The following is a 254816-nucleotide window of genomic DNA, read 5'->3' on the forward strand; positions in this document are numbered from 1 at the left end:
TCTTCGTTATTTAGACATTATTCTCAACGTCTGTCTTCCATCTAAATCGAAGGTACTGAATATGGAGCATTCCGTGCCTAAGTGGACAGGACGCCCTTGAGGAAAATGAAACCGCGTAAGAGGGTGTTAAAATTGTAGTTAATTAGTCAATAGACCTGATTGTGTAAATCTGTCATATTGGACCATTTGGGAAGAAACTCAATAGCAATGCTGATGGCAGATGAGGAAACACGAACTGGGGAAAAGGTGTGCAGGAGTTTCAAGAGAAAATGCAGCGTCTTTGCTATGACAGATATGATTGTTTCTCTCCCTTTGGATCCCACCTTTTCACTGTGTGCATGGGAGGGGGTTGAACGTCGACCCCTGAAGGTTACATCCTTGACAGAAAAAGTATGACCGAGAGTAAAGTCACCTTTATGCTTGGGTGGGTAAAGATTGACATATTGGACACAGTACTTTTGAAGCTACAGATTGAGAGTCCATATTTAGGATGATTCTCTTGAAATTGTACACCAACACATTGAATTACAACCCTTTCCATGTCTTATCATTGCACTTAAATAATGTATATTATTCATTATTGAAACCATATCTGAATTGTAAATATATTCCACTATTATTTCATTTCTGTATTTAATTAGTTAATACTCTCATCACGTAAGTTTATATGGCATGTGGCAGCCTCTGGAGAAGATGACCTTATCATCGTAGTGTTTATGGATCACTGGGCCGGTGGCCTTTATATCTGCTATTGAATTATGGGAAATTCATTATTTTTATTGAAGGAGCGGCTTCCAAATCCAATAAGAGCGTCAGCACTCCTCTGCCACACGGTGATGTATGTTATAGGCCTACATTTTCCAAACGGACACAGTTTGCATAGCAGCAGCGTAGCTGCCTTCTCCATTCACTCACAAGACAAAAACTGATTCATGCAAGTTTAAGTTCGGTCCGGGTCTTCTTTACCAGAGAGAGAAAGAGATATCGAGAAAGAGCACTGGCTGTAATTTAATTAAAATGTGATAGTGAGCACTTCAATCCACGAGGAGGATAAAGCCTCTTGGGTTAAAGGTGCGGTGTGTATGTTCCTCTGGATGCCTCTGGCCTGAGGAGCTGGATTGATCTTTGGTGGTGGGTTGCAGAAGAAGGCCTGCCTCCCCTGGGCTTAAGGGCCACACACCTGTGTGCGCGTTGGGGCCGGATAAGCCCAGATTAAGCTAAAGTTACCCGCTCTCTCTCCGCAATGTCATTCAAAACCTCAACGGCAACCACGCCGGGGACAAAGCACCTTTTGGGCCATCCTACTAAACGCCATTAGCTTTGAGACATCAAACATGAAGGATTATGGGATTTTCAGGAAGGGAAAAAAGATGGATGGTCCATGGGACTCCCTCACTCAAGCGTCCTTTTCTCTCGAGAGATTACAATACAATTTGTTTTCCTTTTTCCGCCATTTTGTACATCCCTCCTCTTTTGCGGATTCCAAAAAAAAGCCGTACAGTAATCCCCTGCAGATGAAACTAAGGACCCACCGAAAAGGAAGATTACACAGGGCTTTGTAAAGCGCTCCTATACCGATGTGCGTGGGTATTGGGGTGATTTTTAAGCACTTAACACAAGAACTGTGTAAGTAAGCACACACACACACATACACTGATACACACAGAACAGACATCTGGCTTCCTTCTGTGTCCACTTCTTAACACTACTTCTGTTGACTGAAAACAACACGTTTAGAAATATGAAGACCGCAGAAATAAAACCCACGGACACTGAAGTCAAGAAGTGGATTCAGAAGGGGGATTAAGCTGAAAACTTATGTTGAATGACAAGAAGTGCCACGTCAATCTGACATGCCCTGCTTCTCCCCATTTGCACAAGGAGAGACAAAACCCACTGTGTTGAAGGGCTCTTTCATTCCCTAAGCCTGGGAATTTCTCTTTGTAGAGTAGCGGGTGGTTTAGCTGGTATATTTCGAGGAAAAAGGAGGATTTATCTATATATTTATCATTCTTCCTTCCCACTCCTTCCTCCAAGTGGTTTGTGGAACATCATTTTCTTATCAGTCCAAGTCCAGAGAGGTGGTTTAGAGGTGAAAAGATGTCAATATCCGTCAAACTAAAAAACCCACAATTCTGTAGCCTATAGCAGTGGAAACCACAACACAAAGAACTAAGAAACCACAACCACATTTCTGTAGTAGCAGTGGAACAATTCCTTTCCCATGATTAATGCTACCTCTGTGGACCAGGGGCATCCCTCAAAAATCTCCCAAGATCACTTACCACAAAGACAAAAGGGGAAGAGGGGAACTGTTCAACAGTCAAGCTTCAACCCCTGAGGATTACTCTCCTAATGTTGCCCAGATTAGCAGCAGCACCAACCTTTGACTCCTGCGCTTCTGACTCGGTTTAAGGCAACGAGGACTCTGTGAAATGAATACAACGGAACAGGCTCCCACTTCATCTACTGCCATTAGTGGACCCCAAAAGGTTTCTGTTGCCATTGAGATCCAAACTGATCCAAAAGCAATTTTGACAAAGCTCGAAGGTACACCGCATCCCACACAGTACAAAGCGACGTGTGCCCAACAACACAGACCAACGCAACGAGAGCAGGTGTCGATTTGAGGACAATGGAGGGGGAAGAATCAACATATATAAGGGGAACAGTTATCAGTTGTTTGTGTGATATCAAAGATCAATATCCGCCAAATACATGAATGCTAATGAAGAAATAAGATTCAGTTCAGACCGATCAAAGGCTGGGGGGGGGGGGGGTCAATGCACATCTCTCATCCTGGCTCTATGGCGACTGTGAAGAAAGGTAGGCTGAGCACAACCGTTATAATCCAGAGTGTGTGATGGGCAGATATTTTACTTAACGAAATACACCCCATGTTCGTACATCTTGTAACCTGTGGATTAGATAGGAGCGGCAAATAAATCAGATAAGGATATTAGGTTGCCTTGCTATCACCTCAAACGGAACGGATGAATGACTGGGGCAATAATTCAATGTATATCTTCAATAAGGGATTAGCAGCCATTTTGAAAATCAACATTTTTTTTTTTTTGCATCTCAAGATGACACAGGTTCAATGACTGTTTTCTTTTCCCCTATCGTTCCATTGAGAGCCGGATCTGTCTATTTTGCACAACATTTAAACACACGCACACACACACACACACACACACACACACACACACACACACACACACACAGCCCTCGTAAGCGTGGCCTTCAGGCGGCGTAGGCATCAACACTCTAGCCACGTTCAGAGGAGGTTGCATCTGCCGCTCCCCTCGCCCGACGTTGGGCAGGCTTCTTCTGCCTTAATCCTCTTTGACTTTATTCATGGTAAGGTCATCTCTGATTCTCCAAAATGGAGGAGGCAATGGCTGCAGCCGCTCTCTAGACATGCCAGAGAAACCATGGTAGCGCCTGGGAGAGAGAGAGAGAGGGATGACAGGGGGACACTGCTGGTTGTGTTTTTTTTGGATGGGGTTGTGGTTTTAGGTTGTGCCATGAAGTGGCCAGGAATTCAAATGGTCTAATTTTGGAACGAAACAGTGTGGTATCATTAGCGATTCAGAAAGGACCATCTTGCTGGAATGGAGAATGTCAAAATGGCTGACTATACCGTATGGAATAGGGGCAAAGCCACGCATGACCAAGGAGAGAGAGAGACAGAGACAGTAAAAGTGCAAAAGAGGAGGGTGGAAAAAGGAAAGGTCATTTCTAACCAGAGACAAAGTACTAATTAACAGGAACCAGTCCAGTGCGTTCACATGGAGACCATTAAAAAGACATCATCTGTCATAAGAGACCTTGTGTCAGGACTTCAGAAGCGAAGTCAGTTGTTCCACTTGAAGAGTTTCGACCAATCCCTCTACTGTAGGACGTGGAGAGAGAGAGAGATTAGCTTCAAGGCCAATAAGACCCAAGTGCCAAAAGAGTGCTGACTGTTTGAGATGATGCAAGAAGATTTGGTTTGCTGAAATGTTACAGGTCAGGCTTTTAAAGCAATGCAGAGCAAAAAACAGGTCCAGGATTGTTGGTGTATTGTCTTCTGGTGCGGCTAGAGCATGATAACACTCACAGACAGAGGCGTCCATTTCCTACAATGATATCCAATGACATCTCTTTGTCAAAGAAACGGTTCCCATTTCCAACAAAACTCATTCTTCCTTCTCTTTTTTCTTCAAAGCACGCCGCTCTGTTAATCGGCAGTTGGTGTAATTTGTCCTCGCCAAGATCTTTTCATAAACACGTGGCGTTCCCTGTTTGCTCGTTTTATTTGCTCGCATTGTTGTGTTTTTGTTCTCTCCAACTCCTTGTCCCTGCCTGCCTGATTGTTTGCGGTTTAATCGCAGCTTATTCCTGGGCCTGGTTTCCTTTCCTTGTGTTTTCATTTCATCCTTCCAGTCTCTGAGGGCTTGTTTTCTGTTCGTGCCATGGCTCTTTTCATGTGTCCCTCGCCGGCAGAAATCAACGCTTAAGATACACAGCAGGGAAGAACAAAACAAATAGACAAACACAGCCACAGAACAGATGCAAAGTGACTCTGTCTCTGATATGACATTGGAACGAACCAGAGGAGGGAGAAGGAACGATGGAACGGTTGCGTCTCATGAATGTGGTACAGGGTACACAAAAGAGTGCGGTTTTGAATGACAGTCTACGTTGCATATACATTCACACTGTACATAAATAGGTATAGGTACATAGACAGATGGTAGGCTCACTCGTAGGGTTGCAGTAGTACGTCTTCATAGTAGTATACCTCCATTACTCTATTCTATCAGTTACCAGGTTACCACCTGAATTAAACAATGTTATCGTGGCCGTTCCAGGCCCTGATGTGCAGTAGGGACTCCTGAGGGGCTGCGCCGCCTGACCCGGACAGAGACAGACCCGTAGTGGAGCGCACGCCAGACTGTGCCATGCACCTCGCCACGCTGAACGCTGCGCCAGAGAAACTCCATTGGAATTAGGAAAGCCGCCCTGGTTGTATTCAGAGGAGGCGTGAGAGAGGGGGAGAGGAGGCCAGGTGTGTCAGAGTGAGCTGGTGTTATCACATATTACAGAGTCCGGGCCTAACAAGGTATTTGCCCCCCCGGTGGTGGTGGTGGCGATAAAAAAAAGGTATTCTGGTATTCGGCCGTTGCGAAAGCACTTGACATTTCCGTTGACATTTGAGCCCCTTTGAGTCTGCTTGAAATTGCGGTGTTTCATCCCGGCGTAATGCTACACTTTAGAAAAACCATCTTATCTCTGAGATTATACAGTGGTATTATGCAGAGGTATTATGCAGCGCTAATAGTGCATGTAGATACTTCACAAATGACACACACACACAAAAAAATGCATCACATCACACGTAAGGAGGATTTGGCCCGTCACTAAAGGAATACTTCCGAATATGCAAATACCCCTCGGAAGAATAAGGGCTTAACAGATTTGACTCACTCAAACAATGACATGCGCCTCTTTCCCAGGATGCAACTGTCCGTCAGAGAGCGAGATTAGGGCTCTGGGTTGTGACAATGTGTTAAATGAAAGAGGACAACGAGACACCTCCTTCATTACCGGGATATAACTATAAATGTTTCTCCTATTGTTGTATCCAAAGAATGATTAAAGCCCTGCACTGGGAAGAGAGAGAAGAGGGTGTCATAGGAAAAGGCTGTGCACTGCCCCCTATAGACTATTCCAACTTGCTGCAGCTTCACGCATACTGGTCGGTCTTCAAGCAGGGCTGCCCAACCCACTTCCTGGAGATCTACCGTCCTGTGGGTTTTCAGTCCAACCCTAATTTAACACACCTGATTCTACTAATTAGTAGAATTAATTAGCAGCTAATTAGCTGCTCAACAAGACCTAAACTAGCTGAATCAGATATGATAAATTAGGGTTGGACTGAAAACCTACAGGACACCAGATCTCCAGGAAGAGGGTTGGGCAGCCCTGGTCTACAGTGTCATTGGTTCATTCCGGCAATGAGTCTGAAAGCTGGTCCTCAAGTACCCCTGAGAACTGATATGTTGTTGTTTTTGTGTCTAATTTATCTCTTCATCCATTTCAAGGGAAACCGACATCAAACAAACTCCCGTATCAAGAGATATCAAGTCATAGCTTGAAAATGGTTCTGGAAAATTTTGGAAATGAAGATCAAGCCAATTCAATGACAGGGGCTGGGAACCAGATTCAATGTTCACTTGTCACTATAAACCACACAGAGTGACAGTAGTTACTGAGAACAATATGCCTGTACTGTTACAGTTACAGGGCGTGTTCAGTAGCAGGTGAGCCATGGGGCACAAATGCAGAGACACCAACAGATGTCCCTGTATTGATCCACAGCTGGTCCAAGTGCCAGGGAGGAAGGGGGTCATCACCGTTAAAGGGGATAGAGTTAGTGGTGGGGAGGATGCACTGGTTAGAGTCGTCCCCCCCCGTCCCCCCGTCCCCCCCGTCCCCCCGTCCCCCCCGTCCCCCCCTCAGCGTGCTCCAAAACCCTTCTGTCACGTCCTTCTCGTCAATGGCCTGGAGCCATTTTGTGAAATGTTACCAGTAAATATCCAGCCTGGATTAGTGAAGACACAACACACCACGGCCATCTGCCCTACTTACAGCAATTCAAATGCTTTTGATGGCATCAGTTGATCAACTGTGTGTACACAGCACATCATAGCTTAGCAAAAATGAAGACTGTTTTGTTTATGCATCTCCAGCTCAGCCAAGGTGAGGTACTGCACGTTTATAGAGAGCTGGAACAGGAAGTCGCCCCTTGTTGTGTATGGTGGAGCTTGTCTCTGGGGGGGGGGGTCAGTCCAGTTCCTCATATCTAGATTCAATCACAGTTGTAAAAGCGGGCCATCTGTAGCCAGAGTCACTGTGCTGTGTAGAGTATTGGACTGACTCTAGCCTTATCAGCTCGGCCAGTCCACTCTCCACCGGCCTGACCAGTTACCACTGGCTCACAGCCCAATCACACTTCAGAGGACTTGGCTAATAGAAAAATAAATTGCAGAGGCCAATTCCAATACAATGTGGCATGAGAAGAAAGAGGGGAAAAACCCTCCCTCCTGCCTCTGATATAATATCAACACAACACTCATATCAGGTTAATAAAAACCTATGGGATTATCACTGGACTCATCCTGTTTAGGAGATGCAAGGTCAGCGGTTTTCTCCAACGGCGGCTCTCCCTCAGGACAGGCAATATGGCCGTTTCCCCAAGAACATGCAGACGTACTCTGGAACACACACACAGCCCTCCTGTCATATTAGTCCCCGTCCAGCTCTGCCCGCAACAGAGTAAGACCCTCTATTCAGCAGTATATTCACTGAGGTCAGAGAGAGACGGAACGAGAGATGTATTATAGCATCTATGTCGTAAGTTAGACAGGCTATGGATCAGTAGCAATTGTGGGATCGATACCTGTGCTCAAAATTAATACAACTGCAAAATCCCCAAATAACTGTTGCTGGGGGGCAGGTTCTGCTTTGACAAGATGGCTGAACATTGCCCTATTATGGTATATTTATGTTAAATGATAATCCATGATGAAACAGCAATGTGGGCATTAGAGGGCAGACATGTTGACCACCCAAGCCGAGGCTTGTAGCTGCAGGTGTGAGCAGAGGTTCATTAACTAGTCTCTTGACACACCGGACGGGTAAAGTCACTTCATCTTTGTGGCTCCCTTGTGCACCTAACGGAGCAGACCACTGGCTTCACCACAAACAGAGAGCTGCAGAAGTCCACTGTCACTGTGGCCCAGAGAACAAAGACGGGCGTCAGACCCCGACAGAGACGGTGAGAGGCACGTGGTGTTCCATCTAAGAGTCACCCAGACTGAAAAAGACAACATCACAGAGGAGTACTTTATCTGGCTCAACAGTAAAACAAAGCCTTCACAGCGGAGTACTGTATCTGGCTCAACAGTAAAACAAATACCTTCACAGAGGAGTACTGTATCTGGCTCAACAGTAAAACAAATCCTTCACAGAGGAGTACTGTATCTGGCTCAACAGTAAAACAAATCCTTCACAGAGGAGTACTGTATCTGGCTCAACAGTAAAACAAATCCTTCACAGAGGAGTACTGTATCTGGCTCAACAGTAAAACAAAGCCTTCACAGCGGAGTACTGTATCTGGCTCAACATTAAAACAAATACCTTCACAGAGGAGTACTGTATCTGGCTCAACAGTAAAACAAATCCTTCACAGAGGAGTACCGTATCTGGCTCAACAGTAAAACAAATCCTTCACAGAGGGGTACCGTATCTGACTCAACAGTAAAACAAATCCTTCACAGAGGTATACTGTATCTAACTCAACAGCAAAACAAATCCTTCACAGAGGGGTACCGTATCTGGCTCAACAGTAAAACAAATCCTTCAGAGAGGAGTACCGTATCTGGCTCAACAGTAAAACAAATCCTTCACAGAGGAGTACTGTATGACTCAACAGTAAAACAAATCCTTCACAGAGGAGTACTGTATGACTCAACAGTAAAACAAATCCTTCACAGAGGAGTACTGTATGACTCAAAAGTATGACTGTATGACCCCCCCCCCCCTCCCCCCAAAGGGTCCAAAAACACATCAGTCTCTGTCTGGATCCTGTTACTTAATAAGTAACATGGGAAATGCAGTGATGTGATATGGTGAGACACCACATTTTGGTGATGGGTAAAAACGGTCCCTGTCCACTTGGGCAAAGCAATGGAATCAGTGGAATCAAGGAAATGGGGTCGGGAGGGGGGGCCGGGGGGTTCCTGGCCACTGTAACCAGGTTAATGAGACCCCATTGTCGACAAAAAGGCCACCAAAAAAGTAAATTAATCCATACAGTTGGATAACAATTAATAATAGATCAATAAATGTATTTCCATAAATAATATACATACATTTCATAACAATTATAATATAATCCAAGTTTTTCTCATAATAGTAGAAATATGTGTCATTAATAATAATAATAATAATGGACTATTCCACCGCGACAGAGTTCCCATTCACTGTTTCACGCGATACGATTTGCAAACGTGATTTTCATTGCTATTATTAAGCTGCAGCAATGAGGTGCTGGTCAGAGCGGGGCAGAGAAAGGGAAAAGAAGGAAATAAGATTTCATTTCAACAGAAATGTTTTAAAGTTAACACATTTCTTTAGTAAAAACACAGGTGCTGCTGATAATACTGCCATTGTCACGAGAGGACGTGTATGTGTATCCCATGTATCCGACGCTGGCTTGCCAAAAAGAGTGGCATGTCAAACTCTTTTTGGCCAGACAGTATCAGATATATGCATCAGATACAGTAAATGGACTACATATAGTATGACAGTGGCGCTGTTTCACTCGCCACTTTGATACCACTCAGATGCTTTGTCCAGCGAGATAGTTTCAGCCACTTGCGAATTGAAGGAAAGTTGGCAGGTGCACTGTTCGGATGCTGGAACTATTTTGAATGAATGTGCGAAGGTAACCTCCTTTTGAAGTGATTTGTTTGACAATCAGATGAAAACATCATGACTGGTTGTGTTCATGGCACATTCAGACTGGCCCCTGTCTGGAGCCTCCAAATCACTAAGACCACACCTCGAATGGAATATCACTAGCTAGGAGGTATAATACCAAGTCTTCAACTTAAAATGGAAAGTTTGGTCTAATTATAAAGATACAGAAATCCCACTTCACACATAAATGTGCTTTAAAATATGAAATATGAAATAATTGCTATGACAACTGTATGCTCTGTCTGGCAGTTAATGATTCATATTCTGGATTCGACTTGCACCAGAGTGGCATTAGCCTTACAGATCCCTGCATTACATTGCTGCATCTGTTGGCCAGAATCTTATTCCCATTGAATCTGTACAGTAGTAGGCCTATATGATAATAAAACATCCGAATGTGTAATGCCAATGACAAACCACTGCACTACCATACACCAAAAATACTATTACGTTTTTTCTTGATTGCTAAAACGCTTTGAATGAAACTGGGGTCCACTTGATCTCCGTCAAAACCTAATGAGCACAACAGTATAATTTTTTTTTGATGGGGTTAAGGTCAGGGCTCTGTGCAGGCCGGTCAAGTTCTTTCACACCGATCGTGACAAACCATTTCTTTATGGACCTCGCTTTGTGCACAGGGGCATTGTCATGCTGAAACAGGAAAGGGCCTTCCCCAAACTGTTGCCACAAAGTTGGAAGCACAGAGTTGTCTATACTGTCATTGTATGCTGTAGCGTTAAGTGCCTAGCCTGAACCATGAAAAACAGCCCCAGACCATTATACCTCCTCCACCAAACTTTACTTTACTTTCTCAATGTCAACAGTGAAGAGGCGACTCCGGGACGCTGGCCTTCCAGGCAGAGTTGCAAGGAAAAATCCATATCTCAGACTGGCCAATAAAAATAAAAGACTAAGATGGGCAAAAGAACACAGACCCTGGACAGAGGAACTCTGCCTAGAAGGCAAGCATCCCGGAGTCGCCTCTTCACTGTTGACGTTGAGACTATTTTTTTGCGGGTACTATTTAATGAAGCTGCCAGTTGAGGACTTGTGAGGTGTCCGTTGTGAGGCGTCTAAACTAGACACTCTAAAGTACTTGTCCTCTTGCGCAGTTGTGCACCGGGGCCTCCCACTCCTCTTTCTATATTCTGGTTAGAGACAGTTTGTGCTGTTCTGTGAAGGGAGTAGTACACAGCGTTGTATGAGATCTTCAGTTTCTTGGCAATTTCTCACATGGAATAGCCTTCATTTCGCAGAACAAGAATAGACTGACGAGTTTCAGGAAAAAGTTATTTGTTTCTGACCATTTTGAGATTGTAATCGAACCCACAAATGCTGATGCTCCAGATACTCAACTAGTCTAAAGAAGACCACTTTTAGTGCTTTTTTAATCAGAACAACAGTTTTCAGCTGTGCTAACAATGGTTTTCTATTGATCAATTAGCCTTTTAAAATTATAAACTTGGAATAGCTAACACAACGTGCCATTGGAACACAGGAGTGATGGTTGCTGATAATGGGCCTCTGTACGCCTATGTAGATATTCCATTAAAAATCAGCCGTTTCCAGCTACAATAGTCATTTACAACGTTAACAATGTCAACACTGTATTTCTTAACAATTTGATGTTTTTTTCATTGACAAAAAATGTGCTTTTCTTTCAAAAACAAGGACATTTCTAAGTGACTCCAAACTTTAGAATGGTAGTGTAGGTAATCACATGGCTCCCAGTTGGGGTCTCCCATGGCTACCGTTAAGAGTAATGGCCCTGACATTCAGCCATACAGATACCAGTGAGCATCGGACAGAAACATAGCACCGCAACGTTGGCCCAAAACGTAACCAGTACTACAATACACAGGTGTTTCCATTAAGCGTACACCCAAATCAAATCAAATCAAATGTATTTATATAGCCCTTCTTACATTAGCTGATATCTCAAAGTGCTGCACAGAAACCCAGCCTAAAACCCCAAACAGCAAACAATGCAGGTGTAGAAGCACCCCTACTATATACCGTAGTCTAGGTCCGTAAAACATAACACTGCAGATATCATCACAGTCATATCATACAAACCCTTCGGTTGGTGCCCCCTGAGGGTCAAGCTCATGGGTGAATGCATGTAATATCTGAGACCTCTTAATACCATTTCGTGGAACACCTCAGAGCAGCCAGAACCACTTAAAGCCAAGCAACAGAAAATACATACCTGAGTATAACCACCGCATAGAGACGAGATGGCCACTCCCCCATTCTTAACAGAACAGTCTCACACCCACTGTTACAATGCATCTGAGCAGAGGAAGGTGGGGGGATGGAGAGGATGGGGGGGGGATTATGGCCAGATGACGCTGCCTGGCAGACAGGTGAGCTCAGCGTGACTCGGTGGACGGCAGGGGGGGACCAGGCCAGGCCAACCACAGGGAGGGGTGACCTCCTCGACCCAAGGCTCCGCCAGAGGGCCCACTGTGAGCGGCCGGAGGCGTCACCTCTTCCTACTGCCCTGTGGATCGCTGCCCAGAGCCCGCTGTCCTTGCCAATTCTACCTAGCGGACATGAGATGCATTCAGAGCAGCAACAAAGAAGGCCCAGGTTCAGGGGCCCTGGCATCTGATTCACAGGGGGAGGACCAGCGTGGGGCGAGGGAGGGAGGCAGCAGTGGAAGAGCAGATGCTGAGAGCACATCTGGAGGAGTGATCTGTCTGTCCCCCACCTACCAGACCACCACAGACAACACTAAAATACACACAGGAAGTACACACATACACACACACACACACACACACACACACACACACACACACACACACACACACACACACACACACACACACACACACACACACACACACACACACACACACACACACACACACACACACACACAATATGTTGGATCAAAGGCTCAGATGAGGCCCCTATATCCATTATCAAGCTTGAAACCCATTCCAACCAAACTGTTATCATGTATAGCCTACTAGTTTACATTTAGGCTAGCTGTTAGGCTGTGCATAACTGTCGATGTGTCATAGCCCCTAAAGAAAGAGACAGAGATTCTGATGGAACGGCTCGAGGCAGTTTGTTCAAATTGTACTGCCTCAGGGCTGGAGGACTACTGCGGCGGTAAGTCTAGTCTACACATCACAGTGACAGTCTCATTTCATGTCCAGCCCTTGAGCACGGACATGAAGGAGAAGGACCGGGAATTTTATAAAGGGACATTTACTCCTGAAAAGAGCACAGGGTTTGAGCACAAAAGGGGCTGAAGAGCAAGTGCCCTGCAATAAAATGAAGTCAGGTCAGCAGACTACCCATGTGACAGCACACTGCCTTGGATTAGGTGGTGTAAGCCTATTAATGTGGTTTGGACTAGGTGGACCACCCGGTCTCCCCACCCCGCCTGGCCGGCCAAAGATTAGCCTGTTAAACGCACTTCCCGCCTGCATGAGATGCAAACTCTGCTCCTCATCCAATAGCAACAATTCAGATAGGGACCTGTCTGCCCACCCGTAACTTGAGTTAGCTTCTCTACCATTCAAATGCATATGGGATTGGTTTCCTTCAAAAGAGCACTTTTCTCTTATCAGCCATATTGTAGTAATTGGTTTGTCTTTATTAGGGCAGTAATATCATGAGTAAAGGAGGATGTCAAACTTCTCAGCATGTGGCATTGCTTTTACACTCCAATTAGAATCAAAGCAGTTTTGAGTGAAAGGTAAACCTCTTTTATTTTTTTACTTTGGACATTGGTGAATCATGTAAGGAATTTTAGTAGGGCCTAGCCACACAATTTGAAATATCCCTACAGGCAGTATGCTATGTCATTTCTGAAATATGAATAATTTGGCTGGTTTACCTGGTTAGGCCTCTGAACAGAGCAGGTAAATCTATAGCCTAATGAAATTCTGTCAGCGACCTTTATCATTATGCAATTTCTTTGCATAGCATTTTGGCAGTGTAACAAATGAAAGGGTACAGTTCGACACCGTGCCATTTCAAAACGACAAAAATACAATCTACCACTACATTTATTTCCCCCCTACAGAGACTGGGGATTAACATTTCTGAGATTAGGTGGGCGGGCGTGTAGAATTTCAGCATCTTTCAGAGGCACAATGGCTCCTTCTTACGGTTTCCTCGTCTATTCTCCGACGGTGGGGGCTTGCTTGCCTTTGCTCCTGTATTCGTTTTACGTTTTCAGAATACCCTTGTTTTTGAAAACATGTTTAAGAACCACAGAGGGAAAACAAACTTTGTATTTAACCCAGTCGCAAATTTAGTTTTTTTCCCACCCCCAGACACTTCCTATTACGCCGCTGCCACCTTCTGGGAAAAGCACGACATGGCGTAATAGTGCACAGGTGCGCTGCGACATGGGTTATTTATTTATTCTGGTCTGCTGTCTGTAGCCTGGTCCCCTCACCAGTAAAGAAATGCAGTTTATTTTGAGCCTTAATGCTAAACATCAGTATGCCTGTAGTCCAACTGCTGCATATGAAATAAAGTAGCCTACTTTGTCACAGAAATTGTACTTTCGCATTTCAATATAGCAAAAAAGAGATTAAAAGGAATGTAGAGCCAAGTTAACATTTATTTAATCGATGTTTTGGGAGGAAAGATGCAATGAATCCCTTTGTTTGGAGAGCATAGACAATCTTCCCAATCATGGAAAATGACAATTACTGAAATATACTAGAAACAATGATCCAAAGAATACATCATATCCAAACTACACACAAAGATAATGTCATACTACAGTAATAAGTTATTTCATCATGAGAGGAAAGGCAAAGAATGAACTCATGAAACAGTGAAGTCAACCTGCCCAGAATAGAGTCTCAATGTTTTCATTGCACATTCAGGACAACCACAAAGTAATCTTCTCTTCAAAGCTTGACACCCTCCCCTGGCTCCATGTACCCATCAAGAGGCAGCAGGGGGCTGAAGCGCAGCAAGGGCAGGTCCACCCAGGGGCAGCAGTCCTTACGGCGAGCCCAGCCCTCCTTAGGGCGCCGTATGGGTGGGGGCAGCTCCGAGTTGGTGCGGATGGAACTGTTTTTGCAGTCAGGAGGGGGGGGGGGGATGCTCCCGAGGCTGCTGCGCCGACAGTGGACCAGGAAGGCCCCCCAGTGGTGGCGGTGGTACAGCACACCCACGGTACAGAGGAACGGCAGGATGAGGAAGCTGAACAGGAAGCACACCACGTAGATGCCTTTGATCATCCCGCTGGACCGTTCCGAAGTACAGCCTAAGGTCAAAGGTTAGGCAAGGATTAAATGTACACAATTTGACTTGTCACCTTCATAACCATGCAACTTTATGTTTAACATTCTGGTAGGGTTACCAAAAAAAAATCAGGAGTGTTAGGGTGGTGGTCTAACTTGTCAACTTCAGTGCCACTGATTTTGAACTAACCAATGTCATACTAATGTTTTCCTTAAACTTCAGAGAACAATAATTCTACGAGATACCAGTGTTACAGTGCTGCTGCTCAGGACTATGCTGATCTACCGTAATCGTCGACTTATTGTGGAGGTCCATACCAGCGGCCTTGGTGTCCACGCAAATGGTTCCTCCTGAGCCCAGCCTAGACATGTCCTCGAACCCGGAGTGGCATCGGCATGCATAGGAACCAAAGCGGGGTCACACACTCATTCACATCTGAGACAGACACACACAGGGCGCAAAAGTAAGGTTGATTAATGGAGTGATTCAATATGAAACTAAATCCCCTCAAATCAATTATTTAATGTCAAACAAATATAATGAAATTCAGGACACTTAATCGCAGGCTATACTATATCTATGCAACACAATGTCTTTTAAACCTCGGCAGTAACCTTCAGTGCCATTAGTAAAGACCAGAGTACAGTGCAAAAGAACAAGCTACAGATGTATATTTTTGGGGGGGAGGAAACTTTGAGACCTACCAGCAGTGGATCCAGAGACGATGACACCCTGTGTTGAGCTGCCCCGGAGGCTAACCACCCTCTAACAGCTCCTGCAGGGCCGGGTGCAGGGTCCTGTGAACCTTCACCCCTTCTGGCCCACCCCCAATATACAGCCAGAGGATGTAAAGTACTCCTGCACTCAACCTGTTGATACAACAACAACAAAAAGGCATTTAATCCATCAACTATTTTCTACAGTACCAACAACCCCTTTTTATGCAGTAAAAAGACAACAAGCACTTGTTTGCAGTCAAGACAGACATTTGGAGCTCTTGGTTACAAAATGTAGCAAACCTACCTTTTCATTATTTTGGAGGATAGGGTTTTGGGTATGTGGATAATTTCCAACTGCTCAATAATCTGAAAAACTAAATAATTGCAGTTCCAAATCACAAATGCACCAGTCCAATCATGGTAGATAATGATCAAAAGCCATATACAGTCTTTTTAGACATTGATTTGTTGTTTTTTGCAAAAGGCACGTACTGTAGATGGGGGCAGCAGGGGGCTGAAGCGCAGCAAGGGCAGGTCCACCCAGGGGCAGCAGTCCTTACGGTGAGCCCAGCCCTCCTTAGGGCGCCAAACATTCTGCACCAACTAATTTTTATTCTGACATTTGGAACATCACAAATAATCACAATATTTAAAACTATATTAAAATATATACAAAATAAGACTCAAATATCAAAAGTAGACAAAGACAAAAACAAATATATAAATACAAATAAAGAAAATAGAATAATTACACTATTACCCTATTGTTAACACAAAACTAAAGTTGCACAAATCCTATCACACAGATAGAATAACACTTATAAAGAAGAGAACATGATGGTCACACTATTGCACTAAGTTAGTGCACCTCTATTTGATAGATTCCCCCGCTCCCTCGGGCTTCCAGTGGGAAGATCTGAGGTCAACCTACCCCCACCCATCTCGTACATCTGAGTGGGAGACCTTCCCAGGAAGTAACCTGCCTAGCTCACAAACTAGAATCAGGGCGCCCACTCCGACCAGGTTAATTGACACAGTCCCACACGGTGACATATCATTGACGTGACGTGCAAATGAGATAGAAAACAGATTGCGCAAATGTCACCATTCCGATTGTTTTTTTTGTTGATTTTTATTTGGTGCCACCACTGGCAGCTTTCCGTGTCACCAAAACCTAAATCTGCCACTGCGCTTTGCGCATGGTGAAGTTATTAATTACACTTTGGATGGTGTATCAATACACCCAGTCACTAAAAAGAAACAGGCGTCCTTCCTAACTCAGTTACCGGAGAGGAAGGAAACCCCTCAGGGATTTCACCATGAGGCCAATGGTGACTTTAAAACAGTTAGAGTTTAATGGCTATGAAAGGAGGATACTGAGGAGGAATCACTGTACATCGACCAAAAATATAAAACGCAACAAGTTCAAAGGATTTTACTGTGTTACAGTTCATATGGAAATCAGTCAATTTAAATACATTTATTAGGCCCTACTATATGGATTTAACATGACCCGGGAACACAGATATGCATCTGTTGGTCACAGATATCTTAAAAAGAAAAGGTATGGGAGTGGATCAGAAAACCCGTCAGTATCTGGTGTGACCACCATTTGCCTCATGCAGCGCACCATCTCCTTCACATAGAGTTGATCAGGTTGTTGATTGTAGCCTGTGGAATGTGTCCCACTCCTCTTCAAATGGCTGTGCGAAGTCGCTAGGGGAACTGGAACACGCCATCATACGTCGATCCAGAGCATCCCAAACATGCTCAAAGGGTGACATGTCTGGTGAGTATGCAGGTCATGGAAGACCTGGGGCATTTTCAGCTTCCAGGAATTGTGTACAGATACTTGTAACATGGGGCAGTGCATTATCATGCTGAAACATGAGGCGATGGCGGTGGATGAATGGCACAACAATGGGCATCAAAATCTCGTCACGGTATCACGGTACATTCAAATTGCCATTGATAAAAAGCAATTGTGTTTGTTGTCCGTAGCTTAAGCCTGACAATACCATAACCCCACAATGGGGCACTCTGTTCACACGGACATCAGCAAACCGCTCACCCACACAACGCCATATGCGCTGTCGGACATCTGCCCAGAACAGTTGAAACGAAGATTAATCCGTGAAGAGCACACTTCTTCAGCGTGTCAGTGGCCATTGAAGGTTAGCATTTACCTACTGAATCCGGTTATGACACCAAATGTCAGTCAGGTCAAGACCCTGGTGAGGAAACGAGCACGCAACTGAGCTTCCCTGAGATAAATAACTGCACAAACGGTCAGAAACTTTGGTTGTTCAAACCCACAGTTTCATCCGCTGTCCAGATGGCTGGTCTCAGACAATCCCGCAGGTGAAGAAGCTGGATGTGGAGGTGCTGAGCTGGCGTGGTTAGACATGGTCTGCAGTTGTGAGGCCTGTTGGGCGTACTGCCAAATTCTCTAAAACAACTTGGAGGAAGCTTATGGTAGAGAAATTAACATTAAATTCCCTGGCAATAGCTCTGGTGGACATTCCTGCAGTCAGCATACCAATTGCACTCTGCCTCAAAACATGAGACCTGTGACATTGTGCTGTATAACAACTGCACATATTAGTGGCCTTTTAGTGTCCCCCAGCACAAGGTGCACCTATGTAACGAGCATGCTTTTTAATCGGCTTCTTGAGATGCCACAGATGTCAGTTGGCTGGATTATCTTGGCAAAGGAGAAATGCTCACTAACAGGGATGTAAACAAATTTGTGCACAACATTTGAGATTAAAGATTTTTGTAATGGAATATTTCTGGGATCTTTTATTTCAGCTTGTGAAACATGGGACCAACACCTTACATGTTGCATTTATATTTTTGTTCAGTATCGTTACTCTGCAATACTAACTGACAGAGTGAAAAGGAAGCCTGTACAGAATAAAAAAGATTCCAAAACATACATCCTATTTGCAACAAGGCACTAAAGTAATACTGCAATTTTGAAGAAGCACTTTTTCGTCCTGTATACACTGTTGTGTTTGGGGGGGGCAAATTCAACAACACAGTACCAAGTACCACTCTCCATATTTTCAAGCATAGTGGTGGCTGCATAATGTTAAAAGAACACTTGTAATCGTTAAGGGGAATTTTTCCAGGATAAAAAAAAGCTAAATCCAAGAGGAGAACCTAGTTCAGTCTTTTCCAGACACTGGGAGAGGAATTCATCTTTCAGCAGGACAATAACCTAAAACACAAGGCCACATCTACACTGGAATTGTTTACTAAAAAGACAGGGAATGTTCCTGAGTGGCCGAGTTACAGTGGACTTAAAATCTACTTGAAAATCTATGGCAAAACCAGAAAATGGTAGTCTAGTATAGATCAACAACCAATTTGACAGCATGAAGAATTTTGAAAATATTTTTTTTTAAATTGGCAAATGTTGCACAGTCCAGGTGTGGAAAGCTCTTAGACTTACCCAGAAAGACTCATAGCTGTAATTGCTGCCGAAGGTGCTTCTACAAAGTATTGACTCGGGCGTGGGAATACTTATGTCAATGAGATTTTTGTATTTCATTTTCAATAAATTAGCAAACATTTCTAAAAACATGTCTTCGCTTTGTCATTATGGGGTATTGGGTATAGATGGGTGAGGAAAAATGTCAATTTAAATCCATTTTCAATTTAGGCTGTAACAACAAAATGTGGAATAAGCCAAGGGGTATGAAAATTTTAATGGCACTGTAAGACGACATCCATTTATGAAGAAAGTTATTAGAATACCAGTCTAAATCCCATAAAGCCTAGTTGTCAAACAGTGGGAAGGTTTCCATTCGTTATCCCACCATTCATTCTCCCCATAGTGGACATCAGGCTTACCCTGGCGTGACGTTTTGATAACTGTGTAAATCTCTAGGACAAGGTGGCTTTTATCAAACATACCTTCAGAAAATATCCAGATCCCCTGACTTTTCCCACATTTTGTTATAGTACAGCCAAACTCTAAAATGTAATAAATACAAATCCTCAGCAGTCTACACACAATACCCCAGAATGACAAAATGAAAACAGGTTTAGACATTTTTTCTAGTTTTTTAATTCAACAGAAATGCCTTATTTATATAATATTCAGACCCTTTTGCTATGAGACTCGAAATTAAGCTCAGATGCATCATGTTTCCAATGATCATCCTTGATGTGTTCCTACAACTTGATTGGAGTCCACCTGTGGTACATTCAATTGATTGGACATGATTTGGAAAGTCATTATGCGGAATCGTCTGTAGATTGACGAGATAAAAACATTACATTTTAGAATAAGGCTGTAAGTTATCAAAATGTGGAAAAAGTCAAGGGGTCTGAATACTTTCCGAAGGCACTGTATACACATGTATTATCCCCCCAAAAAACAACACGTCACTCCAGGGTAAGAACACGAAACGCAGCCCTTATTTTAAGTGTTTCTAAAATCCCCTATGGGAAAAACGGTGGAAAAACAAATTGGAACCATTTCCTTGTTAGACTGCTAGGTTTTATGGGTATTATGACACCTCCACTGTGGGGCTCTATTGTTCATGCGATATCTCACCAGAGACTTCACTGAGATCAACAGTATTCTCACAAGATGGTCCCAATTCTCCTCTGGCGCCACGAGGAAGTTGACTTCAACAGCCACCTCAAATAGGTGGTCTGAGAAATACAGAAAGTAGGCATCTCCTTTAATACTCATTCACAGCTCTATAACTATTGTACTAAGGCGAGTGACTTACAACTTTTGTTATAACCTTTGAACTATATTAAAAATATATTTTTTTTTATAAAAAAATAACTCACCTTCTGGTAAGTGTGGTACTTCGGTGTGATTTCTGACTTTCTCTGCAAAGTCAACATGCAAGACAGTTTTCATAAAACAGACAAAGGATGCAAATGAAATTGCAGACTACCTACTATATTGCCTGCTGTCGAAGAACAGTTCAACCATGTCTGGGAGATGGTCAAAGGGATCCTGGGTCTCAGTGGGTGTATGAGTGGCACTGGATGCTGTAGACTCACCCATAGTCATTTTCAGCAATTCCTTATTGCCAGACTCCTCACCTTGGTCATCCACATCTGTTGTGTGTGACACAATGTTAGACTCGGTAGGACGGATGGCATTTGTAGTTTGGGCGTCCACGTTCCTTCGCCTAGCAGATGAAGTGCGTGACGAGGGTTTGGGATTCAAGACAGGGGGCTGGTGTGAGGGGCCACTTCCAGGGTGTGCTGTGTGGGTCTGTGTGGCACCCCTCCCTGACCATGATGTACCCTGACGAGTGAACACCATGGGGGGAGTGGGAGTCAAAGGCAGATGGGATTCATTGTCCACCACATCTCCACTCAAGTTATCCACTTCCCAGTCTTCCTCTAATTCAGTCCCCTCGGAGATTCCTCTGTTCCAATCTTCTTCCTCTCTCTGAAAAGGATAAAACTTGAAGGGCCCCTCTCTGACCATTGGCTCCTCTGCTTCCCATGATGGAAGCTCATTGGACGCAGAGGAGGAAGTGAGTTGGTCGAAATAGTCAAACACCATCGCCGGGTTGGTCTGAGCTGGCGGGGTGGGGGCGCTCCAGAAAAAATGGCCTCTGTAGGGTCACCCCCCTTCATGGGGAGAAACTTGGTGAAAGGGTTCCAGTTCTGACGCTTTTGGTTCAGTCATCAACTTCCTGTCTCCTTCGGTGGTGTCACCATAAGCATTGTACTTGACTGGCGGTACGAACGCCTCGCAACACCCATAGAAGCCCCTGTGGGGCGGACTGGGTTGCCTCGTATCAGCTGAACCACATGGAGGATGTTGGAGAGGGACCTGTACTTGGCCTCACGCCAACACTTCTCCAGGATCCTGTGACCCCCAGGGGCTCGTCCAGGTGGATCTGGACCAGCTTCCCGCTGCATGCATCTGACTGGGTGAGGTCCTCTAGATGGAGGAGCACACGTTTAACAGGCTCTACCTGGATGGTCCAGTTACACCAGAGCGGTGGGTTGGAGCACAGGAAGTCTGGGGAGAAGAACTTGCTGCGCATCACCTGGTGGCAGCTCAGCAGCAAGGCATTGCCCTCATTACCATGGTGGTCATCTGAGAAGAGGTGGACAGAGAGTGTGGAGGACAATCCAATGTTGTCAGAGTTATAGGCCTAAACAAGACACACGCATGCAGATCCTCACACACATACAATTTTGAAAGAATTCCACAAAGAGCATAGTACAGGGCCGAAAGGCTACATAATAAATATGTCTTACCCGGAGGGTTGTAAACGTCATTCCTATTTACCTAAGGACGCAATAAAAACGTTGAGGTAGCATTAAACCAATAATGTTATAGTCAACATGATAAAATGTACCTACAATCTCGAGCTAAATGTAGGGGAAATGCTTATAGAAGGAAGACAGTCATCAATTTACCCAGGACAGTTCGCAGTAAATAAATCATAGGCTAGTAGTGCACGTACAAATAGTAACTTTGAATGATTTCGTGGCATTTTAGTGTGACGCTGGGTTTACTTTTTCCAGTATTTGGCAAGCAAGTCCACTTCCCACACTGTCCCAGCTATTGTCAATTTTTTCATGCGGTGTTTCTTTCCGTTTCTGCCAAAAGTGGACGTAAACAGGTGAAATATATTGCTAATTAGCACGCCTTGATATTCGTGTGTTTCTGGTCTATATGGGTTGTATCCACTAGGTGTCACTGCTACACTGTTGGTAAGTTTACTTGTCTTCTGCAGCTCAACTTCAACACAGATATGTTATACCTTTATCTTACCAAGTACTTTATAAATACAAATATATTTGACAAGAAAGACACTTCCATCAATGTATTAATTATCCAATGGTAAAGATGTTTATTCTAAACATTTTATGTTATGTATACAGTAGTGAACAGATATAGATACCTTTAGTACCTTCATGATTCAGACCAACTTTGAAGAACGAGAGTGATTCCAAGGTTTGATGTTTGAATATTTTTTTATTCACTGTCATAAAAAATTGGAAAACTCCAGGTATCCATCACATTTCTGGAAACATAAAAAGAAAACAGACATAGGGCATAAAATGGAGTTGGAAGTACAGACCCAGTTGATTCCATTATAGGCTAGTGAGTCACAGGAGGTTGGTGGCACCTTAATTGGGGAGGACGGGCTCCTGGTAATGGCCGGAGTGGAACCAGTGGAATGGTATCAAATACAAACACATGGTTTGATTCCATCCCATTTACTCCATTCCAGTCATTATTGTTGAGCTGTCCTCCCCTCAGCAGCCTCCACTGTTGTGAGTATACAGGAAGAGCTCTGCACATCTCACTACAGCCTAAAAAAACACTGGGTCACAGGACTACTATGCCTTAAAATTCTGGATTATTCAACAAATATTTATTCACCAAATGTGCAATTTTGTTTTATTAATACAAAAAAATACTTTAAAGCTGAGCTCCGCATAAGGTGAAATAGAGCCACTGGTCGCCCCAGGCACATTTGTTATTGTTTTTGTTTTGTTTATGAAACGGAGAAGAGGAGCTCGATAAGTGTGGTAAAACATATATATATATATATATATATATATTTTTTTTTTTTTTTTTTTTTACACACACTGAGTGTACAAAACATTAAGGATACCTGCTCTTTCCATGACACAGAATGACCAGGAGAAAGCTATGATGCCTTATTGATTGTCATTTGTTAAATCCACATCAATCAGTGTAGATTTTGGATTTGTTTGTGTCCCATCCAGGGTGTGAAAGGGCAAGACAAAATATTGAAGTGCCTTTGAACAGGGTATGGTAGTAAGTGCCAGGCACACCCGTTTGTGTCAAGAACTGTCTTGTTACTATTAAAAGAGATATGGATCCCCCCTCCCAATCGTAGGTGATTTTCACATATGACTGTTATTATGACAAATTACATTTCTTGCAAATGAAGGACCTCTCGTGCAATAGTGCTTGAAAAGTACATACAGTACTAGTAGATTTATATTAATGATACTACATTTGCCGAACACAGTCTTGAAGAGTGTGCATGAATGGTTGCTCATGTAAAAAAAAATACTTTGGAATGCTAGGGATATATCAGCTGATTCTATTGAAGCTGGAACACATTGACTTGTGACGTGCTAGTCGGAACTAGGAAACTCAAAAATGTTCAACTTGCTAACTGGTTGAACACGGCACGTGTATAACTACAACTAATTAGCAAGTCAGAAAATTCATAGTTCCAACTAGCACGTGAACCCAGCATTGCTACCGAACCTCGAGGATTTTGCGAATTCCACAAAAACCCAAGAAAGCACATAGAACACATCAAAAAAAATTCTCAAAGACACATTAGTTGCATCCCAAATGGCACCCTATTCCCTATATAGTACACTACACTACTTTTGACCAGGGCCCATAGGTCTCTGGTCAAAAATAGTGCACTATGTAGGGAATAGGGTGTAATATGGGATGCATGTAGATGTCTCACTGACAGTCCAATTCTGGATCGCTGAGCCAGGCCCAGATTTTGATCATCTCCTGCGGCGTCCTGCTGTGCACGAGCATTAAGCTCTTATACGTGCACGGGTTGCCCCTGTATTTCTCATCAATGTCAAACGTCCTGAAGCCCTTGTGCTTCTCCGGGACCAAGCCCAGCTTCTGGAGACACATCCCTGTGTAGACATCATCAATAGGATACAGCGCCACCTGCTGGGAGATGTTGTGCAACTGCAGTGCCAGTTCCCCAGAGTACAGGAACCCTCCTCCGCCGGCATAGGGCGGGTATGGCCCCACGAACACACTCTCTGGGATGAAGTACTTGAGCTTCCGGTCCCGGTGCGGGCCGGCGTTGGTGATTACATCCCCTATGAACAGATCCCTGGCCCTGATCTCTGGGAGATTGTGGAGGAAGTCTAAGATCCTCCAGGTGTTGACGAAGACGTCATCATCCCCCTTGAAGACAAAGCGGGCGTCGGGGCAACGCTGGCTGAACCAGTCCAGGAAGAGCACCTCTTTGAGGGTGAGGTTGAAGAAGGAGTCTCGGTAGTCCCACTGGAGGAGGTCCCCGTAAAGTCTGGCCTCGTGGCTGAGCATCAGAGACAAGTTGGGGAAGTGGTCGACTGCCACGGCATTTCCAAGGAGGAAGACCGTGGCTACAGTCCGATTGGCCAGAACGCCCACCCGCCCCCACGACTCCCGGATGGCCTGCCGCCGGTCGAAGTGGGGCGCCAGGGACTTGACGGCCAATAGGAGGTAGGGTTTGCTCTCGCATACGCGTGGCTGGTCCATGATCATCGGATACGAGCGGCAGCGCATGTGCTGCAGGAAGTCCTGGAAGCGGGGTGGCAGGGAGTTGTAGTCCTTCACCTGGGTGGTGACGCTGTAGTCCGGTTGGCAGGGGTCCAGGGACTTGGTGTCGTTGAGCCAATCAGGTAGCTCCAGGAGAGAGTCATTGGTCAAACCCAACATGAGGATGGGGTTGTAGATATAGTCCAGCCTCTGCTGCTCCTTATTCCAGAAGATCTCGCTGGTCATCTGCTTCTTCCAGAACCTCTTGGAGGGAATGCGTGGCTTCTGCTGGTCCCCCTTATTCTGGCCCAAGTTCCGAGACACACCCACAAGGATGAAGACGAAGACATTGAGTATCATCATCACACACAGCACCCTGGTTTTCTTCCGACCGCCGTGCATCTTGGCTCTCTGCAGTCTCTGGACCTGGACAGGAAGTGGTAGAGACAAACAGGAAATAAGAGACCAAACCCAGAAGTTACAGACTTACAACGTACAGCATATGAAGCGACCATAACGAGATCGGCAGACTTACAACAAACCCAGGAGGCATGGGCCCATTCAGAAACATAATGAAAGGTAGTCGTGGGTCACAGCTAACGGCCTAAAGTTTTGAGGCAGCAGACTCAAGGAGAAATGTTTGAAGGTAAAGCAGGTTAGCGGGCCTTCTTGGTCAGTGCGATGTTCGTGTCCAAGCCGGACCCAGCAGCAGCCACATACCAGCCCGCTTTTCATCCCCTAATCCCAGAGGAATGAGCTTGTGCACATTTTTCTTTAACCCTTCTTTATTTCCTTCGCTTCCTCCCTCTCTTTCTACAATGCCCAGACGAGCATCATCATGCGGTCCCAATTCGAGGAGCTCTCCCCATGACACCAATTACAGGTGGCAGTGTGTCAGTGTCATCTCAGGCTAAACTGGCCTCGCCACACAAAAAGAGCCACACATTTCCACGTGCATTATTCATGTCACTGAGAGCTTTCGTGAGCCTCAGGGCACTGGCATGTAAAGGGATCTCTATGATTGTGTCAATGATAACAGAGTGTAAAATTAGACAAAGAGAGCCTTGGATAGAAGCAGAACATGTCGTGATTTAATCATACAAATGATGACAATGGTAATGGCTTTAATTCAACACATGTACGTACGGTATCCTCATATATTTCCAATTTGGAAGTGAGGGTGAACATACAGGCCGTCATTGTAAATAAGAATTTGCTCTTAACTGACTTGCAGAGTTAAAAGGTTAAATAAATACAATTTAAAAAAAAATACAGCTCTGTGTTTCAATTACCATGATCCAACCCGCTGAGCCATTGTAATCATTTTTAGTTCCTCCCGCTGTTATCAAATGATATCTAGCATATTACCTGTGACTAGCAGGAAATGACTGGTCATGCTGTTCCTGTGGTCCCGGCCCAGACCTTCTTAGCCCATGTGGGTCTCCTGCATGGGAGAAGGTTCTAGAAAGGGGAACTGAAACAGGACTGGTGTTCCTGCAGCAGCCACCTGGAAACAAACAACAAAAAAAACACACAAAAAGCACACAGCATGTCAACAACACTGCGGTTTTTCTCCCAGAAGGGCAGGCTTTTTCTCAAGGGGTTATAAAAGGGCGTGCGCAAACCAAAAGGGCAATTAGACATGCTTATACGCTCCCTACTGTAGCTAAGCCCTACCCTATCCCTCCCAAAAAATAACACACAGACAAAGAACTACAAATCCCTCCAAAGAACCCGGTTACAACAGAGGTGTTGTTGTAGTTACTAGAGGTATTGTTGTAGTAAACGACTATCTAGATGTCACTATTTCTGTTTGCTGTAGATTGTCTACTATATACTGAAAGCAATGGAATCCTGTACCTTTGACCTCAGAGTTTCTTACTTGTGAAAGTAGACGGAAGAATCTTAGCCTTTTAGGAAATGACGGTTGCTGATTGGCATTGCACCTCTTATTAACAAAACTAGACAGAGAGCTAGGCTACAGTAATTCAAAATATTGCTCTGCTGTGTGTGTGTGTGTGTTCAGCAGCAGCATGATACTCACAAGCTGTCAAATCTAACCAGACAAGTTGAGCTTTGAATGCCGAGTCACGAAAATGACCCCCCCACTCACTTGCAGTGGCAGAATAGTGTGCGTCCCAAATGGTACCCTATTCCAAGCTGCTTACCTATTGCAGATTCAGTCTTCCCAGCCTGGTGCAGGTCTACAATTTTGTTTCTGGTGTCCTTTGTCAGCTCTTTGGTCTTGGCCATAGTGGAGTTTGGAGTGTGACTGTTTGAGATTGTGGACAGGTGTCTTTTATACTGATAACAAGTTCAAACAGGTGCCATTAATACAGGTAATGAGTGGAGGACAAGAGGAGACTCTTAAAGAAGAAGTTACAGGTCTGTGAGAGCCAGAAATCTTGCTTGTTTGTAGGTGACCAAATATATATTTTCCACCATAATTTGCAAATAAATTCATTAAAAATCCTACAATGTGATTTTCTGGATTTTTTTTCTCATTTTGTCTGTCATAGTTGAAGTGTACCTATGATGAAAATTACAGGCCTCTCATCTTTTTAAGTTGGAGAACTTGCACAATTGGTGGCTGACTAAATACTTTTTTTGCCCCACTGTATATATATCTGTCATTAAGTAGTAATATTGGAATCAATGAAGTAAACTGATGAAGTAAATACTGTGTAGCATAAAATAAACAACCACATCATAGTCCACTAAATAGTTACATAGTCTATCATTAGTTTACTTCATATGGTCAGTCATTAAACTTGAAGTAATGGTTGAGGGAGGCACTTGGGCACATGCTGGAGAGCCCACACAGACAGAGACGTAAACATCTTTATTTGTAGTTATTTTTTTAAATGTAACCTTTATTTAACTATTTGAGAGGGGGCCCCCATAATTAAACATCAGAAAAATGTGTTTACTGAAGCACAGGTGACTCAACAGTGTGATATCAACAGGACTTAACAGGCCAGCCACTGATAAGAAAGTGAGAAGTGTTAACTTGAAGGACATTAGGCTTGAAATACATACACTCATCTCATTTATTTGGACAGTGAAGTTACATTTTTTTTATGTGGCTCTATACTCTAGCACTTTGGATTTGAGATTGAATGTTTTATGAGGCAACAGTACAGAATGTCACCTTTTATTTGTGGGGATATTTTCATACATATCTCTTATATTGTTTAGAAATAAATGCACTTTATGTATCTAGTCCGCACATTTTAAGGTGTCAAGTATTTCGACAAATTCACTTATAATGTATTACATTTAGTCAAAAGGTTAGTATTTTGGACCAATATAAGAGTTGAGGAGTTGAGGAAAGACTGACGGCGTCACTTCTTGTTTTTATAAGAAAATGAACGTGTTAGAAATTCCAAATTGTTTCCATAGTCAACTTACACACAGCACTGACAAACACACTTACCCCACCACACATGCCACCAGGGGTCTTTTCACAGTCCTCAGGTCCAGAACAAATCCAAGGAAACGTATAGTATTATACAGAACCATGAGTGCATGGAACTTCCTTCCATCTTATATAGCGCAAGTGAACAGCAAACCTGGTTTCAAAAAAACAAATAAAGCAACACCTCACAGCACAACGTCTCTCCCCAATGTGACCTACTTGTTGTGTGCATGTACTGCCATGTACAGTATGTGGAACTGATAGATGCACACACACACGACATGTTAATGTTTTTGAATGTATGCAAATTGTAAAGTCTTTTGTCTGTAATGTCTTCTTCGTTATATGTCGGACCCCAGTAAGACTAGCTGTCGCCATTGGCGTCGGCTAGTTGGGATCCTAATAAATCAAATCAAAATCCTAGCACACAATGACTACATCAAGCTTGTGACTCTACAAACTTGTTGGATGTATTTTCCATTTTTTTGGTTGTTGTGTTTCAGATGATGTTGTGACTGGTAGAAATGAATGGTAAATAATGTATGGTCATTTTGGAGTTCATTGAAAAAAAATCGTAAATAAGAAAATAATATGTTGCTGAACACTTCTGCATTAATGTGGATGCTACCATGATTACGGATCATTGTGAATCCTGAATAATGAGAAAGTTACAGATGCACAAAGGTCATGTCCCCAAAACATGCTAACTCTTACCATTAGCAAGTTTGTAGAGTCACAAGCTTCATGTAGTCATTACATGTTATGAATAGGGGACCAAATACTAAACTTTTGACTAAATGAAATACACTAGAAGTGAATTTGTCCAAATACTTATGATACATTCAGATGGGGGGGACGAGATACATAAAGTGCTTTCATTTCTAAAACGGTAAAACCGATATGAAAATAACCTCAAATAAAAAGGTGATGTTCTGTACTCTCGCCTCATGTAGAACATTTGATTTCAAATCCAAAAATGCTGGAATATAGAGCCACATTTTAAGTTTAGCTTCACTGTCCAAATAAGTATGTAGGGGACATGTGAATTATATAGATTTCAAAGGTTACTATGGACCTCTAGTGATGTAAGCCACTGATGTAAAAGTGACAATTGAATGAGCCTGCTAACTGTTAACTCAAAGGACATTTGGTATGACGTGAGAAATATACACATGTGAATGATGTAGATTTTCATGGTTACTACGGCGCTCTAGTCTGGTTGAAGACGCCTACAAGGAGCCTCTTTGGTTGGCTCTGGAGTGTCATAAATGGAGATAATGGAGAATAGAGTGCCTCTCAAGGCTCCCTCATCAAATACAAAGGAAAACATTGCATTACTAATAGGCTAATAGGTCATAGGCCTACATATGGAGCAACACATTTGAGAGGGATGTAGTGTACAGTTGGAGTGTACAGTGTGTGTTTGTGGCCTCCCCAGCACATGTCCAAGCGTCTCCCTCTGAACCATTACTTACCCTGTCAGTGAAGACTATGCAACAGACAAAAGGATTTTGACAGTATCACTTCGTAACCATTTGGTTTCTATGGTGAATTTCCCTTTGGAATCCCATTAGGTCCCAAATAACTGTTTCAATCAATGGTTCTACCTAGTGTTCCATATATCCAGAAATGACTGCCTCTCTCTCCCCCTCCTCCTAATGCATGCTATGCTATTAGATGAGCAACTGCTAGCAATCAGGTACTCAATGAAAACACGGACTGAGACCCTTGTAGACTATACTGGTCACACACTGAGTGTATAAAACATTAGGAACACCTTCCTAATAATGAGTTGCATCCCCTTTTGCCCTCAAAAAAGGTCTACAAGGTGTTGCAAGCATTCCACAGGGACGCTTGCCCATATTGACTCCAATGCTTCCCACAGTTGATTCAAGTTGGCTAGATGTTCTTATCAAGGTGGACCATTCTTGATACACACAGGAAACTGTTGAACGTGAAAAATCCAGCAAGGTTGCAGATCTTGACACACACCTGTGCGCCTGGCACTTACTAGCAAACACCATTCAAAGGTACTTAAATATTTTGTCTGGCCCATTCACCCTCTGAATGGCACACATACACAATCCACATCTCAATTGTCTCAAGGCTTAAAAATCCTTCTTTAAACTGTCTCTTCCCCTTCATCTACAGTGCATTTGGAAAGTAATTCAGACCCCTTGACTTTTTCAAAATTTTGTTACGTTACAGCCTTATTCTAAAACTGATTAAATCGTTTTTTTCTCTCATCAATCTACAATACCCCATAATTATATATTTTTTGCAAATTAATAAAAATTGTAAAACTGAAAATACACATTTACATAAGTATTCAGACCCTTTACTCAGTACTTTGTTGAAGCACATTTTTGCAGTGATTACAGCCTCAAGTCTTCTTAGGTATGATGCTACAAGCTTGGCACACTTGTATTTGGGGAGTTTCTCCCATTCTTCTCTGCACATCCTCTCAAGCTCTGTCAAGTTGAATGGGGAGCGTTGCTGCATAGAGATTTTCAGGTCTCTCCAGAGATGTTCGATCAGGTTCAAGTCTGGGCTCTGGCTGTGCCACTCAAGGACATTCAGAAACTTATCCCAAAGCCACTCCTGCGTTGTCTTGGCTGTGTGCTTAGGGTCGTTGTCCTGTTGGAAGGTGAACCTTCGCCCCCAGTCTGAGGTCCTGAGCATTCTGGAGTAGGTTTTCATCAAGGAGCTCTCTGTACTTTGCTCCATTCATCTTTCCCTTAATCCTGACTAGTCTCCCAGTTCTTGCCGCTGAAAACCATCCCCACAGCATGATTCTGCCACCGCCATGCTTTTAGGTGCCTTTTGGCAAACTCCAAGTGGGCTGTCATGTGCCTTTTACTGAGGAGTGGCTCCCATCTCCCAAAAAATCCAAGATGGCATAGCAGCCAGGCATCTTTGTCTTCGTCTTGTCGTGTCCCGTGTATATATATTTTTTCTTCGCATATATTCTTTTACATTTTTCTTAACCTCAACTTCAACATACTCTCCTGCAACCCGCCTCACCCAATGTGGTATGGATCTGCTATTTTCTTTACTTTAGAACCCGAACCCCCAACAGAAAGTACTAGCTAGTAGTCAGATAGCCATTGCTAGCGGTCATCAGCTAACCTTTAGCCCGGACAACTCCTGCCAGTCTGCATAGCGCGATTCAACCCAGAGCATATTGGACTTCTTCTTCTCCGTATCTCCGGATTCCTACCGCAAGCTCTGAACATTTTCACCTGGATCATCGCAGCGAGCTAGCTGCTATCCGAGTGACTACTCCTGGCTAACCTCTCTGTCCCGTAGCAAGCACCAATTAGCCTGGAGCTAGCCTATGTTAGGCCCGGCTAGCTGAAGAGGTCCATCAGCCACTCCTTGGGCTACAATACCTATTTTGCCAATTGGCTTGGACCCCTTTTACTGCCAATAAGGAGCCCCGCTGATTCATCATGACTGGACTACCGACGTAATCCGCCCGAGGGCGTTTTTCAACAGGCTCCTCCGTCGTGACGTCCCCTGAATACCCATCTGCTAGCCGCGGCCCGCTAGCTGTCTAGAGCATATCGGACTGTTAGCTGAAGGGGTCCATCAGCCAATTTCTTGGGCTACTATACCTATTTAGCCAATTGGCCTGGACCCTTTTACTACACGGAGCACTGCTGATGATCCATCACGACTGGTCTACCAACGTAACCACACGAGGGGGCTACAACAGACTTCTTCTGTCGCAACGTCCCTCTAAGGCCCTTCTGCTAGCCTGCTAGCCCCGGCCCACTAGCTGTCTGAATCGCCGTGTCTACAGCCCGGCTAGCGACTAACTGGACCATATGATTACTCGGCTACGCATGCCTCTCCCTAATGTCAATATGCCTTGTAAATTGCTGTTTTGGTTAGTGATTGTCTTATTTCACTATAGAGCCTCCAGCCCTGCTCAATATGCCTTAGCTAACCCTTTTGTTCCACCTCCCACACATGCAGTGACCTCACCTGGTTTAAATGGAGTCCCTATAGACAACACCTCTCTCATCGTCACTCAATGCCTAGGTTTACCTCCACTGTATTCACATCCTACCATACCTTTGTCTGTACATTATGCCTTGAATCTATTCTACCGCGCCCAGAAACCTGCTCCTTTTACTCTCTGTTCCGAACGTACTAGACGACCAGTTCTTATAGCCTCTAGCCGTACCCTTATCCTACTCCTCCTCTGTTCCTCTGGTGATGTAGAGGTTAATCCAGGCCTTGCAGTGCCTCACTCCACTCCCATTCCCTAGGCGCTCTCATTTGTTGACTTTTGTAACCGTAAAAGCATTGATTTCATGCATGTTAACATTAGACTCCTCCTCCCTCAGTTTGTTTTATTCACTGCTTTAGCATACTCTGCCAACCCGGATGTCCTAGCTGTGTCTGAATCCTGGCTTAGGAAGGCCACCAAAAACCCTGAAAATTTTTATCCCTAACTATAACATTTAACATAATATAACATCCTTCATATAACATCCGACAAGATAGAACTGCCAAAGGGGGCGGAGTTGCAATCTACTGCAGAGATAGCCTGCAGACATCCGTCTTACTATCCAGGTCTGTGCCCAAACAATTTGAGATTCTACTTTTAAAAATCTTCCTTTCCAGATACAAGTCTCTCACTGTTGCCACTCGCTATAGATCACCTTCTGCCCCCAGCTGAGCCCTGGACACCATATGTGAATTGATTGCCCCCCATTTATCTTCAGACCTCGTGCTGTTAGGTGACCTAAACTGGGACATGCTTAACACCCTGGCCATCCTACAATCTAAACATGATGCCCTCAATCTCACACAAATTATCAATGAGCCTACCAGGTACAACCCCAAATCCGTAAACACAGGCACCCTCATAGATATCATCCTAACCAACCTACCCTCCAAATACACCTCTGCTGTCTTCAACCAGGATCTCAGCGATCATTGCCTCATTGCCTGCGTCCGTAATGGGTCTGCGGTCAAACGACCACCCCTCATCACTGTCAAACTCTCCCTAAAACACTTTAGCGAGCAGGCCTTTCTAATCGACCTGGCTGGGGGTATCCTGGAAGGATATTGACCTTATCCCGTCAGTAGAGGATGCCTGGTTATTCTTTAGAAGTGCTTTCATCACCATCTTAAATAAGCATGCCCCATTCAAAAGAATTTAGAACCAGGAACAGATATAGCCCTTGGTTCACATGGAGCGTACTGCCTTAGCATCGAATAGCCCCCGCGATATGCAACTTTTCAGGGAAGTTAGGAACCAACATACACAGGCAGTTAGGAAAGCAAAGGCTAGCTTTTTCAAACAGAAATGTGCATCCTGTAGCACAAACTCCCAAGTGTTCTGGGACACTGTAAAGTCCATGGAGAATAAGAGCACCTCCTCCCAGGTGCCCACTGCACTGAGGCTAGGAAACACTGTCACCACGGATAAATCCATGATAATTGAGAATTTCAACCCCTATCCCGGTCAACAGCCCTGCTCTGAACCCCTACAAATCAGCCGGGCTAGACAATCTAGACCCTCTCTTTATAAAATGATCCGCCGAAATTGTTGCAACCCCTATTGCTAGTCTGTTCAACCTCTCTTTCGTATCATCTGAGATCCCCAAAGATTGGAAAGCTGCCACAGTCATCCCACTCTTCAAAGGGGGAGACACTCTAGACCCAAACTGATACAGGCCTATATCTATCCTACCCTGCTTTTCTAAGGTCTTCAAAAGCCAAGTTAACAAACAGATCACCGAACATTTCGAATCCCACCGTACCTTCTCCACTATGCAATCTGGTTTCCGAGCTGGTCATGGGTGCACCTCAGCCACGCTCAAGGTCCTAAACGATATCATAACCGCTATCGATAAGAGACAATACCATGCAGCTGTATTCATTGACCTGGCCAAGGCTTTCGACTCTGTCAATCACCACAATCGGCAGACTCAATAACCTTGGTTTCTCAAATGACTGCCTGGCCTGGTTCACCAACAACTTCTCAGACAGAGTTCAGTGTGTCAAATCGGAGGGCCTGTTGTCCGAAACTCTGGCAGTCTCTAGGGGGGTGCTACAGGGTTAAATTCTCAGGCCGACTCTTTCCTCTGTTATACATCAAATTGCTGCTGGTGATTCTCTGATCCACCTCTATGCAGGCGAGCACCATTCTGTATACTTCTGGCCCTTCTTTTGACACTGTGTTAACTAACCTCCAGACGAGCTTCAATGCCATTCAACTTTCCTTCCGTAGCCTCCAACTGCTCTTAAATGCAAGTAAAACTAAATGCATGCTCTTCAACTGTTCGCTGCCCACACCTGCCCGCCCATCCAGCATTACTACTCTGGACGGTTCTGACTTAGAAAATGTGGACAACTACAAATACCTAGTTGTCTGGTTAGACTGTAAACTCTTCTTCCAGACTCACATTAAGCATCTCCAATCCAAAATTAAATCTAGAATCAGCTTCCTATTTCGCAACAAAGCATCCATCACTCATGCTGCCAAACATACCCTCGTAAAACTGACTATCCTGCCGATCCTTGACTTCAGCGATGTCATTTAAAAAATAGCCTCCAACACTCTACTCAGCAAATTGGATGCAGTCTATCACAGTGCCATCCATTTTGTTACCAAAGCCCCATATACTGCCCACCACTGTGACCTGTATGCTCTCGTTACCTGGCCCTCGCTTCATATTTGTCATCAAACCCACTGGCTCCAGGTCATCTATAAGTCTTGGCTAGGTAAAGCCCCACCTTATCTCAGCTCACTGGTCACCATAGCAGTACCCACACGTAGCACGCACTCCAGCAGGTATATTTCACTGGTCACCCCCAAAGCCAATTCCTACTTTGGCCATCTTTCCTTCCAGTTCTCTGCTGCCAATGACTGGAACTAATTGCAGACATCACTGAAGCTGGAGACTCATATCTCCCTCACTAACTTTAAGCACCAGCTGTCAGAGCAGCTCACAGATCAGTGCACATAGCCCATCTGTAAATATCCCATCCAACTACCTCATCCCCATACTGTTATTTATTTTTTATTTTTGCTCCAGTACCTCTACTTGCACATTAATCTTCTGCACATATCACTCCACTGTTTAATTGCTAAATTGTAATTATTTCGCCACTATGGCCTATTTATTGCCTTACCTCCCTTATCTTACCTCATTTGCACACACTGTATATAGACTTTTTTTCTATTGTGTTATTGACTGTGTGTTTGTTTATTCGATGTGTAACTCTGTGTTGTTGTTTGTTTCGCACTGCTTTACTTTATCTTGGCCAGGTTGCAGTTGTAAATAAGAACTTGTTCTCAACTAGCCTACCTGGTTAAATAAAGGTGAAATAAATCAAATAAAAATCTACCCACTCTACTATAAAGGCCTGATTGGTGGAGTGCTGCAGAGGTGGTTGTCTTTCTGGAAGGTTCTTCCATCTCTACAGAGGAACTTTGGAGCTTTGTCGGAGTGACCATCACCTCCCTGACCAAGGACCTTGTCCCCCAATTGCTCAGTTTGTCCGGGCAGCCAGCTCTAAGAAGAGTCGTGGTGGTTCCAAACTTCTTCCATTTAAGAATGATGGAGGCCACTGTGTTCTTTGGGACCTTCAATGCTGCCGGCATTTTTCGGTACACTTCCCCAGATCTGTGCCTCGACACAATTCTGACTCAGAGCTCTATGGACAATTCCTTCAACCTCATGACTTGGTTTTTCCTCTGACATGCAATATTGGACGTTATCTACACAGGTGTCTGCCTTTCTGAATCATGTCCAATCAATTGAATTTACGACAGATGGACATAGCAAAGGGTCTGAATACTTGTGTTGTTGGCCACTGTTTCAAATACTAAATTATTTTCGTATGTAAGTCACTATATTTATAGAACATTATATGAAAAGGGCCCATTTGGTCGCAATTAATTAGCTTGGTTTCTCAGAGATCAAACTATATTTCAACAAAATAATGTTGCAAGAATGCTAATCCTAGAAACAATTTCTGAACAATATGAGATGGCGGATGTCATGGCTTGATGAAATGACATTGAACGACCCATTATGAAGTAATTATCAACAGTTCCTATGTTCATTACAGGTGATTAACTAAGTCATCTTTCCCCTATAAACAATGATGATTCCTTATATAATCTAACATTGATCAAATACTCGTATTTATAGGAGCAAAACTGATGGAAGCAAAATTAATAACGTTCATATGTTTTTCTATCTGGCATACGTAGCTATGGTGGCGTTGCAATATTAGAATCTAATATAATGTTTGCTATAGCAGCAGGACTCAAACGCAATTAATGGTCTTCTAAGTTATAATATGCTAACCAATACGGTTAAACAGCATGTATTCTCTAAACCTGGTTGCTGTACTTTACCTGAATAGCAAAGTTTCCAATCCAAGGAGCCACATTTTGGCCAACAGCTTACAAAACGAGTCTATATGAATATACTCCTTTTCCGCAAAAAGTTACAAGAAACATAACTTTACAGTGAGGCGCCTATGCGCACTATAAGCAATCCATGTTAGTTTAATATTTCATAGATCACAGAAGTCCTGTGTGAAGTGAAAGTCCAGGACTTGCCAAAATGAGAGAGAAAGAACACGCCTTAGTAACGTTCGGGGTCTGTTCCTCTCTGATCTCGACTTCTACTCACCCTCCGCATTTTCAGGAAGAGGAAAATTCCAGCCTGCGTTCAGATCAGTGGGAGAAATAATAATATTCGTATTTTATTCTTTGCGTAACGTTTGGGGGGCACGACTCCTCCTTGAATTATGTGACGTACCCTTTGATATTAACTAGGGGCAGCGTGTTTCCTTTTTTTGTGTACTTTACTGAATATGTTGGGAGAGCATGTCATTTAGATTTCTCATATTGTAAAACCAAAGTAGAGCACTTTCATTTCCCTCGCTATACAAGTAGACAGAGACAGAATGAAATGCGTGAATTCAGTTGAATGCATAGTATACATGGCTTCAAATATTGTTTCAGTTAATGTTGTTTGTTAATGAGAATCACCGACAATGTCTAACCCACATCCTCATGTCACCCTCCCCCAAGTCAACTCAGTTATTAGTGTTTCTGTCGCAGGTTGTATATTATTGTCATGAATCTTGCCCTGGAGGCAGCTCTACAGAGTGATCGCTATAGCTCGCACAGCCACAAAGTAATATAATTGGATTTTAAAACTTACTCTAACCTTAACCACACCTATAACACTAAAAATTATACTTGGCGACCCCACGAGGGCCATGTGTTACTTTGCAGCTGGCGCAGTTAGCGTAAATCGCTCAGTTCTGCCTCCAGGGCAAGATTCATGACAATAAATGTCAACCTGCGTTTCTGTCTTGCCTTTACAGAACCAAAAGCTCCACTGTGATTACCATCTATTTTATGAGCTTGCGGTTCCAAGTTCATATGTGGACTCCATAATTAAACGTGTTGTTTGTATCTTTATGGGTAGATGGAGTATATACACTGTATACAAAACATTAAGAACACCTTCCTAATCTGGAGTTGCACCATCCTTTGCCCTCAGAACAGCATCAATTTGCTGGGGCATGGAATCTACAAAGGTATTGAAAGTGTTCCACAGGGATGCTGGCCCATAATGACTCCAATGCTTCCCACTGTTGTGTCATGTTGGCTGGAAGCCCTTTGGGGTATGGACCATACAGACAGGAAACTGTTGAGCATGTAAAAACCCAGCAGCATTGCAATTCTTGACACAAACTGGTGCACCTGGAACCTACTACCATAACCCGTTCAAAGGCACTTCAATCTTTTGTCTTGCCCAGTCACCTTCTGAATGACACACATGCAAAATATACAGTGCCTTGCGAAAGTATTCGGCCCCCTTGAACTCTGCGACCTTTTGCCACATTTCAGGCTTCAAACATAAAGATATAAAACTATTTTTTTGTGAAGAATCAACAACAAGTGGGACACAATCATGAAGTGGAACGACATTTATTGGATATTTCAATTTTTTTTAACAAATCAAAAACGGAAAAATTGGGCGTGCAAAATTATTCAGCCCCCTCAAGTTAATACTTTGTAGCGCCACCTTTTGCTGCGATTACAGCTGTAAGTCGCTTGGGGTATGTCTCTATCAGTTTTGCACATCGAGAGACTGAAATTTTTTCCCATTCCTCCTTGCAAAACAGCTTGAGCTCAGTGAGGTTGGATGGAGAGCATTTGTGAACAGCAGTTTTCAGTTCTTTCCACAGATTCTCGATTGGATTCAGGTCTGGACTTTGACTTGGCCATTCTAACACCTGGATATGTTTATTTTTGAACCATTCCATTGTAGATTTTGCTTTATGTTTTGGATCATTGTCTTGTTGGAAGACAAATCTCCATCCCAGTCTCAGGTCTTTTGCAGACTCCATCAGGTTTTCTTCCAGAATGGTCCTGTATTTGGCTCCATCCATCTTCCCATCAATTTTAACCATCTTCCCTGTCCCTGCTGAAGAAAAGCAGGCCCAAACCATGATGCTGCCTCCACCATGTTTGACAGTGGGTATGGTGTGTTCAGGGTGATGAGCTGTGTTGCTTTTACGCCAAACATAACGTTTTGCATTGTTGCCAAAAAGTTAAATTTAGGTTTCATCTGACCAGAGCACCTTCTTCCACATGTTTGGTGTGTCTCCCAGGTGGCTTGTGGCAAACTTTAAACAACACTTTTTATGGATATCTTTAAGAAATGGCTTTCTTCTTGCCACTCTTCCATAAAGGCCAGATTTGTGCAATATACGACTGATTGTTGTCCTATGGACAGAGTCTCCCACCTCAGCTGTAGATCTCTGCAGTTCATCCAGAGTGATCATGGGCCTCTTGGCTGCATCTCTGATCAGTCTTCTCCTTGTATGAGCTGAAAGTTTAGAGGGACGGCCAGGTCTTGGTAGATTTGCAGTGATCTGATACTCCTTCCATTTCAATATTATCGCTTGCACAGTCCTCCTTGGGATGTTTAAAGCTTGGGAAATCTTTTTGTATCCAAATCCGGCTTTAAACTTCTTCACAACAGTATCTCGGACCTGCCTGGTGTGTTCCTTGTTCTTCACGATGCTCTCTGCGCTTTTAACGGACCTCTGAGACTATCACAGTGCAGGTGCATTTATACGGAGACTTGATTACACACAGGTGGATTGTATTTATCATCATTAGTCATTTAGGTCAACATTGGATCATTCAGAGATCCTCACTGAACTTCTGGAGAGAGTTTGCTGCACTGAAAGTAAAGGGGCTGAATAATTTTGCACGCCCAATTTTTCCGTTTTTGATTTGTTAAAAAAGTTTGAAATATCCAATAAATGTCGTTCCACTTCATGATTGTGTCTTACTTGTTGTTGATTCTTCACAAAAAAATACAGTTTTATATCTTTATGTTTGAAGCCTGAAATGTGGCAAAAGGTCGCAAAGTTCAAGGGGGCCGAATACTTTCGCAAGGCACTGTATGTCTCAAGGCTTACACATCCTTCTTTAATCTGTTTCCTTCCCTTCATCTACACTGATTGAAGTGGATTTAACAAGTGACATCAATAAGGGATCATAGCTTTCACCTGTATTCAACTGGTCAGACTACCATGTACAGAGCAGGTGTTCCTAATGTTTTGTATACTGTACGTGATAGGCTTTCATATACAACATTCAAGGCTCTATACAGCAAGACAGTTTTCAAATGAATGACTAAACAAAATTGGCTGAAGATTTCAGTGAAATATAGTAGGATGTAATGTTGGATGAAATGTTGTAGAAAGTAAATCCTGTTATGCAGAGGTTTCAGCCAGTGATTCAAGACTACAGGTGTTTCTGGTACACCATTTCTGCCTCACATGCTTCAACTTCCTCTTTACAGTAATCTTGTAGTACGTCCTCTTTGACATAACTTTCTCAGCAGTGTCACCCTGGCCGTTTCCTCCTTCGGGGAAGTAGTGTTGTGAGCTTTTCCTTGACTTGAGAATGGCAAAAGCCCCTTGTTCTCCAGTCAACCCAACACCATTAAGACTCTAAAAAGGAAGTGACCAATGCAATTAAATCCATTTCAAGCCTCTCAAAGTTCCTAATTTCCCAGTTCAATAGTCAACTCTGGTTGCGACACACACACTTGCTTATTTACATATTAACTAGATTCAACTTTGAGTGTCACCACCCCACCTGTATTTGGCAGGACTCTGTAGCACAGTTGTCATGCTCGTTCACAACTGGTAGTGTGTGGTATTTAGCACTCAAATGACCGTATTTAGCAATAGTACGGGGCCTTAAGTATTCATGCCAAATTATCTCTATCAGGAGATCATGTCAAATTGAAAATGCATCATCTTGTCCACTCCTGGGCCTGTCCAAGGAAATCATTAATGCTTAGTTTCCTGCTGGATTGAGAAGTGTGTGTTATCCATGTTGTTCAGGTGCCAAAAAGACCCAAACGCATAAGATTTCACTCTGTAACATTTAGTTTACTAATAGGAGTTGGACAGAGTGAAAGCCATATGAGATTGGTGAGCTCTGAGTAACCACAACAGAACCACTGTTACCATGGTCTCCTCCACTTTATCTGCTAATGCAGTGGACCCCATCTAACATGCACTAACACGATGAAAGACGAGGAACGTGCATGGGAGGCAGAACCCTTGCTGCTTTTCTCTAAATACAAGGCAGACTCAAACACAAAAGAATGACTACAGGCTGGTATAATTGAGTTAAGTGGAAAGTCAATTTCTTTATCGCCTGTCGTAAACATGGACCGATGCCATAATTACAACTAGAACTCAGTCTGATTTATTTATAACTGCTAATTGAATGTCTCTGGCTCTGAGTCCCAATTAGCACCCTATTCTCTACACAGTGCACAACTTTTGACCAGAGCCCTATGGGCCCAAATGTAGTGCACTATATAGGAAATATGGTTATTACTGCATTGTCGGAACTGGAAGCACAAGCATTTCGCTACACTCCCATTAACATCTGCTAACCATGTGTATGTGACAAATAACATTTGATTTGATTATGATGTAATTTGGGAGGCAACCAGGGATGTAAACAGGGAGTCTTACAGCTGCTTTTGTCAGCGAGCACTTTCAAGCCTAAACCATCACACTCCCCTGTGCTAGTCCTTAACCAAAGCCCACTCCTTATTAAATTGTTACTAAAAATTCCATCTTGAACTCTGGTAAACTTTGGACATGTGTCCATGTGACTCAACGGTACACATGCTGGTGTTACATTACAATAATGCCTTTGAGATCTGTACACTAGAAGTCTAGTGGGTTACAGGGCCTACACGTCAGCTCAGCTCACGGCAGATGAGTAAGCGACCAAATCTTCCCGACCTGTTGGTCTCATCACTGCCCCGTGTGACCACAATCATGTCACACAACCCCATTAACGATACCTAGATAAGGCCTGAAATCTTCCTCCTATCACTTTACAAGGAGGGTGTGATGCGGACACACAAGAATGTGTCCTTGTATACGAGGGTGTATCAGTCCTCTCAGACCCAGTCAGCTCCCTGTCAATGGTGGTGGTACGCAAAGGGTGTGTATGAATCAACTTCCCCCACCTTATCAAAGCCCCGAGTGTCATTCTCTTCCCCCCTGTCGTCAGGAAGCCAGCCACCCCTCCTCCACTCCTCATTTCAGAGGCAACAGTGCCAGTCGGTGCAAGTCGGCTTGGTTGTCAAACAGTAACACTATCGCTTCCATCCAGACTTTGAGCAGGAAGATTCGAGGACCTATGGCTCTTGGAATTCAGACGACGCAGAAAGAGGTCCTTTAAACTCTGTTTTATTCAATTACAAAGACAAAATGAAAAGCAGGCGTTGATACATTTTGTTAGTTACATTTTTTTTTCAATTATACCTGGTCCAAAGTGTTTAGCTTGGTAGCCTGTTACGGTGGGTTGATATCCCATTCTGCAGATGGGGGTAACAAGGTGACATGAACCTTCATTAGAGCTGGGCGATATGGACAAAAATCCATAAATTGACTGAATTATCACAATAACGACCAACTGAAAGATAAATAGATAACATGAATGTGCACCAGTTACGTCTTTTGTATTACCCTTAAAACTACTTTGAATGTTGCAACTATCAATTATCCAGTTAGAAATAACGCATATTAGCAGACTTAATGAATTTTTTCAAACTACACATTCCTCTAGTAAAGGTTACTTATCGTCAATATCAGTCAAATGTACTAGATAAAAATGGTTGGTTCGGTATTGATTGTTTTTTTATAGTCCCAGCTCTAACCTTCACTGTACAAACTCATCTTTATGACATTACTATGGATGAATAAATGTTAGTTTTTTTCTTTTCTTTCATGATCACTGACCATTCAAAGGACCAGATACATTTCCATCATTTTACTTTTCAAAAAAATCAAGTCTTTCAAATCAACCCAAAATAAATGAGACAAGAAAATAAGGACATGTAAGCCATTGGGCCAATTGGGACAGCACGTAGATCTGTCCAGGATGGTGCAACCATGCAAAATAACTCCCTGAATATGTTATACGTAGAACAGATAGTCTTGTCTGTCATGTAGAATAGCAAATCTTGTCAGTTCTATTTGCAATGTTGTGAATGTCTCACCTCACCCAATATCCTACACCCCTGGCCTGTGCCCAGTGTTGAAAGTCCAGACCAGGTCAGGCAGTCAGAATGTTTCAAGGAGCTGTGAAGCACATTTCCCCCAGAAGGAAATTCATGATGGTGACAGTAATAGTGTGGAAAGAAGCAGCTCATTTGGGAACAACGATATTGTACAAGTTGTCTGCCCAACATTAAGCAAGGGGATGTTAAGTTTACTAGGCTTAAACTGAAAATATCAATGTGTCACTGTCTGGAATGGCAAAGGATACGTACAAAATGGACATTGCACTAATCGTAAAATCAAGCATAACAGTAGTGGAGGTTCTGTATGTGAAAAGAAGTCTTCCTTCCCAGACACAAAAAAAACAGCATGTTTTCTCCTCTAGCAGTGATAGAACAATATCCCCTTTGGAGTAAATAAGGCCAATGTTAGATTAAACACCAATTTGTAAGTCGCTCTGGATAAGAGCGTCTGCCAAATGACTTAAATGTAATGTAAACAGATAGGACTTACTAAGAAATTAACTAGCCAGTGTGTACAGTAAATAAAAGTGTAAAGATACGGCATATTTGTCCTGTCTGATGTGGCAGGCTAATGTTTTCTGTCCAAGTCATGGAATGAAGGGAAATGACAAGAAAAGACAAAAAAAATAAAATGGGGACGTTCCTCTCTTTCTATCACTCACACACATTTAGACCCTAGCTGCGATGTACGATGGTGTTGATGCTCTCCTGGATCTCAGCCATCTTCTTCAACACCTGGTTCACCTTCGCCTCGTCAAACTCCAGACACACAAAGTCTGAGTCCTGGAAGGAAAAGAAGAACGGAGAAGAGTGAAAGGGATGGGGGAAGGGAAAGGCAAAATAGGGACAGTATACTAAGAACAAGACAGCAGGCAATAGAGCATACTTCATGGATGATTGGTTGAGGGATGTAGCTCAAATGACGTGACATCAGAAACATTGTGATAATAGGAAACTTTCAACTTTACTGCAGAGGGAGAAGTTCACATTAAGTCCTATTTTAAGGTCCGGGCTCTCAGACAAAGTGGGAGCAAAGGTCAGATTAGGAAACTCCTATAAACATCCACTGAATGACAACAAAGAGCTGTAAGAACTAGACTTATGCAGTGGTGCTAAAGATGGGACCTGAGATCTAAGTCAGTTTGTGACCTCCATTGAACCTTTCGAAAGCTTATTCAACACTTTGTGCTACAGGAAGAGGTGTGTGTGTGTGTGTGTGTGTGTGTGTGTGTGTGTGTGTGTGTGTGTGTGTGAAAACGGGGTGAGAAAGTTGAGGAGCCTAGTACCAGGATGTGGTCCAGACACATTCAGTTAGGACCAAACACTTGTTCTTTCTCTTTCCAAATGGACAACAAACTAAAAAGGACTAATCAAAATAAACATTCATGAATAAACCATTATAAATGCTTCTACATTTAAAATATTTTTTTTTTATAAAAAGGTTTATAAATTATGCTTATTCAAGAAATTTATTTTTAGTGCGTTTCCAAGAAACTAATACAGTGGATGAAGATTTCATAACTGTTAAGCGGTGCATGCGATGACCTAGATGTGCAGGAAGCGTCACTTTGACAAATAAAAAGGCAACAGTTGGCCTAAATATAGCGACACTGTGCCTGTACCACAGCTATGTGTTTCCCCCACTTATAACAGGGTCCCTTAACTTTCACTTTCATTCCCTCTTACCCTTTGAGGCATTTTTTTAAAATAGCCTCCAATATCACTAGTGAGAATGTGACCTTTAGCCAGTGTGCCATCAAAGAGAGATGACGACAGGCACAAGGGATGAAGGACAAATGAGGGAAAAAGAGACATCTTAAAAAATAAACAGTTGACTATCCAAGGACATCCATACCCCTTGAAGAGCTACCTTTGAGTCTTAAACATGATGCCACATAACATCATGTTAACTCATAATGGTCACAGTTAGGACTAGATAATGGAAGCTGGTCCCAGAACAGTGAAGTTAAGCCAGGAGAGCAACTATAGCACCTGCCCTTAAAGGAAAACTCCACCCTAAAAACTAGATTTTGGTATTTTTCATTAATCCACTATTGATATAGTCCCAAAATGGTTTATATGTCAGCAATCAAGTTTTCAAAATATATAACTTGCGTCACATCAGCTGTATTTCTGTATTTTGAAAGTTATACATCTATAAAAGTTGGTTGCTGACATGCAAAACATTTTGGGATATTTGAGTCAGAGTATATTTTCAAATGAGTAGCAGTGCAGTGTACACAGACCGTGTACAGATCGTGTGATTGGCCCATCTACTCACCCATTTGTATGATGTGTAGCATCTTTATTACATGCCACTGAAAAATTAATGTACGTCCCTGGGTGGCCACAATAGGACACAAGACCCTCCATCTGGCCATGTCTTTGTTAGTCTGATTGTTCCCGAGAGTGGACATCACTACACAAGGGCCCCATCACTGCTCTTAAAGAACAGTTGCCAGGTTACTGGCTACCGCTGCCCTATTTCTTTCCACCGTCATTTGTTTGATTGAAGCACAGGGTTTGAAGCGTGTCTGTTGCCCGGGACAATTCAGTGTTCATTTCGGTTGGCGAGAGAGAGGACCCTCTTGAAGCTGTCCATCCACCTCGGCTTAATGGAATGCCATGCGCATTGTTCAATTGTCACTCAAGACTATAAAACACAAACATTGTAGCTTAGTGAATCCAGGCTGTATCACAACCGGTCGTGATTGGGAGTCCCATAGGGCGGCGCACAATTGGCCCAGCGTCATCCGGTTGTAAATAAGAATTTGTTCTTAACTGACTTGCCTAGTTAAAAGGTTAAATAAATCAAATAAAAGTGAGTAGGACTTGATAGATGAAGTTACTGTGTAATCTCCTTGCATAGGCTTGCCCTGAACACCTATAATTTACTTTTATTAGGCTGCAAAACAGTTACTGTATAAGTGCTCCTCATTAGCCTCAATACCATTACATTTAGTGTTTAGCCTACTAAATAGTCAACTAAATACCATGAGGCACACCTCAATCCTAATCTTCCTCTACTCTCAGGTGGAAAAGTAGATTCACCATAGCGACAGCAACTGAATTTATGTATAACTCCTCTAATACAACAGCATAGTAGACTTCAACTAAGTGGCATCTTGTCTTCAAGGGCGTGCTGCTCTGCTGGCCTCATTCTCAGTACCAGGGGAGCGGCAGACTGTCACAGATCTGAGGGACATGGCACTGGAGCGACTGCTGACACCAGTTGCACCGGCAACTGATCACCTGTACACGTTCTCAATGGGCTTGACCCCACAGTGACCCACATCCACACAGTGCCACATGCCCGGTCGGCTGGACATGGCAAAACACAGGTAACCAGGGGTGTATATTCATTAGTGTACAACGTAGCAAATGTTTTCAAATCAAATTGTATTTGTCACATGCGCCAAATACAACAGGTGTAGATCTTAGTGAAATGCTTACTTACAAGCCCTTAACCAACAATGCAAATTTAAGAAAATACATTTAAAAACACTAAGAGATAAGAATAACAAATAATTAAAGAGCAGCAGTAAATAACAGAGGGGCTATATACAGGGAGTACCGGTACAGAGTCAATGTCTGTGTGCGGGGGCACGTGTCGAGGTAATATGTACAGTTGAAGTCGGAAGTTTACATACACCTTAGCCAAATACATTTAAACTCAGTTTCACAATTCCAGACATTTAAAAATTCCCTGTCTTAGGTCAGTTAGGATCACCACTTTATTTTAAGAATGTGAAATGTCAGAATAATAGTAGAGATAATGATTTATTTCAGCGTTTATTTCTTTCATCACATTCCCAGTGGGTCAGAAGTTTACATACACTCAATTAGTATTTGGTAACATTGCCTTAAAATAGTTTAACTTGGGTCAAACGGTTTGGGTAGCCTTCCACAAGCTTCCACAATAAGTTGGGTGAATTTTGGCCCATTCCTCCTGACATAGCTGGTGTAACTGAGTCAGGTTTCTAGGCCTCCTTGCTCACACACGCTTTTTCAGTTCTGCCCACAAATGAGGTCAGGGCTTTGTGATGGCCACTCCAATACATTGACTTTGTTGTCCTTAAGCCATATTGCCACAACTTTGGTAGCATGCTTGGAGTCATTGTCCATTTGGAAGACCCATTTGGGACCAAGCTTTAACTTCCTGACTGATGTCTTGAGAAGTTGCTTCAATACATCCACATCATTTTCCTACCCCAAGATGCCATTATTTTGTGAAGTGCACCAGTCCCTTCTGCAGCAAAGCACCCCCACAACATGATGCTTCATCAGACCACTTTTTTTTATCGACAGTCACTGGTGCTTCCTGCTTTAATTTGCGCTTGTAAGCAGGAATCAGGAGGATATAATTATGTTCAGATTTGCCAAATGGAGGGCGAGAGAGAGCTTTGTACGCTACTGTGTGTGGAGTAAAGGTGGTCTAGAATTTTTTCCCCCTCTGGTTGTACTTTTAACATGCTAGTAGAAATGAGACAAAACAGATTTAAGTTAACTTGCATTAAAAGTCCCCGGCCACTAGGAGCGCCGCCTCTGGATGAGCGTTTTCCTGTTTGCTAATGACGGTATACAGCTCAATGAACACGGTTTTAGTGTCAGCATTGCTCTGTGGTGGTATGTAGACAGATACAACAAAAAAATACAGAAACTCTAGGTAGATAGTGTGGTCTACAGCTTATCATGACATACTCTACCTCAGGCGAGCAAAACCGAGACTTCCTTAGATAGTGCACCAGCTGTTGTTCACATATATGCATAGGTCCCCGCCCCATGTCTTACCAGAGAATGCGGTTCTGTCCTGCCGATGGGAGTGTATAACCCGCCAGGTGTATGTTCTTAATATCGTCGTTCAGCCACAACACCGTGAAACTTAAGATATTACAGTTAATGTCCCGTTGGTAGAATATATGTGCTTTCAGCTTGTCCCATTTATTTTCCAGTGATTGAACATTAGCTAGCGGGACGGAAGGCAAGGGCAGATTAGCCTCATCGCCTGATCCTCACAAGGCAACCGGGTCTTTTTCCACTAAATCTCTGTTTCCTTCTCCAGCAAATCACAGGGATCTGGGTCTGGTTGGGTGTCTGTAGTAGTATATCCATCCATCCGACTTGTTGAAGAACTCTTTGTTCAGTTTTTTGGTGAACAATCGCAGTTCTTATGTCCAGAAGCTCTTTCGGTCACAAGAGACGGTAGTAGCAACATTATGTATAAAACAAGTTTAAAAAAAAAACAAAAAAACTAGCCAATAAGACGGCAGGCCTCCCCTCCAGCGCCATCGTGTTCAGAACAAGCATTTCTAATTGGAATAGTTCAGGTAGGTCCTGTTTGGTTACTAGTGAAGACATTCCTGATACTGTATGTTGAATGATACAAGTGTTTATCCTGTTTGGTTAAGTATGTGCTCTTATGCTAGCCATGTGTGGAGGGAAAAAGCATTGAGAATGAACTACGTTGCAAACCATCGATGCACTCTAAAAAAGTGTTTAAGTTCTGAGAGAGCATTAATAGTATGCATGCGTTTATGTTGCGCCTACACACTTAACAGCACAATAAACAGAATGATATGCTATATAGGCCTACACAGCATACCTGGCACAATTAACCGAGACAATGGATTGCTAAACACTGACAGGCGACTAACATTTGTAATACAAAAGGACTCAGAAGACACTGAATACAAACTGCATTTTAGACACACTACAGGTCAACCAAAAGACAACAGTGCACTATGTAGGGAATACAGGGCCATTTGGGATGCTCACAGCGTTAGAATGCTGCCTTACTGTTGCTACACCCATTCGTTTCTTCCGTATTGGAGGCACCTATGAGTCTACCGGATCTGTCATCATATATTAGAGAACTAATTTAATGCACTCAAAGGGTCACGCGGCACGCTAATGTATTTGTTTACTGGAAAAACAAATCAGACATGAGATAACGAGAGCGCTGGCCAAAACGGAGCCGAGGCTTATCGTGAGATGATACCCAAACCTGGTCTCAGAGCATTTCTTATTATTCTGTATGTAAATCCGATACACTCCCAATTGGTATGATATGTTACGTTTTGTATGGTACGTATTCATTTGTGGGTGTCCAACACCCATTTCGTATGATATGTTACGAATTACAATGTTAAAATGCTAAAAGTACAATGTTACAAATTTGTAAACGTACAATATGTTACGAATTCTAGCAAGGTGGCTAACATTTGCTCACGTTAACTAGGCTAGCGGTTAGGGTTAACCCTTTAACCTAACTGTTAAACTTAAGGGTAGGGTTAGGGGAAGGGTTAGCTAACATGCTAAGTAGTTGCAAAGTAGCAAGTAGTTAAAGTTGCTAATTAGCTAAAATTGGTCCGTGATGAGATTCTTATGGAACCATCGGTCTTATGTAACCATACCAAACGTAAGATATCATACTAATTTGAGTGGGCTGGATTTACATTTACTATGCTACGGCTAGTCTATGAGACCAAGTGTGCTCCCATTACTGTTATCGAGATCCATCATTCTTCTGTTTGTTTTGAGAAGACAAGCAGAAAAAATGTCATTTAAGATTTCACTGTGCAGTCCTCTGAGAAATCACCTGTGTGGAGAGAAGAATTGGTCATGCCTTCTATGTTTGCCAATGATCGACATGTAGGTAAACACATCAACATGTAAGAACAGTTAAGCCAACATCCTGTGAAAATAGGACAGGGAGAGGAGATGATTGCTTATTACACATTATCCTCTTCTTTCCATGTCTTTTGACTCTCCACCCTCCAATTAAAGATGCCTAATGTTACATGCCAGCTCTCATCTATAGGCAGGAATTGGAATGCCTCATACCTATCATATTTCTTCACTTTCCTAACTCTTGAAATTGTCACACACACAGAGAACAAACCTTCCCTTTTGACACTTTGGTCAAAAACAATTTGGTCATAGGGATTCAATCAACATTCTTTCTGCCTGATATTGTTAGTGCATTATGTCTTTGACTTCACAAGGTAATGGAGATTGGGTTGGGTCGCTGTGGGTAAAGGCAAAGCCTAACGACAGAGACAAACGACCCAAGCTTGTCTTGTAAATCAAACGTCAACTGGGAGCTCCTCAACTCCACAGATCACTGGTGCAAAACACTGTCTGCCAAATGTAATGCACTAAGGCTTCGGCTGTCATCCAGATGAAAAAAGACCAACGCCTGGATGGGCTTAGTTAATGGTGTTCAGTAGGACAAAATGTTTTTACAACGGGAAAAACAAATGTGTTCTTATTGGACAAAATCCTGTAGCACCTCCATTTTGAAATATTTCATAACGTTTCGTGCCTACAGAACAGGAACATGTGCTATATGAAATGTACAGATGTGGAAACTACAACCTCATACATTACCCACATACAGCCGGTTTAGTTCTGGAGCTCTGAGAATTCAATAGAATGTACAGCATGTACTTGTGGTCATGCTCAAAAGGGGAGAGCACAGCCACCAGTGGTGCTAGTGGTGCAATTTACGTAGCTTCTCTCAGCTAAGTAAATAGATCTATTGAACAACGACATCAGGGGACTTCCCTAAAACCAACAGAATTGGTTTACTATTCCACAGCACCTGATAAACAGTCAGTTACTTAGAATAGGATGTGTGGGTAAGATAGAGGATGTTTTAACCACAATCACTGGGCATATTATATAAAGGGGGATACCTAGTCAGTTGTACAACTGAATGTGTCTTCCGCATTAACCCAACCCCTCTGAATCAGAGAGGTGCGGAGGGGTGCCTTAAAAATCGAAGTCCACGTCCTTGGTACCCGGGGAACAGTGGGTTAAACTGCTTTGCTCCGGGGCAGAACGACAGTCAGCTCGAGGATTCGATCCAGCAATCTTTCGATTACTGACTCAATTACAAACTGTTACAGAACCAAATTGGCCTCATCAGAAAACCTGTTCTGCATAATTCAGACTTGTGCAACTTTTTGATTTATAGACGACGGGCGACTAACCTGTAGAAACATTGCATGTGACCTTGCCAATCCTACTCCACACAGACTACCAATTGTCTGTTGGTCTCTAGTTTGCATGCTGTAAATGTTACAACGACGCTACTAGATTACAAAGTGAGGTTATTGATTTATCACGTTATTGTAATAAGTACACACATGGGAATTCTTAGTTAAAGTTCTCGCAAGAGGAAAATAGTCTCTCGCACTGCCAAATCAAAATGTCAACAGACCACTTCTATTCACCTTAGTACAAATGATGTCTTCATAAATCAGCTGTGAATCTGCTTTAGTACCCAATGAAAAGGAACAATGGCTGTGGATACAGCAAGAAAGTGATTGGGTCAGATTAGATCTTTTTTGACCCCAGATAAGAGCTGAAGCAGACACCACCCAGCCCATTATTAGGCTATACCAAGTTTATTGAAATAAGTGGGAGTGGAAGCTGTGCTCCATTTTAGCTCAAGTCTACAGGGAGCTACCGATTCAGTGTTGAATGAAAGTGGGCCACTCCGGTCTATTAGAAGATGAGACATGAAAAAGGAACAGGAAGCCATTTGAAATGTTGTCAGGATTGTATTCTGTATGGTTCATATACATTTTCCTGTTAAATTAGGTCATTTCTGGGCAATATTTCTGCTGGACCCCTTTTGGTTCTAGAGCACCTACCGAAGCAAAAGTTCTATATAGCCTTTTTAAGCAGTTGACTCTAGACCAGGGCTGCCCAACCCTCTTCCTGGAGTCCAACCCTAATTTAACACACCTGATTATACTAATTAGCTGCTCAACAAGACCTTAACAAGCTCAATCAGATATGCTTAATTGGGGTTGGACTGAAAACCTACAGATCTCCAGGAAGAGGGTTGGGCAGCCCTGCTCTAGAAAGTCAAGGCTATAGAAGCATTAGCGGGACAAACTAACCAACCATAGGATGGATGTAGCTCAGTCATGCAGATAAGACGTCTTCCAATAGCTGGAATAGAGTCAGGTTGGTGTTTTGGCCGTTGGTGATTAAGATGAGGACAGGAGTGGGGCAAGCTGATCCCAGACCTGTAACCTCCGTGGTGGTGGCTTCAGCTGGGGTCTGTCAGTTGACTTGTAGTGCATCCCAAATGGCACCCTATTCCCCCCTACATACACTTAGGTTGTAGCCATTAAAACTTGTTTTTCAACCAATCCTGAAATATCTTGTTAACAAACTATAGTTTTGGCAAGTCGGTTAGGACATCTACCTTATGCATGACATAATTAACTTTTCCAACAATTGTTTGCAGACAGATTATTTCACTGTATTAAAATTCCAGTGGGTCAGAAGTTTACATACACTAAGTTGACTGTGCCTTAAACAGCTTGGAAAAAAATTGGCTTTAGAAGCTTGATAGGCTAATTGACATAATTTGAGTCAATTGGAGGTGTACCTGTGGATGTATTTCAAGGCCTACCTTCAAACTCAGTGCCTCTGCTTGAACTCATGAGAAAATCAAAATAATTTAGTCAAGACCTCAGAATTTTTGTTGTTGATCTCCACAAGTCTGGTTCATCCTTGGGAGCAATTTCCAAATGCCTGAAGGTACCACGTTCATCTGTACAAACAATAGTACACGAGTATAAACACCATGGGAACACGCAGCCGTCATACCGTTCAGGAAGGAGACGCGTTCTGTCTGTGGAAATCAATCCCAGAACAACAGCAAAGACCTTGTGAAGATGCTGGAGGAAGCAGGTACAAAAGTATCTATATCCACAGTAAAACAAGTCCTATATCGACATAACCTGAAAGGCCGGTGAGCAAGGAAGAAGCCACTGCTCCAAAACTCCATAAAAAAGCCAAGCCAGACTACGGTTTGCAACTGCACATGGTGACAAAGATCATACATTTTGGAGAAATGTCCTCTGTTCTAATGAAACAAAAATAGAAATGTTTGGCCATAATGACCATCGTTATGTTTGGAGGAAAAAGGGGGAGGCTTGCAAGCTGAAGAACATCATCCCAAATGTGAAGCACGGGGGTGGCAGCATCATGTTGTGGGGGTGCTTTGCTGCAGGAGGGACTGGTGTACTTCACAAAATAGATGGCATCATGAGGTAGGAAAATGTGGATATATTGAAGCAACATCAAGACATCATTCAGGATGTTAAAGCTTGGTCACAAATGGATCTTCCAAATGGACCATGACCCCAAGCATACTTCCAAAGTTGTGGCAAAATGGCTTAACCTCTCTGGCCCACCCGGGACGCAACCGCACCCCCTGCCAACAATAAATGCAAATGCGCTACACCAAATGCTAATAGCACTCGTTAAAACTCAAACGTTCATTAAAATTCACATACAGGGTACTCAATTCAAGCTACACTCGTTGTGAATCTAGCCAACGAGTCAGATTTGTAAAATGCTTTTCGGCGAAAGCATGAGTAGCTATTATCTGATAGCAGGCAACACGCCGAAATACCATAAGGGGACGTAAAACAAAGGAATTAGCGTAGCCGGCGCTACACAAAACACAGAAATAAAAGATAAAACATTCATTACCTTTGACGAGATTCTTTGTTGGCACTCCTATATGTCCCATAAACATCACAATTGGGTCTTTTTTTTTCGATTAAATCGGTCCTTGTGTACCCAAAATGTAAATTTATGAACACCGTCAGATCCAGTAAAAACACATTTTTTAAACGCAACGTGATTTTTTTAAATTAAAAAAGTTGCCTATAAACTTTGACAACATTTCAAACTACTTCTGTAATCCAACTTTAGGTATTACTAAACGTTAATAAACAATCAAATTGATCACGGAGCGATCTGTATTCAATAAGCACGAGTTTGGGTAACGTAACTAACTTTTACGGTTCCATTGTTTACATCTGTGGACTTGACAACCGGATGTGGCTATTACTCAGATGACCAAGGATTTAGTTGAATCGAAATCACAACACTGGCGACATCGTGTGGAAGCTGTAGGAACTGTAATCTCACTCTAATTATTTTTCCTTCCAATACACAATACATGGACTGGCGGATTGATTTTTTCTTCGTCGATTTAGTGACCAGGTTTTCTGGCGATTTTGACCACGGAACTCGTTCTGTTATAGTCACAGACACCATTGAACCAGTTCTAGAAGCTTCAGAGTGTTTTCTATGCACACATACTAATCATATGCATATACTATATTCCTGGCATGAGTAGCAGGACGTTGAAATATTGCACGATTTTTAACAGAATGTTGAAAAAAGTAGCCCGATCTCTAAGAGGTTGGACAACAAAGTCAATGTATTGGAGTTGCCATCACAAAGCCCTGACCTCAATCCCATAGGAAATTCGTGGACAGAACTGAAAAAGCATGTGCGAGCAAAGAGGCCTAGAAACCTGACTCAGTTACACCAGCTCTGTCAGGAGGAATGGGCCAAAAGTCACCCAAGGCAATGCTACCAAATACTAATTGAGTGTATGTAAACTTCTGACCCACTGGGAATGTGATGAAAGACATAAAAGTTGAAATAAATCATTATGTCTACTATTATTCTGACATTTCATATTCTTAAAATAAAGTGGTGATCCTAATTGACCTAAGACAGGGAATGTTTACTAGGATTAAATGTCAGGAAATGTGAAAACTGAGTTTAAATGTGCTGAACTTCCAACTTCAACTGTATGTATTAGGTCTGAGGACTAACAGGTTAAAGGCAGACTAGTGTATGTAGTGCTGGTACATCAGACACAAAAATGTGGAACTGTGACAATGCAATAAATATACTGCTAAAGCAGGAAAGAGGAAGGTGAGAACAAAGCCACTGATGTGTTCTGAATGACATGTGCTCTTCAGCTTCCTCATAGCTTGCATTGTCCTGCATTATATTCACATTAGATTTCTTAGAGGTTTAACCCGGTGGCCCGGGTGGGTGGAGATTTAACTTTAGGACTAATTAGGTGGTTTAAAATAAAAATGTGCAAATTCCACCCACCTGGGGCACATTATAGAACAGAGTCCAGAGCAGAAAGTAAATTATGCAAATCAACAGGCTATGTCTGAAAGCACAATTTGGGAATCAAAACATAATATTGGTCTAATTGCAGGCAGCCATGTAATGTGCTTGGACAGTCAGTGTGACTGGTATTTTAGAGTGTGGGCCTTTTCCTCTCCCCCCACCCCAACTCCCCTTTCCTCTCTCACCTCTCCAACCCTGCCCAGTTCCAGCTCCACCAGGGCCACGGGAATGTTGGCGGCACCCCCTCTGCTGGCTGAGGTCTGAAGGTCCACCCTCCAGGTGAGGCCCTTCAGGCCGGGCTCCCAGCGGCTCTGGCCCAGCAGGCTCTCCCTCACCCGGGCCCGATGGCTCTTCCAGAACCGGGAGAGGGCAGCCGCCTGCTCGGCGCTCACACTCCCCGTGCCCTGCTTCCTGGTCTGGGCAGTCAGGAAGGCTTCCAGCTGGGCCTGGTCCATGTTTGCAGCGGCAATGGACTGAGAAGGGGAGAAGAAAACAAGCAGAGATGTGTTAGTCTAACAAAGAGGATGATGTTTTTCTTGTTGTATTATCTTGGCCTGGTCAAGACAGAAATGTAGACACAATGTCATCTCCACATCAAGTTGCTACCATGCGGTGTTGCTGCCTTGCCGTGATGTTGTCGTCTTAGGTCTCTTTTTATGTAGTGTTGTCTCTTGCCATTTTGTCCTATGTTTAATTTATTATCCCAGCCCCCGTCCCGGCAGGAGGCCTTCTGCATTTTTTGGTAGGCCGTCATTGTAAATAAGAATGTTCTTAACTGACTTGCCTAGTTACATAAAGGTTATAAAAAAAAATGAAAAACAACGACAAGGGAAGTTTGACATGTGTTTACACAGGTGTTCTAGTGCTGCCATCTAGTGACATGTAAATCTCAGCCTGTAGGGAAGACAAACTGATCTATCATTGAAAACCACCGTTCTCAACATGAATGAAGTTGTCAACATGAATGAATCCACACACCCTATGCTAGCCATTTATTTACAATGCCACGTGTACAAATGATATTAACTGATTTAGCTGAAAGCTGTTTTGGTAAGATTTTACAGACACAATTAAAGAAAGACAATAGAGAAACAGGGTTCAAGCATATGGGCTGCAGGACGAGGTTGAGCATTTCAAACATGTAACTATTTGTTACCTATTGCCTAACCCAATAATAATGTAGCTGGTTACGTTTCTCAATCAACACAAGATGAATCAGTTGAGAATGATGTCCAAATGCAAAATTGACAGTACCTTTAAAAGACCTTTCATCTTTTCATGCATCGCGCAAAACTCCTCCTGCGTTAAGTCTGGATAAAGTTCATTTTTCAAAAGTTCCTCTGTTATTTCAGCATTATTATAATACACTATTTGTGCTATTCCATTCAGCAAACCGTTCAAAGATTTGGTTGTTTCGACATCTGCCATGTTTCAGCCCCACGGGTCACGTGACTCCTGTCATGTGTATGCCCGCTCATTGGTTGTTTTTCTCACCATAATCACGCACATAAATCGCTGATTGGCCTACATATCCTCGAAAACCCATACACACACACCAATCATCGTTGAAAGCGACGTGAGGTTGATAAAAAAAGTTGTCTTATATAATTAATACCCAAAATATAGCATAGTTGAAAACAGTATTTCTTTTTGGACTTTGTGAACCTTTTCCAAACTAAATAGAACATGACAAGTATGTTAATGGTTGAACAGTCTCAAAATCAGTATTTAATGTCTATTTATTAACATCAATAATACAGTGGTGAGTCTTGAAATGAGATAATGAAAAACATAGTAGCTTCAAGTTACAAATAGCGTCACTGCACGTGTTTGCTACATTTTGTGTAGCTAAGTACAGTCTTGCATTGTGTACTTACGGTATAAATTCGGTGTAAGACAATTGCATTAGGTTAGTCCTAATTACTGTACTTAATTATAGAATAATACCCATAAAACACTCACTAGAAGGACACAGAATAGGTACAGCAAGAACCCTATCTACTTCATAAAAAAGGTACCGGGAAGTATGTATGAGTGTGTGTGTGAGAGAGAGAGAACGAGAGAGAGAGCGAGAGAGCGCACGTGCGTGCGCGTGTGTGTTCATGGCAACATAGTAACAGTTACCGCAGGCTGTTTTTACAATTTGACATGGCATCTGTAACGTCAAACACCTATTTTATAGTTTGTGAATTACTGTATCAGCTAGTAATAATCTAAAAAATTGAAAAAATATTTTTGAGTGTTCGAATATAAACAAAGGTTCACAAGCTACTGACCTCAATTTCTTCAACTCCTATCATAAACTACTATGATGTTTGAGAGCAGCATTACATGCAGAATGAGGTTAGAATAGGTTGAGTTTGTGGCTCAGAAAATTAGGATGGTAGAGTGGTTAGTTTGTATAAGGCTGTTATAGGTTGTGACAGGATCAGGAAACAGGTATTTGGCTTCAGTCCACTCAATCAGGTAGTGGACAACGTTGTGGAACTCTCACATAGAAATACATACAAAAGTATAGGACACCCCTTCAAATGAGTTGATTCGGCTATTTCAGCCAAACCCGTTGCTGACAGGTTTATAAAATTGAGCACACAGCATGCATTCTCCATAGACAAACATTGCCAGTAGAATGGCCATATTGAAGAGCTCAGTGACTATCAACGATGTCACTTTTCTAACAAGTCAGTACGTTAATTTTCTGCCCTGCTGGAGCTGCCCCTGTCAGCTGTAAGTTCTGTTATTGTGAAGTGGAAACGCCTTGGACCAACAATGGCTCAGCCGAGAAGTGAAGCTCACAGAATGGGGCCGCCGAGTGCTGAAGAATGTAAAAATTGCCTGTCCTCGGTTGCAACACTCACTACGAGTTCCAAACTGCCTCTGGAAGTAACATCAGCACAAGAACTGTTCGTTAGGAGCTTCATGAAATGGGTTTCCATGGCCAAGCAGCTGCACACAAACCTAGAGTGTGGAGGCTTTTATAGCAGCAAAGGGGAACCTACTCCATATTTAATACCCATGATTTTGCTATGAGATGTTCAACGAGTAGGTATCCGCATACCTTTTGGTCATGTAGTGTAGCTATATTGCGTTATACAGGCATATCATGTAGTAGTAGGGTTAACATTTTGTTTTCCTCTCTCTCCTCTTTCCTCTCTCTCCTCCTTCCTCTCTCGCATCCTTCCTCTCTCTCATCCTTCCAATATTTTCAGGTGTATGGATGGCTAACGTTAAAACATTAAATATAATGGGAGACCTCAACTCGTCTGGTTCTGGTCGGCCTTGGCCCAGGCATGGGCTTTACCTGCTCCACTGGTTCTCCCATAACTCCGTCATATTTGACAACAATGGTGACCTGCTGGCGCCGTACAACCCCAAAAGGAAGGAGTTCGGCTTCCATCGCTCCGATAACCGACTCGAGTGTGACGGCTACTGTTGGCAACTGCTTCCCAACCAGAACTTTCCGTACTATGAGATGGGCAACCTGAATACCCCCAGGGGCAGATGACTTGCCATCATACATTAGGCAGAACTACGAAGGACACCATGATGACAGCAGTATGGTATCATCATCAGCCTTCACCCCGACCCAACATGAGGACCTTTGATCGCCAGAAGACCTATCGGATCATTAGGGATTTGGTCAGGCTCATCCGTAATCTGGAGCTGGGGGAGCTGCTAAGGAAAGCCGGGTACCTGGTGCCCAGACCGATTATGTTTGTCCAAGCAGTCAGGCGGCAAGAAACTCCAGCTCGAAGCCACACCACCGTTTATCAACCAGCTGTCAGCCAACCTGACCGGGTCAACATCAAGGGGCCATCAACATCAAGAGTCCCAGGCCAACACCATCAAGGGAGTCTGTGATTGACATGCCACATGACTCAATTCCTCGTAAGAGCAAAGGAAACATGTGGACACAGAGTCATGTTTCTGTCAATATCACGAGAACAGAGACACCCATAAGCCTCGGCCGGAGAGGCGATGCTGTGTCATTCTGTAGACTGGGCCAAAGAGAGTCAAAAGAGTTGTGCTACTTCCTCTTACAGGATGAATTGGGGAAATAACCGTGGACATCATTTATTGTGGTGCTCCTGTAAGTAAGGTTACTGTGCAATACTATTGTAATTACTCATTATTGTTACACTGTAGCTACAGCAGTGACCCTTAACCCTAAGTAACTTTTTAAACAATTATTTAGAATAACGCAATTGTTTTATTAAAAATGATTTATTTCAACATACAATCACTTTTTAATATGTGTAGATTTCTTATAGATTATAATCAACCTCTATACTGCTAGTCTAAAGACAACTACAACACAGCCCAGTTACCTGGTTTGGAACAGAATACAGAACCTGTTCCTGGTTTGGAACAGAATACATAACTTGTTCCTGGTTTGGAACAGGTTTGGAACAGAATACAGAACCTGTTCCTGGTTTGGAACAGAATACAGAACTTGTTCCTGGTTTGGAACAGAGTTGGAACAGAATACAGAACCTGTTCCTGGTTTGGAACAAAATAAGCTACATTGGATGTAAATGGAGCTATGCTCGCAAAGACTGACAGCCGAAAGACTGACAACCAGGACTCCAACCTGGGTCTGTAGACTGTTGGTCCAACACCCAAAACAGTTGGGCTAAGCCAATAGACCCAAACCGCTTCTCAAAATAACTGTGATATGTTGAAGGTATACATGGTTTGTTTACAAAGACTCAAATTACATCAAAAGTAGTATGGAGTAATACAACCTTACATTTTAGATGAAGCTTTTCGATAGGTGTATCCAAGTCAAATGATATACTCTTGTAAATTATATGTTAACAGTTCAGTGAAATGTCTGCAAACTTTTTTGTCACTTTTGGTTATCATTGCAATACATATTTTTTCGAAGGACTTTTATTTACCTAAATCCTAAGGGGGATTCCCCTAGCTAGACCTTTAGGATGCCCAAGGATTAGAAAAATTTGTACAATAAATTAATTTGTTCCATATGCTGTACGGGGCTTAATGTGATGTCTCAAGGTATTTTTTGTAACTATTTTTACATGAAATATAATATTTGTTATCTATTGTCTATGAATTTCTACTGTCTATGAATTTCAGGGTGGTTACATTTCTTCAGTCCTATCCCTCAGGTTTTTACCAAACAGTAGTGGGGTACCCAGTTTGTTATTATTTGAACTGTAGATTGCCCTTTAATAATCGTAATTCTCTTTCACTAATGCAACTGTACATAGTTGATTTTCTGTAAAACCAAGGCCAATAGTTTATCAAATTCCCACAGTATTGTAACAGCTCTGTTATAATTGGTTAAACAGCTTCTTGTTTAGATTCAAATGGCTAAAGGGTTCTATTCAATTCATATCGGCTAAATTCAGCGTTACAGCATGATCGAAATTTGAGGGCAAATTTCAGCGGAGACCGCGCGTCCACGGTAAACTCGGCATATGTCGTCTCAATGGGAAATCTCGCAATCTTTAACTCTTCAGCGACACAGATTGAATAGAGCCCTACAGTAAATTGCTCCGATAAAAAGCCGATTAAAAAAGTGAGACAATTTTTCCCCCACCTTTATTTAACCATGTAGGCCAGTTGAGACCAAGTTCTCATTTATAACTGCGACCTGGCCAAGATAAAGCAAAGCAAACCACAAACCGACGCCACACCTTATAGTTAATTAAAACGTTTGTTGAATGCAGAAAGAGATGAGTAAAATGGTTTTACAAGCTGGTACAAAAGTTTTACAAACTGGTACAAAGTGTCAACGTAGACTCATTATGAAACATTCATTCAGAATGTGAATTTGTTAGAAATCACAAGCCAACTGTTGATAAAAGGGAATAAGTCACCATTTGTGCATTAGCGATCAAAGAAAGCATAAATTAAATCAACCCATCTATTTCCCACTCTTTATTCTCTTCGCTTAAAGATAGCACTGAGAACTATTGACCAGTCAGAACATTCTGTAGTTCCTTGATTGTGCCTGTGTTTTATAGTTCCCAGGTGTGGGATGCTATAGGCAGATATGTAATGAAGAGAAAGAGAGAATTAGCTTCTTTAACTTGGTTTCTATTCCAATGCATTTATTAAAGTTTCTCATATTCAAAATGTGTGTTTAATTCAAAATCATCTCATTAGACTGTATATTGTAGAAAATGACACGTTTACATTCATTTTGTCACGCCCTGACCTTAGAGATCCTTATTATTCTCTATGTTTGGTTAGGTCAGGGTGTGACTCTGGTGGAAAAGTCTATGTTTTCTATTTCTTTGTTTTTGGCCAAGTGTGGTTCCCAATCAGAGGCAGCTGTCTATCATTGTCTCTGATTGGGGATCATATATAAGTTGTCATTTTCTTTGTGGGATCTTGTTTTCTGCTTAGTGTCTGTGCCTGACAGAACTGTGTGATTTTCATTTTCACATTTGTTATTTTGTTTGGGTGTTTTTTGAATATTAAAATCATGAATACTTTCCACGCTGCGTCTTGGTCCACTCTTCATTCAACAAACGAGAGCCGTTATACATTTAAAGAAATTCACATATTTATTCTCATATCAATTGAAATCCCTTTTTCACAAGCAGTAGTTTATAACTGTAAGGATGTACGCTGAGAGTCGGGAAGTAAGTTCAGGGAGTGAACACATTTTGTTACGTTTGCAATTGCAACAAATAATCTGCTCAGACCCCAACCAAGGAACATCAAAAGTCGTGCTATAAATTCACAGACAACACAAAGATTCCTTGATGTCCTTCCAGATTCCCTCTGTCTACCCAAGGACGCCAGAGGACAAAAATCAGTTAACCACCTAACTGAGGAACTCAATTTAACCTTGTGCAGTTGCACCCCTAAAAACTAAAAAATATTCTCATAAGAAACTAGCTCCCTGGTACACAGAAAATACTCGAGCTCTGAAGCAAGCTTCCAGAAAATTGGAACGGAAATGGCGGCACACCAAACTGGAAGTCTTCCGACTAGCTTAGAAAGACAGTACCGTGCAGTACCGAAGAGCCCTTACTGCTGCTCGATCATCCTATTTTTCTAACTTGAGGAAAATAAGAACAATCCGAAATTCCTCTTTGATACTGTCGCAAAGCTAACTAAAAAGCAGCATTCCCCAAGAGAGGATTTTCACTTTAGCAATGATAAATTCATGAACTTCTTTGAGGAAAAGATTATGATTATTAGAAAGCAAATTACAGACTCCTCTTTAAATCTGCATATTCCTTCAAAGCTCAGTTGTCCTGAGTCTGCACAACTCTGCCAGGACCTAGGATCAAGAGAGATGCTCAAGAGTTTTAGTACTATATCTCTTGACACAATGATGAAAATAATCATGGCCTCTAAACCGTCAAGCTGCTTACTGGACCCTATTCCAACTAAACTACTGAAAGAGCTGCTTCCTGTGCTTGGCCCTCCTATGTTGAACATAATAAACAGCTCTCTATCCACCGGATGTGTACCAAACTCACTAAAAGTGGCAGTAATAAGGCCTCACTTGAAAAAGCCAAACCTTGACCCAGAAAATATAAAAAACTATCGGCCTATATCGAATCTTCCATTCCTCTCAAAATTTTTAGAAAAGGCTGTTGCGCAGCAACTCACCGCCTTCCTGAAGACAAACAATGTATATGAAATGCTTCAGTCTGGTTTTAGACCCCATCACAGCACTGAGACTGCACTTGTGAAGGTAGTAAATTACATTTTAATGGCATTGGACCGAGGCTCTGCATCTGTCCTCGTGCTCCTAGACCTTAGTGCTGCTTTTGATACCATCAATCACCACATTCTTTTGGAGAGATTGGAAACCAAATTGGTCTACACGGACAAGTTCTGGCCTGGTTTAGATCTTATCTGTCGGAAAGATATCGGTTTGTCTCTGTGAATGGTTTGTCCTCTGACAAATCAACTGTGAATTTCGGTGTTCCTCAAGGTTCCGTTTTAGGACCACTATTGTTTTCACTATATATTTTACCTCTTGGGGATGTCATTCGAAAACATAATGTTAACTTTCACTGCTATGCGGATGACACACAGCTCTACATTTCAATGAAACATGGTGAAGCCCCAAAATTGCCCTTGCTAGAAGCATGTGTTTCAGACATAAGGAAGTGGATGGCTGTAAACTTTCTACTTTTAAATTCGGACAAAACAGAGATGCTTGTTCTAGGTCCCAAGAAACAAAGAGATCTTTTGTTGAATCTGACAATTAATCTTAATGGTTGTACAGTCGTCTCAAATAAAACTGTGAAGGACCTCGGCGTTACTCTGGACCCTGATGTCTCGTTTGAAGAACATATCAAGACCATTTCAAGGACAGCTTTTTTCCATCTACGTAACATTGCAAAAACCAGAAACTTTCTGTCCAAAAATGATGCAGAAAAATTAATCCATGCTTTTGTCACTTCTAGGTTAGACTACTGCAATGCTCTACTTTCCGGCTACCCGGATAAAGCACTAAATAAACTTCAGTTAGTGCTAAATACGGCTGCTAGAATCCTGACTAGAACCAAAAAATGTCATATTACTCCAGTGCTAGCCTCCCTACACTGGCTTCCTGTCAAAGCAAGGGCTGATTTCAAGGTTTTACTGCTAACCTACAAAGCATTAAATGGGCTTGCGCCTACCTATCTCTCTGATTTGGTCCTGCCGTACATACCTACACGTACGCTACGGTCACAAGACGCAGGCCTCCTAATTGTCCCTAGAATTTCTAAGCAAACAGCTGGAGGCAGGGCTTTCTCCTATAGAGCTCCATTTTTATGGAATGGTCTGCCTACCCATGTCAGAGACGCAAACTCGGTCTCAACCTTTAAGTCTGTACTGAAGACTCATCTCTTCAGTGGGTCATATGATTGAGTGTAGTCTGGCCCAGGAGTGGGAAGGTGAACGGAAAGGCTCTGGAGCAACGAACCGCCCTTGGTGTCTCTGCCTGGCCGGTTCCCCTCTTTCCACTGGGATTCTCTGCCTCTAACCATATTACAGGGGCTGAGTCACTGGCTTACTGGGGCTCTCTCATGCCGTCCCTGGAGGGGGTGCGTCACCTGAGGGGGTTGATTCACTGATGTGGTCATCCTGTCTGGGTTGGCGCCCCCCCTTGGGTTGTGCCATGGCGGAGATCTTTGCGGGCTATACTCAGCCTTGTCTCAGGATGGTAAGTTGGTGGTTGAAGATATCCCTCTAGTGGTGTGGGGGCTGTGCTTTGGCAAAGAGGGTGTGGTTATATCCTTCCTGTTTGGCCCTGTCCGGGGGTGTCCTCGGATGGGGCCACAGTGTCTCCTGACCCCTCCTGTCTCAGCCTCCAGTATTTATGCTGCAGTAGTTTATGTGCACTGACATGAAACAGGAACAATGATGACTGGGGAAGAAACCAAAGGGAGAGAAATAGAAAGGGCAGGTAATCAAGGAGATGATGGAGTCCAGGTGAGTGTCATTATGCATGTAACAATGGTGACAGGTGTGCGCCATAATGAGCAGCCTGGTGACCTAGAGACCGGAGAGGGAGCACACATGACAATAACTACTGTGTATATCACACCTGCTGTGATTTATACAAGGTCAAAGTTCAATGATTACGTCAACGATGGTCTATTTATAGACGGTTTACAATATACACTCTGTTACAGTGTCAGAAGGTGGTCCGTCTCGATTTCTCAAATCACATTGTTTCATAATAACCTCATCTCCATTCAGTTTTTATTGAATATGTAGTTTAATGTCACCAATAAACGGGACTAGAAACTTGTACAGTAACAAGAACTGTCATAGTGAAGAGTTCAGCTGACCTGGACAGGGAGACTGTTGGGAACTTCATCTTTCAGGTCAGACACTCTGAAACACAAGCAGTATTTAGACCTCCAACTTTTATCCATTTAGCAGCAGACATAATCACAATAACTTATAAATCAGAAAGGAACCTGTAAATATGTCTAAAAAGTTGCAAACCAAGTTGCAAACCAGGTCTAATGGCACTTGGCAGTGCCCTGTACCGTCTAATAAAACGTATCTTATCAATTAGTCTGTCACAATGGGCAGTTGGTATGGGTCAGTTGGTATGCTGTTGAACACCTTCCCATATCTTCCATACATCAAATATGAAGATTGAAGCACGGGAAAACGACCCACCTCACCACGTTGCGTTGGCTGATGTGAACGTCACCGTCCTGGATGAGAATGACAACAGTCCTCAATTTAAGAGCTCCAGGTACGAGGGGAAGGTCTTCAAGAACCAAACGGTGGGGATGTTGGTTACCCAGGTGAGATGGTTTCTAACCTTGCACCTCAATTCGTCACTGTGTTTGGTAAAGTGGTTTTTGTCCGAGGCATGTGCAACGTGGGAAACACATGATAGCCTTTTTCATCTGCTGATGTCACCACAGGAACACGACTGTAAACAGGAAACAACGGTACTGCTTTGTCACCACATGCATTTTATGCCATGTGATTGGTAGGTTTTATGCCATGTGATTGGTAGGTTGAAGCAGCAGATCTGGATGCTGGTGCTAATGGACAGGTCAAGTACTCAATAGAGTTTGGGAACCTGGACGGATTTTTCTCCATCGATGAAAACACAGGCGAGATAAAACTGGAAAAGAACATTCCTCTGGAGGAGAACAAGGTCCTTCAGTCCCCTCTCTATGTGACAGCAAGAGATGGTGATTCAAGGTACAGTCTCTGTCTACAGAACTTGAAGGCACTGTCATGCAAACAATTTTGTTGAGCGCATTGTAGTGTGGAACTAATCTGAACGTAAAGTTGAGAAAATATGTAAATGAACCCAAGCAACTCAAGAAAACATACTATCGCCTAGTAGTCATAGCATATATACACTGTAGACTAGAAGAATATGAGAGGAATAGTGTTTGTCTACAGGAGGCTCGTCAGTCAACAGCTGGAGATTTGGTTATTGGGTCCCACATTTTTTGGGGCCCAAAGTGACTGTGGATGTTCTCCTCCTGTCCTGTAGGGGGCGGAATTTCTCGTTCCTCCGCGGTGCTGGTGGAGATCCTGGCACCTGGAGATTCCAAACCGATGTTCATCTTGAGCACCTACCGTGGGAGCATAGAGGAAGAGACGGATCCAGGGGCTGTGATTGTCAAGATGAACTTCCCCAGATCCATTCAATTCTACTTCATCTGAACTTCATCTACTTCTACTCCAACCAGATCGATCCTATAACATTTTTGTCACCCCAAATACAGGTGACCTTCCTAGCAGTAACTACAGTAGTTCCCGTGACGCTTCAGGTCCTGACAGACGCCGACAAGTTTGCCATCGACTCCAAAGGCGTTTTTACCTCTAATGTCAAACTGGACTATGAGACTCAAAGGAACTACTCAGTCCAGATCTCAATCTCGGATGGCACAAGCAGCGATGAGGCAACCATCGTGGTGCTAGTGGTTGACATCAATGACAACAGCCCACGTGTTTGGCACCAGCTCTGTGACACACCCTAGCCCGGAGGATACAGAGGTAGGGGCCAACCTCACTGCCATGACCACCACGGATGCGGACGACGGCTTCAACAGGAAGCTCCGCTATGCCCTCTGGGGAGGCGAGGGGAAGTTCACTATCGACCCCAAATGGGGATGGTGTCCCTGGCTGGGGCGCTGGACAGAGAGACCAAAGCCGAGTTCAGCCTGGAGGTGGTGGCTCAGGACCAAGGTCGTCCAGCTCTCTCCCTCTACCGCCACCCTGCTCATTCAAGTATCTGACGTCAACGACAACGTTCCAAGTTTCTCCAAGACAGAATATGAGGTTGAGGTCTTAGAAACAGAGTCCGTGGGAACGACACTGGTCACCCTAGAAGCGGTGGACCTTGACGAAGGCACAAACGGTGTAGTGACCTATAGTATATTTCAGCAAGACCCTCCCTCGACTGTGGCGCTCTTCCAGCTGGACTCTTCCACTGGGGTACTGAGGCTGGCTCGGGCCTTGGACTATGGAGCAGTGAAGGTGTACAACCTAATGGTACAGGCTGCAGATGGGGGGACCCCGTCCCTCATTGGGAATGGTTCAGTGGTGGTGAGGGTGACAGATGTGAACAACAACCTGCCTCAGTTCAGCGCAGAGCGCTACGATGTCGCCGTCTCTGAGAACCTGGCCAGCGGAGAGGCTGATGAGGTCAGAGAAATGAGACTGTCATTATCATCAGGAGATCGATTATATTTTGTTATGATGGTAACAATATCTTGGACATTACTATCTATATTGAGATGAGGGATATATCTGCACGACATGAAGACTATTGGCTATATATAATATTGGGATATCGATTAGGGTATATCAATGACTATATATATATATCAATGACAATATATATAATCGCTGAAAATATATAATGGTGATACATAATGGTGTTTATCATGACGATATCAACAATCTGAAAATATTTCAATACATCCATCCCACTAATACATTTCTGACAAACCTAGGAATGATAAGCACCATTAACATATCTCTGGGTTATCCTTTTAGGGTGGATTCTCGAGTGGTCACTTTGTATTTACAAGTGATACCTTCAAGCAAACAAGGTGTTGTGTCCCTGAAGAGTGATGTCACCTTGGACAGAGAGACAAAGGATAACTACGTTTTACAGGTATACCACGTCATGTCAAACAGCATGTGCTTTAGCTGCGTCTCTCATAAGATCTACACCCAAATATAGGCCCCAATAACAGTCGGGTCTACTTCCATAAATGTAATCCATGTGGAGGAGGGAACATTTTTCATATCTTAACGATGGGCAAGGATGCAGCTGGAGGAGAATCTCTCTCTTCCTATCAGCCTGACCTTAACTCTACCCCACCTAGACGCCAAAGTAAACATTGTCTTTGCTCATGTTGTTAAGTCATATAGGTGATAAAAATGTACAATGTGGATAGGCAAATGCAGGCTGGTAATTTGACTTAAGATGCTCAGTGAGACCATGAAGGTCAGCAACGTTATGCGTTGGAGTCAACAATGTTACGTTTTGTCACCTACGTTACCTGTTAAGATCTTACCCCTCTCACTGTGTTCAGGTGGTGGCGGTGGACAAAGATGGGCTGAACGCCACAGCCCAGCTCAACATCACCGTTCTGGACTACAATGACAACACACCCCAGTTCCCTACTCTTCCAGACCCCATCCCACCATGACTGGGAATACATATATGCATCTGTTAGTCATAGATACAGTACTTCAAAATTTTTTTAGGGGCATGGGTCAGAAAACCAGTCAGTATCTGGTGTGACCACCATTTGCCTCATTGCGCGACATCTTCGCATAAAGTTCATCAGGCTGTTGATTTTGGTCTGTGGAATGTTGTCTCACTCCTCTTCAATGGCTGTGCGAAGATGCTGGACATTGGCGGGAACTCGAACATGCTGTCGTACACGTCGATCCAGAGCATCCCAAACATGCTCAGTGGTGACGTGTCTGGTGATTATGCTGGCCATGGAAGAACTGGGACATTTTCAGATTCCAGGAATTGAGTACAGACCCTTGTGACATGGGGCTGTGCATTATCATGCTGAAACATACAGTGATGCTTGAAACATGCACCCATTGAAGCTGTTCTGGCAGCTCATAGTGGATGTATATAAATAAATTAGCCAACATCTCAAAGCATAGCCAAGGTGATTTGTCCACACTGATGCTGACATGGAGGCGCATGAAAATATAGCCAAACGTTTAATTACATAAATAGGCCTAAAGGCAGTGATGTTTGACAAATATAATTTAAGATAATTAACATTAACTTAAAGGCTCGTTCTGTTGACATACTCAAGGCACGGTTCGTTCAGATCAAATGGTCACAAGAGCTGCTAGAAAGGCCAGTGCCTGTTGCGCACCACACACGTCAACCACCTTTAAATCTGAACAGAGGTAATCAGCATTTTATAACTAAAACTTCATGGTTTAAAACCTGGAGGTTTTGAGGCCTGTCTTACCTTGCTCCAAAGTAGCCTAGCGAAAATCAGACCATGAAATGTTGAGGGATTTTTATAAATAGTTCCTTATACCATGCAGCAGCATTTCCAGCATGTTCTACTGGGTTTCTATCAACTTCATTTCAGTTTCCAGCAGCCCAAGACAATCCTAGTTATACTAGCAACCAATGCTAATTGCATCTTTAGATCTTCTCTCTTCCTAAATGTTAATATCGGTCACATAGAACCACTGACGTACTGTGCATTTTGAAACATTCGAGTGTAGCCTATACTGCATTGTGCGCAGTGCTGCGCTTACCATGGGCCGGTCCAAAAGCATATTTTGCAGTGGAGGATACGATGATAAATGAGGAACTGATTCTGTGGTGCAAAGCCAGGAAGACAGTAGCTGCTTGGCGCTTTACAGTGGGAAATCAAACTAATCATGGCATATTAACGGGGGGTTCAAATTGACTTGTTTCTAATAACCCCCCGCCGCAAGTTAGCGTGTTAGCATCGGCCTGCTAACTGTCAATCACCGTGGACCCATATGTTCACTTGGCTACGCATGCCTCTCTCTAATATCAATATGCCTCGTCCATTACTGTCCTGGTTAGTGACTACTGTCTCAATATGCCTTAACCAACCATGTTGTTCCACCTCCTACATATGCGATGACATCACCTGGTTTAAACATCTCTAGAGACTATAGCTCTCTTATCATTACTCAATGCCTAGATTTACCTCCAATGTATTCACATCCTACCTTACCTTTGTCTGTACACTATGCCTTGAATCTATGCTATCATTCCCAGAAACCTGCTCCTTTTACTCTCTGGTCCGAACATGCTCGACGGCCAGTTCGTATAGCCTTTAGCCGTACCCTTATCCTACTTCTCCTCTGTTCCTCTGGTGATGTAGAGGTTAATCCAGGTCCTGCAGTGCCTCGCTCCACTCCCCAGGTGCTCTCATTTGTTGATTTCTGTAACTGTAAAAGCCTTGGTTACATGCATGTTAACATAGAAGCCTACTCCCTAAGTTGGTTTTACTCACTGCTTTAGCACACTCTGCCAACCTGAATGTCTTAGTCGTGTCTGAATCCTGGCTTAGGAAAACCACTAAAAACCTTGAAATCTCCATCGCTAACTATAACATTTTCCGTCCAGATAGAACTGCCAAAGGGGGCGATGTTGCAATCTACTGCAAAGATAGCCTGCAGAGTTCTGTATTACTGTCAAAGTCTGTGCCCTAACAATTCGAGCATCTACTTCTAAAAATTAATCTTTCCAGAAACAAGTCACTCACTGTTGCCGCTTGCTATAGACCTCCCTCTGCCCCCAGCTGTGCCCTCGATACCATATGTGAATTGATTGCCCCCCATCTATCTTCTGAGCTCGTGCTACTAGGTGACCGAAACTGGGACATGCTTAACACCCCAGCCATCCCACAATCCAAGCTTGATGTCCTCAATCTCACACAAATGATCAATTAACCTACCAGGTACAACTCCAAATCCGTAAACACGGGCACCCTCATAGATATTATCCTAACCAACCTATCCTCCAAATACACCTCTGCTGTCTTCAACCAGGATCTCAGCAATCTGCCTCATTGCCTGCATCCGTAATGGGTCTGCGACCAAACGACTCTCCTTCCAGACTCAAATTAAGCATCTCCAATCCAAAAGAAATATAGAATTGGCTTCCTGTATCACAACAAAGCATCCTTCACTCGTGCTGCCAAACATACCCATGTAAAATTGACCATCCTACCAATCCTCGACTTCGGTGATGTCATCTATAAAATAGCCTCCAACACTCTACTCAACAAACTGGATGCAGTCGATCACAGTGCCATCCGTTTTTGTCACCAAAGCCCCATACACTACCCACCATTACGACCTGTACGCTGTCGTTGGTTGGCCCTCGCTTCATATCTCACTGGTCACCCCGAAAAGACAATTCCTCCTTTGGTCGTCTTTCCTTCCAGTTCTCAGCTGCCAATGACTGGAACGAACTGCAAAAATCTCAGATCTCACTCACTAGCTTTAAGCACCAGCTGTCAGAGCAGCTCATAGATCACTGCACATAGCCCATCTGTAAACAGCCCCCAGTATCTCTACTTGCACATTCATCTTCTGCACATCTCCCATTCCGGTGTTTAATTGCTATATTGTAATCACTTCGCCACTATGGCCTATTTATTGCCTTAACTCCCTTATTTTACCTCATTTGCACTCACTGTATATAGACTTTTTGTTCTACTGTATTATTGACTGTTTTGTTTATTCCATGTGTAACTCTGTGTTGTATGTGTCGAATTGCTGTGCTTTATCTCGGCCAGGGCGCAGTTGTAAATAAGAACTTGTTCTCAACTAGCCTACCTGGTTAAATAAAGGTGAAATTAAGTTCCACAGCTGCCTGAAGGGTCCCTGTGTAAAAGTTGTCTTCAGTAACCCTGGAACAAGTCAATACATTTTTACAGAGAGGATGATTATGATAAAATAACAAATCAAACACACCACACTGGTCTCTCAAGACCAGGATTGGGTAACGTTGAGTACACTGCATGTCCTCCTCAAAGACAGTTTCAAAACACTGACCTAGCATTGGGTTGTGCAGGACTTACACCATATGTTAAGATTGTTACGGTATAAAGCAAAACCAGACGGAGCAAAAAACCAAAAAAAAACAAGAGCAGAGCTGATAATAGCGGCCATTAGTGTCGCAGTCCACACAAAGACTTCGCTCAAAACTGCTGCAGTCTACGGACCAGGTTTCCCTTGAAAACATACATCCATCTAAATGGGACACGATTGATTTGATAAAGACACAGTTCAATTAAAATTATTGTGGTTCTTCACAGCAGTGTAACGTGTGGCGGAATAAGTCTGGAAACATTCTAGTAAACCTGACGAGCACAGTGAAGGCTTTACGGGGGCTCCTTTAAAACAAATCAATCACAACGCTAAATCAATCAGATTGTAATCCAGGATGTGCGAGGACGCTATAGAACAAAATGATCATAGCTCATTTGTGGTTCAGTTCATAATTATTCAGATTACAATTTTTATTCATTGATCCTATAATCAAAATAAATTAAAAAAAGAAACAAAACAACCAGAAGAAGCAAGAATGACAATAGATTATGGAATGTATTTTCAGTAAATAAAATAAAGCTCCAACTGTTACACCAAGACTGCTTTATTTCACCCACAGATATCGTGTCAAATAAAGCACCATTTTATTTATATAGATATATATATAGATATATATAGATATATATATCTATATATATATATATAGATATATAGTTTTCATATACACCGCCAGGCAACAACTAGAGAAGATTCTTTACAGAATCAAGTTTCTTGTGGTTCTTTTTTTAATGTACAGGTAAACTTAGTTTGGATATTAACCACAGAAAAAAGCAAGGCAACTTTTGCCTCTCATCAAGTACAAAACTGGCACAGAGGACACCATTTTATACAGAGTAAAAATGCAATCAAATTAAATTGCATACAGAAGAGACTAAAATTCCTGTAAACCTTTCCCCGTTACAGCAACCTCAAAACAAATAAATCACTTCAAAAAGAACTCGGAAATCGGTAAAAAAAAAAGTAATTATTTTTCGTCCAATGGATCGGCGGCTGTGCATGTTTATAGTCATTTGGGAGCATGCTGTCTAGAGCCTTCTTCTGCCATTGAAGCTGGGGAGGAGTGATTGCGTGACAAACCGGAGCACAAGAACTGATAGAAGCACATCAGCAGAGGCCAATGCAACACACACAGAAAATGGAAAACAAAAACGAAAGGATGAAAACAGGGAAAGAAAAGGGTTAAACAAAAGAGCATAATACACTTAGAGAAAAAAAAAATAACAGACAAAAAAGATTTTTAAAAAGGGCTCATAGTGCTGAGAGCAATAATGGGGATGTCACGAGGAGGCGGAGCACGGCCCTTTCGCAGATAGTTTTGTAACCACGGCGATAGTGGCCTCCACTGTCCTGTAGAGCATTTCCAGGGTGTCCGGAGGCGGGGCAGAGTTCGTCAGAGCCTGCGAGGGGGCGTGGCTACTGCACCCTGGGACCTCTGGCCCCTCTCCTGCCAGGCCCAGGGCAGATGGGAAGGCCAGGTCCTCCGAGCCTCCGCAAGTCTTAGAGCCCATCTCCCTCTCCTCCTCTGTCTCATCCATTGCCGCCGTTGCATCCCTCCTCTCTTCCTCCTCCGCTCCTGCCATGGCTGTCTGCTGAGTCTGAGACGACTGCGGCTCCTCCCCTCCCTGTCCGCTGCCGCCGTACGACAACTCTCCCGTCTCCGGGAGGGAGGAAGAGGATGATGATGAGGAAGATGAGGAAGAGGAAGCCTCCATCTTCTCCTCCTTGGGGGAGGCGTCCCCAGGGGGTTGGCTGCAACTGGTGGCAGCGGTAGGATCCGGTGAGGGCGGGTCGTGCTCGGTTCCCGGGTCGATGAGGGACGAGGAGTCCCGAGTCTCTGTGTCCGAGGTGCTGGTGGGAGTCAGTGCCTCCTGGTGCTCCGGCTTCAGCTCGACACATGGGGGGAGGGAGGAGGTGGTGGCGGCTGCGCAGGTGGGTCCGGATACGGTCACACCCCCGGTGCTGGTGCCGGCACTGGTTCCTTCCCCAGGGCCGTCGTCGCTACTCATCCGCCGGCGCTTCACTGGGGTGGCGCCCTCCTCCTCCGCTAAAAGACAGAAGAAACTCGGGTGATTAACCTTCACATCTGTGTACAGGTAAGTACCACCATTAGCATTTTCAACTTCAATTCATCATTTCCCAACGAGTTTAAATGACACAGTGTAAGCAGATATCAGGGTTGGACTAAGTGACAATAGGCTGAAAGGGACACCACACATTGACTACCATCAATGCGTTTCAATTTTTCAAGTTTGTGACAGTATACTGTATGTGTCGTACCTTTGGCCTTGCGGTCCTTGGCCTCCTGTTCGAGCGCGCTGCGTTGCTGCACACAGGCGCTACACTTGGACAGCAACTCCTGCAGGGCCGGACCCAAAGCCGGGTCCAACACCTGGGGGGTGTGTATGGACAACATCAACGCCAACGCTCGCAGGTCCTGCAGAGAGGGAGGGAGAGGGACAAAAGAACAGTGATTATCTAGTAGAGAACAGCATTTGAACAGGGAATGACAATCTAGTAAGACATGACTATGGAATTAACGAGTAAGCATGAATAAGGCCCGAGTAGAGCGTGAAAAAGGGATGAATAGCATGTAAATAGGGCATGAATTGCATTAGAATAAGGCATGAATAGTGCACAAACAGAATGTGAATAAGGCGTGAATAAGGGCACGAATAAGGGGTACTGACAGCGTTGAGGAGGCCGCTGGTCTTGCTCAGCTCCAGGCGGTGCGAGGCCAGCTCGGGCTGTAGGCTGCGGTACTCGTTCAGCAGGTTGGTCACCAGCAGACTGATCAGGTTGGCGCAGCTGGGGCCTGACAGCACCTGGCTCTGGACCTGAGAGATGACACACACACACACACGGTCATGCACTCGAAAGGCCCATCAACATGGCATCTACAAGTTGCAAGGTTAGCCTGAGTCCCAGATCAGATTATGCAGTCTTGCCAACATCATTGCAGTCATTTGAAGTTGACAAGACGGCAAAACAGATCTGGGACTCAGACCAGCATGACACCTTGGTAGAGCGTCAACATTGGATGCATACATGAAATGACACGCTATAAAAACAGGCTAAAGCAGAGGCTGTCGGTGTTGAAATAAACAGATGGTAGCGGTGGCTCCAAGATGGCTACCTTGTGCAGGAAGCAGGTGAGGAAGGAGTAGGCCATGTTGTTGTTGAGGAAGGTCCTCTCGTCCATCAGGATGCACTTGATGTACTCGCCGAACGCCGGGTCCTCGCACAGAAGCTTCACACAGGTCTTAGCCAGGGCCGACTACAGAACAGCACAGCAAGATGTTGGTGACAACGACCAATTATATGTTGTGTGTTACGTGTGTTTGTAGATTTGGATGTGTTTTGCAAGTGAGAGAAATAGTACACATTTGTGTCTGAGTATTGTGTGTGTGTGTGTGACTGTGTTAAAGTGTGTGTGAAAGCTTGTGATATTTACCTGAGACTGGCAAAGCTCCGTCCACAGCTTGGGGAAGAGGGCCAAGTGCAGAGGCAAGCCCTCGTACGCTATCAGGACACCTGGAACCAGAGAGACATGGTCACATTGGCGACACACCACAGCCTTTTTAGTCATTGGATACAGTAACATTAGAAACGCATCCACACACACTCACTTAGTTTGACAAGGGTCTCTGTAAACTTCTCGCAGTTGATGGCGACTCGACACAGCAGGTGGATGAACTGGTGGTAGGAGAGAAAGTAGTCTAGGAGCATCCGGTCATACACCTCATCTTTACCCTGAGAGAGAGAGCGAGCGAGAGAGAGACATGGAAGTTGATAATCCTTCACAATGAAAGCAGGAAGACCACACTAGCGCGAATACACACATGAAATGAACAGACCTTGAAATTGCAAAGAAACATGCATACATAAACCACTTAATTTAGTTCAGCTTCCACTGATCCAACCATGATTATAACCAGGTAGGACAGATGGTCTTATCTTAAATGAACCTGTACTTAGCCAGATAAGCTATCAAGAACAATCTCCCTTACAACAACCTGCGGTGAGATTTCCCCCAAAACATAAACATCCTCTTTAGCACTAAGACCACTGTTCAATCCAACTTGCCATGATCTTGGTGCCAAAGATGGCCTTTATGTTAAGAAAATGACAAACAGGCCAAGAGACATGAAGCAGTGGTAGTATTCAGAGACACACACCTTGCTGGTCTCCACCATGGAAGGCAGGAGGCACATGTTGAGTTCAGGTCTGGGAGGTCGGATGTTGTTCTTGCCTCCCATCAGCTTGATGTTCTCTCTGCAGGGCAGGTAAGGCCCAAAGGACACTGTGTACAAAAGAGGGTCACATTCAGACAAATCCTACCTGGTCTTACGCAAATCTACAGCAACATTTATGCCAATGGGAGATTGTGGACAAAAATACGTTGTTTCTTGTTGTTGTCCCTTTCTAGATATGTGTAGGACAGTTGAGTGACTGCCTCAGGCACAGAGAGGCCAGGACAGTCAAAGACTCCCCCGGTACTCTGGCATGCACTTGGAGAACCCGAGGCTACAGACAGAGCCAGGGTCCTTAGGATAGCATGCTGTGGAGTATTATTCGTAGCCATTGTTTCCCTGATCGCTTGCGTTTGTCCTTTCATCAGTACATAAGACGAGCTCCAAGTGTAGCAGCTGGAGGGGGGCACTCACTGGGGATGTTGCTGTGGTGGTAGGTGCAGTGGTTGTGCTGCAGGAAGGGCACCAGAGTGTGCAGGAAGTCATGGGGACTCAACAGGACCAGCTCCTTCAGAACATCTGGGAGGGAGGGGGGGAATAACCAGGAACTACTGGTGACATCACATCTCATATTACATACAACAACAGGTACTCCCTCGAGTGATTGGAATTGTTCCAAAGGTATATTGTATATACTATGTGGAATAGTTTAGAGGGGAAAATGTGGTCAAATATTATCCAAACTGTTTGCGTGTTCTTACCCAGGCAGGCGTTGCGGAGCTCCGGAGGGCTGTAGGAGTTGAGGAGGGTGAGCAGCTTGTGGGCAAAGTCGATCCTCTCCTGCCACTGGATAAGAGCCTGCTTCACGTCTATAGGAGAACAACGCAGGTTATACAGAGACTTTACAGGGTCCCTAAATAAAGAAAGGCAAGTCACTGAGCTAAACAAAAGGCTCCGACAGAAGAACACAGGGCTTATTCACACGGCATTGATGTCAAATGTTCCGTCTCCCATTGACTCGGAAATGAGGTTTTGCTACAAGGTAGGTGGTCGGCGTAGAATAACTATCTTCAAAGTAATTGACTAGAGACTTCGGTGGCGAGATGAAAGCTTCTTTTTTAGTAATAATACATTTTACCACTTTAGATTCTATAGAACAATAAAAAGAAAGTTGCCAGCAAAAGCCATGATAATGACTTGCACATAACTGGCACATAAAAAAAAATAGTTTCTAAACTTCCTGTTGGAAGGCATTCTGGTACTTGCAGTCAATAGCGTAATCCAATACAACATAAATACATACATAGCTCTCTCAAATCGCCACATGAATTCTAATACAATTACTCTTACATATGTAAATAACTCAAATAAAATATTTTTAGGATACAGCGGAAACAAATTAACTGTAAAGATGAACTCTGTAACCCATTACGGTTACAACATAAAGAGGAGAAGGGGGAGGGAGGGTCGTTTTTGCTGACCTTTGCGCTGCAGATAGGGTCGCGTGGCCTTGAGTACCGACAGGAAGATGGACAGCAGCTCCACCAGGTCCCCAGTCACATGACACGCTGTGGCCTCGTGGTACATCATGTGCAGGGTGTTGAATGACTGCAGGAAGCGGAGGGAGAGCGCGAGAGGGGCACATCAAATGACAAACCGTTGCCTACGCTAGAACCCTCGGCCTAAGAAATTAACGTTCCTACACTTTATAGTAAAATATTATTTTTCTGGATACAGTTCACAATGAAGAAACTTCATCAAACTACCAACATCATGTGTAGGGTGTTAGACAGCAGGATGGAGGGGGGGGGCACGTCAAATGCCCGGTAACGATTTATAAAGAGCTGACACTCTTTACATTGAGAAACGTAAAAAAAATATATAGAATATTTTATATCGGATACTGAATAATACTACATTAAACGCTAATGTTATTTACACTTTGAACACGTTAAACAAACCTTGATTTCCGAGACTTGGAAATGTGGCAACACGAGACTAACCCCAACCCCCCACAACGAACTCAAAATGATAATATAGAAGCCAGTGAAATGAAGCCATGTATGAACAGTTAGTTATAAGCCTAATAACCATAATTAGTGCAGAATGTCTTGACGTACCTCTGTCATGAGGATGAGTCCTCTGTTGAAGACCACCAGTAGTCTGTCCTCGTCGTTCTCCAACAACACGCGGAAGGCACTGCGATGGACACGAAACACAGTTACACTATATCATGGACATATACCGTAGTTCACAGTGCTCTCATCTCAAAAGTAAGAAAGACAGTGCCCATATGATTCTCTAAAAGGCATCAGACATCTCTCTGGTTAAGTTGCCGTGAGTTCATTTTTTATTTTTTTTTACTCTGCAGATGCTTCGTATCTGGGCCGTGTTTTAGGGCATGCAACGGAATTTAAAAAACTAGGTTTTGCAACAAATGATTGTGTCCTATTGGACCATTCCAAGTAGTCCCTGTTTCAGTCCATTTTCTTCAACGTGGTGCCTGATGAACATGATCCTGGTGACAAGTGTGTGTGTGCAATCCCCTCTCTGTGTGTGAGTGCGCCCGCCCGCGCAATCCCCTCTGTGCGCCCGCCCGCGCAATCCCCTCTGTGCGCCCGCCCGCGCAATCCCCTCTGTGCGCCCGCCCGCGCAATCCCCTCTGTGCGCCCGCCCGCGCAATCCCCTCTGTGCGCGTGTGTGTGTGTGCACGATTCCTCTGTGGCTTTTGTGGAGCGATGGGTAACGATGCTTCGTGAGTGACTGTTGTTGATGTGTGCAGAGGGTCCCTTGTTCCCGCCCGGGGACGGTCTAAAGTTATACTGTTACATCCACCCTCCGCGGGCGCGATCCCCTCCGCGGGCGCGATCCCCTCCGCGGGCGCGATCCCCTCTGTTTTACCTGATGAGTGTGGTCCAGCAAGAGCGTCCGTCCAGGCAGCGGAGGTAGCAGCTGATGGTGGTCTTCTTAAACTGCTTGACATCCTCCAGCTCTTCCTCCCTCATGTCCGACCGCTGGGCCACAAACAGCTGCATCAGGTTGAACAGCTCCTCCACCGCCTGCAGGGTGACAAACACAGACACACCAGACAGTGGTCAGAGAGGCAACAGAGACAAACGCAAATCAACCTCATACCGGAGTCAGAGAGACTACGTAGAAACATCTCAGAGGCCTAGCCCCTACTCCCTACTACTATCCATCTGATCTCCTCATGAAGTGCTGAGAGGATGATAGTGGACAAGGCACGAGGGATTAATGAATCGCCTGAGGGGGTCATGGACACAGGCAGTATAACAGAGGCATAAGATATGTCGACCTGACGCAGTAAGAGAGAAAAAAAAGACAGACGGACAGTCACACGAACAGACAACACACACCAGCACCCAATCAATCAGGTCATCTTCCCATTACACACAAAGGGACAGAGTCAGTCAGTCAGCCGGACCACCCACCCCTGGGTACTGGCTGGCGTGCGGCGTCAGGTTCTTGAAGGCCCACTGGATGTTCTGGTGCGAGGCCAGCTGGCGGGTGAAGGCGGGCGACTGCTCGCAGCACATCCTCAGGATGCCGTAGTACGCCGGCAGCATTCCCCGGTTGAACAGCACCACCTGTTGGTTAAATCATTTCATGCAGGCTTTCAGACTCACCTCTAGCAACTGGCCCACCTTCATTCTTTGGCGGTTGTGTTTTTGCTTGTAACATTTTGTACATTTACAATGTGTTCCTGGATAAATTGCTCAGAAAAAGTTGAGTTCTCTCTGCTCTCTTTGCCAGTGGAAGGCGCTTCTTTCACTGAAGGTTATAACTATTGAACTGTTGGATGTTATTTAATAATTAGGGGGGGGTTTGCAGCTAAAATGTATTATTTCTACCTCCTGGTCGTCGTGGTCGGCCAGAATGTAGTTGAAGGCGATGTTCTTAGTGACCACGGGGTTCTGGACGACCAGACGGACGTTCTCGGGACACTCCATACACACGTTGTACCAGAAGGAGAGGAGGGCCTGCTTGTTGTGGTTAGTGGCGATGGCTGGTTCAGACAGCTTGGGCTGAGAGGGGAGGGACATGGATAAAGATCAGAGAAGTTCGCTTACTGCAACTCAATTGTTTCATTACTATCACTAGTTATGATTCAATAAGGTGTGTACAGGTGAACACACCACAGAGGAAGAGAAAAGGGAACCAAACAAATCTAAATTAAACTAATAGACTTCATTTTCATGCCTTGAGATTAACCAAAACTCCTGTATTTAGTTATTCTAGCGTGGTGCAGTGAATGCACAAAGAGACTAACTTCCCCCCCCCCTACACTCACCTGGAAGAGGTTCCACAGGTCCATGAAGTAACCGGAGAACATGAGCTTCTCCGTCTTGGAGATGAGGCAGTAGGTCATGAAGCTGAAGTACTGCACCAGCTTGGTGGTCCCATGCACCGCCGCGTCCACGTAGAGCTTGGCCCGACCCAGCAGGCCCAGAAGCAGGTTGTACACCTGGTACAGGAGCAAAAGGGAAAGACTACAGATATTCTTCTGTATTTTTCTTTTTCACACAAAATAAACAACTTCAAAACAGTTCCTGTGAAACACGTACACTTCCATCTCATCATTGTACATACTGTATCTTGTCAATAAATTGTATTATGTAAGTCTCCTTCACAGGTTGTAAATTACATCCACTTCTCCCAGTTTCAATAAAATATCTGTACTTGAAGTCTTTGAACTAGAAGATATCTGAGCAGGTGATCAAAAAATACCAGCAAATATATATTATTGCCAAGACCTGATTGGTCGAAACGTCACTAATGATGGAAACCGTTTGACTTGAGCCCATTATAATTGTATAATACGCTCATTAGCAGTAGTCTTGTTATGGATTTGGTTGTTGGAGCTTGTTATTGTAGCGGCAAAGGGGAAGTACAGAAGGTGTAGGTTGTAGGTCAGACACTGTTAGTGCTGTATATTAAGATGCTAAGGAAGTAGGTAAAAGAGCGACAATAGGTTTGCTGTTGAGCTAAGTTAGTTTCTGAGGGACAAGGTCAAGGAGAGGACAATAGTTGGGTTGCTGTTGAGCTAAGTTAGTTTCTGAGGGACGAGGTCAAGGAGAGAACAATAGTTGGGTTGCTGTTGAGCTAAATTAGTTTCTGAGGGACAAGGTCAAGGAGAGAACAATAGTTGGGTTGCTGTTGAGCTAAGTTAGTTTCTGAGGGACAAGGTCAAGGAGAGAACAATAGTTGGGTTGCTGTTGAGCTAAGTTAGTTTCTGAGGGACAAGGTCAAGGAGAGAACAATAGTTGGGTTGCTGTTGAGCTAAGTTAGTTTCTGAGGGACGAGGTCAAGGAGAGAACAATAGTTGGGTTGCTGTTGAGCTAAATTAGTTTCTGAGGGACAAGGTCAAGGAGAGAACAATAGTTGGGTTGCTGTTGAGCTAAGTTAGTTTCTGAGGGACAAGGTCAAGGAGAGAACAATAGTTGGGTTGCTGTTGAGCTAAGTTAGTTTCTGAGGGACAAGGTCAAGGAGAGAACAATAGTTGGGTTGCTGTTGAGCTAAATTAGTTTCTGAGGGACAAGGGCAAGGAGAGGACAATAGTTGGGTTGCTGTTGAGCTAAGTTAGTTTCTGAGGAACGAGGACAAGGAGAGGACAATAGTTGGGTTGCTGTTGAGCTAAGTTAGTTTCTGAGGAACGAGGACAAGGAGAGGACAATTGTTGAAGAGGTATGAAACATCTGCGATGGGGGGGCCAGAGGTGCGCCAATGACACGAACTGCAGCTTTCTCTCCCTCACAGACACACCGGCCCACAAAGGTTCTGGACACTAACAAAGAGGCACAGACCTAGTTTCCGCCCAGCAACAGAGACTAATTGTTTATCATAGACTTACAAGAAGTGGAAATCCGCCTAGTCGGGGTATAAATACATGCTTGTGTAACTTGCAGGGCCGGGTCCTTGCCTCTCTGCCGCCCTAGGCTAGACACACACCAAAAAAGGACCTTGGCTGGTGCTTACTGGGGTGCAGCCTACCATGTCGACCAGCCATGGAATTTTATGAATGCCCATACACCCGGGTAGGCCCACCATTTGTAAAACAGGCCATTGCATTGGCTTTATTGGTCCTGTGACTAATCATTTTGGCTATTTAAGCTCCGAATGTCAGCTACCCAACTTCATCAGGCGTTATCCTGAGCCTATTTGCAATGTGCAAGGAGAGACGCACACTCCAGGAGCTCAGATGCAATAATTAAATGTCCAACGTGTCGACAGACAAGCCGTCTTCATCAGGGTAGAATCAACACGTAATGCAGAAATATTTGATTTTTTTCGCTATGGTCAACTTGTTAAAAATACACATAAACTTGAATCCACTGATCATGACAAAAGGGGGGGGGGGGGGAAACTCCTGGACAACAGTTGTGATTGTAGATTCTATTTTGTCCATGTTACTTTGACCTGTCCTGTTTTTAGGATATGTTGTTTGTTAACGTGACAGCGCATTTGTCGTCGTCGATTGGGCACCATTTATTTTGATCAGAGAAACCTGCACGATGTAAAAAAAGTGTCCGTCTTAATACATTGTCGTACGTTCTGATCTCCAGCCTGTTGGCTACAGAAAAGGTCACATACTCTTTCCACGATATCTGACACGTGATTTATGTTTGATTTTCTTTTTGACGGAACGTTGGTGGCGCGCCGCATCTCAGCAACAGCACCTTGGAGAAGTGCACTGAGGAATGGACAAGTGAAATATTTCACGCCCCCGTCTTTCACAAAGTGGGCACTGCTCATCACAGGGCGGCATCAGAGCACACCTAAAAAGCCCATATGCCACTGGTTGAAAGAAATTGTAATTGTTTTTGGCCAGAATTCCGTGAGGTTTTATGTGTTTTTTGTTGGTGCGCCTTGGTCAGTTTAGATCAGAAAATGGCGCCCTCAATCAGTCTGCCGCCATAGGCGGACGCCTAATCCTGCGAGCAACGAGCAGGCCGGCCATGCTTGCATGTTACGCTATTTAGCTGAAGCATCCAGCTGGGTGAATAAATCTGGTTTGAGCGTTTCTCAGTATCCGACTGTCGCTGGAGTAGAAACTAAAACACGAATAAAACCACAGGGAGGAAAGACTGCAGCGTGTAACCGTACCTGGTGGAGCACCACGGTGGTGTCGGGGGACAGGGGCAGGTCCCGCGTGGGGATGTGGAGGGAACGCGTGGAGCGGAACATCTGGCGGAACGAGTTGCTGGGAATCAGGGAGACCAGGAGGTAGGCTGCCGCTGGAGGGTCAGAAAGACAATTTCAGAGTTGGAGCAGCGTTTAGCCTAAATGTCTGTCTTTTAAAAAAATGTTTCTAGGCTAACTACACACAATCGTTCTTTTGCTAGAGTGAGAAGAGAAGGATGGGGATGAGTGCAGTAGACAGCAGTGGTACCTAGCTCTCTGTTGGTTCTCTGTGAGAGGTGGGGATGGAAGCGAGAGAGGGAGTAACATATAAAACAAGTTGAAAAGGGCACTTAAGGAACCTGTTTTAGGGGATTGTTTTATGGGGAAAGTTTTATAACCTACAATATATATATTTTTTTATTTTACCATTATTTAACCAGGTAGGCAAGTTGAGAACAAGTTCTCATTTACAATTGCGACCTGGCCAAGATAAAGCAAAGCAGTTCGACACATACAACAGAGTTACACATGGAGTAAAACAAAAATACAGTCAATAATACAGTAGAAAAACAAGTCTATATATAATGTGAACAAATGAGGTGAGATAAGGCAGGTCAAGGCAAAATAAAGGCCATGGTGGCAAAGTAAATAGACGCGTAACGCCAAGCAATGGCTGAAGAGGTGTAAAACTCGTCGCCATTGGACTCTGGAACAGCGGAAACTTGTTCTCTGGACTGATGAATCACGCAGTCCGACGGACTAATCTTGCTTTGGCGGATGCCAGGAGAACACGACCTGCCCCAATGCATAGTGCCAACTGTAAAGTTTGGTGGAGGAGGAATAATGGTCTGGGGCTGTTTTTCATGGTTTGGGCTAGGCCCCTTAGATCCAGTGAAGGAAAATCTTAACGCTATAGCATACAATGACATTCTAGACAATTCTGTACTTCCGACCTTGTGGCAACAGTTTGGGGAAGGCCCTTTCCTGTTTCAGCATGACAATGCCCCTGTTCTGCCCCTGAACAAGGCAGTTAACCAACTGTTCCTAGGTGGTCATTGAAAAAAATAATTTGTTCTTAACTGCCTTGCCAGTTCCTAGTTAAATAAAGTTAAAATAAAATTTAAACAAAGCGAGGTCCATACAGAAATGGTTTGTCGAGATTGGTGTGGAAGAACTTGACTGGCCTGCACAGAGCCCTGACCTCAACCCCATTGAACACTTTGGGATGAAGTGGAAGGCCTATTTGCCCAAAATAAATGCCTAACCTCACTAATGTTCGTGGCTGAAAGGAAGCAAGATCCCACAGCAATGTTCCAACATCTAGTGGAAAGCCTTCCCAAAAGAGTGGAGGCTGTTATAGCAGCAAAGGGGGACCAACTCCATATTAATGGCCATGATTTTGGAATGAGATGTTTGACGAGCAGGTGTCCATATACTTTTGGCCATGTAGTGTAGTTCGTAAGAACTTCCAGACAGAGATATCACAAGTGTTCTTACAGGTGCGGACACGGGGGTAGTTGTGGGCCAGTAGGAAGCGCTCCACCCAGTTCTCCATGTTCTGCAGCACCCAGCTGTGAGCCAGCTTGTTCCTGGGGGTCTGCACCGCCAACCAGTCCAGACACTGGCTAGGGTTGTACTCTATCACCTGGGAGAGAACACACACACACACACACACACCAAAAAGGATAAGATTCTGAATATTTTAGGCAACGACGTCAAGATCAACTGAAATAACTTGACTAAGTGAATTAAGGACAAATACATAGATACATTTATGTTTAACTGAAGTAACTTGATAAAGAACAATGAATCAGATGAACCTATGCGACTATGTTCACTCCAGGCTCATCACTAAGTTCAGTACTCTGGGACTGAACACCTCCCTCTGCAACTGGATCCTGGACTTCCTGTCGGGACGCCCCCAGGTGGTGAGGGTAAGCAACAACACATCCGCCACTCTGACCATCAACACTGGGGCCCCTCAGGGGTGTGTGCTTAGTCCCTTCCTGTACTCCCTATTCACCCAGGACTGCGTGGCAGTGACTGCGTGACTGCGTGGCGGGTCGAGAGCTTCAAGTTCCTCACTAAGGAATTAACACGGTCCACACACACCAACACAACAATGCCTCTTGCCCCTCAGGAGGCTGAAACGATTTGGCATGGGCTCTCAGATACTCAAAAACGTCTACAGCTGCACCATTGAGAGCATCTTGACTGGCTGCGTCACCGCTTGGTACGGCAACTGCTTGGTATACCGACCGCAAGGCGCTACAGAGGCCAGTGTGTACGGCCCAGTACATCACTGAGGCAGAGCTCCCTGCCATCCAGGCCCTCGATACCAGGCGGTGTCAGAGGAAAGCTCTAAAAATTGCCAAAGACTCCAAGTCAGACAGTTCTCTCAGCTACTGTATGGCGAGCGGTCTGGAACCAACGGGACCCTGAACAGCTTCTACCCCCAAGCCATTAGACAGCTACATAGCTACCTGGACTATCTGCATTGATCCTTTTTGCACCAACTCTTTTTGACTCATCACATACGCTGTTGCTACTGTTTATTATCTATCCTGTTGCCTAGTCACTCTACCCCCTACCTATATGTACATATATCTACCTCAATTACCTTGTACATCGACTTGGTTATAAACACAGTCACACACACACACACACACGTGGTACCAGTACCAAGCTAGTTATTTATTTCCATTATTTATATTTTTCTATCTGCACTGTTGGGAAGGGCCCGTATGGGTCACTGTTTACGAAGCATGTGACAAATAACATGAGATTTGATGATTGTGTGTGTGTGTGTGTGTGTGTGTGGTGTGACCGTACCTCCCAGATCCTCTGTAGGATGTAAGAGGCGAAGGAAGGCATGCCCGGAGGACCACCTGACAGCTCCATCAGCATGGTGAGCAGCTTGAAGAAAGGGTTTGCCGCCTAGACGAGGAGAAGCGGGAGACGGAGAGCAGGGTGGAGATAAGGAGAGGAACGGAGAGAAAGAAGTAGAGAACATGAGGGACAAATTGAGATTTGTACAAACTAATAATTGAGTTGGATAATAGACAGAGCATTATGTATTAAAAGTATAGGTTCTCACATCAGTGCTTACCTCAGGCGTCAGTTTAGCGATAGAGGTGAAGAGCATGGATACAATCTGGAATAAAAACACAGGAGAAATTATGCCCCTCTATGTAATAATAATTTGGTGGGTGCCTATATTTGTCCTATTTCAAACATGTAAAAGTCTGAATTAATACCAATTGTGCTTTTTGCAAATCCCAATCCCAATTCTCTCTGAGACACCCTCGGAGAGTGAGGTCACGGCCAGGGTCTCCCATTAACAAAGGCGACGTGTTCGCTTGTGGGTGGGTGCGTGTGTGTGTGCGCGCGAATTGGTGCGCGAGCGTTAAACGTACGTGCTCTGCCAGGCGGTTGTTGTAGCGACACAGGCTGAAGATGAGGTTGCAGGTCTGCCTGATGTTGATGCCGTCTCGGATGTGCTGGAAGAGGAAGGGGAAGCCTTTCCCCCCGGTCAGGGCTGCCATGTCACTCTGGGACAGAGTCAGGTGTCTGGAGAGAGAGGGAGGGAGGGGGGAAAGGAGATTAGAAAGAGGAAAAATTAAGCATATGAAGAAGGGGGAGGATTTGATACCGACAACAGTGAATAAATTGGGTGCTATGTGTGGTAGTATTTCTAGCTAACTTTTGGGAAGTATTACCAACACTATGTTGTGCTGTGCCAAAACTATGAACATTTCCTGTGACCCAGCAAACGTAAATACCAAATTGTCTAGTCACAACAATTTGTCTAGTTCTGGGTGATACTCAAATTGCCCAGTGACATTGACAAATCTCACTTTGCTAGTAGCAGGTCAAATCCCTGTGCCAGAGACTGCTTTTCCTGTGTCCCAAGTAGTGCCATGCCATGCAGCTCCCTACCTCTCAGAGCGGGACTGTTCCACCAGCAGGGCGATGAGAGCTATCATCTTCTCCAAGGCGGCGGGACGGTACTTCTCTTCCGCCAGGGATAAGATGTCCTCCTCCTCATCCTCCTCTTCTCCCTCCTCCTCAGACAGCACCTCCACCTGGGGCTGGGGGGGCAGGTTATTACACACCCAATCACAGAAACACACACACACAACTAGTGTTTACTTACATTCTCAGGCCCCTTGGTGCCCATGTAGAAGTGCACCATGATGGAAATGGCTTGTAGGGACAGAAGGAACTGACTCTGGAGGTATGAGAAAAGAGAAATCAAAACAGACTGTTAACAAAAACCTTGTTCTCTAAAAACCCGTTCAGCCATGTATTTTGGTGAGGTAATGCCAAGGTCATGGGGTTCAAGCCCAGCAGGAATCACAGAAAACATGTGCACTCAGAGAGCAGGCTCTGGTCAAAAGTAGTACACTCTCTTGGTTATAGGGTGCCATTTGGGACTCATATTTACACACTTAAGTCTTTGGGATGAAAGTGTCAAGAGTATTTTCCTATAAAATGACAATTGTTATCAACGACCCACCTCCTCCTCTCCCATCTTGGCGAACTCGTAGAGGAAGGCGAAGTACTCAGTCAGGTGTTTGCTGTGGGGCTTGACGCCGTGTTCCATGATGGACAGCAGCGTCTTGACGAAGCGCGTCACGCACGAGCGGCTGCCAATGTCCTCCACCGGCCCGTCCATGTCGTCAGACCTGGAGGCAGCACACAGGAAGTGACACCAGACAACTTGTGAGGTCATGTTCATTACCAAACAAATGAAGATGGACTGAAACAAAAGGGACTACCTAGACTTGTTCAATGAGAGACTCATTTTCATTTCCTTTTGCAAAGCATTTTGAAACGTTCTCTGTTGAGTACCCTAATGAACATGATTCAGGTGATAGTAGAATTAACCATGGAGTCCTCCCCGAGTTTTTCCCAAAAATTATAAAATCAATACTACTTCTTTGGTTTGTGACCATTTTCCTCAATGTTTTGCCACAAAACTCTCCAGGTGCCCATAGTGCTAGGGCAACAAGGTGACACATGGCCAGCTAATGACACCGACAACACGGTGATGTCATGCTGCAACGCCTCTAGTTTCAGCAAAACATGATCAGCTCAATGGGATATCAGAAGCCAGTTTAATCTGGGAAAAATTCAACAACAAAAAATTATATAATTATGTGTAAGCCATCAATTGTTAACATTATAAAGCATACAAATTAACATGTTTCTCAGGTTGTGAGTGATTGAGTGGGTGGATGATTGATTGGTACATATGCAACCAGTCCTACCCGTCCTCCATGCCAGGTTGTAGGTAGAGGTGGGCGTGGACTGGCCGTAGCCTCTGGATGACGTGGATACACAGCCTCTGAAACATCTGATGGGGGACAACAGGGTAGAGTGTGAGTGAGTGAGTGAGTGAGTGAGTGAGTCCGCCGAACAATCTGATTGGGGCTCTCACCTGTCGAACAATCTGATTGGGGCACTTGATGAGGATCTGCATGGGCCACCAGTTGTCATCAGCCATGCGGTCCAAAAACCACTGAAAGGCCATGAGAACAGGAAGTTAGCAATTACCCCGCTAATGATTGAAAACCATTTCAGCACAATGTGTTCCCGGATTTGTCCTTCAACAAACAGTCAATTCACCTCGCAGGCCGCCTGGCTGTTGTTGAATTGTTTGGTCAGTAGCTCGATCCACTGCAGCATGGTAGGCTGAAAACACACAGACAAATTTTAGACAAACCCTTGCTATAAGTTACAGACCATCTTCCACGCGGTAAAAAAGAGGGCAATAAAATAAAATAAATAAAAATTGCTGAAAAATTAACCAGACTGCAATTGAGGCTGGCAACTAGACGGAGCCATCCACCGACAGTAAGTAAGGACAACTCACCTTTTCCTTGGAGTGAATGAACGTCTCCAGGACAAATGATGTGCTAAGCTGTAACCAAGGAGGAGAAGTGTGAGAGTGGAAAGTATATTCAAAAAGTGGAAACGTAAAATCATAAAAAGGTGAAAAAAGTCAAGGATTTTAAAATGAAGTTCTACGGTTGAGAATAAGGCTTTAGTGGAGTGTGGTCGTACCTTGGCAGTCATGAGGGAGATGGCTTTGGGGTCTGGTAAAGTGCTCGGGATGCTGCTGCAAAGTTGCCACATGAACCTGTAGGTAAGAGTGGAGAGAGAGTCACAACACTGATCTCAGACCAGTTGATCCACCAAGGCAACACTACATCCTACATAACTTGCACTGTTAATAGATCAAGACCACATTTGATTGCATATGAGCTTTAATTGAGACAGTATTTCATAAGTAAAATTGATTTGGTTATACATTTCAAGGTAAAGTCAAGGGCACACAAGCAAAGTACTGTTAACATAAACTCTCAATTATATCACATCTGCATTCTAGCTTCAGAAAAGGTACGGTCTTGACGGCTAGTACAAAAATGTGTCACTGACCCAAAGTACGTGTGCTCGAAAATGTTCTTGTCCTGGAGAAACTGCATGTTGTCTTGCCAAATCCACTGAGTAGAGAAAATAAAGTAAAAACACAGAATAAGTATTTCAACGTTACGAGAGAATAAAGAATGTGAGAAAGGAGAGTGCTATGAGATTGTGGCCAGCCGGGTACCTCAAGTAGATCTGGAGAAACGTCAAAGTTGAAGTCCTTGCCATTTTCCTCCTCTAGCTCCACTCTCTTGTAGAAAAGCATGTAGGCGCTGTGGGTCTGGAGTGCGAGACACGGGACAAACTGTCAACTTTAAAACCCATCGTTTTTTTAAACTAAATTTAAACATTAGAAAATTATTTACAAGGAAACTGACCTTCTCAAAGGAAAAGTCCATGAACTTGTCGGTGACAGAGTCATACGTTTTTGTCTAAAAGACAAATATGTAGGTGAGACAAAACATTTACATATTTAAAGGTATTAATTAACAGTAAAACATTGGAGCTTTGTCTTTAAAAAAAATGATTTACCGTCATCTCTCCACCGAAGCACTCGGAGGCTAACTGGGCGGAGTCAAAGGGCTTCACCTCGGCATCGTTGAATAGGTACCTGAGAAAAGCAAACAAATTACGTTAATGAGAGTCGGTTGTATTCCCTAAAATTCAAAAGCATCCAGATATCAAAAGGCGTGTCATGAATGAATCTCCATGTAAAGGGACAATAAAGTGTATCGTAAGGCAATAACATGAGACCTCTTAAAAAAATTCCTCACTGATCTGATTTCAAAACTAGAGCCAGAGATAATCCTCACCATTTGTTATTCTTGTAGGCGTGCGGGTTGACGATGTCTCGGATGAAACTGTAGTAATGGCCGCCGTCGGCCGTGCCCGTGTGAACAGTGACGCCGATGAGGTCGTACTCGTAGCTCTCTGCCACCTTGGCCTCACCCTCCTCCCGGAAACCTGCAGTAGGACATAGTGGACCACATCAATGAGCAAACCATTCCTCCAATTATTGGTCCAGCTAGCCTCTGATAGGCTCGATAGATGAAGATACCAAGAGGATAAAAACTTAAAATCGCCGATAAATCACTGGGGAGCATTTGAGGTGCAGACATTACTGTTTTCAGATATTAGTTTTTCTATCCAGCACATGTCGTCTTTCTACAGACTACGAAAAAGGAATTATCCGCAAATTGCTACTCAACCCGATTTCAAAACACACCGACTAGTACAGTGACACAAGTGAATTTCGTACAGGGCCTATGAGAAGCAAATCATGAAGTTGGGGGGGGGGGTCTGTCGGAACAGGAAGTGACGCGTACCCTCTTTCCTGTCGCCCTTGGCCATGAGGAAGTCCTCAGTGTAGGGGGTCATGTCGAGGCGCAGGGGGAAGGAGAAGTGCGTGTTGACCTTCTCCTTCATCATGGTGACCATGTTGAAGGTGTAGCGCATGGTGTTGAAGCTCAGGATGCGAGGCAGTTTCTTGAAGCACGCCCTGGAAAGGAGGAGGATCGAGAAAGGGAAGGGAGATTAATATAAGCACAGGTCTTGTACAAAAACCAAACACAAAAAAAAATAGAGACGTCAATAAGTTATTTTTTCCAATGGTAAAACCAACATCAACTCGTGGAAAACCAGCCAACCATTCCAAAAATGTCAAGTATACAACTACGACTGCCAGTGTAGGATAGTTGGCTTATTTTCAGTAGAAACCAGCAGGGTCCTCTTCATGAGGTTCGTGTCGACTCACCTCTTCTCTGCGCGTACTTTCTTGCCACACTGGGAGCAGGTGTACATGTTGTCCCCCTCCAGAGTGTCCTTGATGGTCACCTCGTCCAGAGATTCCTGAGGAAACACGAAGACAAGTCTCTAGCAACATGCCAAGCAGTACTATATGCCCACTAGAATTAGGAGCATAGAAAATACATCTGACTAACAGAGTACGACACAGGATGACTTGAGGAGAAGTTGCCATTTGCAAGAGTAAGAATTCCAAGCTGAATAGAAGGGCGCCAGTGTGATACTACAGTGCTATGAGATTTGCGACGTGTGATTGGAAGGTAAACCCCAGTCTATAACACTTGGTTGCACTTCTAAACGACGTCAACGATGTTGATGGCGATGTTGTCCTTACGTAGATGTTCTTCATGTCGGCCACCTGGCACCTGACCGTGTAGAACTCCTCGGCTGTCTGACTCACGTGGTCACAGTCCTGTTGGATGGGGAAAATCAGTTGAATGAGAATGTGTAAAGCCACACACACAAGTGCAATAAACGCATGTAGGGCAACATTTTGTAGTGAATTTTTGTAGTGCCAAGGAATAGTGCAAAGTGCACAAAAAAACAGTAAACCTCGTAATCCAGCAGTGTGGTTTAATGCGGTTTATGATGAGTTCTGCATTTTACACAACTCTTTTGCACTAGGGAAAGGTAGCAGGTAAACACCTAAAGGAGTATAGTGATTCTTACCAGCGAGACCACATTGTTGGTGATGACCCCTCCAAAGAGCGTCTTCACTGTGTTTTTCAGGTCCTGGGACATCTCCTCTATCTTGGTGATGAGGTCGGTGAAGAACTCGGTCATGTCCTTCTGCTCGCCCGTGTTCAAGGGCTGCTTGTCCATGGTGTAGGTCTTACAGAACGGGCGGGGGTTGTACGCCTTCCTCTCGCTCTCCTGGAACGAGGGATGGAGAGCGAGGGGGTAAAAATGGAAGAAAGGAGGAGCGGAGCAAAATCGAAGTAGCAGGGTCTCCACGGGGACAACGTCAGTTTGTTCCTGTCATGTGGACGGAGGAGCTAGATGAGAAGGGTGTGAGACAGAGGGCTGAGAGAGAGAGAGACCGGCTGCGTACCATGAGATAGGTGAACATCTTCTGGAGTTCCAGCAAGGTGGTCTTGTGCTTAATCTCCTCTGCGTACTGGTAAGAAAAAAAACACAAAAAAACCACAACTCTCATTAGCAAACAACATTCGCAAATATCAACATCGAAAGCATTCTTCCGGGTGGCAGAGGGAGTGAAATAGCATTCCTGCGCAAAATGGCTGCCGTGGATCTTCCAAGCGTGGATGTGGTGAAATTGCCCCCATACAAACTACAGCATTGTGAAAAGGGAACCACAGTAATATCATCCATTACAAATCGCTAATATAGAGCGAGGAGAGAGAGCGAGAGAACAAGACAGGGGGAAAAAACAGAGGCGTAAGAAAAGCAAGAAGGAGAACAAGAGAGGAACGATAGAACAAAGAGAGGGCATAAGAGGAGCAAAGTATTTAGCGGACTGACCTTGGCAGTGAAGACGGCCTGGCGTGCCTCAGGGATCATGTAGAGCTGTTGGATCGTGGAGGCCAGGTAGCAGGTGGCCCCCAGGTTAGTGAGGCCCACGAAGCGACACTCGGCACGCACGTCGTCGTGGGGCCAGTAGTCCCACTTGTATGGGGCGTGAGAGGCTGTCAATTTAATTAACATTAACACAAATATTAATATCGTTCAGGGGCCTAATAAAATATACCGGATCTAAGATTATGTTTGATGATGCTCAAATACCTTAAATCATAGCGACTTTGAACCTTAATAAACCAACTTGGTTCACTCATTTGATCCGGTAATGGAAATCCATGGAGCAGACATTACCAACAGGAAGGCCAGACTTCAATGGGATGCTATTTGGCTGTTTGTTTAAAACCAGCGTATATAGTATTTCTACTCCCCGCACCCCACCAAAGAAAACAGCTAGGCGCAGTTTAGGGGCGGAAACTATTTTCAGATTCTGTCAGCCAGCACAATGTCTAATTCAATGGCCATTGTATTCCCTTGGGCCCTCCTACCAATGCATTACTCTCATTGACAAATATTCCTAGTAGCATTTTCAACCGTTCTTAAAGGTCCTTCTCACTCTGCATGTGCTGGGACATGACCCAGTTGTGAAGCAGCCTGTAGTTCTCCACCGAGCCCTTCACCGTCTCCACCAGGAGGTCGTAGGCGGCGGCGCGGGCCGCATGCGACTTGCACTTGGGCTGGGCGCGGTCGGCCAGGCTGGGAAGGAGGAAGAGGAGGTTGTGGACGTCGCGCAGGAACTCCTGGCCCTCTCGGGAGAACTTGAAGGGGGGCTTGTGTTTGAGGACGCTAGTGGCGAGGCGCAGGAGGCCCGTGAGGCCGTCGTCCTCGATGGCGCCGTCCTGCTGGTCCAGGATCTCGCGGCTGGGGAGTGGGAGACGGGTCAATGTTTGAGCAAGCAAACTTTAATTGTAGAAGTGGTTTTAAAAAAACAATATTGTCCCTTGTATTTGAACTGAGCTGGCCTTAATTCTCCAGAAGGAACGTGGACAACGCAAGCCATCACACATTAAAACCCAGGCACATGGTCCAAAGGCAGTGCACTAAATAGGCAATAGGACACAGTTTCAGACGCAGACCAGGTCTTGGATTCATCTTGGACTCACCTCCGTATGCAGTCGGCCAGGTGTCTGGCTAAAGCATCCAGGTCCAATAGAGTGGTTTGGCTGGCGTCTTTGACGTGGATGTTGTCGATGAGCTTGCACAGCAGCCAGAAGTACTCTTTGCAGCCCGTCCTCAGCACGGGCTCCTCTTCATAGTCCTCCACCTGAACACATGACCACACAGCACATCAGCTACAGAGCCCCCTTCATTTATATTAGACATGTGTAACTTGACGTGAACTAGGAATTGAATAACCCACAACGAACACATTTGTTTTAGTCAGTATACAGTACAAAACAAATTGTGCTTGTGTGTGTGTGTATATATATGCATCTGTCTATACGCGCAAGTGTGTATGTGTGCTGTACCCACCCGCAGTGGTTTGAGGGCCTGTGCATCGGGGAGGAACTTGAGCAGCGTGGAGGCAGCCAGCAGCAGAAAGGACCTGTTGATGGACTCTCCTCCCTCCAGACCCGACAGGGACAGCTTGTACAGGCCGTTACACGCCTCGTGACGCACCGCCGTCTGAGAAGGCACACTCACGTTAAACACCTTCCTCTATTTGATGTTGTTACCAAGGTCACACGGATCGATTGGGTCACAGAATAGTTAGTATTCCGGTGGCATCAAAATAGAGACAATATTTTTGGATGGAAATACCCACAAATGTTACACCGAAACAAACTGAAGGGGGTGGGGGGGGTCAGTGTCTCATTATTCCCCCAGATCTCACCTCTGGGACCAGCAGGGTGAGCTTCCTGAGCCAGTCGTGGAGGTGGTCGCTGTCGGCCAGACCGGACTTGACCGTAGAGCAGCAGTGGGCCCAGCTCACCAGCAGCCACATGGAGTAGTGGGTCACTGGAACATAGGAATAACGTTGTCATTTCACATGTCTAACGTGTCATTCCTAAGAACAATGTGCTTAAGCACATACAGAAGAATGGATAGGAGGCTATGAAAGCTCTACTTTCAGTGCAAAATGTTTGTGTGAAAAAAAAAAAAAAGTGGCTTATAATTTCTCATGTTGATTAACATTTAAGCATATGTAAAACGTAGCTCACCTTCATGGCGGGACCGGTGATCCGATTGGGCCTTCAAAACTCTGCAGGTGAAACAGGAAGTAAACAAAGTCAAGATAGGCTGACGGAAACCTCAACTTCAAAAATTTCACACCGATGCCCCGTGTCCATACGACAACACAACTTACAATGAATGCCTTCCTTCAAATTCAAAAGCCTTTCTCGGCATGGAGAGTGTGACCACATACATTGAGCCACACCAAACATACTTAGTAGTTAAGTACTACATAGCACGCTAGTGGGTAGTGTCACAACGGAAACACAGGCCTCGTCTTCGGTGTTCTCTCACCTGTGTGCTAGGTTATCGTATGTGTAGGCCACGTTGATCAAGCGCTGGATCAGGTTGGTGCCTTGGACAAGGCCCAGGAAAACCTGACATGAAAAAAAAATTAAAAATCAAGTACATCAAGTATTTAAGATACAAATAATTTTACCCACGGGCATAGTTTTGAAGTTCATGTAGAGGCCAAGACACCACAGGGAAGGAAGTACAGAGACACAAAATAGCTGTGGGCAATAGAAGACTGCTTCAGAGGGAGAGAAGAGGCAATAGAAGACTGCTTCAGAGGGAGAGAAGAGGCAATAGAAGACTGCTTCAGAGGGAGAGAAGAGGCAATAGAAGACTGCTTCAGAGGGAGAGAAGAGGCAATAGAAGACTGCTTCAGAGGGAGAGAAGAGGCAATAGAAGACTGCTTCAGAGGGAGAGAAGAGGCAATAGAAGACTGCTTCAGAGGGACAGAAGAGGCAATAGTAGACTGCTTCAGAGGGACAGAAGAGGCAATAGTAGACTGCTTCAGAGGGACAGAAGAGGCAATAGTAGACTGCTTCAGAGGGACAGAAGAGGCAATAGTAGACTGCTTCAGAGGGACAGAAGAGGCAATAGAAGACTGCTTCAGAGGGAGAGAAGAGGCAATAGTAGACTGCTTCAGAGGGACAGAAGAGGCAATAGTAGACTGCTTCAGAGGGACAGAAGAGGCAATAGAAGACTGCTTCAGAGGGAGAGAAGAGGCAATAGTAGACTGCTTCAGAGGGACAGAAGAGGCAATAGTAGACTGCTTCAGAGGGACAGAAGGGGCAATAGTAGACTGCTTCAGAGGGACAGAAGAGGCAATAGAAGACTGCTTCAGAGGGAGAGAAGAGGAAATAGATGGGGAGACAAAAAGATGCTGCAGGACATTCTCTACTACTTTCTACAGAAATGTTGCCTTCACTACAGAAATTAAGTTGAAAAAAATATAAATTAAAATGTCTTATTGATTTATTTTTTACGGTTTATGGTTACTGGTTGCTCAATCCTGGGTTATTACACGTTTCTGTATTTCCTGGTTACGTCAAACAAAATAATACAAGGGTGAGGCTGAGGGACCAGTGTACCTCTGTGAGGCGGGGGATGTGCAGGCCCTTGCCGTGGTCGCCTGCGGACTTGCGGGACTTGCCAGGCCAGGCCCTTTTGCGCTGGCTGTCGGTGAGGCCCGACCAGGAGAAGACGTCGTGGTAGGCTAGGTCCAGGTCGGCCGGGTCCACCGCAAATTGGCAGATGAGCTTAAGCAGGCAAGCCAGGCAGTCCAACAACCACTGAAGGAGAGCGAGAGAGACGTGACCCGTGTTAACACTCAACACTAACTACAGAACATTGTTTTTAAAAACAATGATGGACATGGTTTTATTTCTGTCTTGTTCATTCCCTCCCATGTTTTTCATATGGATTTGAGGATTGTCCACTTTGAAATGGGAAATCGTCGGCACCTCATAAAGCGTTATTTTTTTAACAGAATCATTACCACTCGTCATATGACTGTAGAGTACCGAGACTTCAACTTTATTTAGTTTAATCTATACAACCCATTCTATTCCATTTCTCCCACGTATTATAATGTGTTTCTGATCCACCCACCACTGTCCAAGACTCCTGGTCCTTGGGCTCCAGAATGGCAGAGTTGAAAATCTCTAACAGCAACTGAAGCCCTCCAGACGACACAAACTGTAAGAAGAGAGCAACAAAAAAAAAAAACAGGAAATGGAGTTAACGTGATAGATAAGTGGTTTGTGTAAGTGTGTACAGTGTGAGAGTTGTCAGTTTAAAAGAGGCGTACCTTGCAGCTCCAAGAGTTCTTACTGTTCTCTATCTGGTCCTCGCTGGAGTCGTCAGAGTCTGGGTACAGGTCACTGTAGCTCCCCTGGACACACACAGACAACACAGGGGTCATTCATATGCGTGAATGAATCAGTGAGCAGAGCAAGGGTGTGCATATGTGTGTGAATGTGGGTGTTCATGAATGAGAAAAAAAAGGTGTGAGTGACAAAGTGTATATATATATATATATATAAATAATTAGTCCCAGTAGTACCGTGGACTCCCGGTGGATGCGTCGGTTGGGCTTGCCCAGGGCCTCGATTATCTCCAGGGCGTACAGCAGCTTGTGGGGGCTCTTGATCCTCAGCAGGTCCTTCCAGCACAGACCCTCGCCTCCCTACGGACAGACGGAGAACACACACGAGACAGGACGCATATCTTTATGTTGTCATTCATTGGCGAGCAAAGTGGGTCAGAACATTGAACAACTCAACTAAATTGGCAGGCCCTTGATATGTTGAATGGGGTGTGTGCGTGACGGGCTGAAACGAAAATGTATACCCCTGGGGCCCTGGGAATGTTTACGAAATACGAGCAGAAACGAATGAGCAGGATGCAAAGGGATAAGCAGCAGGCCAGCATGAGCAGGGGCATAACAGTATTGGGGAGAGTGACGGCGTGTAAGGGGAGTGTGACGGCGCGTAAGGGGAGAGTGACGGCGCGTAAGGGGAGCGGGACGGCGCGTAAGGGGAGCGTGACGGCGCGTAAGGGGAGCGTGACGGCGCGTAAGGGGAGCGGGACGGCGCGTAAGGGGAGCGGGACGGCGCGTAAGGGGAGCGGGACGGTGCGTAAGGGGAGCGGGACGGCGCGTAAGGGGAGCGTGACGGCGCGTAAGGGGAGCGTGACGGCGTGTAAGGGGAGCGTGACGGCGTGTAAGGGGAGCGTGACGGCGTGTAAGGGGAGAGTGACGGCGCGTAAGGGGAGCGTGACGTACCGTGTCATCGGCGATGTTCTGGAAGGCCAGCAGCATGTTGGGGCAGGTGGGCAGCAGCATGAGCAGCTCCCAGACGCGCCTCGACAGGTTTTCAGCATGGAGATGCAGCTCCTCACATCGTAGGTTCTGGATAGTAAAAAAAATAAATCTTTATTTAGATATTTGTAACGCGTTATTTTCTGCTGTCACAGTGACAGAACCCATACACACCACACACACACACACCACAGAGCAGCAGCCTTGGAGCAGTACTATAAACACAGCCGAAGGCAGGCACACACTATAGTCAATACCTCATTTTGATTCAAGTAATTGTGTTAATGTTCTGGTCAGGTGAGTGAGTGAGTGATAGAGTGAGTGAGTGAGTGATAGAGTGGGTGAGTGAGTGATAGAGTGAGTGAGTGATAGAGTGAGTGAGTGAGTGATAGAGTGAGTGAGTGAGTGATAGAGTGAGTGAGTGAGTGATAGAGTGAGTGAGTGATAGAGTGAGTGAGTGAGTGATAGAGTGAGTGAGTGAGTGATAGAGTGAGTGAGTGATAGAGTGAGTGAGTGAGTGATAGAGTGAGTGAGTGAGTGATAGAGTGAGATAAATGCATGCAAAAGAGAGAACGAGTGACGTACAAACAGCACACTGGATAACCCCTCTCTGAGTCCCTGTGAAGGGAGAGACTATAAAAAGCACAGAGCGCCGGGTGACTTTGCGTTTCAAAACGAGACGGCTCCCGCCGCTGTGACTAAAATACACACTTTGACAGATGAGCGCCTTACATCCTATGTATTACACACCCGAAGCTGAGTCCTAAATGGTAACTTATTCCCTACACAGTGCACTACTTTCGACCGGAACATAAGAGCCCTGGTCAAAATAGAGTGCACTATCAAGGGAATAGGGATGGCATTTGGGACACACCCCATGCAGTATGTTTTGCTGGACTATCAAACGACTGCCAGAAGACCATTGAACAGTCGTGATGCATTATGCATGATGCACCTGGAAGGAAGAGCCTACTTTATATTCTGGAAGGGCTTTTTGCTCAAAGACTATTTCACATTTAATCGGATGGAGAGTATTTCAAGTCTGGTTTCTATGTAGCTGTTTCCAAGCTGCTTTTTCAAACGCTCCGTTACATTCTTATTTCCTTAGCTATATTATCAAGGGTATCTAATAGACGAAAAAAATGTCAAGATATACAATGAAACCCATCCCCAAACATATCTACTCCGTCACACACACATTTTTGATGGAGATGCCAAAGGGGACTCTTCCCTCCCCAACATACAACCCCTCACATACCACGTCATGCCAAACCCACTTTGTCTCTGCCCAACCTACACACACAAACCATTGGACTGTAAAGGGCCTCCTCTCACAGAGCACTGGGGGGCATAAAGCAGGCTAGCATCTCCCATACCCTCAACATCCCCTCACACAGCCCTAAACCCATGCCCCCACAACACGCACACTCCATGACCCACCTCGGGGCTGTCTCCCAGGGCACTGGGGGGGCTTAAAGCAGGCTGGCATCTCACATACCCTCACACACAACCCTAAACCCATGCCCCCACAACACGCACACTCCATGACCCACCTCGGGGCTGTCTCCCAGGGCACTGGGGGGCTTAAAACAGGCCAGCATCTCCAGCAGGTCGAACAGGGTGGTGAGGTGGGGCTCCTGGAGCAGCAGTAGCATGGGGATGTGCTCCTTCTGGGGCGGGGGGAGACACGAGGCCGGAAGCTGCACCCCCTCGCCCTTACGCTCCCGCCGTGGGGCGCCCAGCGAGACAAACACCATCTGTAAATGAGGAGAGGGAGAGGCATGAGTGCCATAGCTGAAGGGGCCAATCGTGTGTTATAGGCATTGCGGCTTTGAAAGCCAACGTTCCCCCGTTCGCAGAGATATCGTTCACGTAAAACGCTGCACATGGTCGGCTCAATCGGAAATGGCCTTCAAAAAGCCACAATGCCTAATAACCTGCGATCAGTTTGAAATCCCCGGGCGAATATGTACGCCTAAGTGCAGACTGCCAAGTGTGTGTAGGTAGTTACCTGCATGTCTTTGAAGCCCAGCTCATGAAGGGTCTTCTCATCGTAGTCCGTGGTGAGCTCATGTCCAGAGGAGATCATTCTGACCGGGCCCATCAAACCACCTGACGGAAACACACACACACACACACACGTTAGAAACACACACTGGCGAAACACCCAATACTAAAAGCGGCTTCTGATCCATTCCTTTAGTGAAAAACCATGACTCAGATCTGAAAGGACGGCATAGAAACGGTGTAATCCTTCCTTCTGAGGTGATTACCTCAATAGATCTCTGAAGGAAGTGTGCATTTCTAATGAGGGGGTAAGGAAACCAGTCGCTACATAAGAATTGCCCTTCGGAACAAAAAACAAATTGATTCAATTAAATTCAATTAAATTCAAGACTACTGACACCACAGGCCCTGTTTGAATACCCCTAAAATACACGGTGAGATCAGTGATTGCTTCAAAAAGGGAAGGATGCAACAGCCTTGGGGAGAATCTCAATTGCATTTCCTTGATCCCATCCAATCACATACTCATTATCCAATTGTTTTTTTGTTTTTTTAAAGGCCGAGGAGAGGATGTGAGGAATCAAGGAAAAGCAATCGAGATTCTCCATTGGTATTGCCGCCACACTGGATCAGGGGTCAAAGGTGAGAGGTGACAGACCTGGGAAGTCCCCCTGGCGGCTGCTCTGCCCAAACTCCTGCAGCTGGGCCTGCTGGTTCATCTGCTCCTTCTGCAGGTTCTCGTACCAGTGGGTCACCTCGGCCCGCAGGTCTGCCACCTGGTCACTGGGGTACATCTCGATGGTCATCTGGTACCACATACACAGGTAGGAACGTAGACACACACACAGACAGACGCAACACACACACAGACAGAAAGGGACAGGCGCACGCACACACACACAAAGGCAAGTGACCAAACAGACACACACACACAGACGCAACACACACACAGACAGAAAGGGACAGACGCACGCACACACACACACACAAAGGCAAGTGACCAAACAGACACACAAACGCGCACACACAGAAAAAGTGTGTTAGAACATCCTTTACAAACATCAAGAATGAGAACACAGCATTCTTCACAGTAGTATCACAACAAACACTTCTACTCCATAAAAGTATGAAATTAGCTTGCACCAATCGTTTCCATTCATTTTGACATTGTGGCCTGTAGATTTTCCCTAACACCACAGAACACAACAGCAACAAGAGCATTTGAGTGTTTCCAAGCGACCAAGGGTTAATAATTAAGTACCAAGATGCTGGGTACTTTCTTGGGTACCTTGTCGGGCAGGCCGGCGGGCTGGCACACGATCCTCAGTGGCAGAGACTGCTTGTCGCTCAGCGCCTTCAGGTGGCTGCTGATGCCCGTGCCCTCGATCTGCCACTGACGCAGGTGGTACGCAAACCTGGAGAGGGGGCGGGAGACAAAGAGTGTTGGGGGTGCAGAGAGAAAGTGAGAGAGCGCCAAAGAGAGACACGGTTCTTCGTGCTGGTTGAAATTAGCGTGGGAGTTGAGTCGGGGGGAAAAGTTTGGGTGAAGGGTGGATGGGTCAGGAGAACTGGACCAAGAGCTTGTCCTGTAGCTCTCCAGGTCCAGGGATGATCTCTACTAGGCGAGGCGGAAATATAGTTGATGATAAGCAGTGTGCTGGTTAAGTTTAGAGGTTCAGGGCTTAAAGTAGACAGGTTGAGAGGATGGAGATGAGGAGCGTGTGTGTTTCTCTGTCAGAGAGTTTCGGTGCGTCTGCTTGCGTACATGCATTTGTGTGTGTGAGTTCCCAACCTGCGTCGGAAGGCCTCCAGGTGGGTCTTGAGCATGAGCAGGCCCCTCTCGATGACGGTGAGGCTGGAGTGGGCGTCCTTCTCCAGGTTGGCCGAGGTCATCATCAGGCTCTCCATGCACTTACTGATGAACTCCTGCTCCTTCTCCAGGCCCGTCTTACCAGCTGGGGGACGGAGACGGACACGCAACCGCAGAATCAATATCGGCCAAGATCGGAAATCAGTAGGTCATCGCGGTGACTCCTGATAGGCACGTTGCAATAAGCCGAGCTTCTAGGCAAACGTCTAAAACCGCTCGTTCAAAATAATAACTATAAAGTAGGATGTTTTGGATCTGGACGTGCTGCTGCGGACAGGTTTTTCACTTCCTTTTTTGCAGCAATATAAAACAAGGGTGTTATGGTGGAGAAATTCTACTAGGAGTCTTCAACCGTGTACCGACTGAAGGTCCACTGACCGTTGATGTAGTAGGAGTTGATGTACTGGATGGCAGCGCGGCTGATGTCAGCGGACTGGGCCCTGAGGGCGATGCCCCACAGCTGGTCCATGCCACACAGCTACAGAGGAGGTGGTCAAAGGTTAGAGGTCATGGACAAGCGTTGACAAGGTGACAGCAGGGTTCAGTGAGAGGTATGGATGGGCCTGAAAGTTACCAAACACCGATGACACAAACCGTGTGTGTATAAGAGTGTATGTGTGTATGACCAACTGTACTCGGGTGGGTGTGTTTGTCCCTGTGTGTGTGTGTGTGTGTGTGTGTGTTTGAATCCTTCTCTGTAATGTGATTTGTGGATTCAAATAAAGTGTGTGTGTGTGTGTACCTCGCAGTTGGAGCCACTGTCGTAGGCGCTGGTGGCCAGACGGGCCAGGTTACAGAGATGCTGGAAGAGGTTGAGGCCCGTCATGCTGATGGTCTCCGGCTTCAGCTGGGGCATCTGAGGAAACAGGAAGGGCAAACGGTATTACAATGACAGAATCTGAGACTTTAAGACCAATGCTTTTAATGCCAAGGCTTTTCAACGATTTGGGCAACTTCTCCGATTTGTTTCCCCGTCTCGTGAATCACTTTTCAATGACCTTTCACAATGAATTGACAACTTTGGGACTTTTTAAATGTCAACCTCCTCCCACCCCCCACCCCTTTTTTTGTTTGTTACAGATTTTAGCTATCAATGTGTTTAATTGGTTTTTAGCTCAGGTTCGCCATCACAGACCACGTTGGAATGACCCTTGTCCAACACCCCTCCCCACTAAGACCAGATGGTCCAATCCGGTCGTACCTTTTCCAGGAAGAGGTGTTTGTAGGTCTCCATGCCCATGGCGTGCTGGTCTTTGCTGCGGACCTGGTTGAGGAACCAGTGCAGCGCGTCGTCGTAACACTCTCCGTCCTCCACCAGGCAGTGCCACAGGATGTCCACCTGCTCTAGACTCAGTCCTGAGGGAGAGGAGAGGCTGTTAGCGTGTTCATATACAAATACCCCGCTGTTATATATGCACACATTCCCTGCTGGGGAGAGGAGTTAAACTGGTGTCAGCGTTGGTACACAACCACACACTTCCTACTATAAAGGGGAAGATGAGCGTATCACTCCCACACTGGATCCACAATAGGCACACAACCACACAGGCAGATAGTCATGTACACCACCTCCACATTTTCACATACACACAATATAAATGGTTCCCAGAGAAAATTGGCTGCAGTATTAATCCTTCTGTGTCCTGATCGGGCGCCACCATAAGACTGCAGGGAGTCTCCCAGTCGACCTCTAAATCAAAAATATTAGCTCCCCTTCACGCATACACAAAAGCGTGCAAACACGCACACAAAAGTCACACAAACATACACACACACACAGGCACGACAAACAGGCATACACATAAGTAACACACACAGCTATGAACAGAGTGAATTAGCTAGGTAGATCCAGTCACCCCTCTGGAGACGCCAGAGGACAATGTGGTCTCTGTTGTAGGAGAGAGAAGCTCAGCAGGTTGCACATCTCCTCCAGGGCCAATTCCATTCCCAGGGTGTAGCCAGCCAGCCATAGAGGGAGAGAATGATAGGGAATGTTTCTGTTGGACTGTATGTGAAGACTGGGTCATGTAACGGAACGCTGGAATAAGTCTTCCTTATTGGACACGTCATGGCTGAAACACTCGCCGTTTCAGTCTGTTTCGCGCCATTTGGTGCCTAATGAACACGACCCTGTTGACTTACTGAAGTGGTCTGGGGAGCCCAGTGTGGAGAAGACACAGGTCAGGAACTGCAAGCGAACTTGGACTTCCGCACTGTGGCCATACCTGTGATCGCATAGTAATCAAAAGAACATATTTCAATAATGAACTATTCCGTTTCCTTTTGAACTGCAACATCACTCGAACGTACATTCCAATGCGTTTCAAATAAGGAAATCAAAAAAAGACTAGCCACGCTCTCTGTGGTTCTGTCAGGACAAAACATGCACGTGTCGTTTTGTCCCGGCGGTCCCTTAAAGCAACCAGCACCTCCCGAGCTGGCCACATACACAACCACAGAGTCACGGTCCGCAGCCATTGCACACCAGAAACGCACTGCAGCGAGACTGGTCGGCTTAATAAGCTGCAGTTACATTGGTGTACCTACAATACATGCTGTGTTACCAAATATGTTGCCATACTCCACAGTAATAAGACTGTTACCGTTGTATAGTTACAAGGCAAAGTCAATAATGTCAATGGGGGAGTGGGTAGGGTAGTGGAGAGAACGGGTGAGTTACTCACAGGGCAAACTTGTGCCTCTGCTCTCGAACTTCCTGGATGTAGTGCAGCAGGTTCTCAAAGAACAGCTTCATCATGTGCAGCTCCTTCTCCGCCCACCTGAAAGACCCGGAAGTTCGGAAATTCATTATCTGCTCCGATTTCGGAGCACTCTCGCCCGAGTGTAAGCAGAGCGCAGAACAACTGATAACGGCCGTTGAATATGGCCGGTGTAAGTAAACGTCTGCAAAACAAACGGAAGTAAACTGTAGCCAGCAGCACAGTTACAGTCACCAACAGCTCTGCTCGGGAGAGTAAAACGGTCAGAGTGAGGTGTTCTAGCATTTGTGTCTGGAAGTAGCTTGCAAGCTAACCAACGTTAGACAGTTAGATTGGGTGCTTAACTGCCGTGTGAGAACACTTCTGAGAACGCTCAGATCAACCCTATTCCTCGGCCAGAGCGTCCAGTGTGCGCTCTGAACGCTCCGAGTGCAAAACACTCTGAATTTACGAACGCCCTGACCGGCAGTCCAACGTGAATTTACGAACATTCCAAATGTCACAAAAACAGTAGTTATTGTCACAAAGTTATGGTCACAACATGTCCAATATGTGCAAATCTGTTGCATTGCCAATGTTATTCTGTGATGCCATGTAATGGACAACGTTTGTCTGTTCTAATCACGCTGAGGGTGCGATGCTTACATGGTGATCCAGTGGGTGTCGTAGCTAGAGCCGAACTGCTGAAAAGTGCCGAACAGTTTGGGAAGGAGGCGCAGGGAGACGACCACAGATCTGTGGGAGAGAGAAGCATGGAGTCAAAAAACAACTTTCACATAATAGCTAGCCCACGAAGGGATAATACATTTGACACCAATTCATTTCAGAGCCATGTTGTTCACACAGACATACACACTCATATATATATACGCACACACCTGTGGTGGGCTAGGTTCTCCAGGCAACCCTCGATGAAGCGCATGCGGATCTGACGGTCGGTGAACCAGCACACCAGAGAGCACAGGAGCTTCTCCGCCTCGTTGATCAGGCCCTCCGACAGGTGGATCTGACGGAACAGGGAAGAGCGGAGAAAGGTCACTCGCACCTCTTTCTAGACTTCAGAATATCACAACAGATCCTAAATTAATAGCGATAACTAACCTCAATAATAAATGAGCTGCTCCTCGAAACCTGAAGGAGGAAGTGACGCTTTCTCCTAATATGTTGAGTATATTTAGGAGCTGACAAAACGTGTTTTCCACACAGTAACCAGGTTTCCATCCAACCATTTTTATCCGAGTAAAGTACCCGTTGAAAACGCATAACAGGCCTGGGACGGCAGGGTAGCTTAGTGGTTAGAGTGTTGGACTAGTAACGGAAAGGTTGAATCCCCGAGCTGACAAGGTACAAATCTGTCGTTCTGCCCCTGAACAGGCAGTTAACCCACTGTTCCAAGGCCGTCATTGAAAATAAGAATTTGTTCTTAACTGACTTGCCTAGTAAAATAAAAGGTTAATTTTTTTAATTTTTTTTTTTAAATTTAACTGTCAAATTGTCGAGACAAGAGTGGATACTTTTTTTGGTCGTTGATTAGAATATGCAACAAATTACATTGCAAATTGCACAATTACTGATAGACTAACCATGACTGAGATATTTACAGTCATGCGACGCTGTGCGTGGTCTTGTCACTACAACTTGAAAAAGCATGTTTAAGCAGTTTATTAAGCTCCAGATGAATCATTTATAATGAACTTCACAGGGTGGTGAAAGTTGACAGTAATGAGCTTGATGCTCCTATCCAATAATTATCAAGGGTCTTCATTTGTATGCTGGTGACATGATGATCGGTGATTGGCTGCCTATAACCAAATATAAATTCTCGCATTGTATTTGCGAGCTGTTGACTATAGAGTGGGCACATTTGCTAGTTATCATGGACCTTATGTGTCAAAACTATCGACAGAGTTAATTAAAGATAGGACACTACTCCTACTCCCCCCTGCCCAGTTAGATTAACAAGAACTTAAGCTTTCTGCCCATATAAGACATGTCTATGTCCTGGAAAGTTGGCCATTACATCATTGTAGTCACATTAGCGCACGTTAGCATCAACTGTCCTGGTATAGGGACACCGATCACGTAGAGGTTAAAAATGGGTTGGAAAAGCAGACTTTTTTTAAATGTATTTTTATTCGGTGAACATTTAGACAACAAAAAGGTGTCACTTGTTTCTGGGAACTCAAACTCTGCTTCTATGCCGCGAGGCTTCAAGGCTGTCTGACTACAAACATGCTACATGCTTTTGCACAGCAAGAAAGTCGCTACCAGAATGCTTTCTTAGTGCACGGTGTAATCCAGTGTCACGGTTCTTACCGCGTCCTCATCCTGCACCAGGTCCCAGAGCAGCGTGTTGCCCTTCTTGCACACGTTGTCCAGGTTGATGTCAGTCACGGCGTTGCCAGAGTACTGGTGCTTGTGGACCTGCGGGCCTGCAGAGGAATAAAACACAGCCGCTGGTGAAAAAGAGAGCCATAAAAAAAGGTTCAGTAAAGATTTACTGAAGTGCTAAAATGTCAAGCTAAAATATCATGCTAAAATGTGGCAAGGATAACAACAAATCGAGTGACACTAAGAATGGCAATAAGAAAGCAGCCATATGGAACGCCCAGACGGTCACACTTACAGGTAGAAGATGATTTTTTATTATTTAGCAGACGCTCTTATCCAGAGCAGTAGTGAGTGCATACATACACCGTGGGAATCGAACCCATAACCCTGGCGTTGCAAGCCATTGGCGGCAGGTTGCCTAGCGGTTAGAGCGTTGGGGCCTGTAACCCAAAGGTTGTTGCATCAAATGCCAAAGCTGTCGTTCTGCCCCTGAACAAGGCAGTTAACCCACTGTTCCCTGGTAGGCCGTCATTGTAAATAAGAATGTATTCTTAACTGACTTGCCTAGTTAAATAAAGGTTCAAATTTAAAAAAAAAAATAAAAGTGCCATGCTCTACCACTTGAGCTACACGGGATTAACTGATGGTGAAAGCGTTTGACTGGATTGGTCCATCCAGACGATTAGTAGAACCATAACTACATGATTCGTGCCGCTGTAAACTGAGGCCCGTTATTGGTGTGCAATAAGTGGGTGAACCGTTCCGCGAGTGCGGTATTCTGTGAATTTTCCAGCCACGATTTCTGGGAAACCTGGGAATTTTGGGGTAAATTGAAGTCAATTCACAACCCTAGGTGCACCGTGCAGTGCAGCCTACCTTGCACCATGTGCTCGTGGTAGATAGAGGCCAGGTTGGGCAGGTGCTGCTGCAAGTGGGAGCTGAGCTCGGCGTGCGAGTTGATCTGCACCAGCTCCTCCTCACAGCCAGACTCCTCACCGTCAAAGTCGGCCATGTTCTTCTCCGACTTGGCGCTGATCTGGGAGCTGCTGCAGGACACGTCGTCTGCGCTCAGCATGTCGTCCGCCATGTGCCTGGTGGATGATTCAATGTTAGAAGGGCAATGCATGTTGTTGTCACTTGAATAAGCCTAAGATTCACGTTGCAAGGAAAACAAATACATTTACACTGAATGTACAAAACATGGCTCTTTCCATGACAGACTGACCAGGTGAATCGAGGTGAAAACTATGATCAATTACTGATGTCACTTGTTAAATCCACTTCAAATCAGTGTCGATGAAAGGGAGGAGACAGGTTAAAGGATTTTGAAGCCTATAGAGACAATATTTTTTATTTCACCTTTATTTAACCAGGTAGGCAAGCTGAGAACAAGTTCTCATTTACAGCTGCGACCTGGCCAAAATAAAGCAAAGCAGTGCGACACAAACAACAACACAGAGTTACACATGGAATAAACAAGCGTACAGCCAATAACACAATAGAAAAAAATTAAGTCTATATGCAGTGTGTGCAAATGACGTGAGGTGGTAAGGCAATCAATAGGCCATAGTAGCGAAGGAGTTACAGTTTTTTTTTACAATTGAGACATGGATTGTGTATGTGTGCCATTCAGAGGGTGAATGGGCAAGACAAAACATTTAAGTGCCTTTGAATGGGGTATGGTAGGTGCCAGGCGCACCGCGTTGAGTGTGTCAAGCACTGCAACGCCGCTGGGTTTCACACGCTCAACAGTTGCCCGTGTGTATCAAGATTGGTCCACCACTCAAAAGACATCCAGGCAACTTGACACAACTGTGCGAAGCATTGGAGTCAACATGGGCCAGCATCCCTGTGGAACGCTTTCGACCCCTTGTAGAGTCCATGCCCCAACGAATTGAGGCTGTTCTGAGGGCAAAACGAGGTGTAACTCAATATTATGAAGGTGTTCCTAATGTTTTGTACACTCAGTGTACATCTAGTTCCTCATGACAAATGTAGAAATGATTGACTGGACACTTCTACACATCTATGCAACTACAGGCAACTCAACTGTCTATAGATGGTGTCTAGACTCATTTGGACGCCGACATAATTGCTAGTAGTTGGTCCTGATTCAACATGTAGAATCGGCCACGGACAGTTCGTCTTGGTTGGGGTCTGTAGTCGAAAGAAGCCTTAAAAAGAACCTCATCTCCCGAGTCAAATTTGACGAACATAGAACATTGTGAAAGAGGAGATATAAAGAAGATAACAGGTTAGCGTAAAGAAAGCAAAAAGAGATGGTGATAGTCTTACCCTTCGTGGTGGTGGTGATGGTGGTGGTTGTGGGGCCCGATGAAATGTCGGCAGTTGAACAGCTCGTTGCCCATGGCGTCCCCCAGGAAGTCCCCGGGGCAGGGCAGGCAGGTCTGCTCCTGGGGGCCAGGGGCCATTTGGGATGAGGGGCCTCCCATCTCTGAATGTTGTTGTTCGGGCCCATCAGGCCGGGCCGAGCAGGCGTCCAGCATCCTCATGCGGCCCTCCATCGATACCGCAGCCGTTACCATGCCGACGGCTGCCTCGGGGTTAAAGGGCAAACATTTGGGTTTTGGTCCGTCTCCTGCCCCTCTCTCGGCCCTGTCGCCATGCTCCTCCACCAGCGCCTCGCCCGCTTTCCGCTTCCTGACCTCCGGCTGGTCCCGGGGCTGCTTCTGCGGGCTGCCCTCGGCCGCTACTCCCCGGTTGTTCCCCTCTTCATCCTCTTCGTCGTCCTCTTCGTCGTCCTCATCTTCGTCATCTTCCTCCTCCTCCTCCTCCTTGAGGACCTCGCTGTCAGCCATGTCATCAGAGTGCAGCTCACTGCCTGGGCTTCCCGCTGACTGGCTGGCACGGCTGGAGCCCGCCTCGTTGCTGGAGCCCTCGCTGTGGCCACTGCTGCTGCCGGGCCCACTGCTGCCCTCCTCCATGCTGTTGGCCGTCTCGTCCGAGCTGCCCTGCATCGACTCCTGGACGGGGCGGAGAGAGGAGACTAAATCAGTTCCAGTTAAACCGGCCATACATCAGAACCACGAGACGGGGATATTGACTTAGATTAGCTTTTGGATAAAAAGTCTAAAAAGTTAGCTATTGGGGACAGTGGCTAGGCAAACAAAATAAACATGGCGTGGATTTCTGAACAGCGCTGGAAAGTAACAACAATTCCCATTAAATGTATTGAGAACGTGCATCACTTGTTTCTCTAGCTAGATGGTGTGAAAAGGGTACTGGAGTGCTACTAACCTCCGTGTCAGAGAGTCTCTGCTGGCCCCGTTTGCTGCCGCCCATCATCTGCTCGTCCATCTCCATGTCGCTACCGCCGCTGTGGTGAGTGTCACTGTTGTCACTGCTGTCCGGGCTGGCCGCTGGGGAGCCTGGGTCGAGACGAGAAGCAGAGGCTTGATGCATCAGATTCCGCATCTCACAAAACATAAGGTAGTCTATATACAGCAGATATGTTTAAGAGCATATTTATCTAAGCAAGTGGTAAACCATGGTTACTGGTATCTAAAAAGGTGTTCAAGACTTTTGTTCCATCCCAGCACTAAAACATTCGATTCAACACCTTAATTAGCGCTGGACCAAAAACATGCACCGGAGTTGTTGACTACCACTGATCAAACAAAAGGTATATCCCTTGAAATACACAGACACAAACACAACCATCGTACCTTTCTTGTTGCCCATGGGGACGCTGGTGTTGAGCAGCGAGGCGAAGGAGCTCTGCTTGGAGAGCTGGGCCTTTGCGGACAGGGCGTTGTTCCACAGAGCCTTGATCAGCATGGAGGCCAGGTATAGGGTCTGGGGGAGCAGCATAGAATTACATACAGAATCACAATTATAGGATCTTTATGGTGGGCAGGTGACCAAGACAAAGAGCAGCTCTGTTAGTTAGACTAGGTGTATGTGACTATAAAGCTCCTTATCAAAGTCTTTTTATTTTTGTATTTCACCAGGTAGGCCAGTTGAGAACAAGTTCTCATTTACAACTACGACCTGGCCAAGATAAAGCAAAGCGACAGAGTTACACGTGGGATAAACAAAAGTACAGTCAATAACACAATAGAAACATCGATATACAGTGTGTGCAAATGGAGTAAAGAGGTAGGGCAATAAATAGGCCATAGTAGCGAAGTAATTACAATTTAGCAAATTAACACTGGAGTGATAGATCTGCAAGTAGAAATACCGGTGTGCAAAAAGGCAAAACAAAGTAAATAAAAACAGTATGGGGATGAGGTAGGTAGATTGGATGGGCTATTTACAGATGGGCTGTGTACAGCTGCAGCGATCGCTAAGCTGCTCAGATAGCTGATGCTTAAAGTTAGTGAGGGAGATATGTCTCCAACTTCAGCGATTTTTGCAATTCATTGGCAGCAGAGAACTGGAAGGAAAGGCAGACAAAGTAGGTGTTGGCTTTGGGGATGACCCTTGAGATATACCTGCTGGAGAGCGTGCTACGGGTCGTTGTTGCTATGGTGACCAGTGAGCTGAGATAAGGCGGAGCTTAACCTAGCAAAGACTTATTGATGACCTGGAGCCATTGGGTTTGGCGACGAATATGAAGCGAGGGCCTGGCCGACGAGAGCATACAGGTCGCAGTGGTGGGTGGTATATGGGGCTTTGGTGACAAAACGGATGGCACTGTGATAGACTGCATCCAATTTGGTGAGTAGAGTGTTAAAGGCTATTTTGTAAATGACATCAGCGAAGTCGAGGATCGGTAGGATAGTCAGTTTTACGAGGGTATGTTTGGCAGCGTGAGTGAAGGAGGCTTTGTTGTGAAATAGGAAGCCGATTCGAGATTTAATTTTGGATTGGAGATGCTTAATATGAGTCTGGAAGGAGAGTTTACAGTCTAGCCAGACACCTAGGTATTTGTAGTTGTCCACATATTCTAAGTCAGAACCGTCCAGAGTAGTGATGCTGGACGGGTGGGCAGGTGCGGGCAGCGATCGGTTCAAGAGAATGCGTTTCGTTTTACAAGCATTTAAGAGCAGTTGGGGGACACGGAAGGAGTGTTGTATGGCATTGAAGCTTGTTTGGAGGTTTGTTAATACAGTGTCCAAAGAAAAGTCAGATGTATACAGAATGATGTCGTCCGCGTAGAGGTGGATCAAGGAATCAAGAGGGACATCGTTGATATATACAGAGAAAAGAGTCGGCCCGAGAATTGAACCCTGTGGCACCCCCATAGAGACTGCCAGAGGTCTGGACAACAGGCCCTCCGATTTGACACACTGTACTCTGAAAAGTAGTTGGTGAACCAGGCGAGGCAGTCATTTGAAAAACCAAGGCTGTTGAGTCTGCCGATAAGAATACAGTGATTGACAGAGCCGAAAGCCTTGGCCAGGTTGATGAAGACTGCTGCACAGTACTGTCTTTTATCGATGGAAGTTACGATATCGTTTAGTACCTTGAGCATGGCTGAGGTGTTGCACACCGGGGAAAGTACGGTGGGATTCGAAATGGTCAGTGATCTGTTTGTTAACTTGGCTTTCGAAGACTAGAAAAGGGAGGGCAGGATGGATACAAGTCTAACAGTCTGAGTCTAGAGTGTGTCCCCCTTTGAAGAAGGGGATGACCGCGGCAGCTTTCCAATCTTTAGGAATCTCGGGACGATATGAAAGAGGTTAAACAGACTAGTAATAGGGGGTTGCAACAATGACGCATAATTTTAGAAAGAGGGTTCAAATTGTCTAGCCCAGCTGATTTGTACAGGTCGAGGTTTTGCAGCTCTTTCAGAACATCTGCTATCTGGATTTGGGTGAAGGAGAAGCTGGGGAGGCTTGGACAAGTAGCTGCGGGGGGAGCTGGTGATATTTAGATCAAATCACACTCGACATTTGATTATCCACTCCTTGCCGTGGCCTAAATTTGCTTAGTGTTGTGTTTCCTTGCCACAATACTAACTAGTATCGCGATACTGGCATCTTCCCGGATCTAGGTAATTAGTAGAATAGCATCAACTACCATTGGGCACTTATGGTGTGTGGTGTGTACCTGTTCAGTGTGCGCGCTGGGGTGCAGGCCGGACACCAGGTTGAGGACGTGGCGCAGCGGCACCGGGTCCAGGTTCTTGATGAGCGAGGGGAACAGGTCGTGGATGTAACGGCTACAGTGCTTCAGCTACATGGGGAGAACAGATAGAGAGGCAGGGTCAAGGAGAACTTCAATGGAAAAGAACAAAAAATAAATAAATGGATTATGATAGCCAAACTAATTGGTAGAATACAGTAAAGAAAAATAAGTTAAAAATATGCATACAAATTCAGAGTAGGAGTGCCGCTCTAAGATTAGGTCCCTCAATTTGATTAGAGGCTAAATGTATCCTACAAATCCGCATTTCTACGCTGAAAATCTATATACATGCGGCCCCTGGTGTTTAGGACATAGTTACCTGAGCTGCGGCCCAGATGCAGTCCACATGCTGGGTGCTGAGCCTGCCCTCTGCGGCAAGGAAGTTCAGGATCACTTGGCACTGCTTAATTATCTGGAACGACAACAAAGAGGCACAAACACAAACTCTGCATTATAACAGGGGAGTTAAAACACAGATTGCCCATAAAAATGTATCGAATTGGTGTAAGAACTACTTGGAATGGGAAAACTCACCTCTATGTGCAAATTTGGTCCAAATATGTGCTCCACCACATTGTTGTTGATTAGCCAGTCAGCTAGTTCCTTTGCTATTGACCTGGAGGGACAGTTTGAGGTACGCTGCTTTTACGGTCCGTGACGCAGTGCTAAATCAACTCAATGGACTTACGTTTCATTGTAAAAATCGACACAACTGACTTGAGTTTCATTGTAAAAAATCTAATCAATTGACTTACGTTTCCGTGTCGGACACCAGAGACTCATTATTACAGACATCGTTGAAGGTGTGGAGCTGATTCTGTGGGGAGAAAACGAGTTGTAAAAATGTAATGAATGTATGCATGTACACACCAGTGTACTTCATTTATTGAGTTATTGACCCGTGTGTAAAAGTCTTAAGATACATTAAACTGAAAGTCCTAGTGAAGCTTTAACAATGTACACCTGTGTCAAAAACAAAACAGCTGCCACAACGTGCTTCACAGTAACCCGGCCTAGACTCCTCCCAAAGAGCAAGCAACACGGCAGTGTGCGAGTCTCACCGTGATTTGGCTGAGGCCGGCCAGCCTCATGGTGAGCGTGGGGGACATGAAGTACTTGAAGGCCAGGTCCAGGCTCTCCTTGTCGAAGCACAGTGCGCTGTCCAGCGGCTCCTTCACCGTGCTCCACATCAGGTCGGCCATGTTGCGTGCAGCGCTCTGACGCAGCTCCTGGTCCGACAGCTTGCACAGGTACCTGGGGAGGGACACATTTGGAAAGAAGTTACTTGTGAATTGAGTTAACTTTGTTTAAAACAGGAAGTTTCTTCATTAGGAAATACTTTTAATTTTGTTCTGTTTAGTTTTAAAAAGTAGAAGACATGGTAGACAGGTTGGACATAATGACTGGACAAATGGGACTAAACAGTCAGGACTAAGTGTGGGGCATCTATCGAGGCTGGCTGCAACACTCAGATGAGGAGAACTGTGACAATAATTGGCTCCAATGAGAATCAAGTCTTTGTGATCAATAAGATACAGTATGTATCTTTTTAATAACTTCTGAGAAAAACAAACATTTTGCTCAATTCAGGAGGAAGGAGTGATACGCTATAAGGTGTCAATGCACTGGAGTCATAAATTCACATTTCATCATTCTTCGTCGACTAAGGATCAAAATGAATAAGGAATGTTCCATTTGGACATCAGGACCAGTTAAACCAGCCCACCCAGGTCACATGACAGAGGTATGACGAGGCCTGCGAGATGTCTGGCTGCTCCAAGGTCATATGAGGAGAAGCTGACTGGAGTACTGGCCACTGTTACCATGGCGAGGGAAGCTCTTCCTAGCAACACCAGTTGGTGGCACAGCAAGAGAGGGCTCTCAGCTGCAATTGCTTTCCATCCAGAAAATATATATACAGTCAAGTATCTGACCGAATTTTGAAATTCAACTCAAATACAAAAATATGCTTGCTTTGTAAGAGCATCCACTTAATTCATCCTAGATTTATGCTAATCGACTGCCAATATGCTGGATTACACCATTTGCATAATGTCCCCCTAATACTACATCCAATATTCAGGGGAGCATCTCTATCAAGTGAGTTTGATTGTGTGTTGGAAAGTGGCGGGCGAGTTGAACAACACCGCACTGTGTATACAAATTCAATATGCATCTCAAACAGCCCCTTGGGCCATTTCTGACGAGAGGGGCTCCGACTGCAACAGCAACTCTCCTCTCTCCGCCCCATTTTCTTATTCTCTTACAATGACTGCAGGGAAAAAAAGCACTACGCAGAAGTATGGGATGCCGTATTGTATAGAGCTGTATTTGATATGGGGAAAACGGCATGACTAACATTAACCGATATATTCAATAAAAGATTTGTGATTCAATCTGTATTGACACATGCCTAAATAGGGATTTCAAGGCACTAGTGAAAACTCACTGGTGGTGAGAAACTAAGTGAAGACTTAATTATCCTCTTTACTCTGAAGTAAATAGAGATGTCACCAAAAGAGTTTCATTGATATGGAGTGCGTGAACTTACCGTATTACATACGTGCGGAACGGTATGATGTGCTGCATGACGGCGGGAATGTGCAACCATATTCGGATCTGTGTGTGTGTGTGTGGAGAGAACAAACAGAATTGGAATCAGACTGACATCCCTTGAGATGTGTGAGTAGCAGTGGAAAACCTAAAAATGGATGCCACTTTAACAGAGCTGGCTGACAACTGATTAATTGCAGTGAAAACTGACGGAGAGAGCATTCACAAATGAAACAGCGGTGCTATAACATAGAAACTGCATCAAGAACATCTGCATATGGAGCTGAAACAGCATCTGGAGGTAGTGGTAAATATGTCCAGGATTGGGTGGCTAAATATTAGGCGGTTGGGTTGGGCTGCAATGTTGGGTGGCTGGATTAATTTGTTGGGCGGCTGGATTAATTTGTTGGGTGGCTGCCAAGTGGCCTGTGGTGCCATTTTGGGATCAACTCTTACTCACATTGGAGACGATGGTGATGAAGGCGTGGGCGATGGGGAAGGGCAGGCTCTCCGGCGTGCCTGACTCAAAGCAGTCCTTCATGAGCGACAGGCCGTGCTTGCCACAGAACAGGCAAACATAGCGCAGCAAATGCAAGGGGACCTCCACATCCTGGTCACGGGGAAAAACAAGGTCAATGCAACTTTATTGTCCACACGGAAGTGGAAAACTAACTTTGGCTTCGTATCGCAAATCATAGTGGAAGAGACTAGCGTGATTGGTGCAACTCAATGGTTTCAAGTGGTTTCATACCCTCATCTCCTTTTGGTTATCAGAACTATAGATTGAAAGCAATATGGTGGATGGATGTATACTGGGAATTTGCTTTCACTTGTCTAGTTCTTTCACACCATCTCATGAAGAAGAAGAGATTATGGCTTTTTTGCTTTTTTTACAGCCTATTCAGGACAGAGTACGCAGACCAGAGCTGGGTACATAGTATATGAAATCTTTGAGCATTTGCTTAAGCCTGCCTGGTGTGCCAGATAAGTAGGGAGCTTCATCAATAAGTGTATCGATGACGTCTTTACCGCAGTGGCCGTACGTACATACTCCAACCAGAAGCCATGGATTACAGGCAATATCCGCAATGAGCTAAAGACGCTTATAAGAAATCCCGCTATGCCCTCCGACGGATGTGGCAGGGCTGGCAAACTATTACAGACGACAAACGGAAGCAGAGCCGCAAGCTGCCCAGTGACAGGAGCCTATCAGATGAGATTAATTACTTATATGCTCGCTTCGAGGCAAGCAGCACTGAAGCATGCTTGAGAGCACCAGCTGTTCTGGACGAATGTGTGATCACGCTCTCCATAGCCGATGTGAGTAAGACCTTTAAACGGGTCAACATTAATCTGGCCTCAAGGACATGTACTAAGAACGTGTACTAATTAAGAACATGAGCGGACCCACGGGCAAGTGTCTTCAATGACATTTTCAACCTCTCCTTTTCTGAGTCTGTAATACCAACATGTTTCAAGGAGACCACCATAGTCCCTGTGCCCAAGAAAACTAAGGTAACCTGCCTAAATGCCTACCGACCTGTAGCACTCACGTCTGTAGCCATGAAGTGCTTTAAAAGGTGGGTCATGGCTCACAGCCAACACCATTATCCTAGAAATCCTAGACCCACTCCAATTTGCATAACGCCCCAATACATCCTTTCACACCTGGAAAAAAAAGGAAAACCTACATGAGAATGCTATTTATTGACTACAGCTCAGCGTTCAACACCATAGTACCCACAAAGCTCATCAATAAGCTAAGGATTCTGGGACGAAACCCCTCCCTCTGCAACTGGATCCTGGACTTCCTGACGGGCCGCCCCCAGGTGGTAAGGGTGGGTAACAACATATCTGCCACGCTGATCCTCAATACGGGGGCCCCTTAGGGGTGCGTCCTCAGTCCCCTTCTGTACTCCTTGTTCACCCCTGACTGCATGGTCAAGCACTACTCCAAAACCATCAAGTTCGCTGACGACACAACAGTGGTAGGCCTGATCAACACCGATGAGAATCTATAAGGAGGAAGTCAGACCTGTTCATGTCTTCCCTATTTTCCAACAATGTAGAAAATAGATAGTAAAAATTCAGAAAAACCCTGGAATGAGTAGGTGTGTCCAAACTGGTACTGTACATATTACCTCAACTAACCTGTGCCCCCGCACACTGACTCTGTACCGGTACCCCCTGTATATAGCCTATTCTTTTATTATGTTAATTTTTCTATACATTTTTTTTTTTACTCATGAGTAAATACTTTAAAACCGCATTGTTGGTTAAGGGCATGTACATGCCGCCCCGGCAGCAGGGTAGCCTAGTGGTTAGAGCGTTGAACTAGTAACCGAAAGGTTGCAAGTTCAAATCCCCGAGCTGACAAGGTACAAATCTGTCATTCTGCCCAGTCAAGCAGTTATTAAATTAGCCTGAGACAAATTATTGTACTCCGGGGAAAGATCGACAGTACTTGGAAGTGGAAATGAGCCTCAATTTAATAAAAACTGCAGTAAATAAAATATACTGCAGACACATTTCACACCTCATGTGTACGTTGGCCTGAAAACCACAAGAGGGACCTGAGATCAGTGTTTAGAGAGCCTTCTCCCTCTGTCTCCCCTAGTCCTAAAGGAAACATTTGTAATTGGACCCCCGAGGGAGAACTATTCTAGGACCCATTGTTAACCAAATCTACACCAAACCTCATCGAGTGAAAACCCATTACAACAACCTGGGAACAGTGTTCAGAGTCCTGCCTCCCTACACTCCCAGTCCTGACATAGCTGTTGGGTTCTGGGCATGCCACTTTTCATGCAGCTTCCCAATAAAATATAAATAGAGCCAAGATGTCATAAATCACTAAGATGAGTAACATGACCACAGGAGAGAGGAGAGAGGACGAGATTGGCGATTAGTCAAACAGGCAGCCCAGACATTAAGGCATGGGATGCATCCCAAGTGGCGCCCTATTCCCTATATAGTGCAGTACTTTTGACCAGAGCCATACGGGCCCGGGTCAAAAGAAGTGCACTCTAAAAAGGGAATAGGGTGCCATTTGAGAGACGTAGATGTTGCTGTAAAGAGTTAGAACCGACACAAAGCGACAATCAGGCAGATTGAGTATTGCGTTTTCCTTACGTTCATGTCGCAGAAGGAGCCGAGGATATTGCTTTCATGAGCAGAGATGTCCTGGAAAAAGGAAACAAAAAGAAAGTATGACGACTATATTGTATACTGAGAAATGTTAGAGAACATGGAACAACAGGATGACACCAATGTCATTGTCAAGTATTAAGTACCCCATGGAGACAAATACTGATTCCATAATAGAGTTGTATGTATGGGCGCATGTTACGCTTTTACCTCTATGGTGCAGTGTGTGTTGTGGGTACGTATTAAACCATTAATGCTTTGGTGGGGTGGGTGCTGTGTAGGGGGGAACCATGTTATGTGTTTACCTCTACAGTGGGGTTTGGGTATGTATTGTGTTGTATCAGGGTGTGTCATTCCATTACCTCTATTGTGGGGTGTGTGTTGTGTTTGTAAGCCGTGTACAGTGGGAACTGGATCTGGAAAATCTTGGCGGCGCAGAGCAGCAGCTTCTCCCGGTCCTCTGTGCTCCATGAGTCAAACATGTCCTCCTGAGCCTGGCTGTCCGTACTGCTGCTAGCTCCAGCCTCAGACGCCCCAATACCACTACTATTTTCCTCTGGCTTGAGGGCCTCCTGCTCGGCCTTGCTTGTCCCCTGGACTGGGTTCTGGTTGTTGTTATTCTGGTTCTGCTCCGGTGCGTCCCCGGCGGCGTCCTCCTCCGCCGAGTCCCTCTCCACATTCAGCGGCTCATCCTCAACAGGCGAGGAGGGTGGTTGCTGGGGGTGTGGCCCTACTCCAGTTATTCCGCCCTCTCCCTCGCCTCCCCATTCTGTCCCGGCCCCCTCCGTGCCACCTGCGGCCCCGTCCCCGGTGTCGGTGATGCCCCGTTGGCTGTTGGTGCTGCAGAGGCGGTCCCTCATGCTGGTGACCTGAGCAATGACCAGGTTGATAAGGGCGTAGACCAGCTGGTTGAACACCTCCAGGTGCTTGTACTCCTTGAAGCAGCATAGACATTGCCTGTGGAGGGAAAGGAGTGGTGGCCAGAGGGATTGTGTGAAATACGAATCACGAAGACCCACCAGTGAGTCGCATTCAACTCCTACTGGGGTCACAGTTCGAGGCTGACTCATTCCATTTGGATGGTCAACGAATCATAACGTTTGGGAACCATAAAAAGGCAATGCACGGTCCACACTGCAGTGAACTGTAGCTTCTGCTTGTGTTGGCCTCAACAACCAGCCATCTTGAGAGAGACTCATCTACGGGCTCAATTCAATCAAACTTGCATTGAAGTGAATAAGGCATAGAAAAATACTTTTCTCCCATATTCAAATAAAATAGCAAGAGGAGCCTAGTTTTAGGTACTTGCAACAGAAAATATTCAGTTCACTCACTTTCTGAACAAGACATGAAAGTAGGCTTTAGTTGTATTAACAACAATGCAGAATATGCATTGTTGGAGGATTTGATTGAATGAAGCCCTTGATCTACTGAGCTCTGTTCATGAATTCTGTTTCTTTTGACAGTTACGTAATGTTAAAACGCATGTCTGACTATATTACTGACCATCCTATTTTAGAACCCCCCCCCCCCCATGTATTTTCATAAGACAGCAACCAATTAACACACATAAAGGATCCCACACAAATGACAGATCCCACTAATCAGAAACACAAAGAGAAGATTGCAAAAGTAGAAGACTGGCTTCAGTCACGTTTCCCTGATTAGTCAAGCACTTTTCCCCCTGATCTCAGAGAGTGGGAGAACTACTAGGAAAGGTCAATAACTCCTCAAGGCTCTTCTCCGCACAGGCAGGCAGGCACGCACACATCTATCTAAACAACAATAAAACCACCACTAAGCAAGATGAAAAACCTATTATAACCTACTTGTCCTCTGGTGACCTTAGCGAGCCTACATGCTAAGCTACACTTAAAACACATTGGTTAGCCTTTGGCGCTAGTAATAAATTATGAATTCATGGCTGATAATGACTTCAGAGTTATCCAGGAGCGGATATCCTCCCCTTTTCAATATGAATGGTCTACGTTCCAAATGAAACCCTTTTCCCTACATAGGGGTCAAAAGAAGGGCACCTGGTCAAAGTAGTGCACTAAATAGGGAACAGGGTTCCATTTGGGACGAATCCGTGGAAGAATAACGAATGCGGGGAACAGAGGAGAGCGGGAGACTGACCTCTGGGTCCATGAGCTGATGTAGCTGAAGACTCGTAAAGCATGCTCCTTCTTCAGCTGTAGGCCCTCAGTGCTGTCTGCATCCGATACTGGAGGGGAGAGAGAGCAGACAAGGTGGTGAGCACAGTTCAAATGTACATGGAAAAGGCAAGTGTAGGACATGACACTTGACTCACGCTGATTGTTCAAAGGCTACTAGCCTATATAGTGGCCACGCGCTAGAAAATAGCACACATAGGAAGCTGAAATTGCAATGCAAATATTTTAGACATTATCCAAGACCGTTGAAGAGGGAATAGTGGTTGTCAGACACTTTGCTTCAACAACAACAACAAAATATATTTCCCGAGGCGCAATGCGAACGGTCCTTTGGTCAACAGGAGAACAGAGATGATCGTCTCTCTAGTCTGGATGGGAGACTGACCCATGGAAGTCTCAAGCCTCTGGTGAGAAACGTGCCTCAGCACCACGGCGCCAGACGAGGCTCCCCATCGCCGACCACTAACAGGTACACCAAAATGCCTTCCCAAGCAGCATTGGCTTGTCAGCTACTGTATTATGTGTTGGTGACGAGGAATGGGGGTAGAAATACATTTCACTATTTGAATAGTATCAGACATTGTCGTCGGTATCCGGATATTAGAAATATACTAACGTTTTTAACCTGAGCACTGCTGTGCGAAAATGAGGCTGGCGCTCTATCTCTGCTCCTGCTTGGAAATGCCGGTGAGATGGGAGCGAGCAGACAGGCAGAGGTCGTGTCTACACTTGACACTTACATGCGACTTCTGCTATCAGAACACGAAGATCACATTGAAAAGCCACTTTGCGGTCTGACTGTGTTCAGATCTGGCTGACCACTTCAGGAGATGGTCAGGGACGCATTGTGTGCCAATTTCTCCTAAGTCTGGATGTAAACAGGCTACCGAAATCGCATACAGTGTGCGATGTTATCAGCAAGCACTCCACCCACAAGTCTCCAGAAAGCGTGTGTTTTGGGACCGAGAGGCACCTTTTCAGTATATTGCTGGAGGAAATACACTACCGGTCAAAAGTTTGAGAACACCTACTCATTCAAGGTTTTTTCTTTATTTTTACTATTTTCTACATTGTAGAATAATAGTGAAGACATCAAAACAATGAAATAAATAAACTTACAAAAACATTTTTTGGGGCTGAAGTTATGCTAACCCGTTTGCGTTGCTTGCTCTTGACTAGCTACAGAGGTTAGCTGGCTCATGTGCAACACTAGTTCGCTACTGCCATCAGTTGTTGCTGTATCATATTTTGCCTAGTCCACAGCTTTTCGAATGCATACTGGCATTTGAATCTAGCGCTGGAAAAGGGCATCCGGACACACTGTGGACACCATAGACACATTTAAATGTGGGTGCAGGCGCATGACATGTTTGGAATTCCATAAATCAGAACTCTATATCAGAATACTAAATCTGCATGAACTGTCAAGTCTAGACACGGCCAGAGAGAGAGACGCTGCCTGGCTACAGCCTAGACTAGCTAACTTGTAGCAGGCAATGTTATTTATCATCCCATGCAATAGTGCCCGTCTTGACTGGAGTAGCCTACAAAAAATAATTTTGCTTCTGTAATTTAATTCCGTCTCAATGTGAAGTGAACGCTCACTACACATTGAGCCTCGTTGATTGGCCAACATAAAACAACAAGTGACACGTGAAGGCTACCAGACAGCTTCCGGCATTGTTTAATGGGGCAAGTCATAAAAACTTAAAACAGTTGATTTTATTAAATTAATCATTTGAAATGTCACAGACCTTGTATGTAACAATGTCACATGGATATTTAAATTTAGAAAATGCCTGTGTTTAAATAGGCCTATATATTTTCTTGATGCAAAAATGTATTCCCACAAGTATTCAAATACTAACATCCTTTAAGATATTCGTAAAACCATGCACATCCCTATTGGTGACACACGAACACACAGTCTCAAAACAAAATGTAAGCGACGTGTGGGGAAAGGCATGTCCAATGGAAGGTTATTGCCGTGTCAAAAGTTCAGCTCTAACATTTCCGTGGAAAGTGCAGCATTGCCTATATTATTCTGCAAACCCAAAGCACTTGTGTCTTCACAAAGTCATTGGTGTAAATGAAAAACATTTGTGACACTGGGGAGGCTGCATTTGTGACGCATCATTTTCAGCCGCACCCACAGATCTGTTGTTGTTGTTGTACCAACAGCCTATTTTCTGCTCTCAGAAAAAGAGAACATCGGACCATATTGTCGCCTCCCATTGGCGTACATGCCGAGGCTACTAACAAGAAAAGCAAAAGGACACCCCGATGAAAGCGTTAGCTGACACGCAAAATGACTTAGCCCACATATTAAAGGCTTTTTAACTTGTAAACCCACACGAGTGCTTCATGTTAGAATTTTTTTTATGCCACTTCAGACCCAATTTTTGTTGGGCTTTTCGAGTAATATTTTCACAACAAGAGCACCTGTGGTTGTTTTGGAATAATTGAAGAGTTACTGCTACTTATTTTTCTTCACTACTAACTGAAAGTTAGAAGTTTAAGATAAATTGCTAATGAAATCAACTATACATTGAATATTGCACATTATGTTTGAGGGAGAAGTGTCATTTAAAAAAGGCGCAGCCTACATGCAAACTTTGTGACAAAGTTTCCATACACGACTGACCTAGGCCTCAATGTCACATTCTTATCATGCATAGTGCATAATAACAACCACTGTGAAAAATGGAGTTGTGCCAAAACGCTACCAAGAGAAACAGAAAACAAAGTGGAACTAGTGTCTAGGTAAGTGGGTCTGTTCTTGAGATGAAGAAACAACAAACAGGGTTCTAAAGTTCACCAGGGCAGCTTGTCTTAACTCTGACCTAACTGTGTCTGCCTTCATTCCCTTTTCAACCACTTTTCTTTTCTTTTTTTATCTTGAACTGGGCTCGGCCAAAATTCCCAGCTCCCTTCATAAAACAATCCATGACATTGTGTTCAGAGGCCTGCACCAAAAACATTCAGATCATCCCCAGATAAGACGATCTGGATATCCCAGCCATTGTTCTGACAGCAAAGCTTTGAGCTTGTAACAAAAACATTAGATAAGTAAAATAGACACCTACAACTCAGTAGTTCTCAGCAGGGCTCTGCTGTGCTCAACTGCCTGTGTTGGTGGAAGTAACGTCAGTTGGCTTAGGTGCTGATCTAGGGTCAGTTTGTCTTTTTATATCAATGGATTAGTATTAGGTTAGGGGTGGGCATGTAAGCTGGTCCCAGAGATCTATGCTCAAGAGCAACCTCTGCCTTGCTGGCCACAGTGCCAGACAGCATCTTAAAGCAGGGTGTGTGGAGATTGACAATGGCAGTCACATGTTACATTTTAGTCATTTCGCAGACGCTCTTATCCAGAACGACTTAAAGGAGCAATTCGCAGCGTCTTCAAGGGGCCATCGACAGATTTTTCACCGAGCTGGCACGGGATTCGAACCAGCGACCTTTTGGTTACTGGCCCAACACTCTTAACAGCGAGACTACCTGCCACCCTGCAGGATTACTTCCACAGCATATTCAATAGCAGGTTGAAACCCTTAATTCCCTCAGTAAATCCCTCACTTCCCTTGCATGCATGCAGCCACACACAAAAAATTCACAGCTTCATGCATGCCGCAACAGCAGATTTGGGGTCAGGGGTCACCTAGTGAACGCACACATGGGGCTGCCAGTCTCACACACAAGGGGCTGCCAGTCTCACACACACGGGGCTGCCAGTCTCACACACACGGGGCTGCCAGTCTCACACACACGGGGCTGCCAGTCTCACACACAAGGGGCTGCCAGTCTCACACACAAGGGGCTGCCAGTCTCACACACAAGGGGCTGCCAGTCTCACACCCTGGCGCTCGAGACAAGACTCTCACACCTCTACTGGCAGCAGCCTGGTGCCAACAAACACTCACACAGGGGTGTACTCTGTTTTGCTCAACAGAGGGAAGACCCCCGTCACATGTAAAACAGCAGCTCTACTGTGAAAACATACTAATGTGTGGCCTACTAGCCATTTCAGAATCATTGTTTATAGACGTACATGTGGGCCAGAGAGAGGGTGTTTTGCTCAAAGACAAAAGGGGGCCCTTTTAGAACACTAGTGACATAGGCCTACTCCTCCACACACTTTAATAATACATCAGTGTGCCCACTGATTATAGGTCAAAGGAAATGTATAGAACCTTTAAGGCTACATTTCTCTTTCTGTAATTTGCCTACAAACCACCAAATGAATGAGCGCCTAAAGTGTCATACTCATTGCTCATTTGAATAACATATTTGCAGAAGGGATAGGTTATGTTATATTCCATTCATCTAGTTTATTTTAAATGTGTATTGGCAGGATGAAAGAACCTTTGAGCAGCAGCATCATGATGCCCCTTTCAAAGGGGTCCTGCAATAATCAACACACAACTGCTTTACCATGTGGGTTTGGATATCCTCCCAAAACATGGAGACAATTTAAAAAACGATTACTCCCCTCTGGTCCAAGTCACCAAATCAAACGCTTAGTCACTAATATCAGACTGAAAATAGGTGTAAAACATAAAACTCACAAGACATCCTAACTAGTAAACAAACATTAAAATGCAAAATCCCATATTATTGATGGCAAACAACTCATATGGCAAGAAGCACAGTACACCAGGCCATAAGGCAGACTGTCAGCAGTGTCTTCTAGCTACCATCGCCAATGCAATCCCATGTTCAGTTCGCTAACAAGGCTAAACAAGTACACTCTACATATACAAACCATTGCAATTTCATAGACTTATAACTAGATATAGATGCAATGGAGGAAACAAGAGACGTAGCCTTAAAAAAAATACCCCAAAAAATGGGCCTTTGTTTATTCGCTCCCATATCCCGTTATGAAAGCAATATGGCCTAGTTAGCTAACGTTAAATCGTAGCTAGCAAATAATCTGTTCTGATGTTACTGTCCATTTGAATCTTAACTAGGAAATACATCCAATGGCATTCGAAGGCACATTTGATTTTGATTAAGAACAAGTTTATAATAGTTAACTGGCAAACAAAAACTCAAATGAATCATAGTTGGCATATGTTACATGCCTAGCTTGCTAGCTAACTTGCTTGCTTAATGTATTTACGTAAAGAAACTAGTGACCCCATATTACTCAGCTAACGTTAGCCGACAATGCTAAACATTTGCTTGTAATCTGGCAAAATTATATTTCAGCGCCTGTGTCAACTCAAACATGAAAACTAATCAGTCCGTTTTGATGCTAGCTGGCTAGTCAGTGAGTTAACGTTGGACAACGTGAAACTGACAAACATATCAACCAGACAGGCTAGCTAGAAAGAGCGAACACGCCTGCACAACATAACCACTTCCACAGCCACCCCTCTCGTCTCGGACATAAAAAAAGGCACATGCAATGTGTAGCAAACATTTGTTATGGGCAAATACTTGTCAAACCACATGTATACAGGCAGTTAACCAAACTGTTAGCTAGCTAAACAAGTTACCATACAATGGAATCAACCCAATCTAATTAGTTAGCTAACTAAGTTAAATTATGTTCAGAATCTCGTCTAGCTAACAAGCCAGTCAAATCTGCTCAGGCATCCCCTTCATCCTGCAGCGATTTGACAGAGACAGGCCTCAAAGTTGCAGACAAGGTGCCATTTACATTCAGATCATTAATTCAAGACAAGGCCTTACATTGGCAGCTGTCTGGCTAGTGGAGAACCGGGTACGATAGCTAGCTAGCTGTCCAGCTTCCATCAGGTAACCTGTCTTAGCTAACGTTAGCTAGCGTTGGGGGACCACTACGGCCAAAACATTTAATTTTTTTTCCCACTTACTTTCATTTAAAACCTCCACCAGCTCGGCGCAGTTTTCACACATCGTTCATTAAGAAAATAACAAAGGAAAAGTGTAGTCAAACCATTGGAAATTGTTGATGGATACGAATTGTTGGCACCTGGTTGTTTTGGGGGAAAAGGCCCGACGTAGTGGTTGATGAAGGTTTGCTAATGCATTAAATAAAATAAGGGAGAGTAATAGATTCAGATTGCATTTGATACTAAATATCGTTGATAAAGTCAAAAAGTAAGAGGCATTAAGATTCAGTCGAGTCAATATCCAATCGGAGCGTTACTGGAGAGTGTAGATACCGCAGCCATATTGAAAAGGGGTGGGGGCACAGCGTGTTCATAATTCGTAACTTTCCGTTGTCTCCTTCGCCTTGTTCGTCTTTTTCCGCTAGTCTCGCGGTTACACCATCAGCAAAAACTGTTTACAAATGGCGTTTCATTCACAAGCAGCAGACAGTCAAGAGAGCACCAGCCAGTAGCCACTGAGGGGATTCGATTATCTGACACGGGTTACCCCGATGAGGGAAGGATACACAGGGCATGTGCCAGGTGGCCCCTTCAGTAATGACTAGGATTTTTTTTCCACATGCATAACTGATTGCGTTTTATCTACTTTCCCATTGAGAACTCTTTTGAAATGTCAAAAATACATTTGATGGAAAATATATGTTTGTTTCAGGACGAGTCACAATGCTGCCTTGTTATAGAGCGACGCAGATTACGGTTCGATTTGAGAGGGTGCTCCTCCCTCATTACGTTTGCCATTTCACGTCACGGACCATAGACCGGTGAACTGCGGCTCAGGTGTATATATGGCCCTCATTGGCACCAACAGACAGCGCACCTTTGCAGACATTTTATTCATTTGGGGAAATTGTCAGAGAAGTACTATGCCATGGCATCGTTTTTATTTTATTTGTTACTCCAAAGTATTGAAGTAATTTAACCTTAACGTTCAACCTTCCACTCAAAATGCAGACTTATCAGTGAGTGTTTAATAGTTTCAAATCCTAATTCAGTTATTGGATTTAATAACCTTCAATGATGGAAGGAAACACACACAGAATAGGACATACATAGTTTTGTAAAAATAACCAACTTTATGTTCCCATAGTACTAAGACAGCTTTACAAACAGGATGATATGCACATAACCTTCCTTTGATTTAACATTCTTGTCCAAATGTCAAAGCAGTCCGTTTTTGGTGCAAACAAAACCTGACTCGCCACATAAAAACTGCTGCCAAAACAGAAACAAAGGAAGCAGCGTCATTTACCGTCACATTCATCTGCAGGCTCCTCCAAAAAACACACGTTCTTTCTATTGGAGCACTTCCTGACACTACAGCGCTTTTTAAAGTAACCTTTTAACGTGTGCTTTTAACATATCTTACATATAAACAAATAGAAGGGGTGTTGGTGGGGGGGGGGTGAAAGAAAGAGGGTTAAAAATAATTATTTCTTTCAACTTCATGCACGGCGAAACAGAGGATGACCAAAAATATAACGCTTGAATTAGGAGGGAAAAGAAGCAATACCATATTATTACACAAATGACTGTATAAAAATGCGTCTGTATGCAAAAAAATGTGAGTGCCCGAATCATAGGCGCAATTCTCATTTACATATTGGCATTGATTTGGTCGACAAAGCACCTCTCAATCTCACACACACACACACACTTGACAAGAGGAGCTCCCAGCTTCTCTTGGCTTTCGTTTTTTCAAAAACTGTACATGTTTACTGTGGTGTTCGTTCCTATGTGGCGGCACTCAGTCACACATCTCCTCGGGGAGCTCATGGGGGTTGAGGATGCCGGGGACGGACATCTGCAGCTTGTGTTTCTCTTCCTGGGCCTGCCGCAGCGACGTCTCCCGCTCCTCCAGGAACAGGTCTGTGGTGTCCTCACCAGCAAACTCCTGGACAGGGAGTAAAAAGAGGAAGTTGAGTGTGAGGGACAAATATCATGTACATCTACCATGCTTCAGTGGTTTGACACCTCAGCCTGATAGACACGCGAGGGCCAGAGAGTTACTAAGCGTTTGCACCCATGTGTGTGTGTGTGGCTACAAAACCAGAGTGACCCACCTTGATCTGCACCAGGAAGTCCCTCAAGTGCTCTTTGAAAGCGGGGATATCCTGGTTCAAGCTGAATAGACCTGTTACAAACACCTTCACCTGGGCACTGGAATGGAGAGGAGAGTCAGGATTACAACACAATCACCTACCTACATACCAACTACCTACAGTTAGTAGATTATTGTCTGTAGTACAAATGTATCCCCAACACCAATGTAAAATAGATGAGGCCCATGAACCACAGGTTCGCTGCGGCAGCCATTTGGGCCAGTGCGGTCCATTGTAGAGGAAGCAGCGAATTTGACAAGGCTGACAACTAACACATACCCATTTCAGTGCTCAGAGTGGAGCACAACAAAATGTTTAATTTAAAATTGACTTGTCAGGGCAGCTAAGAATAATGCAAATAGGCAGGCTGACAGACACACTTACTCTTGTAGATGGGGGAAGGCTGTCTTGAGCAGGTTGGCCACATACTCCTGAACGTAGCCCTGGTTGTTCTGGCTGGCTGGGTTAAGGGAGGTGCTGATTTTACCCTCCTCCACCAGGTTGAACATGTAGGCCAGGATGGACGCGTGCATGGTTAGCCCTGCAGAAAGTCAAGCATAACATCAATTATACCTACGCTTGTCTGGCACTCACCAATGGCACATAAGCACATTGTCGTGTCCATCTGCCATGTCTGTGTTTGACTCTGCTGCAATGTGACATCAAAGTTAAATATCCCCATCAGGAATCAAACCATCTAGAGTCGGCTTTCTATTCTCACGCCGCCAAACTTACCCTAGTAAAACGGACTATCCTACCGATCCTCGACTTCGGCGATGTCATCTACAAAATAGCTTCCAACACTCTACTCAGCAAACTGGATGCAGTTTATCACAGTGCCATCCATTTTGTTACTAAAGCACCTTATACCACCCACCACTGCGACCTGTATGCTCTAGTCGGCTGGCCCTCGCTACATATTCGTCGCCAGACCCACTGGCTCCAGGTCATCTACAAGTCCATGCTAGGTAAAGCTCCGCCTTATCTCAGTTCACTGGTCACGATGGCAACACCCACCCGTGGCACGCGCTCCAGCAGGTGCATCTCACTGATCATCCCTAAAGCCAACACCTAATTTGGCCGCCTTTCCTTTCAGTTCTCTGCTGCCTGTGACTGGAACGAATTGCAAAAATCGCTGAAGTTGGAGACTTATCTCCCTCACCAACTTCAAACATCTGCTATCTGAGCAGCTTAGCAATCGCTGCAACTGTATATAGTCCATCTGTAAATAGCCCACCCAATCTTCCTTCCTCATCCCCATACTGTTTATATTTATTTACTTTTCTGCTCTTTTGCACACCAATATCTCTACCTGTACATGACCATCTGATCATTTATCACTCCAGTGTTAATCTGCAAAATTGTAATTATTCGCCTACCTCCTCATGCCTTTTGCACACAATGTATATAGACTCCCCTTTTTTTCTACTGTGTTATTGACTTGTTAATGGTTTACTCCATGTGTAACTCTGTGTTGTCTGTTCACACTGCTATGCTTTATCTTGGCCAGTTCGCAGTTGTAAATGAGAACTTGTTCTCAACTAGCCTACCTGGTTAAATAAAGGTGAAATAAAATAAATAAATAAAATAAATCTACCCATCTAGTGTAAAACAAGGACTCAGATTCCTCGCCTGTACCCAACACTTTTTACAGTACCATAGATGTTTCCGGTGATATTTAACTGTCAGCCACCGACCCCACCACCCCCTCACCTGCTGTATGCGAGGTATCTGTGACAACAGAGAAGATGTGCTGGAGGATGTCACAGAAATAGGTCTGGTAGAAGCTCTGTGCGGCAGCCTCCTCCTGGGCCACGTTCTGCAGCAGGGTGTAAAGAATCTGCAGACCTGGGGGACGAGACAGACGGAGAAAGAGAGGATGCGGGATGAGTGGCTTGATGACAATAATAAGCAGGGCATATTCCACAATGTACCGAAAGGACTATTTTCTCAGACTCAGATTAAGCCTAGTCCTGGACTAAAAAGCTGTTCTCCATTGAAAGAATAGCCTTAGTCCAGCATTAGAGTTCACCTGTGTCTGAAACACCCATAATATTTGAAATATAATTAAGTGAACTGCATTTCACCTCAGAGGAGTTTGACAACCTCATTCATCAACACAGTTCCAATCTCGTGAAAGTACTAGTATGTATGAACAGGTAGGTAAGGCAAAAGCATATGGAGGGTCCTACCAGTGTCTGCAACATTCCTCATGGTGTGTTTGAAAGCCCAGATAATGGAGTCCAGAACCAGTTTGAACTGGGCCGGGGGAATGGAAAGGAAGGCCGGGAAGCACTGCGAGTTCACAGCTTGGAGGAGGTAGAAGAAATGGGTCCTATGCTCTGGGTACTCCTCAAAGTCCTGGAGAGGAAGAAAAAGGGGACAATTCAAGTTGGACAATGTCAGTGGAATTACTTTCTATGAGGAATAAAGACTGCTTGGATTATCTCAGTCACAGTCTTTGTTCACATAAACAATTACAAAAAGTATCCTGTGTTCAACAATCCTGCATAACCATGCATTGTAAAGACTTGACCAATTGTCTGTAGTACAAATTTATCCCCAACACCCACGCAAAAGGGATGTGGGGCCCATGAACTACAGGTTCACTGTGGCAGCCATTTTGGCCAGTGCGGTCCATTGTGGAGGAAGCACCGAATTTGACAAGGCTGCACACCAACACTAACTTTGTTAATGTTCCTTTGACATCATGTACAGTCTATAAGGGCCACTCAGGCCAGCTAAGAATATAAACTAATTAATAGATTACCACATTTTTAGTATAGTGCTGTAATAGTATAGTAGAGGAAACATCTATGAAACATACTTTATTGATCATGTTCAAAGTGCACTCGAAGACTGCGTCGAAGATCTTCGGGATCTCCCCGGTAATGTGTCCGCCCAGTTTATTGACGATGGTCGCCATGGTGCTGAGCACCTCAGGCTCCCTGGCGGCGGGGACGTTGCGCTGGTAGTCGATGAGTACGGCCTCCAGCAGGGGCGGGACAAAGTTCTCCCCCACCTGAAGAACCACGGAACGTGGTAGAACGTGACCAGTTAATAAAAGGACATGCAATCTAACAAAGCAAACTGTCAGACAACTGAGGGCTTGGGGCTCCACTGGGGGATAGTGGTTCAATTTATTGGCGCCATAGTTATTTTAGAGGAACTGACAGGCAAATGCTATATCTTTGTCTGTGATGTGAGCTATACTCTGCTTTTTCAACCTGTAAGTGGACGAAATTGTTTCAATGGGCATGATGCCTCTGGATAAGGTTGGGGCTGTGTGGAGTGCAAGCTCGCCCAGACAGCGAGTTCCATCTTTCTGGTTGTCTTTCTGTCTCCCGTTTCTCTATGGTGTGGTTTAGACAGGCCATCTATGGTCTGAGAGACGCCCGCTCTGATCCCACCATTAGATTTACTATTTATTTAACAAGGGAAGTCAGTTAAAAACAAATTCGTATCTACAATTACGGCCTTATGACAGGATCTATAGAATAACCACTGTCTATACCATTCCCTACAGGCTGTGACTCTAGATTTGATTAAGACAGGACAGACTCGCCATTTGTGGGTCGTTGGAGCGGCTGACCCAACCGGAGATCAGCTTGAGCGTTTCTCTCTTCACCGTCCTCATGCTCCGGATCAGGGGCTGCTTGGTCACCATCTCTCCTTGCAGGACAAGAGCGCATTAGTTAGCTAGCATAGGGATTAGTGTGGTAGCATGGAGTTAGCATTGGAGAGCTCAGTGACGCTTAAGAAACGTTATTATGCCACGTTCAAAACAACTGAGAACTTCAGTGCGTTCAAGACAAACGAGCTCTGACAGAAAAATCGGTGTGAATGGTCACCCAGCCCCGACTTTCCGACCTGACGGCATGATTTGACATCGTAATTTTCCAGTGTTCCCAGCTGTCTTGAACGCAACGTTTGACTGGACTTATAGTTCTGTGACTGATGCCGCAGACAGACAGTTAAGCACACACACACACTTTGACAAGCAAGTGCCTCAGGCATACTAGAGTGACAGACCCACACACCAAGACAAACAAGCACCTTGGGCACACAGATCAGATAGACCAGAGACAGACGACTAGGCACACACGTCTCACCGTTGGTCTGGATGGCAGAGGAGATGTTCTCACTCAGACACTTGTATACATTGAGCATGTCCAGGTAGATGCGTCCCAGCTGCACCACGAAGGGATGTCCCACGGCCTTGCAGGCCCGCACATTGGTCTTCAGGATGCTGCCCAGCTGACGCACCGTCTCTGCATCCTTCAGGATGTCCACATTCTGGGGGAGAGAGAGTCAACAAGTCAGTTAAAATGCTTTCACCGCATCTTCAGACAACATATGGTAAGTCGCTCTGGATAGCTTTTTGCTCAAGTGTAAAAAGATGAGGCTTTGCGAGTTGCTATTTACAACAACAAATGGGAGAAAAAGCAGTACAAGGGCATCTAAGACGGTGGGTGTTCCTCTTCATTTCTTCATGGCACAGTGGTACAAGGTGGATGACACCCTCGTGTTGTTTGGGTTGTGGGGGAGATCTTCGTGGGCTACACTCAGCCTTGTCTCAGGATGGTAGGTTAGTGGTTGAAGATATCCATCTAGCTGTGTGGGAACTGTGCCTTGGCAAAGTGGGTGGGGTTATATCCTGCCTATTTGGCCCTGTCCAGGGGTATCGTCGGACGGGGAGCCAGTGTCTCCCGACCCCTCCTGCCTCAGCCTCCAGTATTTATGCTGCAATAGTTTGTGTCGGAGTTTGAGTCAGTCGGGAGTATTTCTCTTGTCTTATCCGGTGTCCTGTGTGAATTTAAGTTTGCCCTCTCTAATTACCTTTCTTTCAGAGGACCTGAGCCCTTGGACCATGCCTCAGGACTACCTGGCCGTGCTGCTGCTCCAGTTTCAACTGTTCTGCCTGCGGCTATGGAACCCTGACCTGTTCACCGGACGTGCTACCTGTCCCAGACATGCTGTTTTCAACTCTCTAGAGACAGCAGGAGCGGTAGAGATACTTTCAATAATCGGCTATGAAAAGCCAACTGACATTTACTCCTGAGGTGCTGACTTGTTGCACCCTCGACAACTACTGTGATGATTATTATTTGACTCTGCTAGTCATCTATGAACATTTGAACATCTTGGCATTGTTCCGTTATAATCTCCACCAGGCCCAGCCAGAAGAGGACTGGCCACCCCTCATAACCTGGTTCCTCTCTAGGTTTCTTCCTAGGGAGTTTTTCCTAGCCACTGTGCTTCTACACCTGCATTGCTTGCTGTTTGAGGTTTTAGGCTGAGTTTCTGTACAGCACTTTGAGATATCAGCTGATGTAAGAAGGGCTATATAAATACATTTGATTGATTGTGTTAAATCCATATCATTTAAAATGCTTTGAAACAGAGGTAACCAAAACCCAATCCCATAGTGGAGTGTGACTTACCTTGGTGGCCTGTTGGATGATGCTGTCCCACACCTGGTTGGGTAGCAGCATGTACTTCTCGATGAGGTGCTCTTGCACGGCCTGATCCGTCTGGGCCCCGATCATGTAGCCCACCGCCTCGTAGAACGTGTGCACCTGGGGGGGAAGCGATACGAGGTTGATTATGGTCATATGAACAACTTCAGCCATTTCACATGGCTGTGACAACTGGAAACACGGTGCTCCCTGAACTTGGCCAATAGAAAACTCAAAACCAGTGTTGCTACTTGAAAATGTTCTTAAACTACTACTGTATTTTACTCTTAGTTTTGGTTGTTTTCAGAGGCCTGTAGCTCAACTGTGTCACTTCTAATCTTGGTGTATCTGTGTACCTGTTGGGGCTGGAGGTCACAGATGATGGTGTTGATGTTGTTGAGGATCTCGTCGATGAAGGGCATCACCTCGCCCACCTGCACCTGGACAAAGTGGCGCCGGCACTTCTGGGCGATCTTAATGAAGGTGTCGCACGCCATGTCCTGCACGCCATCGTGAGTCTCTGCCGGGAACAATTACATTCAAATAAAACGTTCAATAAAAGACACGGTTGGGACGTGTTCATTTGGACATACCGAAGCTTTTTTTAAAGCTTTGAATCGTAAACCGCAAATGACTGTTTCTTATTGGACTAGTCCAGGTAGTCCCTCCCTGTTTCAGTTGGCTTTCTTCTGTCTTGTGCCAAATGAACAGAGCCCTGGTATTTTGCATGGATGCAAAAATCCATTTTCAAACGACACTGAAAACAGTATCCTGTATCTTTTTGAGATATGCAAGTGATGGCCTGAACAAAGTTGCTTACCGTGCATAAACTCAAAGAGCTTGTTAACAACAGTCTTGAGGAACTTCCAGTGGGCTCGGAGGAAGCGTGGGTACTGGCCCACAATGTACATGATGTTTGAGGCGATGATGGCCTTGTTGTCCTTCCCCCTCTTCTGCTCACAGAGACCCAGCAGGTCCTGGAGACATGATGAGAAAACGACAGTCGGTCAACAACACAGAAACGCAGCTCAGTACATCCTGACAGTCACTCTACAGCAGCAGAGTTGGGGCCAATTACATTTTAAGTCTTTTCAGGTGATGTGTAATTTCTCCATAAGTGTCATTAAATAATTTTTTGGGGTCAGATGTCGGTTCTATCAACCACTCCAAGCACCCACTGTTCTGAGTCCTCGGCGTAGACATAGCCCTGTTACTCTCCACCCCTCATGACACAGGCTCAACATGCAGTCGGACAGCAACACCTCAAGGGGCAGGCCATTCAATTTCTGAACAGTAAGGGGAACATTTCTGGTCTAACAGAGCACGGAATTGATGACTAAGACCAGCAACTACTGTATGTGTGTATTTTCCCCTTTAAAGACCGTAGCTACCTGTGAAGGTGCGACGCGGGTATGTGCGTGGTTGCGAGTGCACGAGTGTGCGCTGTGTCCGTTAAGACTACTACAGACCTTGATGACGGTGACCAGGAAGCGCTTCTCGTCCTCCTCGTGCATGGCCCCGCTGATGGAGCCGATAGCCCAGCATAACGTGTTCAGGTTCCTCCACGACCACTCTGTCCCGTTGACCTGGTTGTGCAGCTTCTCCGTCATGATGCGCTCCGTGTCCGCATAGTCCAAATGGGTCAGGTAAACTAGGGGGGGGGGGGTGTGGTAATCACAGAGAGAAGGAGTATGTGAATAGTTCCCTACGTTATAGACAGTGAACAAAAGTGTGCGGGAAAGATGTGCACCACTGACAGAGCGATCAATTGTGGAAAATACCTTTGAGAAAGGAAAATATTGCAGATGAACTGACATTACAGACTAGAGAGAGAGGACGTGTATATGTGTGTGGAATGTTCAGACTGTCCTGGGCCAGGCACTTACCCAGTGTCTCTCTCATGTTCTTATAGAGGTTGATTGAGTCTGTGTCCTTCATGAACTCTCGTACCACCTCGCCCTGGTCGTTCTCCACCACCAGCACTTCCTCTGGTTTGGCCATTCGGCTCACCATCAGCGTACGCACCTGTGTTACCGGGCAGACAACATGCCAGTGACTATTAATGGACAATCTAAATAGTGTAATCCTATCAGAGACACCATGTGGCAGGGACACAGTAGAACAGCAAGGTTGTGCCCAGTAGGGGGGAAACAGTTTGAAGTGGTGGAAACCTTGTTCGATTGTCACACATCTTTTTATTTTGTCGATTGCGTTGCTACGCTCTGCTTTATGACACGACCCTGAAGAGCATTAGTTTGGGGGAAGGTCAAGAGAGAGTGTGTGTACCCATCCGTCGGTCTGTGTGTTACTCCTCACCTTGGAGAGCACGGGCAGGTAGAGGTGCCGGCGTGGCGGCACGTCAAAGTGCTGGCTCCCAGAAAGCAGTGGGGAGGTGGAGGTGGAGAAGGGGCTCTCCCTGTAGAGCTCGGCCGCCAGGTGATTCCAGTACTCCAGACAGATCTTAAAGATCTCTGTCTCCTCCACCTCAGACACCAGCAGCATGTAGTGCAGAGCCTGGGGGTTAGGAAAAAATCATGGTGGGATTAGAACAACAGAAGGTAAGGAGATTATTGAGGATTGGGGGGGGGTTAGCACCATTTCAATGGTGCGTGACTTGAGGACGACAACAAAAACTGAACAAAAAATAATAAAATGCAGATAATAAACCCAGCAAAAAATAAAAGGTCCCTTTATCATCAGGACCCTGTCTTTCAAAGATAATTCGTAAAAATCCAAATAACTTTACATATCTTCATTGTAAAGCATGTTTCCCATGCTTGTTCAACTAACCATAAACAATTAATGAACATGCACCTGTGGAACAGTGGATAAGACACTAACGGATTACAGACAATAGACAATTAAGGCCACAGCTATGAAAACTTAAGGACACTAAAGAGGCCTTTCTACCGACTCTGAAAAACACCAAAAGAAAAGATGCCCAGGGTCCCTGCTCATCTGCGTGAACGTGTCTTAGACAAACTGCAAGGAGGCATGAGGACTGCAGATGTGGCCAGGGCAATAACAGCGCTACAGGGAGACAGGAAGGACAACTGATCGTCCTCGCAGTGGCAAACCACGTGTAACAACACCTGCACAGGATCGGTACATCCAAACATCACACCTACAGGATGGCAACACCTGCCCGAGTTACACCAGGAATGCACTATCCCTCCATCAGTGCTCAGACTGTCCGCAATAGGCGGAGAGAGGCTGGACTGAGGTCATGTAGTTCTGTTGTAAGGCAGGTCCCTCAGACATCACAGGCAACAACATCACCTATGGGCACAAACCACCTGTCGCTGGACCAGACAGGACTGGCAAAAAGTGCTCTTCACTGACGAGTGGCGGTTTTGTCTCACCGGGGATGATGGTCGGATTCGCGTTTATCGTTGAAGAAAGGAGAGTTACACCGAGGCCTGTACTCTGGAGCAGGATAGAGTTGGAGGGTCCGTCATGGTCTGGTGCGGTGTATCAAAGCATCCTCGGACTGAGCTTGTTGTCATTGCAGGCAATTTCAACGCTGTGCGTTACAGGGAAGACATCCTCCTCCATCATGTGGTACCCTCCCTTGCAGGCTCATCCTGACATGACCCTCCAGCATGACAATGCCACCAGCCATACTGCTCGTCCTGTGTGTGATTTCCTGCAAGACAGGAATGTCAATGTTCTGCCATGGCCAGCGAAGAGCCTGGATCTCAATCCCATTGAGCACGTCTGGAACCTGTTGGATCGGAGGGTGAGGGCTAGGGCCATTCCACCCAGAAATGTCCGGGTACTTGCAGGTGCCTTGGTGGAAGAGAGGGGTAACATCTCATGGCAAGAACTGGCAAATCTGGTGCAGTCCACGAGGAGGACTGCAGTACTTAATGCAGCTGGTGTCCACACCAGATACTGACTGTTACTTTTGATTTTGACCCCCCCCCCCTTTGATCAGGGACACATTATTCCATTTCCAGTCACGTCTGTGGAACTTGTGCAGTTTATGTCTCAGTTGTTGAATCTTATGTTCATATAAATATTTACACGTTAAGTTTGCTAAAAAAAAAAATAGTTGACCGCGAGAGGACATTTCTTTTTTTTTGCCGAGTTTAGTATTTGAGGTCAAAGGTAAAATTGTTTTGGCTGCAGTAAAGGTTGGGGAGGAACAAGAGGATATGTGAACTGTTAATACGTGACTTATGGATGAAAGCGATTGATTCGTGCATTTCTCCCCAAAAAAACATTGTAGGAACAGTATCTCTGCTGTTATTGTCCAGTATTCACGGCGTTAACGCTACCTCCACGAGTGTCTCCCTAAGGTTGGGCCTCTTCTCGATGAGCTGTCCATGCTCTTTCAGGAAGGTGCAGAGGAACAGGCTGAGGTTCTGGATGAAGTTCTGCTCGTCGTCCTTGCCATTGGAATATGCCAGGCGGATGTTGGTGTTCAGGGGGAGCATCTAACACGCAAAGAGAGATGGGGGAAAATGCAGATTATGTGATGCGTCAATTAGTGTTAAATCACCTTTTTTATGTAAAAATGTATGCTAACTTCTTAATAGTTCTTATGATGCCTGCAATATGATAGTTGTTGAAACATAGGGTCTGCAGTATCCTGTTGAAAATAATATATGAAACCCATCGGTTTGCCCTGCTCCATCATTTCGGTACCACTGCTACAATAGAGTTTTGACAGTAGGCTTAACTGGCCAGCAGATGGAGCTAGGCATACCAGTTTGAGCTGACATGGTGTGTACCTGTTTGAGCTGATCCATGGTGAGCGTGAAGAGGTTGACAAACTGCTCCTCATACTGGTTGACACTCACGCCGGCGATCTCCGTCAGACACTTCAGCGTCACGTTGCGGAACATGGGCACGTTCAAGAACTGGGAACGGACGAGAGGAAGAAGAGGTTAGTCAACAGGGTCGTATTCACTTGGCACCAATCAGGAGAATACTGACTGAAACAAGGAGGGACTACTTGAGCTTGTCCAATAAGAAAAAGTTCTGGACCGAAGTTGAGTACACAACAGTTCACCTGACAAGACTGAATCCAAACATTACACTTGATTTTATGTGCATTTTACATTCTGTACTTTGACGCATTTGCTGATAACGAAATCTGAGAATACTCTGGATACATTCAGTAACATGTGGGGTAGGTGCAACATAAGACAAAAACAATGACAAGGATTTGAGTGAGAGGACTAACTGGTGTCTCCAAGTGGCCACACACCTCTCAAAGAAGAGTCTTCAACTATAAGCTTCTTTTTTTTGCTCTCCTATCTGTGCTGTTGAGGAACTAGAGCAAGCACACTTGTAGTTTAGTCCTGAACACATCCCCGCCATCGCACAATTACTATTGTGTTTTATGCAATCCAATAACACCCAATTATAAATCGCAATCTGGGTCAAGTGGGAATAATTTGAAAGCTTATTCTATTGCCAACATGACCAGTCTTTATAAAATATGATATTACAGTGTTCAAAAGGCAATTCAGAGAAACAGATCGGAATTTTGGTGCACGTAGAAAGGAGTCATGACTGCATTCAGGTGCTGCTGCAAATTTTCTTCACAATTGACAAACATAGGCTCATTTTTTTCAGAACAACCCAGGGTATGCCGCCATGTCATATTGTAACTGTACAACAAACAGTAATCATAAACTTTGACACGGTATATGACATGAGTTTTGGACACGTGAAAGTCACATTTGGACGAGTGTTTGGCTTGCTTGTATGACATCAAAGCGGTATTATAATCCTTATGTCTCATCTCTCAAAATACAGTCCTGCTCAGCCACTACAGAGCTCTGACATCATGTACAGCATGTTACTGTACAGCGACTACGTTTCAATTTAGACATTTATTAGTGGCCAAACCTGCCATTTTCAACCCGTATACGGGTACAAGTGTACGGATGTTTGCAGCAGACCAAGTCGCCGACGCAACAAGGTGCAAATGTCTCAAACATTCACAATATTGTTCCTCCGGTTCTTACGCACTTGCAAGCAAACCAATGCAAGAGCGCCTTTGTGAGAGGATGCCTATAGCTCAACTGCCGTTTCAAGTTTACACAAGCCGGTATTGCTGTATCACATCAAAAACACCACTAAATTGCCTAGGGAGATGTTTCAATGGAACCGAGAAGTAGTAATACCCTGATACTTAGTCATCTAATTTTCAGTATGGGGACAGGTGCAAGTGAGTCATCAGGAGTTGAGTTACCTTGTACACCAGAGTGCTGATCAATTTGGTCTCGAATATGTACCCCAGGGGGATCCAGTTCAGGAAACGCAGGAGAGTCTCGAGTGTGGCTTGGACCAGAGGGGCATTCTGGGAGTTTTCCTGCAGAAAATGTTTGTATTTAACTTGTGTTGGGTATTCAACATGTCAATTTCATATCATATTTAGAATCCCTGAGCCATTGCTTACCATGACAAACTGGCAGAGCTGGAATATTTGCGAGAATTCATTGCACATACTGAAAGAAAAAGAAAATCATTACTAAATAGCATGTCAGTGTACAATTCCATCTTATCTACCCATGCCTTCAAATAATGTGATGATAAAAATTTTACAATTCAGTTGCCATGAAGAGACTGGTAATGATACCAACCACTAATACTCAGGCAAACAGACTCTATGCGATATACAATACATCTCCAAGCAGCCAAAGCATTTATTGTATAAATAAGCATTCAATTGTACCGTGTAGACTACATTGTATCCTGCACATATGACAAACTTTAAAGTTATTAGGTAGCTGGATAGGAGACGTTATGTACCTGTCTTTCAGGTGCTTGGCCTTGACCTGGGTCATCTGTCCACTGGAGAAGTCAAAGACCTCCTCACTGAGCAGCTTGAGGATGATCATGTTGTTCTGACACAGACTCTCACTGGTGCGGCTGGCACCCACGATGTCACTGATGAAGGTAGGCCAGTGCTTGGGCCACTCCTGCTTCAGGATCTACACAAGCAGAGGAGGCACGTTGCGTTTGATTGTTTCGGTTTTAACCATTTGTAATAACAGGACAGACGTGTTTCTTACAAAAAATTTTTTTTTTTTTTTTACCTGTACGAGGATCATGTTAAGTTTTGCAATGTACACTCCATCTTTCTGAAACACAGAATAAAAATGCAGATGAAATTTGGGAACGAGCACAGAATTTCAACATGGAAAACATTGCAGCGAGAACAGGGTCAAACACAGGAACGACTCATTACCTCAACATTTGCGGCATCAGATGAGGTCTTGATAATCAGACCAACGACATACTTCTTTATTCCTGAAAACATGCAGAAATGTTTGACTCAACATTGTCAAAGATCAAATGTTTGCACCTGCATAACACGGAACATTAGCTATGTAGTCTAGCCACGTTATTCCCTTATCTTAATGTCACTGTTCATTCCCAAGGTTCGTATCTCACGCTTGGCCCTAATATAGTGGTGTTATTCCAAACAACCTATACAGCGGGTGTTACCTTCACATTGATTTCTTGGAAGAATCTTCCAGCGTGTCTTGATCACAGTCTCCAGAATTTGCAGTGCATAGTACTGGAATGGAGAGGAGGGAGAGGCTTAGACTATCAGGAAAGGCATATCACTCACAACTTCATCTCATTTCCACTAATAAGAGATATTTTATGTTTGATATATATTGGATAAAATACATCAAAAGCTAACAAATGTAATAAACAAGATCTACGCATCTCTATGGATCCAACTGGACTGCCAATGCCTGGCATTAATGATATGCTTTTCAATGTTGACATATATTCGCCCTGGTTAGAGGATGTAAACCGATCACAAGGAATGAATCACTGGCACACATACTTTAGTCTTCATGTTCTGAGAAAACTCCAGGATGGTGTCGACTCGTGTCCATGCGTCCGGGTGATCCTTGAGGTTGGTCAGCACCTCCTGGGCCATGCGTTGCTGTGGAAGACAAGGAGAGAGAAACTGTTCTGAGATCTGTGTGGCTTTAAAGGTCTAATCCGCAGTTGAAACAAAGCATGAACCCTGCCACTAAGGGATGGAGAAATGTAAACACTCAAATTCATAGAGAGCAATGGATGCAAGGACTGATCTTCCATGATATGAAAGTTACAGTTTTAACCATGTTCAGGCTATAGAGTGTTTGTTTATGTTTACCAACATGGGAGTAAAGTAAGTTTGTATTTTGAGTCATAACGGGGTTCAATTAATTGTCTGGCTACCTAAACTCCTTGCTCCGGCCAAATCCTACACCACACCTACTGACGTAAGTTTCTTCTTCGCAATGAGTCTGGATCTGAGTAACTCCTGACAATTTCTAGAATGGAAAGCTATTCTAGATCGTAGGACTGGTCCCATAAACCAAAAGGTTGGGCGAGAGCCAGAACACACATGGGTAAAGCAACTGAAAATTTGGCTTTGATACTCAAAGCCAATCAGAAATGATCCAATCACTGATTACTTTTTTTATTTTTTTTTTTTACAAAAACCCTGGTTTTGAAGTCACTGCAAACAGCCTAAATGATGGCAGTCTGACTTAATTATGTAGCAAATGACAGAGCAGCAGAAGGGCAAGGAGCAGCGCTCACCTGTGATCCAATGTCATAGTACATGGAATTGACTACATTGTCCAGCAGATTGATGTCCAGCTTTTGACTGAAGTCTAGCAGCTGTCTTGCTGCATGATCCGCCAACATTGTCATGTTTGCTGGCATAGAGCTCTAGCAATGGAGGGGTAGGGAAACATGAGAACAAATGGCAGAACTTAACTACAGACAGACCTGTAATTATAACCTGACCAAAGATATTAATTTCACTCCCGATATTACTACCTATGGCTACACCCACCCACGTAACAACAATGGCGAAATATTGAGTGTGACTAAAATTGCGACATCACTCGCAAGCCTGTACACTTATTAAATAGATTTCAAAATTGCGACACCATGGACCACAAGTGGTACTTGTGGCGCGTTCAAGTGCTCGTCGGAACCAGGAGAATCGAAAATGTCCGATTTATAAACTGGTTATAGTCAAACACGTGCCGGGTTTAAACCAGTTAATCATTCGGATATTTCTGAGTTCTCTCGTTCCGGGAAGCATGTAAACGCGGCAATACAGCAACCCCTCCCTCCATCCAGCGATTCAAGAGTGCTGCTAGTTGATAACGCAAGCTAACGTTACTGTTTAACTTATGGCTAACTTAGCGTTCACTATTGTTAGCTAGCGTTACCTCTATTGTGTATACCACTTGGTTACGTCTAAATTAACTGAGTTGACACAGGTCTAGTTAGCTTATCGCATAAACTAACGTCTGGCTAATGTAGTTATGTTAAGTCTGTAAGATGATTAAATTTCACTTCACTCACTCGTATTAACAAACTATTAAGTAATATTCACAATTATAGCTAGCAAGTTAGTTTAGCTATAAAATCAGCCAGATAGCTAAGAGGCTAGTTAGCTACCACTAATAGCTAGCTGGCTAACGTTAGCTACATCACTACCCAAACTCAAGAGATTCAACCCACAAAACAGCTAGCTACCAAACTTACCTTATTTAGTCTTTCCGTTGTAATAAAAAAAAGGTAGACTTTTGCCCTTATTTTTCAACTGTCGTCTGGCTGGATGTCAAGCTATCTCATGGCACACGTTCCAGTGTGGTTGACATTCACTAGCTAGCTTCCTGGCTAATTAGCTAGCTAGCCAAATTATTTATGTCCTAATAGCACGTCGTTAGCAGTATGTCCTGCCACTGAAGCGAAGTTTCAGTATGATAATGTACATGTAACAATTTACCAAATAAATGTCCACGGACTAGAAGTAGCTTAGCAATGATTGAACCGTTGCTGACGGCGAGAAATGTTGTCAAGTTAGCCAGCTAATGCACAAGCCAATGATGACTTAGCTTCCCTTGGCAAGCTAACAATTTACGGAGTCACACGTATAGCGTTATTCCGGTTCATAATCACAAATTAAAATAATCTTGAATTTATTATTGGTTCTATTCGTATATAATATTTGATAGCAGGGCTGTGTAAGAGCTTGTACGCTAGCTCTTCATCTCATGCTTCAAACCCAAGACCGGTTGAAACCGGTTAAGACTGGGATATTCCATCTAGGTTTTTCGGCCCATGGCGCCGCGTAAAATTTGGACTATGTGCACGCCCTTGAGTGATCCGATTGGTTTGTCATAAAATTGTACAAGGGTTGTCCTGTTATTTTACGGGCTAAAGATGCCGGCAATCAAAATGAACATCCATCCTTCAGTACCCATGCGGCTGTGTTTTCCGTTGGTCTGCGGGGTCCACACACCCCAAAACATATATAATCAATTTGGGTTGGTAATTTGGGTTGGTACTGTACATAGACTTGAAATCACTGGCCACTTTAATAATGGAACACTAGTTATTTTAATGTTTAAATGTTTTCATATGGCTTTACTCATCTCATTTGTATATACTGTTTTTAGTCTATGCCCTGAAATTGCTCATCCTAATATGACACCGCCTGGTATAGAGGTCCTGGATGGGAGGAAGCTTGGCCCCAGTGATGTACTGGGCCGTTTGCACTACCCTCTGTAGTGCCTTACGGTTGGAGGCCGAGCAGTTGCCATACCAGGCAGTGATGCAACCGTTCAGGATGTTCTCAATGGTGCAGCTATAGAACTTTGAGGAGCTGAGGACCCATGTCAAATATCTTTTCAGTCTCCAGTGGTGGGGGGGGGGGGGGTAGGCTTTGTCGTGCCCTCTTCACGACTGTCTTGGTGTGTCTGGAGGACCATGATAGTTTGTTGGTGATGTGGACACCAGGGAACTTGAAGCGCTCAACCTGCTCCACTACAGCCCCGTTGATGAGAATGGGGGCGTGCTTGGTCCTCCTTTTCCTGTAGTCCACAATCATCTCCTTTGTCTTGATCACGTTGAGGGAGAGGTTGTCATCCTGGCACCGCACGGCCAGGACTCTGACTTCCTCCCTATAGGCTGTCTCATCATCTCTTAGGTTTTTCTTTTATTTACATCGTTGTATGTATTGTTGTGAACTGTTCGATACTGCACTGTTGGAGCTAGAAACACAAGCATTTCACTACACCCGCAATAACATCTGCTAAACGTGTATGTGACCAATAAAATGTGCTTTGATGATGATTTATTTCCAAATTGTTTTATGACAACTTGTACAGAAATATAAATATCCCATAATGTACATGAAATACAAATGTTATGTATATATGAAATGAAAGTATGATCCTGAAATATATTGCAAATGTTCGGCTACACATATTTAGTCACAAAACATTGACAAATAATTGTCTAAAGAAAATGTATCACAAACATCCAAAAGTAAGTGGTCATAGTGTTGTATTTCCTGCATAGTAGGATATCACAAAACAAAGAGTACCTTTTACTGTTCAATGTGACAATTTGCATAACCATAACCTACTACTACAATTGACTCTGGTCTGTGTATCACACTAAATTGTATTTGCCATTTTCTTTTAATAAACAAGAAATTAAACAATTGTATATTCACACACATATATATATATATATATATATATACACACACACACACATACATATATACACATACATACATATATACATACACACACATACTTAGACAGATATCCTACCATACATTTAGCCTATTTTATAGTAGAAGCATCTCTACCACTGTGTGTCAGTGTTGTAGACGTTTGCGCACAATGTAGTCCGCCTACGTGTGAGAAAATGCACTCCTTTGACTTTTCAGTCATCCTCGTCATTTTCCTTGTCTGCTATTGCAGTGTTTTCCCTATCACGCTCTGACTTCTGACTGTTTCGGCTGTACTGGCCGCTTCTATAGCTTGGGCTGCTCTCTGTACTCTTGGGCCTTTTGATGATGTCACTCCCTTCATTCTTTTCATCGTCCAGGGGCAAGTAATGCTCACTGGCATCTGAGTAATGGTCATCATCATCTGAGTAATGGTCATCTGAATAATCACAATCATCTGAATAACGCCCAATGTCCTCCCTCTCCCGCCCTACTTCGTCATGGCCTTCATCCTCCTCTTTCATGGACTTTAATTCATCTTTCTCAGCCTCCTGCTCTCCTTCCAGTTCTTGGTCAGCAAAGCTGTCTTCATAATTGTCTGGGTAGTCATCCTGGAAGACCGTGTTGTAAATAGCTGGTGTATCTGTCTCATCCTTGTCACTGAGGAAACAAAATAAAAACATATAAACTCTTATACCATGGCATTGTTGAATACTCGTTTCTGATTGGCTTTAAGTGCATTCTAGAGCGTGCATTATTTCAGAATGCTAGGATTCAATATATATTTCGTTAATTCTTAAATGTTATATGTTTGAGTGGCCTATGAAAGCAACACAAGTCGAACTGAAAACATTATTGCCATTGTTGAATTCGACTTTTATAATAGCAAGCTAAGCGTGTGTTCGTAAATGCAATCTGGAGTGCCAGAGTGCGCTTTGGGCGTCCGTAAATTCGGAGCGTTGTCAGATTGCCCTTTAGGGAATTCAGAGCGCACAGTGGACGCTCTGGCCAAGGAGAAGCGTTGATCCGAGCGTCCTGACCTCACAACGGCAGTCAAGCACTGCTAGCTAACTGCTAGCTACAAATGAGAGAACAACTCACTCAGACCATTTTACTTGCCCTAGCAGAGTTGGTTAGGCTGTTTTCATGTTACCCAGATCGTTGGTGACTGTAACTGTACTGCTGGCAACAATTTAATTGCGCCTTTTTGCCGACGTTTACCAACCATATTCAACCGATATTGAGTGGTCGTACATTCATCAGTTATTCTGCGCTAAAACTGATGGTTTGGATAGCTAAACTAGCAGTATGTTTGTTTCGTTACCAAAGCAATTACTGCTACAGTAGTAGTACATTTGCTTGGTATTTCAGTGTATTTTGAACACATTTCTACCTGCAAATGAACACATTTCTAGCGGCAAATGTGTACATTATAGCCATGGTATAAAAGGGATAACAAACTCGGGGCTCTATGCATTCTCTGTAAAATAATCTACACCTTCCATGTCCTTCATTATTTTCCACAGAACGCATATCCCCCGCATATTGATTATCCCTTACACATGGCTCAACTACTTTGAAATAATATTTCTATTGATTATGAGTAACTTTACCACTGTGTTAAATATGTTATGTATTATATGTCTATTCACTATCACCATCTGAGACTAATACTGTATACAAAATCTAAGACCACAGCACAGGTGATGAAGTAGGCCTAAAACGTTGTTTTTTTTGCAATGTGATACTGTATTGTCTTCGTAGAGATTTTGACTAATGAAGTATGTTTACAAAATGTATAATTCACTGTCATTGAGCCAGAAGTCTACCTTTGTTTGGAGTCACTGGAGAAGGAGGTCCTGCATGCAGAGTCTTGGCCACCTGGCCGCTGGGACTTGGGCACCTTGCCACTGAGAAAGTCCTCACTCACTCCACAGCCTCGCAGGGTGTCTGTGTAGTGCTTCTCTGCAGCATGTTTGGCATTCATCTGTCAACAGACAGAAGTGAAAAATTGTATACACCATGACCAGTGATGGGTAAAATAGTCAGTCATACATTTCGAGCGTTTCAGGCTCACCTGTGCGACCTGCTCCAACAGCAGAGGCCTCCCCTTCACTCTCTCCTGGATCTCCCTCATCTCCTCCTTGTACTCCTTCCTGCGCTGAAAGTCCTGCTTTCTGTTTGAAACACAGACAACCTCTCACCCCTGTGATCCCACAACCCTCAAATAACCCTCAACCCTGACCTATTCAGCAAAAACATCACTTTTACAACCGCAGCTTACTGTTACTGATATGGAAATCATTCCAAAACAATTACTTGAAACTGAAATTGGGATAAGGAACAAAAGGGTATCCACACATTAGTATGTTTTTAATGTCTTATAAAAACAATGAAGAGATCCATCAATATTCTTCAATATAATATACTAGAAAAAGAGTCACAATTGAGACTATTGAGGCAATGTTCGGTTCAGTCTTTTTAATAGTGTTAAATTAACACTTTAGGTTTGCAATTCCATTCACTACTTCCATATGAAAATGTGGGGCGGGCTGTGGAGTGGGTGTTAGTACCGGTCTCAGGTAGGATGAGTTTCTTGGTTGCTACAAGTATTATTGTAATGTTATGGGTTTCTATGGGTACCTGAACTGCTTTAGCTTGGACTGGTTGGTCTGAGAGAGGGGCACGTGGGTGTCGTTGGCCTGGGCGCGCTTCGATACCACCTTCGCAAGCTTCTTCTCTCTCTGCTTCTGCCTCTCACTCCATCTCGCTTCCTCTTCCTCTGCCTTCTTTCTCTGCTCAAGTACCTTTCTACTCAAGGAGACAAGGAAGTCATCGATGACAGGAAGGCATAAGTGGAGGAAGGACTTTGTCAAAAGGGATAATGAAGGCCAATGACACTAGAAGTAGGACTAGGGGGGTAATAATGTCAGAGGTTGGGCATTTTGTTGTTTTGGAGCTGGGAGTGTATAGGAAGTCCATAGGGATAGGAAGTCCACAGGATTCAACAGACAAGGGTTTCAACTTTCAAGGCATAACTATTCCTAAAAAGAGCAACTAAATTCTGAAGCGTTCACTAGCTCGTCTAAAAAGGAGACGCTCCTTGCTATTCTATGTGGGTAGTACCTTACGGCCTCTTGCCGTTTTTTGCTGGCATCGGTGACTTTGGCAGGCAGCTGTTCCAGACTCCCTGAGAGGGAGGAGCAGAGGCTAGAGTTGTGTGAACGGACATGCCCAGGTATGCTGATATAAGGCCAGCGCTTGGCCCGCGGACTCATCTGCTCCTTCTCGATGTCGGCCAGGATGCGTTCGCGGTGCGAGGGGATCTGTGACGTCCGGAGCTGGAACGGCTCGCACGTCGTCAAAGGTTTCACGTCGCGCCGGCTCTCCAGCTGCTTCTTGAACCTCCTGTAGCTGGCGTCGAAGTCGGGCACCTCCGTATTTATCTTAGGCCTGTAAGAGGCACTGTTGTCATCCTCAAATCCAGCGGTGTCCCCACTGGCTTCATCCTTGGCCCACTTCCTTTCGCTAAGGTGGCGTGCAAGCATGCTGGGTGGCATGGAGGCGCTGTGGAGCAACTCCTGGGCCCTCATCTGCATCTTGATGGCGCGGTACAGCTGCTCCTCCTTCAGTTGCTCGCCCGACGCCGCCTCATACACTGCCTTGGGCACGGGCTTGGCCCTAAATGGTTGGACTCTCTCCTTGCTGTTTGGCTGGAGGTTGCGGAGCTGCTCCTCTCTCTGCTCCCTCTTGAGACGTTCGCGCTCCAGGAAACTGAAGGGCTGCTGGGTGGAGCACAGACGCTGCTGCTCCCGCTCACGCATGGCCCGCCGTGCCTCGTCGCGTTCTTGGAGCTCCTCATACAGGGGCAGGCGCACGTGGGCGGGTACGGAGCTGGCACGGAACTTGTGCTGGCATTCTGTCAGCTCCTCCAGCTGCTTCCGTAGGGCCGTGTTCTCCAGCTCAATCTCTGACCGTGTCTTGACACCTTTCTGGTGCTTCTGGTTCTCCCGCAGCGTCATGTGGAACGGCTTGGGGACGGTCACTTTGGGTTTCCAAGGCTCGTGTTCGACAACTTTTCGCCCTTGCTTCCGGTCCTTACCCTTGATGCCGTTCTTGTTGTCCCCAATGAGGCTCTGGTGGGAGGATGTGGACAGGTGACACTTGCGAGGCGACAGCTTGAAGTCCTGCCACATGTTCTTGATGTGCTCTTTGGGGGAGGACTGCAGACCCTTCTCCACATTGTTGTCGACAGTACCTTCCTCGTCAGATGTGTCCGACAGCCCAGAGCCCCTCCTCAGCTCCAGAGCAGAGTGGGCCTTCCTCAGACGCCTCACAGGCATGGGGCTGATCTTCAAGTACGACCTGGTGAGCGAACAAAGATTTTACACCCTTCTAATATTAATTAACACGTTAGAAATGGTAGACGCTGAGTACAGTACACTCCAGGAGCAGAAATAATGTACCCTACCAACTTCAGCTTATCATCTTGATGGTTAATCAAGAAAAACAACAAATTCCAAACAAGAGCCACAACACACCTGTGTGCCTGTGTCCCCTGCACATTTTCTGAGGGTGGTGTGCTTTTGAGCTCCAGCTTCTTGCGGTACATGCCCTCTAGCTCGGCCATGGTGCGAAGGTGGGCCCTCTTCAGCTCCTCCAGTTTACGATAGTACTCCTCGTTGGAGAAGTAGAACTCACGCAAGTCGATGTGATCCCCTGTCACTCGGTAGTCTTTGATAATCAGGGGGCTGCCCTTCCCGGGGGCATCCCCATCACCGTACTCAGACCCCGAGTCGTCATACTGCAGCTGAGAAGTCAAAGAAAGTCATGAGGGAAATGAAGCAAAAAACATTTACGCTGTGCATGGATTGTGGAGCATGTGTCTGGAATCCATTCCATACAAATAATAAAAGTAGCCTACAAAGGACATTATTGGTCAAATGTAAAATCGACTTTGTCTCGGACCTAACACCGGTGCCAATATATCCTCCAGACACCAGCTTCTCTGGCATTATCCCTTAAGTAAGTCATTCAAGCAACGGGTATCTTGGATAGGATTATGGTTGCATGGAAGAAAGAGCCTTTCACATGTATTTCTATGACTTTCAGATATTTCTTGAATGGGTGGCCCCATTTGTGTTAATATGCCAAATGTATGGAAGTGTGTCATCATGTAAGAGTAGTACTGATGACTGGACATATTGTGGATGGTTATGAAGTGTGTAGAGTAGAACATAATATGAGATGGCTACTTGAGGCCTAAGCTCATTATCCCCAGCTCTGTGGGTTTGGATGACCTATCCATATGGTCACGCACAGAATGTGGGTGATAATGGAAGGAGTGTGTTCAACTTTCACACTAGCTGCTCGGCCCCCAACCATCTCCATCTTTTTTCTAGGGGTGATGAATGGACGAGATCAAATCATACATTTAAAAATATGAAGAAAATATGTCTAAAGCTTGGATAAGCAATTCTAACTAGTATCCTACTGGTTAGAGTACAAGCCAGATAAAAATGAACGTACTTTCTAATTTATTTATTTTTTGAGATGCCCAGATGTAGGGAAGATCATTGTCCTGTGAGGAAAAATAAAATGGGATTTCAAATAATGTTGTCCAAAGGAAATTAAGCATTTAGGATTACTGGCACTATGACGTCAGCGTAAGCTAGTCAACGAGGGAAGCCAAAAATAGGCCAGTCACAAGTTATACAGGTGAAATCCTCTCTCACACAGGCAGGCTGACCTGAAAACAGTCAAATCTCAGTAGTAACATTTGAGAACAACATGGATTTATGAGGAATCAGTTGCCCATAGGAACTATATATATATCCATCCTATGGGCAACTGATTCCATTCCTCTCCAGATCAACATAAAGATTGGAGGTAACTTTTTACGTTGATGGATTGGTTAGTGGGATGAATGGCATCTCGCCAAGTGTTGGATGGTGCTCCAATCCTCTTTCCACCCTTATGCTGCATTTCAACCAATCATTTCAGAATATGTCTTGATTGCTTAGCTCACCTTTCAAATATCAAACTCATCTGCCGATATCTTACCTCTTTTTCGTAGTCTCGATTGTCAATACGACCAGCTGCTGGCGAACATGGAAGGGCTCGCTGCCTTTCATACAACGCCAACGGAGCCTTGGTATGTGGGTCTACCGGCGTTTTCAAACAGGAGGTAACCAGGACGTTGGCGCGATGGGCATTCGCCATTGTTTCCCCTGTTCTTGCTTTCCTTGTCAAAGTTTAATGTAGTAGAGACGCTACAACTACTTGGCAAACGCTATCAAAAGAACAGCAGGTGCTCTCCAGAGCAACATCGACGCGTCGTGTGGTTGTGAAGGAAATGACTAGCTGTTTCAGGAAGTAAGATTTTTTTTTTTTTTTTAACTGTTAAGGTGCACATTTATTAGTATTTTGAGCCTAACAGCTTTCTTGTTGGCATAGTATTTCATTTTCTTAACATATAGTTAAATTTATTTTTGCAAGGTATGAAAATGTGGTGTTTTGTTTTTAAAATTTACATTTGTGAATATAAAATTTGGCCAAAAGAATAATTAAATGAATTACATAAAATAGTTTCAACTTATTTTCTATTGTAGGTAAAGAATCCAAGCAGGTGCATCTCTCCAAAATAGTGTAAAATCTTCATAAATGTAATTTTCAATTATACATCTACTGATGTCTTGGCACAGATTCCTTCTGTGTGGTCATTACAAAAGGTTAATTCGATTTTTTTTTACTTCTTCATATAGTGGTTGGCAGGATAATATGTATGAATCATTTTAAAAGAAACTTCCTTCATTTTGTTAATAAGTAGGTATATGTGTGGCAATATCTAAACTTTTCTCTAGCGGTTGAAAAAGTACCAAATTGTCAAACTTGAGTAAAAGTAAAGATACCTTAATAGAAAATGATTCAAGTGAAAGTCACCCAGTAAAATCGTACTGGAGTAAAAGTCTTGAAGTATTTGGTTTTAAATATACTCGAGTATCAAAAGTATATGTAATTGCTCAAATGTACTTAAGTAGCAAGAGTAAAAGTATAAATAATTTCAAATTCCTTATATTAAGCAAACCAGAAGGCACCATTTATTTTAATTTTTTTTAAGGATAGCCAGTTGCATGCTCAAACACTCAGATATAATTTTACAAACGAAGCATGTGTTTAGTGAGTCCGCCAGATCAGAGGCAGTAGGAATGACCAGGGATGTTCTCTTGATCAGTGTGTGAATTATACCATTTCCTGTCCTGCTAAGCATTTCAAATGTAACGAGTACTTTTGGGTGTCAGGGAAAATGTATTGAGTAAAAAGTACAGAATTTTATTTAAGAATGTAGTGACGTAAAAGTAAACGTTGTGAAAAATATAATCAAGTAAAGTACAGATACGCCAAATAACTACTTAAGTAGTGATTTAAAGTTTGTATACTTAAGTACTTTACAACCACTGCTTTTTCCCAACCAATATTATCAAATAAACCATTCCAGTAAGGCATGACATAAGGTACAGCATATCCTGTTGATACAAGATACAACATCCTGTTGAAACAAGGCTCATATAGCTCCATTGGACTAAAAGAAAAACAAATCTTTCCTACTGTTGAGTCAACAAGCTTTAATTGTAAACTGTGTTAAGAAGCAGTGCGGCTGGTTGGTGTATCGGAGGACGCATGACTTTCAACCTTCGTCTCTCCGGAGCCCGTACGGGAGTTGTAGCGATGAGACAAGATAGTAGCTACTACAACAATTGGATACCACGAAATTGGGGAGAAAAGTTAAAATAAAAAAAAAGTAAAATACTTTGCATGTACAAGTTGGCTCAGGATATTATTTCGGAACCAATATTCCAAAGACAACAAAGTATTTTTATACAATATGTCCCGATTATTCCATATATAATATCTGTGTGGAGAAAAACTATGCTTATAAATTAAGGACCATGACAAGAAAACCTGCAATGAAAAGCAGAGAGTGTCACTGGAACTTTTAAGGCCACCAAAAGTAGAGACGACATGAGTATTAAAGTTCTACATAGTGGGTCTTCTTAGGAATTGTTTTATCCAATTGATCTTAAAAGTAGTATTTAGGGTAGTAAAGTCCAGAAAATGTGTATTCATTAGTTTTCCTAATGTAATGGGTACAGTGTTTCCACAGAAAGTTCAAAAGCATCTGGTCTCTCTCTTTGCTTATTTTACCTTCAAGATATAAAGATAGCGTAGCATGTCCAGAGATTCCTAATAACCAAGGCTGAAGGTCTCTTCCATTTAAAGATAAGATTTCTGATATTTAGTAATGGTTATGCCTAAATAGGTAAGTTCTTCCACTGGAATACCATAATGAGGTTGACACACAATCTTTGACCACCATGAGTTCACATATATTAATATTAAGACATAGACCAGATGCTTTGGAAAAAGATTATCACATGAATCGATATGGGAATCTGACTAGCATCTTTCAGAAAAAGTGTTGTATTGTCAGCCAGCTGGCTTATAATAATTTCTTTATCAGCTATGGAAATACCTTGTACAGGACTATTATTTAAAGTATTTGGGTGATTGATAAAAACATACGGTGAGATAGACAACCTTGCCTAATTCCTCTCTTTAACTCAAAATGTAGGCGTGGTGCCATGTGTCAGTTTGACAGAGCTGTTACCATTCGTATATATCATACCTCAGGATAAGACCCAGATGCAGACAGTTCAAAGTAACAAGAGTTTATTACAACAGGGGGCAGGCAAGTGACAGGTCAAGGGCAGGCAGAGGTCAGTAATCCAGAGCAGAGTCCGAAAGGTACAGAACGGCAGGCAGGATCAGGGCAGGCAGATACGGGAATCCACTGCCCCGAGATTGAACACTCAGGAGACGCCCCGCCGTGTAAGCCAGATGGCTATCGATGAGATGGGGGGAGACAGAGGTTTAATCCCTGATACATGAAACATGGGATGTATACGGAAGGTGAGGGGCAACAGAAGACAAACAGCAGAGGGGCTAAGGACCTTGGACATGGGGAAAGGGACAATAAAACGGGGGGAACGTTTGCGGGACTCTCCCTGGAGGGGCAGATCCCGAGTGGACAGCCATACCCTCTGCCCAAGACGATACCTGGAGGTGGTCTTGAGAAGAGCGGACCGAGCTCTCTTCCAGGTACGCCGACGGCGGACAAACATCTGGGCCGAGGGTATGTTGACCTCTTCCTCGGGAAGAGCAGGGGTTGATAACCCAAGGAGCACTCGAAAGGTGAGAGCCCAGTGGCCAAGCAGGGAAGGGTGTTCCGGATGTACTCCACCCACATGAGTTGCTGGCTCCAGGTGGTGGGGTTGGCCGAGACGAGGCACTGAAGAGTCGTCTCCAGGTTCTGATTGGCACGCTCCAAACTGGCTGTTAATTTGGGGAATGAAACCCGGAGGACATGCTGACCGACGATCCAATGAGTGTGCAGAACACCTTCCAGAACTGGGATGTGAACCACGGTTGGGGGGCCTCCCGGGTGGCACAGTGGTTAAGGGCGCTGTACTGCAGCGCCAGCTGTGCCACCAGAGACTCTGGGTTCTCACCCAGGCTCTGTCGTAACCGGCCACAACCGGGAGGTCGGTGGGGTGACGCACTCTTTGGCCTAGCGTTGTCTGGGTGAGGGAGGGTTTGGCCGGTAGGGATATCGTTGTCTCATCGCGCACCAGCAACTCCTGTGGTGGGCCGGGCGCAGTGCACGTTAACCAAGATTGCCAGCTGCACGGTGTTTGCTCCGACACATTGGTGCGGCTGGCTTCCGGGTTGGATGCGCGCTGTGTTTTAAGAAGCAGTGAGGCTTGGTTGGGTTGTGTATCAGAGGACGCATGACTTTCAACCTTCTTCTCTCCCGAGCCCGTACAGGAGATGTAGCGATGAGATAAGATAGTAGCTACTAACAATTGGATACCACGAAATTGGGGAGAAAAAGGGGTAAAAAAAAAACAAACCACACACACAAGAAAAAGAGAACCACAGTCAGAGAGCATGTCCCTCGGAAGTCCATGGATCCAGAAGTCGTGCTGCACCATGAGCTGGGCCGTCTCCTTGGCAGAAGGTAGCTTGGGGAAGGGAATGAAATGGGCGGCTTTGGAAAACCTGTCCACAACCGTTAGGATAGTGGTGTTTCCATCAGTCGGAGGGAGACCAGTGATGAAGTCCAGGGATATATGCGACCAGGGACGATGAGGGACAGGAAGAGGTTGAAGGAGGCCAGCCGAAGCTTGCTGATGATTCTTGTTCTGAGCACAGACAGTGCAGGCAGTGACGAACGCTGAGACGTCCGGAACCATGGCGGGCCATCAAAAGTGTTGTCGCACAAAGGCCAGGGTCCAACAGGAGCCATGGTGGCAGGCAAGCCTGGAGGAATGAGCCCATTCCAGGACAAGGGAGCAGGCAGCATCTGGAACATCCAGTTAGTCGTCTGGGAACCCTGCGCCACAGACATGGTTCTCTATTCCCCCAGATGAGGGTAGCCACCAGGCACGTGGTAGGAAGTATGGTCTCGGGTTTAGAGGGTGTTGAAGCGGGGCAATAGAGGCGTGAAAGCGCATCCGGCTTAACATTCTTAGACCCCGGGCGGTAGGAGATGGTGAAGTTGAACATGGGGAATAACCGGGCCCATCGAGCTTGCCTGGAGTTGAGACCCTTGGAGTTGAGACCCTTGGCGGTGCAGAGATATTCCAGGTTCTTGTGATCCATCAACACTATGAATGTGAAGTTCCACCCCCTCTAACCAGTGTCTCCAATCCTCGATTTCCCACATCATAATCCCTTTCCGTGGCGTTAAGGCAATGGGAGAAGGTGACGCAGCTTAAAGTCCAGGGCAGAATGCTGGGACAGGACGAACCCCACTCCGATATCCGAAAAGCCTACTGTTGAATTTATTTTGGATAAATGAATAAACAATATCCCCATTTTAAATAGAATTGTAACTAGGTAAACTTATACTTTGTTTTATAAGTGATTGACAATATGAGTTCATAAGAAGGGATTGTGTGACACGGACAAGGAGTAATAAAAGTTAATGAACACCATTCCAACTAGGCAGAAACAAATGGGTTGTGGACTGTGTAAACACATAAGGTCGTTAGCCTATGGTTGACCCAACTGAAACTTAGCTCTGGGGTTTTTAGATAAGGTAGTGAGTGCATTCCTAGGTTTTCTGTTCATTATAACTGTCAGTTCAGTGGTGATTGATAATGTTGAGGAGTCAAAAGTTATCTGGGAGTGTGTTAGTAAGTTAGAATGAACTTTTCACCTTACTGTGTCCCAGTCGAGAGGAGGGGATTCTGTTAAGGCAGTGAAATGACGTCATGATCTGTATATAAACTGCTGCACGTGATTAAGTGGCAGCGCGCTCCGATAATAAATTCTATTACCTATTATTTAAAGACTGGTCTGCGTCTATTTTATGCAAACAAGAAATCTTACAAATTCTCATAAAATAGATTAAGGGCTTTCAATTGATGAATTGGCATAATTAAATTATAGTAACACCTACCTCCACCACAAACTGACGGGACGGGTCCGGATGGATCAATATGGGAGCTGTGATGAAGCAGTGCTTAAGGTCCTGGAACGCCCGGTCAACAGCTGGGGACCACGTGAATGGGAACTTGGGAGAGGTGAGTGCTGACGGGGGAAGCCATGGCGGTGCTGTAACTCCGGATAAAATGGTGATAGAAATTGGCAAACCCTAAAAAAAACATTGCAGCTGCACTCTGGACGTGGGTTGGGACCAATCCACCACAGCTCTCAACTTTCCCGGATGCATCTGCACATTCCAGCAGAGATGTATCTAAGGAAGGAGATGGTGGAGTGATGGAACTCACATTTTTTCAGCTTTGGCAAACAGCTGGTTCTCCAGGAGATGCTGGATTATTTGTCAGACATGGAGAACGTGTTCTTGAGCCTGCATTCCGCAGGTCTAACTTAGAAGAGATAGTGGCCCCCTGGAGCGGCTCGAAAGCAGAGGCAATGAGTGGTAGCAGGTAGAAGTTCTTAACCGTGATGTCATTAAGGCCCCGGTAGTCGATGCACAGGCACAGGGTTTTGACCTTCTCCACAAATAAGAACCCTGCGCCGGCGGGGGAGGCAGAAAGACAGATACCCCCTGCAGCCAGGGAGTCCTCAGTACGTCTCCATAGTCTTGGTCTCCAGACCCGACAGTGAATACAGCCGTCTCCGGGGTGGTGTAGTGCCCGGGAGAAGGTTGATCCTGCAGTCATAGGGTAGATGCAGAGAAAGCGAAGTGGGCCGGGCCTTGCTGAAAACCTCATGGAGATCCTGGTACTCCGCAGGAATGGAGGAGAGGTCTGAGGCTTCTTCCGTGGCAGGCTGCTCCAACTTCAAGCAATGGGCGCGGCAGAACAGGTTCCAGCCCACGATAGTACCAGCAGTCCAGTTGATAAGGGGATTGTGGCACTGAAGCCAAGAAAACCCCAATACCACAGGAACCTGAGGAGACTTGATGAGCACAAACTGTCAGTGTGGTTCCCAGACACACGCAGGTGGATAGGAGTAGTATTATGGGTGACCCTGCCTATAGAATGCCCATCCAGTGCTGTAACGTCCTTGAGACTGGAGAGGGGCTGAGTGGGGATGCCCAGCTCAGACACCAGGGTGGTGTCCATGAAACTCTCATCGGCCCCAGAGTCAATGAGAACCCGAAGAGACTTAGACTGGTCGCCCCACAGCTGGATGGCATGGAGAGGGATGCGAGCAAGGGGAGAAGAAAAATTCTCCGTAAGGCCTATCAGAGTACTCGTACCTACAGAGGAGGCTGGTCTCTTGAAAGTACAGGTAGACACAATGACCGGCAGTTCCGCAATACAGACGATTATGGGTGTTAAGTTTGCATAAGCATTTGGATGGAGGCAGCCTAGCTCTGCAGAGTTGGTGGGATCCTTGGGTGCATGATTGGGAGCAGAATCAGACCTCCTCTCCCTCCTACGTTCCCGTAGCAACCCATCGATCCGGATGATCAAGGCAATGAGCGAATCGAGATCCATAGGCACCTTCCGGGCTGCGAGCTCATCCTTAACCTTCTCCGATTATCCATGAAGGAATGTGTCGAACAGGGATTCCAGGTTCCAGGCACTCTCGGCAGCCAACGTGCGTAAATATACCTCATAGTCTGCCACACTACGAGAGTCTTGGCAAAGCTGGAGTAACTTCCCAGCAGCATCTCTCCTGGACAATGGAGAATCTAAAACCTTTTTCACCTAAGCCATGAACTCCTCCAGGCTGAAACACACGGCAGATTGTTGTTCCCACACTGCCATAGCCCAGGCGAGAGTCCCCCCCTGGACATTATGAGATATCTTCGAGAGGTCTGAGGGGAAGGACGAGGGCTGCAGCTTGAAGATGAGGGAACACTGGGAAAGAAACGGCCAACAGGTTCCTCCAGCAAGCGTACCGGAGGTGGTAAGCGGGGTTCTCGGGAAACCGGGGTGGCCTGGAGAGACGCACTGCTTATAGCAGTGTAATTGGGGGGCTGGAAGGCTGTTGCTGTGTTAGGCTGCCTCACAGATAATCTGTGTAATTGCTCCAGCCATGTATTCAAGGCACAGTCATGGCGTTCTGCCAAGGTCTGGAATCCGTCCATAAGACTTCAAAGTGACTCCTCGTGTCTTCCAATGGTTGCTCCTTGGTGGTGATGACGTTGCGGAGTTGGTCCGAGTCTAATGGGTCAGTCATGGCCAGTTCGTACTATCAGACCCAGATGCAGACAGGTCGAAGTAACAAGAATTTATTACAGCAAGCGACAGGTCAAGGGCAGGCAGAGGTCAGTAATCCAGAGCAGAGTCCAAAGGTACAGAACAGCAGGTAGGATCAGGATCAGGGCAGGCAGAATGGTCAAAACCAGGAAAACTAGAAAACAGGGACTATAGAGAAAACAGGAGTATAGGAAAAATGCTGGTAGGCTTGACAAGACTAACTGGCAACAGACAAACAGAAAACACATAAATGGATAATGAGGAAATGGGCGACACCTGGAGGGGGGTGGAGACAAGCACAAGACAGATGAAACAGATCAGGGTGTGACAGTATAGAGAGTCTTAATAATAGCCTTAGAGAATAAATCCCTAAAGCCAAATTTCCCAAGGGAGTGGAAGAAGAAGTGATGCTCCACTGTGTCAAATACTTTATAAAAATCTAAAAAAAATAATATTAAGCTCTCCTCGGTTATTAGGTCTGAGTAGTCAAGTATGTCTAATACTAGTTTGATATTGTTAGAAATATATCTGTTCCTAATAAAGCCAGACTGTTTCATCAATGATTGCATCTAGGACTTATTTAATTATATTAGTAGTAAGGCTAATATGTTATAGTCATTATTAAGAAGACAAATTGGACGTCAGTTATCGATATGCAGCACTTATTTTTTATGCTTAGTGTTATTAACCCCTGACTCATTGTAGGAGGGAGAACATTGTTTTTAATACTCTCTAAAAAAACTTCAGGTAGGAAGGGAACTACTTGTTCAGAAAATAACTTGTACAATTTTGCTGTAATTCCATCAATACCTCGGGATTTATTGATCTTTAGAGGTTTGATAGACTCGATAACTATGAGTTCATCACACTGTTTAGATTCTGTATCACTGATAGTGAACATTATTCAGTGAGTCAAAAAACATCTGTGGATTCCTGAGAGAGCTATACAATTTCCTGTCAAAAATTGCTACAGTATTTAGTGATTCATTTGTGCTCATCTGTAATAACATGTTTAAATTATGGATAGTGTTATTTGTAGTGACATTTCAAGTCTAAAGAAATAGGATGAATTCTGTTCTCCCTCAAGCCATTTTTCCTAGATCTAATAAAAGCTCCTTCTGCTTTTAATCTACGTACTGTATATTATCCAGTTGATTTAATCTACGTACTGTATATTATCCAGTTGATTTAATCTACGTACTGTATATTATCCAGTTGATTTAATCTACGTACTGTATATTATCCAGTTGATTTAATCTACGTACTGTATATTATCCAGTTGATTTAATCTACGTACTGTATATTATCCAGTTGATTTAATCTACGTGCTGTTTCCAGCTACAAGTAATTTACAACATTAACAATGACTACACTATTTCTGATCAATTTGATGTTATTTTAAAATGGACAATTTTTGCTTTTCTTTCAAACAATGTCATTTCTAAGTGACCCCAAACGTTGGAACAGTAGTGTATATGGGGAAAGTTGCCGTTAACACCATTCCATTGGTGTCATGACACAAGCCTGAGATTTAAAGATGAACTGCTGGTCAGTGGGGTCGGTCACTAAGGGAGCCCAAGGAGAAAGTACACAACAAAAACAATGGAGTGTCAAAAAACAACTGTTTTATTAAATTACAGACTGCATCAACTACAGAGGACTTCTGGACATACGGGTCTTAGCAAGCTGCCGGTCCTATGACTCCTTGTGGCACAAGCACGTGCAGTAACACAGGCTGGGTTCTTGCTACATCGACAAATCTCCTCGTAACTCCTTATCGGGTGTTCACCTGCAAGAAAGGGGAAAATCTTATTACCTTATAAGGACACAGTTTAAGTGAAAGGAAGGGGGCTTTCAATTATTAGAGCAATTTATATAGTGTTGTGCGTTTTTTTTCTGGTGCTGTGTTCCATACTAAAATGGGCATACAAGATGTAATGCAGGTTGAATGAGAGGGCAGATCTCCACTAGTGACACCAGAGGGTTGTCTGGTCTCTTACCACGTCGTCAATCTTGAGGATGCTGCGGACCGTCTCGGTGGCGAGGGTCAGAGCGCTGACAGACACCAGCAGAGGCTGCACCACCAGCTCCTCTAGAATGTTGGAGATACCGCCCTGAGAGGGGGAGAGGAATGGGGATACGAGTCAATTCCCTATTCTACATGATAGACAATCACATATCTGGTATGCAACTGCATTAATGTAAATCTTCATGACAAACTGTCAAAACGGAGGTTCTGTATCGAGCTGGTGAATGGCCGGGCCACAAGAGACTACAGTCGATGAATAGGCAAATAAGTTTACAGCGAGCACACCAGGACAATGAGGTGTTGTCACGGCGTGACTCCAGCCTCACGAGACGATCACATTTGTTCTAAATCTGAATGTTCAACATTGCATCCTGAGACCAAACTATGGCAGGGTGAAAATAGGCATAAAACAAAACAGAATCCAAGAGAGAGTGGCAGGGCCGTACCTTACGGACATTGATCCCGGCAGTCTTCTCGCCTTGGGCGTGCCTATTGCGGAGCTCTGTGACAGTGGAGATGGGGTTGAGGCCGGCGTTCTCGGCCAGTGTGGACGGCACCACCTCCAGGGCGTCTGCGTAGGCCCTCACGCAGTATGCCTCCATGCCTGGCAGCGTGCGGGAGTACTCAGCCAGACGCAGGGCCAGCTCGATCTCAGGAGCGCCGCCACCGGCGATCAGAGCCCTGGGAGGGAGAGAAAAGGCATCAGTCAAGGGAAAGAGAAAACAAAATGACTTTTGCTCCATTCTGATGTTAAACTAGTGACAGCAAATATCAATTAGGCTGTAATCGAGCTGGGTGATATGGACAAAAATCCATATTGCAATAAATTGACTTAATATTTAATGATAAATGTACAACATTATGTGAACTGCAGTCTGTATAACCCCTATAAAACTGATAGTTTAAACGTTGTAGCATTTTTGGTTTATCATCCCAACTCTAGGCTATAGGTGCACATTGAGTGAAGGATACAGGGATTGAGATGCACCCCACTGATATATAGAACTATTCAGAAGTTTAGACACCTATTCATTCAAGAGTTATTTTTTAAACTATTTTCTACATTGTAAAATACTGAAGACATCAAAACTATGAAATAACACATATGGAATCATGTAGTAACCAAAATAGTGAATCAAATGGAAGCGTGTTGGGTCATTGTCCCGTTGAAAAACAAATGATAGTCCCCACTAGGCCCAAACCAGATGGGATGGCGTAACGCTGCAGAATGCTGTGGTAGCCATGCTGGTGAAGTCTTCTAAATAAAAATCACTGAGTGTCACCAGCAAAGCACCACCACACCACCTCCATGCTTCACGGTGGGAACCACAAATGCAGAGATCATCTGTTCACCTACTCTGCGTCTAACAAAGGAACGGCGGTTAGAACCAAAAACCTCAAATTTGGACTCAGACCAAAGGACAGATTTCCACTGGTCTAATGTCCATTGCTTGTGTTTCTTGGCCCAAGCAAGTCTTCTTATTGGTGTCCTTTAGTAGTGGTTTCTTTGCAACAATTTGACCTGATTCACATAGTCTCCTCTGAACAGTTGATGTTGAGATGAGTTTGTTACTTGAACTCTGTGAAGCATTTATTTGGGCTGCAATCTGAGGTGCATTTAATTGCCGATTTCTGAGGCTGGTAACTCTAATGAACTTATCCTCTGCAGCAGAGGTAACTTCATCATAGCGCTTGATGGTTTTTGCAACTGAACTTGAAGAAGTTCTTGATTTTTTTTTTGCATTGACTGACCTTCATGTCTTAAAGTAATGGTGGACTGTCACTTCTCTTTGCTTATTTGAGCTGTTCTTGCCATAATATGGATTTGGTATTTTTTCTTCCTTATACCACCCCTACCTTGTCACAACACAACCGATTGGCTCAAACACATTAAGGAAGGAAATTCCACAAATGAGGAAGGCACACCTGTTAATTGAAATGCATTCCAGGTGACTACTTCATGAAGCTGGTTGAGAGAATCACAAGAGTGCGCAAATCTGTCAAGGCAAAGGGTGGCTACTTTGTTAAACAAAATTATTCAGAGATTCACTTTCTTGGTTACTAGATGATTCCATGTGTTATTTCATAGTTGATGTCTTCACTGTTATTCTACTATGTAAAAAATTGTAAAAATAAAGAACCCTTGAATGAGTCCAAACTTCTGAATGGTACTGTACGTAAGTTACCCAAACAAGGAATTAAATGACTGCATAGAAAATAGTTTATTGCAAATGACTGGTAAAGCTGGATACTGGTGTGGCCCCCCTTCTTCTGTTATAAAAGAGGGCATTTTAGATCTGACAAAATGGTTGATATCAAAACAGAAATATCAATGTTTGGTTTCAAGATCTATTGGGATCACAAGTTCTGCTAAGCTCTTTAAAAAGGACAAAGTGCACATCCTTCACAGGCATTTTAGGTGGAGTTGCAGTCCTTCAGAGTATTATGTTCCTCTCAACAGGTCCAGAGCCAGAGGTGAAGCCCCTGACCCAGGTTGAAGAGAGGGTTGGCTCTGTCCCCCGGAAATGGCCACTTGTGACATGGACAGCCACGAGTGGGCAAAGCTTAGAGGGACTTGTGCTTAATTATCTATGTATTTATTCCACATTATCACGGCATGCATCTACAGAGGCTATTGTTGCTCAGACAGCTGACCAGAGTGGCTGCAGCACCATACCTCTTCTTCACCAGACAGCGGATGACACACAGAGCGTCGTGGATGGAGCGCTCCGCCTCCTCAATCACCAGCTTGTTGGATCCACGCACCACGATGCTCACCGTCTTACCAGGGCTGGTGCAGCCTGTGATCTATGGAGACGAACAGGCCAGAGAGAGAAACAGCATTAATTGACTTTCAATGGGAAACAGCGATCAGACACATGCCAAAGTCATCTTAGAATATGCTTTTCATTCATGGAGGTTGGAATACACATAGGCTACATGCAATGCCTAAAATCGTCACTGTTTTCAATGACCACTTAACACATTCCAAGGGTATTAGCATTAGAATAAGAGTCTTTTCTCACATAGTTGTGATGGCAACAAGAAAGCAGTCTCGTATCCAAGCCTGGGAGAGATTGAGATTAGTTTAAATGAATTAGCGTACTTTGACCAGCTTGCCAGAGCCATCCAGGCTGACCTCCTCTGCCAGCTCGGCGGTGCCCATCATCTCGGGAAGGAACTGATCAATGTGGGCGATGGGCTTGGTGCCAATGGTCTGTAGGGGTGAAAAGTGAATTCAGATTCAACAGTCAGCCTTTGGCTATAACAGAATATCATGAACTACAAAACTACAAAGTAAAGACCAATAGTGTTTCTTTTTTTTAATACCTTGCAGATGAATTCAATATCCTCCCTCTCGATCTCCTTGACCACCATGATCTTCATCTTGTTCAGGAAGTGGAGGGCCAAATCGCTCAGAGCATCTCTGAAAGAAGTACGGAACTATTTTGTTTAACCATGTCATCCAGTGATCAAGATAGCATGCAGACAGGAGGTCCACCTATGGGAAGAGTATAATACACAGAGGAACCCATGGTAACAGTGCTCATACCTGCCTTTCTGATTACACTACACTAAATACATTTCTAGACACAGTGAGAGCAATTGGACAAAGTGAATCGATGCCATGACGGTGATGATGTAACGCAATGCCATGACGGTGATAATGCGTTGAGTGTTACCTGAGGATGGACTTCTGGATGAGCAGGACGTTGCAGCCCGCCTTCTTGATCTGTTTGACCAGGTTGAGGATGTAGGCGCGCTCCTCGCGCAGCACACGGTCCATCTGGGCATAGTCTGACACTACTATCTGGTTGTCCATCTGGATTACGACACGAGGGACATAAAAATAAAATAATAATACAGAGAAAGAAAAACAAAACAATTGTAAGAAAATGTGAAGATTGAGGGGTAAGAAAGGTAACAGATAAAAAAACTAATCGTCCACCATAACGTCAGGGACATTGACAAACATGGAAGCCAATTTCACGGAGACAAACAGTCAGTTTGTGATGTGATGGACTTACGTCAGTTTTCGGCGGGGACAAGCAGAACTGGATGAGGGCGATCTTGGCCTTCTCCACACGGGACACGCTGGAGTTGACCACCCTCTGGGTCAGCACCAGGCCATCCACCAGCTCACAGTCATCAATGGTCCCACTGCAGAGAAACACACATTAGGTCATTATGGGTAGAACATCTGTCTAAGGGCAGCAGTTTCTACCTGGCTGATTCCAAGCAAAGGTTCTTGACCATAAGGCAAAATAATTAATTAAATGTTTTTAAAACGCAATCATTTGTGTTGTCGATTAAGATCAGATAAATGTGTGTCCATCCATGCACAAGGAAAAACACTCAAGTAGGACATCAGTATGGTTTTGTTGCGGATTACGTAAATTACAATTTTTTTGCGATAGCTTGTCAGAAGGTGACTGGCAGGGAAAGCAAAGTGAAGCCATTCTGCTAATTGACCGCCTGAGATTGATCTGGCACATCAGACATGTCCACATCCCCACAGAGAGAGAACTGGGGAGTGAAAATGTGCCTATCCAAACTGACTTTCAACTGTAGGAAGCTGTCAAAAGCTTTAGGAAAGGTATGGTATTAGTACAACACTGATCCTACATTAGTAGCCTAGGGTCTACTGCTGGATCATGTTCATTACACCCCTAATGGCAGAAAAGGAACTGCAAAAGCAGGGACTATCTGGACTTTTCTAATAAGAAAAGCAAATTTTCCGTCGCAAAATATTTCAACATTTCCTGTTGCGTGCCCTAATGAACATGACCCAGAAGTCAAAATAGGATTGCAAACAGGGTTGTTTTCTAACACTTGTCCTTTTGCAGACGTTCTTATCCAGAACAATTTACAGTTGTGAGCACATAATCTGGACCCACCAGCCTTCCCCTCCCTCCTCACCCCAGCTTCTTGACAATGTGGATATCGTGCAGGTCCACGCCAGTGGCAGTGGCCGGGTCGATGACGCGCATCACGGCGTCCACGCTCATGGGCGCTAGCAGGCTGGAGTACTGCGACACCACCTTGGAGCACAGAGAGGTGGTGGCACTGTTCAGCAGTGTCTCGCGGTCGCTCAGGAGTACCGGCTGGCTCATGCCCGTCAGCACCTCGACGCCCTTGTCCACCGCCTTCTGGAACGACTCAGAGATAGTGGTGGGGTGGATACCTGGGGGATAAGTAGAGAACAGGCAGTTAGTATTAAAGCTTTAGGAAGCAGGGACTCAGAACAGATTCTGGCCTAGGAGTTTATTGTGTAATCCAGGAGTCAGCAAACCTGGTCCTGGAGATCGCCAACGATGCCATTGGTTCCACGTCACTTACCCTTCTGAAGCAACTTGCCGCATGCGTCAAGCAGGGCACCAGCAATCACCACCACCGAGGTAGTGCCGTCACCAGCCTCAATATCCTGTGCTTTGGACAGCTCCACCATCTGAAAGACAAACAGGCAAAACACAGCGTCAAACTCCTGATATTAGTGATCTCTTAAAAGGGACAGAAGCTAGAAAGGAAAGTCCCTAAAGATGCCTTTCAGAAATAACCTTTAAGAAATTATTGGTCACATACTTAGATGTCATTGCTGATGTAGCGAAATGCTTGTGTTCCTAGCGCCAACAGTGCAGTAGTATCTAACAATTCACACAATTCTAAAAGTAAAATAATGGAATTACTATATATAAATATTAGGACGAGCAATGTCAGGTGGCATTGACTAAAACACAGTAGAATATAATGCATACGAAATTAGTACAGCAGTATGTAAACGTTAGTGACCAGCGCGCTACAGTATTTTCTCTCTTTCTGGAGTTGGAGCTCGCCGAGTCAGGAGCGTCTGTCTGCGCGCCGGGCACAGGTGCACACTGAAGGCTAGGAGCGGAGAAGTGGCTATTGGATTGGAAAACCTAATGCACCGTGGGAAAATCTACGTTGTTCTACACAACGTCTACGGGTCGTTGCACACCTGTGCTGAAATACCACTCAAACTGGCATTGTATCGGTTACTGTGCCTGCTCTTTACTCAATGCCATCCTGGATTAAATAGGCTGAATTAATTAACTTCGCCTTATGCCCTACAATTTGCAAACACTCAGAGACCATCATGTCAATACCACCAGGAACTCGGTCTCTCTGCAATTACATTTGTGTCCCTCTCAAACGCAACTGGACCAACACTTTATGGCATACTTCCAAAATCTCAAACTGTTGAATGACTGTTCGTTTTATTGACTGACAATGGTGCTGGTTCCACCAAGTCCTCACACATTGGGCAACAGATAAATTGTTTTTACTGTTGATCTCTGGTAATGTGCGACCAAACCCTGGGCCGATAAGATACCATGCAATTTCTACCGATTCATGATTTGAAAAACAGAGCCGGTTTTGGCCTCTTGCATGTCAGAAATCCAAAAATAGACATGATTAGAATATGGTCCAAAATGACAAATGCAGACGTAATGATTTATTCAGAAACATGGCTAAAGAAAACTGTGTCAAATAACTTGATTTCTATTGATGGGTACAGGGTTTTTAGAACGATCGGATGAGTAAAGGAGGGGTTGCAATTTATGTGATATCCGAGTTGAACACCTCGGAAATTACCCTCGATTACCAAAGCCAAACATTTTGAATTGCTTTCGGTTAAAGTGACCTTGTATAAGGACTCCCACATCACTGTAGTTGGCTGTGACAGACCGCCCTCGGCGTCGAGGGACGCACTTAACTCTTGATGTCCTGCACAAGCAAAATGACTCTGAAATGCAATCTTTCAGGAGTTTTGAACTGGGACATGCTTACATCTGTACCAGAGTCTTAAAAGAACCTTGTGACTCTGAATCTTGCTCAATTAATTAATGCGCCTACAAGACCGAATCCCAGAGCACCTAACAAATCAACGCTATTGGACATTCTTCTAACAAATACCCCTCACAAATACACATGGACTGGGATATTCTGTAATGTCAGTGATCACTGTGCAATTGCTTGTGTTAGAAATACAAAAAAAAATATGACCAAAGCCAAACACATATTTATTTAAAAATAATAATAATAAAAAATAAAAAAAAACCAGACATTTTAGACAGTGATGAGCAAGCGTTTTTACATGATCTGTATCATACTGTCAATATTAAGTCTGATTCCCGACTGACACTGCCTGGAACTATTCTTATATGAAATTTGTGTCGATTTGTGATAAGCATGCCCCTGTGAAGACACTAAGAATCAGTGGAAGGGACAATCCCTGGTGTTCAGAGAACTTGGCAGAATTAATTAGAAAGAGAAATCTCTTGGGCTCAAGCTAGACCTACAAATGCAAGCACTTAATATCTGCTGGTTCAGTTTTTGATAATGGTGTGGCCCAGGCCTCAATTGTAAGCTCTGTTACAGTCCACTATGATATAGGCCCCCATGAACCATTTTGACTTTGAACCTGTTCCTTATACATGAGGTCTATAAAGCACTAAAAAGGTTAGACACAAAAGTCTGCAGGTCCAGACAACCTGGACCCCTACCTCTTAAAGATAACAGCTGGTATTATTTCTTAAACTGTGGCTCACATTTTCAACTTGTCTCTTGACCAATTCCATACCCAGCATTTGGAAATCAGCTTATGCCCTCCCACTGCTAAAGGTGAAGATCCCTCAGATGCTAATAACTATCGTCCTCTCTCTAAACGACCTACCCTGACCAAAGTCTATGAATCCCTAGTGAACTCAGTTAAACTTCTAATGTGAAAAGAACATACTGAGTGGGGTTCAGTCTGGCTTTAAGTTGGGGCACAGCACCACATGAATTGTTAGACTCAAACGTCGGTCTCAGTGAAGGGGCAGTAAATTGGTTTAGAAACTATCTTTGACAGAACACAATGGGTATATACTGACAATCACAAGTCTAGCTTTCTGGAGATTAATAGAAGTGTGCCCCAGGGTTCCATTTTAGCGCCTGTGTTCTTAATTTTTATTAATGATTTGGGAAATGGGATGCAACCAGCAAAGTTCTATCTATATGCAGATGATAGTCATACACTACTGTTCAAAAGTTTGGGGTTACTTAGAAATGTCCTTGTTTTTGAGAGGGGCGCAATTTTTTGTCCATTAAAATAACATCAAATTGATCAGAAATAGCGTAGACATAGTTCATGTTGTAAATGACTATTGTAGCTTTAAACGGCAGATTTTTTATGGAATATCTACATCGGCGAACAGAGGCCCATTATCAGCAACCATCACTCCTGTGTTCCAATGGCACGTTGTGTTAGCTAATCCAAGTTGATCATTTTAAAAGGCTAATTGATCATTAGAAAACCATTTTGCAATTATGTTAGCACAGCTGAAAACTGTTGTGCTTATTAAAGAAGCAATAAAACTGGCCTTCTTTAGACTAGTTGAGTATCTGGAGCGTCAGCATTTGTTGTTTTATTTGAAGGCAAAACGCAAATTCCACTATTGTGCCTAGCTTCACAACACATAACCCGGTCTGGTTGAGCCTCACTTGCCAGATGAAGCTAGCTGGCTGCTTATAACGTTAGCTTTGGGCAACAGGGTTAAGTTGCTGGCTAGCTATTTATTTTCAATTAATTGAAGTTCAATTTCAATAGGTGAACAACAAGTGGCAACCTAGCTAATACTTACAAGGATTTCTAAATCATTGCTAAGAATAAATGAAAATTACTGCAGTTCCTACTGGTCATTGTTTTCAGGCTGGTTGTATGGGTGCTAGCTACGTACCAAGCTAAAGCTAGCTATCCCAAAAGTTGCAGTCGAACAAATGATGCTTTATTACCAACAGACTTTTTTGTACAGCTTACAGTGCTACTGTATATTTTGTGACACGCAAAGACCCAAATGGCGATCCATGGTATACATGTCGTGAAGCTATTACTGTGCAACTCCGGTTGGGCAACATCTGAAAAACAGCACACTTAGTGTGTACGGACGGGTGCTTGACCAGTCTGCAAAAGCCAACTTCACCCACAACAAAACGGTTGATTGTCAAGGGTAATGAATGCCATTATCTAGGCTTTAAGGGATTTCGCTTTTGAGTTGTTTCACTGAAATGTTCTTAATCTTTCAAATGACTGCGCAACTTGTTGACTGCTCGATCCACACAGAAGACATTGTGTGCAAGTTTAAGAATGCTGTGTTGTATGTATAGTGCAAAATTTTACTTGGCGTCATATAGGTATGCACGACAGCTTTGACATCGGTTTCACACATCAGCGTTAAACTAGATAATCGGCCGATACCAATGTTGGCATTCAACTAATATCGTCCAAACTTCTTCCATTTCAGAATGATGAAGGCCACTGTGTTCTTGGGAACCTTCAATGCAGCAGAATTTTTGTTGGTACCTTTCCCCATATCTGTGCCTCGACACAATCCTGTCTCGGAGCTCCAATGACAAGTTTTTCAAACCTCATGGCTTGGTTTTTGCTTGGACATGCACTGTCAACTGTGGGACCTTATATAGACAGGTATATATGTTTCCAAATCATGTCCAATGAATTTAATTTACAACAGGTGGACTCCAAGTTGTATTAACATCTCATGGATGATCAATGGAAACAGGGTGCACCTGAAATTATTTGTGAGTATCATAGAAAAGGGTCTGAGTAAGGTATTGGTTTATTTTTAATAGATTTGCAAACATTTCTAAAAACCTGTTTTCACTTTGTCATTATGGGGTATTGTGTGTAGACTGCTGAAAACATATATATTTAATCAATTTTAGAATAAGGCTGTAACATAACAAAATGTGGAAAAAGTCAAGGGGTCTGAATACTTTCTGAAGGGCAGCAGTATATACGGCAGCAGCCTCTAAGGTGCAGGGTTGAGTAACCGGCTGGTAGCCGGCTAGAGCAGTATTTATTTTTTATATTGACAAAGAGGCCCAACAAATTGTAGAGGACAGCACAGAAACATATCCCCAGCTCCTTTCTCTCAAACCTTACCATCTTGGCTGCAGGGTGCAGCACCTGCATCTGTTTCAGGATGGTGGCCCCGTCATTGGTGATGGTCACATCACCCTTCCCATCCTGAATCTGTAAGAATCAATTCCTCTTTTAGTTACAGACAAAATGACCAAACCTTGAGAGATGGTGATGAGAAGTTGATGTAAATGGTTACATTTAATTACCATTTTGTCCATGCCCTTGGGGCCAAGGCTGGTTCTGATGCATTCAGCGACAGCTGTCAACCCAAAAGAGGTGTTACTTTCACAAAGAAGACCTACCCATCTAACAGTAGGATACCTTCTATAGAAAATGTTTACTGCTTGACTACTGAGGCAGACAAGGGAACCCCAAACGACTATTGGTTAAAGAGCACATACATGGATGTTCATGACAGTTCATTTGGTCAATTCTGGATCCCAACAAATCTAAGCAACTGATGGCTAGTTCAGCTAGTGCACTAAATGTCAATCACAATAGTGTTTGGTGCTGCATGAAGGGTGTACAGAATAATGATTTGCTCTGTAACAGATTATTGTGGAGTCATGCTAGCTAACTGGGTACCAACTTGTGGCTAACGGTTACACTGACCACACTGAGCCAGCAGTAGCATCCATTCATTAGCAAAGGGAGTGTCGCAGCAGCTGATGCTATGGCAACTCACTGTGGCAAACAACCGCCAGGGTCAGTTATTCGTCCAACAACGCAATACGAATGCTGTATTTGTAGTTTACCTTTTCCTGCGGAGATGTTACTGAACCGAATCTGTGCTGGTTTGTCACGGTCTACATATGCCCCTCGTCCTTTGTTTTTCATCCCACCACTTGGCATCTTTGGTGCAGCCATTGCTTATTTGCGTCGGAATATTTGACTAAAATACTTATGATGGGGACAGCTGTACCCCAAAACACAGAAACGGCTGCTCGACTTCAGATGGGTTGAGATTCAGATTTATCTCCCGCTCTGACTAGAACGTTCCAGAGCCACCGGTTTCGACTCTTGTAGAAAAAGGACCCTCCTGTCAACTTCGAAGGCGCCTTGATATGACGTTTTAGATGTCCAACAATTTGCCTTGCGGTTTTATATGTTGGGATGAGACAAGGCTCGTAGGTCACTGTGTGCATCGAATGCATATACATTAATATATAAGGTACTGGTAGTGATATTGTATACAATTAAAGGGACCTGTGGTGTTGATCAAAATGATAATATTCACCCTCATCAATATATTAATCTATCTGATTCGACTCGTTGTGTCCACTTCTGATGAAGTCATGTTCCTGTAACATTTGCTGCATGCTGAGAAACCAAATGACTGAACCACAGAGTTTCGAAACCATCTTTGACTGAACTGTGTTCTTGCTTTACATAGACATCTGATTATCGTACGAATACTGTAATTAATTTGCCATTCAAGGTAGGTTATATGAGTAGGTTCGTAAGCTTGTGCTTATTTGTGTTCTCAGATAAAGCTAACTAGCTACCTTAAGAACTAGCAGCACATCATAACATCAAATGCATCAACATCCACACTGCTGCGAGTGTGACCTAGTGCTCGCAATGTGTAGACAGGTCTCAGATCAAGTAGCCTTTTCCAGTATTGTACAGTAGTACACATGAGATTTTACTTCTGAGTTAACAGAGATTACAGCCCCCATATCTATCTTTGTAATGCAAAGTGTGCATGCAAGCTTTGCTTCAGCTACCAATGATTGTAACCTCACCCTACAGTGTGTGATATGTTATTAGCATTGTGATGTGCATATTATATTACTCTTAGATAACCTACAGTAGTACTGATTCTGCTGAACTCTGTCAGCTAACTTGTTGTAGTAGGTTTGCCAGACATAAGTGTACTGTCATCTTCCTTACTGATCTCATTCATCTGTGATCTCTGTCCATTTTACAGCTGTATTATGTTGCCCCTGAAGGAGAAAGATAGACCAATGGTGAAGAAGCTGCTGGAAGCTGGATGCTGTGCCCGCTGTGTCCTGAGGTTCTGCTGCTTGGGGGTGCAGTCAGCCTACCGCCAGTCTTATGAGGTCAGTGCTTTTGCTGCATTGGATTGTCTTTGCACTTAAAGCAGGGACAGACATACAGACATTTCAGAGATTCAAGTGCAAAGACAGTTAAGTAGCTCCAACATTCTTCTTTGTAGGTAGTCTCGGCTTAAGGCTTTGCGTGAAGGCCTGTGGCAGACGCTACTTTGTAGGTAACATAAGTATTCTCCTTTAGAATAATTGTGCCCGTGATCTAACTTGCTGTCATATATTATATGAACTGAACTGCTGGCAGACATTTGAATATATTTTTTTGATGCTGAATAATGTTTTTCTGTTTGTCCTGCTCAGGATACAGTAAAGGAGCTTTGTGCTTTCATCAGTGATTCAGAGAATAACGAATCCCAAGATGCATCCGTGCTGGAGCAGCACACAGAAGACCCCCCCGTAAAAAAATTAAGATGGATGCGGCGGAGACGGACGTCCAATCAGAAGGTGACTCTGCCGTGGTTCCCGCGGTGATGGAGGAAGGCGACGCCAAGCCAGCGGACTTGAATGTGTGTGCGGTGTGCCTGGGAGTTCTACAGTTCTGTGATGAAGCCTATGCCATAAAGGTGTGTTTGGTCACTATTAATCCTATTGCATTCGGAGCCACTGTTGTTTTACATGATACCTATGACTAAGTAAGTATGTCTTTATGTGCATCCCAAATGACACCCTGGTCAAAAGTAGTGCACTATATAGAGAATAGGGTACCGTTTAGGACACAACGTTGAAGATTAAAATAAGAAAGACCTTTGTATCTGCCTAGTGATCAAATATTCCATCATCGTCAATCAATGCTCCAGTCTACCAGAATCTGCCTCAATTACCACATCTTGAGGCCTAGGAGGACTGAACCAACAATGGAATTTGGGGGGATTCATGACACTGTTTTTATGTGTGCAGATATCGGATGTGGTGAAGGCCAAAAACTATCAGTTTGACACGATGGTACTGTCCGTCTCCCTGCCGGCCCAGCTGTCTGTCAGAGGTCAGTGGTTACATTGTAGGCCTTAGCTGATAACTGATGTCACGCAATTGTGTAGCTATCAGCTTTTAAAATTTTTTTATTTCACCTTTATTTAACCAGGTAGGCCAGTTGAGAACAAGTTCTCATTTACAACTGCGACCTGGCCAAGATAGAGCAGTGCGACAAAAACAACACAGAGTTACACATAAACAAACGTACAGTCAATAACACAATAGAAAAATCTATGTACAGTGTGTGCAAATGTAGAAGAGTAGGGAGGTAAGGCAATAAATAGGCCATAGAGGTGGAAAAAAATTAAAATTTTGCATTAACATTGGAGTGATAGATGTGCAAATGATGATGTGCATGTAGAGATACTGGGGTGCAAAAGAGCAGGAGGATAAATAACAATATGGGGATGAGGTAGTTGGGTGTGCTATTTACAGATTGGCTGCGTACAGGTACAGTGATCGGTAAGCTGCTCTGACAGCTGATGCTTGAAGTTAGAGAGGGAGATATAAGACTCCAGCTTCAGTGATTTTTTTTTTCTTCAATTCGTCCAGTCATTGGCAGCAGAGAACTGGAAGGAAAGGCGGCCAAAGGAAGTGTTGGCTTACAGTATATTCAAATGGTTTGTCTCAAAACAACTTCCATTCAATAGAAAAGTATTATTATTTCAAGCTCAGTTGATTCTGTCATAGCCACACGATCAGTATAGCCTGGACCACAGTCGTTCTATTCAGTGTGATGTGTGGCAGTGCGAGACTACTTTACAGTCAATAATGCAGTATCTTGTCCCTGGGTTGGCCATTAGAGGGCGGAGTTACCTCATAGTTAGTGGTACTGCTTCTGTCTAGTATAGAGACTAGAGTAGACTAAAGTGCAAGCGCGAAAGCCATTGTTTCTACAGATGTGGCATTCCCATTAGGGTGTGCATGACGGATGCTTGTAAACAGACAGGATGTTACTCAGGACGTTTCTGAACATGTACCCTCCTCTCTCTCTGCCACACCCCTACAGCACTCTTATTGGCTGCATGTAAAGAAGGAAGTGAGGTAAGTTCGCTTCACCAGAGTGGCGTCCATCTATCTAGCCTGATTTCTTTCCGTTAAATAAATAATTCTAATCCCAAAGTATCATCACATCACTCCAAAACATTGAAATATTACAGTGTTCATTACTATATTATGAACACACATCTTTACCTTTTTAACATGTCATGTCTTAACCCATAAGAGTCTAAGTCGGGGGAGGGGAGGGCGGGGTTCTACTAAGCTATATGGAATTGTCTTAAGGAGGTCATACCAAGGATCATTTAGCTATTTGATTTTGAATTTTAAAGACCCCTTGAAGTATCCCAACAATATATTAACACATTTTTTGAATTAAAAATGTTATTTGGCCTTACTGCTATTAGCCCATACAAACGCATTGAATAACAGATTCACTACATGAAACAACAGATAGTCCCCGGCCCCCCCAAAAAAAATGTAATAGAAGTTTGTTCTGAAGTCTGTCCAGTATCTGAGAGAGATAAAGGTTCAGGCAGCATTTCTTTATTTGTTAATTTTGGCACTAAACAGTCTCCATATGCACTCCTTTTCAAAATGTTGGGGGTCACTTAGAAATGTCTTTGTTTTTGAAAGAAAAGCACATTTTTTGCCCATTATAATAACATCAACTTGATCAGAAATACAATGTAGACATTGTTAATGTTGTAAATGACTATTGTAGCTGGAAATGGCAGATTTTTGTATGGAATATCTACATGGGCGTACAGAGGCCCATTATCAGCAACCATCACTCCTGTGTTCCAATGGCACGTTGTGTTAGCTAATCCAAGTTGATCATTTTAAAAGGCTATTTGATCATTAGAAAACCATTTTGCAATTATGTTAGCATAGCTGAAAACTATTGTTCTGATTAAAGAAGCAATAAAACTGGCATTTTTTAGACTAGTTGAGTATCTGGAGAATCAGCATTTGTGGGTTCGATTACAGCCTCAAATTGGCCAGAAACAAAGGACTTTCTTCTGAAACTCGTCAGTCTATACTTGTTCTGAGAAATGAAGACTATTCCATTTGAGAAATTGCCAAGAAACTGAAGATCTCGCACAGCACTGTGTACTACTCCCTTCACAGAACAGTGCAAACTGGCTCTAACCGGAATAGGAGTGGGAGGCCCGGTGCACAACTGAGCAAGAGGACAAGTCCATTAGAGTGTCTAGTTTGAGAAACAGACGCCTCACAAGTGCTCAACTGGCACCTTCATTAAATAGTACCCGCAAAACACCAGTTTCAACGTGAAGAGGCGACTCCAGGATGCTGGTCTTCTTTTGCCCATCTTAGTCTTTTATTTTTATTGGCCAGTCTGAGATATGGTGTTTTCTTTGCAACTCTGCCTTCTGACCAATTTGATGTTATTTTAATGGACAAAAAAAATGTGCAAGGACATTTCTAAATGACCCCAAACTTTTGAACGGTAGTGTATACTTCCATTCATTGTTTTCAAATTGTACGGGGGACCTTCAGACAAGTCTTGTGAGGCCTGTGGATATCCTAGAGCAAAACAACTGACATGTATGTGTTCGTGAGAGTCTCGCCCATATTAGTGTGTAACCCAAACTGTTCGGACGCTACAGACAGAAGTTGCTGTAACGACTTCAGACGAGTCCCAAGACACGTGTGTGTGTGTGTGTGTGTGGGGGGGGGTCGTAGAGAAAAACGGAGAACACCATCGTGTTTTGTCAGAAGACGTAAGTCTCATGGTGTGACAAACACAGCTCTAGTTCAGTCACCTTTCACCGCAGGAGCGGTGGATCGAGACTCATCCAATGCAGAAAAAAACTCTCTCTAGATTAAACAGACTTTTATGGGGATGTTTGTATTATGCTAATTAGATTTTCACGAGGGCGCAGATATCTACCTTAGGGGTTTTTAATACTTGAATTACGTTGAATTAATACCAAACAAGGAGAAGTCTATATGCCTCAATAAGGATGATGTCATCCAGGTGAAGGAGGCCTTCAAGTGGACCGTGCAGGGTCTGATGTCCAAAGAGCTTGGTGGCGTACCTGTGGTGACCAAGGTCAGTGACCAGTGACCCGGAAGTAGCCATCCAGTGGCCTCACATGCTGATGGGTCAGACACCACTGTTGAAAAATACTTATCATACAAGTAGTGCCTTGTAGAGTTACTGTATCTATAGCAATAACCTGTAATGAGCTAGCCTGGTTCCAGATCTGTTTGTGGCCTTGTCAAGTCAATTGCTATCATTGACAAGAAAAACATGACCGGAGTTGACATTGCGGCACAAACAGAGTTGCACTCAGGCTAGTAATGTGAGAAGTGTTCTCTTAGTATATTTACCCCGGTAAAATGAAGGCAAATAGAGCAAATGTAAGTGACAAAATTCTATTAATTCCTGAAAAGTATTTTTATTCTTAATTTTAAAAAACAACATTTTTTTTTTTAGTTTATTCCTATTTTATTTTTCTCTTTATCCCACAGATCAGTCGACAAACTGAACAGTTTGAGGTGGGCGTGCGGTTCACACATCCAGAGACGGACTCAGACTGCCACTTCCTGTAAGTTCTCCAAGCACACTTCTCCTCAGGGTATAGACCAGATGAATAGATTGACTAGACAGCCAGATGGATGGATGGTTGGATGTGTGGAAGGACTGATTGACTGACAGATTGATGGATAGATTTTATAGGTGCAAAGGCATGGAGTACCAGCCAAATACATGTAATATTGAATGTAATGTAGCATTTTTATGAAACTACTTTCTACTTCTCTGCTTTATTCTTGCATTCAGGGCTGGCATCTGTGTTCAGACTGCTTCAGACCAAGTAAGAACAAACAGGTGAGTGAAAAAGCCAATTGGTGCCATGTCACGTGACATTTGAACAAAATGGGTCATTGGTATAAATGGTTTTGATAAGTTCCATAAATGTTTTTGTCACCAATGGCGACATGCTGCTCATTCTTTGTTGTTCCATGTCTCTCTGTGTTACGGTCCTTTCTCTGATCTCTAGTTTGTCTCACAACAGAATGTCTTCACTAGTATGGCCGTGGTCAAAGCCCTCGAGAAGGTTTCCAACGAGAAGTTTCTAAAGTAGGTGGTCACGTTATTGTCGCTTTTTGTTTCTGTTTCTCTGTCTTCACTCTTTTGGGAAACCGACAATCTAACTGCATGCATTGCTTAGTGATATTTATTTTCTCTCTCTAGAAAGTTCCCCTGTCCCTCGACACGGCCAGCGAGGAAATGCATTGCTCAAGAGGTCCAGTGTCTTCACGTTTCTGTATTTGTGGCGGGTAAGGTTGTTTATGACATTCCTTTTGGATGATTTGAACTAAAGGAGGGCTTTGAGATGATCAAGAGTGGGGTCATTTCACTTTGGGAATGTATTCAGTTGGAGGCGAATACTAACATCCTCTTCGGTAAGTCAAATGTTCACTTATTTCTCTGTTGACATCAATGCGATGTAAAAGTTGGACTTAGGGAAAAGTTAGGATTCACTCTTCATGGTTAGCGGCTCATAAGTAAGCATTTCACTGTAAGGTGTACACCTGTTGTATTTGGCGCATGTGACGAATAAAATTTGATTTGATTTTTTTTCATGCCTTGGGATTTTTCAGTTATTAAAAAAAAATGTTTTTTTAAGGGTTTGACTTGACTCCTTTATGTTTGTCCCTGTTTTTTTTAGGGAGGTACAACAAGTTCTCCCGCACCCTGCCCCAGACCCCCTGGGTGATTGACGGAGAGAGGAGGATGGAGTCGTCGGTGGAGGTGCTAATCGCCGCACCCCTCTTCTCCTCTTTCTGGGCTGAGGGTGAGCGTATACTGTGTGGTGTTCAGAAGGGCACACTGTAGCAATGGGGAAACAAAAATCTGTGCTCTTATTGGATGAGTTCAGGTAGAACCTCCTCGTTTCACTCTGTTTCTAAATGTTTTCTCCCTACTGAACCTCATAGGCTCTAAACATTATTACTTAGGGATAGATAGACCATAGATAAGAGGGCCCAAAAGCCTGTTTTAGCATGGGCAGCACCATTGAGGACTTTCACCATTTTGAAGTAGTCAACTGGGTGAGACTTCCTATGGGTTAATGAAGAATCACATGATTCCATCCAGGTCATCAGGAGGGATCAGCCAATGAATTATACTTGTGAGCAAACATGCCATGACTTCAGGTGGCAGGAAATCGGCAACCTTGGCTTCAGACCTGTTCAAACACACTGCAGGTAGCAGTATGCACCCTTTCGGTTCTTTTGCCAATTCATAGAAGTAGTAGAAAAAGAAAGTGTACTAATTCAAAAGAGATGGCCTCAATGGCACTGCCCATGCTCTCACAGATGCCATAATGGGACAGATGCAATGATCCAATGTTTATATAAGTCAATGAGAAAGACAGATCCAAAAGAAAGACAGATCTACACTGGTGAATGAATCTGGTATCTCAAGTAATGTCTTTCTCCTCTTTTCCCCTCTGGTCTTTGCAGGGTTTAATTTCTCCTCCTCAGGGAGGGAAGACGTGGATGTGCGGACGCACAACATACATGTATGTTTACACATCCCCAGCCCTCGTTTCCATCAATGTGAGGTGTAAGGAGGTGTCTCTATCCCCATTCGCAGGTTGTCCGTTTGCACTGGAGCTGCTAAATCCTCACAGAGCCAGGTTCAATAAGGCAGAGGTCCGACCGCTGCAGAATGTACACACACACACACACACACACACACACACACACACACACACACACACACACACACACACACACACACACACACACACACACACACACACACACACACACACACACACAATGTCTCTGCAGGGTCACACACACAGGAATTTGACCACAGCCCTATCTTTTCTTCTCACAGACCATCAACCAGTCCTCAGACAAAATCAGAGTACGAGATCTACAGATTGTAAGCAGGTGAGCAAAGCAGTAGAGAAATGTCTCATTTCTGTCCAGAGACCTAAGAATGATGCTGACAGGTCATATTCTGTGTTTGTTTGTGTGTGTGCGTAGAGATGCTATGGGCCACATGAAGGAGGGTGAGGAGGACAAGACCAAGTCGTACACCGCCCTCATATGGACCCAGAAAGCTATCGACAAAGACGACATCACGTTCTTAGAGGAAACCAAGGTGAGTGTTCAGTGCTATCTTTAAACGGCATTATATTTTCATATAAAATCACAGTGGTTAAACATCTTGGTTGTAGTATATTTTATGGTATGTGTGTTATAATCTTTGGTTTGCTCATTCTGTGTAATCGGTACATTAAAATAAAGTTCTGCCTACCTACGGTATGTGTTGATAATCTTCGGCTCGGTCATATAGGAGTTGAAGCGAGCTCAGAAGACGCCACTAAGAGTGTTGCATCGCAGGCCGCTGGCCGTCAGGGAGCGTGTCATCCACACCATGAGTACATGCTTCCTGGACACGCATCACTTCCACCTGAAGCTGCGCACGCAGGCAGGGACGTATCCTTTATACAGAGAGAAGCAAAACAGTGAGATACACGAATAGTCATACACAAACTCAAACACGTACACACAAAGGGAGGTATTAAGGTTGAGAGACATTCACAGTGATATACTTACACACACACGATAACAAATGAATAAATGTTTTTTTTTATCATCATCAACGAGTAACCCAATGTCAGTACCTTAACTGTCCCCAGTTACATCAAGGAGTTTGTCCACGGAGACTTTGGTCGCACCAAGCCCAATCTGTGTGATCTGCTGAAGACTGAGACGGATGTCCTAGAGCTGGACGTTGATGTGGGTATTTTTCTAAAGTTGCCATAAATGCATCTACTTTTTTTGTGGGATATTAAAATAAGACACTGTGCACAGTGATTATTGTATAAACAAATAGCGAGACACAGTTGAAAAGTTCATTCATAATATAAAGGGATAGTTAAGCATATTTTGATATTTGTTTCCTTACCTTGAAATCAGTCTGTTCTTTCAAGCTAAGGAAACAAATATAGAACATTGCTGGACTATGATTGAACATGCAGGTGAATCAAAAGGATTCTGATGTGTTTAGTCTTTCTCTCTCTGCGTTCCTCAGTCTGTAGATGTGGACTGGCCACCCTCCATCCCGGAGTGAGCCTCGTCTCACTGATGCTGTTGAGGATGCCAAAAGGAGCCCTAGTTCTTTCTATTGGGCTCCGTTCCACTGATCTCTAGATGATATGGATAGTGTCAATATATTTGTTTTTCTTTCATTAGATTATGTTGAAATGACTGAATCTGTACAGCACATGCGCTGAGCTGAGGCCTTGAACTGATCTTAGATATACATGTCTTTGAGAGCCGTAGCAGGGACTGGGTGTGAATGGCACCGCTGACGGAAAGAACTACAATCCCAGTTAATTGCACTCACCTGGTGTCCCAAGTCTGATTTAGTATCCTATTAGGAGAGGATGAAAACCAGACGTGTTTTGGCCCTCCAGGACAGACATTGAACAGCCCTTCTATAGAGCTTAGGGGTAGTATATGGTCAGTATTTTGGTGTTTTTCCCTCAATTGATTTACAGAGGTTTTTGTTCAGCCTTAAAATAAATTGTTTACCTGTGGATTGTCCCGTAGGCAAAAGGAGAGCAATGCTATACTTTTTTTTGTATGAATGAAACTATTTGAATGTGATGTCTCCCATCAGTATCATGTTCCCCCATTGTAAATCCCATCCAAATAAAGGCCTGGGACATGTTCAGTTGTGCACACAATGGGAAAAAAATTGGAACAGAAAACCAAAACATTTTATTTCATAAGTCCAGGCATGGTGCTTTTCCATTTTGAATTACCCCCACACCAATGTTTTATGTTAAAGGGAAACGTGAGGATTTTGGCAATCTACTTCCCCGGAGTCACAGGAACTCGTGCCTACCATTTTTATGTCTCTGCGTGTAGTTTGAAGGGAGTTTCTAACCATTGATACCGCAATTACTAACTAGCGTTAGCGCAATGACTGGAGGTCTATGGGTAGCAGATACCCACAGACCTTGTCATTGCACTAACGCTAGTTATCATTTTCTTGTCAAACTACCTCTAGCTTCCTTCATATTGGACACAGAGAAAATTGTATCCACAAGTTTATGTGACTCTGGGAAAGTAGATAAAGGGCCTCATTGCCAAAATCCTGATGTGTCCCTTTAATGTAAGCTCTAGTGTTTTGTCCATCAGGTATGTGACACTAAAGACTTGTGGCAAGCAGAATCACAACCTCTGCATCATTCAAGACTGTTGCTTTTTGAGGTGTAAAAGTTCAGAGTTAACCATCTTTGTAAATTCAAGCTAAAAAAGTACCCAGTGCCTTGGCTCCAAGTCAGAGCATGTCCATCGGAGCAATGGCCCAGTGAGACACGGGTGCCGGCCCACGTAGATGGAAAAATAGATTTACCCCCTTGTTTTACCCAAAAACATACCAGTGGGAATGCGCCAGTAGTTTCTTCCTTCCGGTTTTATTTTATTTGGTTCCTAATGAACATGTCCCTGGATGAGACCCTTGCTGAATATTGTTTAGGGTTTAGGATATTGCTTTCCAAAGGGTACACACTCATTGAAATATCAGACGTGGGATTAAAATAAAACACTGATTTACGCCATGAAAAACCCTGAAATGTATTCTTTAATTTAATTCAAAATAAATACTACCACGGCATTGCAAGTTCACTATTGGTTTCTTGCCCTAATGTTTTGGTAAGAAAACAAACAAGCAAACAATCCAAAAAACAATTGGATAAAAAACAGACTTTAGTAATGCATCCAACAATATCATCCTTCAGCGGCTTAAAGAGAGGAGCCTTTTTGACTCTGAACAAGACTGGGTAACACTGCCTAGAATGACACAAACATAAATAAATCTAGTACTATGGTACAAAAAAGGAAGGGAATGATAACGACCTGATGTAACCACATATCACTGCAGAATTGACCATGGTCCCACTTGAACGGGTAAAAGAAAACATTACAGTGGGTGTCAATTTATTTGACCAACAGCGAAAAAGGGTCTCGTCTCCATGGAAACCTCTTCTGGAAAGACAGGTCGAGGCGACGCTGACACCAGTCACAAAATGGGAGCGTCCAGTCAGTCTTTAACGTTGTAGTTTACGTTGTTTTAACCCAAAACGTCATTCTCAGTCTTCCTTTTCCTCCGGTCTTGGTTCTCCTCAGCAAGCTTGAAGTACAGTCACACACAAAAGTTCATGTCTGGCCAAGATGCCACTAAGAACAAAAAAAAGGCATTGCATATTTACATAAAAAAAACGTGGGGGAACTGCTTTCCTTTTCTCTCTCCATTCTCACAGTCCTCATCATATCATCATACACAAGTATATTCATGGCTCAGTTACACATGATCTGTGACCCGACATGGTTAGTGATTATTGATGCCTTCCGCCCACCTTGTCGCTTTGGGAAGATTGATGGGGAGATTCTATTTTTTTTTACAGATACAGATTTCATAGTCTGTCACAAGCCATATCAGCAGAGCTCAGAGCTGGCTCTGATGTTAGAGAGTGTGTGTGTGTGTGTGTGAGCATGTGTGTTATGACAGCATAAGGTGGACCTGTATAAGCCACATTCCTTGTGTAAACATCTATACCACTATTTTTTCTATAGCTATGAAAATAAGTTATTAATCAAATGACTGTGGAAAAAGACGCAAAAAAGGCTTGTATATATATTTATAGCTTTTCCCTGATGGGTGTGTAAAGCTAGACTGGTAGCTGAGTTGAATGCGGTTGTGCTCTGTGTTGCCTGAGTGAACCGTGCAGTATCTGGCAGTTTAGTGTTTCTGTCAAACAATAACCAAGTAGAAATCTCTGGTAGAAAATGAAAAGGTCAAAAAGGATGAAAAGTAATAACACTGACAATGAAATTGGAATGAAAGAAACGGTCAGTTCTGTCTTTTTTGTTGTTTTTAGCAGATAGTGACTCTCGTTGCCATGGGATTGGAGAATGTGCACCGCCATTGCATTGTATATGAGAAAAATAATTGTTTGAATGAACCACGAGCCCCCCGACCTAAACCCTGTCTGTATGATACGAAACATCTGCACACATAAGGCAACATTTTTGGTTTTGTTCCCTAGAACGGCTCTTCCAAACCAAGTGCAAAAAAGTTCAAACTAAAATTTAAAAAAGACAAAGAACGTAACAGGTCGACAACCTAATATTGACGGATAAAAATAAATAACAAAAACATTGCCTTCTGCAGTATATAGCGTTGAAAATGTAAGATACTTTTTTTTGTGTGGAGAGACCAGCTTGAGTCTATCCCACTGTGCAAAACCCCTTTTACAGTCCCTAAAAAGACAACTTCTCCCAGTCTGCACTCGAATACAGAGAAGGAGAAAAGAGGGGAGACTTTTCCTAAAATGGCTACGTGTTTTCCTCGAAACGGACGCACGACGGGGGGGGGGGGCAATACTGGCTGGCTGGCTGGCAATGACCTTCACTCTCGTCCGCTGGCCGAATACGAGAATTGTGGGAAATGAGGCCTCCGTTCGCTGTCACCCTCACCCATCCCGTCTTCATCGTCTGTAGAAAGAGACAGACACAGCGAGAGAGGGGAGTGAGAAAGACAGGTAGGTCTGGGCTCAATAACAAACTATAACCTGCATGAGTTAAGTGTCATTACTTAAGTCTCTCACCGTTGCCGCTATAACCTGCATGAGTTAAGTGTCATTACTTAAGTCTCTCACCGTTGCCGCTTGCTATAGACCACCCTCTGCCCCCAGCTGTGCCCTGGACACCATATGTGAATTGATTGCCCCCCATATTTCTTTAGACCTCGTGCTGCTAGGTAACCTAAACTGCGACATGCTTAACACCCCGGACATCCTACAATCTAAGCTTGATGCCCTCAATCTCACACAAATTATCAATGAACCCACCAGGTACAACCCCAAATCCGTAAACACAGGCACCCTCATAGATATCATCCTAACAACCTACCCTCCAAATACACCTCTGCTGTTTTCAACCAAGATCTCAGCGATCACTGCCTCATTGCCTGCATCCGTAATGGGTCTGCGGTCAAACGACCACCCCTCATCACTGTCAAACGCTCCCTAAAACACTTCAGCGAGCAGGCCATTCTAATCGACTTGGCCCGGGTATCCTGGAAGGATATTGACCTCATCCCGTCAGTAGAAGATGCCTGGTTATTCTTTAAAAGTGCCTTCCTCACCATCTTAAATAAGCATGCTCCATTCAAAAAATGTTGAACCAGGAACAGATATAGCCCTGGTTCTCTCCAGACCTGACTGCCCTTGACCAGCACAAAAACATTCTGTGGCGTACTGCATTAGCATCGAATAGCCCCCGTGACATGCAACTTTTCAGGGAAGTTAGGAACCAATATACACAGGCAGTTAGGAAATTTAGGAAATTTGCATCCTGTAGCACAAACTCCCAAACGTCCTGGGACACTGAAAATCCATGGAGAATAAGAGCACCTCCTCCCAGATGCACTGAGGCTAGGAAACACTGTAACCACCGATAAATCTTCTATTATTGAGAATTTCAATAAGCATTTTTCTACGGCTGGCCATGCTTTCCACCTGGCTACCCCTACCCCAGTCAACAGCCCTGCACCCCCCACAGCAACTCACCCATGCCTCCCCCATTTCTCCTTCACCCAAACCCAGATAGCTGATGTTCTGAAAGAGCTGCAAAATCTGTACCCCTACAAATCAGCCAGGCAATACAATCTGGACCCTTTCTTTCTAAAAATGATCTGCCAAAATTGTTGCAACCCCTTTTACTAGCCTGTTCAACCTCTCGTTCGTATCGTCTGAGATTCCCAAAGATTGGAAAGCTGCCACAGACCTATATCTATCCTACCCTGACTTTCTAAGGTCTTTGAAAGGCAAGTTAACAAACAGATTACCGACCATTTCGAATCCCACCGTACCTCCGCTATGCAATCTGGTTTCAGAGCTGGTCATGGGTGCACCTCAGCCACGCTCAAGGTCCTAAACGATATAACTGCCATCAATAAGAGACAACACTGTGCAGCCGTATTCATCAACCTGGCCAAGGCTTTCGACTCTGTCAATCACCAAATTCTTATCGGCAGACTCAACAGCCTTGGTTTCTCAAATGACTGCCTCGACCTGGTTCACCAACTACTTCTCAGACAGAGTTCAGTGTGTCAAATCGGAGGGCCTGTTGTCCGGCCTGTTGTCTGGCAGTCTCTATGGCGGTGCCACAGGGTTCAATTCTCAGGCCGACTCTCTTCTCTGTATACATCAATGATGTCGCTCTTGCTGCTGGTGATTCTCTGATCCACCTCTACGGAGACGACACCATTCTGTATACCTCTGGCCCTTCTTCGGACACTGTGTTAACCTCCAGAAAAGCTTCAATGTCATACAACTCTCCTTCCGTGGCATCCAACTGCTCTTAAATGCAAGTAAAACTAAACGCATGCTCTTCAACCGATCGCTGCCCGCACCCTCCCGCCTGTCCAGCATCACTACTCTGGACAGTTCTGATTTAGAATATGTGGACAACTACAAATACCTAAGTGTCTGTTTAGACTGTAAACTCTCCTTCCAGACTCACATTAAACATCTCCAATCCAAAATTAAATCGAGAATCAGCTTCCTATTTTGCAACAAAGCATCCTTCACTCATGCTGCCAAACATACCCTTGTTAAACTGACCATCCTACCGATCCTCAACTTCGGTGATGTCATTTCCAAAATAGCCTCCAACACTCTACTCAACAAATTGGATGCAGTCTATCACAGTGCCATCCGTTTTGTCACCAAAGCCCCATATACTACCCACCACTGCGACCTGTACGCTCTCGATGGCTGGCCCTCGCTTCATATTCGTCGCCAAACTCACTGGCTCCAGGTCATTGACAAGTCTCTGCTAGGTAAAGCACCGCCTTATCTCAGCTCACTGGTCACCATAGCAGCACCCACCCACAGCACGCGCTCCAGCAGGTATATTTCACTGGTCACCCCCAAACCCAATTCTTCCTTTGGCTGCCTTTCCTTCCAGTTCTCAGCTGCCAATGACTGGAACGAACTGCAAAAATCACTGAAGCTGGAGACTCATATCTCCCTCACTAGCTTTAAGCACAAGCTGTCAGAGCAGCTCACAGATCACTGCACATAGCCCATCCAACTACCTCATCCCCATACTGTATTTATTCATTTATCTTGCTTCTTTGCACCCCAGTATCTCTACATGCACATTCATCTTCTGCACATCTACCATTCCAGTGTTTAATTGCTATATTGCAATTACTTCGCCACCATGGCCTATTTATTGCCTTTACCTCCCTTATCCTATCTCATTTGCACACACTGTATATATACTTTTTTATACTGTATTATTGACTATGTTTGTTTATTCCATGTGTAACTCTGTGTGGTTGTATGTGTCGAACTGCTTTGCTTTATCATGGCCAGGTCACAGTTGTAAATGAGACTAGCCTACCTGGTTAAATAAATGTGAAATAAAAAATAAATAAACTTAAGGTCACTTGAGTAACATTGTTACCTTAGAATAATCACTAAATAAAAGCCAGTACCACAGCACAACACCCCCAACAATTCAACAGACTAATCAACCTATGGCAGAGTCTATGGCAGGAAACCCCTATTCCAAAGAAGTGGGCCGAACCGTGCAGAGGGATCCGATGGACACTTACATTTCTCCGGGGGAGTGATGGTGATCGTCTGTGCCGTGAACTCCTCATCGAAATACCGGGTGTCTGTCTCTGACGAGACCTGTGGCATGAAGGGGGGGACCAACTGTAGGGGAGAGAGAGGGGACACCGTTGTCACATGTAATATATAATTGATATGCCATTTAGCAGACGCTTTTTTCCAAAGCCACTTACAGTAGTTCGTGGATACATTTTTGTATCGGTGGCATGAGGAGTCAAACCCAAGATCTTGACATCATGCTTTATCAACTGAGCCACACAGGACCACAGTGACATGTGACACACTGATGTCCGTGGCTTGTGTGTGACATCAATATTTGCATATTTGACTGGAAAAATGCCAGTCATTTTCACCTGCGTGGAATATTCCGAATTCGTTCAGAAGTCGTCGGGAGGGCAGAGAACTGGTTTAATGAAATCCTAAGTGATCAGGTGTAGAAGAGGAGACTCACCTTTTTGTCGTAGACGTCTTGCCAGTCTATAGCCACAAAGAAACTGTGGCGCATTATCTCCTTCGCATCGTCTGGACCCCCACCGAGTCTGTCGTAAATAAAGAAAAGTACAAATGCGAACACTTTCTAGAAAACCTGTCAAGAAACAACACAACATGAGCTAGGTGCAAATCCTGGAATAACATCAAGGGGTGAATGAGAGAATGTTCTCCCTTGGGTTTACCACTAACCGAGCTGCCTCAAGCTTTTAGTGACAAAACGGCTTTGTAGCAGAACAATAAACAAATGCAAAATTGTGATGAGCTAGTATTTCATAAAGCAGGATCAATGAGTGAGCCAGTAACTCCTATACAAAAAAGACTAAATGATGGGAAGTTACAGTGGAGGGCTGGTTAGCTGATTAGCATGAGTCAATAATCCACTTCAAGTTGATCTGTTACGAAGAAGGAAATGTGTTGTGTCAAAACTATTTGGCAGAGTTTGTTGGCTGATCACTGACCCAGCTTCGTATAATCACCCACTGGAGCCTTGGTGTGTGTGTGTGTGTGTGTGTGTGTTCGTTCGTCTGTCTGCATACCTGTGCCTCTGTGTGTACATCTCTCTTGCTTCAATGCATGCATGTCTGTCTGTGTGTGTGCCCGAGCGTCTGTTTCTATCTCTCTGTACCGTTTGTTGGGGTCCTTGATGAGCAGGCCGGAGAGCAGGGACTTGGAGTCGGAGGAGAGCGTGCGTGGAAACTTGATCTCCTCCATGAGGATCAGCTCAAACAGCTTCTCGTGGTCCTGGTTGTAGAAGGGCAGCCGACCGCACATCATCTCATACATGACCACGCCCAGACCCCACCAATCCACCGCCCGGCCGTAGTCATTGTCCTCCAGCACCTAGCATAGGGACATCAAGACATAATACAGTATGTTTTACCCACTTCATATGTATACAATGCATTCAATTTTGACCGATTAATTCGGGCCGATTTCAAGTTAAGTTTTTTTGCATGCCGATTACATTGCATTCTACGAAGAAACTGCGTGGCAGGCTGACCACCTGTTACGCAAGTGCAGCAAGGAGCAAAGTTAAGTTGCTAGCTAGCATTAAACTTATCTTATAAAAAACAATCAATCTTCCCATAATCACTAGTTAACTACACATGGTTAATGATATTACTAGGTTAACAAGGTTGTCCAGCGTTGCATATAATCAATGCGGTACCTTAATTTGTCATCGAATCACAGCCTACTTCGCCAAACGGGTGATGATTTAACAAAAGCACAACCTTTGCACAAATGTACCTAACCATAAACATCAATGCCTTATTTAAAATCAATACACAGAAGTATTTTTTTAAACCTGCATATTTAGTTAAAAGACATTCATGTTAACAAGCAATATTAACTATGGAAATTGTGTCACTTCTCTTGCATTCATTGCACGTAGAGTCAGGGTATATGCAACAGTTTGGGCCGCCTGGCTCATTGCGAACTAATTTGCCAGAATTTTACGTAATTATGACATAACACTGAAGGTTCTGCAATGTAACAGCAATATTTAGACTTAGGGTTGCCACCCGTTCAATAAAATACGGAACGGTTCCGTAATTCACTGAAAGAATAAACATTTTGTTTTCGAAATTAAAGTTTCCGGATTTGACCGTGTTAATGACATTAGGCTCGTATTTCTGTGTGTTTATTATATTATAATTAAGTCTAAGATTTGATGAAGCATGCTGACTGAGCAGGGGTAGGCAGCAGCAGGCTCGTAAGCATTCAATCTAACAGCACTTTCCTGTGTTTGCCAGCAGCTCTTCGTGTAACCGATGTGAAATGGCTAGCTAGTTAGCGGTGGTGCTCGCTAATAGCATTTCAATCGGTGACGTCACTCGCTCTGAGACCTTGAAGTAGTGGTTCCCCTTGCTCTGCATGGGCCGCGGCTTTTGTGGCGCGATGGGTAACGATGGTTCTTGGGTGTCAGTTGTCTATGTGTGCAGAGGGACGGAAGCTATACTGTTACATTCGCAATGCTTGAAGCACTTCAAGCATATCAACTCCCGAGATTAGGCTGGCAATACTAAAGTGCCTATAAGAACATCCAATAGTCAAAGGTATATGAAATACAAATGGTAGAGAGAGAAATATTCGACGCCTCATAATTCCTATAATAACTTGCTCAACTTGAAAGGGGTTCCTTAGTTATTTTACCGTTCATGTCTTCCATAGAGAATGTCTTGATCTACTTCAAACTGTCTTTCGTGCAGGCTTAAACCGCCTCAATGTTTTGATACTCGTGTAAATCTCACTCGGATAAGGTAACGTTTGTCAACATATTTTCATATATCAACTGTACAAAAAAAATGTATTCGCTTATAAACTCAGCACAAAAATGAACGTCTCTTTTTCAGGACCCTGTCTTTCAAAGATAATTTGTAAAAATACAAATAACTTCACAGATCTTCATTGTAAAGGGTTTAAACACTGTTTCCCATGCTTGTTCCATGAACAATAAACAATTTAAGAACATGCACCTGTGGAATGGTCGTTAAGGCACTAACAGCTTACAGACGGTAGGCCACTAAGGTCACAGTTATGAAAACTTAGGCCATTTTATTACATGTTCAGGAGTCTTATGGCTTGGGGGGGTAAAACAACTGTTGAGAAGCCTTTTTGTCCTAGACTTGGCACTCCGGTACCGCTTGCCATGCGGTAGTAGAGTCTATCACTGGGGTGACTGGGGTCTTTGACAATTTTTAGGGCCTTCCTCTGACACCGGTGTAGAGGTCCTGGATGGCATGCAGCTTGGCCCCAGTGATGTACAGGGCCGTACGCACTACCCTCTGTAGTGCCTTGCGGTCAGAGGCTGAGCAATTGCAGCTGTAGAACCTTTTTAGGATCTCAGGACTCATGCCAAATCTTTTTAGTTTCCTGAGGAACAATAGTCTTCAAGACTGACTTGGTGTGTTTGGACCATTTTAGTTTGTTGTTGATGTGGACACCAAGGAACTTGAAGCGCTCAACCTGCTCCACTACAGTCTCATCGATGAGAATGGGGGCGTGCTCGGTCCTCCTTTTCCTGTAGTCCACAATCATCTCCTTAGTCTTGGTTATGTTGAGGGATAGGTTTTTATTCTGGCACCACCCGGCCGGGTCTCGGACTTCCTCCCTATATGCTGTCTCGTCGTTGTCGGTGATCAGGCCTACCACTGTTGTGTCGTCTGCAAACTTAATGATGGTGTTGGAGTCGTGCCTGGCCATGCAGTCGTGGGTGAACAGGGAGTACAGGAGGAGACTGAGCACACACCCCTGGGGAGCTCCAGTGTTGAGGATCAGCGTGTGTTGTTACCTACCCTCACCACCTGGGGGCGGCCCGTCAGGAAGTCGAGGATCCAGTTGCAGAGGGAGGTGTTTAGTCCCAGGATCCTTATTACCTTCAAAGCTCATCACTAAGCTATGGTGTAGAATGCTGAGCTGTAGTCAATGAATAGCATTCTCACATAAGTGTTCCTTTTGTCCACGTGGGAAAGGGCAGTGTGGAGTGCAATAGAGATTGCATCATCTGTGGATCTGTTTTGGCGGTATGCAAATTGGAGTAGGTCTAGGGTTTCTGGGATAATGGTGTTGATGTTAGCCATTACCAACCTTTCAAAGCACTTCATGTCTACGGACGTGAGTGCTACGGGTCAGTAGTCTTTAGGCAGGTTGCCTTTTTGTTCTTGTGCACAGGGACAATGGTGGTCTGCTTGAAACATGTTGGTATTACAGACTCAATCAGGGACATGTTGAAAATGTCAGTGAAGACACCTGCCAGTTGGTCAGCACGTGCCCGGAGCACAAGTCCTGGTAATCCGTCTGGCCCCGCAGCCTTGTATGTTGACCTGTTTAAAGGTCTTACTCACGTTGGCTATGGAGATCGTGATCACACAGTCTGGAATCTGGAACAGCTGATGCGCTCATGCATGCCTCAGTGTTGCTTGCCTCGAAGCGAGCATAGAAGTTAATTAGCTCATCTGGTAGGCTCGTGTCACTGGGCAGCTCGCGGCTGTGCTTCCCTTTGTAGTCTGTAATAGTTTGCAAGCCCTGCCACATCCGAAGACCGTCGGAGCCGGTGTAGTATGTTTCAATCTTAGCCCTGTATTGACACTTTGCCTGTTTGATGATTCATCGCAGGGCATAACAGGTTAGAGTCCCGCAACTTGAAAGCGGCAGCTCTACCCTTTAGCTCAGTGCAAATGTTGCCTGTAATCCACGGCTTCTAGTTGGGGTATGTACGTACAGTCACTGTGGGGACAACGTCCTCGATGCACTTATTGATAAAGCCAGTGACTGATGTGGTGTACTCCTCAATGCCATTGGAAGAATCCCAGAACATGTTCCAGTCTGTGATAGCAAAACACTCCTGTAGTTTAGCATCTGCTTCATCTAACCACTTTTTTATAGACCGAGTCACTGCTTTAATTTTTGCTTGTAAGCAGGAATCAGGAGGATAGAGTTGTGGTCAGATTTACCAAATGGAGGGCGAGGGCGAGCTTTGTACGCGTCTCTGTGTGTGGAGTACAGGTGATCTAGAATTTGTTTCCCTCTGGTTACACATTTAAAATGTTGATGGGAATTTGGTAGAACTGATTGAAGTTTCCCTACATTAAAGTCTCCGGCCACTAGGTGAGTATTTTCCTGTTTGCTTATTTCCTTATACAGCTGACTGAGTGCGGTCTTAGTGCCAGTCTGTGGTGGTAAATAAACAGCCACGAAAAGTATAGCTGAAAACTCTCTAGGCAAGTAGTGTGGCCTGCAATTTCTCACAATATACTCTACTTCAGGCGAGCAACATCTAGAGACTTCCTTAGATTTCGCGCACCAGCTGTTGTTTACAAATATGCACAGACCGCCCCCCTCGATTTACCGGAGTACTATCTTGCCAGTGCAGTGTGTATCCCACTAACTGAATATCCATGTCATTCAGACACGTTTCTGTGAAACATAGGATATTACAGTTGATGTCCCGTTGGTAGGATATTCGTGATTGTACCTCGTCTAGTTTATTGTCCAATGATTGCACTTTGGCGAGTAGTATTGACGGTAACGGCAGCTTTCTCACTCGCTTTTTCCGGGTCCTGACCAGGCACCTGCGTCGCTTCCTCTTGAAAATAACGGGGATGTCGGCCTGGTTGGGTGTTGAAGGTTTCTTCAACAAACAAGACGCACAAGACAATCTTTGTCTAATCCGAAGTGAGTGATCACTGTCCTGATATCCAGAAGCTCTTTTTTTTGCCGTAAGATACGGTTGCACACACATTATGTACAAAATAATTTAAAACAACGCAAAAAAAAACACAATAGCACAATTGGTTGGGCGGCCTTAAAACTGCTGCCATTTCTTCCGGCGCCATGTTCAGTTTATGTCTCAGTTGTTGAATCTTATATTAATGTTAACGTTAAGTTTTCTGAAAATAAACGCAGTTGACAGTGAGAGGACGATTCTTTTTGTGCTGAGTTTATTTATCCAATATTGATTAGAGTTACCTTGTCCTATGGATATCTACACAGTTATCAAATTGGCAAGGTGGTGTAAGCCTACACAAAACACAGACCTTATTTGAAGTCAATCTAAAAATGTCCTGTGAAATAAATGAATGAAGGAACAGCTTTTCAGATTTTGCTGGAAGGTGTCATGGAGATTATGACTCACACTTTGGTAGTCAATTCTTACCATGCCCATTATTAAAATAGGATTTCCTGCAAATAGAAATGACAGTTTTTGTTTTCAACATTCATCACAGGTAACTCTATTTTTATTATTCAAACAGTTGAGAGTATTTGTGTCTCCTAAGCAGACCCTTCAGTATCATTGTCACTTCAGAGAGCTCTGTGTGTATGTGTGTGTTCACAAATATATTAATTTCACAGATGGCAGAGAAAAGCAGAGCACCACTGTGGGACTATTACATTGAATTGGCACCAGGGAAAGCAAGGTGTCTTATTTGTGATGAAGATGTAAGCATGGGGTCAGCAACTGCTAAATCAAAAAATACCACCAACCTGTGGAATCAAATCCCCCATCCAAAAGCCCATAAGGAAGCAAATTATGAAAAAAAGGCAAACGCAAATTCTTCACAAGGAAAAAGTGATACAGACAATTCACATACAGACATCGCAGGCTAAAATCTTACAACTTTTTAATAAAAAAATCTAAATGGCAGGACAAAGACCCAATGGCCAGGAAGATGGATGAAGCAATTATTGAGATGATTGCCATTGACAACCAGCCATTCACAGTGGTGTCTGACGTTGGTTTTCAGCAGCTGATTACTCTTGCTGAACCCCGGTACAGGATCAAAATATAAATGATTTTGCACCGAAATGCTAGATAAAACACATGAAAGAGTTGTGATGAAAGTGAAGAATCTGGTGGCACCAGTGGACGCTCCACACATGGCATTCACAACTGACTGCTGGTCATGCACTACAGAGTCCCTGATGAACCTTACTGGACATTTCATTGACAATGTCTGGACAAGAAAGCAGGTTGTGCTGAATGTCAAGACTATGAATGGATCACAGTTAGGAAACTATGTCAGAGAGATGTTTTTGACCATGTTGGAATACTGGGAAATCCACACAGAACGTGTAGTGCTGGTCCTCAGGGACAGTGGGGCAAACATGGTGAAAGGTATGAGACTGGCAGAGCTTCCAGACTTTAGCTACAGTGCACACACCCTACAGCTTGTAATCAATGATGGCCTGTCCAGTCAGAGAGCTGTCCTCGACATTATTGCCATGTTGAAGAGCTGTGCAACTCACTTCGACCACTCTGTACTGGCCAAACAGAGGCTGAGGGCCATTCAGGAAGAGCTTGGCCTTCCCAAACACAGCATCATCCAAGCAGTTCAAACTCGCTGGAACTCCACGCTACACATGTTGCAGAGGATGTTTGAACAGAGGCGTGCACTGAATGAGTATGCAGGCGAATACGGACACATCAGCAGTTTGTCTGCTGCACAGTGGGACATTGTCTCAAACCTAAAGTTCCCTGGTGCTGGAAACTGTCCTGGATCCACGTTACAAGAGCTCTGCCTTCACCTCAGGGACAGCACAGTGGCTGAAGGAGAAGTCTGACCTACTAAGGAAACCAAATCCAAGAGCCATAGCAGATGGGACAAGTGAAGAGGATGACCCAGATCCAGGCGCAAAAAGGCAGAATCTGGGTAGATCAGCCACTCAGTCTGGTGGACAACCTCTACGCTAGAATCCTCAGAAAGCTAAAAGAGGGCAGGGATGAAGTTTTGAAATTGAGTTGGAGTGTTAACTCACAGCGCCTGTCATTGACAGAAAGAGCGGCTTGCCTTTTGAGTGGTGGAAGCAGAATGAGGACAGACTTCAATCACTCGATCCGTTCACAAAGAAGTTTCTCTGTCTCCCACCTTCTTCGGTCCCAAGCTAGTGTTCAGTGAGGTGGGGATAATTTATGAGAAGCGGAGGAGCAGACTGAAAGGGGACCATGCAGACAAGCTCTGCTCTTTGCACTACAACCTAAAACTTCTTAACTGAGAACATTAAAGACCCATGAAAGCTGGTGGTTCCTTTTAGCATATGTTTAGAGCTAGTAACTTAAACTTTAGCTATTTTACATGGCACATATTGCACTTTTACTTTCTTGTCCAACACAGTTTTTTGCATTATTTAAACCAAATTGAACATGTTTCATTATTTGAGATTAAATGTATTTATTTATGTATTATATTAAGTTAAAATAAAAGTGTTCATTGTTCATTCAGTATTGTTGTAATTGTCATTATTACAAATAAATAAATACAAATCAGCACCTGCCTTTTTTGGTCCTCCAATAACCGGTATCGGCGTTGAAAAATCATAATCAGTCGACCTCTAATTCTAGTCAAGGCTCATCCTATATAACTACTGCACATTTTTTGTCCATAATGTCTATACACACCACCATATACGTATATATTTTGGACTGACATTGCTCGTTCATATATTTTATCTTTATATTGTGAATTTCTGTGTATTGTTAGGTATTACCACACTGATGGAGTTAGGAACATAAGCATTTCGCTGCACCTGCAATAACATTTGTAAAATGTGTACGTGACCAATAACATTAGATTATATTTTATTAGTATGTGACCTGACTGTATCCTCTTGGCCCTCTTGGGAGCATACGGCATTCATACCGTTCTTCTCTACACCTGACTCTTTTCCGTGCAAGGGCTTTTGTCTCTTGGCAGTAGAGCTCTGCTTTACTCAGTACACTGATTAGTATATTAGACACCTAGAATATTTCCTCCCATAAGAAAACATGGATAGATCTCACAACATGGCATTCTGGGTAGTGTAGTGTACATCAGTGTGAGCGCTGACCTCTGGAGCCAGGTACTCTGGCGTGCCGCAGAAGGTCTTCATGGTGGCCGTGTCGGTGATGCCCTCTTTGCAGAGGCCGAAGTCCGTGATCTTGACGTGCCCGTCTTTATCCAGCATCAAGTTCTCCAGCTGCCAATGAGAATAAATATCATGTTATATGTTGAATATACGCCCCTATAATATATCCATCCTCAACAGAATGCTCTTTTTATACGTTTTAAGTCAAAATCTTCACTTTGTCTCCCAGTGGACTTAGTTAGGATTGGAAGTAAGGATTCGCTTCTAAGAGAAGTCTACACATGGTGTTATGAGAGATATTAGCCAAATTGTTGGACTGTCATTGCTATATGAATGAACGTACCTTCAGATCGCGGTACACTATCTTGGCAGAGTGAAGGTAGTCTAATGCGGAGACGATCTCAGCTCCGTAAAATCGGGTGCGGTCCTCCGAAAACACTCGCTCTCTTGACAAATGGAAAAACAGCTGCGAGGAAAAATATGTATTTACACATCTGCATATAAAAAGATATAGTTCCATTCACTAATAGCTCTCTAATAGCTCTCTAAAAAACATGTTATGGGCCCGTATTCACAAATTGTCTCAGAGTAGGAGTGCTGATCTAAGATCCCTGGAAATAATTATTTCGGCTCCTGGAAAGAATTCTATATGGTGCAAGAGGAAGGTGCACCTGTCTCAGGGAATCCTCATCAACACACCTACAATGTCTCCAGGTATCTCAGGTAGCACAGGCATCTCTTACCTCTCCTCCGTTCACATACTCCATGACAAAGCACAACCGGTCCTTGGTCTGAAAGGAGTACTTCAGAGACTAGAGAAAAATAACAAGAGTTGCACCATCGTTGTTGTTTTGTTTCTTTACATCCACACAAACAGACGTTCAATTATCTTGTGAATTCATATCTAATGACACCTGCAACAGTAGATCAGCTTAAATGTTTATTCAATCAGACTTTGCTTTTGACCGAGTCTGTGGATGCATCCCAAGTGGCACCCTATTCCCTATATAGTGCACTACCTTTGACCAGAGCAATATGGGTGCCATTTGAGACATGGCCTCCAAGTGAATAATACAGGCTTACAGTATAAAGTGTTCCTTCAAGTCTTTGCTAAACAATACTCACTGTTAGGAATGGATGTCGGGTGTTTTTCAACACTCTGCTTTCTGTGAGGGTGTGAGCAACTTCGTCCTGAGTTACAAGGAAAGAGAGGAAAATCCAGAAACGGGGGTAGAGAGAGAGGGAAAGAGAGTGGGAGAGAAAGACAGAATGTTAGGATGTAGAAGGTACAAGGCGCCAAATGGTGATATCTGGATCCATTCCAACAGGGCTCAGTTCTTTCTACCAGTGTTTCGACCGCCGGTCTGTGGGATGGTCCCAGACACTCATTTAGTCAGTTCTATAGTGTTAGTTTAGTTGAAATGTACTTCCAAGCAGGAAAAAACATAGTTCTAGTTTGCTGATGTACATATTACCTCTAACCTCTACTAACCTGTACCCCAGAACATTGACTCTGTACCGGTACCCCCTGTATATAGCCTCGCTACTGTTATTTTACTGCTGCTCTTGAATTATTTGTTACTTTTATTTAAAAAAATGTACTTATCTATTTTTTACTTAAGACTTATTTTTCTTAAAACTGCATTATTGGTTAAGGGCTCGTAAGTAAGCATTTCACTTTAAGGTCTGTTGTATTCGCCGCATGTGACATAACATTTTATTTGGTTGATTTGATCCCTAGACTAAAAAAGGTTGAGAGAAACTGCTTTAAAACCAGCCAGTACCTTGGCGATGATAACTTCTTTCTTCAGGATCTTCATGGCGTAATAAGTTCCGCTCGCCTTCTCCTTCACCAGAATGACTTTCCCAAAAGTGCCTTTACCCAGTAGTTTCAGATAGTCAAAGTCATTCATTGTCTGTCAGAGAGAAGAGGAAAGTAGAGGAGAAAAAAAGAAACGAGAAGAGGAGAAGCCTTCATTGAGATGAGAGAAACAATCTTGCTTGGTGTTTATGTGCCCATCTACCAATGTATGACCTGCGCTCAGTCCCCAGAGCGGCTCACCTTCCGTTTGTGTTGGCTGGTGGAGGTGTCCATCTCCTCCTCGTTGACCTCATTCTCGATCTGCGACGTGGGGCTGCACAGGATCCCCTCCTCCTCCTGCTTGGCCAGGGAGTCGGCCACCATCTGGATGGCCTCGGCCCACTCATCCCTGGAACCAACCAACAGCAGCTCACTTTAATACACTGCTTTACTGCGTGTGTATGTGTGCGTGCATATGTATGCTGAGGAAAGCACACATTTCGAAAAGTGCAGGGTACAAAATAAATGTCATGGAGAAATCTAGAGACATACCCCCATTCTGTCTGGATGCTCCTGTGGTTTGCTAAAACTAGTTACATCAAAACATGCAACTGCTGCTGTGGAAGTTTTATGCTTAGATTAACATGTTTTAGCAGCATCTAAACAGTGTATAGGTATTCTTCTTCAATTTTCAATAGCGTTTTCCCTAAAGGCGAGAGATGAGGAGGCAAGGCTGTAGTAGAGGAAGAGGAGAGAGAGGAGAGAGAGGAGGGAGTGAGAGAGAGGTTGACCCACCTCTCATCGGGCGTGTCCACGTGGAATGTCCTCTCAATAACCGTTGTCCACTGCAAACAGCGGATGATGAATGTGTTGGGCTTTGGCCGCTCTGTCTTCATCAGCTGACATTCTGAGGAGAGGGAGAAAGAGGGGGGAGAAATAGAGGGAGTGTCGGGAAGGAAAGAGAGGGAAGAAAGAGGGAGGGAGAGAGAGAGAGGAGGTGGGAGAGAGCAAGAAGGTAAAAATAAAATGAGTGGGGTGATGAACGAGTGATTGAATAAATCCTTCATAACATGGAGGTTGACAAAGCATCACAGAATAAACATTTGTCACTCACTACTGTTTCAAGTAGCACTAATTTAACTCTGAACGATTTGACAGAGACACATTGGCTCTTGGGAATGCACACTGCCTAAAATGGGAACCTTTAATGATATTTTAAAATTAAGAAAATTGTAGCACAATGCCTTAGGAAAGTATTCAGACAGCTTTACTTTTTCCATATTTTGATTTGTTACAGCCTTAATCTAAATTAAATAGCCCCCCCCCCCCTCAATCTACACACAATACCCTATATTGACAAAGCAAAAACAGGTTAAGACATTTTTGCTAATTTATTGAAAATACAAAAAACTTAAATATAACATTTACATTATTGAAGCACCTTTGGCAACGATTACAGCCTCGAGTCTTCTTGAGTATGACGCTACAGGCTTGGCACACCTGTATTTGGGAAGTTTCTCCCATTCTTCTCTGCAGATCCTCTCAAGGTCTATCAGGTTGGATGGGGAGTGTCGCTGCAGAGATATTTTCAGGTCTCTCCAGAGATGCTCGATCGGGTCCAAGTCCGGGCTCTGGCTGGGCCACTCAAGGACATTCAGAGACCTATCCAGAATCCACTCCAGCGTTGTCTTGGCTGTGTGCTTAAGGTCGTTGTCCTGTTGCAAGTTGAACCTTCACCCCAGTCTGAGGGCCTGAGCGTTCTGGAGTAGGATTTCATCAAGGATCTCTCTGTACTTTGCTCCATTCACTTTCCTTCTATCCTGACTAGTCTCCCAGTCCCTGCTGCTGAAAAACATCCCCACAGCATGATCCTGCCACCACGTTTCACCATAGGGATGGTGCCAGGTTTTCTCCAGGTTTTCTCCAGGCTTGACACTTGGCATTCAGGCCAAAGAGTTCCATCTTGGTTTCATCAGACCAGAGAATCTTGTTTCTCATGGTCTGAGTCTTTAGGTGCCTTTTGGCAAACTCCAAGCGGGGTGTCATGTGCTGTTTACTGAGGAGTGGCTTCCGTCTGGCCACTCTATCATAAAGGCCTGATGGAGTGGAGTGCTGGTGGAGTGCTGCAGAGATGGTTGTTCTTCTGGAAGGTTCTCCCATCTCCACAGAGGAACTCTAGAGCTCTGTCAGAGTGACCATCAGGTTCTTGGTCACCTCCCTGACCAAGGCCCTTCTACCCGATTGATCAGTTTGGCAGGGCGACAAGCTCTAGGAAGTCTTGGTGGTTCCAAATTTCTTCCAGTTAAGACTAATGGAGGCCACTGTTCTTGGGGACCTTCAATGCTGCAGAAATGATTTGGTACCTGTCCTCAGATCTGTGCCTCCACATAATCCTGTCTCGAGGCTCTACGGACAATTCCTTCAACCTCATGGCTTGGTTTTTGCTCTGACATGCACTGTCAACTGTGGGACCTTATATAGACAGGTGTGTGCCTTTCCAAATCATGTCTATTCAATTGAATTTAGAACAGGTTGACTCCAATCAAGTTGTAGAAACATCTCAAGAATGATCAATGGAAACAGGATGCAACAGAGCTCAACTTCGAGTCTCATAGCAAAGGGTCTGAATGCTTATGTAAATAAGGTATCTGTTTGTTATTTTTAATACATTTCCAAAGGATTTTAACAACCTGTTTTCACTTTGTCATTATGGGGTATTGTGTGTAGATTGCTGAGGATTTTTTAAAATATTTAATCAATTTTCGAATAAAAATGTGGAAAAAGTCAAGAGGTCTGAATACTTTCCGAAGACACTGTATATTGTAATACTATATACCCAACACACTAAGAAGCGGTTTCCTGGGACAGACTAAACCTAGTCCTGGACTCAATCATTTTCAATTGAGATTCTCCATTGAGCTTGCTTTTTAGTCCAGGACTAGGCTTAATCTGTGTCTGAGAAACCGCACCAAATGGTTAAAAATGGGGACTGATAATGGAGGAGAACCTACTTGCTACAGAGAAGTTATTGAGGGGATAGGCCAGGTCTGCGTCCTGGGGTTTGTCTTTGTAGCCGATGAAGGATCCGTCTGTCTTCAGCAGGAAGTAGCGCGGCCTCCAGTTCTTTATGTACTCACCTGCAACAAGTCCAGCAGGGATTGGTTCATACTGGAAACTTAGCCTATAGTTACTGACTGACTGGCTGGCTGTAGCAGTGGTCAGACCTTCACTACATCCTAAATGGCACTCTTCTCTTTATAGTTCCAGGGCTATGGGCCCTGGACAAAAGTAGTGTATTATAAAAGGGAATGAGATGTCATCTGGGATGTACCCTTATGTACGGCTTTAAGGAAGTGCATTTTCATTTAACAGCATGGCAGGATGATTCATCATGGTTCAAGAAGGTTAATACATAATTAATTAATATGACGGTCCATGCTTGTGTTTGCTTGCAAGATCTCCATGCGGACCTTGTTGTAGAGGAGCTCCATTTTACTAATAGCCTACATGGTATTATTTAACTTTTCTTTTACCACAAGTGACAGTGTGTGCAAAAAATGCAGTAACGACTTTGTAATGACAATTTAATACAAGTATAAAACTGATTGTTTGCTACTAGTTTAACTCTAAACCACTAGCTGCCCTTCAGTGTTTGAAGACTAACTGGATTTTGTACCCAGCACAAAAGTGCCTGTAACAATTCAGTGGCTCCCGGGCTCTGAAAGGAAGGAACTGGGGAGTTAAGCCATCCTCCGAGAACTCAAATTTGTCTGTGGCAGTGTCACAGCCTGAGGCTAAATAAATAACCACACACACACTCCATGTGTTCAACCAGTCAACACAGCTTAAAATCATCCATACCACATGCTGTGCATACTAGCAATAAATCAGGGGTTGGAACCGGTTCAGGGAACAGAACCGAAAACCGGAAAAGAACAAAATTAAAACAAAAGTGATCTAAACTGTTCCGGAACAGAACCGTTATATTAAACTCATGGGAACCAGTTAATAACGTTATTTTATGTTCTGGCATTTTTGTATGGTCCCACAAAAATCTCAGAAATTCAAAGACATTAAAAGTTCCTCCATAGAAGCTGCTTCTCTGTAGGTATAGTTCTGTGGGCCTAATTCAGATAATGCATGTCATAAGATGCCCAGCGCTTCAAGCCAAGCCTCCTCCATCTTCTCTCGCCTGAAATTTTTCAGTCGCATCTTGCGCCCTGCTCCATCCACACTGATTGGTGAAGTAATTTAATGCTGAACGAAATGTAAAAAAAATAAAACATTTTCAGAGGTTTAAAAAGGAACGATATAAAGAGTACGTTTTTGGTTCGAAATGGTTCAGAATTTGATTTTGTTGTCAGAACGGGAAAAATAATGGTTCTGTTCAGAACAAAACGATTGGAAAATAATTTGGGTTCCAACCCCTGGATATCATATTACAATATTCCATTGATTCCCTTCCCTGTTGGTTCCATGTTTATGTATATACAGGTATTTGGGGACCCGGGGGTGTTTGAAAAGGGGTGTTTGTTTTTGATGTGAACTGTGAAAAAACTAAACAAATTCCAAGACAGTAAACATCACCAATCATCAATCAATCAATCGACTCACCTCTCTTCTGAACCCAGCCTTCCTTGACAACGTTTTGGTCACTCATAGTGGCGTCGCCTTGACCGTCAACCCAGCACTCAGACCCAAGGAGGTGGGGGGGGGTCAGCAGTCCTGACCTTGCTGTCTCTTTCTCTTCCTCAGACACACGCCCACTCTCCTCACTCCGTCTCTGTCTGTTGTCTCTCTCTCCCTTACTCCATCTTTTTCCCCAACTCCCTTGGCTCTCTCTCTTCTCCTTTCTGCTACCTCCTCGCCACTCGTTTTCCTCTCACTCTGTCTTTACTCCCCTAGCAGTCTCTCTCTCACACTACCTTTCTCTCCACGTCTTCCTTCGCACTCTCTCTTAAGGCACTCCAGCGGTGACTCAGCCTGGAAGGAAGCAGGGGAGAGAGAAAGGGGGGGGGGAAAGGTCCATGGATTGCTCCACACACACACACACACTACATCCCCACCCCCTCTCGTTCCTTTACAAACACCTACGTGAGAACTGGGGTCATTGTTAAGACCCAGAATGCGCTTCCCGTCCCCTCCCACCGGCAGATTTGTCCCCTTTCCTCCCTCTCTCTGCTCTTTGGCAGGGCCAAATACTGCTTATACAGCGCCATTGACCAGATTTTCTAGAGTAGGCCTACATAATGCTTTTGACATACTGGCTGCTTTTCCCATTGATCTCCAATTGGGATTTGGAGTGATTGACTGAGGTCCGTGCTAATGATGTCATCATTGTAGCCAATAGCCAATATACTTAGATGTGACTAAATATACGCAGTGAAAAGTAACTGAAGATCAATGCTTTTAGAGATATCAGACTGGCCAGGTTGGGATTCAAGTTATATACAGTACCAGTCAAAAGTTTGGACACGCCTACTCATTCCAGGGTTTTTCTTTATTTTTAATATTTTCTACATTGTAGAATGAAGACATCAAAACTATGTAATAACACATGGAATCATCTAGTAACCAATAAAGTGTTAAACAAATCTAAAAATATTTTATATTTGAGGTTCTTCAAATAGCCACTCTTTGCACTGATGACAGTTTTGCACACTCTTGGCATTCTCTCAACCAGCTTCATGAGGTAGTCACCTAGAATGCATTTCAATTAACGGGTGTGCCTTGTTAATTTGTGGAATTTATGAAATGTATTTTCTTCTTAATGTGTTTGAGCCAATCAGTGTTGTGACAAGGTAGGGGTGGTATAAGGTAAAATACCAAGTCCATATTATGGCAAGAACAGCTTAAATAAGCAAAAGGAAATGACAGTCCATCATTACTTTAAGACATGAAGGTTAGTAAATCTGGTAAATTTCAAAAACTTTTAAAGTTTCTTCAAGTGCAGTCGCAGTAACCATCAAGCGCGATTATGAAACTGGCTATCAAGAGGACCGCCACAGGAAAGGAAGACCCAGAGTTACCTTTGCTGCAGAGTTCATTAGTTCATTAGAGTTACCAGCCTCAGAAATTGGAACCTCAATAAATGCTTCACAGAGTTCAAGTAACAGACACATCTCAACATCAACTGTTCATAGGAGACTGTGTGAATCAGGCCTTCATGGTCAAATTTCCACTACTAAAGGACATCAATAAGAAGAGACTTGCTTGGGCCAAGAAACATGAGCAATGGACATTCGACCGGTGGAAATCTGTCCTTTGGTCTGATGAGTCCGAATGTTTGATTTTTGGTTCCAACCAGCATGTCTTTGTGAGACGCAGAGACAGTTGATCTCTGTATGTGTGGTTTGCACCGTGAAGCATGGATTAGGTGGTGTGCGGGTTCTTTGCTGGTGACACTATCAATGATTTATTTAGAACACTTAACCAGCATGGCTACCACAGCATTCTGCAGTGATATGCCATCCCATCTGGTTTGCGCTTCGTGGGACAATCAATTGTCTTTCAACAGGACAATGACCCAAAACACACCTACAGGCTGTGTAAGAGCTATTTGACCAAGAATGAGAGTGATGGAGTGCTGCACTAGATGACTTGGCCTCCACAATCACCTGACCTCAACCCAATTGAGATGGTTTGGGATGAGTTGGAGTGAAGGTAGAGGCCAACAAGTGCTCCGCATGTTGGAAAAGCATTCTCTGTGAAGCTGGTTGAGAGAATGCCAAGTGTGCAAAGCTGTCATCAAGGCAAAGGGTGGCTACTTTGAAGAATCTCAAATAAAAAATATATTTTGGATTTGTTTAACACTTGTTTTGGTTACTACATGATTCCATAGGTGTTACTTTGTAGGTGTTATGTCTTCACTATTAGAAAATAGTTTTAAAAAACTTCAAAGGGTATGTCAACTTTTGACTGGTACTGTATATCTTTAATTTAACCAGGTACGTTGACTGAGAACACATTTTAAATTTACAGCAACAACCTGGGGAATAGTTACAGGGGAGAGGAATAAGCGAATTGGAAGCTGGGAATGATTAGCTGGCCATGATGGTATGAGGGCCAGATTGGGAATTTAGTAACTGGCGTTAAGACCCCTACTCATACATAAGTGCTATGAGATCTTTAGTGACCACAGAGAGTCAGGACACCCGTTTAACATCCCATCTGAAAGACAGCACCTTACACAGGGCATTTTTTTTAGACCAAGGGAAAGTGTTCCTCCTACTGGCCCTCCAACACCACTTCCAGCAGCATCTGGTCTCCCATCCAGGGACCGACTTGAACCAACCCTGCTTAGCATTAGAGGTATGACAGTAGTGGGATGCAGGATGGTATGCTGCTGCTAGATCGAGGCTATTTGGTTCTTTTATTCCCATCAAAGCACATATGTTGCTCAATCGAACAAAGTTTGTGTAGAGTTCTCAAGGCACACATTATCTAACAGTGTAGTAGATCAAAACATCTCAATTAAAAGCTTCAGTCTTGCGTGGTCCTAATACGCAGCCCTGACCTTGCCACAGTCTCTGACGTTGTTTGTGCATATCCTAATAGACAACTTAGAATAATCCATTGGTACCAGAATAGACACAAGGTGGCCGTAAAGGATGTGTACCTTTTTAATAAAAGGATTTAATTCTGGGTCCACAATCATATTCAAGTTCAGGAACAGCTTCTGTGGTTAAATTCAGGTCCTATGTGGAGAGATAAAAATGTATTACCATTTACTTATCTCTAGTAACCAGTGATACAAGGGTGCCAAAATATAGGCCAAACTGCCTGTGACAACCCATTAGTTTATTTTTGTTCAAAGTGAAGCACTACTACCGTACTAGGAGAAAACTGTCTTACATGCAGTAGTGTTTTGTTGTCAGAGATTGGACGCCTGTCAAAAGCGGCCGACTGATGTGAAAGACCTGGCTCTGGGATGGAAAATAAATGGAATCAATCCAATGACAACAAAAACAATGGCTGACATGACCAGACTTTCCATTTTAGAAGCCATTACAGGTCACATGTGCAAACCTTTTCCGCAATAAGAGTCTCTGCCATCAATGTACAAGACATGGCTAGGCCTTGCACCGCTTACAAAAATAAGCAAATATTGAAACAACAGCTTTTGTTTCAAGGGCGTGTGGTGTCATTTGCGCTTACATAATAACATCCGCCTGCCATATAACATTACACGCTTAATTATACAATAATAACAACAGGCACAAAGTCATTACTGGGTAAGGATGATTTTTAAACAATGTTCACGTGCCCAGCAAACGGATAAAATGTCAAGTGATTTGGGCATAGAAATTGTAAATCGAGCTAACTTGCCACTGAACACGGCTAACGAACGTAGTAAACGTTAGCTAGCAGCTAGCTGTCAGTGTCCTCTTGACGTGTTACCTTTTTGTACGACTCCCTACATTTCTTCCTAGGTTGTTGGCATTATATATATATATATCATATAAACATGTGGCATTGTTTCAATAAACATATAATTTGTTTAGGAGGCAAAGACTGCGCCGAAGCCAGGCAGTAACACCACCCCATCATTGTAGCTCACGCTTGAGAATGCCCGAGCCCTCCCGTTGCAGCATCCAAGCAGCATCACATCCCAAACTTGCAAATGACGTGCAATTCGTGCTAGCTAGCCCGCTACAGGCTAACGGTTGTTCCCATGCATTTTACGTTGACAATATGCTTCCATAGGCCCAATGAAACATTGAACCCCAACCCCAGCGCTTCTTAAACCCTTTCTGATTTTCTTTTTATAATGAGTATTTCATTACATTTGACGTATTTTACCTGGCAAGTCGAATAATGATAGCGAGGGACACCCCCCCCCCTCCTTCGAGCGCTTGCGTGCTTCCAACGCAGCAAAATATTTGGAAAGAACAGTCAGTCAGTGACACAAATTGAAGAAAAACCGGGATGTATCCATTGCTGCTGATGCTACGTCCAATTATAATGTCCGAAAATAATCATTTGTAGACAGAAATGGCTGCGACAGTCCTCCCGGCTCTGTGACTAGCTTCAGCAGCTGCCGCTTGGTCTAAGGAAATCTCGTGACGTCACATGTAGACAGATTTCGGACGAATTCCCTCTCCTCACCGCATCCATTCGCTTTTGTTGGTCCCCGGCTTTTGTTGGTCCCTCTTCCCCCTTGGCTTGTACGTTTGTATGAACAGATGCAATCCAGTATAGGTTTACACTTGGTCATGACAATGCCGGTAGGCCATTGAGACATTCGACAGTGTTCAAACCAGTGAGATGAATTCGTGATTATTGTTGATAAAACGTTAGGGATTTGTTATTTCCAATTAATTCATTTGGAATCCTGTTAATTCAGGTCATATCTTTCACTATCTGAATGGGGGCTTTGTTTAAAGATTCTCATACCAGTCTAGCCTTACTTCGTGGGAGCATGACAAGGAACACATGCAACTCCTGGTACAGCAAGATCACAAGATCCTGCAACGAAGCCATTCAAATAGGTTGTTTTATTTGCCGACAATTTGAACTATAAAAAAAAATGAATATATATATCCATCTCCATCTCATGTTTGAAAATAATATGCCATTGTCTGATCATGTCTGATGTAGGGTAGCAGTGATGTTGGACTATGGGTGTGTTTGCATTCTGCCAACATTTTAAGATTAGCAAAACTTTTCTATTTGGCCTGACTGATAGCACTTAGGGTGTGGTGCCTCCACCCAAATAAAAAGGAGACCGTATTGACTTTAGAGTCGGCTACTTGTACAGATGAGACAGAGGTGATGTTTCAAGAGAAACACTACCCTCTAGTGTTATTAAAGGAAAACGGAAGGAATCCAACACGAGAGAACCCTCTCACCCCCAACTGAGCACTCCATAGCCTACTAACTACACTACCCTAACCATAACGCATGAAGTTATGAAGGCATGGTCAATCCTGTTTAAATTACTGCAAGTTGTCATGGTCACCCTGATCAACTTGATTAATTTGCTTAACGTGGCCATTCAGATTGTCAACCACACAACTTTTTGATGCAATTTCTGAAAAGGCACCAAATTACTATATGATACACACATCTTGACCAGATCCCATAATCCCTATAAAGCACACTACTTTTGACCAGAGCCCTATTGACCTTGGTCAAAAGCCATTTATAAGGAATAGGATGAGATTTGGGATATAGTCATTACCATATGAAGAGAGAGGACTGAGGGCTCTGATATGAACACAGATTGAGCAGCACATCTCCTCTCTCTCTGACCCCTAAAGCTCCAGGTAAGACTGATAGTATTTAAGTCAGCATCATTGATTGCCTCCCCTATATCTGTCACTTTCTCAGTTTCACTTCCCTGTTGGCGTTGATGTTGTTTTGTTTCTCTTGTCCAGACTCTGTTCTTGTTTAGTTTCATGGCTGTTTATTATTAAATCCTCATCCTGTACTTGCTTCCCGTCTCCCAGCGTCTGTGGTTACGGAACCGTTACATTAATAGGAGGGAATACAAATGATTATAGGCCTAACCACTATTTAACATAACCAGTTGATAGAGAACTAACCTGTATTGAACATATACATTTAGATTCATTCTGATTATGTTAAAACAGTTGTAGAATAATGAATTTGTTTTCCGGTCAATATAGAAGTTTATTTTGTATTTATTACTTTTTTGACCATCTACTTCTTACTGTTGGTTTCAAAATTCCATTGACCATCTTTAGAATTGTGTTGATTCAAGAGTTCTAGCCAAAGTTCTAAAATGCAGAGTAGCTGATTTTTGTGAATACAATCAACCTCTATAGCTACTGTCCTTATGCTGCAACAGCATCTCTTGAGGGTGGCAGGGTTGCCCTCTCTTGAGGGTGGCAGGGTTGAGGGTGGTAGGGTTGAGGGTGGTAGGGTTGAGGGTGGTAGGGTTGAGGGTGGTAGGGTTAAGGGTGGCAGGGTTGAGGGTGGCAGGGTTGAGGGTGGTAGGTTTGAGGGTGGTAGGGTTGAGGTTGGCAAGTTTGAGGGTGGCAGGGTTGAGAGTGGCAGGTTTGAGGGTGGTAGGGTTGAGGGTGGCAGGGTTGAGGGTAGTAGGATTGAGGGTGGTAAGGGTTGAGGGTGGCAGGGTTGAGGGTGGTAGGGTTGAGGGTGGTAGGTTTGAGGGTGGCAGGGTTGAGGGTGGTAGGGTTGAGGGTGACAGGGTTGAGGGTGGTAGGGTTGAGGGTGGCAGGGTTGAGGGTGGTAGGGTTTAGGGTGGCAGGGTTGAGGGTGGTAGGGTTGAGGGTGGTAGAAACAATGTAGGGGACTGGCTCGTTTAAAAGACAACCTGGAGCAACACTGAGGTGAGAGAGAATGGTTTTACTCTTTTTCAACAAGACACTGTACAACTGGCAGCAATATGTTTAATTGCTTTAAGTTGTAGAAACAATACAGCCACAAATTGTATCGAAAAATATTTATATTCATTTTTCATTTACATTAAATATTTGAAAGAACTTCTAACAAGTAGGATTTTTTTAAAAGCTGTTCATAAGGGTACCTGCATAGAAATGTGTGAAGGAAATAACTAACTACCACTATGACACTGTAGTTATGAGGAAGTCATGTCCATTTGAAACCACCTGCGTGCTGATACTGCTCGCTACCGCACTGTATTTAGTCCAGAGGATTCTTCCCTGTTGAGTCATGAGCTGAATATCTAGCGTTGTGTGCATATGCACATGTTGACATTGACCTTAACTTGCTACCTTACATGCAATATGTATGCATATGGTCTTTGACCTTAACTCTGCTCTTAGTTATTCTTACTTTTACTCTGAAATGAACTCTTCTCATTGTAATTGCAGAGTACCATGTCAGAGGAAGGATGTGCGAGGTCTGTACCCTGATCAGCTGGGTAGAGTCCACATCGTTCACTCTCAGGATCACAGTACCAAGACACTGGACTCAGCGGATTAAAATCACACTGCAGTTTTTACGCAGTAGCTCTTTTCCCATGGTTGCATGGTGTTACGGCCTAAATGGCACCCTATTCCATACATAGTGCACTACTTTTGACAAGGGTCCAACCAGGGAAAGGGGTGCCATTTGGGACACGACCATTAACTCGGACTGCTATTGGGTAGTGGTACTATATGAACATCTACAACTAGCCTTCTACCAGGTAGACTCTCCACGTAGATATGCGTGCATCACTTTTCAGAATAACAAGTGTGTTGGCTCTGTGTTAGGTTTATAAACAAAGACACTGTGTAAAGATTTCCGGTAAGTATTTGATTGACATCCAGACACTATCATTTGGGACTGAAGGGTTCTATTGTGTTGATTTATGTGTTCATATGTCGTGATTTGTTCTCGACTGTGTAGCTACATAATAAACTGGAAATACAGAAATATTTAATTTACATAAGTAGAATCACCTTTGGCAGCGATTACAGCTGTGAGTCTTTCTGGGTATGTCTAAGAGTTTTACACTCCTGGATTGTATAATACCTGCACATTATTTAAGAAATCCTACAAGAGCACCTCCTCCCAGCTGCCCACTGCACTGAGGCTAGGTAACACGGTCACCACCGATAAATCCATGATAATCGAAAACTTCAACAAGCATTTCTCAACGGCTGGCCATGCCTTCCTCCTGGCTACTCCAACCTCGGCCAACAGCTCCACCCCCCCCCCTCCCCCACAGCTACTCGCCCAAGCCTCCCCAGCTCCTCCTTTACCCAAATCCAGACAGCAGATGTTCTGAAAGAGCTGCAAAACCTGGACCCGTACAAATCAGCTGGGATTGACAATCTGGACCCTCTATTTCTGAAACTATCCGCCGCCATTGTCGCAACCCCTATTAGCAGCCTGTTCAACCTCTCTTTCATAGCGTCTGGGATCCCCAAGGACTGGAAAGCTGCCGCGGTCATCCCCCTCTTCAAAGGGGGAGACACCCTGGACCCAAACTGTTACAGACCTAAATCCATCCTGCCCTGCCTATCTAAGGTCTTCGAAAGCCAAGTCAACAAACAGATCACTGACCATCTCGAATCCCACCGTACCTTCTCCGCTGTGCAATCTGGTTTCCGAGCCGGTCACGGGCGCACCTCAGCCACGCTCAAGGTACAAAACGATATCATATCCGCCATCGATAAAAGAGAGTACTGTGCAGCCGTCTTCATCGACCTGGCCAAGGATTTCGACTCTGTCAATCACCATATTCTTATCGGCAGACTCATTAGCCTCGGTTTTTGTAATGACTGCCTTGCCTGGTTCACCAACAACTTTGCAGACAGAGTTCAGTGTGTCAAATCGGAGGGCATGTTGTACGGTCCTCTGGCTGTCTCTATGGGGGTGCCACAGGGTTCAATTCTCGGGCTGACTCTTTTCTCTGTATATATCAATGATGTTGCTCTTGCTGCGGGCGATTCCCTGATCCACCTCTACGCAGACGACACCATTCTGTATACTTCTGGCCCTTCCTTGGACACTGTGCTATCTAACCTCCAAACGAGCTTCAACGCCATACAACACTCCTTCCGTGGCCTCCAACTGCTCTTAAATGCCAGTAAAAACCAAATGCATGCTTTTTAAGTACCTAGGTGTCTGGCTAGACAGTAAACTCTCCTTCCAGACTCATATCAAACATCTCCAATCCAAAATCAAATCGAGAATCGTCTTTCTATTTCGCAACAAAGCCTCCTTCACTCACGCCACCAAACTTACCCTAGTAAAACTGACTATCCTACCGATCCTCGACTTCGGCGATGTCATCTACAAAATGGTTTCCAACACTCTACTCAGCAAACTGGATGAGGTTTATCACAGTGCCAGCCGTTTTGTTACCAAAGCTCCTTATACCACCCATGACTGCGACCTGTATGCTCTAGTCGGCTGGCCCTCGCTACATATTCGTTGCCAGACCCACTGGCTCCAGGTCATCTACAAGTCCATGCTAGGTAAAGCTCCACCTTATCTCAGTTCAGTGGTCACGATGGCAACACCCACCCGTAGCACGCGCTCCAGCAGGTGTATCTCACTGATCATCCTTAAAGCCAACACCTCATTTGGCCGCCTTTCCTTTCAGTTCTCTGCTGCCTGTGACTGGAATGAATTGCAAAAATCGTTGAAGTTGGAGACTTTTATCTCCCTCACCAACTTTAAACATCTGCTATCTGAGCAGCTAACCGATCGCTGCAGCTGTACATCGTCCATCGGTAAATAGCCCACCCAATTTACCTACCTCATCCCCATACTGTTTTTATTTATTTACTTTTCTGCTCTTTTGCACACCAGTATCTACCTGCACATTACCATCTGATCATTTATCACTCCAGTGTTAATCTGCTAAAATTGTAATTATTGTGTCATGTCTTGTTATGTCTGTTCCTGTCCTTTCTCTTCACTCTGTCTCTCTCTGCTGGTCTTTTTAGGTTACCTTCTCTGTCTCTCATTCTTCAGCTGTTCTACATCTCCCCTAACTAGCTCATTCACTCTTTCACACCTGTTCTCTCTTCCCCCTCTGATTAGGTCTCTATTTCTCTCTCTGTTCCTGCTACTTTCAGTGTCTGATTCTTGTTTGTGTTTTTGATGCCAGAAGCAAGCTGTCGTCTCGTTTGCTTCCACCTTGTCCTATCCTGTCGGAGTCTGCCTGGCAGGTGCATCCTGCACTATACTACGTTCTTTTTGTTCCATTGTCAACGTTGGAAGAGGATTTATGCCATTCCTGTTTTTCATTAAAGAACTCTGTTTTTTGTTAAAACCGCTTTTGGGTCTTCACTCAAGTACATAACAGAAGAATCAGACCAAGAATGGACCCACGGCTCCGGACCCTTTTCACTCCGCCGTCGAGATCCAGGGAGCGATGCTAGGCAGACACGAGGAGGAATTGTCTGCTGCTCGACATGCCGTTGAGACCCTGGCCGTCCAAGTCTCCGACCTCACAAGACAGGTTCACCAACTCCACCTCGATCCACCGCCCACTTCCAGGGTTTCCGAGTCTCCGGAGCCCAGGATCAACAACCCGCCCTGTTACTCTGGGGAGCCCACTGAGTGCCGCTCATTCCTCACTCAGTGTGATGTGGTGTTCTCTCTCCAGCCCAACACTTACTCCAGGAGCGCAGCCCGCATCGCCTACGTCATTTCTCTCCTTACCGGACGGGCGCGTGAGTGGGGCACGGCAATCTGGGAGGCGAGGGCTGAGTGTATTAACCAGTTTCAGGACTTTAAGGAGGAGATGATACGGGTTTTTGACCGTTCTTTTTTGGGGAGGAGGCTTCCAGGGCCCTGTCTTCCCTATGTCAGGGGAATCGATCCATAACGGATTATTCTATTGAGTTTCGCACTCTCGCTGCCTCTAGTGACTGGAACGAGCCGGCTTTGCTCGCTCGTTTTCTGGAGGGTCTCTCGTCGAGGTTAAGGATGAGATCCTCTCCCGGGAGGTTCCTTCCAGTCTGGACTCCTTAATAGCTCTCGCTATTCGCATAGAGCGACGGTTTGATCTTCGTCGCCGAGCTCGTGGAAAGGAGCTCGCGTTCTCCGTTGCTCCCCTCTCCACATCACTGCCACCTGCCGCATCACTGCCACCCTCCTCCGCCGGCTCGGATGCTGAGCCTATGCAGCTGGGGGTATCCGCATCTCGGCCAAGGAGAAGGAACGGAGAATCACCAATCGCCTCTGTCTCTACTGCGGCTCCGCTGGTCATTTTGTCACCTCATGTCCAGTAAAAGCCAGAGCTCATCAGTAAGAGGAGGGCTACTGGTGAGCGCAACTACTCAGGCCTCTCCTTCTGGATCACGCACTACCTTTCCGGTCCATCTCCGCTGGCCCGGTTCATCTGCTTCCTGCAGTGCCTTGATAGACTCTGGGGCGGAGGGCTGTTTTATGGACGAGACCTGGGCTCGGGAACATGACATTCCTCTCAGACAGTTAGGGAGCCCACGGCCTTGTTCGCTTTAGATGGTAGTTCTCTCCCCAAGATTCAGCGTGAGACGCTGCCTTTAACCCTCACTGTCTCTGGTAATCATAGCGAAACCATTTCTTTTTAATTTTTCGTTCACCTTTTACACCTGTTGTTTTGGGTCATCCCTGGCTAGTGCGCCATAACCCTTCTATTAATTGGTCTAGTAATACTATCCTATCCTGGAATGTTTCTTGTCATGTGACCTGTTTAATGTCTGCTATCCCTCCTGTTTCCTCTGTCTCTTCTTCACAGGAGGAGCCTGGCGATTTGACAGGGGTGCCGGAGGAGTATCACGATCTGCGCACGGTGTTCAGTCGTTCCAAGGCCACTTCTCTCCCTCCACACCGGTCGTATGACTGTAGTATTGATCTCCTTCCGGGAACTACTCCCCCGGGGTAGATTATACTCTCTGTCGGCTCCCGAACGTAAGGCTCTCGAGGATTATTTGTCGGTTTCGCTCGACGCCGGTACCATAGTCTCCTCCTCCTCTCCCGCCGGAGCGGGGTTTTTTTTTGTTCAGAAGAAGGACGGGTCCCTGCGCCCATGCGTGGATTATCGAGGGCTGAATGACATAACAGTTAAGAATCGTTATCCGCTTCCTCTTATGTCTTCAGCCTTCGAGATCCTGCAGGGAGCCAGGTTTTTCACCAAATTGGACCTTCGTAACGCCTACCATCTCGTGCGCATCAGGGAGGGGGACGAGTGGAAGACGGCGTTTAACACTCCGTTAGGGCACTTTGAATACCGGGTTCTTCCTTTCGGCCTCGTTAACGCTCCAGCTGTCTTTCAGGCACTAGTTAACGACGTCCTGAGAGACATGCTGAACATTTTTGTTTTCGTTTACATGGACGATATCCTGATTTTTTCACCGTCTCTCTCGATTCATGTTCAGCACGTGCGACGCGTCCTCCAGCGCCTTTTGGAGAACTGTCTTTATGTGAAGGCTGAGAAGTGCACTTTTCATGCCGCCTCTGTCCCTTTTCTCGGTTCCGTTATTTCCGCTGAGGGCATTAAGATGGATCCCGCTAAGGTCCAGGCTGTCATTGATTGGCCCGTTCCTAAGTCACGCGTCGAGCTGCAGCGCTTTCTGGGCTTCGCTAATTTCTATCGTCGTTTCATCCGTAATTTCGGTCAGGTGGCAGCTCCCCTCACAGCCCTTACTTCTGTTAAGACGTGCTTTAAGTGGTCCGTTTCCGCCCAGGGAGCTTTTGATCTTCTTAAGAATCGTTTTACATCCGCACCTATTCTTGTTACACCTGACATCTCTAGTCAGTTTGTTGTTGAGGTTGACGCGTCAGAGGTGGGCGTGGGAGCCATTCTTTCTCAGCGCTCTCTCTCTGACGGCAAGGTCCATCCTTGCGCGTTTTTCTCTCATCGCTTATCGCCGTCAGAACGTAACTATGATGTTGGTAATCGCGAACTGCTCGCCATCCGCTTAGCCCTAGGCGAATGGCGACAGTGGTTGGAGGGGGCGACCGTTCCTTTTGTCGTTTGGACTGACCATAGGAACCTTGAGTACATCCGTTCAGCCAAACGACTTAATGCGCGTCAGGCTCGTTGGGCTCTGTTTTTCGCTCGTTTCGAGTTTGTTATTTCTTATCGTCCGGGCTCAAAAAACACCAAACCTGATGCTTTATCTCGTCTCTTCAGTTCTTCTGAGGTCTCCACCGACCCCGATGGGATTCTCCCTGAGGGGCGTGTTGTCGGGTTGACTGTCTGGGGAATTGAGAGGCAGGTAAAGCAAGCACTCGCTCACACTCCGTCGCCGCGAGCTTGTCCTAGGAACCTTCTGTTCGTTCCCGTTCCTACTCGTCCGGCCGTTCTTCAGTGGGCCCACTCTGCCAAGTTAGCCGGCCACCCCGGCGTTCGGGGTACGCCGCTTCCATTCGCCAGCGTTTCTGGTGGCCCACTCGGGAACGTGACGCGCGTCGATTTGTCGCCGCTTGTTCGGTCTGCGCGCAGACTAAATCTGGGAACTCTCCTCCTGCCGGCCGTCTCAGACCGCTTCCCATTCCCTCTCGACCGTGGTCTCACATCGCTTTAGATTTTATCACCGGACTGCCTTCATCAGCGGGGAAGACAGTTATTCTTACGGTTGTCGATAGATTCTCTAAGGCGGCTCATTTCATTCCTCTCGCTAAGCTCCCTTCTGCTAAGGAGACGGCTCAGATCATTATCGAGAATGTTTTCCGAATTCATGGCCTTCCGTCTGACGTCGTTTCCGACAGAGGCCCGCAGTTCACGTCTCAATTTTGGAGGGAGTTTTGCCGTTTGATTGGGGCTTCCGTCAGTCTCTCGTCCGGCTTTCATCCCCAGTCTAACGGTCAAGCCGAACGGGCCAATCAGACTGTTGGTCGCATTTTACGCAGTCTTTCTTTTCGTAACCCTGCGTCTTGGTCAGAACAGCTCCCCTGGGCAGAGTACGCCCACAACTTGCTTCCTCGTCTGCTACCGGTCTATCTCCTTTTCAGAGTAGCCTCGGGTACCAGCCTCCGCTGTTCTCATCTCAGCTCGCCGAGTCCTGCGTCCCCTCCGCTCAGGCTTTTGTCCAGCGTTGCGAGCGCACCTGGAAGGGGGTCAGGTCGGCACTTTGCCGTAATAGGGCGCAGACTGTGAGGGCCGCTAATAAGCGTAGGACCAAGAGTCCTAGATATTGTTGCGGTCAGAGAGTATGGCTCTCCACTCAGAACCTTCCCCTTAAGACAGCTTCTCGCAAGTTGGCCCCGCGGTTCATTGGTCCGTTCCGTATTTCTCAGGTCATTAATCCTGTCGCAGTGCGACTTCTTCTCCCGCTATCTTCGTCGCGTTCACCCGGTCTTCCATGTCTCCTGTGTTAAGCCCGTTCTTCGCGCCCCGCTCGTCCCTCCCCCCCCCATCCTTGTCGAGGGCGCACCCATCTACAGGGTTCGTAAGATTTTGGACATGCGCCCTCGGGGCCGTGGTCATCAGTACCTAGTGGATTGGGAGGGGTACGGTCCTGAGGAGAGGAGTTGGGTTCCCTCTCGGGACGTGCTGGACCGTTCGCTGATCGATGATTTCCTCCGTTGCCGCCAGGTTTCCTCCTCGAGTGCGCCAGGAGGCGCTCGGTGAGTGGGGGGGGGTACTGTCATGTCTTGTTATGTCTGTTCCTGTCCTTTCTCTTCACTCTGTCTCTCTCTGCTGGTCTTTTTAGGTTACCTTCTCTGTCTCTCATTCTTCAGCTGTTCTACATCTCCCCTAACTAGCTCATTCACTCTTTCACACCTGTTCTCTCTTCCCCCTCTGATTAGGTCTCTATTTCTCTCTCTGTTCCTGCTACTTTCAGTGTCTGATTCTTGTTTGTGTTTTTGATGCCAGAAGCAAGCTGTCGTCTCGTTTGCTTCCACCTTGTCCTATCCTGTCGGAGTCTGCCTGGCAGGTGCATCCTGCACTATACTACGTTCTTTTTGTTCCATTGTCAACGTTGGAAGAGGATTTATGCCATTCCTGTTTTTCATTAAAGAACTCTGTTTTCTGTTAAAACCGCTTTTGGGTCTTCACTCAAGTACATAACATATTGGCCTACCTTCTCATGCCTTTTGCACACAATGTATATAGACTCCTTTTTTTATTTTTTTCTACTGTGTTATTGACTTGTTTATTGTTTACTCCATGTGTAACTCTGTGTTGCTGTCTGTTCACGCTGCTATGCTTTATCTTGGCCAGGTCGCAGTTGTAAATGAGAACTTGTTCTCAACTAGCCTACCTGGTTAAATAAAGGTGAAATAAAAATAAAAAAATTAACTGTCAAGTTGGTTGTTGATCATTGCTTGACAGCCATTTTCAAGTCTCGCCATAGATTTTCAAGCCTATTTAGTTCAAAACTGTAACTAGGCCACTCAGGAACTTTTAATGTCATCTTGGTAAGCAACTCCAGTGTATATTTGGCTTTATGTTTCATGTTATAGTCCAGCTGAAAGGTGAATGTGTCTGTTGGAAAGCAGACTGAACCAGGTTTTCCTCTAGGATTTTTCCTGTGCCTAGCTCTATTCCTTTTCTTTTTATCCTAAAATACTCCCAAGCCCTTAAAGAGTGGTTCTCCGTGATGTGTTGGATTTGCCCCAAACATAACACTTTATATTCAGGACAATAAGTGAATTTCTGTGCCCATGTTTTTTCAGTTTTATAGTGCCTTACTGCAAACAGGATGCATGTTTTGAAATATTTGTATTCTGTACAGGCTTCATTTTCACTCTGTCATTTAGGGTAGTATTATGGAGTAACTACACTGTTGTTGATCCATCCTCAGTTATATCCTATCACAGCCGTTAGACTCTAACTGTTTTAAAATCACCATTGGCCTCATGGTGAAATCCCTGAGCAGTGTCCTTCCTCTCTGGCAAGTGACTAGTTGTAGTGGATAGGTGTATTGATGCACCATCCAAAATGTAATAAACAACTTCACCATGCTCAAAGGGATATATGTCTGTTTTTTTGTTTTACCCATTTACCAATAGGTGCCCTTTGCAAGACATTCGAAAACTTCCTTGGTCTTTGTGTTTGAATCTGTTTCAACCTCACTGATCGACTGAGGGACCTTATAGATAATTGTGTGTGTGTGTGTGTGGGGGGGGGGGGTTACAGAGATGAGATAGTCATTCAAAAATCATGCTAAACACTCTTATTGCACACAGTGAGTACATGCAACTTATTATGTGATTTGTTAAGCACATTTTTACTCCTGAACTTTTTTAGCCTTGCCATAACAAAGGGGTTGAATACTTATTGACTCAAAACTTTTCTCCCTTTCATTTTTTACTAATTCCACTTTGACATTATGGGGTATTGTGTGTAGACCAGTGACACAAATGGTGAGTTCGTAAATTCACTCTGGCTATCTACTGAACTCTGCTTTCTGCGTACTTTTGTTTTAGTGTAACAGTGCTGTAAAGTCTGCTTTCAACTCACACCCTCAAACACGTAGATCCACTGAACGCAGCTTACTCTCCAGATCCCAATCACCTGAATTCTGATCACCTGTTCACACACCTGTATGTCATTATCACACAGTATTTAGTTCAGTTCTTTGCACCCCATCATTGTGAGATATTGTTTTGTAACATGTCTTTCAGAGCTCTGGTTCCACCGTGTGTGTGTGTGTGTGTGTGTGTGTGTGTGTGTGTGTGTGTGTGTGTGTGTGTGTGTGTGTGTGTGTGTGTGTGTGTGTGTGTGTGTGTGTGTGTGTGTGTGTGTGTGTGTGTGTGTGTGTGTGTGTGTGTGTGTGTGTGTGTGTGTGATAGTTTTTGGCTGCCTTACTAACAATGACTTTTGCGTATTCCCTGCCTATACTTTAGCCTATCAGATTTCCTGTTATCTACATATTGCCTGATCTCCCAGACTACGTTACTTGCCTTTTCCCTGTCTGTGCTGTTGCCCTTTAGGACCCCCTGTGTATGACCTTCTGCCTGCCCCAGGACCCAGCTACCTGCCTCCTCCTGTGGTCCTTTGCAATAAACACTTGCTGCTCCCTGCGCTTGACACCAGGTCGGTCTTCCCTCATGTTCATCACAAGTGCAGAATAACTGATTTCACAAAGGCTCAACACCCGTTGAATATGGACTGTTAGTAAATGTTGCAAAGAAGCGAAAATCAATTATTGCCAGCATCACAGTTAGTCACCAACGCTCTGGATAACATGAAAACAGCCTAACCAGCTCTGCTAGGGTGAGTGAGGTGTTCTAGCATTTGTGTCTGAAAGTAACTACCAAGGTAGCCAACGTTAGTCAAGCACCCAAGCTAACTGGCTACCGTTGTGGGGTCAGAACGCTTGGACCAACACTACTCCTCAGCCAGAGCGTCCAGTGTGCGCTCTGAACGCTCAGAGAAACGCTCTGAATTTAAAAACATTGAGCGCACTGCCACTCCAGATTGAATTTACAAACATGCCTATAATATCATCTTAATCATTTTAAATTCAGGCTGTAACACGTGAAATTCAAGGGGTGTAAATCTATTTTGAAGGCAGTGGTATATGGTTCTATGTAAAGCAACTTGAGGCGTCTTATTCAAAACACTGAACTCTGTTACTCTATTCCATTCTGTAACATCTGTTTTTACCCCACAGAGTAAGATTTGCATCCTTTGATTACTCTCCGGAGCCTTACCGTGAACACTATGAAGACTCCCCGAGGAGTTTTGACCTCCAGACATTCCACCTCTACCTTCAGTGCTGCTTCACTACTAGCTCTGGACCATGGTGTTACGTGCGGTTTGCTTATGCTTGAGAATCTCAGAATCAGCAAGCCACACGTAACATGCTGGACTAGAGCTACCTCTCTTCATCTCTTGATTTGGTCCTTTACATCAGAGTGTAATGGATTCCAGGTGACTACCTCATGAAGCTGGTTGAGAGAATGCCAAGAGTGTGCAAAGCTGTCATCAAGGCAAAGGGTGGCTACTTTGCCTTGACGGCTACTTTTTTTGGTTACTGCATGATTCCATATGTGATTTCATAGTTTTGATATCTTCACTATTATTCTACAATGTCAAAAATAAAGAAACCCTTGAATGAGTAGGTGTCAGTACATTTATGAAAGTGTAATTAAATCTCAGCAAATGTTAATCAAATCAATCTTTATTTATAAAACATTTTAGACATGGATGCAGCACAATGTGCCTAACAGAAAACAAATTAAAAACATTTACTACACGAGGATAAACTAAAAAATAACAAAAACGAAAGGATGAAAAGCAGAACCAAAATATGTTTATAGATCCCCTTTAAATATGTTCAGTTTCAGCCCCATCAGGTCCTCTGGCAGGCTATTCCAGAGGCTGGGGGCATAGTAACTAAAGGCTGCCTCTCCATGTCTCTTGGTCCTAGGCTTTGGGATAGTTAAAAGACCAGTGCCAGATGACATCAAGGACCTACTGGGTACATAACTGGCAGGTATTGGGGTGCACAATCGTGGATTGATTTCAACACCAATAGAATCTTAGAATATAATTTTAAAACTCAACGGCACCCAGACCGGAAAGCATCACTGTAGTCAAGCCTACTTGTGATGCAGGCATAGATGAGTGTGTCTGTATCAGCCTAAGAGAAACAGCTGCACCTTGGCAATGTTCATCAGTGTCACGCCTGTTCCCGCTCCCCCTCGCCAGGCTGCCCATCAGTGCTTCATTGGACTCACCTGGACTCCTTCACTTTGTTGATTGACCCCTCTATCTGTTCCTCAGTTTGATCCCTGTGTCAGCATTAATGCTTTGTTTCCCGGTCCAGATGCTGTCCGTGTTTTGTTTTGTGTCCATTACATGTTCACTCTCTGTACTTGCTTCTCTTCTCCCAGTGTTTTTGTTTGGTGACGTCGGGTCCGGCTGCCTAAGGAACCGGGGATGCCTCAGCTGGCTCGTCAGGCTTCCACGCCTTAGCTGGCTCGAGAGGTTTTCTTTCCTCGGTTGGCTCGACAGGCTCCCATCCCGCGTCATGCATTCAGCCGGCATGATACTCAAAAGACTCAGTCGCCAAACTAAATGTCCTTGCAGGTGAGAGCATCAGTAAAAATAGTGGCTGTCTCCCCACCCTTTTTCCCTTTTCTGAGTATGAAAAGCTGTAGTCCGGGGGAGGCTTCAATAAGGGCGGCACTACAATCTGAAGACACATTTGTTTCAGTGAGAAACATGCAATGAACTTGGCACTCAGAAATGAGGTCATTCACAATAATGTTTTTCTAGTGATTGCTCTAACATTTAAAAGCGCCATATTCAATGTGTGGGCCACTCTGCCACTCGGGCATCAGTCTCAAGGTAACCAACAGAACGACAAATAAATTAAAGTTACAACCATGTCAACCACCAGTCTCCAATCTATCAGAATGGTAGGAGATAACAGTTTGTATAAACTCTGTAGAAGGCGGATTTAGAGGAACATAATGTAGGTTACTCACAATCAGTGGCGGTTCTAGCTTGTATGGCTCCCTCCCAAGACTAAACCGATTTACCTTGGTGGTGTGCAGACTGGTTTTATATTATTCTTAATGATTTCGGCACAAACAAGAAAAAGCAATATGTCTGTGAAACTATATATTCACAGTATTATGAATGAATTGTGGTTCATTTGGTAGCATTTCGTAGTGTGACTGATTTTACTAATTGCATTAGTACTGTACAAAGTTAGAGACCCCCACTCCCCCTTCCTCGGGCTTCCAGTGGGGTGACCTGAGGTCAACCTACTCCCTCCCCATCTCGTACTTCTGAGTGGGAGATCTCCCCAGGCAGTAGCTTGCCAAGCTCACAAACTAGAATCAGGGTGCCCACTCCGACAAGGTTAATTGACCCACAGTCCCACACGGTGACATAATATCATTGACGTGACGCGCAAATGAGCGATAGAAAACCCATGGCGCAAATGACACCATTACGATTTTTTTTGTGCGGGCGCCCCCTGCCACCCCCGGCAAGATGCCCATGTCGCCTATACCTAAATCTGCCACTGCTCACAATAACCACAGAGCCATTTCTACGGGAGTTGATATGGTTTCCAAGTCTTCTGATGTTTGGCACTTTAAAAAAAGAAGAAGAAAGAAAGGAGTAACAACAAAGACACAAACTATTCAACAAGCAAAACATGACATATGTGCTTTTATCAAGCGACTACCCACATTCTCTGAACAGCTCAGGACATTATGCAAATCCAGTGAACCTGACAGGAAGACATGAGCCTGGATTGTCTGAAAAATAGGCCGTGTACACACAGATTGTACAACACGTTTGAGACAGTGTTTGTGATACGATAGAGAGTTTGTCTGCACAAAAATGTTTACACACCCGTTGTCTCAAGTGAGTTACACACAATTTGTACAAACTGAGTGTGTAGGGGCCATAGTGTTTGGTTACTGAATACAGAATCACATTTCTCAACGCTTTGCTCATAAAACACAAAGAAAGACAAAGAAAAGAGGATGGCATCTTAAGTACTTGCTTGATTGGTTATGCTTTCCATTCAAGGTATTGTGAGTTAAATGTCAGGAAGAATGGGGCTCATTTCACACCTTGTTATAGCTTCAGTCTTGAGTTCTCATCTCGACACCCACAGTAATTGACATAATCAGGTGATCACAATGACTATACAAAAAATTGAAATGCCAGCTAACTGGTTTAACCATGTATGCTTAGTGTGGTACACATTGCAAACGTGTGTTTTCATTGTGTTCAGTTGTGTAATACACAGTGCTATCTTCAGATCATGTGTTTGTGGAATGTTTGATTTTGTGCTAAAGTGAAGTTCATTTGAACAGGTCACAGTTGGTCTTGGATGGACCAAAGTGTTAGTAACCTAAACCACAAACACAGATGGATAGTAATGTCAATTATGACAAGAATCCTGTCAGGTGTAGCCCACTACTGCTTACCAATCCTGGTTTAAAGTGATATTTAGAGTTTGCATCATCTTCCATTGTTCTCCACATTCATTATGCTAACGCAGACTTGCCCTTTAACGCCTAAGCTTCACTCCCACCTTTGCAATTAAGATCTACAGTGTCTGTGTACATACTGTACTTTCCATTACCTGGCTGACGTGATGGGTTATTACCCAATGGCCTGAGAACAAAATATGAAGAATTGGCTCACCTGGCTACCCGTCCTGCTACCCATCCTGCTACCCATCCTTCCAGTATAAAAACTCTGTGTTGTCTGTCAGACACAGAGGAGTAGGTACAGCTTGATCAGCTGTGTTATTTTCCACTGAACACTGTTCATCGCTTACCTGAACGACTGGTGAGGGCATTTTTATTGAACGAACTCATTGTTTTGACCTGTATTGAGTTATTGTATGTTGAATGTTCAGTGAAAAAGTCAATATTATGGTTGTGGAGTTACTTTGAGAAATATGGAAATACTTTGAGAAAATGTGTGTTTTGGTAATTGATGTCTCACAAACATCGCCGATTTGCTAGCTCAGAAATATACAACCGTAAATACCTAAATAAATATACATTTTAGAATGTAAATAGAAGAATAAATGAAAAAGGGCATGTTTTCATCCCTCACGGTGATAGCTTTGAAATACATTGGTTATGGGGAATACACTATGCGTACAATTGACAGTACATTTTGAAACATACATGAGTGTTGGTTGAAAAATCCTCAAATGATCTGCTCAGGTTTCATTTTATTTGCCTACAACAATGTAAAGACTCTCATGAACTTGAAGCATTTCATTCCAAAATTATATCCTGTAGGTACCTTTGTGTGTGTGTGTGTGTGTGTGTGTGTGTGTAAAATACTGTTCTCAGATGTTTTATCAATAGATTTTAGATGTGTATTCAAATGGGTTTTGTTGCAAAAATGCTACATACTGTTAAGCTGGAATGGAATGTTGGTATCCTGTATATTTGACTGTGATACGTGGTTGTCTCCCCTAGTTATCTTAATTAAGATGAATGTAAGTCGCTCTGGATGGAAACATCTGCTAAATGGTCAAATGTAAATATTTTACATACAGATCTCCTATTATCATATTTATTAGTTTGTTTTATATATTGACGTCACAAATATATAATTAGTACAGATCTTTATTTTAAAAATGTAGTTATTTATCACATTTGACTGTGTAAAACCCCAGCAGTACTACTTAATCCTGTGAGAAGGATGTATAGCATTTTGCAACGAAACATGATTATTTGCCTCTCTGAAATGAAACCGTCAAGTGATAGATTTCAAACAAATACACGTCTGTCATTGAACACCGCGCCATGATTAGACTGTGAAAAAACATCCATCTTTTTCATAAGTTCTTTAAAAAAATAAAAAGCTAATTTACCAACATTTCTAAAAATGGATATACTCTAAGCAATCATTTCTGATTAAAAAAAAACACAAATGTGAAGAATTGGTTTATACAGTGCATTCGGAAAGTATTCAGATCCCTTGACTTTTTACACATTTTGTTACGTTACAGCCTTGTTCTAATGACAAAGCAAGATGGGGAGTGTCGCTGCACAGCTATTTTCAGGTCTCTCCAGAGATGTTCGATCGGGTTCAGGTCCGGGCTCTTGGCTGGGCCACTCAAGGACATTCAGACACTTGTCCTGAAGCCACTCCTGCGTTGTCTTGACTGTGTGCTTAGGGTCGTTGTCGTGTTGGAAGGTGAACCTTCGCCCCAGTCTGAGGTCCTGAGCGCTCTGGAGCAAGTTTTCATCAAGGATCTCTCTGTACTTTGCTCCATTCCTTTTTCCCTCGATCCTGACTAGTCCGCCAGCCCCTGCCGCTGAAAAACATCCCCACAGCATGATGCTTCCACCACCATGCTTCACCTTAGGGATGGTATTGGCCAGGTGATGAGCGGTGCCTGGTTTCCTCCAGACGTCTCCCATCTCCACAGAGGAACTCTGGGGATCTGTCAGAGTGACCATTGGGTTCTTGGTCACATCCCTGACCAAGGCCCTTCTCCCCGTTTGCTCAGTTTGGCAGGGCGGCCAGCTCTCGGAAGGGTCTTGGTGGTTCCAAACTTCTTCCATTTAAGAATGATCGCGGCCACTGTGGTCTTGGGGACCTTCAATGCTGCAGACATTTTTTGGTACCATTTACCAGATCTGTGCCTCCACACAATCCTGTCTCGGCGCTCTTCGGACAATTCCTTCGACCTCGTGGTTTATTTTTTTTGCTCTAACATGCACTGTCAACTGTGAGATCTTATATAGACAGGTGTGTGCCTTTCCAAATCATGTCCAATTGATTGAATATCCCACAGGTGGACTCCAATCAAGTTGTAGAAACATCTCAATGATGATCAATGTAAACAGGATGCACCTGAGCTCAATTTTGAGTCTCATAGCAAAGGGTCAGAATACTTATGTAAATAAGGTATTGCTGTTTATTATTCATAATACATTTGCAAAAATGTCTAAACTTGTTTTCGCTTTGGCATTATGGGGTATTATGTATAGATTGAGGGAAAGGCTGTAACAAAATGTGGAAAAGGGGAAGGGATTTGAGTACTTTCCGAATGTGCTGTATAGCGTTTTGGAATGGAACTCTTCAACTCTTCAGAACAGCCTTACAGCTTCTTTTGTAGGATAATCATGTATATTTTTTTATCCTATATCTTTCCATACCATTCTAAACAGATCACCCAAAGACAACATGAAGCTGGAACTGCTGGTGGTGTTGGCTGTAGCAGCCCTGGTTCCCAGCCTGTCTGAGGGGCTGCTTCTCTCCAAATGTGAGCTGAAGCCCAAACTGACAGAGGCTGCTGACCAATTCAATCTGACTGAGAAAATTGCAGCAAAGGGAATCGAACTGGACAACGCCTTGGCCAAAAGTGGGTTGTGAATTCTATGTAGGCCTATTGTATTTTTGTGAGTTTCGAGAGATGACTTAAAGGTGGTGTGAGAGCATAAAACATCAACGTCACTGAAAAAGGTCTAAAATTTAGTTAAAGGGGAAGTTCAATATTTTACAACTTAATGTTAAAGGGGTTGTCACCCTAGTAGTCTATGGGCCATTTTCTTTAAAGAGCCACTACAAACTTCAGCTAAAATCAAATGGGGGCAATTTACCAAATTGAATGGCCAAATCAAATGAAATAAACTCAATATTTGATTAAAGTTAATTAAAGGTTATTTGGCCATTTAAAAAAAAACATTGCATGGTTGCCCCTAGCCAGTTTGTAGTGGCTGTTTAAAGACAAAACAAAACATGGATAACAGTCTATCTTATAGACTACTTTCAAGGTGAGGAAAAATCAAGTTGTAAAATACTGAACTTCCCCTTTAAAACTTCCAAATATATAATCTCTATCTCTATTCTCTTCCTGCTCTCACTGTGACTTGGTTGGTCCAGTTATCTGCAGTTTGGACCTAAAGTCTGGTTTAAACACCAGCCTTGTGACCAACCTTGTCCTGCGCAAACCTTTCCTGCATAAATCCAAAAGGCGCCCCATCAGCAGGAGACCTGTGAGACGGTTTGGGCACAAACGTCCAGTTAGAGATGTTGAGTCAAAGGAAGATCGAGTCAGTTCTGAGGGAGAAGAGGACAAGCCTAGACCTACAGGAAAGCCTGGGGGAATGAAACCCAAACCTACCGGCAAAACAGAGGGAGTGAGCCCAAGATCAGAGGGGCCTGAAGTGAAGAGGATGAGACCAGGGAGTCCTGCGAGAGGAAGGAACAAGCGTGAGGCCGAGGAGTGCGCTGGTGATAAGGAAGAACATGACAAAGTTGAGGTGCAAGAAAGCAAAGCGGCTGAGGTGGAAGAGTTTTGCGGCTATGAGGACGAGGGTGATGAAGACGAGGTTGACGATGATGAGCTAGACGAGGAGAACCTGGAAGAGTTAGAGGCGGAGCTGGACGAGCAAGAAGGAGAGGAACCGAAAGAGAGAGTGGGGAACAGGAAGAAGAGACACATCCCAAAGCAGTTCAGAGGTCCCGGACAGAGCCGCAAGCCACCGCCACATAAGCCGAAGCGCAAGCCATTCAAGCCGACCAAGACCCTGTCCTTCAGCTTTTTCGGTCTCTTCCAGCTGAGCAATCGCCTCGCCTGCGTCTCCTCCAACACCACTCGCTCTCTCAATCTCTGTAAGACAGAGTGCCGCTGTGAGTACAAACATCTTTCCTTAGCCTGTTTAGCAGAATGTCAACAAATGCCTGCATGTATGTATGTACAGTACATGTATGTATGTATGAAAGAATGAATAGGCCTACATGATTGAGTGAGTAAATGAATGAACGCCAGGCTTGTGATCATGTCAAACCCTTATGTTGGTGTTCAACAACACACCTCCAGGTACTGCTGTTTTAAAACTTCCAAATAAATAATCTCGCTCTATCTCTCTCCATTTCCTGCTCTCACTCTGACTTGGTTGGTCCAATTATCTGCAGTTTGGACCTAAAGTCTGTCTTAAACACCAGCCTTGTGACCCACCTAGTCCTGCGTATATGAATGAATAAATTAATGAATGGACAAACAAACAGATGGATTATTCTTGTGTCATGAACAAAGACAAGAGATTAGAACTAGTGGGTTTCATAAATCAACCTCTCACTTCTCTGTAATCACACTCACTCTGTTTAGTCCTACATTAGCGAACATTTTCAAGGTGCAGGGCTAAAATACTGTACCTGCAAAGTGCACACAAAGGCCTTCGGTAATTGACGGGAACTGTACTGACTGTATGACTGTGTTTCTGCCCTTCCAGCCTTCGTTGATGATGACATCCGTGACGACATTGCCTGCTTTGTGAAGTCTCGTGCCTGGATGTAAGTTAACTGCCAGTACTAGTGAATAGTGAGGACAATGACATTGATGCCACACTGATCTTGATCCATAAAACATGAATTAGAGTGAAGCAGCCCCCTGACAGCACAAAATAGGTTTTGTTTGGCCCTTAATTAATGCAATCTAATTCAATAGAAATTTGACATTCAAAATGCAATAACATAAATGGTTACTTTTGTACGGTAATAGTCCTTTAAGCCGTTGTACAACTTTGAAGCAAGCTGTATAATTGACAGAAAAATATACAATAACAAAATAATAACCATTTTAATTTGTGTATTACAGGAAGGCTCTGAAGTCCCCATGGAAATGTGCCAAGCTGCAAGCCTCTGAGTACTTTGAGTGTGACCAACCACTTAACAGTACTATGAGTACTTTGAGTGTGACCAACCACTTAACAGTACTATGAGTACTTTGAGTGTGACCAACCACTTAACAGTACTATGAGTACTTTGAGTGAGACCAACCACTTAACAGTACTATGAGTACTTTGAGTGAGACCAACCACTTAACAGTACTATGAGTACTTTGAGTGTGACCAACCACTTAACAGTACTATGAGTACTTTGAGTGTGACCAACCACTTAACAGTACTATGAGTACTTTGAGTGTGACCAACCACTTAACAGTACTATGAGTACTTTGCAAACAATTGTTTAACAGAGCATTTTCCTTCTTTCTCTCAACTCTTATCTTCTGCTGTAAGCTCCACAAATGTGCTACTTTCTATTACCTCTAGATGGCGTGCTAGGAATTATTTGAGCCGTTATCCCTTATGTTGGGACAACAAGTGCCTCCTACAGACATTAGGCAACAGCATCATATTCTCCTTCAACTGTCCAACTACCACGAGTAAGGAAGTTAAATCTAACAGATGCCATTTTGTTGAAAATGTCTCTTGTTTCTTGGTAACATTTCCTTCTTTCACAAACAAAAATACATAAATGTATCAAAGACTTTTGGTTTCCAGTGTATTATTTTATATATGCCAACACCTGATTTGCTTGTGTTAATTAACACAATTCTGTTAAATTAAGTATTCAATTTTAATCTCAAAGAAATCAAACCCAACATGTATTATTAAGTTGTCATTATTTGGAGGGATGATCGTGGTACGAAAACAGATATGTAAAAGAAGCTGCCCACTGGGTTTAGACATCAATTCAATGACATGGTGGGATAAGTACCCAACTGTCATACTTGAGTAAAGATAAAAAGTAAAGATACCTTAATAGAAAATGACTCAAGTAAATGTGAAAGTCACCCAATAAAATACTACTTGAGTAAAAGTCTAAAAGTATTTGGTTTTAAATATACTTAAGTATCAAAAGTAAATGTAATTACTAAAATACACGTAACTATCAAAAGTAAAAGTATAAATAATTTCAAATATCTTATATTAAGCAAGCCGGAAGGCTCCATTTTATTTTTTTATTGGCGGATAGCCAGGGGCACACTCCAACATTTAGACATAATTTACAAATGAAGCATGTGTGTGAGTCTGCCAGATCAGAGGCAATAGGAATGACCAGGGATGCTCTCTTGATAAGTGCATTCAAAAATGTGCTTTTGGGTGTCAGGGAAAATGTATGGAGTAAAGAGTACATTTGTTTCTTTAGTGAAGTAAAAGTAGTCAAAAATATACATACTGAAGTAAAATACAGATAACCCAAAGAACAACTCAAGTAGTACTTTAAAGTGTTTTTACTTAAGTACTTTAAACCACTGAGTCAATGTCTATCCCATGTTGGTTTAATGTAATTTCATTGAAATGATGTGGAAACAACATTGATTCAACTAGTGTGTGCCCAGTGGGGATTAACAGAACATGTTATGAGCCTTGGGTCCCTGGATGTTGGGGCTTTAAAAAAAAAAATTGGGGTAACAATAACATGAAGAAATTACAAACATACTGTTAGATGAATTTAGTTCTTATGTGTTCATTAACCAATTCAATTAAAACACTGTCCATTTCTAAGAATTTGTAAGGTTCTTATTTGCATAAAATGGACAGAGACCAGCCACCAAAATTAGCCAATAGCGTTTATTCTCATGAGCTCTGGTCATAATACCATGTACATTGGTTTATATACCTCACATTTCATCATAAATGTCCCTCCTCCTCTCAGATACAATGGAAATATAGTTCACAAGCCTTCTCACATTGTCTGCCACCTGTTAAACAATCTACTACAAGCCCAAGGTCTCTCCCCTCCCTGGGTGGGGACAGAATGTCCTGTAAGGAACACAGTATTCCAGCCGGTCTGACGATAGCTCCATTTGTCTCTAACAAGGAACAGAAAGTCCTTGTTCTAATTCTTGACTAAAACTACACACATTATATTCAGTGTTATGATAATAAGATTCATACAGTGACAGAGTAGTATTCTGTTTAGTTACTAGTTCTAAGCTAAATGTATACATAATTTAGTCATTATTCATAAAAATCCCATAACACATACCTAAGAAAAATATAGCCTGTGCACTGATTCAAATATCTTGTGGTTCCTCTAATCACAATTTTGTCATTTTGAAAGCATGATTAACAAAGAAATCTGTACACGTTGCATAACTTGATTCTTCATCAATTGATAACTGACTGGGTGCAGAAATCAGCCCAATATTAGCCAAATAATGGTAATTCTGCACAAAACCCCTGATTTAGACAGGCCCACTGGGCTAAGGATGGACCAGCCCATCTCTCATTTGCCAGAATTCCACTATTGCCATTCTGCCTCTGATGACTTATAAATCCCACTGACTACAGCACAGCCTCCAAAGAAACAGGCTGAAGAAAGCCACTGAATGCTGGGGCTGGGGTGCTGGAGAATGGGAGCAACTGTAATGATATGACAAAAATGTCAGTCAACCCAGCAACCAAAACTGGTTCTGTGAACGTTTCCAGAACATTCATTAAGTTGCCCCAAAAGTTATAATAACACAAAACAGTCCAGTTGTGCTGATGATTCTACAATGTTTGTATAGCATTTGCCTGATGTTGAAAGAACGTTCCCAGAACACAGTTTCTTATTACATTACCTGGAAACCCAATAAGAACATTAGTTCTGTGGTGCTTTTTACAGATGTTGTGCACAACATTTGAGTGAATGTTAGAACATTCTAAGGATGTTTCATTTTTTTTAATTCTGAAAAAATCCAAAACAATATTTCAAAGTTTTTGGGATATCATCATCCGAATGTTAGATAAAACCCTAACTTAATGGGAATGTTATTTAATGTCCTGGGAATGTTCCTGGTTTACTGTTTGTTCTGAACACTCCATAGCCTTAAGGCAGGAAACACACCATTACAAACGCTGGCCATGCAAAACAGGGTTAAAACAATATATATCAAAACATTGACCTAATGGACTGTCAGTCCTTGCATCCCTTAGCACTACAGAAAATCAAGTGGCAGGGCTGATGTTTTGTTCTTTTTTAAATTAAGCAGTAGTCCTTTTTTCCCCCCTCCCAATGATGGCTTGTAATATATTCTTTGTGGGGTTTATTTTCAAGCCATTTGACAATACATCTATAAACAATGAGGTATGTGAGTGTTTGTTGACAACTCCTTTAACGATTTGCTCAGGTTTCATTATTGTATTTGTCTACAACAGTAAAGTTATTCCATCAACTGGAACCCTGGGAGGTATTTAAAGCCGCAAAATGTTGTTTAATGTTATTGTTTCAGTGTACATTTCCTCTGTGACCATGGTGCAGACGACCGCATTATAACCTCAATATAGGATACTATATACTTGGTTCACAGCATTTCACACTGTTCTGAACAGATTACCCAGATACAACATGAAGCTGGAGCTGCTGGTGTAATTAGCCGTAGCAGCCTTGGTGGTCCCCAGGCTGTCTGAGGGGCGGCAACTCTCCCAATGTGAGCTGAAGACCAAACTGGAGGAAGCAGCTCTCAAAGTCAGGCAAAGAAAATACATGAAAAGGGCATCAATGGATGACATCTTGGCCAATTTTTTTGTAATGAAGTTTGTTGATTGAAGTTACCCCGAAGATCACTTCAAATATCAAGACCTGTCTTTGGGGTCCATGACTACCTATTAATGTAGCATTGCTTTAAACCTTCAAATATCTAATGGTCTTGGTCTTACTTTCTATGTTTCCTTTCTGTTCATAACATGACATGGTTTTTCTAGTTATCTTACAGTATTCTGCGACATAACCCTGTGGTGAAAGACAAGGTCCCTTTGACGAATAGGCATCCCGGCCAAAGAGAGAGACCTGTCATGAGGGCCAGATACCCACCGTTTAGCTGGTGGCCACAAGATACCATTCGAAGGACCCGAAAACAAGGAAGAAGATGGTAGCGGAGGCGCTCCGCACTGCTAAAGCTAACTCTCTCTCCTCTGCTCTCATCCTTCTAGACCTATCGGCTGCCTTCGATACTGTGAACCATCAGATCCTCCTCTCCACCCTCTCCGAGTTGGGCATCTCCGGCGCGGCCCACGCTTGGATTGCGTCCTACCTGACAGGTCGCTCCTACCAGGTGGCGTGGCGAGAATCTGTCTCCTCACCACGCGCTCTCACCACTGGTGTCCCCCAGGGCTCTGTTCTAGGCCCTCTCCTATTCTCGCTATACACCAAGTCACTTGGCTCTGTCATAACCTCACATGGTCTCTCCTATCATTGCTATGCAGACGACACACAATTAATCTTCTCCTTTCCCCCTTCTGATGACCAGGTGGCGAATCGCATCTCTGCATGTCTGGCAGACATATCAGTGTGGATGACGGATCACCACCTCAAGCTGAACCTCGGCAAGACGGAGCTGCTCTTTCTCCCGGGGAAGGACTGCCCGTTCCATGATCTCGCCATCACGGTTGACAACTCCATTGTGTCCTCCTCCCAGAGCGCTAAGAACCTTGGCGTGATCCTGGACAACACCCTGTCGTTCTCAACTAACATCAAGGCGGTGGCCCGTTCCTGTAGGTTCATGCTCTACAACATCCGCAGAGTACGACCCTGCCTCACACAGGAAGCGGCGCAGGTCCTAATCCAGGCACTTGTCATCTCCCGTCTGGATTACTGCAACTCGCTGTTGGCTGGGCTCCCTGCCTGTGCCATTAAACCCCTACAACTCATCCAGAACGCCGCAGCCCGTCTGGTGTTCAACCTTCCCAAGTTCTCTCACGTCACCCCGCTCCTCCGCTCTCTCCACTGGCTTCCAGTTGAAGCTCGCATCCGCTACAAGACCATGGTGCTCGCCTACGGAGCTGTGAGGGGAACGGCACCGCAGTACCTCCAGGCTCTGATCAGGCCCTACACCCAAACAAGGGCACTGCGTTCATCCACCTCTGGCCTGCTCGCCTCCCTACCACTGAGGAAGTACAGTTCCCGCTCAGCCCGGTCAAAACTGTTCGCTGCTTGGGCCCCCCAATGGTGGAACAAACTCCCTCACGACGCCAGGACAGCGGAGTCAATCACCACCTTCCGGAGACACCTTAAACCCCACCTCTTTAAGGAATACCTAGGATAGGATAAAGTAATCCTTCTCACCCCCCCCCCCTTAAATGATTTAGATGCACTATTGTAAAGTGGCTGTTCCACTGGATGTCATGAGGTGAATTCACCAATTTGTAAGTCGCTCTGGATAAGAGCGTCTGCCAAATGACTTAAATGTAGCCATGAGTCAGAAAGAGACAACAGATATAAGAGAAGTCAAGCCAACCTCTCACAGAGAGGTAGATGCCAACGACGAGAGATGCAGACGAGACAGAGGGAAAACACAACGAGCTCAGAGTGAAACCTTCAGTGAAATGCAGACGTCCATTGTTCAGGAGGCCGTTCAATGACTAGCCAAAGAGAGACGCAAAGTCGAAGGAAATTAACGATGAGAGCAATAGCGACGAAGAAAGACGGAGAGCGAAAGCGGCGAAACTCAGATCGCAAAGGAAAGTCGGAATGCAGATGTTGATAAGCCAGAAAGTGAATGTTATGAGGAAGACGCAAGCGACGACGAGTAAGAAGGACGAGGGGGAAAAAGAGAGCCATCCACAACCCGGGGAGAAAACACAACAAACTACAAATGGCCATACCCATGAGTCTCTATGTACGGGCGGTAGGTAGTCTAGCACTTGGGAGCGTTGGGCCAGTAACCAAAAAGTCACTGGTTTGAATCTCTGAGCCGACGAGGTGAAAAATCTGGCGATGTGGCCTTGAACAAGGCACTAACCTTAATTGCTTCTGTAAGTCCTTATGGATAAAGAGCATCTGCTAATTGACTTAAATGTAAATATGGTCAACTCCAGCAGAGCGATCAGATTGCCTGTGCTTTGATTACTCGATCTCTCAATCTCTGCCAAACAATGTGCAGATGGTGAGCAAAAGACATCCTTCTGCCATAAACCTACTTAGCATAATGTTAACATATAATGTATGATTGGTTATTCATATATTGTACATTGAGATGAGTGTTCGTGGACTTGGCTAATTGAACAGAAGCAAAGCTGCAGACCATACTATTTACCAAGAGAGTGTTCATCTGTATTTTTTTGTAAATGTCTATCTACCACCACAAACCGATGCTGTCACTAAGACCGCACAGATGTGAGTAAGACCTTTAAACAGGTTAACATTCGCATGCCTGTGGAGCCAAACGGAATACCAGGACGAGTACTCAGAGCATGCGCTGACCAGCCGGCTAGTGTCTTCACCAAGGTCATTATAGTAAACTAAAACTGAAACTAAAATTGGAGAAAAAAAAACGATTTCGTAAAATGGAATAAAATAATTAAGAAAAACATTTGTAAAACTATACTGAAACTACCATATTTGACTGCAAAACGAAAAAAAAAAACAACAAAACATCATATTATGATGTTCAGTTGTATTTTGTTTTGGGGGGGTTTCAAATGGGCTTTTCAAGCTTTTTTTTATGGGTTTTTTCAATCTTCTGATTCTGGCTGGTAAATGCTGCCAGGAGATAGCAATGTTTCAAATAGGCCTAGCTTGTGCATCACTATCACTAGCTATCACCAGAGTGGAAGAGGCGAAGCGAGAGGATTAACTCGGCCCAAAATCTGTCCCTGCGAGATAAACAGATTATTTTGCAGGGAAGTCTATGAGAGAGTATCAAATTACATGAGGGTTATTTGATCAAATAGAGTAATGTTTAGGTTGTTACAAATGTACTGATATAAGTGGACGCATGTGGCATTCGGCAACTTTCAGAAAAACGACTTGTACCTGTTCACACGCGTTTCTGCCGTCTCATTGCTTAGAATGGTCCCACCTGATCTTGTCTCCTCCCATCTGCTTTTCATCTTTTAGGACATGTATTTTCATTGTTAGAATGGTTTCTTGAAATCTTCTCAATATAATAAATAATCTTTGCTATCACTAGCTAACAACAGGGAAGAATTCTGAAGCAGAGACAGTAGAGAAAGCAAGACACCCCCTAATTTTTTTCTGATTGGGGTTGGGGCCACTCTGGTGTGCTTATTGCCCATGCCCTGCAGAACAGGAGTCCCAGAGGGAAACAACTCACTGGCAATTTTTTTGTTGGTCGAGGCGGAGGCAATAAGCAGACAATGGTTGCGTTCCCCTGGTCAAATGTTGCATGCATTAACCAATGGTTTCGTGCCACATCATTGACTGTGTCATCGACTGACAGATTGCTATAACATATGATGCGATTATATGATACTTAAATACCTGTCCAGACTTTGTAAGATTCATCAGGCGTCAGCAATGTCTGAACAGAGGAACGCGCCCCAAGTCACAAATAGGGCGCCTCCAATACAGTGGGGCAAAAAAAGTATTTAGTCAGCCACCAATTGTGCAAGTTCGCCCACTTAAAAAGATGAGAGGCCTGTAATTTTCATCATAGGTACACTTCAACTATGACAGACAAAATTAGAAAAAGAATCCAGAAAATCACATTGTAGGATTTTTAATGAATTTATTTGCAAATTATGGTGGAAAATAAGTATTTGGTCAATAACAAAAATTTCTCTCAATACTTTGTTATATACCCTTTGTTGGCAATGACAGTATTTATGCTGCAGTAGTTTATGTGTCGGGGGGCTAGGGTCAGTCTGTTATATCTGGAGTATTTCTCCTGTCTTATCCTGTGTGAATTTAAGTATGCTCTCTCTAATTCTCTCTTTCTCTCTTTCTTTCTTTCTCTATCTTGGAGAACCAGAGCCCTAGGACCATGCCTCAGGACTACCTGGCATGAGGACTCCTTGCTGTCCCCAGTCCAACTGGCCGTGCTGCTGCTCCAGTTTCAACTGTTCTGCCTGTGGCTATGGAACCCTGACCTGTTCACCGGACGTGCTACCTGTCCCAGACCTGCTGCTTTAAACTCTCTAGAGACAGCAGGACCGGTAGAGATACTCTCAATGATCGGCTATGAAAAGCCAAATGACATTTACTCCTGAGGTGCTGACTTGTTGCACCCTCGACAACTACTGTGATTATTATTTCACCATTCTGGTCATTTATGAACATTTGAACATCTTGGCCATGTTGTGTTATAATCTCCACCCGGCACAGCCAGAAGAGGACTGGCCATCATTCCAGTTACCCTGGATCCACTCCACTTATTATACCGTCCCAACAGATCCAAAGATAAATCAATCTCGATTGCACTCCATACTGCCTTCACCCACATGGACAAAAGGAATACCTATGTAAGAATGTTGCTCATTGATATACAGCTCAGCATTCAACACAATTGTTCCCTCCAAGCTCATCACCAAGCTCAGGACCCTCGGACTGAATACCTCCCTCTGCAACTGGATCCTGGAATTCCTGACAGGCTGCCCTCAGTTGGTGAGGGTAGGCAACAACACATCCACCATGCTGACCATTAACATGGGGGCTCCTCAGGGGTGTGTGCTTAGTCCCCTCCTGTAGTCTCTGTTTACCCACAACTGCGAGGCCAAGCTCGGCTCCAACAACATCAAGTTTGCTGACGACACGATGGTGGCAGGATTGATCACTGACAACGATGATGCAACCTTTAGGGAGGAGGTCAGAGACCTAGCAGTGTGGTGCCAAGACAACAACCTCTCCCTCAACATCAGCGAGATAAAGGAGCTGATCGTTGACTAAAGGAAATGGAGGGGCGAGCACGCTCCCAACCACATCGATGGGGCTGTATTGGAGTGGGTTGAGAGCTTCAAGTTCCTCTGTGTCCACATCACTAAGGAATTAACATGGTCCACACACACCCACACATTTCTGAAGATGGCACGACAACACCTCTTCCCCCTATAGTTTTATAGATGCACCATTGATGCACCATTGATTTTGACTGGTTGCATCACTGCTTGGTACGGCAACTGCAAGGCACCCGACCGCAGAACGCTACAGAGGGGGGTGGCCGAGCTTCCTGCCTCCAGGACCCCTATACCAGGCGGTGTCAGAGAAAGTCCTAAAGAATTGTAAGACTCCAGCCACCAAAGCCATAGATTGTTCTCTGCTACCTTGGTACCAGTGCACCAAGTCTGGAACAGCCATAAGACTGCTAAACAATACTGCTAAATGGTTAATCAAATGGCATCCAGGACCTGCATTGTTGCACTGACTCTCTTGCACACACTCACACATACTTTCATTGACACCCCAGCATATTGGCAACACACAGACACACAGACACACACACACACACACACACACACACACACACACACACACACACACACACACACACACACACACACACACACTGCTGCTACTGTCCATTATCTATCCTTTTGCCTAGTCACTTTATCCCAACCTATATGTACATAGCTGCCTCAATAACCTCGTACCCCTGCACATTGATTCGGTACTGGTACTCCCTGTATATAGCTTTGTTATTTTTACTCATCATTGTTATTCGTTATTCACTGTGTATTTATTCCTCACGCCACTATGTCAGTTTTTTACATTTATTTTATCTTTAACTCTGCATTGTTGGAAAAGGACCCGTAAGTAAGCATTTCACAGTTAGTCTACACCTGTTGTTCACAAAGCATGTGAGAAATGACATGTCATTTGATTTGTTTGTCTTGCCCTCAAGCTTTACTTGATGATGACATTAGTGATGACATCGCCTGTTTTATGAAGACTCGTGACTGGGGTGATTTGGTCCTCATATCATCTCCTTTGAGGTACCACTTTATGTTAAATGTTGCCATTTACTTGCTACATACTATAAGCAGGTCAAATTTAGTGTGATTTCACAAATGTAATTTTGACGTGTTTGATTAGTATACAAACTCAAATGTGACGTGTCAATCAAGTTAGAAGTTGTTTCTCAATGAAGGTTTCCTCTCTATTTCTATACTACCTAGCTACTTGATCATATCAATATTAATACAAAAAAATATGTTTTTTTACTTGTGTATTACAGGAAAGCTCTGCACCTTCCATGGAAATGGGCCAAAGCGCTTTCCTCTGAGAACTTTGAGTGTGAATGAACAACCAACATTCAACAGGGGATTTTCCACCTTCTACATTCAGATCCACTTAGCAAATACAGTTGAAGTCGGAAGTTTACATACACTTAAGTTGGAGTCATTAAAACTGGTTTTTCAACCACTCCACACATTTCTTGTTAACGAACTAGAGTTTTGGCAATCTGTTAGGACATCTACTTTGTGCATGACACAAGTAATTTTTCTAACAATTGTTTACAGACAGATTATTTCACTTACAATTCACTGTATCACAATTACAGTGGGTCAGACGTTTACATACACTAAGTTGACTGTGCCTTTCAACAGCTTGGAAAATTCCAGATAATTATGTCATGGCTTTAGAAGCTTCTGATAGGCTAATTGACATAATTTCAGTCAACTGGAGGTCTACCTGTGGATGTATTTCAAGGCCTACTTTCAAACTAGGTGACTCTGATTGACGTCATGGGAAAATCAAAAGAAATCAGCGAAGATCTCAGAAAAAAAGTTGTAGACCTCCACAAGTCGGGTTCATCCTTGAGAGTAATTTCCAAATGCCTGAAGGTACTACGTTCATCTGTACAAATAATATTACACAAGTATAAACACCATGGGGACCACACAGCTGCCATATCACTCAGGAAGGAGTTCTGTCTCCTAGAGATGAATGTACTTTGGTGCGAAAAGTGCAAATCAATCCCAGAACAACAGCAAAGGACCTTGTGAAGATGCTGGAGGAAACAGGTACAAAAGTGTCTATATCCACAGTAAAATGAGTCCCATATCGACATAATCTCAAAGGCCGCTCATCAAGGAAGAAGCTACTCCTCCAAAACCGCCATAAAAAAGCCAGACTACGGTTTGCAACTGCACATGAGGATGAAGATCATACTTTTTGGAGAAATGTCCTCTGGTCTGATGAAATAAAAATATAACTGTTTGGCCATAGTGACAATGGTTATGTTTGGAGGAAAAAGGGGGAGGCTTGCAAGCCGAAGAACACCATCCCAACCGTGAAGCATGGGGGTGGCAGCATCATGTTGTGAGGGTGCTTTGCTGCAGGAGGGACTGGTGCAATTCACAAAATAGATGGCATCATGAGGAAGGAAAATTATGTGGATATATTGAAGCAACATCTCAAGACATCAGTCAGGAAGTTAAAGCTTGGTCATAAATGTGTCTTCCAAATAGACAATGACCCCAAGCATACTTCCAAAGATGTGGCAAACTGGCTTAAGGACAACAAAGTCAAGGTATGGAGTGGCCATCACAAAGGCCTGACCTAAATACTATAGAAACTTTGTGGGCAGAACTGAAAAAGCAGAAGGCCTTACAAAACTGTCTCGGGTACACCAGCTCTGTCAGGAGGAATGTCCAAAATTCACACAACGTATTGTGGGAAGCTTGTGGAAGGCTACCTTAAACAATTTAAAGGCAGTGCTACCAAATACTAATTGAGTGTATGTAAACTTCTGACCCACTGGGAATGTGAGGAAAGTAATTCAAGCTGAAATAAATCATTATCTCCACTATTATTCTGACATTTCACATTCTTAAAATAAAGTGTTGATCAGGAATTGTGAAAAATGGAGTTTAAATGTATTTGGCCAAGGTGTATGTAAACTTCCGACTTCAACTGTTATGTTCTGCCCATCGCCTAGATGGAGTGCTATGGAGGATGTTAGCCCCTGATGCTCGAACAAAGTTGACAAAAGGCCTCTAATAGACAACGGTCATTGCTATGCAGGATCCATGGGACATCCCTACCATAAACCCTAACCTTAACCCCTACCCCTACCATTACCCTTACCCTAACAATAAACTTAACAATAACCATAACCTAACCTTAACCTTACCCACTTTACGTTTCAACTTCAATGGGTTAGCACAGACCAATAGACAATATCCTCTCCTGCAACTGCCAGGAATAAGGAAGCTGAAACCAACAGATGCCATCTTGCTGCCTTTGTTGTTCCCTAGAGCTGTACTTGTAACATGTCCTACTTTCCCCCCCATTATCTTTTGTATACCCGCAGAGTTCAATTTGAATGTTAGTAGTTATGTGATTGTCCTTGTAAGCTTTTGTTGTTTACTCCAGACAAGTTATCTGTCTGCAAACACGGTATCCCTTACATGAGCAGTACACATGAAAACAATGCATAAAAACAAACCACATTCATGGGTCTTACTCTTGGGCTGGTGTCATGTGACCCGTCAGAACATGAAAATGAAGAGACGCTGATCTTTAATTCTCAGTCGTGGTCATGAGATACCCGTGAGAATTGTTATGTGTGTCAATCTAATTCATGCCCAACTTACTTCTCAGGTGTCACACAAAGGAAAACCCTTTGTGATACCATCGAATAGCCGTTTGTAACACATTTTCCTAGAGGCCTGAATCGAATGGTGAAACACAACACTGGGTGGATCTTTGTTACATTTAGGTAGTCCTTTGACCCATTTCAGAGAGCCAGATGTATTGCCTTACCTTGGATTTTTTTTAAAGGAGACAAGAACGAGTCTTAGTCAAAGGTCACTCTCAAGGGGCTAGGGCGCCAAGAGTATATCTACTGTGCAACTCTCGTCTTCGCCCTCACAATTGAGGAAAGACCAGACGGAGACAACATGAAGATGCAGATGCTGCTGGTGTTGGCTGTAGCAGTCTTGATGGTTCCCAGTCTGTCTGAGGGACGGATCCTCTCAAAATGTGAGCTGAAGAGCTTATTGGAGGAGGCGGCCTTCAAATTCAACCTGACTGAGAAAGCCAGAGAGAATTATCTGACAAACAAGGACTTTGTGGCAAAAAGTAAGTTACATAACATAACTCAATGATTTTTTTTGTCATTCAACAATCGGAACAATTTCTTAAATGCTATGGGCTGGTTTCACGGAACACGGATTAAGCCTAGTCCTGGACTAAGAAACATTTCTCGAGATTCTTCATTGAAATGGCTTCTTATTCCAAGACTAGGCTAAATCTGTGTATGGGAAATCGGCCCCTAGGAGTCCGATTGTAAAGTAACTCTCAATTGTCATTGCCTCTTCCAGTCGTCTGCCACGTAGAGAAGGCCACAGGTTTCAACACCAGTTTTGTGTCTCCTTGGAGGGATGATGATGACAGCCCTACCCGCCCTGCTAAGGATGATAACCGCCCGACCCGTCCTGCCCACCCGGAGCACCCTCCTAGGAGGGGTAAGAGACACGCTGGGGATTCTCACGAGGATTCATCCACCACTGAAAGTCATCAGTTCAGCTCATCAAAAGAAGACTCCAGCAAAGAAGAGACCATGTGGACCCTCTACGGCTTGTTTCAGCTGAGCGACCGTGTGATCTGTGCCAACGGCTTCACTACGTCTCTGAACCTTTGCCAGATGAACTGCAGTGGTGAGTTCAATAGATTTGTCCTATCGAAAAACAAAATATGACAAATAACACAAACAAGATCATTAATAGAGTAGTTGGATGTTAGATTTGATCTTGAGTTTGGTTTTTTATTAAAATGGCTTGTTCGAGAGTCAGAGGTGTATCCCTGTTGCACCTTTTTTTTCTCTCAAGATTTGATTGACGACGACATCAGTGACGACTTGGACTGTGTGGAGACAATCAAACAGACAGTGTAAGTGTTTGGTTTTGAGGTTGATGCTTTTTCTCCATTTTCTTATTGTGTTAATATACCGTGTGCAAGTGCAGCAATTCTTACTAACTTTTGGATTGTCCTTTTTTCGTTTAAACAGGGAAAGTGGGCCCAGGGATCATAAAATGGCTTTAATGAGAATGTAAGTTATGCAAATGCAAAATGTGTGTTTTCAATTTTAAACAGAAATCTATTCTATTTCCGTCATTGAAATGGGCTGGCATTCAATGTTTAAACGTGTGAAAAATGATATTAGAATGTCACTTTAGGATGTCCTTGAGTGATTTTTCTTTTTGCGAGCACCTCTAGGGGTTTAACTGAACATGGAAACGCTTTCTGATGTAATCATTAATATTGTTTTAATGATCCTTATAGGTTTAAGCTGCTCTTCCAGAAGGAATGTGTCATGACGGTTGCCTCTAGCTACTTCTCCGAGTGTTGAATGAGAAGCCATGTAAGATGACGACCCCCCCAAAGTGTCTTTTCGCACACTAATCGTTCACTCTTTAAACAATACATTGAGTTACATAGGGTGAATTTACACAGGCAGCCCAATTCTAAGCTTTTGCCCAATTATTTACCAATTGCAAAAAATGACCAATGCCAAAAGATCATAATTGAGCTTCCTGTGTAAATGTAGCCATGGTGTGTAACAATTAGTTCTCATCAGCCTCATTTTCACAAAGTACACCAAAATAGAATGTATGTAGAAAGAATAAAGTTTAACAGTATATTTCTTTGGTTTTGTTTAATTATCATTTTTTGTTGTTGTTGATGTGAACACCTGCACCTACTTTTAAATGCAATTGGGATAAATATATAACAGGTTAAAGCAAGGCATACCTTGGATGTAACACTGGGATAAACTGAACAGGAAGAGGGTTTCCTCTGCCCAAAATCTGTTCACGAAAATAAGACCATGATGTGAGAAATTTTTGTATGAAAGTCAAATTTGTGTGTCAAATTTGATCAACAAAAAATATAATTACTAATTTGCTACGTGAGACTTACAGTGGATATCATAAGTATTCACCAACCATAGGTTTTTAAAAATTGTGTTGCATTACAAAGTGGGATTGAAATGGATTTAATTGTGATTTTTTTTTGTCATTGATCTAAAAAAAAATAAATGACTCCCTACTTGTCAAAGTGAAAAGAAAATTATACAGTTTACAAATGAACTATTCACCCCCTTTGTTTAGGAAAGCCTAAATTAGTTCAGGAGTACAATTTGGTTTATCAAATCACGTAACAATTTACATCAACTCACCTACCCGTTCCTCTGTCCCTCATACATACAACATCTGTAAGGTCCTTAGTCAAGTATTGAATTTCAAGCACAGATTAAACTACAAAGACCAAGGAGATTTTCGAAAGCCTCATAAATATTGGTTGATGGGTAACAATAACAATTCAGACATTGAATATCTCTTTAAGCATGGTCAAGTTAATAATTATTCTGTGGATGATGTATTAAACCACCCAGATACAACCTTCCGTCTGAACTGAGCTGCAAGACAGGAAGGAAACTGCTCAGGGATGTTACCATGAGACCATTGGTGATTTTAAAACAGCTACAGAGTTCAATGGCTGTGATGGGAAAAAACAGAGGGTCGATCAACAACATTGTAGTTACTCCACAATAATGACCTAATTCAAATCCAATCAAATTTTATTTGTCACGTGCGCCGAATACAACAGGTGTAGACCTAACAGTGAAATGTTTACTTACAGGCTCTAACCAATAGTGCAAAAAAGGTGTTAGGTGAACAATAAGTAAAACAAATAAAACAATAGTAAAAAGACAGGCTATATACAGTAGCGAGGCTATAAATGTAGCGAGGCTACATACAGACACCGGTTAGTCAGGCTGATTGAGGTAGTATGTACATGTAGATATGGTTAACGTGAATATGCATATATGATGAACAGAGAGTAGCAGTAGTGTAAAAGAGGGGTTGGCGGGTGGTGGGTGGCAGGACACAATGCAGACAGCCCGGTTAGCCAATGTGCGGGAGCACTGGTTGGTCGGCACAATTGAGGTAGTATGTACATGAATGTATAGTTAAAGTGACTATGCATATATGATAAACAGAGAGTAGCAGCAGCGTAAAAATAGTGTGGGGGGGCACACAATCCAAATAGTCCGGGTAGCCATTTGATTACCTGTTCAGGAGTCTTATGTCTTGGGGGTAAAAACTGTTGAGAAGTCTTTATGTCCTCGACTTGGCACTCCGGTACCACTTGCCTTGCGGTAGTAGAGAGAACACTATGACTGGGGTGAGCCCCTGTGATGTACTGGGCCGTACACACTACCCTCTGTAGTGCCTTGCGGTCAGAGGCCGAGCAATAGCCGTAACAGGCAGTGATGCTCTCGATGTTGCAGCTGTAGAACCTTTTGAGGATCTCAGGACCCATGCCAAATCTTTTTAGTTTCCTGAGGAGGAATAGGCTTTGTCGTGCCCTCTTCACAACTCTCTTGGTGTGTTTGGACCATTTTAGTTTGTTGTTGATGTGGACACCAAGGAACTTGAAGCTCTCAACCTGCTCCACTACAGCCCCGTCGATGAGAATGGGGGCGTGCTCGGTCCTCCTTTTCCTGTAGTCCACAATCATTTCCTTAGTCTTGGCTATGTTGAGGGATAGGTTGTTATTCTGGCACCACACAGACTTCCTCCCTGTAGGCTGTTTCGTCATTGTCTGTGATCAGGCCTACCACTGTTGTGTTGTCTGCAAACTTAATGATGGTGTTGGAGTCATGCCTGGCCATGCAGTCGTGGGTGAACAGGGAGTACAGGAGGGGACTGAGCACGCACCCCCGAGGGGCTCCGATGTTGAGGATCAGCGGGCAGATGTGTTGCTACCTACCCTCACCAGCTGGGAGCGGCCCGTCAGGAAGTCCAGGATCCAGTTACAGAGGGAGGTGTTTAGTCCCAGGATCCTTAGCTTAGTGATGAGCTTTAAGGGTACTATGGTGTTGAACGCTGAGCTGTAGTCAATGTGGATCTGTTTGAGCAGTATGCAATTTGGAGTGGGTCTAGTGTTTCTGGGATAATGGTGTTGATGTGATCCATTACCAACCTGTCAAAGCACTTCATGGCTACGGACGTGAGTGCTACGGGTCTGTAGTTTTTAGGCAGGTTGCCTTTGTGTTCTTGGGCACAGGGACAATGGTGGTCTGCTTGAAACATGTTGGTATTACAGACTCAATCAGGGACATGTTGAAAATGACCGAGTCACTGGTGCTTCCTGCTTTAATTTTTGCTTGAAAGCAGGAATCAGGAGGATAGAGTTGTGGTCAGGTTTACCAAATTGAGGGCAAGGGAGAGCTTTGTACGCATCTCTGTGTGTGGAGTACAGGCGATCTAGAATTTGTTTCCCTCTGGTTGCACATTTAACATGTTGATAGAAATTTGGTAGAACTGATTTAAGTTTCCCTGCATTAAAGTCTCCGGCCACTGGGAGCGCCGCCTCTGGGTGAGTTGTTTCCTGTTTGCTTATTTCCTTATACAGCTGTCTGAGTGCGGTCTTCGTGCCAGCATCTGTCTGTGGTGGTAAATAAACAGCCACGAAAAGTACAGCTGAAAACTCTCTAGGCAAGTAGTGTGGCCTGCAATTTCTCACAATATACTCTACTTCAGGCGAGCAAAATCTAGAGACTTTCTTAGATTTCGTGCACCAGTTGTTGTTTACAAATATGCACAGACCGCCCCCCCTCGTCTTACCGGAGTGTGCTGTACTATCTTGCCGGTGCAGCGTGTATCCCGCTAGCTGAATGTCCATGTCATCATTCAGCCACGATTCCGTGAAACAGGATATTACAGTTTTTGATGTCCAGTTGGTAGGATATTCGTGACCATACCTCGTCTACTTTATTGTCCAATGATTGCACGTTGGTTAGTAGTGTTGAAGGTAATGACAGCTTTCCTAGTCGCCTTCGCCAGATCCTGACCAGGCATCCGGCTCTTTGTCCTCTATACCTGCGTCGCTTCCTTTTGCAAATAACGGGGATGTCGGTCCTGTGGGGTGTTTGGAGAATGTCTTGTGCGTCGTCTTTGTTGTAGAATAAATCTTTGTCTAATCCGAGGTGAGGGATCGCTGTCCTGATATCCAGAAACTCTTTTTTGCCGTAAGATACGGTTGCAGGAACATTATGTACGAAATAAGTAAAAGAAGAAAAAAAAAACATATAATAGCACAATAGTGTCCGCAAAACTGCTGCCATTTCTTCCAGCGCCATTTTAACACTCCTGACATAGTGAAAAGAAGGAAGCCTGTACAGAATACAAATATTCCAAAACATGCATCCTGTTTGCAATAACGTACTATAAAACTGAAAAAACATTGGCAAAGAAATTAAGTTTTTGGCCTGAATATTTGGGCCAAACCCAACACGACACATAACTGAGTAACTGCCTCCCTATTTCCAAACATGGTGGTGGCTGCATCGTGGTATGGGTATGCTTGACATTGGCAAAGACTGGGGAGTTTTTCAGGATAAAAAGAAACGGGATGGAGCAAAATCCTAGAGGAAAACCTGCTTCAGTCATGTAAGGGAATTTTTATGTTTGTGCTTTTCTGATAACTAACTATCTAATGCAAGTAGCTGACTGTACAAATCCTCTCTATCAGTAGCTGCAATTTGGCAGTAGGACAAGACCTTGTTTTGAGAACGAACTAAATATATCTCAGGCACTACATCGCATCTGTGCCACGAGAGATTCTGGGTTCAAGTCCACGCTCTGTCGCAGCCGGCCGCGACCGGGAGACCCATTGGGCGACAGACAATTGGCCCAGCATTGTCTGGGTTAGGGGAGGGTTTGGCCGGCAGGGATGTCCTTGTCCCATCGCGCACTAGCGACTCCTTTGGCAGGCCGGGCACAGTGCACACTGACACGGTCGCCTGGTGCACAATGTTTCCTCCAACACATTGGTGCGCCTGGCTTCTGGACATTGTGTCAAGAAGCAGTGTGCATTGTGTCAAGAAGCAGTGCGGCTTGGTTGAGTTGTGTTTCGGAGGACACATGGCTCTGTACAAGAGTTGCAGCGATGAGACAAGACTGTAACTATCAATTGGATACCACAAAATTGAGGAGAAAAAGGGGTAAAAGTAAAAAAAGATATATATAAAAAACAAGAGCTAATTCAAATTTTGAGAATATATGGATTTAAATTATTTACTATTAAGATAATAAGATTGAAATGTGGATAATAAGAGGAATGAAATTGAGCTATTAAGTATTGAGTGAATGAGAACTGTCATATGTGAAAGAGGTGAAGGAATGCCACAGTTCTGTGTGAGCTGACTTTTACAGTTCTGTATGAGCTGATCTGTAACGTTATCTAGCGGTCTGTCCAACACCGCTGTTGGATCTACAGGTAGAGTATAACATGTCTCAGAAATCAGATACGTAACATGTCTCAGAGGACAACGTCTCGTTCAAAATGAGGATAGCATGTCTCATTAGTAACGAGGGTAACATGTCTCTGAGGTTAACATGACTTTAGATTGCATGAGGATAACATGTCTCATCAGTGGAGTTTGATGTATAACGTTATTATGTATGGAGATATGAAAGAAGAGAGAACTATTTCCGAATATGCTGTTAAACAGAGCTAGTGTAAATATCTAAACCCCTGTATGAATAGAATACTCGTCTTGATGAGTAATTTGTGATGTGACACAAATGTAAAATGGTTATTATGATGATCTGATGAGGTAAGAATAGAAAAATAATATTATGCAACTAGCACACCCACACATAGACGTACGTAAGTGGTGAAAACAGTATTCTGAGGAATGTTCAGAGTGGTCCTTTTATGGATAAGGTTAAAGCATTGTACGGGACTTGACTTTCCCTGACCAATAGAACTAATGAACGCTTAGAAGATTTCCTCCACCCTGGTAATGCATTTTGAAATAAGCCCATACCATGTTAAATAGAATCAATGAATGTTGAACATGATTTTCTGTTAACTAAACTTAAAAGGCTACAATTTATTGTACTCCCGATTAAGTTTTTGTTGCTATCCCAAATGATGACGTTCTAAACCAATTCTCAGGTGCCAGACTTATTATAGACGGAGAGGGACATCTACTGGGGACTGAGACAGTTCCAACCCAGTTAATACATGTGGATCCCTCCAAGGCATTACATATGAATCTTAAAATAACAGACATTTAATAAATATTGAAGCAGAAAATTAATACCCAACAGAGATTGGTAACATAAAAATGTAGTCACTTTTTGAAGGTATACTAAAATGAAAACAATGCCTTCCAATATGGAGAAAGTTATGTTTGTTTTGTTTTAACCCTTGCAATAGGGGGAAAAGCATAACATTGTTTGAGAGTGATCCGATTTCTTCTACTGGAAAGAGTAGAAGGGTTTTAGTTGATGGAGACTAGTGAAAGTAACAAAGTGAATGATAATTTGCTTTAAGATAGCAATCCAATAATGCAATATTTTAGTAATTTGAAGGAGTATAACAGAGGGATTGAGCATTGAGACTAATTTTAAATGAGAGACTGCTCACTCTTCAAGGCCTGGTCCACTGCTCTCGTGTTTAAATCATCTGTTGTTTGTGATTAGAGAGAACCTTCCTGTGGAACAATTAATAGCCGCCGGTACACACTGAACTCAAACAGGCTGTAAGAGACACAGTGGGGAAATTTTGGACAGTTTGTACATGATTGTACACTACCGTTCAAAGGTTTGGGAACTTGGAAATGTCCTTGTTTTTGAAAGACGAGCAGATTTTTTGTCCAAATACAGTGTAGACATTGTTAATGTTGTAAATTATTATTGTAGCTGGAAACTGCAGATTATTTTCATTTAATATCTCAAAAGGCATACAGAGGTCCATTATCAGCAACCATCATTCCTGTGTTCCGATGGCAAGTTGTGTTAGCTAATCCAGGTTTATCATTTTAAAAGGCTAATTGATCATTAGAAAACCATTTTGCAATTATGTTAGCAGAGCTGAAAACTGTTGTTCTGATTAAAGAAGCAATAAAATTGGCCTTCTTTAGACTAGTTGAGTATCTGGAGCATCAGCATTTGTGGGTTCGATTACAGGCTCAAAATGGCCAGAAACAAATACATTTCTTCTGAAACTCGTCAGTCTATTCTTGTTCTGAGAAATGAAGGCTATTCCATACGAGAAATTGCCAAGAAACTGAAGATCTCATACAACGCTGTGTACTACTCCTTTCACAGAAGAGTGCAATCTGGACCTAACCAGAATAGAAAGGAGTGGGAGGCCCCGGTGCACAACTGAGCAAGACAGACAGACACCTCACGAGTCCTCAACTGGTAAATTATGATATAGCGGTATTGATGCAAGGGACTGATTTGGGTTTTTACTTGACCTTCTATACCGGTATTTGAATGTTTGGTTTGTTAAATGTGATACGCCATATTTAATGTCCATTTTGAGTTTACTTTGCTGCTTGAGTCATCTCTCTCCGCGCCACATACCACTGACCTAGCCACGCCCCCTGTCACTCAAGGAGCACATTTGAGGTTCTTCAACCACGAGACACTTGCGTTGCATGGTCAATGTAGCAAATTCAAGTGTTGATGATAACAATGCTATTTTCACTTTGCTTCTTAATATAAATCCACTAGCGTTCTATGTCAGTATTAGTTTGTGTTGCTTACATCAGCAAACAACTAGTTTGTATTTTCTTAGCAAATAGCCCTAAATCTTGTGAGACGCTAATTGTTACCGGCTAATAGCTAGGTAGCTAATAAAGGTACTGAGTAAGAGCAAACGTAGCTAATACAGCCCGAAAATACCTAAATCAGCATGTTGTTTGTGAAACAGTATCTTCTAAATCAAAGAGAAATATGCAAAGCATGAACATGTTAACAACATGAAGTAACGAAAAACATGCAATGTAGCCAAAGTGTATAGGGTCCCCTAGGAAACACGTATCAACACTTACGTTCCTACACTGTCAAAAATCCTCCCTGGAATTTTAATTCGTTGTCATCTCAAACAACACTATTCAAAGTGCCCACTATTATATTCTAACGATTGAATTAGATGAGTCATTCTATTTCAATGATTCCAACAGTTTTGCTCTAATTCGCAAGTCAAATCGCAATTGCAACATTTGGGTAAAAACAAATCCCTGCAGCCCTAATGTGGCAGTTCGGAAATTATCTAAATTGAGCGGTGGTGTAAAGTACTAAAGTAAAAATACTTATGTAGTTTTTTTTTGTATCTGTACTTTACTATTTATATTTATGACAACTTTTACTTTTACTACATTCCTAAAGACAATACTGTACTTTTTACTCCATACGTTTTCCTGACACCTAAAAGTACTCATTACATTTTGAATGCTTAGCAGGACAGGAAAATGGTCCAATTCGTGCACTTGTCAAGAGAACATCCCTGGTCATCTACTGACTCTGATCTGGCAGACTCACTAAACGCAAATGCTTAGTTTGTAAATTATGTTTGAGTGTTGGTGTGCCCCTGGCTATCCGTAAAAAAAAAAAAATCAAAACAAGAAAATGGTGCCATCTGCTTTGCTTATATAAGGAATTTGAAATTTGTATACTTTTACTTTTTATACTTAAGTACATTTGATCAATTACATCGACTTTTGGCACTTAAGTATATTTAAAACCAAATACTTTGACTTTTACTCAAGTAGTATTTTACTGCATGACTTGCACTTTTACTTGAGTCATTTTCTATTAACATATCTTTACTTTTACTCAAGTATGACAATTGGGTACTTTACCCACCACTGCAATTGAGTGCAGGAAATGCAGAAATGATAAAAGTTCTGAAATTTGTTTCGGTTGAAGTTGAATTGAACAGTATAAAACAATCGGAATGGAGAATGACTCATTGAAATCACATAGAATGTATGTGTTACAACCCTAGGATCACTCTTTAGCAAATGTGGAACTTTATTATTCAAAAACAAAAAATACAGTCAAACACTGGCCTGAGAAGGGAAACATGAAAAGATGGTGAAATCAGGTAATTAGTAAGGAGTTGTGATCTGTAAGTTACCTTGTTGACACTCCGGAGGACCCCACAAACTGGGGACTCGGCTTCTTACAGGGCAGGCGGAGCAGGAGGTTCCTGGTGGAGAGCAGTGGCGATCCGCTTGCTCCTTCTGACGGCGGGCTGGAGTCTCATGTGGGCATTGTTCCATAACTCTCCTGCACACCTGAACCACTTTGGTCTGGCGCGGAGTAAGGGCAGGCTGATAACCCAGAACATACTGGAAAGGAGTCAGCCCAGTGGAGGAGGGTCATAATGAATACTGGGCGTATTCTGCCAAAGGAAGGAATCGGGCCCACTCCCCCTGCCATGTCCTGGCAGTGACTCCCTCAGGAATCTCCCCAGCTCCTGGATCATCCTCTCCACTTGACCATCAGACTGAGGCCGGGACCCAAACGTGAGGCGGACAATGACACCCAGCTTCTCTATGAAGGCTTTCCAAACATGGGACTTGAATTTGGGGCCGTGGTAAAAAATGTCCTCCAGGAAGGCCTTAGTAACGGAAGACCTGCTGGAACAGTGCCTTAGCGACCAGGAGAGTGGTAGGTAGACCAGAGAGGGATTAAACAGCAGGATTTAGAGAATCTGTCAACAACAACCAGAATAGTGGTAAAACCATCAGAAGGGGGAGATCCGTTACAAAGTCTATGGACAGATGTGACCAAGGCCGCTGAGGCACGGGAAGGGTAAATTGTTTCGCTGCAGGAGCATGCCGGGGAGTTTTGGATTGAGTACATACTGAACATGTACACCTTACATTGGTATACAGTATACATTTATTTCCAATGGATCACATCTAAGATGAAATCAAATCAAATCAAATTTTATTTGTCACATACACATGGTTAGCAGATGTTAATGTGAGTGTAGCGAAATGCTTGTGCTTCTAGTTCCGACAATGCAGTAATAACCAACAAGTAATCTAACTAACAATTCCTAATCTACTGTCTTATACACAGTGTAAGGGGATAAAGAATATGTACATAAGGATATATGAGTGAGTGATGGTACAGAGCAGCATAGGCAAGATACAGTAGATGGTATCGAGTACAGTATATACATGTGAGATGAATATGTAAACAAAGTGGCATAGTTAAAGTGGCTAGTGATACATGTATTACATAAGGATGCAGTCGATGATATAGAGTACAGTATATAGGTATGCATATGAGATGAATAATGTAGGGTAAGTAACATTATATAAGGTAGCATTGTTTAAAGAGGCTAGTGATATATTTACAACATTTCCCATCAATTCCCATTATTAAAGTGGCTGGAGTTGAGTCAGTGTCAGTGTGTAGGCAGCAGCCACTCAATGTTAGTGGTGGCTGTTTAACAGTCTGATGGCCTTGAGATAGAAGCTGTTTTTCAGTCTCTCGGTCCCAGCTTTGATGCACCTGTACTGACCTCGCCTTCTGGATGATAGCAGGGTGAACAGGCAGTGGCTCGGGTGGTAGATGTCCTTGATGATCTTTATGGCCTTCCTGTAACATCGGGTGGTGTAGGTGTCCTGGAGGGCAGGTAGTTTGCCCCCGATGATGCGTTGTGCAGACCTCACTACCCTCTGGAGAGCCTTACGGTTGAGGGCGGAGCAGTTGCCGTACCAGGCGGTGATACAGCCCGCCAGGATGCTCTCGATTGTGCCTCTGTAGAAGTTTGTGAGTGCTTTTGGTGACAAGCCGAATTTCTTCAGCCTCCTGAGGTTGAAGAGGCGCTGCTGCGCCTTCTTCACGATGCTGTCTGTGTGAGTGGACCAATTCAGTTTGTCTGTGATGTGTATGCCGAGGAACTTAAAACTTGCTACTCTCTCCACTACTGTTCCATCGATGTGGATAGGGGTGTTCCCTCTGCTGTTTCCTGAAGTCCACAATCATCTCCTTAGTTTTGTTGACGTTGAGTGTGAGGTTATTTTCCTGACACCACACTCCGAGGGCCCTCACCTCCTCCCTGTAGGCCGTCTGACAGCACGTTGTTGGTAATCAAGCCTACCACTGTTGTGTCGTCCGCAAACTTGATGATTGAGTTGGAGGCGTGCGTGGCCACGCAGTCGTGGATGAACAGGGAGTACAGGAGAGGGCTCAGAACGCACCCTTGTGGGGCCCCAGTGTTGAGGATCAGCGGGGAGATGTTACCTACCCTCACCACCTGGGGGCAGCCCGTCAGGAAGTCCAGTACCCAGTTGCACAGGGCGGGGTCGAGACCCAGGGTCTCGAGCTTGGAGGGTACTATGGTGTTGAATGCCGAGCTGTAGTCGATGAACAGCATTCTCACGATGAGCAATTTACTGAAAGTACCAATGCAGCTGTTTTTAATCTCAATATCAAATCATTTCTGGGTAACATTACTGGGAATGTTTTCAATTAAAAACGGGCAAAAATAAACAAAATCTTTCTTGAAAAAGCATTTTTTTCTACAAAGAATTTGCTGGGAGTGGTATGAGTGGGGAGGGGAAAACTGATATTAGCAGAGGTTTGGAACTCTTATTGGTCTATTAAGCAATTTACCAGCAGCCCAAATTAGTGTGGAAATATATAAATACAGAATGATCGTGTTTTTGACTGCACTGGGCCTTGAAGCTCATTCTTGTACCTTCACACATGTATATCCTCAAGTTACTATTGAAAGTGTAATATTTTGGTTGCTTGGTTTATTACAGACCTATCCTCCACCAACATCACCACCCTTCATAAGGCCAAGATATCACTGTGGTCACCCACCTGACCCAACAGGCTAACACACATGGAAGAGGTAAATATTAACAGTAGTGAGTCTAGAGGCCTGGCAGGTGTGAAAGGTGAGAGTAACTAACAAATGATTGAGACTTGCGCTGGTGTTGTACTTCTCACACCCTGTCCATAACGTGTAGAATAATATACAGAACTTTTTCCCATTTTGCACACTGAATTGTTTG

At 44.1% G+C, this 254816-nt stretch overlaps 8 protein-coding genes, 5 non-coding genes and 1 pseudogene across 22 annotated transcripts; 2 read left to right on the top strand and 12 right to left on the bottom strand.

Moving 5' to 3' along the window:
* Positions 1–22432: 22432 nt before the first annotated feature.
* On the bottom strand, positions 22433–36930 carry LOC135522346 (N-acetyllactosaminide beta-1,3-N-acetylglucosaminyltransferase 2-like). Of its 2 annotated transcripts, none has more exons than XM_064948502.1 (3): positions 36829–36930; positions 26110–26248; positions 22433–25167 (listed from the first exon to the last, which is right to left on the bottom strand). In XM_064948502.1, the coding sequence occupies exon 3, from the start codon at positions 25141–25143 to the stop codon at positions 23938–23940; it is 1206 nt and encodes a 401-aa protein (XP_064804574.1). In that variant the 5' UTR covers positions 25144–25167; positions 26110–26248; positions 36829–36930; the 3' UTR covers positions 22433–23937. The 2 variants fall into 2 exon arrangements, with proteins under 2 accessions (XP_064804574.1, XP_064804583.1); XM_064948511.1 differs by lacking the exon at positions 36829–36930 and adding an exon at positions 36549–36822.
* Positions 36931–41940: 5010 nt separating this feature from the next.
* On the bottom strand, positions 41941–56233 carry LOC135522357 (COMM domain-containing protein 1-like). Its single transcript, XM_064948522.1, has 3 exons — positions 56023–56233; positions 54954–55241; positions 41941–43575 (listed from the first exon to the last, which is right to left on the bottom strand). The coding sequence occupies exons 1-3, from the start codon at positions 56194–56196 to the stop codon at positions 43468–43470; spliced, it is 570 nt and encodes a 189-aa protein (XP_064804594.1). The 5' UTR covers positions 56197–56233; the 3' UTR covers positions 41941–43467.
* Positions 56234–71714: 15481 nt separating this feature from the next.
* Positions 71715–126792, bottom strand: LOC135522363 (ubiquitin carboxyl-terminal hydrolase 34-like). Of its 7 annotated transcripts, none has more exons than XM_064948589.1 (78): positions 126461–126792; positions 120583–120670; positions 118809–119403; positions 118432–118482; positions 115760–115909; positions 115298–115365; positions 113808–114000; positions 113502–113563; positions 113281–113362; positions 113066–113158; positions 112669–112794; positions 110337–110466; positions 109909–110039; positions 108946–109634; positions 107647–107741; positions 106636–106751; positions 105198–105325; positions 104965–105054; positions 104284–104379; positions 103742–103824; positions 102801–102955; positions 102342–102455; positions 101978–102077; positions 101522–101684; positions 100991–101144; positions 100388–100535; positions 99734–99834; positions 99276–99479; positions 97687–97812; positions 96967–97089; positions 96712–96795; positions 96513–96599; positions 95993–96193; positions 94908–94990; positions 94601–94641; positions 94273–94397; positions 93912–94064; positions 93542–93702; positions 92995–93299; positions 92385–92548; positions 91954–92019; positions 91572–91775; positions 91237–91314; positions 90853–90947; positions 90425–90597; positions 89912–90062; positions 89631–89709; positions 89477–89530; positions 89284–89379; positions 89112–89176; positions 88737–88812; positions 88546–88593; positions 88299–88364; positions 88111–88191; positions 87941–88026; positions 87187–87355; positions 86824–86898; positions 86607–86758; positions 86084–86237; positions 85765–85821; positions 85500–85604; positions 84165–84312; positions 82650–82780; positions 79837–80010; positions 79397–79570; positions 78977–79132; positions 78426–78583; positions 77645–77723; positions 77006–77132; positions 76286–76393; positions 75999–76103; positions 75510–75634; positions 74961–75084; positions 74786–74865; positions 74468–74608; positions 74022–74168; positions 73612–73768; positions 71715–73378 (listed from the first exon to the last, which is right to left on the bottom strand). In XM_064948589.1, the coding sequence occupies exons 1-78, from the start codon at positions 126501–126503 to the stop codon at positions 72612–72614; spliced, it is 10932 nt and encodes a 3643-aa protein (XP_064804661.1). In that variant the 5' UTR covers positions 126504–126792; the 3' UTR covers positions 71715–72611. The 7 variants fall into 7 exon arrangements, with proteins under 7 accessions (XP_064804661.1, XP_064804653.1, XP_064804643.1 ...); XM_064948581.1 differs by having other exon boundaries at positions 85777–85821; positions 101018–101144; positions 107527–107741; XM_064948571.1 differs by having other exon boundaries at positions 101018–101144; positions 107527–107741.
* LOC135524981 (small nucleolar RNA SNORA44) lies at positions 75763–75895 on the bottom strand. The gene has a single exon (XR_010453054.1). It is a non-coding gene; the product is annotated as a small nucleolar RNA SNORA44 (small nucleolar RNA).
* Positions 103995–104128, bottom strand: LOC135524960 (small nucleolar RNA SNORA70). Its single transcript, XR_010453051.1, has one exon. It is a non-coding gene; the product is annotated as a small nucleolar RNA SNORA70 (small nucleolar RNA).
* Positions 126793–127549: 757 nt separating the features above from the next.
* On the bottom strand, positions 127550–144143 carry LOC135522396 (exportin-1-like). The gene is made up of 25 exons (XM_064948602.1): positions 143589–144143; positions 142626–142757; positions 141877–141978; positions 141525–141597; positions 141265–141326; positions 141113–141157; positions 140826–141007; positions 140473–140521; positions 140266–140385; positions 138794–138922; positions 138338–138496; positions 136374–136571; positions 135944–136082; positions 135527–135708; positions 134878–135034; positions 134414–134577; positions 134043–134177; positions 132711–132894; positions 132164–132270; positions 131426–131620; positions 130791–130959; positions 130312–130446; positions 128983–129139; positions 128560–128656; positions 127550–128390 (listed from the first exon to the last, which is right to left on the bottom strand). Exons 2-25 carry the CDS (start codon positions 142749–142751, stop codon positions 128244–128246), a joined length of 3213 nt encoding a protein of 1070 aa, XP_064804674.1. The 5' UTR covers positions 142752–142757; positions 143589–144143; the 3' UTR covers positions 127550–128243.
* Positions 128730–128865, bottom strand: LOC135524974 (small nucleolar RNA SNORA5). The gene has a single exon (XR_010453053.1). It is a non-coding gene; the product is annotated as a small nucleolar RNA SNORA5 (small nucleolar RNA).
* LOC135524967 (small nucleolar RNA SNORA5) lies at positions 131136–131272 on the bottom strand. The gene has a single exon (XR_010453052.1). It is a non-coding gene; the product is annotated as a small nucleolar RNA SNORA5 (small nucleolar RNA).
* On the bottom strand, positions 135202–135332 carry LOC135524995 (small nucleolar RNA SNORA17). The gene has a single exon (XR_010453056.1). It is a non-coding gene; the product is annotated as a small nucleolar RNA SNORA17 (small nucleolar RNA).
* Positions 144144–145632: 1489 nt separating the features above from the next.
* On the bottom strand, positions 145633–151868 carry LOC135520533 (protein FAM161A-like). Its single transcript, XM_064946157.1, has 7 exons — positions 151633–151868; positions 150111–150379; positions 148696–149934; positions 148213–148380; positions 147647–147746; positions 147399–147556; positions 145633–146229 (listed from the first exon to the last, which is right to left on the bottom strand). Exons 1-7 carry the CDS (start codon positions 151789–151791, stop codon positions 145785–145787), a joined length of 2538 nt encoding a protein of 845 aa, XP_064802229.1. The 5' UTR covers positions 151792–151868; the 3' UTR covers positions 145633–145784.
* A 9048-nt stretch (positions 151869–160916) lies between these two features.
* Positions 160917–172325, bottom strand: LOC135522401 (T-complex protein 1 subunit delta). The gene is made up of 13 exons (XM_064948614.1): positions 172039–172325; positions 171490–171542; positions 171305–171394; positions 166681–166789; positions 166261–166525; positions 165369–165501; positions 165024–165163; positions 164671–164767; positions 164447–164557; positions 164018–164148; positions 161787–162021; positions 161312–161425; positions 160917–161100 (listed from the first exon to the last, which is right to left on the bottom strand). The coding sequence occupies exons 1-13, from the start codon at positions 172148–172150 to the stop codon at positions 161086–161088; spliced, it is 1605 nt and encodes a 534-aa protein (XP_064804686.1). The 5' UTR covers positions 172151–172325; the 3' UTR covers positions 160917–161085.
* Positions 172326–172586: 261 nt separating this feature from the next.
* LOC135522422 (tRNA pseudouridine synthase Pus10-like) lies at positions 172587–181919 on the top strand (annotated as a pseudogene).
* Positions 181920–182953: 1034 nt separating this feature from the next.
* LOC135522408 (RAC-gamma serine/threonine-protein kinase-like) lies at positions 182954–207750 on the bottom strand. Of its 3 annotated transcripts, XM_064948644.1 has the most exons (16): positions 207475–207750; positions 206527–206597; positions 206291–206369; positions 203287–203655; positions 201684–201809; positions 199468–199579; positions 198934–199081; positions 198656–198787; positions 197997–198062; positions 197615–197683; positions 197215–197337; positions 196854–196982; positions 189154–189368; positions 188488–188575; positions 188018–188120; positions 182954–184884 (listed from the first exon to the last, which is right to left on the bottom strand). In XM_064948644.1, the coding sequence occupies exons 4-16, from the start codon at positions 203330–203332 to the stop codon at positions 184799–184801; spliced, it is 1443 nt and encodes a 480-aa protein (XP_064804716.1). In that variant the 5' UTR covers positions 203333–203655; positions 206291–206369; positions 206527–206597; positions 207475–207750; the 3' UTR covers positions 182954–184798. The 3 variants fall into 3 exon arrangements, with proteins under 3 accessions (XP_064804716.1, XP_064804708.1, XP_064804700.1); XM_064948636.1 differs by lacking the exon at positions 206527–206597; XM_064948628.1 differs by lacking the exons at positions 206291–206369; positions 206527–206597.
* Positions 207751–224219: 16469 nt separating this feature from the next.
* LOC135522429 (histone-lysine N-methyltransferase SETD1B-like) lies at positions 224220–229782 on the top strand. The gene is made up of 5 exons (XM_064948670.1): positions 224220–224326; positions 226678–226871; positions 227393–228142; positions 228745–228805; positions 229110–229782. The coding sequence occupies exons 2-5, from the start codon at positions 226694–226696 to the stop codon at positions 229231–229233; spliced, it is 1113 nt and encodes a 370-aa protein (XP_064804742.1). The 5' UTR covers positions 224220–224326; positions 226678–226693; the 3' UTR covers positions 229234–229782.
* The last annotated feature ends 25034 nt before the right edge of the window (positions 229783–254816 follow it).

This window comes from Oncorhynchus masou, chromosome 4, assembly GCF_036934945.1.
Source record: "Oncorhynchus masou masou isolate Uvic2021 chromosome 4, UVic_Omas_1.1, whole genome shotgun sequence".
Taxonomy (NCBI): domain Eukaryota; kingdom Metazoa; phylum Chordata; class Actinopteri; order Salmoniformes; family Salmonidae; genus Oncorhynchus; species Oncorhynchus masou.

What these genes read in the sequence shown, in the direction of transcription:
- LOC135522346 (XM_064948502.1), bottom strand. Translation starts at nt 25,143, where the DNA reads ATGCACGGCGGTCGGAAGAAAACCAGGGTGCTGTGTGTGATGATGATA.
- LOC135522357 (XM_064948522.1), bottom strand. Translation starts at nt 56,196, where the DNA reads ATGGCAGATGTCGAAACAACCAAATCTTTGAACGGTTTGCTGAATGGA. An exon ending in AGATGAAAGGTCTTTTAAAG is followed by an intron (nt 55,242 to 56,022) that starts GTACTGTCAATT and finishes TCCCCTTCTCAG; the next exon opens with TCCATTGCCGCTGCAAACAT. An exon ending in AACTGGGCAGGGTTGGAGAG is followed by an intron (nt 43,576 to 54,953) that starts GTGAGAGAGGAA and finishes TTTTCCTTCCAG; the next exon opens with GACTCAGACTTTGTGTGTCT.
- LOC135522363 (XM_064948536.1), bottom strand. Translation starts at nt 126,503, where the DNA reads ATGTGTGAAAACTGCGCCGAGCTGGTGGAGGTTTTAAATGAAA. An exon ending in CAACTCCTACTACATCAACG is followed by an intron (nt 101,685 to 101,977) that starts GTCAGTGGACCT and finishes TCCGTCCCCCAG; the next exon opens with CTGGTAAGACGGGCCTGGAG. An exon ending in TGGGCTTCAAAGACATGCAG is followed by an intron (nt 99,480 to 99,733) that starts GTAACTACCTAC and finishes CCTCATTTACAG; the next exon opens with ATGGTGTTTGTCTCGCTGGG.
- LOC135522396 (XM_064948602.1), bottom strand. Translation starts at nt 142,751, where the DNA reads ATGCCAGCAAACATGACAATGTTGGCGGATCATGCAGCAAGACAGCTG. An exon ending in TCCAAGAAATCAATGTGAAG is followed by an intron (nt 141,327 to 141,524) that starts GTAACACCCGCT and finishes GCATGTTTTCAG; the next exon opens with GAATAAAGAAGTATGTCGTT. An exon ending in TTAACATGATCCTCGTACAG is followed by an intron (nt 141,008 to 141,112) that starts GTAAAAAAAAAA and finishes CTGCTTGTGTAG; the next exon opens with ATCCTGAAGCAGGAGTGGCC.
- LOC135520533 (XM_064946157.1), bottom strand. Translation starts at nt 151,791, where the DNA reads ATGGCGAATGCCCATCGCGCCAACGTCCTGGTTACCTCCTGTTTGAAA. An exon ending in ATCGAGACTACGAAAAAGAG is followed by an intron (nt 150,380 to 151,632) that starts GTAAGATATCGG and finishes TTGACTTCTCAG; the next exon opens with CTGCAGTATGACGACTCGGG. An exon ending in TGTTGGAGCAGGTCGCACAG is followed by an intron (nt 147,557 to 147,646) that starts GTGAGCCTGAAA and finishes GTCTGTTGACAG; the next exon opens with ATGAATGCCAAACATGCTGC.
- LOC135522401 (XM_064948614.1), bottom strand. Translation starts at nt 172,150, where the DNA reads ATGGCTGCACCAAAGATGCCAAGTGGTGGGATGAAAAACAAAGGACGA. An exon ending in TAACATCTCCGCAGGAAAAG is followed by an intron (nt 171,543 to 172,038) that starts GTAAACTACAAA and finishes TTGGGTTGACAG; the next exon opens with CTGTCGCTGAATGCATCAGA. An exon ending in TGTCCCCGCCGAAAACTGAC is followed by an intron (nt 165,164 to 165,368) that starts GTAAGTCCATCA and finishes GTCGTAATCCAG; the next exon opens with ATGGACAACCAGATAGTAGT.
- LOC135522408 (XM_064948628.1), bottom strand. Translation starts at nt 203,332, where the DNA reads ATGAGTGACCAAAACGTTGTCAAGGAAGGCTGGGTTCAGAAGAGAG. An exon ending in AGTATGTGAACGGAGGAGAG is followed by an intron (nt 197,338 to 197,614) that starts GTAAGAGATGCC and finishes TTTTCCTCGCAG; the next exon opens with CTGTTTTTCCATTTGTCAAG. An exon ending in CAGAGTACCTGGCTCCAGAG is followed by an intron (nt 189,369 to 196,853) that starts GTCAGCGCTCAC and finishes TCCCTATGCTAG; the next exon opens with GTGCTGGAGGACAATGACTA.
- LOC135522429 (XM_064948670.1), top strand. Translation starts at nt 226,694, where the DNA reads ATGAAGCTGGAACTGCTGGTGGTGTTGGCTGTAGCAGCCCTGGTTCCC. An exon ending in GGACAACGCCTTGGCCAAAA is followed by an intron (nt 226,872 to 227,392) that starts GTGGGTTGTGAA and finishes TGGTTGGTCCAG; the next exon opens with TTATCTGCAGTTTGGACCTA. An exon ending in CTGTAAGACAGAGTGCCGCT is followed by an intron (nt 228,143 to 228,744) that starts GTGAGTACAAAC and finishes CTGCCCTTCCAG; the next exon opens with CCTTCGTTGATGATGACATC.